The 234494-nt window shown below is 42.5% G+C and overlaps 1 protein-coding gene across 6 annotated transcripts; it reads right to left on the bottom strand.

Moving 5' to 3' along the window:
* Positions 1–47844: 47844 nt before the first annotated feature.
* strbp (spermatid perinuclear RNA binding protein) lies at positions 47845–225951 on the bottom strand. 6 transcript variants are annotated; one of them, XM_085965686.1, is made up of 21 exons: positions 225847–225951; positions 206810–206871; positions 206635–206707; positions 150549–150740; positions 134437–134626; positions 133185–133420; positions 130321–130486; positions 122030–122177; positions 118497–118591; positions 118005–118100; positions 117440–117551; positions 116967–117064; positions 115014–115128; positions 112484–112576; positions 104996–105204; positions 98874–99041; positions 92549–92683; positions 87333–87473; positions 86793–86919; positions 82373–82417; positions 47845–72233 (listed from the first exon to the last, which is right to left on the bottom strand). In XM_085965686.1, exons 5-21 carry the CDS (start codon positions 134473–134475, stop codon positions 72139–72141), a joined length of 2118 nt encoding a protein of 705 aa, XP_085821812.1. In that variant the 5' UTR covers positions 134476–134626; positions 150549–150740; positions 206635–206707; positions 206810–206871; positions 225847–225951; the 3' UTR covers positions 47845–72138. The 6 variants fall into 6 exon arrangements, with proteins under 6 accessions (XP_085821812.1, XP_085821819.1, XP_085821816.1 ...); XM_085965692.1 differs by lacking the exon at positions 47845–72233 and adding an exon at positions 75826–76265; XM_085965691.1 differs by lacking the exon at positions 47845–72233 and adding an exon at positions 78454–78933.
* Positions 225952–234494: the final 8543 nt, after the last annotated feature.

The following is a 234494-nucleotide window of genomic DNA, read 5'->3' as shown; positions in this document are numbered from 1 at the left end:
TTTCAATGATTTGCCCATAATGACTTAATGGTTCACAAATCTCCCCCAATCTTTCTTCTCTATCCTTGAGATTTCTTTATTGTGAATTATTTTCATCTGTCTAGGACATTCTTATTAATAGTATTAGTTCTACTTAGGGAGGAAATGTTACTCATGTCTTTCCATGTGAATTCCTAGACGAAATAATCATTCAGAATATTAACTATCTTCTACGATTCTCATTTCTTCTCTAACTGCCCTCTTACTGTTATACTATTTAAATAATTCTTACTGTTACATAACAAGACATAAGAGCAGGAGTAGGCCATTTGGCCCATCGAGCCTGCTCCGCCATTCAATAAGATCATGGCTGATCTACCTCAACTCCACTTTCTTGCACTATCCCCATATCGCTTGATTCCCTTAATATCCAAAAATCTTACCGATCTCTCTCTTGAATATACTCAATGACTGAGCCTCCACAGCCCTCTGGGGTGGAGAATTCCAAAGATTCACACCTGCTGAGTGAAGAAATTTCTCCTCATCTCAGTCCTAAATGGCCGACGCCTTATTCTGAGACTGTGACCCCTGGTTCTAGACTCCCCAGCCAGGGGAAACATCCTCCCTGCCTTCTGAAAATCCAAATACACCACATCCACTGGTTCCCCCTTATCTATTCTGCTAGTTACAACCTCAAAAAATGCTAACGGGTTTGTCAAACATGATTTCCCTTTCATAAATCTGTGTTGGCTGCCCAATCCTGTTATTATTTTCTAAGTGCCCTGTTACCACGTCCTTAATAATAGATTCTAGCATTTTTCCCTACTGCTGATGTCAGGCTAATTGGTCTGTAGTTCCCTGTTTTCTCCCTCCTTTCTTAAATAGTGGGGTTACATTTGCTACCTTCCAATCCACAGGAACCGTTCTAGAATCTGTGGAATTTTGGAAGATGACAACCAATGCATCCACTATCTCTATAGCCACCTCTTCCAAAACCTAATACTAATTTTTTTCAGTTCCTCATTCTCGCTAGACCCTTGGTTCTCCACTATTTCCGGGAGATTTTCTTCCATGAAGGCAGACACAAAGTATTTGTTTAATTTCTCTGCCAGTTCCTTATTCCCCATTATAATTTATCCTGTCTTAGTCTGTAAGGGACCCACATTCCCTTTCACTAATGTTTTTCTTTTTACATACTTATAGAAGCTTTTACAGTATGTTTTTATGTCTCACTAATTTACTCTCATTCTATTTTCCCTTTCTTTATCAATTTCTTGATCCTCCTTTGCTGAATTCTAAAATCCTCCCACTCCTCAGGCTTACTCTTTTTTTGGCAACATTATAAGCCTCTTCCTTTGATCTAATACTATCTTTAACTTCTCTTGTTAGCCACGGCTGGACCACGATCTACAGCTATGTTTTTCAGTTCTCTCTATCTCTCTGATTATCCTTTTAATTGGTTGAGTGGTGCAGTTTTTTTAAGTGTCTGAGGCAAGGTATTGTCCCCATTCATCAAGAATAACACTGTCAATGCTGACTCAGTGAAACACCAATCTTCGCTATGACCCAGAGGCTCCAGCAAGATGGCTGAGAGGAGGGTTTTTAAACCTTGGTTAACTCTTTTATTTAAATGTAACACCTTAACATTAATCATACTCAAAAATCCTAAAACATGACTATGTTAAACATGTTCCTATAATCATCCCAGTGAACTACTTAACCTTTCTCCGTGCAGGATTTGTAGATGTTTTTCCTTTTTATTTTACTTCTGATCATTTTTAATCATTTAGAGTCCTGCTTGTTTAGCCTATGTTTGCTGATCCTAAGTAGGTACTTATCATGCATGTGCAACATATTTAAATGTGTTCCACTTGTCCTCCCCTGAAGGGTTGTTGAACAAATTTCCTCTCATCCCAACAATAAATTTGCTTAAGCATTCCTTAAATTTAGCCCTTTTAAAATTATATATCTGGTTTCTGATCTTTGAGTCTAATAATGTGTCCAATATTTATTGGCCTATAATTTCAAAGGTGCAAAACTACAAAAAAATGTGACTACATACTCTGATATCAAAAATGTGAGACAGAGCAATTTTAATGGGCCTCGTCTGATGGGAACTGAGCGGTTAAAATAGAGCGGTTCAGTTTCCACTCCAATCCCGCAGATTACCGATTTTACCGCCAATTGTTTTGATGATGGATGAGGTGCCCGTCAGACTCAGGCAGGACGCTCATTAATTAATGCAAATCGGCGTTCCATGTCATACATGCGACCCCCAATGGCATTTTAACTCACTCCTGAACAGTCATTCTACCAAGTGAACCTGTCAGGAAGCCGGTGAGGCCCACTAAGTTTAAGAAAAAACGTTCCTTCTTGGGGGCCTGGAGAAGTCCAGACTGGGCTCCCTCCCCAGGTGCGATACCCGCGGAACACCCTCCTCCCGAATTTACCTTGCTCACGACAGTGTTCTAATGCCGGTAGGCAGCCACCAGAGTTTCCGATTCTTGCGCTCCTCCACCAGCCACCTGCCACCTTCCGCCAGAAACAGCTGACCGGCGGGATTCAAATGAGACCCAGCATTTAAAATCTGCCAGGCCGCCAACTCACGCTCCCCCATCCGTTATAACCACAGAAAATGCTGGGAAAACTCAGCAGGTCAGGTAACATCCGTGGAGAGAAATTTGAGTTGACGTTTCGGGTCGAACCCTTCAAAACTGGAAAGAAAAGAAAATAGATCGAAGGCAGGGCTGCGATCGGACAAAAGAAGTAAAAGAGACAATAAAAGGTATTAGAAGCTAGACGAGATGGTAATAGGCTGAGATTAGGTGTAAAGTGTACTGGGCAGGGCAAGAGATAGCTGCCAGGTGTGAGAGAGAAACAAAAGGAAAGGGGGGGGGGGGGGAAGGAGTGGAAAAATTACAAGAAAAAATGTAATAGGGGCCGAGGTTATGATCTGAAATTGAGTCCGGAAGGCTGCAGAGTGCCTAATCGGAAGATGAGGTGCTGTTCATGCACATAAATGCACAGGGGGATTCAATAGGTTCTATATACTGTACACTAGTACTTTTTTTAAATTACTGTACCATATGAGCAACCGTTTAGTTCAGGAGCCATTCCTGGAATTTCTTGTTAATTCCACTAAAATCAATGTCTGGGATAAAACCACTAAACCTTTCATGCATCACTCAATATTTTGTAGTAAGCTGCTCACCAGCATTTGTCCTCGAACTAAATATCGTAATTTTTTTCGACTAAATGTTCTTAAGTCAATGGTTTATGCATTTCTCAAATCAGAGGCAGTATACAGTTTTCTAAGTGAAGAGAGGCACTTACACATAATATAATGAGCACAACTATGTAATACTTATGCAGGCAACATAAATTCTTCCATCAGAATCTGCGTACTGTGCATTTCCAGCAGTTTCTACTTTATATAATCGCTTTTAAATCTGTAATCAGTTCTAGCTCTGTTTAAGAGATCAGATTTCAGGATTGTACCCTTAGAGACAGTTACTTTATTGTTAGAATCAAAAATCACAATGTAGTCACCAATCAGTACCTTACAGTTGTATTGTGTCATTTTACCATCTCTCGTCACGTTTTACAGGAAATTGACCCTTCCAAAGTAAAACATCATTCAGGTCTCCCAGACTCCCACCACCTATCAGCTGCTAGGTTTGCTAGCTAACTGTGCACAATAGGAAAATCAGTGTCAAAGACATCACTTTTAAATATAAGCTCATTAATTCCCTCAATATCCACTCTCCTTTTGCCTTGCACCATTGTCTTTTAATCTCTCCTGCCTTTCACCCAATCACAAACCTTCCCTTTTGTTCTTTCCTTCCCTCCCCCTTTCCCTGCCTCTTTACTTGCTTAAACCTGTTATATCTCTAACTTATTTCAGTTCTGACGAAAGGTCATCTACTTGAAACGTTAACTCTGTTTCTCTCTCCACAGATGCTGCCTGACCTGAGTGTTTCCAGCATTTTCTGCTTTTAACCACTCTGTCTTACCTCAGTCACTTCATCGACAACTATCTTGTAGCCATATAATTCCAACAATCCATGCAGCTATCTCAAAATAAAATTCTATCTCCCTGGTTTGTGCTTCAGCAAAGGTGCATTTTGCAACCATTTTACCACAATGAAAATAATTTAAATGATCCCTTCTCCATTTCCAATAGCATATTCTGGGAACAGTGCCCTGTAAAATTGCCCAAAGGGTTGCCTTTGAGATTTATAAGGGAAATACTGTAAACTGCCTGAGGCTGCCCATACAATATAGAGTTCAGCTGTTGAATTGAGTGCTGGTAAGTAAATTAGTTAATACAGGCTTTTAAGCAACTGAGTCATAAAATTCCTGGCTCCGGTAGGAAGTAAAGTGAGTCGTAAACTGACCCTTCATATTTGTGTGGGTCCCTTTGTTAAAAGTAAAGGCTATGAGGTAAGGAGGGTTGTAAATGTGGAGCCGACCTGCCTCGAAATCAACACTACGGTGCTGACTTGTTGGGATGATCAACACAAAAAGGGGCAAGCCCCTCTGACACGTGGGTCACGGAGAGGCAGAGTATTTCTTTGTCTTTGGTAGAAGTAGCAGTTTGTCTTAGTCTCTGTTAATCAGAAGACTTTTATTTCCTCTGTAAGAACCTTTACCGGGCAGACACAAGAGGTATCCATCCCAGTACAAGGTACCTTTAAGGACAGAGTGTCAGAGGTTGGAAACTAAATTGTGGCTACACCAACCTGTTAACTTAATGTCACTTAATTGTAAGTAGTCTGAGATTGAGAAAGGTTTAGATATCTTAGTAACCAATTTAGATATCGTCACTCGTGTGTACGGTGGGTTGAGTCTGAACTGAAGGTCCAAGTGAAACAGGTATCCCTGCCACAAAGGGGTTAATTGAGGATGAAGCCATGTATGCTCTGAATATTGATCATTACACATAGACTTGAGCTATTTGATAGACTGGCTGTTCACAGCTGTTAACTTATCAGCTATCCAAGTATTTCTCAATGTAATCTCACCAATTCATAACTTCAGCCTCTAGGCAATACTATAGTTAATACTCAGCATCTGTTAGTGCTGATTTACAGTGATACACCAAGTTGCTTGTGTAACTTTTGCCACTCGTTAAATAACTTTTGTCCATTAGTGATTTGCTACTCAACTTCTACATACCATTTTTGCCTCTTAAGCGTTAGTGTACCCAACTTCAAGGTCTTGTGATTTGTCACCAATAAATAGTGTTTAGTACATGACTTGTGGTCTGGCTTCTTTCTTGATGATTTGTCAATTCACTCATTCAGAAGCTCAGGGTAACCTACCTAATTGAGGGTTAATAAATTAACTTCATTTTGGTCAAACTGGTTAATGTAAGATGGTTCGACTAGCCAAGTCAGACATCCATCATCCCTAGAACTATGCTGGGAGGTAAAACCCCAGACGGTTTCTTAGTAAGGAGTTAAAGGGGGGAATTAAGGATTTGTCTGGTTCCTCAGTATATATTCGTCAGGATACTGAAAGTCAGCGTTCTTACAATATCTCCTTTACGGCTCACCATGAAGGGGAGGCAGAGACTCACCTATGCAGCGCTCAGATACACCAATGACACTCCATTTATTTGAATGCGGTACATTACCAGCTTCCCCAATGGCTCAATGCATTGCATACTTCAACTTACTAACCAAAATGGTCTCAGAATCCATCTCTGCTCTATGCGAGTTATTAAGTAGGGTAGTGAGGAGACATTGTACTTAGCTCTGGTATATTTTGGTGAGGGAGGGAGAAAAAATCAAGGCTGATCCCTATAGAATGACTCCTGCTAAAAAGTGTGTGACTGCCGAGAGAACAAGATCAGGCTCAAACGTAATACCCTCTCCTGTCAAATAGTTTAGGCTAACATATGAAGAATGGAGACTGGGGTGCAGTATTGGTGGTATGGTAATGATGACACTGTCACTGACTTCAGAAATGGAAAGAAAACTGGGGCAACATAATGCTGTATCTGGAATGCTGCAATATGCCATGCAACATCGAGCTACTCAAAAATACAACTTAAAGGTGCACTTATAACAACAAAGTTGATAACCTAACAATTGTTTCTCATTTAAAATTTAGGAAAATTTACCACAAAGAGGAAGTGGGTGCTACTTTGGCAGCAAATCACACAGGGCCTTTTCTTCCCAGCACTACCTTTACGTCAGAGTGCCAGAAATCCATGTAAATTAGAATAAGTACATCCATCAGTAGCAGAAATTCTAACTATTTTGTCATTTTAAATGGTTCTACAAACTGCTCTGATGGAGTGGCTTGTCCAACAGTACAGATGGAACATTAAGAACTGAAACCATTTCATTTAACAGCTGTGAGGTATAATATTTGAAAAAAAAAAGGGGTGAAATTAAACTCCCAGAAGCAATCAAGTCCTTCAGGACAGGACCATGCCTAGCAGAAGATGCACTGCAGCAACTCGCCCAGGCTTCTTCGGCAGCACCTCCCAAACCCGCGACCTCTTCCACCCAGAAGGACATGGGCAGCAGGCGCATGGGAACACCATCACTTCCAAGTTCCCCTTCAAGTCACACACCAGCCTGACTTGGAAGTATATCGGCGATCCTTCATCGTCGCTGGGTCAAAATCCTGAAACTCCCCATCTAACAGCACTGTGGGAGCACCTTCACCACACGGACTGCAGCGGTTCAAGAAGGCGGCTCACCACCACCTTCTCAAGGGCAATTAGGGATGGGCAATAAAGGCTGGCATTGCCAGCGACGCCCACATCCCATGAATGAATAAAACAAATCTTGTACTGCTATAGCGCCTTTAACATGACAAAACGTCCCAAGGCGCTTCACAGGAGCGTTAGCAAACAAAATTTGACACCGAGCCAGACAAGGAGATATTAGGGCAGATGAACAAAAGCTTGGTCAAAGAGGTAGGTTTTAAGGAGCATCTTAAATGAGGAAAGAGAGGTGGAGAGGTTTAGGGAGGAAATTCCAGAGCTTAGGGCCTTGGCAGCTGAAGGCACGGCCTCCAATGGTGAAGCAATTAAAATCGGGGATGCTCAAGAGGCCAGAATTAGAGGAGCGCAGATATCTCAGGGGGGTTATGGGGCTGGAGGAGATTACAGAGATAGGGTGGGGGGCAAGGTCATGGAGTGATTTGAAAACAAGGATGAGAATTTTTAAATTTAGGCGTTGCTTAACTGGGAGCCAGTGTAGCCAGCGAGCACAGGATAATAATGGGTGAAAGGGACTTGGTGCGAGTTAGGACACGGGCAGCAGGGTTTTGGATGAGCTCAATTTTGCCGGGAGGGGGTTGGGGGGGGTGGGTAAAGTAGAACATGGGAGGCCGGCCAGGAGTGCATTGGAATAGTCAAGTCTAGAGGTAACAAAGGCATGGATGAGGGTTTCAGCGGCAGATGAGCTGAGGCAGGGGCGGAGTCGGAAAGCAAAGAGAGGGCATGAAAAAATATTGGCAAGTAAAATCAAGGAAAACCCAAAGATGTTTTATAAATACATTAAGAGCAGGAGGATAACTAAAGTAAGAGTAGGGCCTATTAGGGACCATAAAGGTAACCTGTGTGTGCAGACGGAAGACATGGGCATGGTTCTTAATGAATACATTGCACCTGTTTTCACAAAAAAGAATGACGGCGCCGAAATAGCAATCAAGGAGGAGGAGTGTGAAATATTAGATGAAATAAACATAGTGAAAGAAGAAGTATTAAGGGGCTTAGCATCTTTGAAAGTGGATAAATCCCCAGGCCCGGATGAAATGTATTCCAGACTGTTAAGAGAAGTAAGAGAGGAAATAGCAGAGGCTCTGACCATCATTTTCCAATCCTCTCTAGCTACAGGTGTGGTACCGGAGGACTGGAGGACTGCTAATGTGGTACCATTGTTTAAAAAGGGAGAAAGGGATAGACCGAATAATTACAGGCCAGTCAGCCTAACTTCAGTGGTGGGAAAATTATTGGAAAAAATCCTGAGGGACAGGATAAATCTTCATTTAGAAATGGTGTGGAGATGCCAGAGTTGGACTGGGGTGGACAAATGTAAGAAGTCACACAACACCAGGTTATAGTCCAACAGCTTTATTTGAAATCACAAGCTTTCGGAGCGCTGCTCCTTCGTCAGGTGAAGTGGAGAAATGCATTTCTCCACTTCACCTGACGAAGGAGCAGCGCTCCGAAAGCTTGTGATTTCAAATAAAGCTGTTGGACTATAACCTGGTGTTGTTTGACTTCTTACATTTATTTAGAAAGACACTGATTAATCAGGGACAGTCAGCATGGATTTGTTAAGGGAAGGTCGTGTCTGACTAACTTGATTGAATTTTTTGAGGAGGTAACAGAGGGTCGATGAGGGTAGTGCGTTTGATGTAGTCTATATGGATTTTAGCAAGGCTTTTGATAAGGTCCCCCATGGCAGACTGGTCATGAAAGTAAAAGCTCATGGGATCCAAGGCAAAGTGGCAAGTTGGATCCAAAATTGGCTCAGAGGCAGGAAACAAAGGGTAATGGGCGGTGGGTGTTTTTGTGACTGGAAGGCTGTTTGCAGTACCTACTGGACCAAGAACAGATGAGGGTGACGATGGCAGACTCTAAGAAGCCTGGCAAGGTAAAACTACTGCTTTGCTGTACATGTCTTCCAAGGGCTTTATACATCAAATCACTGTAACACACTTACTGATTTCCAGACTGGGTACTTCGCAGACATGACTGACCTCCTGTACTTTGGGAAATGCAGCAGCGTGGTGACATTGGACAGCTGTGTTATGTTACTCAGCAGGAGAGGAGAAGTGAGTTCAAACCAAGCTGCGCCAACACCTGTGTGATCAGCTGATATTCCTGTGGCTCATTGCCAGCCCGTACTGCAATAACAGTTGAAGTAAGTTCCCTCCCTATGTCACTATTTGCCTGCAGCTGTGCTTTTAACTGACATCCCACTGACACATAAGAAGTTAAGCAAATTGTCCTTGTTTATTGATAGGCAAATGTGCTAAGTCTGCATGTACAGTCTGGGATCTTCTGATCTCCAGCATCTTTTTTTCCCACCTTGCACCATTTTTATTAGGAAACATCAACATTTATTTCCACGGAAGTTATTCAGTGTCATCTTATTTTAGTCAGTATTCTGAATCATAAGGGTACGGGTTCAGGCTCAACTCCAGTACTTGAGCAGATATCTCAGCTGATAATTTAGTGCAGTATTGAGGGTGTTGCAAGTGACGTCCTTTGGATGAGACGTTAAACCAAGACTTTGTTTGAAGAGCTGACAGTTCTCCTGGTGTCCTGGCCAACATTCCCCCTTTAGCCAACACCACCCAAAAGAGATTAACTGGTTACTTATCACATTATTGTTTGTGAGACCTTAAAACAGAAAATGGCTTTGCCTACATAACAATGGTGGCTGCACTTCAAAGTAATTAATTTGCTGTGGAGCACTTTGGGACATCCAAAGGGACATGATAAAATACTACTCTTAAGGCTAAAGGGATCATCTTAAGGCTAAAGGGATCAAGGGGTATGGGGAGAAAGCAGGGACCAGGTACTGAATTTGGATGATCAGCCATGATCACATTGAATGGCGGAACAGGCTCGAGGGGCCGAATGGCCTACTCCTGCTCCTACCTTCTATGTATGTCTATGCAATTCCGTTCTCTTGTATTTCGTAGCTGTGGAGTGCCTTTACTTTTATCTTGTAATTTCTGTGTTCTTAAGTGACATAAAAATAAGGCAAACCATCACACAATAAATCCTACTTTGCTGACTGTGAAATATAGACACTGAATTTCAGAATGATCCTGTTTATTTATCTCTCAGCAGGGCTGCGGAATCGCCCGAGACCATGAAATATAAAACTATCAGGGATTTTTCCCTTTGTCGCTTGAAGCTAAAGAAATTCATAATTATTTTTAATACCAGATTACTTCGCAGCTCAATAAAACTTTGTGCAAAGTACTTTCGTAGTAAAAATGCTCTCAATATACGTTTTACTTCATGTAGAAATCTCACACTACCACTGAATCGTGGAGATCCAGACAACTGTGCTCAGTGCATGAATAGAAGACGCTGGAATAGTTTTATCTGATTAACGAGGGAATTTTTGTTGGCCTGTGCAATCACCAAATTGCATGACATTCTAAGTAAGGTTCAGATCTCATTCACATTCTTCCTCTGAATACATGATTGCTGTAGGAATCAATGGATCTGTCATTTTGTTTCTCTTTGTATTAACTATTTAACAATAAAATAGTTACAATTGAAGATAAAGATTCAAGTAGACAAGCAACTATAAAAATCATCCGGTGTACGCAATGGAATCTGGCAATATATCAAAATAAAGTTCATTTGGAGACTGCAATGTTCAACTTAAACTGATACTCAAGTTGCCGCCCTCCAATCTCAAATATGCACAGGAAGTGTTCCAAAGTGTTTGTCACAAGTTCACTACATTTTCCAAATATACTTGCAAATTATCAACAGTAAAAGTCACAAAAAAACGCCAGCATTCGTTTCAAAAATGGAGTGTGAATTTAACAAAGGTTATGCAATGCCTACATGGGGAGTACAGCTAACACTTTTTTAAACAGTGCTAGAAATTACAACTTTACATGTTTTAAAGTAAAGTTTGTGCCTGTTCCCATCAGGTAAGCAAAACTGTGGGACTGCATAGATTTGGCAAAATATATTGCATTTGCTAATGTGACAAGATGATAAGCATATAAGAAGATTGGAACAAGAAAAGCCCATTCAGTTTAGGGAAGGAAATCTGCCATCCTTACCCGGTCTGGCCTATATGTGACTCCAGACCCACAGCAATGTGGTTGACTCTTAACTGTCCTCTGAAATGGCCTAGCAAGCCATTCGGTTGTAAAAAAACCGCTACGAAACACAATAATAAGAATAAAACCAAACGGACCACCCGGCATCGGCCTTGGCAACGGCACACCCAGCCCAGTCGACCCTGCAAAGTCCTCCGCACCAACATCTGGGGACTTGTGCCAAAATTGGGAGAGCTGTCCCACAGACTAGTCAAGCAAACAGCCCAACATAGTCATGCACACATAATCATAACTTTCAGCCAATGTCCCAAACCCCTCCATCATCATCCCTGGGTATGTCCTGTTCTACCGGCAGGACAGACTCACCAGGGGTGGTGGCACAGTGGTATACAATCAGGAAGGAGTGGCCCTGGGAGTCCTCAACACTGACTCCAGACCCCATGAAGTCTCATGGCTTCAAGCCAAGCATGGGCAAGGAAACCTCCTGCTGATTACCACCTACCGCCCTCCCTCAGCTGATGAATCAGTACTCCTCCATGTTGAACACCACTTGGAAGAAGCACTGAGAGTAGCAAGGGCACAGAATGTACTCTGGGTGGGGACTTCAATGTCCATCATGAAGAGTGGCTCGGTAGCACCACTACTGACCGAGCTGGCCGAGTCCTGAAGGATATAACTGCCAGTCTGGGCCTGCAACTAGTGGCGAGAGGACCAACACGAGGGAAAAACATGCTTGACCTCGTCCTCGCCAATCTACCTGTCACAGACGCATCTGTCCATCACAGAATTTGCAGCAGACACCACAGCACAGTCATTGTGGAGATAAAGTCCCATCTTCACACTGAGGACAACCTCCATCATGTTGTGTGGCACTACCACCGTGCTAAATGGGATAGATTCAGAGCAGATCTAGCAGCTCAAAACTGGGCATCCATGAGGCGCTGTGGGCCATCAGCAGCAGCAGAATTGTATTCCACCACAATCTGTAACCTCATGGCCCGGCATATCCCTCACTCTACCATTACCATCAAGCCAGGGGGCCAACCCTGGTTCAATAAGGGGTGTATAGAAGAGCATTCCAGGAGCAGCACCAGGCGTACCTAAAAATGAGGTTATTGCAAGTGACGTCCTTTGGAGGAGATGTTAAACCAAGAGATAGCCAGGCAATGATTATCTCCAACAAGCGAGCGTCTAACCACTTCCCCTTGACATTCAATGGCATTACCATCGCCGAATCCCCCACCATCAACATCCTGGGGGTCACCATTAACCAGAAACTTAACTGGACCAGCCACATAAATACTGTGGCAACAAGAGCAGGTCAGAGGCTAGGTATTCTGCGGCGAGTGTCTCACCTCCTGAGCTCCAAAGCCTTTCCAACATCTACAAGGCACAAATAAGGGGTGCGATGGAATACTCTCCACTTGCCTGGATGAGTGCAGCTCCAACAACACTCAAGAAGCTCGACACCATCCAGGACAAAGCAGCCCGCTTGATTGGCACCCCATCCACCACCTTAAACATTCACTCCCTCTACCACTGGCGTACCGTGACTGCAGTGAGTACCATCTACAAGATGCACTGCAGCAACTAGCCAAGGCTTCTTCGACCAACACCTCCCAAACCTGTGACCTCTTCCACCTAGAAGGACAAGGGCAGCAGGTGCATGGGCACATCATCACCTCCAAGTTCCCCTTCAAGTCACACACCATCCTGACTTAGAAGTATATCGCCAATCCTTCATCGTTGCTGGGTCAAAATCCTGGAAATCCCTTCCTAACAACACTGTGGGAGTACCCGCACCACACGGACTGCAGCGGTTCAAGCAGGTGGCTCACCATCACCTTCTCAAGGGCAATTAGGAATGGGCAATAAACGCTAGCCTTGCCAGCGACGCCCACATCCCATAAACAAATTTTTAAAAAGTTTATTCAGCTAGCCCCCATCATTTGATTACGTGATTTGCACCTATATTTGAACTTCCTTTTATCTGGCACTGAATTCATGTGCTCCATTCCATGTTGAATCAAGTATATGTCCATATCTAAAATGTTTCATCATGTCTTGATTCTCTGCACTGGATACTATGGCTGTTCCATAAGGTAATAATTCTAAGTGTAAAGTAGGCATTCCTTCAATGATTCCGGTCCTCCTGCAACCAATGGAAACATTATCTGTAGAAAACAATCAGTCAGAGATGAATAATGGAGGTGTAAGGATAGACAGATATTCTGGAGCTTCACCTAATTATCTTTGACAGCCAAGAAAAAAATAATTTGAACTTGTCTTCAGGAGATTAAATAAGTGGGGTGGAATCCACGATAGGGTAGGTTGCATAAGATGTGTGGCAGCAGTCCCCAGGCTTAATAGACTGAGTGAGCAGTCAGTGCTTTGTCATCTATCTACGTCTGAAAAATAAAATTGGTCACAGCATAGCAGATATTTTAAGAGCATCATTGAATATAGGAGTTGTGCCAATTAGAGAGGTGCCCATTTACAAAAAGGGATGGTAAGATAACCTAGGTAAATGCAGACTTGGAAGCTGCACATCAGCAATCACCAACAACGATGAGTCAGCCTACAGGGAGGAGGTCCAGCATCTCGTGAAGTGGTGCGCCGATAACAACCTGGCCCTGAACATCAAGAAAACCAAAGAAATCATTGTGGACTTCAGGAAGTCTAAAGGCGGAAGTCATACCCCCATCCACATCAATGGGGCTGTGGTGGAAAGGGTGGACAGCTTTAAGTTCCTCGGAGTCCACATCACGGAAGACCTCTCCTGGTCCCTCAATACCTCCTCTCTGGTGAAGAAGGCCCAGCAGCGCCTATATTTCCTAAGGAGGCTGAAGGGATGTAACCTGTCACCCCTGATCCTCTCTAACTTTTACCGCTGCACAATAGAGAGCATCCTGACAAACTGTATCACAGTATGGTATGGCAGCTGTAGCTACTATGACCGGAAAGCCCTGCAGCGGGTAGTCAAAACTGCCCAACGCATTACCGGCACCCAGCTACCGACCATAGAGCACATATACCAGAAACGCTGTTTATGGAGGTCACGGTCCATCATCAAAGACCCTACCCACCCCAGCCACAGTCTGTTCGCCCTCCTGCCATCTGGGAGACGCTACAGATGCATTCGCACCCGTACGACCAGATTTAGGAACAGCTTCTTTCCCAGGGCTGTCATCCTACTGAACTCCACAAATAAACTCTAAAGCCTGCACATCTGCCAATGCACTTTATTATGGTTATGCTTATGTTAATGTATTACAAGCCAAAAGTATGTTGAATGTTTAAATGTCTTAATCTAAATGTACACTCTCGGGAGCTGCAAGCCTACATTTCGTTGTACTGCACTTGTGCACTAACAATGACAATAAAAGTTGATTTGATTTAAAGCACCCTGAAAGAAAATAGTGAAGCACATTAAGATAAGAATAGTCAACATGGCTTTATCGCTGGTAGATCTTGTTTGATGAAGATGAGACAAGAGGAACTCAGTAACTTTAATTTGTCCTGTATGTTAGAAAAAGCCTTTGGCACAGTTCCACAAAGGAGATTGCTTTACAGGGTAGAAAGGCATGGATAAGGAGGAAAGTTTTTGCAGTGAATAACTGACATTCTGAGTCAGAGGGTGCAAAAGGTAGTTGTTGTTAATGGAGCAGTACCAAAGTGGAAAGAAATGACTAGCAGGGATCATGTCCACATTGTTGTTTTGATGTCTATTTTAACAATTTGGAGGAAGGAGCAGCAACAAAACTCGAGGTTTGTCGATGATACCAAACTGGGAAGGATTGTAAGTGAAAGGGACAAGCGGAATAGTTGCAGAGGAATTTGCAGAAGTTGGAATATTTGGTCATAAATCGGAAGATGCCATTAACATAGATAAATGTAAAATCATGAAGCTGGGAAAGAAAAATAAACATTGGGGATACAAAATAAATGGGAATAGTCTACAGGAAATTATTCAGGAGATGGATCTTTAGATTTTGTCGCAGTGCTGTGCTGGTGGAAAAGGGAAATAGAATCTCTTCCTGTAGGAAATCAATGGAGTGTAACATCAAGCAGGGTGTAAAATGGGCATCCCACCCGTTTTTCACCTGGCAAGCTAGGTCAAAACAACCCTCATTTGTCTGTCACACGTCAAATCTCAAGCACAAAAGCAAAGTGTCACATTTTGGAAAAGAGAAAGATGCAATAACTTTTCTATCCTTTTATAAAACAGCTCTGACTCAGATAAAATACAGAACTGCCCCTATTCTGTCACATAGGGATCACCTGAGGATCTGTGCTGATTCTATAACGTGAGAAATATTATTTGTTGTGTACAGAATTTTAGGATAATTTACTCATTCCCCCACCCAGAGATTTTTTTTAAATATTCATTCTTGGGCAGTGGACGTCGTTGGCAAGGCTGCTATTTATTGCCCATCCCTAGTTGTCCTTGAAAGGTGGTGGACCACCTTCTTGAAACGCTGCAGTCCTTGTGGTGAAGGTGCTCCCACAGTGCTGTTAGGGAGGGAGTTCCAGGATGACCCAGCGACAATGAAGGAACGGCGATATGTCTCCAAGTCAGGATGGTGTGTAACTTGGAGGTGATGGTGTTCCCAGGCACCTGCTGCCCTTGGCCTTCTAGGTGGTGGTGGTCGCGGGTTTGCGTAGTGCTGTCAAATAAGCCCTGGCGAGTTGCTGCAGTGCATCCTGTAGCTAGTGTACACTGCAGCCACGGTGCGAGGGAGCAAATGTTTAAGGTGCCGGATTTGCTGCCACTCAAGTTGACTGCTTTCTCCCGGATGGTGTCGAGTTTCTTGAGTATTGTTGCAGCTGTACCTATTCAGGCAAGTGGAGAATATTCCATGACACTCCTGACTTGTGCCTTGTAGGTAGTGGAGAAGATTTGAGGAGTCAGGAGGTGAGCCACTCACCACAGAATAACCAGCCTCTGACCTGCTTTTGTAGCCACGGCATTTGTGTGGCTGGTCCAGTTGAGCTTCTGGTTGGAGGTGATGATTGCTTGGCACGAATGTTACCCTCCCACTTAGCAACCCAAGCCTGGATGTTATCCATGTCTTGCCGCATGCAAAATTACAAATGGAGTTGAACACTGTGCAATCATCAGCGAACAGCCCCACTTCTGACCTTATGATGGAGGAAAGGTCATTGATGAAGCAGCTGAAGATGGTTGGGCCTAGGACACTGCCCTAAGGAAATCCTGCAGTGATGTCCTGGGGCTGCAATGATTGGCCTTCAACAACCACAACCATCTTCCTTTGTGCTAGGTCTGACTCCAGCCACTGGAGCGTTTTCCCACTGATCCCCTTTGACTTTAGTTTTACTAGGGCTCCTTGGTGCCACTCGGTCAAATGCTGTCTTGATGTCAAGGGCAGTCACTCTCACCTCACCTCTGGAATTCAGCTCTTTCGTCCATGTTTGGATCAAGGCTGTAATGAGGTCTGGAGCCAAGTGGTTCTGGCGGAACCCAAACTGAGCATCAGTGAGCAGGATTTTGGTAAGTAAGTGCTACTTGATAGCACTGTTGGCGACTCGTTCCATCATTTTGCTAATGATTGGGAGCAGGCTGATGGGGCAATAATAGGCCGGGTTGGATTTGTTCTGCATTTCGTGGACAGGACATAAATGGGCAATTTTCCACAGTGTCAGATAAATGCCAGTGTTGCACTGGAATAGCTTGGCTAGAGGGACAGCTAGTTCTGGAGTACAGGTCATCAGCACTGCAGCTGGGATGTTGTCAGGACCGGTAGCCATTGCTGTGTCCGCAGAATGTATTCAGTCATTTCTTGATATCACGTGGAGTGAATCGAATTTGTGGTGGTGGGGACCTCAGGAGGAGGCCGAGAAGGATAGTCCACTCAACCCTCCTGACTAAAAATGTTTGCAAACGCTTCAGCCTTGTCTTTCATACTCGTGTGCTGGGCTTCGCCATCATTGAGGATGGGGATGTTCATAGAGCCTCCTCCTCCCCCTATTAGTTGCTTAATTGTCCACCACCATTCGCGACTGGATGTGGCAGAGTGCAGGGCTTTAACCAGATCTATTGGTTGGGAGATCGCTTCGCTCTGTCTATAACATGCGGCTTCCGCTGTTTAGTATGCATGTAGTCCTGTGTTGTAGCTTCACCAAGTTGGCACCTCATTTTCAGGTACACCTGGTGCTGTTCCCAGCATGCTCTTTTACACTCCTTACTTAAACAGCGGTGAAGCGTTGGACCATGACATTACAAGTTGTGGCGGAATACAATTCTGCAGCTGCTGATGGTCCATAGCGCCTCATGGATGCCCAGTTTTGAGCTGCTAGATCTGTTCTAATCTATCCCACTTACAACAACTTGCATTTAAATAGCATCTTTAATATAGTAAAACATCTTAAGGCACTCCACAGGAGCGTTATCAGACAAAATTTGACACTGAGCCACATAAAGAGATATTAGGACAGATGACCAAAAGCTTGGTCAAAGAGGTAGACTTTAATGTGTGGCTTAAAGGAGGAGCGAGGTAGAGAGGCTCAGGCAGGGAATTCCAGAGCTTAGGGCCTAGGCAGCTGAAGGTACAGGCATCAGTGGAGAAGCGAGGGTAATGGGGGTGCACAAGAGACCACAATCTGAGGAGCGCAGAAATCTTGGAGGGTTGTCAGGCTGGAGCAGATTAGAAAGATAGGGAGAGACAAGGCCATGGAGGGATTTGAACATAAGAATGGGAATTTTAAAACTGAGGCATTGCCAGAGCGGGAGCCAATGTAGGTCAGTGAACACAGGGGTGATGGGTGAACAGGGCTTGGTGTGAGTTAGGACACGGGCAGTAAGCACAGGGGTGATGGGTGAACAGGGCTTGGTGCGAGTTAGGACACGGGGCAGTGAACACAGGGGTGATGGGTGAACAGGGCTTGGTGCGAGTTAGGACACGGGGCAGTGAACACAGGGGTGATGGGTGAACAGGGCTTGGTGCGAGTTAGGACACAGGTCAGTGAACACAGGGGGTGATGGGTGAACAGGGCTTGGTGCGAGTTAGGACACGGGGCAGTGAACACAGGGGTGATGGGTGAACAGGGCTTGGTGCGAGTTAGGACACAGGCAGCCGAGTTTTAGAGGAGCTCAAGTTTACGCAGGGTACAAGGTGAGTGGCCGGCCAGGAGACCATTGGAATAGTCGAGTCTGGAGGTAACAAAAAGCATGGATGAGGGTTTCAGTAGCAGATGAGCTGAGGCAGGGGCAGAGACGGGCAATGTTATGGAGGTGGAAGTAGGCGGTCTTGGTGATGAAGAGGATATGGGGTCGGAAGCTCAACTCAGAGTCAAATAGGTTGCAAACAGTCTTAGCGCAGTGGTAGTGCCACACAACATGATGGTAGGTGTCATCAGGACTTGGTCTCCAGAAGGACTGTGCGGTGGTCATTCCTACCAACACTGTCATACAGCTAGATTGCAACAGGTAGCTTGGTTAGAACGAGGTCAAATAGGTTAGCCCCTCGTGTTGGTTTTCTCACCAACTGCCACAAGCCCAATTTGGCAGCTATGTCCTTCAGGACTCAGTCAGCTCGGTCAGTGGTGGTACTACTGAGCTACTCTTGGTTATACACATTGAAGTCCCCCACTCAGAGTATATTCTGTGACTATGCTACCCTCAGTGCTTCCTCCAAGTGGTGTTCAACATGAAGGAATACTGATTCATCACCTAATAATCAGCAGGGTATTTGCTTTTTGAGCAAAATATGCACGATTCTGTTCATGTGCTACTGATGATCGCCCTTGCCCATGTTTGATCTGAAGCCATGAGACTTCATGGGATCCAGAGTCAATGTTGAGGACTCCCATCTGACTGTAGACCACCATGACCCCTCCTCTGGTTGGTGTTGTCCTGTTGGTGGGACAAGGTCTACCCAGGGGTGGTGATGGAGGAGTGTAGGAGGTTGACTGTTAGTCATACTCACAGAATCATACCTAAGTCAGGCTAACAGTTCACTGCCATTACCCACTGCAAAATCCAGGCCAATATTATAGATTAGAGAGGTAGATGATCAAGTATAGAATATAATAGGTGCACCGTAGCTGGGATTGTGGATGTGTCATCGTTGGTCAAACAACAACAACTTGTATTTATATAGCAGCTGAATACTGGACGTTTGGGCTGATACCCTGGCGTTTTATTTGTTCTTCATCGGGAGATGGGGGAACTTTCACAGAGCTTTGCCTTCTTTAAGGTTTCACCTGTAGTAAACTGAGTACATACATAACAGCTACATCACCTGCAGACACAATGGGCTCCATGGCTAAGTGACCTTTTCTTATTTCACACATCACAGAAGGAACAGCAATTTCTGTTCATGGATGATGTTTTGCTTAATGACTGTACCCAGATACAAATGCTTTGATCAGTATTCTGAGAAATAATCCTTAGTGGAAATATATCCCAGCAGCTTGCAAGATGTAGAGATTTTTTAGTTCTATCAGCCATGGATAAGCAGGTTTTTATAGGAGGACTCACATTCTCGTTATTTGCCCTTTAGAACAAATATCTCATCTGGCATTGAATTACCTCAAATACAGGGTGAAAATGATACATTTATTCATTTTGGATCTGCCTCTGTGTAATATGTATCTGAGTACTCACTGTTCAACCTATTACCAACCCAATAAAAAATAAATAGTGCTAGCTTGTTTATGATATACTTAAGGCGAGTAACTCAGTTTGCTTGTAAAATCTCTACATCAATTACATGATTCAAAAAGTTTGCGATTCTTAATGTCTCTCCAAAATGCAGCGCGAGACAGTTTCTGAAGTTAACATTAAAACTATATGCAGCGTATCAGAGATCATGAGTACGTGTGGAATTATGTTACAAGGTCATAGTCAAGTAATCTTGTGAACACAAATTGAGAGAAAATCTCAAGCTGTTTGTTATCATCAGAAGTTATTTTGTATGTTATCTGAACCCTTGCCTCATCAAATCTACATTACTCCTGAGAAAGAAATGTGTGCTTATATCAGCAGGCTGAACAGATGTATGGCCAATGTTTTCAGTAACAATGTCTTTACCCGCCAATGAATGAGTCCATGGTTTCTGTGTATCCAGTAGTTGTTTTTACAGTTTATCTGGGAAAGCATACAAGGTTGTGCAACGTCGTGGGACATACTGACACTGTGGCATTTAAACAGCTTAGCTGACCAGTTCACCATCGAGCTTCGGAAAGGTTGAGCTCAAAAAGATCTTTAAAGCACTAATCCAAACTGCAGCTGTTTTCTGTGGTATGAAATTCAAACCAGGCATCTGGATATACGATACTGATGTCAGGATTTGACTAACAGTTTGATGAGTCTGTGTACACAAGTGGACTATTTCCTTGTGCCGCCCAATTTTGTTTATTGTCCTTCTCTGTTTGCCATCTCGAAACCATCCTCTGTGCTCGCCTCGTCTGTGCACCCTTGCACTGAATAAAATCAAGACTCATCATATCATTTACGATTTGAATTCACTTGTTCCCAGGGCCTCAAAGCTCAAACTCCTGATCGCCCTCAATCTTCAGCCTTTTAAAACCTGAGCTTAGTGGCATCGAATTACTATTTTGATTTACACCTTGCCTTCTCTTTTACTTTTTCAATGTTGGCAGAGTCCTGCATTATAAATGCTGGCTCCTCTCATACTTCTCTCAATTAAAAACAGCGATATTTAGAGGGCTGCGCCAAACTATGACTTCACGCCATTATGTAATTTTCTTCATACATACTCTAAAGATGAACCATTTATCAGTTAGCATGGATGCAAAATAAATCGGTCCCTTTTTGTTGTGTTCAGCAACAACTTGCATTTATATAGCGCCTTTAACATAGTAAAAGGTCCCATGGCGCTTACAACTATAACCTTACCTTTTGCAATTGCCATGCAAGTGGAGAAAAGCAGAACATGGTGTAGTGTATGTACCTTTAAGAGGAAAACTACTTTTACAGCTCCTGTATACTGTAGTACCGGCAGTGACCACACCTGTATATAAGCCCTGAACAGGGATCTGTACTGTTAGTTTTTTAGACTACCCTCATCCAGTAAACACCTGTTGATTGTTAATCTGCAGTCTCCGTCTATTTATTGAAGAACACCATACCTTAAGATTCACGGATTTAACAGTGGCGACGAGGTCGATTCGAACCTGCCTGCAACTCTGCATTTCCTCCCAGGGATTCGCTCCTGGAGGACAGTGGAAGAAAGTCGAGGCCAGAAGCACGGGCGTCGACCACGAGCAACCGCCCAGTCATCGGGCAGAGAGTGAGCATCGCAGGGGAGGCTGTTGAGAGCTGGGCTTGGTTCTCCAGCCACGACGATCCAGCAACAGGTCCGGCGCAGACCCTTCCCGGACAGCGGCGGCTGGAGCCGACCGACGGCACAGAAAAGGCCGAGCAGCGTCGACGGGGTAAGAGAGAGGGTAAAGCGCACAGGGCGCAGCCGGGGGTTGAAGACCGAGCGGCGTCGACAGAAAACAAAAAGAGAGGGTAAAGCACAGCCGGGGTTCAGGACCGAGCGGCGGCAACGAGAGAGGCGCACAGGAAAACGCGCAGAGCGCAGCCAGGGCTCAAGGGCTGAGCAGCATCCGCGGGGGAAGAAAGGAAGCGCGGGAGATGCCATTTGAGCCGCGGAGAAGAAGGGAGCGCGCGGGAGACGCCATTTTTGAAGCCGCAGCGGAGAAGAAGGGCGAGCGCGGGAAGAAAGGGAATCGCGGGAGACGCCATTTTGAGCCAGCGGAGAAGAAGGGAGAGCGCGGGAGACGCCATTTTAGCCAGTCTAACCACACCCAGGGATGCCGAAGAATGGCAGTGTCACAGCGTTCGACAATGAAGTCGAAGATTGGGCGACATATGTGGAACGCATTGAAGTGTACTGCAAGGTGAATGAAGTGCCAGATGCCAGGAAAGCACTAGTTTTGTTGAATTCCATGGGTGCAAAAACATATGGCTTACTGCGAAACCTAGTAACCCCAGAGAAGCCAGTGGATAAGGATTTCGAAAGCATAGTGGCAATCCTACAGGACCACTTAAACCCCACACCACTGCTGGTAGCAGAAAGATTTAAGTTTCACAAAAGGAACCAGCATAAAGACGAAAGTAATGCTGAGTATTTAACGGAACTGCGCAGGCTATCGAAACACTGCCAGTTTGGAATGGGACTAGCAGATACGTTAAGGGACAAGTTTGTGTGTGGGCTTCAAAAAGTGAAGGAACCCAGAATAGGATCTTACGCTGGACAAGGCTTTAAGCATGACAGTATCACACGAAGCAGCCGCATGGGGCGCTGCAGAGATACAACGGAGACTGCAAGAATATGGCACCAATGAAATGTCATATGGAGCAGTGAAGTGTTATCGCTGCGGCAGAACAACACACAGCCAGAAGGATTGTTGGTTCAAGGGCCAAGTGTGCAGACAGTGTGGAAAAGCAGGACACATAGCAAAAGTCTGCAGGTCGGGAAAGAAAACCAGCAGCATGAAATCTCCACAGGAGAAGTACAAAAAGGTACATAAGGTGATGGAGAGTAGTTCAGACAAACAGAAAAGTGATACAGACTCCGGAAGCAAGGAGCTGGGTTGTCTGAAACTACATAATGTAATCAAAATGGAGGATCACCAAACTATCTGGGTCACGCTCAAGATAGATGGAGTCCAAGTGAAAATGGAATTGGACACAGGATCAGCCCGAACAGTCATAAACCGAAGGGACTACAAACGGCTATTCTCACATATACCCTTGAGAGATACAGAGATTGTCTTGAAGACGTACACGGGGCAAAAAGTCTACCCCAAAGGAAAATTAAGGGTGAACGTGATATACAACGGCAAGGAAACACCAAAAATGGATCTATATGTATTGCCAGATGGAGGACCACCACTACTAGGACGTGAATGGATCCGGAAGATACAGTTAGATTGGCATTCCATACAGGCACTGATGGTAGAGGCCAAAAAGGATGACGACGTCACACCTGGACGAATGTCAAAAATGCTAACTGACGCACAAGAAGTGTTCCAGGAGGGACTCGGAACACTAAAAGGCATAACAGCGACAATCAAAATAGAGGAAAATGCAAGCCCAAAGTTTTTTTTAAGGCCAGGCCGGTGCCTTATGCGATCCGCCCAGCCGTCGAAGCAGAGCTGGAAGGTTTAGAACGTTCAGGACTACTGTCCAAAGTGGACTGGAGCGAGTGGGCTACACCCATCGTTCCTATAATGAAGAGGTCGTTGAGTAATACACCTGGGGAACCAAAGAAGGTTTGCATCTGTGGGGACTTTAAGGTGACAGTGAACCCAGTCCTTCACATGGTACAATATCCGCTTCCGCGGATTGAAGATATTTTCGCCTCGCTATCTGGAGGAAAACGCTTCACTAAGATTGATCTGGCCCAGGCGTATCTGCAAATGGAGGTAGAAGAAGCCTTGAAACAATACCTCACGATTAACACTCACAAAGGTCTCTGCCAATACAACTGGCTGGTGTTCGGGGTAGCATCAGCTCCGGCTATTTGGCAAAGGGCAATGGATCAAGTCCTGCAAGGGATTCCGGGGACCCAGTGTTATTTGGACGACATCCTGGTCACGGGCGAAAATGACAGTGATCACCTCGCCAACCTGGAGCAGGTGCTCACTAGATTGAAGGAATATGGGCTACGAGCTAATCGCCACAAATGCGAGTTTTTCCAGAAGCAGATCTTGTATTGTGGCCACGTTATTGATGAAGAGGGGTTATATAAGTCCCCTGAAAAGATTGAGGCAGTAGTCAAGGCTCCAGCACCGGAAAATGTGTCACAACTGAGGTCGTTCCTCGGGCTGGTGAACTACTACCATAAGTTCTTACCAAATTTGTCTACAGTATTACACCCACTGAACACCCTACTGCAAACGGGGTTACCATGGAAGTGGAATGACGAATGTAAACGAGCTTTCCAGAAGTGCAAAGAATTGATCACATCAAAAGAGGTGTTGGCTCATTTCAACCCAGCACTACCAATTCGGTTGGCGTGTGATGCATCACCCTATGGTATTGGAGCGGTGCTGTCGCACAAATTCCCAGACGGGTTGGAGGGGCCAGTAGCCTTTGCGTCTCGGTCACTAACCTCAGCCGAGTGCAACTACGCCCCGATCGACAGGGAGGCCCTCAGCCTAGTATGGGGAGTGAAAAAGTTCAACCACTATCTGCACGGGCAGAAGTTCACCTTGCTGACTGACTGTGGTAAACCACTGTTATACCTGCCTGTGTGGGTGTTTGTATTCCACTGTGTACATGTCTGTACATGCCTCGGCTGACTCCTCCCACGAGTCCAGGTATAAAGGTGACTGCTCCACAGTCCCTCTGTATTCTGGACTGGTCGACCACTCGAGGCACACCTTCATTCTCTTGTTAATAAAAGCCTGTTAGTTACTCGCTTAACCTCAGTCTTTTGAGTAATTGATAGCGCATCAATTTTATTAACAAGATTTTTTTATAATGGAGAAGATCCTCACACCAGCATGCCTGGACTTAGACGATTGGGAGGCGGACGCATCCACCAAGTTTGCTCACTGGCTTAGGTGCTTTGAAAGATTCCTGATCTCATCCGATTTGACCGTTGCAGCGGAGGCGGACAAACTGGATGTCCTGACCTCCAAAGTGAACCACCGCGCGTACTCGGTCATCCAGGACGCGACCTCGTACACGGCTGCTCTCAAGCTCCTCAAGGACCAGTACACGCGCCCAGTGAACGAGGTGTACGCCAGGCACCTCCTGGGGAGTCGTAAACAACAACCTGGGGAATCGACCGAGGAATACCTTCAGGCACTGTCTGTGCTTGGCCGGGCCTGTGGTTGTAAGGATGTAAAGGCCGCCGCGTACACAGAGGAACTTATCCGGGACGCTTTTGTAGCAGGCCACAGGTCCAATTACACCCGACAGCGACTGTTGGAGCAGAGTGACCTCGACCTCAACAAGGCCTCTGAGCTCGCACTATCATTGGACGCAGCCTACCGGGGCATGGATGCCTACTCCTCTGCACCGTGGACGCCGCGGGGAACGACAGCCTGGGACACGGTAGGACTGTCTCATAGCACCGTGCCACCCCAGCCACATCCCAGCAACGGCCCAACTACCGCAGCAGTGTCCCAAGGCCAGAAATGCTACTTCTGTGGCCAGGCCAAACACCCCAGAGCGCGCTGCCCGGCGCAAAATGCGATCTGCTCGGGCTGCGGGAAGAAGGGACACTACGCCAGCGTCTGCAGGGCCAAAGCCACCCCGAACCTCAGCAGCACCGCGTATGGGCCATGCGGGCCGCCATCTTGAGCCTCCCCAGCCACGTGCGAACCACCGGAACAGCAGCCATTTTGGACGCCTCCAGCCACATGGGGATCATGGACGCCGCCATCTTGGACGCCAGCCGGGACGCAGCAGGCCCCCAACACCGCCTCATCTGATACCCGCAGCGACACACCGACCCCTACGCTGGCCTCCGTTACGCTGGACCAAGCGAGACCGCACCAACTGGCCCGGTCCACAATGGACATTAAGGTAAATGGTCACGAAACAACCTGCCTTTTTGACTCTGGGAGCACGGAGAGCTTCATCCACCCCGACACGGTGCGGCGTTGCTCTCTCCCAGTCCTGCCTGCGCACCAGCGGATTTCTATGGCCTCCGAGTCCCAGTCGGCGGACATTGGCGGCTACTGCGTGGTGACACTCTTAGTAGACGGGACTGTGTACGATAATTTTAAACTTCTGGTCCTGCCCCACCTCTGCGCTGCCGTTCTACTGGGGTTAGATTTTCAGTGCCACCTTAAAAGTGTTACGATGGCGTACGGTGGACCCCTCCCCCCACTCACAGTCCGCAGCCAGCAGCTTCCAAATTGCCCGCCGCGCACCAGGTGCAACCTCTCCACACTCAGAGTCACCCCCTCCCACTGTTTGCTAACCTCACCCCCGACTGTAAGCCCATCGCCACAAAGAGCAGGCGATACAGTGCCGGGGACAGGGTTTTCCTGAAGGAGGGGATTATTGAGGGCAGCACCAGCCCCTGGCGAGCCCAGGTTGTGGTCGTCAAGACCGGCGAGAAGCAGCGCCTGGTCATCGACTACAGCCAGACAATAAATCGCTACACCCTGCTGGACGCTTACCCACTCCCCCGTATAGCTGATGTGGTCAACCAGATCGCGCAGTACCGCGTCTTCTCGACCATTGACCTGAAATCAGCGTACCACCAGCTCCCTATCCGCCCTGAGGACCGCCAGTATACTGCCTTTGAGGCAAACGGCCGCCTCTATCACTTCCTTAAGGTTCCCTTTGGCGTCACCAACGGGGTCTCCGTCTTCCAAAGGGAGATGGACCGGATGGTCGATCAAAATGCGTTGCAGGCCACTTTCCCATATCTGGACAATGTGACCATCTGCGGCCATGACTTGCAGGACCATGACGCAAACCTCGAAAAATTCCTCTGCACCGCCCAACTCCTGAACCTGACGTATAACAAGGAGGAGTGCATATTCCGCACAACCCGCCTCGCCATCCTTGGCTGTGTTGTGGAACACGGAGTCATCGGTCCCGACCCCGACCGGATGCGTCCCCTTATGGAACTCCCACTGCCTCAAGGCCCTGAAGAGGTGCCAAGGGTTTTTCTCCTATTACGCCCAGTGGGTCCCCTACTATGCGGACAAGGCCCGTCCGCTGATCAAGCCCACCTCTTTTCCCTTGACGGCAGAGGCCCGCTTAGCCTTCCACTGTATCAAGGAAGACATTGCCAAAGCCACCATGCACGCAGTGGACGAATCCATCCCCTTCCAGGTGGAAAGCGACGCGTCCGACTTTGCCCTGGCCGCTACCCTTAATCAGGCGGGAAGACCCGTGGCCTTCTTTTCACGAACCCTCCAGGGCCCGGAGACCAGACACTCCGCTGTTGAGAAGGAGGCCCAGGCTATTGTGGAGGCTGTGCGTCATTGGAGGCACTACCTGGCCGGAAAACGATTTACCCTGCTCACTGACCAGCGTTCAGTTGCTTTTATGTTTAACAACAAGCAGAGGGGCAAAATCAAAAACGACAAGATCTTGAGGTGGAGAATCGAACTTTCCACCTACAATTACGAGATCTTGTACCGGCCCGGGAAGCTCAATGAACCCCCGGATGCTCTATCGCATGGCACCTGCGCCAGCGCGCAGATCGATAGACTGCGGGCCCTCCACAATGACCTCTGCCACCCGGGGGTCACCAGGTTCTTCCACTTCATCAAGGCCCGCAACCTGCCTCACTCCATTGAGGAGGTCAGGACCATGACCAGGAACTGCCAAGTCTGCGCTGAGTGCAAACCGCACTTTTATAGACCAGACAGGGCTCACCTGATAAAAGCCACTCGCCCCTTCGAGCGCCTGACTATTGATTTTAAAGGGCCTCTCCCCTCCTCCGACCGCAATGTGTACTTCCTCAACATTATTGATGAGTACTCCCGTTTCCCGTTCGCCATCCCCTGCCCGGACATGACCAGTGCCACGGTCATTAAATGTCTGAACGACCTCTTCACCCTGTTCGGTTTCCCCAGCTATATCCATAGCGACCGGGGCTCATCGTTTATGAGTGACGAACTCTGCCAGTACCTGCTCGCTAGGGGTATTGCCACAAGCAGGACCACCAGTTACAACCCCCGGGGGAACGGACAGGTGGAAAGAGAGAATGCGACAGTTTGGAAGGCCGCCCTGCTAGCCTTAAAGTCTAGGGTCCTTCCGACCTCCTGCTGGCAGGATGTGCTCCCCGATGCGCTCCACTCTATTCGGTCACTGCTCTGCACTGCCACTAACGCCACCCCTCATGAGAAAATGTTTGTCTTCCCAAGGAAGTCCACATCGGGGACATCGCTACCGCCATGGCTGACGTCCCCAGGGCCGGTCCTACTGAGAAGACACGTGAGGACCCATAAAATGGACCCCCTGGTCGAGAGGGTCGACCTCCTCCACGCCAACCCCCAGTATGCTTACATTGCGTACCCGGACGGGCGGGAGGACACAGTCTCCATACGAGACCTCGCACCCTCGGGGGCCCCAGTAACCCACTACCCACTACCACCCCCCCCCACGATCCAATATCCAACCCCAGCGGACGGCACGCCTGGGCCCCGCGACCCGCTCAACACCCACGAGGACTACACACTAGTGCCCCAGCCTACGCGGGACTCGACGAAGGAAGCTTCACTACCCCTGCCGTCGCCACATCGATCACAGCGGCAGAAAAGACCTCCGGAGAGACTCCAATACACAAACTTTTAATACACTTCACCCCGCCGGACTCATTTTTAAACAAGGGGCGAATGTGGTAAACCACTGTTATACCTGCCTGTGTGGGTGTTTGTATTCCACTGTGTACATGTCTGTACATGCCTCGGCTGACTCCTCCCACGAGTCCAGGTATAAAGGTGACTGTTCCACAGTCCCTCTGTATTCTGGACTGGTTGACCACTCGAGGCACACCTTCATTCTCTTGTTAATAAAAGCCTGTTAGTTACTTGCTTAACCTCAGTCTTTTGAGTAATTAATAGCGCATCACTGACCACCAACCACTTGTCTCCATCTTTAATCCAAAGAAGGGCGTTCCGGTGATGACTGCGCAACGGCTACAAAGATGGTCCCTTTTTCTAGGGGCGAACCAATACGAAATAGAGTATAAGGGCACGAAACAGCATGGAAACGCTGATGGGCTATCACGCCTGCCACTGCCTACTGCGGAGGAAGTACCAGCAGTGGACCATGTCGAAATATTTTATTCAACTATAATTGAACGCTTGCCAGTAACTAACGTGGATATAGAGAAGGAGACCCGAAATGGTCCAACACTGTCTCGGGTATATGATTTGACGGTGAAGGGATGGCCAACACATGGTGACTCACTGTTGCCAGCATTCTCATCCAGAAGAGAACAGCTGTCAGTATGCCAGGGGACATTGATGTGTGGATCCCGAGTGGTAATTCCATCCAAGTTAAGGGAGAGAGTGCTCAATGAGCTTCACGAAGGCCATCTGGGAGGGGTGAAAATGAAAAGCCTTGCTAGGGCTTATGTGTGGTGGCCGGGGATCGATCAACAAATCGAGGACCTAACAAAGAGCTGCTCAGGATGCCAGAAGGTCCAAAATGCACCACCACATGCCCCTCTACACCCATGGGAGTGGCCCTCCTCTCCATGGCAACGGGTGCATATTGATTTTGCTGGTCCATTCATGGACTCAATATTCTTAATAGCAGTGGATGCACACTCAAAATGGCCTGAGGTGATCAAAATGTCCTCCACCACTACAGAGAAAACGATTGCAGTCCTACGGACCATATTTGCAAGGAACGGCTTGCCAGAACAGATTTGCTCTGATAACGGACCACAGTTTGTGTCCGAAGAGTTTCGGAAATTTATGAGAAGGAATGGGGTAAGGCATTACACATCCGCCCCGTATCATCCAGCCACAAATGGATTGGCTGAGAGGTTCGTACAAACCTTTAAAAAGGCAGTAAGGGCCATGTGCGATGACGACATTCCACTGCAGCATAAGGTGGACAATTTCCTGTTAGCCTACAGAAATGCGACACATGCAGTCACCAACCAGACCCCGGCCATGATGTTCTTTAACCGAAGGTTGAGATCTCGTCTGGATTTGCTCAGACCAAATGTACGAAGAAATGTTGAGAATAAGCAATTCCAGCACATCAATGAGAAGCCGACAAGGAGCTTCAATGTAGGACAAGCAGTCTTGGCCCGCGACTACCGAACAGAGAAATGGCAACCAGGAACGATATGCACACGGCAGGGGCCACTAATGTACACAGTGGATGTCGGGGAGAACATTGTGAGATGCCATGTCGACCAGATCCTAGCGTCACAAGAACAAGTCAACCCCATGTCTCGCGTACCTGGTGATGAACCCGACATACCGGTAGCATCTACCCCAGAAACAGTAGCATCAGAAGCTGATGAACTAACCGACGACAGGGGGCCAGAATCGCCTTCGCACCAAGAGCAAGACACTCAGGAAAGGCGCTATCCAGAAAGAATCAGGAAGCCGCCCCAAAGACTGAATCTATAAATGGACTATTTCAGTTAATGTGCATGTTAAAAGTGTTAACTGTTAATTGAATGTTATGGTACTGTTAATCTAAAAGGGGAGGAATTGTAGTGTATGTACCTTTAAGAGAGAACTACTTTTACAGCTCCTGTATACTGTAGTACCGGCAGTGACCACACCTGTATATAAGCCCTGAGCAGGGATCTGTACTGTTAGTTTTTTAGACTACCCTCATCCAGTAAACACCTGTTGATTGTTAATCTGCAGTCTCTGTCTATTTATTGAAGAACACCATACCTTAAGATTCACGGATTTAACACATGGAAATTTTTACAAGAAGGTAATAGGTAAACGAAAACAAAAGTTTCAGATACAAAATGAACAGGATCAATTAAAAATTATGTTACAATAAATAATTAACAGAGTTCACAGTATTAACATGAAACACTCAAAGACACGTTTCAGATGAATTGTTTGACTCCTTGTCAAGTGTAAACTATAAAACAGTAACATTGAGTGAAGAGGTACTGCAAGATGGTTGTAAAAGTGTTACAGGTCCCAAGCATCATGGAGCTTTACAGCACAGGTCCATTGTACCTGTGCCAGCTCTCTGAAAGAGCTGTCCACTTAGGCCCATTCCCCTGCCCTCATGGATTCCATTAAAATTGTGTTAAAATCTTGTCAGAGTCATAACGACACAGGAGGCGGCCATTTGGCCCATCGAGTCCAGTCAGTCCCATCCCCCTGCTCTATCCCCGTTGCCCTGCAAGTTTATTTCCCTCAAGTGCCTATCCAGTCTCGCCTTGAAAACATCGAGTGTCTCCACTTCCGTCAGCAGCGAGTTCCAGGTCCTCACCACTCGCTGCGTAAAAAAGTTTTTCCTCACGTCCCCCCTGTTGTGTCTGTACCTTTTTACCTAGACAGAATTAGGACTCAGAACTCAGAGATTCAAACATGAAGTGCTTTATTCAAAAAGAAGGTTCTGGAGAGTACCGAACAAAGAGAGTTAAAGCTTAACCAAGAGAACAACCCCAACCATTTATCTGCTGTGACAGCGCCACTGCAGGTGGGAGGAGAACACCCAATACATAACACCCGCTGTATCTCTTGCCCAAAACTTTAAATCTGTGTCCCCTAGTCCTTGTACCATCAACTAGTGGGAACAGCCTTTCCCTGTCTAGCCTATCCAAACCAGTCATAATCTTGTACACCTCTATCAAATCACCCCTCAATCTCCTTTACTCTAATGAAAACAAATCCAGCAGCTCCAACCTGTCCTTGTAGCTAAGATCCCCCACCCCCCAGAACCATTCTGGTAAATCTCCTCTGCACTCTCTCACGGGCCTTCACATCCTTCCTAAAGTGTGGTGACCAGAACTGGACGCAATACTCCAATTGTGGCCTAACCAGTGCTTTATAAAGGTTCAGCATAACTTCTCTACTTTTGTACTCAATACCTCTATTTATGAAGCCCAAGATCCCATATGCTTTGCTAGCCACTCTCTCAATATGTCCTGCCACCTTCAGGAACCTATGCACATTAACTCCCAGGTCCCTCTGTCCCTGCACACTCTTTAAAACTGTGCCATTAAGTGTATATTGCCTCTCCCTGTTCCTTCTGCCAAAATGCATCACTTCACACTTCTCTGCATTAAATTCCATCTGCCACTTGTCTGCCCATTCTGCTAGCCTTTCTATGTCCTGTTGCAGTCGATTGGTATCATCCTCACTGTTTGCCACCCCCCCAAGTTTGGTGTCATCAGCAAATTTAGAAATTCTACTCTGTATTCCAATATCCAGGTCATTTATATATATCAAAAAAAGCAGTGGCCCCAGCACTGACCCTTGGGGAACACCACTGTCTACCATCCTCCAGTCCGAAAAACAGCCATTTACCACAACTTGCTGTTTTCTGTCCTTAAGCCAATTCCTTATCCAAGCTGCCACTGACCCACCTATTCCATGAGCCTCAATTTTGTTAACCAGCCTTCTATGTGGTATTTTGTCAAACGCCTTCCTAAAATCCATGTAGACAACATCCATTGTTGGCAGACACCATCCGTGGCAGACACGGTGGCATAGTGGTTAGCACAGTTGCCTCACGGCACCAGGGACCCGGGTTCGAATCCGGCCTCGGGCGACTGTCTGTGTGGAGTTTGCACATTCTCCCCGTGTTTGCGTGGGTTTCCTCCGGGTGCTCCGGTTTCCTCCCACAGTCCAAAGATGTGTGGGTTTGGTTGATTGGCTATGATAAATTGACCCTTAGTGTTAGGGGGATTAAATATGTGGGGTTACGGGGATAGGGTGGGATATGTGTTGGTGTAGGGGTTATGGGGATCGGGTGGGATATGTGTCGGTGCAGGCTCGATGGGCCGAAATGGCCTCTATCTGCAGTGTGGGGTTTCTGTGATTTCTGTGATTGCATTCCCTTCATCAATCCTCCCTGTTACTTCATCAAAAAATTCAATCAGATTAGTCAAACACGATCTGCCTTTTACAAATCCGTGTTGGCTCTCCTTAATCAGCTTAAACCTCTCCAAGTGCCCATTAATTTTTTCCTTGATTATTATTTCTAAAACTTTACCCACCACTGATGTTAAACTGATCGGCCTGTAGTTACTAGGATTGTCCTTACACCCTTTCTTGAATTTGACACTTTCCAATCCTCAGGCACCTCCCCTGCATCTATCTCCTCCCCCAATTCCCTTAGCAACCTGGGATGCAAGACATCTGGACCAGGCGACTTATCCACTCTAAGCATACCCAACCTTTCTAGTACATCCTGTCTATCAATTTTCACCCCTTCCATTGCTTCTACCTTTTCCACTTCTACCAATATTTTGTCAGCATCCACCTCCTTAGTAAACACCGATACAAAGAACTCATTGAGTATTCTAGCCTTGTCCTGCGCCTCTAAGCATATATCACCTTCTTTGTCCTGAATAGGCCCCACCCTGCCTCTTACTACCCGCTTACTGTTTACAAGCCGGTAGAAGCTATTTGGGTTCCCTTTTATGTTAACTTCCATTCTACTCTCAATCTCTCTTTGCCAATCTTATTTTCATTTTCACTTCCCCTCTCAACTTATTGTATTTGGTCTGGTTCTCCCTTGAAGAATTCACCTGACATTCATCATGCACCCTCTTTTTTTTGTTTCATCATCTTATCTATTTCCCTCGTCATTGAAGGAGCCCTTGCTTTGGTTCCCTTACCCTTCCCTCTTGTTGGAATGTACCTAGCCTGTACTTGGAACATCTCCTCCTTAAAGATCGCCCATTGTTCCATTACAGTTTTTCCTGTCAGTCTTTGGTTCTATTTTACCCTGGCTAGATCCTTTCGCATCCCATTGAAGTTAGCCCTATTCCAGTTTAGAAGTTCCACTCTAGATTGTTCCTTGCTCCTCTCCATTGCTAATCTAAATCTTATGATAGGATGATCACTCGTACCCAAGTGTTCTCCCACAGACACTTGGTCGACCTGACCCACCTCATTCCCCAGCAATGCCTCCTTCCTAGTTGGGCCAAGAAAATACTAGTCAAGGAAATTCTCCTGAACACATTTCAGAAATTCCTCCCCCTCCTTTCCCTTTACTCTAGCATTATCCCAATCCAGTATGATTTGGACAGGTTGGGTGATTGGGCAGAAGCATGGCAGATGCAGTATAATGTGGATAAATGCGAGGTTATCCACTTTGGTGGCAATAACAGCAAGGCAGATTATCTGAATGGCAATAGATTGGGAGAAGGGGAAATGCAACGAGACCTGGGTGTCCTTGTGCACCAGTCGCTGAAGGTAAGCATGCAGGTGCAGCAGGCGGTTAAGAAGGCAAATGGTATGTTGGCCTTCGTAGCGAGAGGGTTCGAGTACAGGAACAAGAATGTCTTGCTGCAGTTGTACAGGGCCTTGGTGAGACCACACCTTGAGTATTGTGTGCAGTTTTGGTCATCTTATCTGAGGAAGGATGTTCTTGCCATGGAGGGAGTGCAGCGAAGATTCACCAGACTGATACCTGGGATGGCAGGAATGACGTATGAGGAGAGATTGGGTCGATTGAGCTTATACTCGCTGGAGTTTAGAAGAATGAGAGGGGATCTCATTGAAACTTATAAAATTCTAACAGGACTAGACAGACTAGATGCAGGAAAGATGTTCCCGATGGCCAGGGAGTCCAGAGCCAGGGGTCACAGTCTAAGGATAAGGGGTAAGCCATTTAGGACAGAGATGAGGAGGAATTTCTTCACCCAGAGAGTGGTGAACCTGTGGAATTCTCTACCACAGAAGGCAGTGGAGGCCAATTCATTAAATATATTAAAGAAGGAGTTAGATATATTTCTTAAGGCTAAAGGGATCAAGGGATATGGGGAGAAAGCAGGGACAGGGTACTGAATTTGGATGATCAGCCATGATCTCATTGAATGGCGGAGCAGGCTCGAGGGGCCGAATGGCCTACTCCTGCTCCTATCTTCTATGTTTCTATGATATTTGGGTAATCAAAGTCCCCCAATATCACCACTCTATAGCTCTTGCATATCTCTGCGATTTCCCTGCAGATTTGCTCCTCTACCTCCCTCTCACTATTTGGAGGCCTGTAGAATACCCCCAATAGTGTGGTTACACCCTTTTTGCTCCTCAATTCTAACCAAATGGATTCTGTCCTTGTCCTCTCAAGAATATCCTCCCTTTCCAACACAACAATGTCTTCCTTAATTAGCACTGCCATCCCACCTCCCTTTTTTCCTTCCCTATCTTTTCTGAACACCTTGTACCCTTGAATATGAAGTGCCCAGTCCTCACCGTTTTTAAGCCACGTTTCCATTATTGCCACAACATCATATTGCCACATGGCTAATTGTGCTTTTAGCTCACCAACCTTATTCACCACACTTTGTGTGTTTACGTAGAAGCATTCTAAACCCATTTTTGAATTTTTCATAGTCTTTCTTAGTCTGCTCCTATCTAATATGGTACTACTTCCATCTCTAGTACTACTTTCTTCTCTAGTACTATCCAACACAATCACTCTCTTATGCATCTACTCCTATATGCTGGTGCCCATCCCCCTGCCAAGCTAGTTTAAATGCTCCCCAACAGCACTAGCAAATCGCCCCGCGAGAATATTGGTCCCAGCTCTGTTGAGGTGTAACCGGTCTGGCTTGTACAAGTCCCACCTTCCCCAGAAATGGTCCCAATGCCATAGGAATCTAAAGCCCTTACTCCTGCACCATCTCTCCAGCCACGCATTCATCTGTTCTATCCTCCTATTCCTCTACTCACTAGCATGTGGCACCGGGAGTAATCCGGAGATTATTACCTTTGAGGTCCTGCTTTTTAATCTCTTTCTTAGCTCCCTATAGTCTGCCTGCAGAACCTCATCCCTCTTTCTACCTGTCGTTGGTACCGATATGGACATGACCACTGGCTGTTCACCCTCCCCCCTCAGAGTGTTCTGCAGCCGCTCAGTGACATCCTTAACCCTGGCACCATGGAGGCAACATACCATCCTGGAGTCACGTCTGCATCCACAGAAACACCTATCTGTTGCCCTAACCAATTAATTCCCTACCACTATTGCTCTTCCACTCTTCTTCCTCCCCCCCCACTGTGCAGCTGAGCCACCCGTGGTGCCGTGGCCTTGGTTCTGGCTGCTCTCCCCAGAGGAGCCATCACCCCCACCAGTTTCCAGAACTGTGAACCGGTTAGTGAGCGAGATACATTCTGGTGATTCCTGCCCTACCTGCCTGGTCCTCCTTCTCTGTCTGGTGGTCACCCATTCCCTCTCTGCCTGAACATTCTGAGGCTGCGGGGTGACCACTTCTAGAAACGTGCTTTCCAAGTATTTCTCAGTCTCGTGGATGCACTGTAGTGACTCCAGCTGCCGCTCAAGCTCTGAAACCCGGAGCTCGAGTTGCTGCAGTCGGTGACACTTCCTGCACACGTGGTCGTCCAGACCGCAAGAAGCGTCCAGGATTTCCGACGTGGCACAGGATGTGCAAATCACGGGACTGAGCTGCCCTGCCATGCCTCTATTTACCAGATTATGAAGGTAATTTAGCAGAAATAAACTTAAAACTTTACCCACCAATCAGCACTTTCCTCTATTAGATAGGCTATGAACTACTTAGCAGAAATATACTCAAAAGAGAACAAAAAAACCCGATACTCACCTCTCAGCTCCCTTGTGCCAGTGACACCTTTGAATTCTGACCTCATTCCTTCGTTGTGTCGCTTGCCGACCATCTCCCTCGCAGATAGTCCATTCACTCAGACTCCATGATTGTCCTTTCTCATTTCCAATATCATAGGACATAGTTTTGTTTTGTTAGCAATACAATTGTTGCACCTTCCCTAAGGAGCATTGGTAATGGGAAGGATCCTGGACTGGAACCTTGAACATTTGACTTGGGCAGGTTTATGCTATGCCAAGTGAAACAGCACGTTATGCCAATGCATAACTAGTGAACAATCATGCAGCATGGACAAGTGCCAGGCAATGAGTAAATTAACAAGCGATCGTCTAACCACCACCCCTTGACATTCAATGGCATTACCATCGCTGAATCCTCCACCATCAACATCCTGGGGATCACCATTGACCAGAAACTTAACTGAACCAGCCACATAAATACTGTGGCAACAAGAGCAGGCCAGAGGCTGGGTATTCTGCAGCGAGTGTCTCACCTCCTGACTCCCCAAAGCCTTTCCACCATCTACAAGGCACAAGTCAGGAGTGTAATGGAATATTCTCCACTTGCCTGGATGAGTGCAGCTCCAGCAACATTCAAGAAGCTTGACACCATCCAGGACAAAGCAGCCCGCTTGATTGGCACCCCATCTACCACCTTAAACATTCACTCCCTCCACCACCAGCGTACCATGGCTGCAGTGTGTACCATCTACAAGATGCACTGCAGCAACTCGCCAAAGTTTCTTCAGCAGCACCTCCCAAACCTGCGACCTCTACCACCTAGAAGGACAAGGGCAGCAGCCGCATGGGAACACCACCACCTCCAAGTTCCCTTCCAAGTCACACACCATCCTGACTTGGAAGTATATTGTTACTCCTTCATTGTTGCTGGGTCAAACTCCTGGAACTCCCTACCTAACAGCACTGTGGGAGTACCTTCACCACACGGACTGCAGCAGTTCAAGCGGCTCACCACCGCCTTCTCAAGGGCAACTCGGGATGGGCAATAAATGCTGGCCTTGCCAGCGCCGCCCACATCCCATGAATGAATAAAAAAATTAGTTGGAGGCATTCCTGGAGGTTGGACCACATGACATTCTGACCACATGCCGTCTGCAAATGTTATTGCCTCTCTCTCCCTATCTCCTTGGACTGTGATTCTGTGGGAAAGTGATAACACTGAACTGGGAGCCTCAGCCTGAGCCGATCCGTGCTTGGACTTCACGTGTCAAAACCGGCCGGCAAAGACCGAGCTGAACCAAACCAAGAGATGGTACAAAGGGCAGCAGGCTCAGCGTTTGGAGCACTGCTCACAGGGCACATTGTCCAAATCACAGCTCAGCACCAACATTTCTAAACCATTCCCAGGCTCGGACTCAATAAAAGGAGCTTTTTCATAGAATGATAGATATTACAGCACAGAAGGCAGCCATTTGGCCCCCGCTGCTGCTGCTCTCTCCTGCAACACCAGTCCCACCCCACCCCCAATACTTTTATATTCCTGCTTTTCAAATATTTATTCCATTATTTTTACATGATGTTCTAGTCTCTACCTCAATAGCCACGTGGTGTCGCACCCAGTGGTCTTAATAGGCCTCAGTCTCCCTTCCCCTTGGTTCTTCCAGTGAGAATGCCCAGGTTTCACTCACTCACCACTTTGCTGCTCCACCTCTCCCCGGCCCCCAATCTCACGCTCCACCTCTCCCCGGCCCCCAATCTCGCGCTCCACCTCTCCCCGGCCCCCAATCTCGCGCTCCACCTCTCCCCGGCCCCCAATCTCGCGCTCCCCATTCCCAGACCCCTAATCTCCCACTCATAGGAGGCATTTTACTGATCGGTGGAAGAACACACGAGTTGTTACAGTGCGCACTCTCCGTTCTGTTGGTGAAACTGTTCTTTAAGCCCCACTGAATGGTTCAACCGACACACAAAATGTGTGAATCCGCACACCAATAGAATTGTTTCACCTTCCCTAAGGAGCATTGGTCATGTGAAGGAGCCTGGTCTGGAACCTTGAACATTTATTTGACTTGGGCAGGTTTATGCTGTGCCAAGTGAAACAACAGATTATGCCAATGCACAACTTTAATGAACAATCACGGTCCATAGCCCTCTGAGATATTAATGGGAAAGACGATTCCTTGATTCAACAAACAGAACTGAGGAAATTCAATATAACAGCGAGAGCTCTGCTACGGCAAAGGGAAGGGGTCAGATCTGGGGGGTGGGGTAATGGACAGTGGAGTGTGAACATAACCCATCTCCAGACAACAATTATAATCCTAACCATTGTAATAACATGGATCCAAGAAACGAATGCTTTGCTCAAATGGTATTTCTGTAGCCCTGACTATGGTTTCCACCAGAACACAATTATTCCCGTCTCAGATTTTTTTTTGAAACCTTCCTGAACATTCAAGTTGAGATTAACATTATATAGCACTCTTAAAAGTGTAAGTTTAAATCACTGCTCAGCACCATCTGTTTATCAGAAGGTGCGTTTAATTCCCGGTCTGTCCTCCCCCAGCTAGGTGAAGGAAACATTGGGCCACGACGATTCATTTCAACACTTTAGGGCCGAAGGAGGAGAAATCCGTCAGGGTTTCCACTGCTTGTTACCGAGTGACCGCTGCTGGAGATAGTGTGTGCAGCTGTTGTGCGAGAAAGATTGGGGATCAGTTTCATTTGGCTTCACTTACTGTCCTGGTTCACACACAATTGATCACTTGGGCAATGTAGGGCAGCTGGTCGCACTTGTGGAACTGCACCCCAACAACAGCCCAGAGAGGAGGGGAAACACAAATAATTAATCTATTCCATTTTAAGGCTTATTGCGGTGCTCTTAGGACAGTAGTTTTACTGTACAGTGTAAGCACGGATTCGCATAATAGAGGGGGGGGGGGGGGGGGGGAGATAAAATTGAGTATCACCACACATGGCACTGAGCATTGCTGAGGTACATTCAGGCAGAAATAACAACAGAAAATGCTGGAAAAACTTAGGAGGTCAGGCAACATCCGTGGAGAGAAATTTGAGTTGACGTTTTGGGTCGAACCCTTCTTCAAAACTGGAAAGAAAATAGATTGAAGGCAGGGCTGCGATCGGACAAAAGAAGTGAAAGAGCTAGACGAGATGGTAATAGGCCGAGATTAGGTGTAAAGTGTACTGGCAGGGCAAGAGATAGCTGCCAGGTGTGTAAGAGAAACAAAAGGAAAGGGGGGGGGGAAGGGAAGGAGTGGAAAAATTACAAGAAAATATGTGTAATGGGGCCGAGGTTATGATCTGAAATTGTTGAACTCGATATTGAGTCCGGAAGGCTGCAGAGTGCCTAATCGGAAGATGAGGTGCTGTTCCTCGAGTTTACGTTGAGCTTCCGTGGAACAATACAAGAGGCCAAGGACGGCGAGGTCCGAGTGGGAATGGAGCGGTGAATTTCACGGAAGCTCAATGTAAACTCGAGGAACAGCACCTCATCTTCCGATTAGGCACTCTGCAGCCTTCCGGACTCAATATCGAGTTCAACAATTTCAGATCATAACCTCGGCCCCTATTACGCATTTTTTCTTGTAATTTTTCCACTCCTTTCCCCCCCCCTTTCCTTTTGTTTCTCTCACACACCTGGCAGCTACCTCTTGCCCTGCCAGTACACTTTACACCTAATCTCAGCCTATTACCATCTCATCTAGCTTCGAATACCTTTTATTGTCTCTTTTACTTCTTTTGTTTCTTTCACTTCTTTTGTCCGATCGCAGCCCTGCCTTCGATCTATTTTCTTTTCTTTCCAGTTTTGAAGAAGGGTTCGACCCAAAACGTCAACTCAAATTTCTCTCCACGGATGTTGCCTGACCTGCTGAGTTTTTCCGGCATTTTCTGTTGTTATTTCGGATTTCCAACATCTGCTGTATTTTGCTATTGTACATTCAGGCAGACCTGATTCAAAAGAACATGAACACATTGGCCGAGAAATTGGCCCACTTACGGTCACGAGTTTTCACCACGATCTGCTCTAAAAATGGCAACCGCCACTCTAACGCCCTTCTGAGGCACTGACTCGATGGCCACCATTTTGGTGAGGGCCTTAGTGCTGCCAATAGCAACGCTGGCCCTGGAAATGTCAATTAAGAGAGGGTGAAGTAGAAGAAGAGGAAGCAGAAGGGAGAATGCAACCCAGACAGCCCCTTTCTGGTCGGGATATCTGGGATGGAATCATCCGCCTGCGGTCCCAGTGACCACAACCCCAATTCCCCTTTCAACATTTGTCCCACACCTTACCTTCGCTCTGTTACTGACCATCACAGCATCCTCTTGGCCACAATGCTAAAATAAAAGCCACCAAAAAGCAAACTGTCCAGTCCAACTTTATACATCTATCCATTCAATATAACATCAAGAAATCAACTCATCACCCTTATGCATTCTCTTACTGTCTTGTGTGTGCCTTTGCCTATCCTTCTGATGTCATGCAGTGCTGCCCCAGTGGCTGCAGCATGGCTGGTGGAAGGCTTCTGACTTTGTGGGGCACATTGCAAATGGCCTTGCTGGTCAACCTTGCGGAGCTGGTGGCTGGGAATGTCAAATTGAGTGACGGTGTTTCTTCTTATTCTTCACTCTCCTCTCCCTCTTCTTGGTCAGCCACTGGCTGGGCAGGCTGCATTTCTTGGGTGTGTGCAATGAGGAAGGCACAAGAATGGAGTTGTGGTGGAGGGTGGGAAAGCAAGAGGTGGATGCAAGGAGGATGACGCATGAGGATACCAGCATCTTGCATCCTTTCAGTCCCACCGCTGGCCAAGGGCTCAGCCATGCCCCTGCCAAGAACAGCCAGCACCATCTCCTCCAAGGGGGTGAGGCGAGGCTAGGAATGGGAGGTGTACCTCACGATTGGTATAGATTGTTGGTAAGTGAATGATTGTGTGGCGGGGGGGGGGGGGGGGTTGTGCATTGAGCAGTGTGTGAGGCTAGTAATGCAGTTGGTAGGGAGATGGCTTTTGAAGATGCATTCACGGGCCTTGACCACTAGCCTGCGACCATTACGTTTCTTTGGGCACCGAAGTCAGGGGGTAGGGGCGACACTGGTGGAAGTGATGGCCGCAATGAGGTAGGCCCACATCGTTCTTTCTGGAGAGCCTCCTGGCCCCTGTGGATAGAGGACATCTCTTGCAGTACTGACCCCCTGCACAAAGTTGGAGTGCTGCGTACGAGACCCTGGGTGCCCTTTCCCTGGCTTGCTGAGACATTTATGTTACTGCCGAAGCACTTTTCCCATTTTTTTTTTTTTTAGGTGCAAAAGGGAATTCTGCTTTAAGAGCTGAAGGCTGCCATTTGGGAATTCTTTTTAATGTTAACATTTTTTCAGAAGGCAGTTGAGCTGTAAGGGCTAAAAACGGCATATTTTTACATCATTTTAATTTTTATCATTTCAGAGGGCATTGGCCTGAGATCCCACAATGCTTTGTGAAATCACAGTCTCACTTTCAGAGGCTGTTGAAGCAGCGACGCCGCTTGGGCCACGCCACATTAGGGCCTGCTGCCGGGACCAACGCCACCAGGAGGCTGTTAGACGGTGGGTTTAGCGCTGGGCTAATAATCATTCGTCCCCACCACCATTTTCGGCTGCCGTTGTCACCGCAGCTGCGGTGACACCGGCAACTTTCGTGACAGCCACGAATTTCTAGGCCATTAAATCTAAACACTGATTTTTCATTCAGTTTTTTTTCTTTTCTCAACTATCGATTTTCTCTAGCAGTTGTACCCTCAGTACCAACTGCCAAATAGTGGGTCGTAATCTAACTCAATGAGCTCTTTATTGGGCAGCTTCTGCTAACCTGGGTACTATGGCCTGGGGGAAAAAAATGATTTGCCGAAAAATCAAATCAGTGACCTTTGACCAAGACGAGTCTTCAGTTTCAATCATTTTGCTTCAGACAACTGAACAGATCTTTTATAATCAATCAAATGGAAATAGACCAGAAATTGCTGCAATGGCGGGTTTCGCAGTGAATGACATTAATGGGACTTTTATGTTATGCTCACCCGTGACATTGCACTAGATTTGCGCCACAAATTGCTGGAATGTCAATCTGGTAACAGTGCATCAATGTCACATCTGGGACCACGTGAATATCGTGCCCAATGGCTTATCTCGACCAATAAAAGAAAACGATAGAGAAACCGAGTGAAAGACAGAAGGAAATAAGATGAAAGATTCAAAAGGAGGAATAACGAGAGGGAATGAGGAATTGGCAGCTGCCAGTGCGCGCCATTCACTATCCTGGCAGCTGCCCAGAGCTTTTGAGCAGAGACTTGCTCTCTCGGGCGTCTGATCCAGTGCGCCGTCCTCTACAGGGAATCTGAGGCGAGGGAGCTGGGAAAGAAACAGCATGTCTCTTCACCAATAAGTTGGAAGAATCCGAACAGACTTGTAGAGTCTAAACCAGGAAGTATAAATGAGATTGAAATCATGTACAGAAAGTGAAATAAAAATTGGGAAAGAAAGATGGGATTGAGAGAGAACGAGAGATGAGAGACACAGAAAAAGAAAATTACTTTAAAAAAAAATCTCCAACACTAATTTAATACCGAGAGGTAATAATGATGACTGAGCACACCGTTAAAAATTCACTTACACCTGAATGCACCAGCCTAACATTTTCTGGCGTATTTAGTGGGTAAGTACCGCAACTTCACGCGCTTACATTGATTTCAATTCGGAGTCTATCGGCGAGGTACTGTTGTGGTGCTGCCCGTGGAAGAGGATAGCTCACACCACAACTACTGGATTTCCGTGTTTAACTGCGCATGTGCATACTCCGGAAATTTTTGTCCAATTTGCTCCCTAATAAGAGTGCTGTTAGCCTCACCATTATTCTCAATGCAAAAACCGGGCCAATGAGTGCAATATCGGGTAGGTGTGCGAAATGTACAAACATTATTGACTTATGAAGTATAGAACCAGTAGCCCCATCCACCATGATGAGGAACATTGGAACACCCAGTCGGTACGTCATTGCACTGCTGTCATAGGAACATAGGAATTGCTAGATGAAAAATGGCCATGGTCCATCTGGTACGCCTTCTACTATCATGGTAGTCTCATGATACAATGATAATGGAGTTATAACTAATCATAGCAATCAATCTCGATCAATTAGTCTACAACAGACCCAGAAATGACATGGGGAACATGAGGTGGAGGGCTTTGGGAAGGTCCAGATACCTTTTTCCTCCCCAGCATGTTTTCTGAAAGGAATTGATCTAATTTGCATTTGAATGAGTGGCCCTTTTTCGGAATGTCAAAACAGCTTTGCGTCCTGAAAAGGATTGCCTTTCGACACCAACACGAGTGTGGATGGCAAGACTGGCACAAAAAGACTACCAAGACAAACAAGAATTAGAAACCTCTCGGAACAATTCACTACCTGCTGGAATAAGACTCCATAGCTCATTGGTACCTTTATGGGCCTCCAAGGTTGAATGAAAGATTTGCATTTATATAGTGCCTTTCATGACCTCAGGAGGGCCCAAAGTGCTTTACAGCCAATGAAATACTTTTGAAGTGTAATGTAGAATGTTACATCAGGACCATAAATCACGTCATCACCAGAGTCCCCAACATTAATTACCAAATCTAAATGGCTGCGTCAAGAATAATTTGTAATAATGTTGTAGATTTCATGATTAGCATTAAGTTCAATGGGGAGCCTCACGGCGAGAGCAAATTTTTATTGCCTTTGCAAGGTTAACAGTGGAGTGGTGCAAATCATCCATCAATTTGCGGAGCATTGAAACTCATAACACATTTCTACTCCGCAAATTGTTGGATTTTTTATGAATTAATAATGGCGAGCGACATTACTGCGTCATTCTAATGACTCGACTTCCCAGCAATTTTTGGTTCATTGGATTCTCAAGCTTTTTGCTTTGTCATGAAGTTTACAAAACAATCCTCCAACAAATTGCAATGTTATTAAATAATTACATTAATCAGAAATCACAGAAACCCCACAGTGCAGATAGAGGCCATTTCGGCCCATCAAGCCTGCACCGACACATATCCCACCCGATCCCCGTAACACCAACACATATCCCACGCTATCCCCGTAACCCCATGTATTTAACCCCCCTAACACTAAAGGGTCAATTTATCATAGCCAATCGTCCTAAACCGCACATCTTTGGACTGTGGGAGGAAACCGGAGCACCCGGAGGAAACCCAGCAAACACGGGGAGAATGTGCAAACTCCACACAGTCACCCAAGGTGTCCTGGTCATTCCTCAGTCATTTCACTGCTTTGCTTTTAATGTTCATTAGTGATCAGTTTGTGATTCAGGAGTGATCACTCATTCATCATAGTCAGTGCTCCTCATGCTCAGTGAGTGATCAATCTTACACAACCCTAATATTTCCAAAGAAAATTACTATCCTGAGCATTCTGTTCAGTGCAACTGTATTGCTGGTATAACTTAATTGCTTAAATCAGCAGTAGATTATGGACATAATTGACAGGATCAGAAACCAGCGTAGTCACTGCTATTTGCCAAATTCAAGTCTCCTTTAAATTGTATTGCATGACTAATTAAATCATAAAAGCATTCTACTTGTAGAAATTAAAACAAAATCCCTTCCAATCACATCGAGTTTAAAAGACACAGCTGAAATGTACTAAATGAGTAACAGTTGCTGCTGGAATGAAAGCACAGCCGATGTCTCATCAGCTGTTTTCCCCACAGAAACAAGGACATTATTGTGCTGGGGACAAGGGCAACTAAAGCGATTACATTTAATGTTTTGTGATATGTCCACAATAATTCAGTGAGGTGATTGATACAGGAAATATTTGTAGAAAGAAAGTGTGAACTAGGGAACAAGACTGAAGAATGTGGTGTAACAAAAGCATATTCAAGCTATTTTATCTCAAAGCAGCTTGTTTTTTTTGGCATCCACTCCTGTGGGTCAATGCCATATGTTTGTGTTTCAATACATAGTGCCACTATATATATATATCTCGTTTGTCTGTTTCTGTATTTATTATTCCTATAAATTCAAGACAGCAAACATGAAGAGGAACTCAAATTGTTATTTATTAGTTCATTTTTACATTTCAGTGCCCACTGTTATCACATTGTTACTTTGCAATGGTTATTTTGCTCAGTTGAAATACATATTATCCATTCCATTTTTTCCTGTCTCTCTCCCTCCCCCCAACAACATCAGCAGAGAGCATGTTCTCTGGCCTGTTAACACTGCTGGGGAACTGGTCACTGGCAAGGGAAGCCTGGGTTAACAAATTGTGCAAAATTATCTCATGAAAGTTGCAACATTTTCTTTTTGAGCAGAAATTCTGCTGAAAATGTGAACAAAACTACAGACTGTATGGAACCACCATGGAATTATCCCAGAATGGGCAAATAAAAACGATGCCCAGCCCCCACCCTCAAAGCGTAGAGTGACTAATCAAATCTCCTCACCACCAGCAACAAATGAACTGAGCAGGAAGGTCATCTATGAGCAATTCACATTCATCACCTTTTTAAGGAGCTGAAATATCCTGTCATCTGAATAACAAAAAGTGCATTAAGGTGCACAATATTATAAAATGCAACCAAGGTTACTGATGTGTTGAACGATAATTGCATGGCTATAATTCATACTATCAACAATGCAATAATACTCTGGGTTGTTGATCTAATTGAACAAGAGAAAATTGATTGACTGTCAGCTTGGCTCAGTTGATAGCACTCACTGAATTCAGACGGTTGCGGGCGTACGTCCCGCTATGGACGGGAGCACGTAATCTAGGCTGACATTTCAATGCAGTAGAGTGCTAAACTTGCTCGGGTGGACATACAGCACTGTTCAAAGAGAACGCCACCAAAACCAGATTTGTTTGGTAATTCATTCATCTGATACGTGTGGGACCTTGCCATCTGCAAATTAGCTGCTACAGCTGCCTACATATCAGTGACTGCACGTGTGAAAACAGCAAGCCACTGACTGTAAAACACTTTGGGACGTCTTGTTGTGAAAAGCACTATATAAATTCAAGTCCTTTCTTCTTCTAAAGAGTATTCGTGTTTCGTTGGTGGGAATACGCACCGCATAAATTTTTCAGTTGTGTGAAAGCTGCTCATCATCCACTCAACTGCCAATCTTCCATCTTTTCCTGTGGGGAGGCTTAAAGCTCTGCTGAAACTGAAAACTTGAAACTCAACTAAGAGGCAGATCAGTTACACACCCATAGCTCAGCCCTACATGACACTTTACGGTCCAACCCTAATGCAGTGCGCCACCAATAATGTTTAAAAAAAATAAATAAATAAACCAGTAAGAGCAGAATTAGAGTTTTTAATCATTTTGCAGTATTACTATGAGCAAAGAAATTCTTCCAAGTTGCAAATAGTATTGAAAAACCTCATTTAAAAGTCAACTGTAATTGTTGATCATGAGAGGAATGAGTGTTGAAAGATGCACGTCTAAAATCTTGGCAGGAATCCAATCCAAGTTTCCTCACTCCCATGACATTATAGAGTTTCAACAAAAGTGATGACCATCAGTTATGTTAATACCAGCTAGAGGCGGGTTAGCGATACACATCTTGTAACATTCAAGCTGAAAGCAGTAACACTTCCATAGGATTAAATATAAATTACTTATAGCAGAAGCTGAAGAGGAGTCTGGGGTTTGTTTTCATCTCCATATGTGAATTTTAACAAGACTTGGTACAGTGGAACAAAAGGGCAATAAAATATTTATAAGAAACACATTTAATAAACATTTACTTATTGAAAATAATGGAAATAGATTTTGCTTAATATTTATGAAATAGAAACTTGTTTTACTCCAAGTGTGTTCATTGTTTTTACATAAGGACTCAAAGATACAAATTTATGGCTGGATGGGGGCGCTGGGCAAATAAAAACAACCAGGATCAGCTGAAAGAGAAGGAAGCAATATTCACGCAGAAAACAATTTAGCAAGACAGATAGAAATGATGATTAAAATCAAATGGTGAAAAGACTGAAGTGAATGTAGGGGTATCTTAGGCAAAAAAAAAACCATGGGAAAAGGAGTAGCGTTAAAAAAAGCAAATGCAAGGTGTGGGAAATAAATTGGGAGTCCTGGAAGTGATGATTTTACAGGAAAATCTAGACTTAATAGCATTAACAGAATCCTGGACAAGAATGGAAATAAACATATCAGGATAGAATGTATTTAGAAGTGATAGAAAGGTAAGAAAGGAGGCAAAGTGGTAATATTGGTAATAGAGGGAATACAGGCTGTAGAGAGGATTGATACAGATAGAGAAGGGGTACAGACAGAGTTAATATGGTTGGACCTCAAAGATTAATAGTGGTGTATTACAGACCTCCAAATTCTGGGAAGGAAGTGGAAGAAGGAATCTGTAGTCAGTTTACAGGGAGTGGTAGGAATGAGTAGGAACAAAATTATTGTTCTGGAATTTTAATTATCCAGCGTGAGGTGATGCATTTTAGTATAAAATTAGCAGTAACTTTACTCTGAACAGAAGTAGATTCTGTGTTGTGAAAGATGAGAAGAACAACTTGTGGTACAGGTTCACAGGCAGCACTTCAGGTGACAACACTGTAAACGAAAGTTAATAGAATTCTAGGTTTTATTTCAAAAGATATAGAATGTAAGTGTCAAAATGTAACAATGAACCAATATAAAACCTTAAGACCTCTGAGAGTTACTCTGTGCAGTATTGGGTGCCACACTATAAAAGGATATTGAGGCTTTAGAGAAGGGACAATGTAGATTTACTAGGATGCTACTTGTTATGAGGAAAGACAAATACGAAGACTTGAAAAAATGTATTTTTTCATTAGAATGACGCAGATTATGGGCGATATAATAGAAAGTGTTTGAAATTATGAAAGGTTGGGACATGGTAGAAAAAAGATTGCTTCCAGTAGTTGAGGGACAAGAACGAAGGGCCATGGGTACAAGATTAAACACAAGAGAAGCAAAAGAGAGCAGGAGAAACTTCATTTTGAGGAGAGAATTAATGTCTTCTTTAAATATTACCACCTGCAATTTTCACCAGTACTATAAAATTACAGATTTTTAAATTAAGATTTGTAAAGTCAAAGTACATTAATGACAACTTTTATAATACAATATTTAAGAGCATGCTAAATGAGGACTCAGGATAATCTTTCAATTTTCTATTAATGAGATGGCCATAAATGAAATGTGACTCATAAAAAAAATTATAGATCATGGACAACCTTTTAGGAAAAAGATTAAAATAGCTAGGGAATGTACTGTATTTCATTTTCTGAAGCACAAAGCATACTGAAAAGCAGTGACATTCATTCAGTTCAATAATAACCCTTCTGATATATCACATTTATGGATACAATGCTATAGTCATATATTAATGGTGGCTGTGGTATTATTTTGCTGAGATAATTAAAGAAGTCAACAATATGAAAATTACCACATTACAATTCCTCAGTGGTCTAATTTACAAATAATCGTTGTTAAAAATTAAACTTGAAATAATCAGCATCTAAAACATGGTGACAAAAGTGCTGCCTACTTGGTTGTTGAACTATCATTGTGCATCTATTTTGGCTTCATAGGTTTCTCATTATCTGCTATTTTAAACCCCACCTTTGATGAGAAGTGAAATGCTGATATAATTCTGAAGAAACTGAATAGTCTGCAGATGGAACTATTATATAAAGCTTGGTATTTTGATAAGTCAAACAGTCATATTGGTTTTCACCGATATAATTTGATGCGCTGTAATAGTATCTGTTACCGAAGAGGAGGGAATGAGTAAACCAGCCTGGTTCACATTTTATTTTCAGGTCAACTTCAGATGACTCTAGCCCGTCAAACTTGAAGCTAGGTCCAATACACTGCTATAGCCGAGTACCACTATTGCTGAGTCAATGTCAACAGCACAGTTCAAAGCTTGGCTTGGTTTCAGGTTTTTCCTGTTAGCAGAGGTTAGGATTTCTTGAAGAATGAAGACATGTGCCAATTCATGAGAAATCAAAACTCAAGGTATTTCAAGCCAAGTTTACATGGAGTCAACCTTCTGGCTCTTGCTCAGCCATAGTTTGGCTCATCAATACAAAATAATGTGATTCAACATCAAGTTACAAGTTTGGTAAGAGGTACTCAGCCTCAGTGCAGTCCTAGGAGCACAATTATGTTCAGAATTTGCAACCACTTCACTTCTGCACTCTCAGTTCAAGGATCTACATGGTGGTAATATCATGCCAATAAGTCTGCAGAGCCGAAGACTAATGCCCACACTGCTTTTACCTTATAGAATTAGAGGAAATATTGAGAATACCATTGCTTCAATTCAAGCATAAATATTACCAGCTTCCCTATATTTTTGAATTTGGTTCTTTGAGACAAGACTTGAGCTAGAATAATGAAGAAGTGAAAATCGTCTAGTACTTCACTTGGTGTGATTTGGGAATCCATGCTTTCTAGGCTAGTGGAGAAAATATGGTATGTTGTCACTTTAGCCCAGATTGCTAACTTGTTTAATTTATTCCAGTGAAAGATGTTCTGTATCCAGCAAAGGACAAAATAATGCTGCAGACTGTCACGACACTCAAATCCAACATGAATCACTGAATATAGCATAAAGCACATCAACAAGATTCTGCTTCCCATTATCCCAACCAAATTCCCAACAATTCTGTCCATATAAATATAATTGGATGGAATGTTTTCTTAATTATCAATGTGGTTAATGATCAGCATCTGATTGGTAATGGAAAACTTCAACTAGGGAACACATTACCTTTTCATAAGTTGCAAATAATGAGCTGAAAACCTATTTCCTATTAAACAGGACATAAACAATGAATATAATCAGACGGTTATTGAAATGTAAGCTAATTATTGTAGCTCCATGACCAACAGCTGGGGAGAAATAAATTTCTCAAACGTGTACCTTTTGCTGTAGTGAACTTGTTTTTTTTGTAGAAAAATACAAACCTAATTCTCAAATGCTGTGTTGTTTCCACTCTCCTCTGTAGCTCTTTAGTATTTAAATCTGATGTTACACCTTTCACAGATCTGCTCTTGTAAATTGTGGATCCTCTTTGACCTCCGTTTGCTTCCCCTTTTAAACTGAAAATAAAATGGGACTGGATGGCACAGTGGGTTAAAACACGATAATTTCACCTGTGCAATCTGCCTTTGGAAATACTGGGGATGAAAGACTCCTCTCTCTGTTGGATTTAAGGGCTCTAAATAAAATGACTTATAACAGTATGAATTCAGCTCAAGAAACAAATTGGCAATTTCTCAGAAACCATTAGGTTGGCTGATATTGTAAATGTAAAACATTCATATTGATGCAACAGCGCACCCAGCATTGGACAAAATAGTGCTGCAGACATACAGCAATTACCTTCTGCTGTTGGGAGTGAAGACAAAGTAGAAGGAGCTTTACTCTTATTTTGGACTGAATTATACTTAACTTGGGAACATAAGAATTAGGAGCAGGAGTGGGCCATACGGCCCCTCGAGCCTGCTCCACCATTCAGTAAGATCATGGCTGATCTTCCACCTCAACTCCACTTTCCCGCCCCGATCCCCATATCCCTTGATTCCCTTCGAGTTCAAAAATCTAGCTAGCTCAGCCTTGAATATACTAAATGGCTCAGCATCCACAGTCCTTTGGGTAGAGAATTTCAAAGATTCACAACCCTCTGAGTGACAAAATTCCTCCACATCTCGGTCTTAAATGGCCGACCCCTTATCCGGAGACTATGACCCCTAGTTCTAGACTCTCCAGCCAGGGGAAACAACCTCTCAGCATCTGCCGTCAATCCCCCTCAGAATCTGGCATGTTTCAATGAGATCACCTCTCATTCTTCTAAACTCCAGAGTATAGGCCCAATCTGCTCAATCTCTCCTCATAGGACAACCCTCTCATCCCAGGGATCAATCCAGTGAACCTTCGTTGCACCTTCTCCAAGGCATGTATGTCCATTTCTCACAGATAAGGTGACCAAAACTGTGCACAGTCCTCCAGGTGTGGTCTCACCAAAGCCCTGTACAATTGTATTAAGACTTCCTTACTCTTGTACTCCAACCCCTTTGCAATAAAGGCCAACATGATATTTGCCTTCCTAATTGCTTGCTAACTTTGCATCTCTCTGAACACCAATATTTAATCGTTTCTCAACATTTAAAAAATATTCGGTTTTTCTATTCTTCCTACCTCACAGTTCCCCGCATTATACTCCATCTGCCACCTTATTGCCCACTCACTTAACCTGTCTATATCCCTTTGCAGGCTCTTTATGTCCTCCTCACAGCTTACGTTCCCACCTAGCTTTATTTTGTCAGCAAACTTGGATACATTGCACTTGGTCCCTTCATCTAAGTCATTAATATAGATTGTAACTAGCTGAGGCCCAAGCACTGATCCTTGCGGCACCCCACTAGTTACAGCCGGCCAACTGGAAAATGATCAGTTTATCCCTACTAGCTGTTTTCCATCCATGCTAATATATTACCCCTAACCACATGAGCCCTTATCTTGCGTAGCAACCTTTTATGTGGGACCGTTCTAGAATCTAGGGAATTTTGGAAGATCACAACCAATGCATCCACTATCTCTGCAGCCACCATTTTTAGAACCCAAGATGTAGGCCATCAGGTCCAGGGGATTTGTCAGCTTTTAGTCCCATTAGCTTCTCAAGTACTTTTTCCTCTACTGATATTAATTACTTTAAGTTCCTCACCCTCATTAGCCTCTTGGTTCCCCACTATTTTTGGTATGCTTTTTGTGTCTTCCACTGTGAAGACACATACAAAATATTTGTTTAAAGTCTCTGCCATTTCCTTATTCCTTATTATAATTTCACCCATCTCAGCCTCTAAGGGACAAACACTTAACTTTTGCTACTCTCTTCCTTTTTACATACTTGTAGAAGCTCTTACAATCTGTTTTTATATGTCTTGCTAGTTTACTCTCATTCTATTTTCTCCTTTTTCTTCAATTTTTTGGTCATTCTTTGCTGGTTTCTAAAATTCTCCCAATCCTCAGACTTACTACTATTCTTCGCAACATTATAAGCCTCTTCTTTTAATCTAATGTTGGATGCAGATACTGGGTGGCAAAAGGAGAAAAGTGTTTGCTAGTACAGTACTGACATCCTTCACTTAAAACCAATTAAAAAATAAACGCAACCACCACCCAGAAATCACACTTCACGAAATGATCAAACCAAAGCACAAGGCGGCAGCTAAATTATTTCTGTGCCCTGAAGACACGTACATAATCTACAGAAAAAACATTTCTTGACACTATTTATAACTCCGAATTCTATTAGTTAGCAGCCACTAATGTTTGTATTACCAGAAATATGGGAACTAAGACATTATACAGTACTTACATGAAAAATATATTATAAATGCAAAATCTAAAACTGGAAAAATGTTTAATGAGGGTGGGGAAAGGCGAGAACTCATTCTCAAACACTCAGAGAAAAAAGGTTAACAAGAAATTAATGGCAAAGTTTATTCATTTGTAAGCTAAACAGTTTATTAAAAAATTCTTACCTCATGAAGGTGCAGAGGCTTGTTGGGGGTCTAATTCAACCGGTGTGGATGGATGGTTTTTCTTTACGTATGTGTCTAGAGTGTATGGACGGGCTATTCTACTATGGAGAGTATGAGGATCTAGTCAATCATTCTCACCCAATGTCCATATACATCCTTTCCAGCAGGGCTCAGTAAGGAGAGTACTAAGAGGCAGGGGTTGTGGCTGATTCTGCCCTTCCCTTGACTAGGCACAAAGGCCAATTGAGATCAGGAAATGGAGCAGACTAAAAATCAAACTTGGGACCTTCTGGTCGGCATGATTTTAACGTTTCTAGTTGATTCATTCAATAATCAGCCTGTTCATAATCTTGAACTTTTTGTTTTTACTTGATTCAAACTTGTGCATTAATGGAGGAAATTAATATATTCTGCCAAACATGAAAAGTTGTTGCAATTTATTTTTAAAAATTATATCCAAATCTTTATATCTGCAGCTGCCTCTTGTATGGTATTCTTAAATAAACTGACAATCAAAATGCTTATCGGTTGCGTAGGACTTAAACACATGGAACATTTAACACGACAATGCAAGTGTTCACTAACAGATGCCATAAGCAATTTAAGTTGAATAGCGTTACTCCTTTTGTGGTTCTGGAATAGCGATTTAATATAATTCCTTTGAAAAAGCAGCTTTGATGTGTTCGCAGCAGGTGACTACTAACACGAGATTTCAAACTAAATCTCCATTTAAATTTAATGTAATTCTGCTTTCTTGGTTTTGTAATATTTGTAGTGTTGCTTGCAGTCGGCAATTTGAATGGGCTCCAGAGAGCTAGGAGTTCGACTGTATTATTTAATTTAATGGCACAATCGGTTTCCTTTCCTCGGCCCTAAAATTCTATAATTGCTGTTCGATTTGATTACACATTCCACAAAGAGCAATGTGTTATTTGACTATGCAACAGTATTTTATAACTAACATTCTCATGGTTAATGTTAGTTGTAAGTGGCAAGAGTTTTTTGTAATGGATTAGCTTTACTTATGTAACTACTGCACTAGTTACTTCTTCAATGAACACATTTTCAAGAGTAAACATAAAAGTCACCATCATGACTCTTGCTGTCATTTTAATTTGGTGTCAATTTGCATTGTTACAACCAATCACAAGTGGCTCATATGATTCTCTCTGATCAGATTTTGAGGTAAAATCATCAGGGAGTTTTGCAAAAAAGACAAGAAAAATTTAATTTAATACTTTTCAGTATCTGTCTTTGGACAGCTCTCTGCTGGGGCTCATTTCATTACAGCAGAGTAGGTCAAGAGGAGATCTGATAGAGATGTTCAAAATTATTAGGGTTTTTTTTTAATCAAGTAAAGGGGAGAAGAATTCCCACTCGTCAGTGAGTTAGTAACTAGAAAGCATAAACTAAAGTTTATGATCAAAGGGAGAGGTTCCTTTTTTAAAAAATTTAAAATGCAAAGGATGCAGTACAGTTGTAGGGGTACAGAACTCTAATTGCCAAGTGCCAATTCATACTTCGTTGGTACAAAAGAATGCATCCAACATTACAAAGAAAACGGAGAACATAATGAGGAACAAGAAACTTTGCAAGAAAATATTTATTATCAAAAAGCATTACAATGAGCACATACAGTATTGTCTAAAATGCTGTGGGAGGGCCAGAGTTTTTCCCTCCCTGAAAATATTTGAAAATTAAGACAGAACAAAACAATACTCAGTATTCAAATGGCCATCATTATTGTAGTGCATCTGTTGGATTCTTTACATAGTAAGATCAATAATTCTCATGCAGTCCTGGAAAAAGTTTTAACAAACTTGAAAACAATGATTACTTTTGCTGTAAGGTACTCTACAAAATTTTGCTTTGTTTGAGTATCTCTATTTTGTTTTAAAAATAACAGTCTTTAGTGCATGTCAAATTACATCTCAAGTCAGATGTAATGGCATAAACACAATGCACATATCCATTAACTGAAAAAAGACATTTAATTCAGTAAGTTAAAGTGAATCCATAAACAGCATGTATTAAATTGACAAATGTGTTACTTGTTAAACCATTAATATTTATAGTTCCAAGTCCTTAACTTAAACATTACATTTTTAAAATGAGATAAACTGCCCCTCCTTGACTTGCTAAGTAACCTCGTCCACTGGATTGCATACGTATGAACAGACTGAATTAAGAAATTAAAAAGGTCAGTGTTTGGGTGCAGTGCTGTAAAAAGCTGGAGTAAAAGGAGTCATTTGCTGTTCCTTCTCTGCGGAGTCTCAGTTATATTGCTGTGGGGAGCTATACAGTGGAGGCAGTGCATCTCCCCATGGGTGGATGAACAATTGGAAAGAACAGGAGCAAGGACCCGAGCGGGAGCGGCAGCATAAAGGGAGAGGTGGAGAAGGCCCAGGACAGAGTGCTGACCTGAGCGGGAGCAGCAGCATAAAGGGAGAGGTGGAGTAGGCCCAGGACAGAGTGCGGACCTGAGTAGGAGCGGTGGCAGCAGCATAAAGGGAGCTGAGCGGCGATCACAGGATAGTTGGTAACTGATTGGTTGATAAAGGTCACACCGTTTTTTCTCTCCAAGTTAGGGGCTGGGGTTAAATAGCTGGTGAGGGATAAAGCAGGAGCTTGGAGATTAGTAACTTAGTATTATCAGTTACTACTAATTTAATATAGTAATAGCTTGCATTAGATACATCTTAGTCTTAAGTTTCTGTAAAATTAGTTAATAGTCGAATAAATAAAGGTGTGGCAGGACAGCTCGGTCCAGCGGCATGCACATCCTACGCCATGTGGGAACTCCAGGATGCTTCCTGTGTCCTGGACAACCACGTGTGCAGGAGGCGGTCAGCTGGAGGAACTTGAGCTCTGGGTTTCGGAGCTTGTACAGCAGCTGGTGTTACAGCGGTGCATCCGTGAGGCAGACAGCTACATGGATAGCACATTTCAGGAGGTGTCACCCCGCAGCTAAGGAGTGTGCAGGCAAAGAGGGAATGGGTGACCGCCAGACAGAAGAGGACCACCAGGCAGGTAGTGCAGGAGTCCTGAGTGTATCTTGCTCTCCAACCAGTATTCTGTTCGGAGTACTGGCGAGGGTTCCTCTGGAGAGTACAGCCAGAGCCTTGTCCACGGCACCACAGGTGGCTCAGCTGTACGGGACGAGGAAGATAGGGAAAACAATAGTGGTAGGGGATTCAATAGTTAAGGGAGCAGACAGGCTTTTCTGTGGCCGCAGACGTGACTCCAGGATGGTATGTTGCCTCCTTGGTGCCAGGGTTAAGGACATCACCGAGCGGCTGCAGAACATTGAGGGGGTGAGGGTGAACAGCCAGAGGTCGTGGTCCATATCGGTACCAATGACATAGTTAGAAAAAGAGTGCTGAGGTCCTGCAGGCAGATTTCAGGGAGCTCGGAAAGAGATTAAAAAGCAGGACCTCAAAAGGTAGTAATCTCTGGATCACCCCCGGTGCCACGCGTGAGTGAATATAGAAATAGGCGGATAGAGCAGATGAATGAGTGGATGGAGAGATGGTGCAGAAGGGAGGGCTTCAGATTCCTGGGGCATTGGGGCCGGTTCTGGGGGAGGTGGGACTTGTACAGGCAGATGGGCTGCACCTCAACAGAGCCAGTACCAATATCCTCGCGGAGACGTTTGCCAGTGCTGTTGGGGTGGGTTTAAACTGAGTTAGCAGGGGGCTGGGCACCGGGATGTAGCATTACAAAAGAGAAACAAAGGGCAAAGGATTTAAGAGACGGATAGCACTAAAGTAAAAAAAATAGTAAGGTATTAGGTGGGGTCAGACTAAGAGAGAACACACGATGGTCTAAGATAGGTTTACAGTGTATGCATGTGAACGCACGAAGCATAGTAAACAAGGTTGGTGAGCTGCAGGCGCAAATAGCAACATGGGAATATGATGTCGTGGCAATAACGGAGACCTGGCTCAAAAAAGGGCAGGATTAGTTATTAAATATTCCTGTATATAAAGGTGTTCAGGAAAGATAGGGAAGGGAAGGAAAGATAGGAGGTGGTGTGGCAGTATTGGTTAAGGAGAATGTTACAGTGCTGGAGAGAATGTCCTGGAGGGGTCAAAGACAGAATCTATATGGCTAGAGTGAAGAAATAATAGAGGTGCCATTACACTACTAGGTGTATTCTATAGGCCATCAACTGGTGTGAAAAATATGGAGGTGCAAATCTGCAGAGAAATTACAGAGATGCAAGAACTATAGAGTAGTGATAATGGGGGACTTCAACAATCCGAATATAGACTGGTATAGTAAAGGGCAGAGAGGACCGATTAGGGACCAAAACGGAGACATACGCATGGAGGCAGAGGGTATTGGCTGAAGTGCTAAATGAGTACTTTGCATCTGTCTTCAAGGAAGATGCTGCCATCAACATAGTGAAGGAGGAGGTAGAGGAGATACTGGATGGGGTAAAAATTGATCAAGAGGAGCTACTAGAAAGGCTGGCTGTATGTAAAGTAGATAAGTCACCAGGACCAGATGGGATGCATCCCAGGACGCTGAGGGAAGTGAAGGAAGAAATCGTGGAGGTACTGGCCATAATCTTCCAATCCTCCTTAGAAACAGGGGTTGTGCCAGAGGACTGGAGAATTGTAAATGTTACACCCTTGTTCAAAAATGGGTGTAAAGATAAACCCAGCAACTACAGGCCAGTCAGTTTAACCTCAGTAGTGGGGAAGCTTTTAGAAACAATAATCAGGGACAAAATTAACAGTCACTTGGACAAGTGTGGATTAAGGAAAGCCAGCACGGATTTGTTAAAGGCAAATCGTGTTTAACCAACTTGATCGAGTTTTTTGATGAGGTAACAGAGAGGGTTGATGAGGGCAATGTGGTTGACTTGGTGTACATGGATTTCTAAAAGGCATTTGACAAAGTGCCACATAATAGGCTTGCCAGCAAAGTTGAAGCCCATGGAATAAAAGGGACAGTGGCAGCATGGATACAAAATTGGCTAAGTGACAGGAAACAGAGTAGTGGTGAACGGTTGTTTATTGGACTGGAGGAAGGTACGCAGTGGTGTTTCCCCAGGGGTCGGTTCTCAGACCACTGCTTTTCTTGATATATATTAATGACTTGGACGTGGGTGTACTGGGCACAATTTCAAAATTTGCAGATGACACAAAACTTGGAAGTATTGTGAGGATAGCAATAGACTTCAAAAGGACATAGACAGGCTGGTGGAATGGGCGGACACGATGCAGATGAAATTCATCGCAGAAAGTGCGAAGTGATACGTTTTGGTAGAAAGAATGGAGGAAATAAAAACTAAAGGGTACAATCGTAAAGGGGGTGAATTAACAGAGACTTAGGGGTATATGTGCACAAATCGTTGAAGGTGGCAGAGCAAGTTGAGAAAGCAGTTGAAAAAGCTTACGGGATCCTGGGCTTCGTGAATAGAGGTAGAGAGTACAAAAGCGTGGAAATGATGAACCTGTATAAAACACTGGTTCGGCCTCAACGGGAGTATTGTGTCCAAGAGGGTCCAGAAATGATTTACGAGAACGATTCTAGGGATGAGGGATTTCAGTTATGTGGATAGACTGGAGAAGCTGGGGTTGTTCTCCTTAAGGGCAGATAAGATTGAGAGGAAATCTGCTCAAGGTGTTCAAAATCATGAGGGGTCTGGACAGAGTAGATAGAGAGAAACTGTTCCCATTGGCAGAAGGGTCGCGAACCAGAGGACACAGATTCAAGGTGATTGGCAGAAAAACCAAAGGCGACATGAGGAAAAACTTTTTATTTTTATTTTTTAAACTCAGCGAGTGGTTAGGATCTGGAATACAATGCCTGAAAGAGTGGTGGAGGCAGACTCAATCACGGCTTTCAAAAGGGAGTTGGATAAGTACCTGAAAGAATTTTTTTTTTTTTTTTTTTTGCAGGGCTAGAGAAAGGCCGGGGGAGTGGGACTAGCTGAAGTGCTTACAGAGTTGGCACGGGCTCGACGGGCTGAATGGTTACAGCACAGAAGAAGGCCATTCTGTGATTCTCTGATTCTAACATATCTCAAATCTAAAAGCAGCTCCTATTGGCCAACTTAGACCAACATTTCTGGAGGTGTCATAATCTCTTTATTCCCAAAGGGACTAGGAAGAAATTATGGCAATAATGGCAATGCACATGGTTCTAATTTAATATTTTGGTGAGGTATGTGATTCCAGTGACAGCAGTGTGTGAATCATCGGCATTAATATATTAATTGCTGTCCTCACTGCAATCTGTGTAATTAAGGATGCCCAAAGTCAAGTGAAGAAGTAATTATGAGAGGCAAGGATTATGTATTTTGGAATAAAGTGCAACGCATTCACAACACATAGCTGTTTGTGACCTTGCTTGCTGTAACCTGCATTCTCTACATGGCTGCAAAGAGACAGCATCTCATTACTTCTCAACATGAGGCACACCAATAATAAATGAGAAAAGTATATATAGATAAAGAAAAATCCCAAGATGTGGAGGTCTATAGAGAAAGGATGCACAATGTCAAATAACTGATGAAGGCTGTAAGGGAAATATTTCAACACAGTCAAACAGTAAAAAAAAATTGTATTGCTAAAAACGCAGTGGGGTAAATTGTATCTGATAACAGAGAAGTTGCTGAAATGTTTCACTACTAATTCACAATAATATTCACTAATGAAGTGCCTTATGCAGCCCGGTGTCAGATTTTGTTTGATAACACTCCTGTGAAGCAACTTGGGACATTTACTACATTAAAGGTCCTTATATAAATACGAGTTGTTGTTGTAAACATAGGAATTCCCTCCTTAAACCTCTCCGCCTCTCAGACCAAGCTTTTGGTCATCTGTCCTAATTTCTTATGTGGCTTGGTGTCAAATTTTGTTTGATAACGCTCCTGTGAAATGCTTTGGGACGTTTTACTATGTTAAAGGTGCTATATAAATTCAAGTTGTTGTTATTGTTACTGGGGGGGGGGGGGGGGGCCATAAATATGGATACATTTTCAGACTCGCTATTTTTGTAATTACAAAGAAGCAAGTATTAAATAGAGTACAGACAATGAATAAAGCATCAGGACCTGACACAATTTATCCCAGTTTTTTAAAAATGATTTGGGACAAGTAATTGTAGGTACACTTAGATATTTTCCAAAGTTCACTGAATCCAGTACACATCACATGATTTGAAAACAGAAAATGCAACTCATCTCCAAAGAAGGGGCAAATTAAGAGTCCTGTAATTCTAGAATGTAAGTAGGAAAATCGCTCAAAATAATATTGAGGGACAGCATAGGGGATCACCTCGAGAGCCACAGATTAATAGGAGACAGTCAGTATGGTTTTAGGAGTGGAGAGACATGGGATCTTGTGGCTAAAGGTGAAATGTTTGTTGATATTTAAATGAATTTTTAAAAGGTATTTGGCACGGTCCCACATAGAAGATTACTGCACGTTTCAGGACTTTGGGATTAATAGTAACGTACTGAGTTGACTACCTGAAAGAAAGCGATAAATACGAATAAGTGATAAGACATCTAGCTAGGAGTTGTTTGTTAGTGATATACCACAGGGATCAGTGTTGGAACCACTGCTGTTTGTCACTATAAATGACTCAGACAACAGTCAGTTTAAATGCGTCTAAAATTTGCAGATGATACCAAAATTGGAGCACGAGGAAATGTATGCACACATTCAGAAGAATTTTGGGCTGTTAGGTCTGTGGGAAGATAAAAGTAAATTTAATTTAATGCAGGTAAATGTAACTGGATAGCACTTGGCAAAAGAAAAAGGTACCATGGAAGGTGTACTCAGTGGGAACATACTAGTAGTGTAAGAGGAGAGATCTCAGAACACTGGTGGGACAGGTCACTAATCCCAGTGTTCAAGTTCTAAAGAAAGCAAGAAAAATGTTGGGCTGAAAATAAAAAATAAATTGAATGTGGCAATTTTAAAATTGTACATGCCCTCATTACATTTGGAATACTGTACCCAAATTTGACCCTTTACTTCAGAAAAGCTAACAGGTTATTGGAGAGGGTTCACTGGAGTGTTAGAAGGTTAATACTAAAACTCAGGACTGAGCTATGAAGAGCAATTGTATATCCTGGGACATCCATGTCTTGAGAAGACAAAAGGAAGAGTGAATAAAAGTGTGCACGATTATGAAGCATTCCGTTATTTCAAAGTGATTAGTTATTCAGTGTAGATTCAGAACAAGGAAAACCAAGTAGGCAAAATTACTTTAGCAAAAGGGTGATCAGCATATGGAAGAAAACAAATTCTTGGCATTTTAAAATATTCAGTGTTATTCATTTTTTTTTTTAATGACAAGATAATTACTTGGGCAGGTTAGGTCGTCTCCCGCCTGAAATATTCTCTGATATTACTAGCAAGAGGGTAAGCTTTTAAATAAAAACAGATGGAAGGGAGTCAGATTTTCTTTTTTTTTTAAATCAACACCTTTTTAAAAACCTAAATTCAGACCAAGGGACAGGAGCTGCTGCTGCAACACATTGATTTAAATGTGTATGCAAAACAACAATGAACAGATAAGACAAAAATCAAGACACAGTAGTTTACCTATTTACGAAGATCTGTAAATTGGTATGATCATACTAAATACTGACTGTGCAGCATTAATAAAAATTCCATACTGATGTATGGCAACTTTGCACAATTTTTTTTAATTTTTTTTTTTTTTTTTTTTAAAAACATGGCATACCAATTTCAACTACCCAGATATTAACTGGACAGAAGAGGTAGGTAAGGGGGGGGGGGGAATAAGGGAATGGAGTTCCTACAATGTGTGCAGGACTCCTTTCTAACCCAATATGTGAAAAGTTCAACAAGGGAGGATTCGCTATTGGATCTAGTAATGGGGAATGAACCAGAGCAGATAAGAGAAGTAAAAGTGGGCAATAGTGACCATAATATAATACGCTTTGAAATAATAATTGAGAAGGGCATAAGTATGACATATCTATGGTTATAGATTGGAGAAAAGCTGATTGAGAAGCAGAGAATAGAACTTCGGAAAATAAAATGGACAACAATATTGGCAAACAATGATGTAGAACAGCAATGGGAAACATTTCAAACTGTGTTCAACAGAGTCCAGGAAAAATATATTCCGCTAAAAATCAAGAACAAGCTAAACACGAATGAGACACCATGGATGAATAAAGTCATAAGGGAAAAATTGAGGGCAAGGAAAGAGGCATACATTAAGTACATGGACAGCAGGGGAGAGCATGATAAGGGAAAATACGAAGCGTTTAGGAAAGAAGTCAAAAAAAATTAGGAAGGCAAAGAGGAACTATGAAATTAAATTAAGAAACATAAAATAAAATAGTAAAATAATTTACAGGCACAACCATAAAACAAAGGTTGGGATGGGAAGAGGGCCACTAAGGGATCGACAGAATAATGCCACAGTCAGTGATAGAGATGGCAGAAATATTAAATAATTACTTTGCCTCAGTATTTACCAGGCAGATAGAACAGGTGGACATGACATTGGATCAGGAGATTAGTAATGAAATAACTGCATTTAAAATAGAGGAGATATTTTAAATAAACTAATCAAACTCAAAGAAGAAAACCCTGGTCCGGATGTATTACATCCACGCATTTTAAAATAATCTAGGGAAGAGATAGCAGAGGCATTACTACACATATTTAATAACTCATTAGGAAAAGGTATAGTGCCAGAGGACTGGCGGATAGCTAACGTAATACCTATATTTAAGGAGGGAAATAGAACACGTCCAGGGAACTATAGACCAGTTAGCTTAACATCGGTGGTAGGAAAAATAATGAAATCGCTACTAAAGGAGAAAATAGAACATCTAGAAGCCAAAAACATAGTAAAGGGAAAGTCTTGCTTGACTAACCTCATTGGTTTTTTTGAAGAGGTAAGAGAGAATAGACAAGGGTAATGCAGAAGATGTTTATCTAGATTTTCAAAAGGCCTTTGATAAGGTACCACATAACAGACTAATGAATAAGGTCAGAGCATGCTGAGTCAGGGGACATGTAGCAGAATGGATAACTAGCTGGCTTCAAGACAGAAAGCAGAGAGCCAGGGTGAAGGGTAGCTATTCACAGTGGCAGAAGGTGGGAAGTGGTGTTCCACAAGGATCAGTGCTGGGAACCACTGCTATTCACAATTTATATTAACGATTTAGACTTTGGAATCAAAAACACAATTTCTAAATTTGCAGATGACACCAAATTGTGGGGGGATAGTTAATACTGAGGAGAACTGCATCAAATTACAGGAAGACATTAATAAACTTGCAGAATGGGCATATAATTGGAAAATGAGATTCAACACAGAAATATGAGGTATTACATTTTGGTAGGAAGAATAATATTACTTGGAGGGTGCGAGTCTAGGTGGAGTAGAGGAGCGAAGTGATCTCGGAGTACAAATACACAAATCACTAAAAGTAGCGACACAGGTTAACAAGGTTATAAAAAGGCAAACCAGGCACTAGGATTTATTTCTAGAGGGATAGAATTGAAAAGTAGTGAAGTTATGCTAAACTTGTATCAAACCTTGGTTAGACCATACTTGAGAGTGCTGCGTACAAATTTGGTCATCACATTATTAAAAGGATGTAGAGGCACTGGAGAGGGTGCTGAGAATTTTTTTCAAGGATGATATCAGAAATGCGAGGGTATACCTATCAGGAAAGGATTAACAGGTTGGGTCTCCTTTCGCTCGAAAAAATGCTGAAGGGTGACCTAATTGAAGTCTTTAAAATTATGAAAGTTTTGATAGAGTAGATACAGAGAGAGTTTCCACTTGTGGGGAAGAGCATAACTAGAGGCCATCAATATAAGATAGTCACCAAGAAATCCAATAGGGAATTAAGAAGAAACTTCTTTACCCAGAGAGTGGTGAGGATGTTGAACTCGCTGCCACAGGGAATCGTTGAGGCAAATAGCATAGATGCATTTAAGGGGAGGCGAGATATATGAGGGAGACGGGAATAGAGGGTTATGCTGACAGAGTTCGATGAGGAAAGATGGGAGGAGGCACAAGTGGAGCATAAACGTCGGCATGGACTGGTTGGGCCGAATGGCCTATTTCTGTGCAGTATATCCTGTGTAATTTTGTTTTAATAGACAGCAACTGGCAGAGGCAACCCATGCAACAGATAGGTAAGGAATGCTGAACTCAGTTAAAATTCCATTCATTTCAGGTTCCACATTGGCCTTCATTTTAATGGGGAGGCGGGTTGGGAGCGGGAGAACAGGTTTACCGCAGGCCCTGCCAAATTTAATGGCAGGGCCTGATTTGCAGGGGAAACCTGTTTCCAGATTGAGGGGTTGGCTGGCTGTGGATAGGTAGGCCTGTGGCACTAGGCCGCAGAGGTTGGGAACGTTCAGTGGCCAGGAGCAGCATGGGGTGGGGTGATAAATCCGAGGCTTCCAGCCTCATTATAATATTTAAATGGTCGACCCGCCTCCCGGGAACGGGTTGGCTGCTCGCAACTCTCCCCCCACCATCCCCCCCAATCCCATCCCGCCTCCATTAAAACCAGAAGTGGGTGGGTTGTAAGCGGGTTCTGGTCAGGATTCAGATTTTTAACACTAACTTCCCAGCCATTTTTTTTTTTAGGTTAAAATTCCCGTCATTATATATCACATACCCACAAGCACTTTCAAAAGAACCTATATATTTGCAGCTAGATTATAAGTATTTATTTTTGGCTACTACTTTAATTCTTCCATAGAAAATGATTTCAAAATAGAGGTCAACTAAAAAATAAACCCAAGGATTGGCTTCTCATTTACAACTATACATTCCTTAGCTAATGAATACATTGGGTTAAAATGACATTTGGAATACTGGTTAATAAGATGATTCTCCATAAAGAGTCCATTAAAGGGTTTATAGTGCCCAGAGTAAAATGTTCAGAAACATGATAGTCTTGTGACAGGATCACATTTTGTAGCTGTGTGTCTTTATTCAATTTACATTCAAAGGCAATAAATTTGGTTCTCTGACCATTTAAAAAAATTGGTCAAACAAAACCTGTAAGAGTTGTCTTCAGGTGAGGGGTCTCAGTGTTCACTCATCATCTCTAGATAAATACTTTTCTCATATGGTTTTGCTTGTACTTTTTTAAAGCTTACTTTTGAACTTTTATTGCTTGTGTACCTGTTTCTGATGAAGGGGATAAGGGGACACGAAGTGATGTAGTCCATGTCTTGCCTTGGATTTATTAGCTAGTAAAGGATGCGAGTTAATGAGTTGACCCATCCATTTTATTGTCCCTCTCTCTTAACACGCTATAATGGAAAACTGCAAGCACAACCACCACATTCTAGGACTCTGACACAGCATATTACCACAATTTGCCATGTCACCTTTCTTTAAAGATAGAATTTGTTGGACAGCACGAATGAGTTCAATAGTGTACTATTTTCCGGGGCGTGAGAATCTCTCCATTTTCTCTCAAGTTCCCCTTTGGCCATTTGCTTTTTGGGGCTGAGGACAGGGCTCGATGACTGGCTCCTAGATCTCCAGTGTTTCAGTGCTAACCACTACTCTTTGAAAATGGCCTGAAAGTGACCATTCTGACATTTCATCCTCGTCTCCACTTGACACCTCCCCATAGCAGCAGCGCCAAAAGTTGGAAGGTAGATTAAAACTATGTTTCACTACTCTTTAGTGCCTTGCACTATTGCTCCAAGTTACAGAAAGTAGTATGCCATTAGCCACATTGGTTGGGATTCACTTTAAAATATTGAAATGATTCATTAAATTATGTTGCGAAAGACTAACAAACAAATAATTTCAAAAAAGCAACTGCATTTTACAACTATATAGTCTCTAGTGGAACTCAATGTAAATAATTGTTACGGAAATTTTGTACAAAGATAATTTTTTTTACAGAGTGATGCAATGTAAATGGAGTTAATTTTTAGATGAAATTTCCATTCACGTGTGCAATATCTAACATTTCGATACTTTCGGTGAAAGTTCATTTCGAGGACAGTATTCAGTAAGGGAATTAACCATAAATGTACTTCTACTTATAAGTTCTTCCAAAAATATTCACAACACAACATACAACACAATTTTAAATTGTGAGATTTTGTTTTACAAAATGCAAGTACTGGTTGTTTGTTGCACAAAATTCGCATACAACAAAAAATATACACTATGTATAATTTCATCTATGTTCATAATGATTAACCTAGTTATTGCCTTTCTTCTTTTCATACACACTTCCCATGACTTTTAGTAACACATCAATATACCTCTACCTCAAGACATTTTCTTAGCCTTAGTCACTTATATAATTATATACATGGTCAATCAAGACTAATTTTCCTCGATAGCTTTTGTCTATCTGAAAATACTTACATATTGTTACATATTTCATGGAGTACAGCTACCAATAACCTCAAAAGACAAGCTATGAGGCTTTAAAAGTACTTTCTTGAAATTATATTCAGGAACAAATGAAAAGCTAAATAATTGATTACATCAAGGTAATTATTCTGGAAGAGTTTGTTAATTATACTGCCCTGATTGTGTGCATTTGAAAATTCAATTTACATTTTGGTAGGGATTTTGAAAGTCAAAAGAGTCGATGACCAGCATTTCAAATCCCTTCATTACCCTGAGAGAAGTATTGCTGAATTAGAATTGTGCTTTAGCTTACAACTGAGAAGTATTCAATTATAACAAATTATTGCATAAACTGTAGATTAAGGTGACTGGGCATAGTTTCAAAGGATATTCAACACATGGCTGATGGTATTCAAACAAGACTGTAATAAGTCATGTGCAAACATGAAATGTGGTTGGCCAATTCTTTTTAATATAACTTTGTGTGTCTCTACATACGAAGTTGGAATGACCAAGAAAAATGAAAAGCAATTCATCAATGATTATAATAGTAAGAAATCTAGATACAATATTTCTTCAGTGCTTGCTTTTTTACAATAAACAGGACATTAAACTACATTGCAAGTAAAAGGTTTCCATATTACACTACTAGCATAATTAAAAAATCTGGAAGGAAAACAGCTAATATAGAATTTAGGGCATATGTTATTCAAGGTACTTATACATAATTTCTATCCTGTTGAACATGCGCGCTGCCCCAACCCCTCCACACCAAAAAAAATGTAAAAGACAATATATACAAACTGTTAACCGATTCCTTTGGCCTGGAGGATAGAATACCGTGGGCCAGATGCCTCCCTTGCTACATATACGGCTTCCTCCAACAGAAGGTCTACTTCTGTGAGTAGCCTGCTTCTGCCAGTGATAGTGAAGTGCTCCACTGTTATAAAAAAGTTATAAAGTGCACTTCTGCAACCAGAGAGCAGGAAAAATGACAGAGAATTACAGTGTGAAAGATAGTCCAGACTAGGATTGAAACACAAGACGTTTCAAGTAGTAGCCCAGCAATCCACTGCTGGATTCACGAATACGGACTTTGGGACAGTTATGTTCGGTTCATTCCATTGGATAGTTCTGGCCTGTTGCACTGATTACACTATATGTTTACAGATTTTGTATACAGATTGTTCCAGAATGCATCATGTAACTATGTGGTAACATCACATGCATCAGCACAATGAACTCTGGGCAGTCAGTCCAAAGCCCAAAGCAGTTTGCAGTTACATGTAGCCAATGACAACAAACCTGCTATACTGGTTTCGGCTGTTCCAGTCTTGGCCAGTTTGGAGGCGCTAACCTGTACATTGGAAAATTAATTTTGGCACAATTCCAATCCATTCTGGTCATCAATGCGCAGTAGAACTAGGATACAATAGCTTATTACATGAGAGAATGACAAATTAAATATGGTAACTACTGTTACCGGAGTGAAGATTAACATGTAATTTAGCTCGTTTGCTGTTCGAATGGAAAACATTAATAGTGAAGAAACAAATTGCTAGCTTGACGTAACTGGTGTCACAAATAGAGATGATAAATGAGACATGTGATACGAGTATTTACAACAGTGAAAGACTATTACAATTCCACTCTGGAAAAACTGACTAGTTCTCAACAAGTACAGATGCACTCCCCTCCCCTGCCACAGATAAGTCCTCCCCGCTTCACAGAGACAAGGATTTGTACTTAAATGCTGATTTCGCGTTTTTATTCTGACACAACGGAGCTGAAAGGTCTATTCAACTGTACCAGCGAGGGGAGGGACACACTGCAAATAAATGTTCTTGAGGCAAACAGAGATTCATAATAATCATCCAGAATTGGGACAAACACATCCAGCTGTAGAGTATAACTCAGAGCAAGTCAATTAGATTGCATCAACATTAACTTACCATTATTCTGATTATGTCCTTGGACTAAAATGCTTGAACAATAGAGTTTCACTCTAGTCCTACTGAACAAGCTGCTTATGGTAATAAAGAGCTTTGGAAGTGCTAACAATTACCTAGGGGCCACCAAAACTTGTACTCTCGCCACATCACACCACTGGAGGTGACTTTATTCATAACTGATCAAAATCAGTTGCAATAACATTGGAAATACTGTACTATCTTTTTGAAAAATCATTTGCTAATGGGCAATATTAGATGTGGTCTTCATTAGTCTTTGAGAGAAGTAGAAAAATAATATTCCGCTCAAAACCACAATTGTGGGGGGGCGAAATTGGATGCTTCGTGGTCAATGGGGATTTCTACAAAGTTCTTAAAGAGCTTTGCACCAAGCATTACAAATATAGTTGCAGCAATTTGTCCTATAATCCGCAAATCATAGCTCAAGTTTGGACTCGAGCGTCATTCCCAGCTCTGTTAAAACTTTAATGTAGCTTCAACTTGCTCACCACAAAGTCTCTTCCCTTGAAAAAGCAACTCAAAACACGCTTCTGCAGAGCTGCAGGAAAACCTAAACACCGTAACCATCTATATCTGTAGAGTATAATATTTTGATCAGTATCATGGAGACACCACCACCTTTAAGCCACGCACCATTCCAACTTGGACAGCAAGTGCCATCTCTTCTTCATTGCTGGGTCAACATCCTGAAATTTTATGTAATAACATTGCAGAAACACCATCACTGCAAGGACTACAGCAGTTCAAGGAGGTCCACCGTCACCACCTCAGGGAAACTAGGGATGGGCAAGAAACGTGGCCTTGCCAGTGTCACTCGTGTAGATAATAAAACCTGCAGTCCTAACTCCAGTATCAAGGGTACCACAGCTGTCTGCTGCAAAAGTCTTGCTATATGAATAGTATTAGCCATGTTTCTTTGCAGCTTGCCTTATAACATGGGAGGGGCATGGACAGTATCAGTGCCAATCTGGGTACAGAAAGTTCATCCTGTCCGTTTGGTAGGTCACTGTCTGCGTCTAAAGAGTGTGCATCCTTCGTCGTCGCTGGGTCAAAATCCTGGAACTCCCTACCTAACAGCACCGTGGGAGTACCATCACCACACGGACTGCAGCGGTTCAAGAAAGGCGGCTCATCACCACCTTCTCAAGGAAAACTAGGGATGGGCAATAAATGCTGGCCTTGCCAGCGACGCCCTGATCCCATAAACGAATAAAAAAAAAAAAAATACAACAACTCCTATTCATCGGTTTGAAATATTTTTCAGTGAAACGGGTGTTCGGCCTTCTGTAGACAACTTCCCAGGCCTTGCACTTGTGAAAAAAAAACTGCATTATCAGAAAGATCCTCAGTTTCCAGTTGAACACTGAAGCCCATCAGGAAAGAATCCTCCGAGATCACTTGAATCACCCAGATTCTCCCAAATTATCTTTGTGGCATCCCATTTCAACAGAGACACAACCTGCAAATGTCTAGCCTGCAATGTCAACCAGGTCTACGATTATTTTATCAACACCAGAAAATTTTGAAATCTGTATTCCTAATGAAGAAGCAATATAGGCATTGCACTCATTAAAGAGATATGGGTGAAACACACGAGTGTTATAGTTCACTTTCTGGTACCTCTGGAAGCCCCTGAAATGTGTACTCCATCCTCCTCCCCCCATCCTCATCTTCACCCGAGCAGATTGACATTCTATCGGTAACTTAAATAAGACCAATTAGTCGTGGAGCCAGCAATGCCAAAAACCTATAGATTCCATCAATGTCAGTGGGAGGTGCCAGCCATTTTTAGGCTAGCCAAGTGCTGCAAGAGATGTTTTATCAAAGATAAAGTGAAGTAGTCCTTCAAAAAATTCTCTGAAGGGTGGTTCGTAACTTATTTTGAGAGATGCCAGAGGGTTAAGTGGCCAGGGCTATGTCCTTCTGTCTTGCATGTGTTGAGCATCAATTGGGATCAAAGTGGCACCAAGGTCAAGGTGACTATTTTGGATTGCTGGTGCTTGCGCCAAAGACCACTTAAATGTCAGATGAAGTTTGACAGATTAGCACTTAGTTATAATTGGTATCAGTACCGCTGCAGAACCCAGAGACACATCAGCCTTCTGACGAATGCTGGAAGAGACAGTGTGAACCTTTGATGCCAAGTTGAAGAATGCTGCTTGCTCTGGACAATGTTCCCAGGTTCTACTTGAATCGTTGGTATAATTACAAAACTGTACAGTCTACCTGCAAAACTGTACCTCGTCTGCAGGATCTATTTCCGGTGAATAAGTTGTTTGCATTTGCCTCTTTTGGTGAGGGCTCTACTTCTGAAAGTCATGAAATGTCGGAAAGCAACAAGTGTCAATGGCATCAATTGATACAAAGCACAATACCTGGCAAGTTTTAGAACTAGGAGCTGGCATCAAAAATGAGCAGAATTGTGCTGAACTGGCCAAAGACAGCCTTAGTGAGAATATTGAGATGCAACAAGCATCACAAAATGGCAATGGTGCCAATGTGCAAGTTAAAAAAAAACTTGTGAAGCTGTCTGTAAAGTGAAAATTAACTTTTAAAAAGACTGTTAAAGAATTATTACCATTACCAGTCCACACTAATTTCAAAAGGGAGGAAATAAAAAGTGACAAATGACAAAATAAATACAAGCCTTTTCTGAAAAATGGGCTCCTGGAGGCAACTGGAGAACAACCAAATGCCATGATTCAGAATGAGACCTTATAAGCTATGGAGTGGAGGGAAGGTAGTCTGATGGCAGCACTATAGCACAATTTTTTTAAAGCAGCGTCAACAGTGTCACTAAATGAATGTCATTCTATAGTGGAACAGTCATGTCTTATTTTCAGGTGATGATACATCACATCGACTTGTTGAGAACTGATCTATTTACCAAGAAATACCGTGTAATAATTTTCCACTCACATGTGGGATGTCATTGCTGAGGTTACTTATGAAGGTATGGTTTCTTCGTCAATCTCTGACAACAGCAAAGTGAAAAAGTCTGTAATTTAACTTATGGGGATTACAGACACAAGCAAGGTTTTATAAGCCACTGACATGTGTGAAGTTGAACAAAAATATAAAATTTCTCAATTGCCACATTTACTACATGAGTATGAATGTAAAAAATAAAATGTTATTTAACTTCTAAAACTAAAATGACAGAGAGCTAGGATAAGGTACTAACTGCAGATATGGAAAGTGTAAACTGGGGTAGTTTTTAATGTTAATGTTTATCAATAGCATAGGTTTTCAGATGGATATAATAAATGCCCATTTTCAATGACATTTATAGTTCCAACAGTTTAAAGGGATTATTGTATAAATTAGTTCGATAAATAACTAAAATGCTAATGAACACAATTCAAGTACTGGCCATATTTTAAATATTAGTCCCAGCAGTTTTACATTTGAATAAGTATTAATTCATCAGCCACATTATAGAGAATGTTTATTATTGATTATTAAAATTTGTTTTCCTCTACTTGTGCTTAACCTCATCTCTTTCAAATACATTTGAGCTGATTTCAAGATTCTTCTTGTACACAAAGCCACAGTGGCTTTGGTCAGCATTCACATTTATGCCCGTATTAAACAATGACCTCAAACCGTGCCCAGCCACCGTGAATTTAGAAATTATTTTAAATTACAATTGTATTTTTAACCCTGTATTAGCAATGTAAAGAAAACAGAGTCGTTATCATTTAAATACATCCATAATGGAGTGCGCTCACCAGTTAGTAAATAAAGGATCGATTCAGTGTTACTTTTATATTGCACAAATATTTAAGACTGATAATCTGGTGGTTTTGCAACGTGTTAATGGCATTTCACTTTAAAATCAAACTGTTGAACCCATTAAGTAAATGACTAGCAGCAGGATTGACAAAGTAAGTCAAATTCACAACAGTTTTTACTTAAGTACAAAAACAAAATGTGTAATAGCCTCAAATGCAACCGCCAATGGAAGGCATAGATATATGTTAAGAATGGAGGAATAGGGAAGTGAATCAACTTCATTATACAGTTCAAATTTCTAATGATTGGAATCGTTGACAAACAGTGCTCATGATTTTGATTTGAGCATTTAAATTCTAAATTTAAAGTAAGCTACCGCCAAAGACTGCTATTCTTGCAAGGGCTGGATAGGGATATGACCTTGAAACAGTCTGCTTTTCTTTCCCCCCAGCCCACGGCCAAACTGACATGAAAAAAATAAGTTTAGTTCTCACAACCTGATGGTTCTAGAAGTCAGAGTCGAAATCCTGAGGACCCAAGTGAATAATAAAAGGTGCGATGGCGCGAGGCTGGTAATAGGGATTGTCAATGAAAAAACCACCTACAGTAAGGAAAAGAGCAGAGAAGCAAAACTGCACATTAATTATCACTGCAGTGAAGCTGTTCCATTAGCATTGATATTTCTCTGCTCCTTTAGCTGTATGTGGAATTTTCATTGCAACCGGGACATTCTTTGTCAAAGACATTAAAACTCAAGTTGCACATTTCCTACTTTGATAAAAGAAAATCGCTCAGTCATTTTAAATAAAGCAGAGAAATGTAAAATTTGCAGCAACTGGGGATTCAGACAGACAATGTGGTTAGTCATTTGGAACAAAGAAAAATAAATTACTCGATATACAATATAAAACAATCACAGCCATTAAACTGGAAGCTGTACAACTGCTTGCTAATAGATCTACCTTATGGAACAAGATTAACATGTTTAAGCTTGGCAAAGTAATGCAGCAGTGTACTCCTACAATCAGAGATGGCTTGGTTTCATCCACGGGCCACCAAAACAAACCTTTGAGGAATGAATAGAACTTGGGACAATAAATGGCATGTGTGTTCTTCCTTGCAAAATGCAAACAGCTAACAGTGTGAGAATTCATGCAATTTAAGACTGCCTTGCTAAGCTGTCAAAACTTATAGCAATGATGATATTCTCAACCTTTCAAATATGCTTTACACATTACAGTCAATTGTAGTTGGGGGATTGTGCTTGGGGAAACATTTCTGATTTTGTTCCTTAGATATCAGAAAATAAGAGAACATTCGCCTAAATAACTGCAGCGAATACTCTAAACAAGAATGTTATACAAACACTAAACTGGCTTTTCAGATTTTGCCTTTACATCTGCTGCTAGGGTCTTTATGAATCATCACAACTAATAAAAAGAGACATATTGAATGTATGCAGCCAGAAATAAAGAAATCCAAAATCCTTAGTTACATGGAATGGTTCCATTTGTCATTAGTTTTTGAGTCACACCCAGTCTCATGAAGCTATCTTTACTAATTAACATATGAGCCACCATCATGCTATAGATATCCCATCAGATCATGTTTCTATAATGTACTTTTAGTATTTTAAGTCATTTAGAATACTTGCAACATGCTGGACATACATAGGCAAGACTTACAATATCTATTGTCAGGCAGTCTTAAAGACTTAATCTCTCCCCAACCTCCCCTGCAGTGAGAGGAAGAAGCCAATGATAGCAAAAATAGTTTCAAATTCTTAGTAATACAGATTTGTATTTTCTTTCGCACTAAACTTGTTTAGAAGATCCAAATCTCTGTGGTGCAGTGATAGGGGCAAATAGGAAGTTTGTTTCATACCTCTGCTTCCAATAAGTATTGAGAGTATGACCAGCATCAATTGGTCTCAGATTCTTTCTTCTTTTGGTTTAGTATCTCTTCCTGATGGGTCACTGTAGAGAATTAAAGCCATAAATCTGCAACCACGGCTCAATAATTGATATGCCAACGTGGCATCACCAGGCTGCCTTAATCCCGTTTCTGGGATCTCAAAACATCAATATTACATTCCATTATGATGCTTGACTGGGGAGGAAAATGGGATTCAATTTATATAATGTCCAGCATTGCACTTGGGCAGTATATTGTATGAATTCAGTTTTAACTTAGTATTGTGTAAAGAACCATGATTACAGTGAAAACAAATCAAAAGAAAGGAACATTTCCATTTGTAATTTTGACTGAACATGAACACCATAATTACAAGACAACAGTAATGTTGATAATGAACATTATCTTTTTAACTTTTACAGCCAAAGAGCCTGGGGTCTATTACTATCATTGGGTACACCCTAAACTGAAGGGTAATAGGAGATAGAAGTAATTAGACGTTATTACTTACCTGCGTTATTTCTATATACGCTTGGTCATCAAAATGTACCTACTTAATCAATTTTATATCTGCAAGAATTAGATCTATAATAAAATTATATTATATGCAGTGAACAATAAAGAGGTTAATACCTAAATTAAAATTATATTAAATTTTTTTTGATGTACCAGCAACTATCTCCTCCAGTCACCGCCCTTTAAATAGATTCAGAAAGGTCAATAAACTACCAATACTTCTCTCTTGACAACGAGGGTGAGAAAGAGTTCACACCACTCTACCAAAAAAGAAATAACTGAGTCGGCTTTTATTAATGATTTAAAAATGAGTGAAAAAAGACTTTAAAAAACCTGTAAAATTTAAGAGAAAAATCATTAAAAAAGTTTTTATTTTAAGCATCACTAAAACTCAAGGGACTATATTAAAAAAAAGTCAAGATAAATGACATCCCACAATTATTTACACTGTTCATAGAAATAATGTCCATGGGATTCTCATGTAACTCTTGTATAGTTTTTTTTAATTAAAAGTAAAATTAGAGAATCCATGTTTATTGTTGTTGCTCCAGCCACTCTGATGGTGAAATAATAAAAAAATATTGAAGATTACGAAAGGGGAAAGTGGTGATCATATTAAAAAAATAAACTATGCCTTTGTGTTTCACCCGAGTTAGCCTTTGATGAATGACCTCGGCCTTCAGAGGATGATCAGTGTGTTAACTGTGTCAGTGCAGTGATGTCCTTGCTCCAGATCTAACTAGGAATTAAAGACTGACCTATGCTACAGTATAAAGAACACAGCCGTCACAGCAGTACCTGAAGATGATCCAGGGACAGGTCCCCTTAGGAAAAAAAAACAAATTACAGTCTTTGTTGCTTTTGCTGCCAAAAACCAGGTCCAGGGATGCCTAGACACGAAATCATGTTTAGATGGCACATACAGTATGCAATGGGTACAGATGTCACTGATGCAATCTGCCCACATCTCAAGACCAGATTTTCAGCAAGAAAAATTTGGGGGAAATTTCAATGTTTTTTTCTTCAAACTTGAGAAATAAAAAAAAAATTTCACCTGAAAGAAAGCCGTGAATTTATTGGTAAAAATCAGTAAAAACGGATTTCAATTATCTCTATCTAAGTGGCATCCCAACCAAATGGGTTGCGTGAGAGGCAATCCAGTGAATCAGTCAACCACAGGATTGTGAAGCAAAATACTTGCCTGCCAAATGTTCTATAATACAACCTGTTTTCCACCATAAATTAATAATAAAGCATTTCCCTATAATCAAGCATTACTCTTTAGTCCCCACGAGCACCAAGTTAAAAGTTTAGGTCCTCAATGGAAGACTTACTTCATTGCTTAAAAATTCCTGCCTACAGCAAGTTAATTTAAAATACACTTGTTTTGGTTTCACAGGATACAGTCTTGCTGAACATAAGAAGCATGTGGATTATACAACTGGCAGGCTGGCAACTGATGAAAATTCAATAGCATTGTTACTGGCAATACTCAAGTGTCAGGAGCCAGCAAACATGAACCTGTAATGACAGAGCAGTAAAGCTTGCACTTTACATTATCAAGCATTACTGCATTAATATTTTGTGGCACGAAGATATTATTGCAAGCAACAATGCAATTAATGTTTAATTTTCAGTAGTTCACTAACATTTTATCATACACATCAGAGGATTCTCAGTTTTAGGGAGAGAAGTCAAATTTCCCTATTAAAATGAAACCTTGTATGTAATAAATTGTTAGCAAGATTAAAGGGGCTGTGGCAGCATAGATACAAAATTGGCTGAGACAGAAAGCAGAGTGGCGGTGAACGGTTGTTTTTCAGACTGGAGGGAAGTATACAGTGGTGTCCCCCAGGGGTCGGTATTGGGACCACTGCTCTTTTTGATATATATTAATGACCTGGACTTGGGTATATGGGGCATAATTTCAAAGTCTGCAGATGACACAAAACTCGGAAATGTAGTAAACAGTGAGGAGGATAGTAACAAACTTCAGGAGGACGTAGACAGACTGGTGAAATGGGCAGACACACGGCAAAAGCAATTTAAACGCAGAGATGTGTGAAGTGATGCATTTTGCTGGGAAGAATGAGGAGAGGCAATATAAACTAAATGGTACAATTTTAATGGGGGGTGCAGGAACAGAAAGACCTGGGGGGTATACATACACAAATCTTTGAAGGAAGCAGGACAAGTTGAGAAGCTGTTAAAAAAGCATATGGGATCCTTGGCTTTATAAACAGAGGCATAAAGTACAAAAGCAAAGTTATGCTAAACCTTTAAAAATCACTGGTTAGGCCCCCAGCTGGAGTATTGTGTCCAATTCTGGGCACCACACTTTAGGATGTTACCAGGGTTCCAAGGGTTAGATTAGGAGAGATTACATAAACTAGGCTTGTATTCCCTGGAACATAGAAGGCTATGGGGTTATTTGATTGACGTTTTTAGGATTTTGAAAGAAATTGATCGGGTAGATAGAAACTTTTTCCAATGGTGGTGGAGGTGAGGACAACCTTAAAAATTGGAGCCAGGCAATTCAACAGAGAAGTTAGGAAACCCTTCTTCACGCTAAGGATGGTAGAAGTGTGGAACACACTCCCACAAAAAGCAGATGTTAGCTCAATTTTAAATCCGAGATGGATAGATTTTTGCCAGCCAAGGGTCCTAAGGGATATGGAGCCAAGGCGGATGGGATGAAGTTTGGATACAGATCAGCCATGAACTAATTGAATGGCAGAACAGGCTCAAGGGGCTGAATGGGCTACTCCTGTTCCCATGTCAAAGCCTTAAAGAGGGTGCAGAGGAGATTTACTAGAATGGTATCAAGGATGGACAACTTCAGATAAGTGGAGAGTAGAGAAGCTGGGGAAATTCTTCTTAGAGCAGAGAAGGTCAAGGAGAGATTTAATAGAGGTGTTCAAAATCATGAAGGGTTTTTCTAGAAATAGGGATTAACAGTTTCCAGTGGCAGACGGGATGGTAATCAGAGGACACAGATTTAAGGTCATTGGCAAAAGAACCAGAGGTGAAATAAGGAGAATTTTTTTAAAGCAGGAAGTTATGATGATCTGGAATGCATTGCTTGAAAGATTGGTGGAAGCAGATTCAATAATAAACTTTCAAAGAGGATTGGAGGAAAAATTTCAGATCCATTGGGGAAAGGGCAGGAGAATGGCACTAATTGGATAGCTCTACCAAAGAGCTGGCACAGGCAGGATGGGCCGAATGACCTCCTTCTGTGCTGTATGATTCTATAATGTGTATATTATGCACGTCACCTCTATTTAACAGTAACTGATTTACATGTGCACATATTGTCCAAGAGGTTTAGCAATGGCAAAATATATTCAATCCTTCAGGTTTTATTAGGTAGGAATTTACAGTTTTGGCGAGAATTTTAATGTTTTATTCCCCTTTAAGCCCTTTCCTACTAGTGCATCAAATACTTAACAACCCTTGGACAATTAGAGTTAAGTCAGTCTCGGGCTTTTTGTACACACCTTGGTAAACTGCTATCATTGACTTCCATCCTTACCACAGTCCAATATAGTCACAAGATTTTAAGAGGAAGGTGTCTTTCTCAGGAATAAACTGCAAACAAACTGATTGGTACCTTAATCTTAGGAAGAAAGTGATGTAATCAAGGATGATCTTAAAATAATTCTCAAAGCCTAAAAAAGTGGCAATCATTTCAACAAAAGGCATGCATATACACAAAAGGGACATTGGGATAAAAAATGTTGGTTAACAATTATATAAACACAAGCATCCGAACTTCTGTTAGGCTTGATAATGATGGAAGAATGATGGCCCGTGGGTGAGACGTGTCACTTTTTAAAAAAAAAAAACAGCAGCACTCAACAAGAATTGGGACAATTAAGTAGCGAGTATCCATGGGGACCTTGTTGCTGCTTCAGATTCTTCATTTTGTGCAGTGGGAAAAAGATCCTTAGCAAAGGTGTTTTTGTTTTGTTTTTGTACTACAACTCATTAATTGAAAACTTGTCTACCTAGAAGCAACTAATGCAGAGTTAAGGTGCATCTCAGATAACTATAAAAAAGGCCACAAGAACCAAATATGAGATTATGAAGGCAAGACAGCCTTAAGCCAATTTTAACACACATGCTTCATACCAGGATCTTAGGAAGGACGTAGGTATATTAGCTCATTTGCAGCTTCCATCATTTGTATAATAATCAATTTGGCCTAACTTGAGTGTTGTGTAACAGCTCAAAATTTTTGAAATCTTTTAATACAAACTAACTATAAAATTTGGAGGAGGGAAATCACCATTTCATTACACAAATGATGGCCAGTACAGAGCATATGCACAATACTGGGTTAAGGCTTTACTACATAAAGAGATTTATAAAACAGGCAATACGCTGGCTGGTTCTGAAACAGAAAGTGTTTATTTGTGATCAGAGATCTATTATCTATACATCCTTCACAAATAAGCTTCCATAAAATTCTTCAGAAGCTATGATACTTCAATTAAAATGTTTGTGAGGTTTTTTTTAAAAAGTTTATTACTTTCTACCACAGAAGGCTGGCATAAGTTATATTCGGAAAATGAGGTAACATTTCACAGTACATCTTCAAGTTTTAATGAACTAAGCCTTTTTGTTAAAATCAAAAAGATAGGAAAAATTATTTTACAAATAATTTGCTTCATACAACATTTTCAAAAGAAATTTAATTAAAAAAGCAACTTTTTTCTCCTAATGCTCACTTTTTGTTTTTGCTATTGTGACCAGAATCAGATTGTTATGCTTCTAATACAGTAATTAGCTGAAAAAGGAATAAAGGGGAACAGGATATGTTGGAATTTTCATAACAGGGAACAGAAGCATTCTCTTGCCTGGCAAACCTATAGAGAGAAGAAACGAAAGGACCCCAAATAAGTTTAATGGTCCATTAAATTGACTTAAGAATATAAGGTTCTGTTACCATAGATCTTTCCAGATTAGCCATTCAATTTCAATTTATTTATTTTTCTTATATGTATCACCTTCTTTACATGTATCACCTAATTTTATTGAGCCAGCTGATAAAACATCAGCATTACATTTAATGCTAACCATTACAAACTGTGTAGCTCAACAGTGTGTGGAAACTTCAATTTTGATCCACATCTGTCCCCACATTGTATTTTTATTGAAGTACTGGAAACAACTGTGTAGCTTTGAACATTTCTTTACATACTACTTTTTAAACTAAAACTTGTCCTGATGAACACAAACTTCATTTTACTTGCAAAATAAATTTGTTGGGGAAAAAATTTGGCATAGTGGAAAAACATATCGGAAGGTAGAAACTATGTCAAACAATTACTAAACGGGATAATAAGGGTAGCTGCAATTCTGCCAATTCTATATGAATACTAAACCGAGGCATCTATTTAATTCAGGTATTTTAAAGCAAACAGCACACAAAATAAACCTGTAAACACTAGAGCAGGGTTTTTCATTATATAAATTCACTACACCAATAAAATAGTTTCTCCCCCCCACCCCGCCCCCTCCGAGATAACTTAGATTTTCTCTCTAATAAGTGCCCAAGCCATGTAACAGAGCATTTCAATCTTTTAATGGAATATTATGCCAGATTTGGTGATCAGCAATGATTGAAGCAGGGACCTTTAATGCTGGATCAATTTGAAAAAAAATTGAAGAAAATTATTTCAACTAAATATGTATAAATACGTTCTTTGACATTAGCTGTAGTGTCGGACTTTAATTGTTACACCCCAGTCTCTCTCTCCCGAGCCAAGAGTGTCTTCAGGAAGTTATAATCTTAGATCACTTAAAAAAAAAAAAAAAAAAGTGGTGCTTGGCACATTTGGGCAACAAACCCTCACTACAGATTTACACCAGTTATTCTTCAGGAAACACTTGATTATGCTATCTAATATTTCAGCAAGACTGAATCCAAATCTGATGCCGTCCACAGAAAAATCATTTGCAGTTTATTTGAATAGCAGATCGGGAAACATCTATGGGTTGTTAATTAATGTTATTTGGTTGAATACTAAGTTCTTGTGGCCTCACAGAATTCTACGTAATCTAGACAGATTTCTTATTCTCAATTTTAATCTTCATTAGAAATCACAAAGCAGCAACAGTAGGTGTTTTAACAGCACCAGATGACTGAAGTGCAATTTCCCAACATGCAACAGCTTACAAAGGCATTAAGACACTTTCAACCTACAGCCAAGAAAACAGCCGTGTCAAATATTGTTTTTGCATCACATCCAGACGCTGGAGAAACACAGGGCCTTTATGTGAGAAATGATGACAATGATCTCTTTATAAGGAGATAACATTAATTTGGATCCAATTGAACGCTGTTGCACACTAAACTAACAAAATATGAACTGCAGTGTTCAGGAATGATCTTAGAAACATATCAAGTAAGTCATTTCAGACACATGCCAGCTGTGACTGGAATAGCAAACTTTGGCAGATTTATATTTGGAACTGCTGTCATGATACTCAAACTGCTCACATGTGCAGCCCAACTCAGGCTCCAAATAAATCTTACACTTGCTTGTCACCATTTGCACATAAGACTCATTCAAAGCAACAGCATGGTGCCAGTTTCTGTGATTAAATTGAGCTTATTTTAGAAAGTTATGGAAATCTGTCAGTATTGTGCTAACATTTAGAAATAAATTAAATGTGTATCACTATACAACAAAGGTGTAAGAACAGTCACAGGCTGCTAAAAGCTGAAGTTAATTTATATTCCTTCCCAGTATTAAACATTTACCTGTTACAATAAAGTGTGGTGGAGTCACTAAATTAAATATCCATGAAAGAGTACTTTGAAAAAATTATTAAATTGCAATTCATGTTGGCTTGCTTGGTGTACCTGAATAATACAATTAAAATTAAGTCTTTAAAATTATGATTTACTCAGTGAGAATACCAATGCTGTTATTCACCATGAATATTTTTAATTTGCCAGATTTAATTTAAGTTTAAATTCTTCCCTCATTTTAGCCTCATCCCAGTTAAATCAGATAATAGTTAAGTCGATTTTCAAAATTTGAAAGAAAAATTGAGAAAATTAGCAATAAAGCAACAAGTTTAACAGCTGGGGACAGATTCATTTTGATCACAGACAAAAATGTTAACAAGATGAAACATTTTTCAGTCACACTAGTGACTAAAATTGCCGCCATTTCACTAAGCCCTTCAGCTGTCAAGTGTAGGCAAACTGTCAAAGAGCCAACCATCAGGCAGGCAGAAATATTTTGACATTCCACCTGTCCTATTGCTAATCAATTTAATCTGTGGATTACAATTTTGAAGCCAGCTAGTTGCAATTAGAAGTGGTCACACTGCATTTTGGAGATGTAGTTAGCACAGTTTTAACCCAAGACATCCATGTTCCAAATTCCCTATTAATTTTCTCAGTGATTACAATTTAGACAAATGTGAACTTTGGCATATCATTCAATAACATTAGAATTAAAGATTCAATGCTTTTTTTTATACAAATGCTGTTACTCATCAAGTAATTACGACTAATTTTACATTTGCAACATTAAAATTAATTATGTCTTCTCAAGGCTATTGCAAAGAATAATTGCAGCAGTGAACTAAATGAATGTTACTGCAGTGTACTTGTCAATTTGTCTGGCAGTGCAGTATGCTTTGAATAGAGCATCTAATGGCTGTAAGCACTGGGACTACATTTAATAAAATGTACAATCTGGCATGGAAGGGGACAAGCAATTTTACAAGCAGTCCCTTTACAATCGGGCAAAGCTTAGCAAGAGAGGCTCCAACCATGAGAAGAAGCACAAGGTTATGCTGATTTCTTCTATTGTGTTTTACGTTGTGTCAATCTGACAACTGGACTGGTTTTTGTATGAGCATGTGAATCAAAATGAACTAGTCACTATTTAAAAATAAGACCACCTTGTGTTTTAATTCAATGCAACATTGAACCCTTCAAAGCACACTTGATAAGAACAGATTAAGATAATTGCTGGAAAGAATGCCATAATTTTCTGAGTTCATAATATTATGTTCCATGTTCTTTTTAGTCCACTTTACGGACAAATAAAATTGAAATTCAAAAAAGGGAGCTTTGGAAATTTGAAATACTTTCACTACGTATGTTTGAATTCATACAGAAATCATGAACCGGGAAAGGGGCATTTAGTACTCAAAGGGTTGTCAATGTTCACACACACATATATATTTCTACACAGTGCAGAAATATACATGTTCTAGATTAAGGCACTAAGGAAATGATAGTCATCTTAGAGTCATAATCCATTGTGATGGCATACATACCGTAAGCTGGGGCAGCAGCACTGTATCCATATGGTGCCCCATAACCTAAAGATAAAAATCAAAATTATTTTCTTATTTTACTACTTCTGTTGTATGATGGCAAGAGCACAGCAAAAAAAGTATATAATTTTATTCAATAATCCTTTTTTATGTACTTGGTTTACTTTACTATAAGCATACATGTTCTTGGCATCACAGTTAACAGCATTTACCATTTTTAAAATTAATCTAAGACTACATTAAACTAACCTACTCTAGTTACCAGACCAATCCCAATTTATCAGGTGATTTTTTTTTCTTTAAAAAAAAAAAAATTACACTGGTTTGCTGAGAACAACATCAGAAATGTACAAGCCAGCGTTACAACAAAATCAGTAGTGAAAACTCAAACCTTCAACATTGGGGATGAATGATGCATTTTGGGGATGAATGATGCATTTATAGTCATGGGTTCAGAATGGAATCAGCAACCTTAAGTATTTGATGCACAATATAGCTTGTGGAACTAGTGAGAACATAAATACTTGCAGAATTAAATTATTCTCTTCCTGTCCCTTCCCTACTTATTACTCAAAAGGTACGTACACCATCACCTTCCAATGCCTCGCCAATGCTGTACAACTCAGTGGGGCTGCCCTCGCTTGGTTTCACTCTTACCTATCTGATCACAATCAAGAGCATCTCCAGCAATAGCTTTTCTTCCCACTCTTGCACCATTACCTCTGGAAGCCCTCATGAATCTCTTCCTCATGCTGCCCCTTGACGACATCATCAGCAAACATGGGGTCAGCTCGATCTCTCTCGCCTCTGCCTCTCTGTTGTCAGACTGCCCGTCTGTCTGACATGCAGTGTTGGATGAGCTGCAATTTCCTCCAGTTAGTAAAACATTGGGAAGACCAGTCAATTTCTTCTGTCCCTGCCACAAACTCTGTACCATTGCCACCGATTCCTTTCCCTGCTAATGGCCCAGAAATTCGGGTCTCCACGGGTGAGTACGCACGGGGTACTCACCCGTAAGCCCAATGGAAGTGCCGATTTCATGCAAGCACTGTGCATGCGCGAGAAACCGGAACTTCCGTTTCCTTAAAGGAAAGGGTTCAGAGGTCGAACGCGTGCGCATGGAACTTACTTTGTTTTTTGCAGGTTTCTCTGGGAGGGTAAGTCTCCAGGAGTTACACATGTAAAAAGCAGGCGCAAGGTCTGCTTTTAACAAGGTAAGTGGTGAATTAATTAAAATTAAAACATTTTTTCCACAGGTTAATTATTTTTAAATACTTTAAAGAAAGGTAAGTTTATTTTTAGCCCAGTTAGAAAATGTAATTAATTTTTTCAAAAATTTAAATTATTGTTTAAAATAGTTATTTTATGTAATTTATAGTTATTTTAAAAATGTGATGTTTTAAAAAAAATTTATTGGAGGTTTGAGTGATGTTTTGGGGCTTATAGTATTTATAGGTTTGACAGCTCTTCCTGTCAAACTTATGAATGAAGCATTCCCTGCGAACATTGGCTCTCCATGGCCCACGTGATCCCAGGGGACGCATCGAACTAACTGCGCCCCTGGGATATGCAAGCACTGCGCGCTGGCAGTTGGAGGCAGCCCAGGATCAGAATCCCACGCGGGCCCACAGCTCAACGGCCGGCACGCAAGGTAAGTGCAGGTCGGGGGCTTGCACCCGCGGGAAGCCCCCGACCCGAATTTCTGGGCCATTACCTCAGCCTGAACTAGACAGTTTGCAACCTCAGCATCCTATTTGACCAAACTTAGTCTCCAAACCCTTACCCTCTCCATCACAAAGACCGCCTACTTCCACTTACATTGCCTGCCTCAGCCCATCTGCTGCTCTACTCCAAATCTTTATCACCTCAGACTCGATTATTCTCTTCTGCCGACCTCCCATGCTCCACACTCCTTAAATCTCCCCAACTGTGTAACCTCCTCCAGCCCGACAATCCCTCCACCAAACACTGTTCCTCTGACTGGCCTCATGCATCAACCCCTCACTTTACCCCACCATTGGTGGCGGTGTCTGCAGCTACCGGAGCCCCACGTTCTGAAATACCCTTCCACCGCGCTCTTTTTCTTAAAACCCACCTCTTTGACAAAACTTTTGACCTTCCTTCTTAGTCTCTACATTTAAAAATTATGCCTCTGTGAAGGGCATTAGGACTTTTATTGACATTAAAAGGTACGATATAAATGCAAGCTGTTGTTGCTTGGGGTAGCACCAAAACATGCAAGGCACAAGGACGATCCTTGTTTTGTGCCGAGATAGCTGATCTCAACTAGGAGTTTTTTTTCCATAACAGCAATGGAAGAAACAAAACATATGCATGGCCAGGATTTGCACTCACATCAATGTGCACATGTGGAAACTGCATGAAGAGAGAGTGGGTTTAGCCGTGATGACATCATGGTAACTAGTCTATTGACACTCACTGTCCAGGCTCACTGAGAGAATGGCCAGTTGAGTGAGGTACCGATGGAACTATATTCCAGCAAGAATTACTGCTGTCAGGATAGTATGGGGGAGAAAATTGGAGGGTGTAAAAAATGAAAGAGCGTTACTATTACAGTAGCTCTACAAGGCATCTTAATGTCAAATGTATAACTCAGCAATTGCCCATCTATAAATAATAATAAAGGACGTCTTATAACCAAATGGATAACTATATAAAGTCTTGTTATATTCCCCTGCATTCAATTATTTGAAGTTAGTTGTTAAGACATTTTAAAAGACCTTCTGATAAGAGATTTAGACAACGCATAACTTGTAACATAATTCAGAAGGAACATTCCCATGAACAAAATAATTAGCTACAAATTTGAGTCCAAAATCAAATCTCAATCCAGCTGCTAGAAAGTTGTGTGAAAATGACCCGTGAGAGCCACGTGCCAATTTTCCTTTTCTTCCTTCCCTGTCGAGAAATGCCTGACCTCCAGTTGGTACCTCCCTTGATGGCACAACTGAGGTTACTAACTGAGGTTACTAACTCCCTGTGCAAGGAATCACTGTACATATTAATCCTTGGGACAGCAGTTTGAAGCACCAACACAATACCATCTCTGGAAAAATAAAACATTAAAATTATGTGTCATAGATTGGTTTACAACACTTAACTCTAGGACCCATGTGAATATAAATGTGTAAAAGTAAAACATTATGGCCCATCAGGAAGGGAATGTGCTGCTGCTGAAGTTCTACATTGGGCATATGAACTGAATTAAGTTATGTCCCCTGTCACTGGCAAGAATGAGCCATTGATTTAAAAAAGATATGTCTACATGCAATGAGTCAGCGTTAAACTTGTTGAATGACCAATTATGGGGCCTGTAATTTAATTGAATTTGTAAATTGAAATCATTAATGAATCAGCCATATACTCTTGTAGATAGATGAAAACTGACTCAGTAATGAGAGTTATCAAAGCATTCTCTGCATTTATAGTCACCATTAAAAATAAGCTAGAAAAATTAATTTAAAAATATCAAGAACAGAATGTTGAGGTAATGACTGGGTACTTATTCATCTTGGGCACCTGAATAAAGTAACCTAAAGCCAGGCTAACATTTCAGGGTTTTTTTACAGTAAGAATTTGTAGGTTAAAGGAAGCATTTTTCCTGCAGCTAGGACAAGTGAGGAGTGGAAAGGTTCATGCAACCAGCAGTGAATACATTTGGACTGAGGGTCTGCAAATGTGTGGTACAGACTTGTCTCCAGACACTGGAAGTCAGTTACGTGCCATGCCCATCTATATCTGATACTGTGCTGAGACACCAACAGACTTGAATTAAAATTGTTTGGCATAATATATTTTTGCTGCGATCCAAGATCTATTTTTATCATTCCTAGAGGTATGAATGTATAAAACAAAAAGTTAAGTATTCCATCAACTGAAGATAGAAGAAACAAATAACCACTAAACAGGAAGTATATCCTACAGGGGAAGGGGAATCTACTAAACTAACGTGAGCATTGGTTGTGTTTGGTAATGTTTTTAAAGAGTTAATTTTCAGTGCATAACTAACAATATCTGATAGTAGATGTCACTGATATATTAGTGTATTGGCCAGTATTATCACCTCATATTTATCTTGCCACATGTGCAATGATTTCTTTAATATTTCAAATTATGCTTTTTCAACAGTGGCTTTAAAATATGGTTTGCTCTATATTTATTTTCTCACTAGTAAGCAAAATTAACAATCAGGTATGAAGTTAACACTGCTAGCTTCATGAGATGCACGTGTACCTTATTCTGCGCGGCTGTGCAGAATACAGAGGTGACTTAATTCCTGTGCCTTTCCAGCAATGCTCATAAAATGACAGAATATAGAAACTGGGACTTTTATAAAGTAAACAGTGTTATCTTCAGTAAGTTTCAACTTTGACTACTGCCGTTTTGCAATGTGCCATACCTGGTGTTAGATATCCTGGAGCAGCTGTCACTGCTGCACCGGCAAATGCTCCTCTGCTCAAGGCACCCCTGCCTCTGCCTCTGAGCGACTGGACTGCAGCTGTTGGAGCAGCTATTGGACCCTTAGTCTTTACAACAAGAAAGACATTAAAATCCATGAGTGAACAAAAAATGATTGCTTCACTGAGATTAAATTCAGGCGTTAATTAAAAAAATCAAAGCATCATCGTTTCAGGTTTAGAGGAAGTCAATCCTGTAGTGAGCAAATTAAATTACACATATTCCAGTTGCATGGTTCAGAGCACATCTGCAGTACAAGAAATGTAAGGGAACTTAGGTAGAAAATGATAAAATCCCAGGAAAAAAAGCTACAAACACATGTAACTACACATGACATTTGGATATGTAGATGTCTATGTTGATGCTGATGGGTCTTTAAAAAAAACTGTTTGCATGTTATTTGAGATTAAAAATAATAAAACTGACCTAACTTCCATTGTTAAATACAACAGAGGTAGAAATAAAACCATAGAAACCTTACCGGAGGACCAGTCCTCTTTTTCTTGTTGTTTGCAGCACTGGGGCCAGAAAACAATCTTTCAAGGGCAGCTAAAGCCGCACTGGCCTTTGCTACTTTCTTATTCGGACCTGCTCCCTTGAATTTCTGACCATCTACTTCCACCTATGAAAAAAGAGAATTTTCAAATCAGGTTCTGCACAAACTATTAGATAATTCTTGAAAATTTAAATTACTAAAGGTTCACATATCTCTAACTCATTATGATAAATACATAAATGTAATTACTATCTGTAGGTTGAACTACAATTTCTGCCAAGGATTTGTAATGTATTCAAAGCATCAAAAGAATCAATAGCAATATTTATTCTTGTCCCTAACAGAACTATTGTACTTTAAAACCACTTCAGTCAATACCAAAACCACATTAAGATCTGTTCATTTTCTTAAAACATCATTGTAAGTATGCATACATGTATACACAAATAGTGGGTTTAGAATAATAAATATTGTTTATTGCAGCCACTGAAAGGGAATTTAATGTTAAGAATTTCTGTAAGCATGAAACAGCGGAGATCAAAGTGATTAACTTTCTTAAATGTAAAACTTCTAGAGATTGTTTTTCTACACTAGGTGTTGAGGTTTTTAAAAAAAACTCTAGGTATTTTGGCTTCTATGTTTCAGAATACTCTGGTGGTGAGCCTTAGCTCGTGTCCAGAGAGCGTGTTTTCACTTCCAAGATAACTAGGTAAATTTGTAGCCATGTCCACCGAACAAAGAATCATCATCAGTTTGATTCAGCTACTGGTTTTTATCTCATGCCTTCCTGTGATCTTTCTTTTGATTTAGGCATTAGCTGGAAAAACCAGTGTCTGGTTTTACCTTGTACCTTCATATGATCCTCCTGGTCTTCAGAAGGTTGATTGTCTCTTGCGAGATATCATGCGGAGAAAGCAACCCCTTTGCATGCTGTGATGTGACTCTGTACCATTGCGACAGCAGGAATCTGCACACCCAAAACCTTGTCACTGCATGATGGCAGGGTAGGCAAGTCACATGGTCAGCAGTTTTCATGGACAAGATGAACTCGGAGAATGCATGAGGGGACATGGGGCAAGTTTGGCTTGGTGGAGGGAAAGGGTGGAAGTAGCAGAGGGAGCTGAACAGATGGTCTCAGTATTAGTGATGAAGAAGTCCATGAGCTCCTTGCACTTGTCAGAGGCAAAAGTGAAGAGGGCAGGGCTTTAAGGAGATGGTTGGTAGTGGAGAAAAGTCTGGGGTTATATTTGCTCCCCAGAACCATCCTGGAGTAGTGAGATTCTGGCAGAGGAGGAGGAGGCCTGATAGTGCTTAATATAGTTCAGCTAGATGTGGTGATGGATGGCTAAACAAGTTGTGCACTAGATACACGCAAGTCTGTGCCCCTTGTACTTGTAATAGAGACTATGGGAGATGAGAAGCTTGTGGGATGGCTGTGAGCATAAATCTTTATATGCAGGGAGGATAGGAAGTCAGTTAATTCAGCACAGAGGAAGCAAATGGAGCTCAGATGAATATTAAAATCGAGAATGAGTTGTTGCTCAGTGCAGCGGCTGAGGGAGGATACCTTGATGAGAAATTTGGGGTGGAGCTTCGGGGGTTTGATAAGGATTTTAAAGGAGATAAAGAGGGGTGGAACAAGGGGAGGTATTCAAAGGAAGAGAAAAGTACCAGAGGATTTAATAGAGGTGTTCAAGATTATGATGGGTTTTGATAAAGTAGATGGGGGCAAGTTGCTTCCACTGACAAGAGGGTCAGTAACCAAAGGACACAGATTTAAGATAATTGACAAAAGAATCAGAGGGGAGAAGAGGAGAATTCCACCCCCCCCCCAATAATTCTATGGGGTAGTTTTAATCCCCCAAAAAACGGGTGCATTTGGGTCGGGTGCAAAGGAAAAATTTCAAACAGGAATCTAACGCACCTTGAACCCGCCCACATCCAGTTTTAATGGAGGTGGGATGAGCAACCAATCCGCACTCAGGAGACGGGTCGGTCGTTCAACCCTTTTGAGGCTGTATACCTCCACTTTTACAAAGTTGGTATTTTTTTTTTTACTGCTGTCGTCTGGGTTTCTGAGGGCTCGGGGAACCCAGCAGGTAAAATGAGGCGAGAAGGAGCCGAATCCATAAGGTTAAGTGCCTTTACAGCACTCCGTTTGGGCGAGGAGTGTTTCCTCCTGGCTCAACAAGCTTACCCTGTAAGCACCCCTCAGCGATCACCGACCCCATCTCTCCCCCGCGCGATCCTGACACCCACCCCACCCACAATCTTTCCTCCCCACCATCACTAAACTTATCTGCTCCTCGGCTGTGGCCTTTTTCAAAGCCATCCTCGCCAGACAGGCAGCCAAGCCTGTCAATCAGGCTGGCTTTCGGGCAGGGAACCCAGGAAAAATAACGTCACAGCTGTGGAGTTTTAACTCCACAGCGTTCAGGAAAACCCGCACTTCCAGGTTTTCCCATCATAATAATGCCCCCCACCCCACTCCGGAAACCCGTCCAGTAATTATCAGAGCCTATCTCTCAAAATGTACCAATTACAGAGTTTGCTTTTAAGCACTCGTGCTTGCATACCACCATGAAGTTTTCCACTTCTGACTTGAATCATGCAACTGCAGGAATTTTATGACCAAAAGTACCATTATGCTCTACCTCAATAAAGCTATTTCACTAGAAGCTCATGGAAATGACCTTTTATCCAACTGAATGGGAGAGGGCCGAAGTGTCAGAGCAAGGAAGGAAAGTGACCTGACAAAGTATGCCCGAAATAGCCGTTGCACTTAATGTATTATAAGCAGCGCCTTTGTAATTGACTTCAGTGGAATTGGCACGTGGTTAGCACCATATGCCCGATACAAGTGGCTGCCCATGATAAGCATGAACGATGTAAGTCAGAGTCAGAGTTATACAGCACAGAAAGAGGCCCTTCGGCCCATCGTGTCCGCGTCGACCATCAAGCCCTGTCTATTCTAATCCCATTTTCCAGCACTTGGTCCGTAGCCTTGTATGCTATGGTGTTTCAAGTGCTCATCTAAATGCTTCTTGAATGTTGTGAGGGTTCCTGCCTTTACCACCCTTTCAGGCAGTGAGCTCCAGATTCCAACCACCCTCTGGGTGAAAAGGTTTTTCCTCCAATCTCCTCTAAACCTCCTGCCCCTTACCTTGAAACTATGCCCCCTGGTTATTGACCCCTCTATTAAGGGGGAAAGTTCCTTTCTATCTACCCTATCTATGTCCCTCATAATTTTGTACACCTCAAATCAGGTTCCCTCCTCAGCCTCTTCTTCTCTTAAGGAAAACAACCCCAGCCTGCCCAGTCTCTCTTCATAGCTGAAGCACTCCAGCCCAGGTAACATCCTGGTGAATCTCCTCTGCACCCTCTCCAATGCAATCACATTCCTCCTATAGTGAGGTGACCAGAACTGCACAAAATATTCCAGCTGTGGCCTAACTAGCGTTTTGTACAGCTCCATCATAACCTCCCTGCTCTTATATGCTATGCCTCGGCTAGTGAAGGCAAGTATCCCATATGCATTTTTAATCACCTTATCTACCTGTCTTGCTGTCTTCAGGGACCTATGTACATGCACACCAAGGTCCCTCTGATCCTCTGTCCTTCCTAGGGTCCTACCATTCATTGTGTATTCCCTTGCCTTGTTAGTCCTCCCAAAATGCATCAGCTCACACTTTTCAGGGTTAAATTCCATTTGCCACTGTTCTGCCCATCTAACCATCCCGTCTATCGTCCTGTAGCCTGAGGCTACCCTCCTCACTATTTACCACTCCACCAATTTTCGTGTCATCTGCAAACTTACTGATCATACCTCCTACATTCATATCTAAATCATTAATGTACACTACAAACAGCAAAGGACCCAGCACCGATCCCTGCGGTACACCACTAGACATAGGCTTCCAGTCACAAAAACAACCTTCGACCATCACCCTCTGTCACTAAGCCAATTTTGGATCCAATGTGCCAAATTGCCCTGGATCCCATGGGCTCTTACCTTCTTGACTAGTCTCCCATGCAGGACTTTGTCAAAAGCCTTACTGAAGTCCATGTAGACTACATTAACTGCACTACCCTTATCCATACAGCTAGTCACCCCCTTGAAAAATTCAATCAAGTTGGTTAGACATGATCTCCCCCTGACAAAGCCATGCTGACTATCCTTGATTAATCCTTGCCTCTCCAAGTGGAGACTAATTCTGTCCCTCAGCATTTTTTCCAATAATTTCCCTACCACTGATATTAGGCTCACTGGCCTGCAATTCCCTGGTTTATCCCTACTACCCTTCTTGAATAATGGTACTACATTAGCTGTCCTCCATTCCTCTGGCACCTCCCCTGTGGCCAGAGAGGTTCTGAAAATTTGTGTCAGAGCCCCTGCAATCTCCTCCCTTGCCTCACACAGCAGCCTGGGATACATCCCGTCAGGGCCTGGGGATTTATCCACTTTTAAGCCCACTAAAACATCCTCCCTCTCAATACTAATTTGTTCAAGTATACCACAAGTGGTGGGGACTGTACCATGTTAAATCTATGTTTTTTGTCACTGATGTTTATTTACAGACACTTCATTCATGTACAAATCCTTATATTATTTTAAAAAAAATTTGATAGACACTTCAGAAATATTTCCGAGGCTGCTATGCAGTAACACAAGAAAAGGCACTATGAAAGTTACAGTGTAATGTAAATAAAAAAACTTTAGACTATCTATCCTCTCCCAGCCAGAAGGATGCAACAGTATGGTTTCTGCTCTGTTGTCAATGCTAATGCACAGTTGATAAACAGCTACTTCATTGGCATTTGGTTGAGACAGCATAATCAATGCACGTAGTTAGAATATCAGAAGGATTGAGATCTCAAACTAGAGGTCAGCATGTTAACTGTGGGTAGTACAATCCAGCCTGTGCTCAAGTTCTCTAGCTGGAGGATTAAAATTGCTACTGGAGATCTTTTAAACACATTTAATACTTAACTTTCTCCAGCAAGTACTCCAAAGAGCACAAGCCAGAAGACTCAAGTTTTCTTTCTTTGTGACCTACTTAAATGCACTGCTGAAAAGTCAAATGACATTTGTCATTTTAAACCCAGTTTTGTTTCTAAAAAGCATGCAATGTCTGACTATAGGGCTCAGAAATTAGACATCAAGATTTATTTTAAAATAAATGCAATAAATTCCAATGTACCTCCATAACGAAGCGTTTGTCATGACTGCCACCAGTTTCAGATATCAATTCATATTTCAAACCCCTCCTCTTTTCATTCAGCTCCATAACTGGGTTTTTGCCACTGGCAGTCAGGATAGGACCCTGTGTTCTCATCTATACACAAACAAAATATATAAGCAAAATATTTTATGTACTACATACAACATGGTTTTGTACGAAAGGCTGATATTTAAAGATATTTAGTAGATGAGAATCATATGTATAACTTAAGTGTAGCCATAAGTGTAGCCATTGACCAAATAATATTACCCATAATTACTCCTGGGTATCTAGAAAACTTGTTCAAAATGTAGCTGCACAGTCAAAAGCAGTTTTGACAACAAACAGCCACAGACTGCAAGTGAAGGTCAAATCATTAAATTGCTAAGAAAAACATATTATAATGCTGTTAGAACTTAAAATTCGCTTAACAAAACTAATTGCAACAATATTTAAAGAATAATTAGTATAAATTCCAATAAATGAGATCATGGAAGTTAAGGTGTTTATCTGGTAGATTAAAGTGAGATAGTCTGGATACATCAAGACTAGTGAAACAGCGCTGAAATGATCTGGGCCCTTGGTGTAGAGAAAGGCCTTGTACTGCTTGAGGCATGAAACGAAAGAGATATGGTAAATTCCAATGGGGTGAAAAGCTATAAACAAGATAACATGACAGCAGAACAGGGTTAATGGAAATGTACTGGAAAAGGAGTGGCCAGGTTACTAGCCTTAACCTGAGTGACAATTGTATTTTGACCATTAGAACCAATTAAAAAGGTGATTTTGTTAAAGACCATATATGGACACTGGCCAAACCAACTTTTGTTAAAAGGGTTAAAACCTTGATACCCAAAGAACAGTTTCACACATACGTAAAGCGAGGACAAAGGAACAGACTTAAGACGACATCATCTGTGTCCGAGAGGTTCCAGAGACCGAGAGCTGCGAGCTACTCGTTAAAGCTATCGCCTAATATTAAGTATATTACGCTGTATGCTTAATAAATCTTGATCGATTGCTCAAACATACTGGCTGCTGCCTATTGGTGTCTTGTCCAAGAACTCAGAGATCGTAAAGATCTTGCAGTTTGATTTAAACAGTAGTATGTCTTAAAATAAATCAGCTGAAGAATTCATGATTTACATAGGATTTTTTTCTCTATTTCTATTCATCTGTTTAAACTGAAAATACCAAAGACAATACCTAGCAAAACTAGCTGGGTGGACCTACTGACCACAACTGCGTAAGATGATAGGGTGCACCAGCAATCATTTTTATCTCAACTGTGGGTGTTAATTTGGTCCTTGTACTTGGTCCGGCTTAGGTGACTTCCCAAAGTAATGTTTTCCAGACTCACTTGGAAACATACATGCAAGTTAACAGGATTGGACAGAACAAAGGGCTGTTTATCGGCCAAAAATGTGTTTAAAACTTAAAAAAAAAAAAAATATATACACAAAATGGTGCAATACTTTGCACACTGTACTCTATTGAACCATATCTCACCAATTGCTTTTCCAACAGATCCTGTCTCAGAATATAGTGAGTTTGGTACAACCCCATAACGTAAAGACTTGCATATTATGTAGCACCCTATCACATCTCTCAGAACCATCTCAAGGGGCTTCACAAACAACAAATTACTTTATTAAGTTGCTGTTATGCAGTTAGCATGTAAATAAAAAGCCTTTCAAATGTCCATTTTATCAAACAGCCCCAAAGCTACAGTTTAAAATGACAAGATAGAAACTATCACATAGAAGACTCACAATATGCAACTAAGTGAATCCCCCAGTTTCTTTGGAACTGTAAAACAGAGGTTTTCAGTCAGGGGGAAAACTCAGAGACCAGTATTTCCTTTCATATCCATGCCATCACTTTTGGAAAAAAAAGAGTCCCACTGAGACAAAAGATACATCACTACAAACCTGTAAGTAGATTTTACCATTTTTTTCTGAAAATCCAGATTCATACAAAACCTGATTGAAAGCAGCCAAATATTATGTTGGATTAATCCTACCATTGAGTAATAAAAGACGATTTGAACCATTTAACATCTCCCAGTTTAAGAGCAGCAACAAATGTACCATCACAGAAATTGTTAACATTTAAATGAATCATCTGCAATATTGATTTTGCCCTTCCAGGCTGGGAAAACACAACTTTAAACGCAAAAGACTAATGGCAGAAAGGTATTTGTCAACTCTGAACAAGTAACAATATTGAAGAGAGCTGATAAACCACACTGATGAAGAAATACGCTGCAAACTCCAGCTAGGGCTCAAAATCATTATACCCAAGTCAGCATAGACCTGTGGCCTTTGTAACTCTTCAGCAGTTGAAAATAGAAATCAAATCAATTGGAGGCAGAGCCGAGGTAAAAGTATTCAGTGCCAGTTTGTCACTTATAAAAGATAGGATTTACTAGCAATATAAACACTGGATGGCTCCCTGCCTGAACTTATAGCTAATCAAATTGACTATTGCCAGTCCTTTTGAGCTATCAGTATAGATCTTTATCTTTTGGAATTCTCTTCCCCAGAGAGCTGTGGAAGCTGGGTCACTGAATATATTTAAGGTGGAGATAGACAGGTTTTTGAACGATAAGGGAGTCAAGGGTTATGGGGAGCGGGCAGGGAAGTGGAGTTGAGGCCAAGATCAGATCAGCCATGATCTTATTGAATGGTGAAGCAGGTTCGAGGAGGCCAAATGACCTACTCCTGCGTCTTATGTTCTTATGTAAGAAAGTTTAGAAATAAAAGAAGAATCTCGACATTAGCACATTGTGCATGGCCAGCTCTTCCTCTTCAACCCAGTAACTTCCTTATATGAATACTCCAGGATCAAAATTCATCTTGGACAGTGGCGTAAAACGGGCGGTATCCCATCGGCTGCCTGTTATACACCCCACCCAATACTCCGTTCCAGTGACTTCAATGGAACTGAACATTGGGCCGGGTGAATTAACAGGTGGCCCATGCGCCATCATGGATGATTGCCCTCAACCTGGCTCGTTGCCAGCCAGCAGCTGCCTGCTCACCCACTTGGGGGCCTTGCAGAAGTAAAGACTTAAGCTGATTTGCCTGTTTAAATTTGGAGGGTTCAATGGTTTGAATGGCTGTTATCTCTGCTTCTATTATTGAATTTAGGATTTATCCACCAATTGAAGCAGTACTACAAAAACATATATATTTTTAAAAATTCATTCACAGGACGTGGGCGTCGCTGGCAAGGCCAGCATTTATTGCCCTCGAGAAGGTGGTGGTGAGCCACCTTGAACTGCTGCAGTCCCTGTGATGAAGGTATTTCGAAACAGTGCCAAGTAAGATGTTCCAGGATTTTGGCCCAGCGACGATGAAGGAACGGCAATATTTCCAAGCCAGGATGGTGTGCGACTTGGGAGGGGAACTTGGGAGATGGTGGTTTTCCCATGCGCCTGCTGCCCTTGTCCTTATAGCTGGTAGAGGTCGCGGGTTTGGGAGGTGCTGTTGAAGAAGCATTGGCGAGTTTCTGCAGTGCATCTTGTAGATGGTACACGCTGCAGACACAGTGCAGCGGTGGTGGAGGGAGTGAATGTTTAAGCTGGTGGATGGGGCGCCAATCAAGCGGGCTGCTTTGTCCTGGACGGTAGACATTTCCACCATAGGACAAAGACATTTCAAACCACAACACCTCCCAAATTCAAACTGCTACTCCAGCCACAATGTGATACAAGTGGTGACTAGGAGACAAAGGTAAATAGCTCAACAAGAGATTAATAGTGCAGTGTTATGGACAGAAGGCAAGTGTGCTGGGCCTATTTTATTTTGACTTCTCCCCTGCCAAGTGTCTGACCATCACCGCCCACTCAATCAAAACTCTACCCGTATAAATAAGAAGTTACCAGCTATTTTATAGGCAACATAAACTACAATCACTGGCATTTGAAACACTGATTTTAACCATGCAGCTCAAATGAAGTGTTGTGCAGTGGAGCAGCTAACCAGCAAGACCCTCCATAGTCAGACAGGGACACTCAGGACTAGGGATGGGAAGAACATCAAGATATGGAGTGTGCACGTACAGGGTGCCTCAGTCCTGTTTCCCTATTGTTTGGTACAAGTCAATGTTCATGAAAGGCCAATCCTATTGAAATCAATTGAAGAGCAGTCAAAAGACAAAAGCTGGACGGAGTGCCACGTGTTCCACCAATGTGTTTCTCAGTACAAATGGGACAGTTTTATCAACAGGAATCAAGAGTTTTCCAATGTGGCTTTGCTACATAAAAGGAGGTACAATAATAAGTGAGCAATGTAATAATATAGCTGACTATTAGTTCAATTTTCTGAAATTTTAATCTGTGAGAAGTATGAAGGTGGAAAGGATTAGCTAGCTGCTAGAATACATTTATGCTAATTAACAATTCATGTAGAAAATCTGAGATCTAGCTCTGCACATTGATTATCTAAACAAACATTTTAAAATAAGCCACAGTCAGTATTTTCTTCTGAACTGTAATTATGCTCCTCCAGTTGAGATTTGGTAGGAAATATTTTTCACTTGGCATCCAATGTCAACTTCAAGCACTCCGAAGATTAGCTACATCACAGGCCAGATGCAATGAGATATGGACCTTCCCACATATTATACGGACAACCTGCCTAACATTTAGAGCCATGACCAACAGCTTCTACTTCATCCAGTGTAAAATTTTAATTTTTAATTTCCTACATTCATCAACTCTAAACAGGATTATCAGGGACTTGGTGCACAGTGGTAAATGGTCTTGAGTCAGAAGATTGTGGGTTCAAGTTCCACTCCGTAAACTTGAGCACAAAACTCTAGGCTGACACTCCAGTGCAATGCAGAGGGAGTGCTGCACTGTCGGAGGTGAGGCTTTCAGATGAGACATTAAACTGAGGCCTTGTCTGCTCTCTCAGGTGGATGTAAAAAATCCCAGGACACTATTTCGAAGAAGAGCAGGGGAGTTCTCCCCAGTGCCCAGACCAATATTTAGCTCTCAATCAACATCACTAAAAAGAGATGGTCTGGTCATCATCACATCGCTGCTTGTGGGAGCTTGCTGTACACAAATTGGCTGCCGTATTTCCTACATTACAACAATGACTACACTTCAAAAGTACTTCATTGGCTGTAAAGCACTTTGGGATGTTCGGAGGTTGTGAAAGGCACAATATAAATGCAAGTCTTTTTATCTTTTCTAAAGACCTGGGACTGAATCCAGATTCGAAAGTTCGTATTCTCATGTGGCTGCCAACCACAAAAGCCTTATGCAAAACAAATTTGGGTAAACTCAACCCAATCCTACTAGTCCACAAAATAAAATTTCTCAACTGGGCATAAGGCTGGTTGGTGTGAGAATTTCACAGTATAATGGAAATGCCTCAGGCTGGATGAAGGCATATTGCTTGGCTTGTGCAAAAGCACATTTAACTTGCATATTAACAAAAAAAAAAATTAAAATTCATACTAATTTGGTCAAATTCAAGATTTGTGTGTGTGGCGAGGAGGATGCTAGTGTTGAGAGCTAGTTCACAATACACAGGCATGTTATTCATCATCCTTAAAGTCTCTAGAAACAATCACAATTTATGGTTGCACAAGAAGAAAAGGTATCAAGCCCAACTTGCTCACGCCATTATCCGCACCCTAACTATGATCAGATCAGACAATGTGGCATCTTTTCTCCCAAATCCCTATCCACGATTCTTGGCTGAATCAGGAGTTGATCTCATTTGTTTCTGAATGTTTTTGCTGAGCCAGAATTTATGCACCAGGTGGCAATCAAATTTTGTCACGTCAGGTGCTCAGAGAATAAAAACACTCCAGTAACTCGACCACACAACTTTAACTGAAATATACTGCTAGGTTAACCAGCAATTTTTAAATAGTATAGGCACAATTACTAATTGTAATCATATTTTTCTCTGAACACTTCAATTTAAAACACTGATGGAACTTGAAAGCTGATCAGCCTACCTTATTGCCCAAAGGTAATCCATTTGTTATGATTAACAAGCTTTTGGGAAAATTGTTACAATAGCACTTATAAAACACATACACTTTCAAATATTCGTCTCTGTTCCTACCCGATTGTCTACCTGCATAAATTCTGGAAGAGCAAAGTAACCAACTATCTCCAACATGATTACTTTCAAAAGAAACCCTAAGTGTTAACAAAAGGAAAGTAACTTCATTTGGTTAAAATCTGATGCATAATGATAACGAATACAGAATTTAAGCAAAATAAACAGATTCTTTCTACCAATTTATTAATAAACAGGTATTTGAAATCTGGTACCTCTAGAGTATTGGTGCTGGCAGCAGTAGCACAACCAACTGTGTCATTGCTAGAGTTTGTAGAAACAGTTTCATTCTTATCATCGCCTGAGGACTTTTCCTCCATTTCCTGAGATTCCAAACCCATCTTCAAATCCATACCAGTTGGGTAGCCCATAGCCTGCAATACCTGTAACAACAGTGACAATAAAAAAAAAGTGATTTCTGAAGCTTCAAGCGTTTCTCTGTCCCAATGGAAAAACTCCAGTAATCCCATTAAGTTATCAGGACATTCGCTGCATTTTGTGTATAAACTTAAAACTATTTTTATTATTTGCTTGTTCTTGGAATTTGGCAGACACTGGCAAGACATTTAATCCCTAGCTGCCCACGTAGTAGGACTGGAGTCGCATGTAGGTCAGCCACGGTAAGGGTCGCAGGCTCCCTTCTTTAAAAGGACATGAGTGAACTAGTTGGGTTTTTACAATTCAGCAGTGTTCATGGCCATTTTTTGGTGCTAGCGAACAATTACCAGATTTTTCAAATTCAATTTTGCAACTTGCCACGGCCTCTGGCTTGCTAGTCTAGTACCATAACAATTAATGCTACTGTACTGTAAAAGTAGCATTAAGAGTACATTAGTCATAAAGATCAGCTGTTGAAATTTGGGCCATCCGTCTGGACCAATCTCAGCTACCAAAATATCAAATGATCCACATCCAAAATTAATACTACAGTGCACATTACTACAACAGAAACCTGAAACACAAAGCAACTTGTTACAAAACATGATGCTTGAAATCAGGACTGCCACAGTCCACTGTATCCAATTGGAGAACTTTTGTAAACATTACAGATGCTGCAACTCAAACATAATTTTTCAAAGAATTACACCAAAGATGTGCAGGTTAGGTTGATTGGGTATGATAAAATATTGACCCTTAGTGTTAGGGGGATTAAATACGTGGGGTTACGGGGATAGGGTGGGATGTGTGTTGGTGTAGGGGTTACGGGGATGGGATATGTGTCGGTGCAGGCTCGATGGGCCGAAATGGCCTCTATCTGCACTGTGAGGTTTCTGTGATTCTGTGATTGTAAATCTGTATTTCCCACTGAAATGGGGCAGTGGATTGGGACTGTGTTAAAAATTAACAAAACAGATAACTGGGTAATTCTTTTGCCTGGATCTGTAATTGTATATTAAATGAACAGAAAGTAGCTTGATGTATTAGAATTCTATGCTTGAATTGGGTATATGAGCATATTCAAGGCGGAGATCGTTAGATTTTGGGACTCTCGGGGAATCAAGGGATATGGAGATCTGGCGGGAAAGTGGAGTTGAGGTCGAAGATCAGCCATGATCTTATTGAATGGCAGAGCAGGCTCGAGGGGCCGTATGGCCTACTCCTGCTCCCATTTCTTATGTTCTTATATATTGAGTTGATGGCTAAATATTGGTTAGCAAAGTCCTTCAGCAAATCTATTAAATCAAACGCATACCTGCTGCCAGACACATTTTAACAGACTTTCTGCCTTGACAGTTCATACATCTTCATGGGTTCATTTCAAGAATATTAAAAGACTTGGGAACAGGTTGCTAGTTCACCTCCTTGACTTTTAAATCATTGAGGTGTTACAGCATTTCAGAGAGATACATAGCATGTTGAGCATGTTCGTCCTTGAAAGAAACCTAGGTCACACTACATTTGTCTAGAAACTGAAGAATCTTTAAAGACCTTAAAAGGTTAGTATTCAAAATCATAAAAGACAGCATTGTATTGTACATTTATTCAGCAATAGCACACAGGAACTTTACAGTCGATTATGGTATTGAATTTTAATTTACTAGTTTTGAAAAGACAGATGTAACACTTAAAAATGTCACATTTGGAGTACTGCGTCAGTATTGTGGAATGTGGGTTTGTAACGAATAGTCCCCACAAAGAGTTCTTGATCTCAGCTATGCCACCATGGGGACCTCAGCAAAAGGTCAAGCACTTCCCCATTGAAAGAATGGAAAAATTAAAAGGTGTCCAATCATTCAGCTACTTCAGTTTCAGAGTAGCATTTGTGGAAACTTGAAAACAGGTCATCTGCTGTTGCCTGACCATGAATAAAGCTCAGAGGCCAAGACCTTCAAAAGAAATTGCAGTGCATTTTTACCAGCTAGGGATTATATCACTCATATTAGGCATTTTGCACTAAAACAGATTTGAGAGAGTACCACAAATCCTTTTTACCCAGTTAGAACAAACACAAAGCACTATACATGCAAGACTTTATCGCATTGTTTGTTTTAGAATGTAAACGATGATGATGCTCTTCATTCCAAGCAAGGACTGTGGCTTATTGCTGGTTCTTAATAATGTGCCAGGCTCCAGCAAACAGGAACAGCAGACAAACTTCCTTGCAACTAAAGTAGATGTAAAACTTCTGCAAAAATAGCGCAATTTGGAATATTGGTTCACAACTAATACTGAGAACTGTAGACTTCCTCCCACAATCATCCAAGTCAAGTATATAATACATAAACTCTAAATGTATCAGTCTTCGCTGGATGTATATTCAAACTACCCTGCATCCGTTTAATGTAGCAGAATTCCTATTTATCAATTGGCCCAGCATTAATTCTTTTGCTAGTGTTATACCAATATTAAGATTAAGTTAATGCCTGACTTCTAACTTTCTGGTTCAGCTGTGTTATTTTGCTGCCTTTTTCTCATTCCTCTCTTTTTTAGTATTTTGATCTCCAAAGCATGCCCTGCTGACACAATAATTGGTCAATAGGAGATGGCATGACGTGACCTCCATATTCTACAAGGAAAGACCGAGGCCGCGATTTTACTAACCTCGGCAGGCGATGTCGGCGGCGGGTCCCGAACCCGCTGCTAGATCCAGCCTGGACTGTAAAATGAATTTCCCTTGATGGGGCTTGTTAAGCCCGCCCAGCAAGTTTCCCGGCCAATTAGAGGAAGCGGGTCTGGTGACATCATTTGATCAGGTGGATTCCTTAAAGGGACCATGGCCAACTTTAATTTGACATTTGTGCCGTCAGTGTTCTACAGCATTGAGGTGCTGCAAACACTGACAATGACTGCATAAAAGGCACAGGGTTGTACCCAGGCTCTCCCGTGACTCCCTCCATATGCTTATGGAGGGAGTCACAGCATGCAGGGAGGTCCTCTTCCCTTCCCATGGATGGAAGAGACCTCCCCAGGAGATCAACACAGCCTGGTTGCACATTGCACAGGAGGGCACAAGCAGGGATGTGGTCAGGAGGACCTGGGTGCAGTGCCACAAACGTTTCGATGATCTCAGATCATCGCGAAACGTTTGTACAAAGCCACACTCAACCTCATCCTGCTGTGCCTCTCATCACATACCCAGCGCTCTACCTTCCCTACCCAACTCCTGCACAGCCTTCTCACACCAACTTAGCTTGCACCTCCACCCATCTCTATCTCTATTATTACATCCCCATCTCACTCGTCACCCCTCACATTCACCCTCATCCTAATGCAATCATACCAACTAACACACAAGGATAGGCACTTGGGTGTTTTATGCAATGTTCATGTAGTTTCTGTGAAAGTGGTGTCAAACGTTGAAAAGTTTATTTTCAACACTTTGCGTTCTTGGACATATTTCTGTGCAACTTTGGAAGTGGCTTAGTGAATTGCAGTGAATGGGGAGACATAACGGTACCCCCTGCAATGGTGAGGAGTGTGAAAGGAATGGCTTGGACATTGTAGGGATGCTTTATGGTGTTGGTGTGGTGTGGCAGCCAGGGTGTACAGCATCAAGTGAAGTAAATCTGGCCCTGGTGAGGCCACCCCTGGCCTCCCAGGCAGCAATGTAGTCAGGTGTTGATGCCCTATGTCCTGTGCAGCATCAGGTGATTACAGAGAAGGTTGGTGGTGGTGCTGTTGGTGTGCTTGGTGCTGCTGGTGCTGGGGCTGATCGTGGCGAGATTCGGAGGGCCAAGGTGAGAGAGTATAAAGTACACCCATGCTGATGGAAGAGATGGCAGGTGAAATAGAGATGATAGAAGCGATGTCAAATGGTGAGAGAGGTACTGAGGTCAGACTAGATGGAGACTTGTGTAAAGGCTTGCAGCATGGTGAATCTGTTGTGGAAATGCAGTGAGGAAGAGCTTATAGCTGAGGGAAGATATCTCCAAGGTGGGAGCTTTTACTGTACATTTGAAGCCGTCAACTCAACAGCTGATTCAATGGCCACTGACCTCCTGCCTCAGCTTGACGGCCAGCATGGATGTACCCCGTGGGCGAGCACATAAAATCAAAAGGTGAGCTCAACTGCATTCTTAATGATCTCTAAACAAGGTCATAATTACCCGAATTGAGTCCCTCGCTGCTGCGCGTCAGGTGTGCTCAGCGATGACAGACCCAACATTGGGGAGAGGCGCATGGCGACGGGTTCACAGCAGGGTCCCGACTCGCTGGGGGGAAAAAAAAAACCACTTTCCCACCCGACCTGCCACCGATTGCGCCCGCTGACCACCCCCCCTGGAAAATCTCGGCCTGAGATTCAAAAGGAAAGCCTGCTGTGTAGGGAATCTGTGGGTGCCCATGACCTACCAATCTGTAGCCTAGTGAGTTTTCACATCAATAAGCTGCTCTACCTTCATATCACAACATTATCTGAAGTATAATTTTCACCATTCTTTGATAGCACATAAAAGGAAAACTACCTGGAGATACTGCCCCTTCAAGGAATTTGTACCCTGTATCTCATTCTGCTGTATATAAAAACTAATCCTGGGCCATGCCCATAGCTATTTGCACAAAGGCGGCAGCTTTGAGGCCAGTGAACAGGAAAAATTGCTGAAATAAAACAAAAAAGTAGCATAACTCTAAGTCACACCAAATCAGGAAGATAAAACTGGTACGCTAGGATGGAGCTTAGCTGTGATCCTTCTCATTCTATGAGAAGGTAGGTCCTTATTTACAGCAATATGAAGTACTGTTCAACTTCCATATTGAATAGGAACATTCCAAAGTAGTACATAAATTGACAGTGGAAATCTGAGGACTGCATCTCCAGTGTAACTTGCAGCAAGCACTTGTCTTCCTAGGCTGTCAAGTCCAAGATTAATGTTCAGTAATAGCATGCGTGACTGCTCTAGCTTGTCTTGCAGGCAGCCTTGGGTGAACCCTTAATATTTGGGTCTGAGAGTTGCTCGCTATACAAGAAAGCAAACTGACAAGGATAGATAAAAACATTGTATTTTATTTATGTTAAAATCTATACAAATCTGCTTCGCGATGGAAGAAACCCAAGGTTGGAGATAAAACTTGAGCAGTGAGATAGTTTTGAATGAAAGAAACTCAACCTTACTGGAACCCACAGATTCGTTGAACAACGGGGAACATGTCTGAACTAGCTTATCTGTATGGGAATAGTTTTGTGGACTGGTGAGCTACATGACCCTGAATGACCTCCCTACATCTGTAATTGGCTTCTTCGTCTTTGTGAACATTTCTTGCTTAGGCTCAGTTCTCAGACTTGGGATTTGTGGAGGGCTTCTTTTGCATTTGAACGGAGGTGTTTGTGCAGAGATTCAAGTTGCAACATTCTTGCATCCAGGATCCCCCTCCAGTGGATTAATTTGTTGCATCAAATGCTAGTTCTTAGTTTGGAGCAGATGTCATATCTCCAAGTGGTGTGAACACAAAGTGAGGGGTCTGGAGCAAGTGAAACAAATTTTTAAACTAGAAACTAGTGTCAGCAGATGGCTGAAGCAGGGTTAAGCAGAGGCAGTTTGATTGTGACAGCAGTCTCCTTCTCTAGTTGGCAATGGCTTATAACAAATAGAAACAGTCTAAACATGGACTGCAAGTAAAGACAGACTAAAAGGAATTCATTATGCAGCATACAATACCCTTCATTTTAGTAGTAGGATTTGTATGCAGGGAATCTAAATAATACTTCTTCACAAATAACATAAATCGCTCAAAACAAATTAAATGCAAGTAAACTGAATTGTAGTTTTCACTGGACATTTCCTATTCATACTATGTGTTATCTGGTATGGTTACTCATCCCATGAGCATTTTCCCCAAACCAGCCCCATCAAAATTTACTCTAACAAGTAGAAAACAATGTCATGTCACTGTGTCTTACCTTAACTGCTACATTAAGTTTGGCTGTTTTTTTAGATGGTCCCGAGGCTTCGTAGGTTTTCCCATCAACATCCACAGACATAGTGAAGACAGGTGCATGCACAGGACCAGACTGTGAAAGAAGCTTGTACTGCAGGCCAGGTTTAATTTGATTCAGTCTCATCAGAGCATTCATAGGCTGGTTAACATCTATTGCTTTGCTTTCCATTACTAGAAAAATATATGTAAAAAAGAAAAATGTCAAAACTCCTGAAAGTTTTCTTTGTCAGAATACATAATTTTACTTTGAAAATAATCACACTTTTTCCAAAAATCATTTTAACAAGTGGAAGATTTAAGATGTACAAAACAGTTTTGATTTAACCATTTTGCTCCTTATAGGGCACACAATGTGTCCTCAGGAGTCTGACTGATCTTTGCTGTGTATCCACTGGATATTCTTTCAGTGAAATGCTTAACTGGCAAAATTCATGGCAGTTGAAGTACAGTCTTACCTGCCTACAGCGCACTGCAGACACACAAATCAATTGCAAAGTGATCTATGTACAGGGAAATTCTCACCAGTGCTGTTAGCAGGCTTACTTCCATCACCCTGTCCTTGCTAACAACCAATGAATCCAAGTTCCATTGAATTGAATTCATCCCCACTGCCAAATCCATCCATAACCTTGCTCCAACCAACCACCATCTCATGCATCCTTCAATCCTGACACGGAGTAATTCATTGTTCTCCACTCCTTCTCCCTCTGCTCCACCATTACTGGTACGCCCCTTGCAACGTTTTCCCTAGATCCCTCGAACGTCATCTCCTACCCAATCTTTCAAAACCCCTTTCTTCCATCGTGTCTTTGGCACCCCCACCCCCAAATTTTTCTATTTTCCCTTTTGGTTAGTAGCCATCATATTTCCTCTGCCTTTAGTTCCCTGTCTACCACCACCCTCAACTACATGACCACCACTTAGCTGTCTGACATCAAGTCATGGATGAGCCAGAATGTAGTCCAATTTATCAGCAAAACTGAAACATCCGATTCCCACCACAAACTCTACGAATAGCTCCTGATGTTGTCCACCACCCTGGCTGCTCATTAAGGAATAACCTTACTGTGCACAACTTGGGTGCCCTACTTAACCCAGAAGCTGTACTTCAAACTACATATCTTAAACATCAGAAATCTACTTCCACATCAGTCCATACCTCACTCCCACCCCCACCGCCTTGTCATCCCAGGCTCAAAACTTTTTCATGTTCTCCTCCATTCTGTCCCATTCTCCTGTTACGCTTCTCAATCAACCTCCATTAACTCCCACCCCTCAACATATTGAATTTGGAATCCTCGTCTACAAAGTCTTGCTCCCTCTCTACTTTTGCAAACTCCTTCAGCCTTGCGTAATGACACGTGCCTTCTGATCTGACTCTGGTCTCCTTTGGATCTTCCCTCTTTTTCTACTGCCAGGGACTTCAGTTGTTTTGGCCCCCACACGCACCTTCTTTTGCCATGTTAAAAGGTGCTACATAGATGCAAGATGTTGTTGGAATGTGCATTGCGATGTCTGTACATGAGATAAAAACCTCATTTTTATTTTGCAAGTATCAATACCAATACGCCATAGGGAAAAACCCACACTGTGCCGATATGCTTTAGTTTTGTCCAATACTCTTAATTAGTCACCTCAAATAGCTTCCATCACTGCCAGCTAGTGTGACAAACCGGCAACAGCCAATATTTTACTGTAACTCAAATATATACCTCTCTATACATAACCCAAGTTTAGAAATGGAAACTCAGAGGCCATTTTGCTGATGTAGAAACATAGAAGAAAGGAGGAGTAGGCCATTCGGCCCTTGGAGCCTGCCCCGCCTTTCAATGAGATCATGGCTGATCATCCAAATTCAGTACCCTGTCCCTGCCTTCTCCCCAGATCCCTTGATCCCGTTAGCCTTAAGAAATATATCCAACTCTTTCTTGAATATATTTAATGAACTGGCCTCCACCGCCCTCTGTGGCAGAGAATTCCACAGGTTCACCACTCTCTGGGTGAAGAAATTCCTCCTCATTTCAGTCCTAAATGGCTTACCCCTTATCCTTAGACTATGACCCCTGGTTCTGGACTCCCCGGCCATCAGAAACATCCTTCCTGCATCTAGTCTGTCCAGGCCTGACAGAATTTTATAAGTTTCGATGAGATCCCCTCTCAATCTTCTAAACTCCAGTGAGTATAAGCCCAATCGACACAATCTCTCCTCATACGTCATTCCTGCCATCCCAGGTATCAGCCTGGTGAATCTTCGCTGCACTCCTTCCATGGCAAGAACGTCCTTCCTCAGGTAAGGCGACCAAAACTGCACACAATACTCAAGGTGCGGTCTCACCAAGGCCCTGTACAACTGCAGCAAGACATCCTTGTTCCAGTACTCGAACCCTCTTGCGACGAAGGCCAACATACCATTTGCCGCCTTAACCGCCTGCTGCACCTGCATGCTTACCTTCAGCGACTGGTGCACAAGGACACCCAGGTCTCGTTGCACTTCCCCTTCTCCCAATCTATTGCCATTCAAATAATAATCTGCCTTCCTGTTTTTGCCACCAAAGTGGATAACCTCACATTTATCCACATTATAGTGCATTTGCCATGTTTCTGTCCAATCACCCAATCTGTCCAAATCGTACTGGAGCTTCACGACATCCTCCTCACAGCTTACCCTCCCACCCAGCTTTGTGTCGTCTGCAAATTTGGAGATAGTACATCCAATTCCCTCGTCCAGATCATTAATATATATTGTGAACAGCTGGGGTCCCAAGACCGATCCTTGCGGTACCCCACTAGTCACTGCCTGCCACTCGGAAAACGACCCGTTTATTCCAACTCTTTGCTTTCTGTCCGCCAACCAGTTCTCTATCCAAGTCAATACCTTGCCCCCAATCCCATGTGCCTTAATTTTGCACGCTAATCTCTTGTGTGGGACCTTATCGAAAGCCTTCTGAAAGTCCAAATACACCACATCCACTGGTTCTCCCTTATCTATTTTACCAGTTACATCCTCAAAAAATTCCAGTAGATTAGTCAAGCATGATTTACCTTTTGTAAAGCCATGCTGACTTTGTCCGATCCTGTCACTGCTTACCAAGTGCTCTGCTATTACATCTTTTATAATAGATTCTAGCATTTTCCCCACTACCGATGTCAGGCTTACCGGTCTATAATTCCCCGCTTTTTCTCGACCACCTTTTTTGAATACATTAGCTACCCTCCAATCCATGGGTACTGTTCCAGAGTCTATCGAGTTCTGGAAGATGACCAGCAATGCATCTACTATTTCTAGGGCCACTTCCTTAAGTACCCTGGGATGTAGATTATCAGGCCCTGGGGATTTATCGGCCTTTAGTCCCATCAATTTTCCTAACACCATTTCCCTACAAATACTGATTTCTTTCAGTTCCACCCTTTCATCAGGCCCTATGTTCCCCGGCATCTCTGGGAGGTTATTTGTGTCCTCCTTTGTGAAGACAGAACCAAAGTATGAATTTAGTTGGTCTGCCATTTCTTTGTTTCCCATTATAAATTCCCCTGATTCTGACTGCAAGGGACCTACGCTTGACTTCGCCAATCTTTTTCTCTTCACATATCTATAAAAGCTTTTAGTCAGTTTTTATGTTCCCTGCAAGCTTACTCTCATATTCTATTTTCCCTTTCTTAATTAATCCCTTTGTCCTCCTTTGTTGAATCCTAAACTGCTCCCAATCCTCAGGATTATTGCTTTTTCTGGCCAATTTATATGTCGTCTCCTTGGATCTTATGCTATCCCTAATTTCCCTTGTTAGCCATGGTTGAGTCACCTTTTTTGTTTTATTTTTATGCCAAACTGGGATGAACAATTTCTGTAGCTCATCCATTCGGTCTTTGAATGTTTGCCATTGCCTATCCACCGTCAACCCTTTGAGTGCCATTCCTCAATCAATCCTGCCCAACTCGCTCCTCAGACCATCGTAGTTTCCTTTATTTAAATTGAGGACCCTAGTCTCTGAGTCAAACACTTCATTCTCCATCTTAATGAAGAATTCGGTCATATTATGATCGCTCAGACCCAAGGGGCCTCGTACAAGATTGCTAATTAATCCTTTCTCGTTACATAATACCCAGTCTAAGATGGCCTGATCTCTGGTTGGTTCCTCGACATATTGGTCCAGGAAACCATCCCGTAAACACTCCAGGAATTCCTCCTCCACAGTATTGTTACTAATTTGGTTGGCCCAATCTATATGTAGATTAAAGTCACCCATGATGACTGCTGTGCCCTTATTGCACACTTCTTTAATTTCCCTTTTAATGCCATCCCCAACCTCCGCCTTACTGTTGGGAGGTCTATATACCACTCCCACTAATGTTTTTTTCCCCTTAGTATTTCTCAATTCTACCCATACAGATTCCACATCATCAGAGCCAATATCCTTCATTACAATTGTATTAATCCCTTCTTTAACCAGTAATGCTACCCCACCTCCCTTTCCTTTTTGCCTATCTTTCCTGAATATCAAATACCCCTGGATGTTGAGTTCCCAGTCTTGGCCATCCTTGAGCCACGTTTCCATAATCCCAACCAAATCATATTTGTTTACCTCTATTTGCGCAGCCAATTCGTCCACCTTATTACAAATGCTCCTCGCATTAAGACACAAAGCCTTCAGGCTTGTTTTTTTAACACTCTTAGACCTATTAGAATTATTATTTACTGTGGCCACGTTTGATTTAAACCGTTGATTTCTCGGACTGCCACTTCTGTTTTTCTCCTTCCTATCTTTTGCTTTTATCCCTGTTTCCCTTTCCTCTGTCTCCCTGCTCAGGTTCCCAACCCCCTGCCATTTTAGTTAAACCCCCCCGAACAGTGCTAGCAAACCTCCCCGCAAGGATATTTGTCCCGCTCTGGTTCAGGTGCAACCCGTCCGACTTGTACAAGTCCCACCTTCCCCAGAAGCAAGCCCAGTGATCCAGGAAACTAAAGCCTTCCCTCCTGCACCAACTCTTTAGCCACGCATTCATCTGCTCTATCCTCCTATTCCTATACTCACTAGCACGTGGCACCGGGAGTAATCCAGAGATTACAACCTTTGAGGTCCTGCTCTTTAATCTGCTACCTAGCTCCCTAAATTCTTGCTGCAGGACCTCATCCCTCTTCCTACCCATGTCATTGGTCCCAATGTGAACCACAACCTCTGACTGTTCACCCTCCCCCTTCAGAATGCCCTGCAGCCGTTCAGTGACATCCTTGACCCTGGCACCAGGGAGGCAACAAACCATCCTGGAGTCACGTCTACGGCCACAAACGCCTATCCGTACCCCTTACGATAGAATCCCCTACCACTATTGCTCTCCCACTCTTTTTCCTCCCTTCCTGAGCAGCAGGAGCACCCCTGGTGCCGGGAAGTTGGCTGCTGCTGCCTTCCTCTGGTAAGTCATCCCCCTCAACAGTATCCAAATCAGTATACCTGTTTGAGAGGGGGATGGCCATAGGGGTCCCCTGCACTACCTGCCTGCCTCTACTGCTCTGCCTGATGGTCACCCATTTCCCTTCTGCCTGTGCAGCCCTTACCTGTGGTGTGACCAACTCACTAAACGTGTTATCCACGACCCTCTCAGCATCGTGAATGCTCCAAAGCCCATCCATTCGCAGCTCCAGCGCCGCAATGCGGTCTGCTAGTAGCCGCAGCTGGATGCATTTCTGGCACACGTGGTCATCAGGGACACCGGCAGTGTCCCTGAATTCCCACATAGAGCAAGAGGAGCATAACACGGGGATGGGCTCTCCTGGCATGACTTACCCTTTAATTAATTTAAATTAATTCACTATCACCAATTAAAGATAAACTCTAAGGCGCTTGTATGGTTTACCAACAGTCCCTGCTACACCAGAAAAGACCTTAGCAACTATAAACTACAAAGTTAAAGTTTAAAAAAGAGAAATACTCACCAACCAACCAACCAACCAATCACTTACCTGCTCCCTGGTGACATCACACTCTTTGATAGTACTAGCTCCATGTCAGAGCCATCTATAATCTCATTTCCTTGCTAGTTCCCTGTATCCTTGAATATTTTTCTTCAAGTCATTATTTAATTTACTTTTAAATACTGTGATTGTTTCAGTTTCAATCGTGACTTAGATGTTTAATCATATTTTCCAGATTCTAATAACTTTTTTGAAAAAAGCCTCAATTTATGCTTTTTGAAAACCCAAATACACTGTATCCACTGCATCCCCTCAGTCTGTAAGCTCAGCAATTTCTCAAATTATTCCATTCAATTAGTCAAGCCCTTCATAAATCCATGTTGTGATTCCTTAATTAGTCTAAACCTTTCCAAGTATTCACTAATGTTATCCTACTATTTGGAAGGACAGTTGTGCTGCCTGGTGTAATCAACTAAACATAGTACAGTATGAACATTTTACGTGCTTACCATGACACTTTACAGAAATCTATTACTACACAAAATAGTAGCCATATGTAAAAAAAAATTAAGTATTTTGGTATGTTCAAGCTTGTCAACACTATATAGCAACTGAAGCGCAAGGCATTGGTTGAACCCTATTGAGAATACTATGCATTAGTTTCCATAACATATGATGGTATGGGTGACATTAAGAGGGTGCAAGGGAGGGCAACAAAGATGATATCAAGTCCCAGGAATCTAAGTTGTGAGGAAGGGTCAATAAACTTTGGCTTCCTCTCATTTGCATAAGAATAAATTTAGAAGTAACCCAACAAGAATCTTCAAAATCATAGTAAATGATTGGTAAAATTGATCCAGACAAATTGGTAATGCTTATTAAAGGTCAAAAAATGAGGGGGCATAATTTAAAAATGAACAATGGCGTCAGGCAAAACTATTTCACATGTATGGCCATTGAGGCCAATAATAGAAACACATCTTTTGAATTAATTTAAGAGAAAAGCACATTGAGGACTATGATGAGAAAGCTGAATGTTGATATTGATCAAAAAGACTGGGTCGCTGGGCCTAATGGCTTTTGTCTGGTCCTGTGAACTAGCTAAAGCGAAATAGCCTATATCCAAGTTAAGAACATAATTCCCTTCACATTATGATATACAGTACAGCGAGTCAGAAGTCATCATGTTCTTAGGCACTCTGTGGTTCCCTAATGCAAGCTGAAAAAATAATCCTGGTGTTCCAAACTCTTATCTTCAATGGAAGTACCAGTAAATGACAAACTTGTTTACAAAAAGCAAGTCGCGTCAAACAAAATATTCTGAAACTCTTCAGAGTTGAAAGATGTAAATTCTGACAGTAAAAATATATATGACAAAGCTCTCAAGAAACTTGTGGATAACTTGAAAGCACAAGGGATGAAAGAGAAAGTTGCAAATTGGATATTCAATAGTCTAGATAATAAGAAACATATGCTGAAATTTTCAGATGTGCTGTACTGTCTGCTGGTAGATTTGAAAGGACAGTTTGGACATTAGCTCACTTTTTCTCAGGTTCCTTTTCATCTTTTTGTTTGGATCTTTGTCATCTCCCATACCATCTTCGTACGGTCTCTTCAAAGGTGCTGAGAGAGGTCCTGCAAAAATAATCCTGAAGCATTTTACTTCACTAAACATCTTTAGGTGAAAGATCTATATCAACAAATTATTTTCTATGATTTATGCTGCAACACTGAGCTGGGATATGAACCGCACCATTCTCCCAGCACTGAAATATATATTTTATTTTAAAATATTTAAGGATCATTTATGCATTGACTGACTTGACTTTCTAAAGCAATAATCCTGTACTTTTTCAAATTGCTGTGGCTTTGCACCAATGTATTAGGATTATAAGTAGACCATTGTGGTCAGCCTATCAGTGGTACTTGCTAACTTTTGGTCAAGGGCAATAATCCTAAGCAATGGCCTGCTTAAAGTTCACAGTCTCAGAACCTCCATAAGGCAACTCTACGGCTTTATTTTTAACAATATAGAATATAGGCCATATTTCTATTTATAATTTTTCTTTTAAGACCATCCATCACACTTTGTATAAAGTTACAACTGAACAATCTTAAAAAAATACATACATGAAGAAAAAATCCAATACTTTCTGCTGTTGTTCTGAACTTGAGATAACCTGGAGAGCTTGTTAACAAGGAGGAGTCAAGTAGCTGTCCATTTGGAGAAACTGCCAACAAACCTAATTAGCCTCTAATTGACCTCAGGACCAACTTAGACCTCGGTCACAATTGCTGAGCAAAACCAACAGGAGATCAGCTAGTGCACAAATAAAATGATACAGCGCCATAGGGTGAAATCACAAACAAAATTCTTACTTGGCACTGGATACCGTACACTGAGAAAATGTAATTATTTTACTACTTTTCTGAAGGTGATAAACATTTGTTTCCACAAACCAGTCATCTAAATTTTGATTGATCAGATACAGCAAGTCTTGTCAGCCTTGTGCCACGCACCTTCTATACCCAAGTACCAAGAGGATGAGCTGGAGACTTGTCACAGAGCCCCAACTCAGCAACAAGCTTTGGAATTTTCCAATGTGCTCAGCGTTCTTTTCAGTCTTTGGCTCCAGTCAGTACCTTGAGACCGAAATATTTATCAATAGTCAGGCATTCAATTTAGCCGTTTCACACAAGTACTGATTGAGAATGAGAAATTTCTTGATTTGGGACCCAGGATTGAAAAGGCAACCCAGCAGCATGGAAACCTGTGGAATTGCTTACTGATGGAAGGCTACATCGGAGTTACAGGAAACTTTGGTTTATCCGGAGGTTGTATGTCCGGAATACTCGATCTAACAGCAAAAATCAGGAGCCGTTTTCTATAAGTTTTTTTAGTTCTCGTTTTTTCCCCCCCCAGTCCGGCACTGCAAGGTCTGTAGCTATAGCAACAGCTTCAGCTAGAGACGCTTGCAGCTGCAGCCAACTCTTTAGAAGCTGTTGCTAAGCAACAGTGTTTGTTGTCAGATACGGAGATGAAAACCTCCGTATGCTTCAACATTAACTTTGTATGTCCGGCAGTTTTGATAGATCGGCAACACGCCGGTCCCGGATATCACAAAGTTTCCTGAACTGCTATGCAGAAAGAGCTTCAGCTTGTCCCATTAAGTGGAAAAAATGTATAATACTGTAACAAGCAACATGGGGAGAAAATGGATACCCCTCAAAAATGTATCTACATAAGTAAAATATAATTTGTGTATTTTTCTTTCTCACCCTCCAGTAAGCACGCTACACAGTTTTCCCAACTGGCTAAGTGTTGCAATGTGAATACAGGAAACTTTGTGCTATCCGGCACTGAGCTGCTGCCGTTCCCTCAAAACTGCCGGACACTCCAGAGTTAATGTTGAAAGATTCTTATCTCCGTATCTGACAACAAACACTGTTGTTTAGCAACAGCTTCTAAACAGTCGGGTGCAGCGGCAAGCGTCTGTAGCTAAAGCTGTTGCTATAGCTACAGACCTTGCAGTGCTTGACTGGGGAAAAAAAAGCAAAGAAAAGAAACAAAGAATAAAAAACGGCTCCTGATTTTTGCCGGTGGCTCCAGCTTGCCAGATGGTTCGCCTCCGGATAACTCAAAGTTTCCTGTAGTACACTCAACCTCTTTCAGCTATATATGCTGTTCTCAGGTATGTGTTGCTGTCAACTGTTTCCATTCATTAAACTCATAACTATTACTCATAACAGCTCATGTGAGTGGCCAATAGAATGGAGAAGTCATTCTACTGGTCTCCAATATTTCAAGCAGACTTGTTAAAATATTCACCTGCCTTCTGTTTTCACTCTTCAAAACATAACAATTTGAGGCTGGTAACAGGGTTGCTAGCAACAACTCCATGGGCATGTCCAAATGCTGAAACAGAAGGTCACAAGGACACAAGTGGGCCATACAAGTACCCTTGCCCTAGACAGTAACTCCTTGTTTTAAGTTTTGTTGAATTATTGGGACTCAAATGCACAGTACACAATGTGTCTAATTAGATCTTGCAAAAATCAATCATCTACCCACCATCTCGCTCACTCAGTGATCTGGACCATTTTTGAAGGGTGGATCGCGTTGACGGAAGTGGGTCCATCTCCAGTACTTTGTAGATCTGACCGAAGGCCATGAGTCTAAGCGCATGCTACAAGCACAAGATACATAGCTAAATAAATTACTATTTCATACATTTATGCAACTTATCTCAAACTGGGTTTTGTGTTACATAGAAGATAGGAGCAGGAGTAGGCCATTCGGCCCCTCAAGCCTGCTCCGCCATTCAATGAGATCATGGCTGATCATCCAAATTCAGTACCCTGTCCCTGCCTTCTCCTCATATCCCTTGATCCCTTTAGCCTTAAGAAATATATCTAACTCCTTCTTGAATATATTTAATGAATTGGCCTCTACTGCCTTCTGTGGTAGAGAATTCCACAAGTTCACCACTCTCTGGGTGAAGAAATTCCTCCTCATCTCTGTCCTAAATGGCTTACCCCTTATCCTTAGACTGTGACCCCTGGTTCTGGACTCCCCCGCCATCGGGAACATCCTTCCTGCATCTAGTCTGTCTAGTCCTGTTAGAATTTTATAAGTTTCAATGAGATCCCCTCTCATTCTTCTAAACTCCAGCGAGTATAAGCCCAATCAACCCAATCTCTCCTCATACATAATTCCTGCCATCCCAGGTATCAGTCTGGTGAATCTTCGCTGCACTTCCTCCATGGCAAGAACATCCTTCCTCAGATAAGGCGACCAAAACTGCACACAATACTCAAGGTGTGGTCTCACCAAGGCCCTGTATAACTGCAGCAAGACATCCTTGTTCCTGTACTCGAACCCTCACTACGAAGGCCAACATACCATTTGCCTTTTTAACCGCCTGCTGCACCTGAATGCTTACCTTCAGCTACTGGTGCACAAGGACACCCAGGTCTTATGCACTTCCCCATCTCCCAATCTATTGCCGTTCAGATAATAATCTGCCTTCCTGTTTTTGCCACCAAAGTGGATAACCTTGCATTTATTCACATTATACTGCATCTGCCCAATCACCCAACCTGTCCAAATCAGACTGGAGTTTCTCGGCATCCTCCTCACAGGACACACGCCCACCCAGCTTTGTGTTAGTGTTAATTAACATGGAAGAAGTTTGTGGATGGTTCAGCAAGTTTATCCAGGGAGTAAACTGAGCTATGCAGACTAGGAAGGACCCAGGTTTAATCTCTGGCCTGTGCAGAACTAATGGATCCGAGCCAGGGCAACTAATAGGGCAGTTACAATTGGCCTGAGCAACTTTGAGTTGGAGGGGGGGAATTGCTAGGATTTCTGCTTCTGATTGATATTCACCGACTCCTGCTGGAAGTGTGCATGTGTGGATGGGCAAGGACAGAATCATGTTCAGTTTTAATGCCTCCCATATTTGAACAGCCTGTCAAAACTCTGTCTGTGAATACTGTCAAATGGGCATGGTACCAAAGGGTGCTCATGGGACGTACCCCAGCAATAACATCTTCAACTCCTGCTCCCCTTTCCCACCCCCCGCCCAGATTAGCAAGTTGTGGGAACTTCCCCCAAGATGCTCCACACAGTAGCTTTCCAATTTCAGCCAGCCTATCTATGGAGGTTTACTAGCAGGAAAGTTCAGTTCACACCATTTTGGTCCATTTTTTCCCCCCAAGAACGCTAATGATAAAAGACCTAGACATGTTTCATCAGTCTGTCCTCTTGTACTGGGAACATGAGAGCCCCCCAACAAGATGGAAGAAAAGAAATACTTTTAAAAGGTCAAGAAAAACAAACTCATTCTCTAATCAGGTTTCAACTTATTTATCCCACATCGCTTCTTACAGGTATGGATGGTCTGAACGTACCTATTTTCAAAAAGAAGTCAATGTTTCAGGATGGGAAAAATATTTGTTAGAGTTCCCACGGCACTATTTTACCAAGTGAAAACTTTCAATGGTACCCGAGTATCAACCATACCTGGGCAATATAAGTAATGTTGTCCATTTCCTGTGGAGTCATTGAGATCAATACATCGGTTAGATCTTTTTCACAAGGATCGTGCAATCCTGGACCACCTGCACAGAAAATAAACAAACATTTTGCATTTCAAGCAGTAGACATTTAACAGAATAAATTCTCTATATCAAAGTACAATGTTTAGTAAATGTGGCAAGTAACTATTTAGCTATTCTAACAGAGTGAACATATTTTCATTTGTCAATGATAAATACTAGATTTTATGTATCTTAGCTGATTTTTGATCAATTGCAGACCAGTGTTTGGCACAAACTACTAATTTAGAACTTTCATACGAAAATTGAATATACCTAATTATCTATCCTATTTAAATTAATATTGAACTTTGAGCATGCAAAGCAATGTTAGTCTACTAAATGCTAATATTAGCAACCTATTCAATATATTTGTTAATTGTTATTTGAGACTCTTACCGGGTAGAAGGATCCCTGATGCCAAGCACTCCATTACGCGTCTCAAGGCTTCACCAGCCCCTAATGGTCTATTACTAGTACCTATGGCTTTTTCACAAATAAGCTCTAGGGGCTAAACGTAATAAGGAACAAGAAATCAGTCACATCCGGCAACATGTAATGTGGATTTTTTTTTTTTCAAAATCAAATCCTTAAGATTTGATGAAAGATTTTCAAGCTTATTTTCAAATAAATGTAATCAAGTTCTCTTCACATCAGCTCAGTTCAAATTCACCTGGTTAGTGGCAAGAGATAAACTTAATTAGTACTTGGCCAAGATAAATACGATATTCCATGAAAAAAAGTTATATTTGACATGTCAGACCACCACATTTAATGAAATCCATATTTTGATTGAACATATTCATGTCGACTTTGCATAATTTAGAAGTTTGCATTGCACTCCCTGCATTTTCTGAATTGTCTTCTTTTGAGATACAAAGAGTCATGAAGCATTTAAAGGTACGAGTTTCTATGTATTTGGACCATTTGGTTTGACAAGAGAACAGTCTATATTTAAACTTACCCATCCTTTCAATGGTCCCCATGTGGGTACTCTGTTGCATAAATCGCGCAGAATACGAATCACAATTACACATGACTTTAATCCATTTGCCCTTGCCTAAAACATACAGAATTGTTGTGATACGTCATCTGCTTAGCACAGCTGCAAATTACAAAGTACCTTGGCATATCTCAGTAACTTAGAAAATTTAATTAAATTATCATGCAAACAAAAAGGAAAATTTACAGAGTACAAACTCCATCTCTACAACGGCAGATTTCAAGTACAAGCAAAAAGCATAAATGTTTAACGATTGCTTTTGTAGCCTCATGATAACTAGTAAAAGAAAACTATCTACCTATTGTAGTATATCGACTGAGTTTAAACTGTGCGCAGAGTACCAAAGCTACAAAGAGCAAATGAATAGCATTAAGTGTTTTAATATAACAAATAGTTTTAACATTAAAACCTCATAAGGCTACAATAACAATAAGGTAAGAACAAGTAGCCAACCTGAAACCATTTGGCATGTCGCAGAGACGCCAAGGCGTTTAGGCATTTCTGCCTGTCCAATAAGTCCGGTGGATCTTTCATCGCAAAATTTTCTACTGGTGAATGGAATAAGAAGACAGATACAGTTTGACCAAGGGGTTTCTGTCATTCAGTACTAGGGAGTGGCAGCATCCTAGGCAAACAAGGCTCCCAGAAATTTTAATGGTTTAATAGTGCATTGTGGTTACTACAACAGCCATTTACAGTAACGTGAACATGTGAGACAGAAGCAAAAGGCATTCATTCGGGATACGAATCAATGGCATAGCAACTGCAGAGTATATGATTCTGAGTCTTATTTAAAATGCAGAACACAACAGATTATACCACACAGCAGATACTTTTGTTGACTGTTAGCCAGGCCTCTTTAATTTCTGGTTTCTTGGGTAGTTCTATATTTAAGAGAGTGAATTGTTACAAGGAGGAAAACCATGACCTACTGTACTTCCAAACTTTTGAGTCTTTCAGTTTGCATACCCGTTCACACCGATTGATTTCAGCTTTTGCAGGTCAAAATCTCAAGAGCTCACACTATCAAAGGCATATAAAAATTCCACTTCAGTTTCCTCATTTCGTCTTAGTGCCACAACACGACATTGATATTGAGGGCCCAGGAAACCAGAAATTAACTATGTATGACCTTACCATTTTAACTCCTTGTGCAAGAGCTACATGTGCAACTTCTTTTCTGAAAAAATTCTTGCCAAAACGGTCATTGGGTTTAGATTATATTAGAAATAAACTTGGCGCCTGCAACAAAGGTATTAAAATGTAACAGAAACTCAATACGGCAGTTAACCCCTACTGAAATTTGCAAAACCATGTAATAATTTCAAATATTTTCAGTAGCTGGAGTTTTCTGCCTTTTAAAGCAACAAAAGCATCTGCTATAAAGTACAATATTTCTTACACAAGGGATACAAAGATAAACTGCTGTAGATGGGTGGTTAATAGTCTAAAACATTGGATTAGACAGCATAAAGGATGACTGTCTGCAGGGGCAATTTTTTTTTCAGCTACGCAATTCTGTTTCAAAACATATCTAATTGCAAAATCTCACTCACTTCAACAGCACTAAGTCATGTCCTAATTTAAAACAAAAAGGCACATTATTGTTTTTGTTTCAAAACTATAAATATAGCTTTACTCCGTTCTGATGTCCACGGGGTATGGTTTATCTTAGCATTGCTCCTGCTACAAAATTTTAAATTTGTTTAAAAGTTTCTTGTAATCCAGTTGATTACATTAAAGGGCCCTTCTACAAACTTATATAAACATACAACAATACATTCTTTTTGCAGTCAGTCATCTTTTACATGCAAGTTCTACAGAAAAAAAGATAAGGATAGGGGACAAAGAGCAGGCAGTGAATGGGGTAGACTTGCACCAAAGTCCCTTTTAAAACACTCATGTATTCACTTCATGCCCTGCACAATTTTGAGTTTGAAATGAACATAGGCTTCCAACATATAAATTTTACCATTAAATATAAATAAACACACTGTTCCACGACTCGTGGTAATAGCAAATCATACAACACTCTGCAATTTACACAGAATCAATAACTGGTTCAGAATGTATAGCAGAACGCTGCAAATCTCCATTTAGGGAGGGAAAATTATGCCTACTGCCACTGCAAATTTTATTGACACCAAAACTACACTTCAAATGGCGTGAATCCAATCAACATCTGAAGCAAGACTCGATGTTGGGATTTTAGAAGCTGCATAAATTTTACGCAGTATGAAAGAAGAATTTTAAAATCTTAGGGAAGAAATCAAAACAATGGTAACATGGTTAACATGAAAACTAGTTGAGAAAATTTCACTTAAAATTATTCTTCAATTCTGGTCGTAGTCAATACATTAATTTCAAACCCTCTAATTGTAAGTTACATGGTAGGAGGTGTCAATAACCTGCACATCTCAACTGTTCAAAATATGCAATAGCACAAGCAACTTCAAGTTCTTTTCCCCCCTCAGACTAGATTGTAGAGAGCAGGGCATGAGCGTACATGAATCATTCATAGAAGACAAAATGTACACAGCTGAGAAAGTCCCCTTCAGCTAACACTGCTTTGGGTGCTGATTAGTGACTGTATAGCATACTGTGTGGCAGGAAATTCTGGATGGCATCAACGTTGGCAATCTGTAAATTGCCAATTAATATGTATTTAAATGAGTTGTTTATTACCAATGGAGTTTTTGAAAATTCCTTCTCAGTTTCTAAGCATACATCGTTTCATACCATAATTTCTTGCTGAACAGTAGTAAAATTACTGAAGGGACTTGTAGCAAGTCTAGAAATGGGGAGAACAGCAACAGGGAGTCCCCTCCTGCCCAGGTGGGCACAGCTGCCTCCATTCCCATGACAGAGAGCAGCCAGTTGGTCAAAGGTCTGACATTGTCCAGTAAGGCTCAACAAACTACCATTGACACGCTTTGGAGACTAAACCAAAAAAAAAAGCCTACAAATAAACAATAAAAAAGAAATTACCACACTACTTTAATCTGACCAGCTATTTTTCATCCCAATCTCAGTGCTGTTACCAGGTTTTATGCATTTTAAATAAAAGGACTCAAGGCATACTTGAAGATAATATTTATATTACCGTTTAATATTGAACGTCTTTTGTGGCTCAAAATCTCATTATGTTATGCATTATGTTAGGCATACAAGAACAGTGTATCGGGAATAACTACAATTTAAAAAAAAATTAGTGTAGGAAAATGTTGTCAGTACAAATTAACCCTCAGTCTTGAGAATATACCACAATAAATACTGCTTAACCATAGCCATCTTACTATTTGTGGTTAGAACTATAAACAACTGTATGGGACATGTGTACTGTGATACTCACACCATTATATACTTGTAATACTCTGGCACAAACACTGGTTACAAGTTGCCCCCTCCCCACACATACGAAATATATGTGGAGTCCATAATCCTTGGTATTACATTTTTGATTACTTAGAAATTGAAATAAATTAAAATGTATTGCTGTTGCACCCAAATGTATTGTTTACACCCTTTATTTTTTGCAGCACTGAGATGGGGCAATAATGACACTATATTAAACGCAAGTCTTACAACATTTACATGGTCAGAACATGTTCTGTGAATAATGCAGTAGACAGGTAATTCAATATAAAATGTACTTTTAAGAATTACAAATATGGAGTTGTGCACTTTTTATATATGGAACACTCGAGAAGACCGCGCTGTATTTCATTATTGTGTATTCAGTTTTCATTTTGATTCTGATTTCTAAACAGGTTAACAAGATCCATGTTTGAAATTCTAGATAATGAACCTTTTGCTTTTCATCATTTTTTAAAAAAAAGCAAAAGATCCACATGCTTTGCTGTAAGTAACCCCTGAAACGGCAACATTTATTTTCAAGGTGTGTTCAAACCTGCTCTGCAAGACCACAGAAGTCTTACAGCAAGCAACATACAAAACTAACACATGAAAAACGCTGGTCAATATACCTCCATCTTCTTTCCTTTCCATTTCATCTCTCACCACTGGCGAACTCAGAACAATCTTCAGTGTCAACTTGGGTTCTTTTGTATTTTGAACATTGATAGCTGCCTCTTCCACACATTTCTCAACTTCATATTTTTCCTCTGAAAGTTTCTAAAGGTATCAAAAATATAATATATAGACAAACCAAAGAGACAGAAGGTGGTCCCCTCATATCCACATATTTCAAAACAGACCAATCGTTCATCAGTGCTTTTACTTCAACAAAACCATCAGCACAAAAAGAAACTGCACTGGCTTTTTTTGATTCGTTCATGGTATGTGGGCGTCGCTGGCAATGCCAGCATTTATTACCCATCCCTAATTGCCCTAGAGAAGGTGGTGGTGAGCCGGCTTCTTGAACCGCTGCAGTCCGTGTGGTGAAGATACTCCCACAGTGCTGTTAGGGAGGGAGTTCCAGGATTTTGACCCAGCGACAATGAAGGATCGGCAATATATTTCCAAGTCAGGATGGTGTGTGACTTGGAGGGGAACTTGGAGGTGGTGGTGTTCCCATGCGCCTGCTGCCCTTGTCCTTCTAGGTGGTAGAGGTCACGGGTTTGGGAGTTGCTGCAGTACATCTTGTAGATGGGACACACTGCAGCCATGGTACGTCGGTGGTGGAGGGAGTGAACGTTTAAGGTGGTGGATGGGGTACCAATCAAGCGGGCTGTTTTGTCTTGGATGGGGTCGAGCTTCTTGAGTGTTGTTGGAGCTGCACTCATCCAGGCAAGTGGAGAGTATTCCATCACACTCCTGACTTGTGCCTTGTAGATGGTGGAAAGGCTTTGGGGATTCAGGAGGCGAGACACTCGCCACAGAATACCCAGCTTCTGACCTGCTCTTGTTGCCACAATATTTATGTGGCTGGTCCAGTTAAGTTTCTGGTCAATGGTGACGCGCGCGCGCACCCCCCCCCTCCCAAGGATATTGACGGTGGGGGATTCGGCAATGGCAATGCCGTTAAATGGCAAGGGGAGGTGATTAGACGCTCGCTTGTTGGAGATAGTCATTGCCTGGCACTTGTGTGGCGCGAATGTTACCTGCCACTTATCAGCCCAAGCCTGAATGTCGTCCCGGTCTTGCTGCATGCGGGCATGGACTGTTTCATTATCTGAGGAGTTGAGAATGGCACTGAACACTGCAGTCATCAGCGAACATCCCCAGTTCTGACATTATGATGGAGGGAAGGTCATTGATGAAGCAACTGAAGATGGTTGGGCCTAGGACAGTGCCCTGAGGAACTCCTGCAACGATGTCCTGGGGCTGTGATGATTGACCTCCACCCACCACAACCATCTTCCTTTGTGCTAGGTATAACTCCAGCCAGTGGAGAGTTTTAACCTCTTCCCTAACCTCTGCCTGCAGGACCTCATCCCTCTTCCTACCTATGTCGTTGGTACCGATATGGACCACGACCTCTGGCTGTTCACCCTCCCCCTCAGAGTGCCCTGCAACCGTTCAGCGACATCCTTGACCCTGGAACCAGGGAGGCAACATACCATCCTGGAGTCACGTCTGCAGCCACAGAAACGCCTGTCTACTCCCCTAACTATTGAATCCCCCATCATTATTGCTCTCCCTCTCCTCCCCCCCCTGTGCAGCTGAGCCTTCCATGGTGCTGTGGACTTGGCTCTGGCTGCATTCCCCAGAGGAACCATCGCCCTCACTAGTACTCGGCACCGAATACTGGTTGGTGAGCAAGATGGGCTCAGGGGACTCCTGCACTACCTGCCTGGTCCTCCTCTTCTGTCAGACGGTCACCCATTCCCTCTCTGCCTGCACACTCTGGAGATGCGGGGTGACCACCTCCCAAAACGTGCTTTCCACATAGCTCTCAACCTCGCAGATGCACAGCATTGACTGCAGCCGCCGCTCAAGCTCTAACGCGGTGCTAGAGCTGCTGTAGCTGGCGACACATCCCGCACATGTGGTCGTCCAGACCACGGGAGGTGTCCAGGACTTCCCACATGGCACAGGATGTGCATTCCACAGGTGTGAACTGCCCTGCCATACCTCTAATTAACAGACTATTTACTAACCTAACTGGAATAAACTTAATTTAGGCCAGTCAGCCTAACCTCAGTGGTGGGAAAATTATTGGAAAGAATTCTGAAGGACAGGATAAATCTTCATTTAGAAAGACACGGATTAATCAAGGATAGTTGGCGCAGATTTGTTAAGGGAAGGTCGTGTTTGACAAACCTGACTGCATTTTTTGAGGTGGTAACAAGGAGGGTAGATGAGGGTAGTGCGTTTGATGTAGTGTATATGGGCTTTAGCAAGGCTTTTGATAAGGTTCCACATGGCAGACTGGTCACGAAGTTAAAAGCCCATGGGATCCAGAGCAAAGTGTCAAATTGGATTCAAAACTGGCTCGGAGACAGGAAGCAGAGGGTAATGTTTGATGGGTGTTTTTGTGACTGGAAGGCTGTTTCCAGTGGGGTTCTGCAGGGCTCAGTACTAGGTCCCTTGCTTTTGTGGTATATATCAACGATCTTGACTTGAATATAGTGGGTATGATTAAGAAGTTTGCAAATGATACTAAAATCGGCTGTGTGGTTGATACTGAAAAAGGAAGCTGTAGACTGCAGGAAGATATCAATAAATTGGTCAGGTGGGCAGAACAGTGGCAAATGGAATTTAATCCGGGGAAGTGTGAGGTAATGCATTTGGGGAGGGCTAATAAGGGAAGGGAATACACATTAAATGGTAGGACACAGTAGTGTAGAAGAACAAAGGGACCTTGGAGTGCATGTCCACAGATCCCTGAAGGTAGCAGGCCAGGTAGATAAGGTGGTTAAGAAGGCATACAGAATGCTTGCCTTTATTAGCCATGGCATAGAATACAAGAGCAGGGGGGGTTATGTTTCAACTGTATAAAACACTAGTTAGGCCTCAGCTAGAGTACTGCGTGCAGTTCTGGTCACCACATTACAGGAAAGATGTGATTGCACTAGAGAGGGTCCAGAGGAGATTTACAAGGATGTTGCTGGGAGTAGAGAATCTTAGCTATGAGGAAAGGCTGGATAGGCTGGGTCTGTTTTCCTTGGAACAGAGGAGGCTGAGGGGAGACCTTACTGAGGTGTACAAAATTATGAGGGGCATAAATAAAGTGGATAGAAAGGACCCATTTCCCTAAGCAGAGGGGTCAAAAACCAGGGGGCACAGATTTAAAGTAATTGTTGGAAAGTTTAGAGGGGATTTGAGGGGAAATTTCTTCACCCAGAGAGTTGTGGGGGTCTGGAACTCACTGCCTGAAAGGGTGGTAGAGGCAGGAACCCTAACCACATTTAAAAAGTACTTGGATGTGCACTTGGGATGCTCTAGCCTGCAGGGCTACGGACCAAGAGCTGGGAAGTAGGATTAAGCTGGATAGCTTTGTTGGCCGGCGCAGACACAATGGGCCAAAATGGCCTCCTTCCGTGCTGTAACTTTCTATGATTCTATGAGATGGATCATCCACTCGGCACTTCTGGCTGAAGATGGTTGCAAACGCTTCAGCCTTGTCTTTTGCACTCACACGCTGGGCTCCACCACCATTGAGGATAGGGATATTCCTGGAGCCTCCTCCTCCCATTAGTTGTTTAATGGGCCACCACCATTCACGACTGGATGTGGCAGGACTGCAGAGCTTTGATCTGATCCGTTGATTGTGGGATCACTTAGCCTTGTGTATAGCATGCATGTAGTTTTGTGTTGCAGCTTCCCCATGTTGGCACCTCATTTTTAGGTACGCCTGGTGCTGCTCCTGGCATGCTCTTCTACACCCCTTATTGAACCAGGGTTGGTCCCCTGGCTTAATGGTAGAATGAGGGATATGCCAGGCCATGAGGTTACAGATTGTGGTGGAATACAATTCTGCTGCTGCTGATGGCCCACAGCACCTCATGCCCAGTTTTGAGCTTCTAGATCGGTTTTGAATCTATCCCATTTAGCACGGTGGTAGAGCCACACAACACAATGGAGGGTGTCCTCAGAGTGAAGACAGGACTTTGTCGCCACATTTCTGTCCGATGCATCTGCGACAGGTAGGTTGACGAGGACGAGATCAAGTAGGTTTTTCCCTCGTGTTGGTTCTCTCACCACCGGTCGCAAATAGTGTTCAACATGGAGGACATAGGGCAGCATGGTGGCATAGTGGTTAGCACTGTTGCCTCACAGCGCCAGGGACCCGGGTTCGAATCCTGCCTCGGGTGACTGTGTGGAGTTTGCACATTCTCCCCGTGTTTGCGTGGGTTTCCTCCGGGTGCTCCGGTTTCCTCCCACAGTCCAAAGATGTGCGGGTTAGGTTGATAGGGTCAATTTATCATAGCCAGAGTGTTAGGGGGATTAAATACGTGGGGTTACGGGGATAGGGTGGGATATGTGTTGGTGTAGGGGTTACGGGGATCGGGTGGGATGTGTGTCGGTGCAGGCTCGATGGGCCGAAATGGCCTCTATCTGCACTGTGGGGTTTCTGTGATTCTGAGTATTGATTCATCAGCTGAAGGAGGGCGGCAGGAGGTTTCCTTGCCTGAAGCCATGAGACTTCATGGGGTCCGGAGTCAAGGTTGAGGACTCCCAGGGCCACTCCTTCCTGACTATATACTACTGTGGCGCCACCTGGTGGGTCTGTCCTGATGGTGGGAGGAGGGAGGAGTAGTTTGGGACATTGGCTCTCCCAATTTTGACACAAGTCCCCAGATGTTGGTGAGGAGGACTTTGCAGGGTCGACAGTAGCCGGTGCCGGTTTTATTCTTATTCATAGCAGTTTTTTTTTGTTTTTTTTTTACAACTGAGTGACTTGCTAGGCCATTTCAGAGGGCAGTTATGAATCAACTAGATTGCTGTGGGTCTGGAGTCACATATAGGCCAGACCAGGTAAGGATGGCAGATTTCCCTCCCTAGATGGGTTTTTACGACAATCCGATAGCTTCATGGTCACCATTACTGATACTAGCTTTTTTTCCCCCAGATTTAATTTAATTGACTGAATTCCCCAGCTGCTGTGGTGGGATTTGAACTCACGTCACCCGATCATTAGTCCAGGCCTCTAGATTACTAGTCCAGTAACATAACCACTATGCTACCGTTCCCTAATTAAATAAAAGCACCTTTAAGTTGCAAATGTTCAGCTATACTAATCCATTTTGAAAATTTATTACTAACCAATTACTATTCACCCACTGCAAAACATTAATTTCACAATGTATAAATAAAAATGCCAATTCATCTTCCAAGAGCTATTTGGTACAGTTTTGCATAAAACAATTATAGCCATTATTACATACAATGCCAATTTTTTTTTTCTAAAAACAGTCTAAGCCTGGACTAATGATCAGGAGACGCGAGTTCAAATCCCACCACAGCAGCTGGGGAATTTAAGTTAAGATACTTAAATATCTTTACAAAAAGAGATCGCTTTTAATTCAAATTGGTTGGTGGAAACTTAATGTTGTATTTCACGGTTTACTCCAAGACAGTTCAAGGCCTGGACTGTATCAAGTTGCCAACCATGGTTCCTTTCAGACAAAAGAATGACCAAGGCTTTCCATTGAACAGCATAGTTACATACATGGTCATTAAATTTAAGCCAGCATTAGGTTGATGATTATTTTGCTTGAAACTAAAAATCAGAATAACTAATTGTCATGAACATAATGTTATTCATTTATTGGTTCCTCTCCCAAGAATGCACTGTTAAAAGTGGTAGATTACCTAACTTAGGTATAGTCTTAAATATTCTTCAGAATATATAAATAGGTAGTCATCCAAATAGAAGAGACAAATGCTAGGAAACTGTCACTAAGAGACAGGCTCACAAATGGGGTTATACAGTGTGTTTTTCTGTATGAAAGGCCCAATTATTGAAACAATCGCAATTAAGGTTTCCCAGCTCACGTACACCATGAGCAGATGAAGAGTACGAGCGCCTTTATTCAAAGACCGGAAGTCAATATTGTGGCTTTGCAAACATTTTAAAAAAAAATCAACATGCTTTGGAAATATCAGAATAAACTTGAAAAAGACCGAGATTAATAACATGGATAAATGATAACAGTGACGGAAACATTTTCCTGATGTGTGGAAAACAGAACGAACACCTGCCAAGGAAAAAAATACTGAGGTACACTTCAAGGACAACACGGAGGTGGCTGGAAGACTAGATGACCCTGACATGTCACCTATTAAAAGGGACAATGTCCCAGTGACAGCTCCCCTGCACCTCTATTTGAGCAGCCGCCCATTTAATTTGAATTTGGGCAATGAATGGATTTGTTTTAATTGTTTAAATCTAGACATTAGCGCCCTTGACCCACGGTATTCTAATAGAATTGACAATTATGGGTGGCATCTGACTAGCTGTTTACATAATTCTCTCTCGTGAATAAGACCGCAAAATGCAAACAAAAGCACTGGGGTTCATTTCTAGAGGAATTGAATTGAAATGCAGAGAGAGGTTGTGTCAAACTTGTATTTAGACCATACTTGGGAATACTGTGCACAGTTCTGGTCTCCATATTACAAAAAGGATGATGGGGCACTGGAGAAGGTGCAACAGATTTACAACAATAATACCAGAACTGAGAGATGCAATTATCAAGAAAGACTGAACAGGCTGGGGCTCTAACAAATCCAATAAGGAATTCAGGAAAAACTTCTTTATCCAGAGTGGTTAAAATGTGGAACTTATCACTCAATAAAACTGCTGAAATTAGATTAATATGCTGACCATCTGCTACATATAAAATCTCCAGCTAATATGGAGTCAATGGCACTAACCTATAAAGCCAATATCACATGGTGTAGTTGAGACGAATAGCATAGATGCATTTAAGGGGAAGCTAGATGAGGGAAAAAGAGCTAGAAGGATATGCTGATAAGTGTTAGAGGAAGTATGGTGGGAGGAGGCTCGTGCGAAGCATAAACACCGGCATAGACCCGTTGGGCTGAACGGCCTGCTTCTGCGCTGTAAATTCTATGTAATGGCATACCCTTGAAAATGAAGGTGTACTGCAAGTGTTGCAGTAATTCTGATTTGTGCCCAGCAAAGTCCCATTAACACGAATCAGATAAATGACCAGTTAATCTGTTTTCATAGTGTTGGTTTAGGGACAGGTGTTGGTCAGGACACCAATATATCTTCCCTGCTCTTCTTTGAATAGTGCCATGCAATCTTCTATATTCCCTTGAACAGGCAGACTCTCCCAGCACCTCAGCCTGTACTGAACCAAAATTTCTAAGCTCCAAATATCTCTACTTCTTTGCTTCCTAAACTGCCATAAGTTGTTATTTAACAATAAATAGGTATTTATATAATAAAATAAGGACAGAATGTATGATTTTAAATTGGTGACAAAACTATATCTGTGCACCCTGGTCCAATTATCTTTTGCCCTCTAACCCCGCTTCTTCCCCTGAAGACTACAATTGGTTTCAAGTCCCTGTGGCTCTGGTAGCACTCTTGCCTCCAAGTCAGAAGGTTGTGTGTTCAAATCCCACTCCAGAGATTTGAGCACAAAATCTAGACGGACACTGAGGGAGTGCTGCACTGTCTTTCGCATGAGACGATAAAGTGAGGCCCCATCTGCCCTCTCTGGTGGATGTAAAAAATCTCATGGCACTATTTTGAAGGACAGGGGTGTTCACCCACATGTCCTGGCCAATATTTATCCCTGAACCAACATCACCAAAACAGATTATCCGGTCGTTATCACATTGCTGCTTGTGGAACCTTGCTGTGCTTCTTACATTAAAACAGTGACTGCACTTCAAAAGCACTTATTTGGCTATAAAGTGCTTTGGGACATCCTGAGGTTGTGAAAGTCGCTATACAAATGCAAGTCTTTCTTTTCTTTCAATACTACAGAAAATCAACTATTATTCCCAAAATGCCAATCGTGCAATGTTAGCGGCATCCTCAGTACTTCCTCCCACTTACAGAATTCTATTCAGCCACCTGTACATGATGCAGGGGACCGAAGGTGTGATTCTGCCTGTCAGTACAAGAGAAGATGAGGTGCTCTCTGTGCCAAACAGCTGCATACACTAGTTCATAAGTGTGGTATGCAGAGGTTGATGGGTTTTTTATTTGATTTGATTCTAATTTTGTACCTCCTCTTTTGGCGAGAGTGATTTAAGATTTAAGCCCAAAATCATACTTTTTTATGTATACTAAATCTAACATTTCATTGTTGCAGCATCACATATTACTGCAATTTATGCATGGTGCATTTTTCCCATCAAGCACAATGACAGATTATTCTGAACTCACCTGAATTTGTATTGGCAGATTGTCACAGACTGTGTTTAATAGCTTCTCGGTTGGTTTTTCTTTACACATCAGCACCAGGTCTAAATCCAGGTCCCCCTTTATCAGCAAACCCTTTGCAACCAATCCAATTCGCATCACTCCACACAAGACCCGACCACTCTGTTGACTGTTAAAGCAATGATCAATTATGTGATTTTTCTTTTCTTTAAAAAAGGGAAAATTGTATAATTATATGTGGCAAATCTTTTACAAAGCATCTAGAGGAATTAGGCCTTTGAGTGGTGAATTATTTTGAAGCTTTCACATATGCAATTTTCTAATACAGGTATATAAAAATCATAGAATCTTACAGCCCTGCAATTTTTTTCCTTTTCAAGTACATAATCAATTCGCTTTTGAAAGTTACTAATGAAATTAAAACTGCTTCCACCACTTTTTCAGCTAGTGCATTCCAGATCATAACTTGCTGTATGAAAAAAATTCTCATCTTTCCCCCAGTTCTTTTGCCAATTATCCTAAATCTGTGTCCTTTGGTTAGCGACCTTCCTGTCAGTGAAAACAGTTGCTTCCAATCTACTCAATAATTTTGAATACCTCTATTAAATCTCCCCTTAACCGTCTCTAGTCTCTTCATATAACTGAAGTTCCTCAGCCTTGGTACCATTCTAGTAAATCTCCTCTGCGCCTTCTCCAAAGCCTTGACATTCTTCCTAAGTTGTGGTGCCGAGCATTAGACAACACTATACTCCAGATGAGGCCTAATCAGTAATTTACAAAGGTTTAGCATAACTTGCTTGCTTTTGTACTCTATGCCTCTATTTATAAAGGATCTCGTATGTGTTGTTTAACAGCCTTATTGACTTGTCCTGCCACCTTCAAAGATTTGCGTATGTGAACCCCCAGGTCTCTCCGTTCCTGCACCCCCGTTAGGATTGTACCATTTAGTTTATATTGTCTCTCCTCATTCTTCTTTACAAAATGTATCATTTTACACTTCTCTACATTAAATTTCATCTGCCATGTGTCTGCCCATTTCACCAATCTGTCTATGTCCTTCTGAAGTCTGTTACTGTCCTTTGCTCAGTTTCCTACATTTTCAAGTTTTCTGTCACCTGTAAACTTTGAAATTATGCCCTGTACACCCAAGTCCATGTCATTAAAGCATATCAAAGAGAGCTCCTGGCCAAATACCAAACCCTGGGGGATATCACTGTATACTTCCCTCCAGTTCTCTGTCTCAGCCAATTTTGCATCCATGCCGACAGTGCCCCTTTAATTCCATGGGCTTCCATTTTGCCAACAAGTTTATTGTGTGGAACTTTATCGAACACCTTCTGAAAGCCCACATACACATCAACTGCATGATCTTCATGAACCCTCTCCGTTATTTCATCAAAGAACACAATCAAGTTTGTCAGACACAATTTGCTTTCAAAAATCCTGTTGTCTGTCGTTTATTAACCCATGCTCTTTCAAGAGACAAATAATTTATCCCGGATTATGGACTCTAGAAGTTTCCACTGATTGGCCTATAGTTACCGGGTTTATCCCCCTCTCCTTTTTAGAATAGGGATTTAACATTTTCAACCCTCCAGTTCTCTGGCACCACTCCCATATCTAAGGAGGATTGAAAGATTGTGACCAGAGCCTCCGCTATTTCCACCCTTACCTCGCTCAACAGCCGAGAATGCATTCCATCCAGACCGGGTGAATTTTCTATTTTGAGCTTTGCCAACTATTAAGTAGCTCCTCTTATCCATTTTTATCCTATCGAATTTCTCTATCCCCCTCCTCCTTTATCGTGACTTTGACGGCATCCTCTTCTTTTGTGAAGACAGGTATTAGGTACACAATTAGTATCTCCGCCATGCCCTCCGTCAAGATGATATCCTATTTGGTCTCTAATCAGCCCCAACCCTTCCCCTTTGACTATCTTTTTACTCTATGTTTATAAAAGACTTTAGCATTCCCTTTTATGTTACCTGTTAATCTTCTCATGTGCTCTCTTAGCCCCTTTTATTTCCTTTTTCAGTTCTCCTCTGCACTTTCTATATTCTGCTTGATTCTTTACTGTATTATGAACGTGACATTTATCATAAGCCTCATCATTTTTCAGATTTATAGCATCCGCAGTATTTTTCTCTTGATTTATCATAAGCTTCCTTTTTCTGTTTCATTTTAATCACAATTTCTTTAGTCATCCAGGGAGCTCTAGCTTTGGATGCCCTTTCTTTCCCCCTCATAGGAATGTGTTTAGTCTGAACTGGAACCATCTCCTCCTTGAAGGCCTCCCATTACTCATTACCATTTATAGGCCAGTTTTTGTTTCCAATCCACCTGGGCCAGATCGCTTTTCAACTCACTGAAGTTAGCCTTCTTCCAATTGAGTATCTTCACCTTTGATTGTTCCTTGCCCTTTTCCATACCACTCTAAACTAAACAATATTGTGATCACTGATTTCGAAACATGCTCCACTTCATTCCCCAGAACTAGATCTGTTATATATTTCTATATAAACAATTGGATTAGAAGATAAATTCAGGAAATATGATCAAAAAACATGTAATTTTCTCATTTAAAAGGAAGCAATACAATTTTGTTTGATAAAACCTATCATCTTACACTATTGGAAATAAGAAATTTGATTATATTTCATGGGCTTGAAAAGCTATTATAACCAAATGTTTAACAGATTTTACAACTGCAAACTGCAATTTCCCAGCAACTAATCAACACTTGATGTGGATGAAAATCTGATAAATCAGCACATCCTTCTACTGACATTCGTATGAAAATCAAGTAAAGCATTTCTTCTGTACAGAAAAGACTGCATCATCCTTCAGTAAAATTGGTAACAACTCACTTTGTACTGCTCTCTGAAGTATCACTTTTCTTGGTATCTGCAGCTCCATCTTCACCCGCATCCACATTAACCGACTTCAAATTAGTTTCATCCAAATAGTCCGACACGTGTTTCAGTGCACATTCCACTGTTGAAACCATATTCTGTACAGCTTCAAGCTCTTCCTGAGAAGGATACACTGAGGAATGTTTTGCCATGACATGTCGGTCATCATTAGCAAATGTTCGGATTGGTCTCTAAAAAGAAAAAGATTATATATTGAACCATTTACAAATTAACAAAGGGAAAAAAAGTTCTAAAAGATGTAAATACTAAGTATCAAGTCAATCAAAAAGCAGTGTCAAAATCCATGCAGAGGGTAATGCCGATAGCCCGCTCTTCTGGTATTCCCTTGTGCACCATTTCACTGGGGTGAGGAGAATGGATATCCAATGCTTTTCTGGTCTTATTACAACTTTTGCTCGATAGTAAAACTCTAATTTAAAAGATTAACAACAGATAATTTGGAAATCACAGCTTTCAACTTCAGGAGGCATGAAGCATACTGCTCTCTCCATTCTCTCATGGTTTCATCCTCATTTGTTAGGGAATTACTTTTTTCCCGGTGGGATCAATGAAGAACATAACGACCAATGTGCACCTTGGCGAACAAGCGCAGTTATAACTGCAACATCATACCAATGGATATTATGTTCAGAAATGTTATTCTGTACCTCCGACACTTATATAATTCACTTAATTGAATAGCTGTATTGTTATCCTAGCAAGATGCAATTGCCACACATTATTCAAAATCATATGGATGATAATGAAAAACCATTCTGAATGTTGTTCAATTCTGAAAGTGATCGACATCAACACCATGACCGTATAAAGGCATGACTATCCATTTCCCTACAAAAGTCTGTCTTTGGGCAACCCAAGGCAATAGATAACACTAAAATCTGGTGTACAAGTCACTCCCCTCTTAGTTTTACAGAACATTGAGGGATATTACGGAGATAGTGTGGTATATATAACCGGACTTTTAAAGCCAGGTAATTTTACGAGCTAGGCAGGTGAGGCTGCCCATGAGGAGTGTAGACTTATAAAAATAAGCTTTTGATTTTGGGGGGGAAAATGCACAAAGCACAAATTCTCAATCATGAATTAGGTAACACAGGAGAGGATAGGGCAAGAACTTGGCATGCAGAGAACATAACTTGAAGAATGCTGAAGACCCTACCAAGGCAGGTAATGTTAGATTGCTTACCTTCCGTATGGTCTTCTTCATTCTTTCAATATACTTCATCCTCCAAATACAAATGATTAAGCCATCACCCAAACGGGGGAAAATTGCAAGATACTGTCCATTTAAGACTTTTCATCCTTGCAGTAGCCATGCAAGCCACATGATCTCCCCCGCCTGTGCTGCATATAAGGTCTCATTCTGAACCTCAGTTCTTTCATGGAGGAGAAAACAGAAGGAGGATCAAATTGATACAGCGCAAAATACACAAAAGAAATTGGAAGCGCCAAGTGAGAAAAAGATGGTATGGTTTGAGCTACTCCTAATATGGTTTCCCCATTTGCACTGCAAAAGGCAGTTCCTACAATTTCAAACTTACCCATATGCATTTAGTATATTTGTTGTTTGTGTCTAATCTCACCCACATGGTTTTAACATGGTCAGGAGGGTAATTTAATTTCTCTACTGATCTGTTGTCCGGTGCTTATGTGGCTGACCGGGGAGGCTGTTTCCTTGTGAGGGCCCTGCAGAAAGGTTCGGTTTGGGGCACCTATGTTTTACTACCCAATGATACTAAATACCACCTAATTAATCTGTCAAATCCACACGTATGATTGCAAAAAGGCATGGTTGCAATAAGTAATATAAAAATAGTTGACAAAGAAATAAGCGATAGATAACACAAGAGTAAATGGCATTGAACGATTATAAAAGTCTTGAAATACCAATGTCATTTCAATACGAGGTGTTAGAGACAACTCAAACTAGATTTTTGTGCTTTAGCTGCAGCGAACTCTTGTATAACATCCGAGTAGTCGAGTGGTACTTACAGTTCGTAAAAACTGAATTCCATCTTCTCCTTCTCTCACCTCAGCCATGACTGCAGGAGGGTGACGGGGTAGAGGAGAACGAGGTCGGAGCTCTCTAGGCTGCAGCGCGTCCCCTGGATTGTGACCATCACTCAGACTCGCACTTAATTCTCCCATGCTCACTCACTGACACACACTCAGGTGAAAGGGGATTGTACTACTTTTCATTTTCGCTCGCTCTCTGTTGTGATCTCTCTCCTCGTCCTTTTGTTCTATGGGAATACAGAGACTGACCCTTACACTCACTAGCTGCACAGTACCAGTAAAGTGAAAGTCTAGTCCTCAGAATCAGCACCTAAAGTTCAGCCAAGATCCAAAGACCGGGTCTCCCACCCAGACTCCTACTAATTTCTGCTGCTGGGAATGGTTGCCTGTGATTCTCTTTCCTTTGCCAGAGGCAAATAGTTTTTTCTTTTAACACTATACAGGTGGGTTGCCCATTTAATATATGACAACAGATCAGTAGAGAAATTAAATTACCCTCCCGAGTGTGCTCAGTGCTATAAAGCACACCAGCGTGTTCCATGGAGTGTAGGGGCTCTGACACAAATTTTCAGAACCTCTCTGGCCACAGGGGATGTGCCAGAGGACTGGAGAACAGCTAACATAGTACCATTATTCAAGAAGGGTAGTAGGGATAAACCAGGGAATTACAGGCCAGTGAGCTGAACATCAGTGGTAGGGAAATAATTGGAAAAAATTCTGAGGGGCAGAATTGGTCTCCACTTGGAGAGGCAGGGATCAATTAGGGATAGCCAGCATGGCTTTGTCAACGGAAGATCATGTCTGACCAATTTGATTGAATTTTGAGAGGGGGTGATTAGGTGTGTGGATGAGGGTAGTGCAGTGGATGTGGTTTACATGTTCAGTAAGGCTTTTGATAAAGTGCCACATAGGAGACTGGTCAGGAAGGTAAGAGCCCATGGGATCCAGGGTGCCTTGGCACATTGGATCCAAAACTGGCTTAGTGGCAGAAGGCAGAGGGTGATGGTGGAAGGTTGTTTTTGTGACTGGAAGCCTGTGTCCAGTGGGGTACCGCAGGGATCGGTGCTGGGTCCCTTGCTGTCTGTGGTCTACATTCATGATTTGGATGTAAATGTAAAAGGTATGATCAGTAAGTTCGCAGATGACACAAAAATTGGTGGGGTGGTAAATAGCGAGGCGGAAAGCCTCAGGCTACAGGACGATATAGATGGGTTGGTCAGATGGGCGGAACAGTGGCAAATGGAATTTAACCCTGAAAAGCATGAGGTGATGCATTTTGGACAGACTAACAAGGCAAGGGAATACACAATGAATGGTAAGACCCTAGGAAAGACAGAGGATCAGGGGGACCTTGGTGTGCATGTACATAGATCCCTGAAGGCAGCAGAACAGGTGGATAAGGTGGTTAAAAAGGCATATGGGATACTTGCCTTCATTAGCCGAGGCATAGAATATAAGGGCAGGGAGGTTATGATGGAGCTGTACAAAACGCTGGTAAGGCCACAGCTGGAGTACTGTGTGCAGTTCTGGTCGCCACACTATAGGAAGGATGTGATTGCTTTGGAGAGGGTACAGAGGAGATTTACCAGGATGTTACCTGGGCTGGAGCGCTTCAGCTATGAAGAAAGACTGGACAGGCTGGGGTTGTTTTCCTTGGAGCAGAGAAGGCTGAGGGGGGACCTGATTGAGGTATATAAAATTATGAGGGGCATAGATAGGGTAGACAGAAAGGACCTTTTCCCCTTAGTAGAGGGGTCAATAACAAGGGGGCATAGATTCAAGGTAAGGGGCAGGAGATTTAGAGGGGATTTGAGGAAAAACTTTTTCACCCAGAGGGTGGTTGGAATCTGGAACTCACTGCCTGAAAGGGTGGTAGAGGCAGGAACCCTCAACATTCAAGAAGCATTTGGATGAGCACTTGAAATGCCATAGCATACAAGGCTACGGACCAAATGCTGGAAAATGGGATTAGATTAGACAGGGCTTGATGGCCGGCGCGGGCGCGATGGGCCTCTTTCTGTGCTGTATAACTCTATGACTCTGACTAGGTATCCTTTCATTGGACCCACTCGGGGCCTCAGATCCCAATCTGCGTAAACATTTCCAACAGTGCGACAATCACGATACCCATGCACGTTGATGTGACTGCTGTTATATCCAGGTATCGAAATGCAGAGTCTAATATTGTCAACATGTACCATTTCCAAAAACCGTCAGGTATGCCAACTCTCAAACTGTCGGTTTATAATGGTAGACACTGCAGTGGTGCTTTGATGCAACCCCCGATTTAGTCATACAATCATTACACATCCTACAAAATTTAGCAGTATTCCTGCAGATCAACGTTGCGCCAATTTACACTGTATATTTCATGCCCTGACATCTTGCAAGTGGGATGTTGGGCTACGTTAATAAATCTTAGTAGTATGCCCAAGATACAACTCTTTGCTGGAACACTTCTGGATTCTGTGCCTCAATGGTTTTGATTTCTATTATTAAATCAAAATCCTTTTTGTACCTTTGCCACTCTGCAGGCTTAGGTTGTGGGCCACTGATGCTTTTTGTGGCTTATGATCAATTGCTCTCTAGTGTGGGGTCAGTCCAGATCCATAGCTAGCTCAGTGCAATTCAAACTATGCAGGCTCCTTGGTACATTGCAAAATATCGCAGAGAGTCCTCCATTCCCTCACATGCTTCCACAAGGTTTGACATCACTTCAGCAGCAGAAACTGCATTGTGCAGTTTTACGGTCGCCTTTGGCTTGAATTGTGAAATCATAACTGCTTATGCCATTTCTCCCTCATACATCGTGGTTTAGTTCTTCTCCTGGCTCCCACCACACATTCACAGAATGGACTGTTTAGTATACCTCAATTAAGGGAAGCTTTATTTTCCCTTCAAAACCACAAACAAGAGTCTTCCTCTTTTCAGTTATCGATCCACCCATATCAACAGTAAGCTTACCAAGGGGAGTGTACACCCTGATCATAAACAGCCTGCCCGCATCGTGTTTATTAACAGGTACGGCACTGCTGCTGAAGGTTTTGCAGGGGATTGGCTTGACATGCAGGCTGCATGATGCAATTTTATGGCAGTATTTGGTTTTCCAAACTGTGCTCCGGACCTCCGCTTGGACCAATGACTCTCCCTGTGACCCATTTCATCGCACTTGGAACACAAGGCCCTACTGTCTTTCCTTTGACATTTATTCTAGGTCTGTGGCTGATCTCCCCATCACGTGAATCACCCCCGAATGGCCAATGTCAGTGGTCTGCCATCCCACTCTTGTCAGTTTTCTGAAGGTTGCGGGTTCAAGCCCCACTCCAGGACTCCACACAATAGAAGCTGAGTACTGCATTGTCGGAGGTGCTGTCTTTTGGATTAGATGTTAACCAGATGTCTGCCTGTTCAGGTGGATGTGAAAGATCCCATGGGAGTATTTAAAGAGATGGGGAATTCGACTAGTGTCTTGGCCAATATTAACCCTTCCAACAGAACAGATTAAATTGGTCTTTTACCTTGCTGCTGTTTGTGGAACCTTTCTATATGCAAATTGGCTGCTATATTTGTCGATGTAACAGTGACTATTCAATTAAGTAATTGGTTGCAAAGCACATTGATACATCCTGAGAATGTGAAAGTCATTATGTAAATGAAAGTTCTCTTTTTATTAAATGTTGGAATATCGAAATTAATCATTTACCAATTGGGTTAAATTTATCATACCTTTATTCAACTGGACCTTACTGCAAGCTCATGTCACTGCCTCCACATACTGGTGCTCACACTCATTTTCTTCTTCCTTATGCTTGCATCATCAATTCCTCTTTGTGCTTCTGCTGTTCTTGCTTGCACTGCTCTTTTTCTGCCTCCAATTTAAGAATTTCTAACTGCTGTGCACCTTTCTTAATTCCTTTTCCACCCACTGTTAGATGGGCAAATTCTAGCTCACGATACACATTTTCCTGAGCCCTAGTACCAATTATTTTTATTTGCTGCTCTTTGCTTCTGCTTGTTAATTTAATATCAACTTCTTTGGTTCCCAAGCAATATTAATCCCACCAGCTGTTATGATTTGGACTTGCTCTCAATACGTTTTTCTTATCTGCACTGTAAAAGGCAGCTTGTATAGGAGATTCACATTCCATATGATCTTAAACTAAACATAATGCCCCAGATTTTGCTGTAATAATAACGGCGAGGCTAACAGCATTTGCTGTTATTACAGGGTAAATCCGACAGCAACTTCTGGCATCTGCACATGCGTGGTTAAACGTGGAAATCTAGAAGTTGCTGTCAGAGATACCCTGCTGCCCCAGAGTGAACTGTCGTAGTCCTCGCCGAGATTTGGCACTGAAATCACTAATGGCATGAACTTAGGGAAATTACCCACTAGTCTCATACTAAAAACTACTAGGAATGTTAAGGCTAGTGCATTCAGGAGTAAGGGAGTTTTAAAAAAGTCTTAGATATGCGCCTTTCACGACCACCAGACGTCTCAAAGTGCTTTACAGCCAATGAAGTACTTTTGGAGTGTAGTCACTGTTGTAATGTGGGAAACGCGGCAGCCAATTTGCGCACAGCAAGCTCCCACAAACAGCAATGTGATAATGACCAGATAAACTGTTTTTGTTATGTTGATTAATGGCATACCAAGTGATAATTACAGCTGAACAACCGCTCTGGCCCAGAAATATTAATTTTACAAGTGTGGAGTCTCATTCTCTAAGAAAATTAATGCTGCAAATTCAAATAATTAAGTTTTTCTGTTTTTCTCTTTTATCGCTCTTTAATCCTATCTATGTTCCTATCTTTATTTTGTTTCCTGTACAATGATTTAAATGTAATTCATATTTCCTGTTTTGTACAGGAAACTGTGCGCTATCCGGAGGCGAACCGTCCGGCAAGCTCGAGCCACCGGCAAAAATCAGGAGCAGTTTTTTATTCTTTGTTTCTTTTCTTTGCTTTTTTTCCAAACAGTCAAGCTCTGCAACGTCTGTAGCTAAGCAACAGCTTCAGCTAGAGACACTAGCCGACTGTTTAGAGACTGTTGCTAAGCAACAGGGTTTGTTGATTCATACGGAGATGAAAATCTCCGTATGTTTCAACGTTAGCTCTGGAGTGTACGGCAGTTTTGAGGGAACGGCAGCAGCTCGGTCCCGTCGGTGCCGGATAGCACAAAGTTTCCTGTATCACAGAAATCACAGAAACCCCACAGTGCAGATAGAGGCCATTTCGGCCCATCGAGCCTGCACCGACACATATCCCACCCGATCCCTGTAACCCCTACATCAACACATATCCCACCCTATCCCCGTAAACCCACGTATTTAATCCCCCTAACACTAAGGGTCAATTTATCATAGCCAATCAACCTAACCCGCACATCTTTGGACTGTGGGAGGAAACCGGAGCACCCGGAGAAAACCCACGCAAACACGGGGAGAATGTGCAAACTCCACACAGACAGACAGTCACCCGAGGCCGGATTCGAACCCGGGTCCCTGGCGCTGTGAGGCAACAGTGCTAACCACTATGCCACCGTGCTGTAGTCTGTGTCTCAGTGAGGATTCTTCAATCTGATTGTTTGAAGAGCCCCCCCTACTGCTTTTTCCCTGCTCAGAAACCACAGATACCCCTGTAGAAGATGCTGCTCTGGATCAGCCGCAGGATTAGTAGGCATCTCCGCTGACAAGCTCGCGAGAAGTCTCTGAGCAACTATATGCAAGGTAAGCTGTTCCTTCGTGCTATAAGGAAAATCTGGACCTGTGTGTTTCATATATGGGGCAATAGCTGTAGAGCAAAGAATCTTCCCTTTTATTGAAAACTTATGACTGGTTAGGATTCCACTACATATTGTGTCACTTTAGAACACAAGAACGTAAGAAATAGGAGCAGGAGTAGGCCATACGGCCCCTCAAGCCTGCTCCGCCATTCATTAAATCATGGCTGATCATCGACCTCAACTCCACTTTCCCACCTGATCTCCATATCCCTCGATTCCCCAGGAGTCCAAAAAATCTATCTCAGCCTTGAATATACTCAAATGACTCAGCATCCACAGACCTCTGGGGCAGAGAATTCCAAAGATTCACAACCCTGAGTGAAGAAATACCTCCTTATCTCAGTCTTAAATGGCCTACCCCTTATCCAGAGACTATGCCCCCTAATTCTAGACACTCCAGCCAGGGGAAACAACCTCTCAACATCTACCCTGTCAATCCCCTTCAGAATCTTGTATGTTTCAATGAAATGATCTCTCATTCTTGTAAACTCCAGAGAGTATAAGCCCATTGCACACAATCTATCATAGAACAGCCCTCTCATCCCAGGAATCAATCGAGTTAACCTTTGTTCCACTGCCTCCAAGGCAAGTATATCCTTCCTTAGATAAGGAGACCAAAACTGTGCACAGTACTCCGGGTGTGGTCTCACCAAGGCCCTGTACAATTGTAGCAAGACTTCCTTACTCTTATACTCCAACCCCCTTGCAATAAAGGCCAACATGCCATTTGCCTTCCTTATTGCTTGCTGTTCCTACATGCTAGCTTTCTGTGTTTCTTGCACGAGGACACCTAAATCTCTCTTTATATCAACATTTAAAAGTTTCTCACCATTTAAAAAATATTCTGTTTTTCTATTCTTCCTACCAAAGTGAATAACCTCACATTTCCCTACATTATCTTCTTCTTCTTAGGCAGTCCCTCAGAACCGAAGATGACTTGCTTCCACATTAAAAATGAGTTCTCAGGTGACTGATGAGTCCAATGCGGGACAGACCTACAGTTTCTGTCACAAGTGGGTCAGGCGGTGGTTGAAGGGACGGGTGGGTGGGATGCTTGGGTTGATGTGAGCTCCTTCCGCTTGGCTTCCGCTTGGTCCCGGCGAAGAGACTCGAGGTGTTCACCGCCTTCTCCACTTTGTACGGTCTTGGGCCAGGGATTCCCAGGTGTCGGTGGGGATGTTGCACTTTTTCCAAGGAGGCTTTGAGGGTGTCCTTGAAGCGTTTCCTCTGCCCACCTGGGGCTCTCTTGCTGTGTCGGAGCTCAGAGTAGAGCACTTGTTTTGGGAGTCTCGTATCGGGCATGCGGACGATGTGACCCGTCCATCGGAGCTGATCGAGCGTGGTCAAAGCTTCGATGCTCGGGATGTTGGTCTGAGCGAGAACACGGACGTTGGTGCACCTATCCTGCCAATGGATTTGCAGGATCTTGCGGAGGCAGCATTGGTGGTACCACTCCGGTGCTTTGAGGTGCCTGCTGTACATGCTCCATGTCTCTGAGGCATACAGGAGGGCAGGTATTACTACTGCTCTGTAGACCATGAGCTTGGTGCCGGGTTTGAGGTCCTGGTCTTCAAACACTCTCTTCCTCAGGTGACCGAAGGCTGCACTGGCACACTGAAGGCGGTGTTGGACTTCGTCATACCCTTGTTGACAATAGGCTCCAGAGGTATGGAAAGTGGTCTACGTTGTCCAAGGCCTTGTCATGGATTTTGATAATCGGGGGACAGTACTGTGTGGCAGGGGCAGGTTGGTAGAGGACCTTTGTCTTACGGATGTTTAGTGTAAGGCCTATGCTCTCGTACACTTCGGTGAAGGTGTTAACGATGGTTTGGAGTTCGACCTCCGAGTGTGCGCAGACGCAAGCGTCGTCTGCATACTATAATTTGACGACAGAGGAAGGGACGACCTTGGATCTGGACTGGAGGTGACGGAGGTTGAACAGTTTCCCGTTTGTTCTGTAAATTAGCTCCACTCCAGCGGGGAGCTTACGGAGGGTGAGATGGAGTATTGCTGCAAGGAAGATCGAGAAGAGCGTTGGTGCAATGACACAACCTTGCTTGACCCCGGTCCGCACATGAATTGGGTCTGTGGTGGAAACCATTGGTCAGGATCACGGCTTGCATGTCGCCATGAAGCAGGCGGAGGATGGTGAAAAACTTGAGGGCAGCCGAATAGGAGGACACTCAATAATCCCTCATGGTTGAGTGTCAAAGGTCTTTGAGGTCAAAGAAGGCCACGTACAGCGGTTGGCGCTGTTCCCTGCATTTCTCTTGTAATTGGCGCGTGGTGAAGATCATGTCCATTGTGCCCCCTAGTGGGCGGAATCTGCATTGCAACTCTGGGAGGAGCTCTTCAGCCACTGGGAGAAGGCGATTGAGGAGGATTCTTGTGAATAACCTCACATTTCCCTACATTACATCCATCTGCCACCTTACTGTCCACTCACTTAGTCTATCTATATCCCGGTGCAGACTCTGTTCTCCTCACAGCTTACTGCCCCACCTAGCTTTGAAACTTGGATCCACTAAACTCGGTCCCTTCATCTAGGTCGTTAATATAGATTGTAAATAGCTGAGGCCCCAGCACTGATCCTTGCAGGACCACACTAGGTACAGCCTGCCAAACTGAAAAAGACCCGTTTATCCCTACTCACTGTTTTCTGTCCATTAACCAATCCTCTATCCATGCTATTATATTACCCCCAATCACATGAGCTCTTATCTTGTGTAACAACCTTTTATGTGGCACCTTATCGAATGCCTTTTGGAAATCCAAATATTCTACGTCTACTGGTTCCCCTTTATCTACCCTGCTAGTTACATCCTCAAAAAACTCTTTAAATTTGTCAAACACAATTTCCCTTTCATAAAACCATGTTGGCTTTGCCTAATCATGTTATGGTTTTCCAAGTGCCTGATACTACTGGATTCCAGCATTTTCCAGATGACTGGTATCAGGCTAACTTGCCTGTTCCCCATTTTCTCTCTCCCTCCTTTCTTGAGTAGCGGTGTTACATTTGCTACCTTCCAATCTGCTAGGATGGTTCTAGAATCTAGGGAATTTTGGAAGATCAAAACCAATGCACCCACTATCTCTGCAGCCACCACTTTTAGAACCCTAGGATGTAGGCCATCAGGTCCAGGGGATTTGTCGGCTTTTAGTCCCATTAGTTTCTCTAGTACTTTTTCTCCACTTAAATTAATTACGTTAAGTTCCTCGCCCTCATTAGACCCTTGGTTCCCCACCATTTTTGGTATGCTTTTTGTGTCTTCTACTGTGAAGACAGATACAAAATATTTTTTTTAACGTTTTTGCCATTTCCTTATTCCCCATAATAATTTCTCCTGTCTCAGCCTCTAAAGGACCAACATTTACTTTTGCTACCCTCTTCCTTTTTACATACTTGTAGAAGCTCTTACAATCTGTTTTTATATTTCTTACTAGTTTCTCATTCTACTTTTTCCCCCTTTTTATCAATTTTTTAGTCATCCTTTGCGGTTTTCTGAAACTCTCCCAATCCTCAGGCTTACTATTATTCTTCGCAACATTGTAAGCTTCTTCTTTCAATCTAATGCTATCCATAACTTCTTTAGTTAGCCACGGATGGATCACTTTTCCTGTGGAGTTTTTGTTTCTCAATGGAATGTATTTTTGTTGAGAATTATGAAATATTTCTTTAAATGCTAGCCACTGTTTATCTACCGCCATACCTTTTAAATCTATTTTTCCAATCTACCTTAGCCAACTTGCCTCTCACACCTATGTAATTGGCTTTATTTAAGTTTAAGATTCTAGTTTTGGACTTAAGCAAGTCACTCTCAAAATTAATGTAAAATGCTATCATATTACTGATCATTCTGCCCAAGAGGATCCTTTACTATGAGATTGTTAATTAACCCTGTCTCATTACACAATACAAGATCTAAAATAGCCTCTTCCTTGGTTGGTTCCATGATGTATTGTTCTAGGAAACTGTCCCAAATGCATTCCATGAACTAGTCCTCCAAACTATCTTTGCCAATTTGATTTGTCCAGTCTAAGAAGATTAAAGTCTCCCACAATTATTGCATTACCTTTGTTACAAGCTCCTACTATTTCTTGATTAATATTCTGTTCAACGGTATAGCTACTGTTAGAGGGCCTATATACTTCTCCCACCAGTGTTTTATGCCTCGTTATTCCTTATCTCCACCCATACTGATTCTACTTCCTGATCTTCTGAAACAAGATCCTTTCTCTCTACTGTCCTTATGTCATCCTTTATTATCAGGGCTACCCTCCCCCCCTCCTTTTCCATTCTGCCTGTCTTTTCGAAACGTCAAAGTACCCTGGAACATTTAGTTCCCAACCTTCGTCACCCTGCAACGTCTCTGTAATGGTTATTAGAGCAAACCCATTTATCTGCTTGTGCCTCGAGTTCGTCTATCTTCGTGCATTCAGATAAAGAGCCTTTAATTTTTATTTTTACTATTATTCCCTGCTTTGACCTTATTCTCTGCTGCACTGCTACTGTTAAACTCTCTGCCCCTTCCTGTCACACTGCTTATTTTTACCCAAATCGCTACACTGCTCTATTGCCTTGACCTCTCTCCTTAGATTTCAAAATTTCCCCTCACCTGACCCTGCCCCCCCCACTCTTTTTTAGAAGAAGATGAATGTTATCAGCCATCTCAGACACTTTTCATATCAGGCTAAACTACAACAGGTTTATTCACAAATAAAATTTACTGAAGCAAATATGGGCGAGATATGTCCAATATAGTACCAGGAGTCTAGAGACAGATTCTAAGAAATGAACCAGTCAGACAAGTCCTTTGAATTCTTATAGAACTTTAAAAAAAAAAGCAATCTTGTTCTTCAGTGTAAAAGAGCATGACCTTTGTACGAATTATATAAGCACAATTTACCACAGCAATACAAACCAAACTGAACAATTGACAGTTCCGTAACATGTGTGTCCAGGATTCCACTTTCAACTAAAAGCAGTTTCCTATTAGGTAATTCTCAGCAACCAGTTTTGAGATTACAGGACAAATATATGATTTACATAATAATCCAAAAAATTCAACTGATGGGTAATTCATACAGGTAGTTAACGGAGTGCAAAAACAGAAGTTTGCAATCAAGACTTTGGCATGTCAAAATAGTCTTCAACGAGGTACTGTGGCAGTTGTCTCTGAGCAAACAAGCTAATTTTAAATGAAAGTATTAAAAAAGTTACATTTTTGTTACAGAAAAGGAGAAGTGATATCCCTCCTAGGACAGGTACAGCTTTGTACATGAAGGATGAACTACTGCCAAAGAACAGGATGACCCATTTACAGTATGGTCTAAAAATGATTAAATAATCAATCTTCACATACAAAGGAATTATACTAAAGTATTACAACAGTAGGTGGACAGTCCGGACTTAATTTTGAGGCTGTGCTTATGAAAAACAGGTACCCACTGAACATTACAATTCATAAGAAAGGCTTAAATTTCCAGGCCTCAGTCTCTCACCAAAAAAGGATAGTAATTTGTAATAGCTTCCCTTGTAGATCCTTGACAAGCCAAAACAGCAGGCTGGAAGGGACCCGGGACCGCAATTAAAAAGGAGAAAGCAAACTAGACTACAAAGTGCTGAGAGTGCTCTTCTGGCACCAAAGACAAACCATTTAATTTAACATTAAAATGGAGGCTGCTCTAGATACCAACAGATTGTTACTACCAAAGGTAGAAGACTGCATAAGTAAACAGCTCCTTTCATGAGCCAAGCCATCAAATGGAGTCCCTGAGGAAAGTTACTATATATGGCCCACCATCTGTAATATATCTTGTCTCCAATGTAACTGCTATGGGTCAATTAATGCTCAGCTCCAGTAGGCCAGAAAACAGGATGCAGTTCCAGCTGGTGACAGGATTAGGAGGGACAAAAGCAGCCAACTAATCTGATGCATGCAATGTACTCAGTAATTTTTTTTGTCGTTTTCTCTCCTCAACTCCTGAAGACACGGAGACATTGGGGTACAGTTCAATGGACATCCTACAGTACCTTGCCCAAGCATTCCTTCTTCACATGAACTACATTGGGGAGCTACCCAGTTTTGCCCAATCCTGTCCTCATCAGACATCCACAGTTCGAGTCACTAGCCAAGGATTGGGAGTCGACACTTGCTTGATTTTAACCCCCCTCGTCCCCTCCACCGTAATGCCCATCGTGCCACCCTGACTAAGAGTAGTTAATATAGCACAAAGAGCACATAGCTAATTCTATGCCATGGGACTACCCTAGATTAAGAGATTCAACCTTATGCCCTGAAACATTTTGTCTAAAGATCAGAGTACATTACCTCAAGTCAAGTAAATTGGTATCTGTCTGTATCGGCTGAGACATCGGAAAGCAGTACAGAGACCACTGGTAAAGACTGACTTGGAGAGATCTCCAACAGTCTCAAATTTGACACCATCTTGCTGGCTCGCAGCATCAGATCCAGTACTCAGAAGAGATGAACTCAAAAGATTACAAACTTCCAAAAGGTATCAACAATAATCTGGGGCTAGGGAACTGAAGAAACTAAGAAAGGAGACTTGCCAAAAAACATCTTAAAAGGGTGCCACTTTCCTGACTCTCTCCATAATCTGGGTTTACTTCTAACAGTATGTGAAGTATGGTGTAAAACAACAACACAATTCCCAGAGGTATGAGGAAAATGGATGCCGAACCAGAGGAGGCAAAATTCGAAGGGTTCACCAAAAGCTTGGTCAAAAAGGTGGTTTTGAAGAGGGTCCTAGAGGAAAAGGTGGTGGAGAGATACATACATTTCTCCCTATTGGATTTACTTTTGTTTGTTGCACGTAAAATAATATCCAATAATTAAGTTAAAACTGTGGTCCTTGAACAGCTCTCAACTAACTTGAAGTAAGATGGCATTCCCATTAAAAGTTAAGGATAGTGGTTAGCATATCACACCAAGACAATGCCCATTGCAATACAAGTGGTTGATGTTGATCCCTCAAGAGGGGCTAAATAAAGAAATCCCACACCAGATAGGAATTGTGGAAAGACTTCACCAACAGTGTACTTTTAAAATATTTGCCATGTTATTAGGAAGTGTCGTATTTTTTCCCCGTAGGGTGTCTAGGCTATCCCAGATTTAGAAGTCTCTTTGGCTGAAAACAGTCCTTTAGCTGTCATGTCTAGACTACACATCTGCTGTGGCATAGACTTTTTAAATAAAAAAAATTGAAACATTATTCCTCTTTTCCTTTTCTGCCCTATTTTAACCACCGTCATTCCCTCCTACATATACTCCAGTACCATTTTACAGACAATAATCCATTAATAACTTTTTGAAGTGATTATTCATCAGTGAGCCCAAACAAGCATCAGTGGACTATTTGACTTCCGGGGCCATTACAGCTTAGCATAATCATGTCCTCAACTGATGTGCGCACATATGTGGCGAATACATGGATAGCAATTGGGAGCAGGAACCCCATCTCATGTTCCACTTCCATAGACATTGAAACCGAATGCAAGATTGACTACTCACTCACACTATAGGTTGGGCTGACTCAGCAAAGAGTAGTGATCAAACATGGAACCTTCCTAGTTTACAGGGTTAGGTGTCACACCTCACACAGTGCCATCATGGGGCAGTGGGGTGGGAAAAGAGAAATTACTAGTTTATAATATTTAACCTTGCTAGAGGAAATAAAAATATCTTGCTGCAAAGAGCAGAAATGCCAAGAGAACACTGGACAACTTCACTTTGACAACTTGAAGGCAAATAGACTGGCAAGTTTGGGTTACTGGGTACAGGATTTCCAGAGAACTAATGGCTTCTTGGGACCGCATCAGCAGGCCTGCGTCATCTTTTCATATCCACAATTCCATATATTGATGTTAGACGGAGATCCAAGTTGGAAAATACACCATCTGAACTCCCAATTATCCGCACTCATGCCTTCTCTATTATCTGCTAGAATTCTCAGGAAAGTCTTAAGCAAGACAATGCCGCATTGCATAAATCACTAATGCTCTGGTTATTCATATTTCATCGCCTTTTCTCATTTTGTTGTTCCCATTTATATTGCGTTTCTCCATTCTGTCCCAAGGGTACTGCTGTACCAAACAGGCAAGACCAAATTTTGGAGACTCTCGATTATCTGCCATTTTCCATAATTCTCTTGCAGTAACATTTGCCTTGGAAATAGTGTGCAGCATTTTAAATATATCAGCAGCGCCTTGCTTGAAGATAGCGCAGTTTTTAAATGTCACCAGGACCCTGATTATTGCCTTCAAATTATTCCCTAGTATAGTACTTTTTTTTTTATATTAATGCATGATTAATTATTCTTTTTTCACGTCGTAATATTTTTACTAGTACATAATAGATACTTTTGCTGTAGTAAATTTCTTATTAGTGTTAAGAGGTGCACAGTGTGCAAAAGGACATTAATATAACCGTGGTTAATGATGATTGGTCTAAAAAAAAACTACCATGTGGATGCTACTCATCAGACTACAAAAGAACAACCCACACAAAAATTGTGAGGATTGAATTACAAGAGCACTTTATTAACTAAGCTAAGGTGGATACTTCTGAATTAATTCCTCCCATTAGTGCAAACATTTTCTAACTTCCTTCATTTTCTGTTAACATTTAACATCTGCTGCTACACACCACTACAAATGTCTTCAAATTGATTAGATACTTACAGGATTTTTTTTGACCTTTAGTTACACTAGCAATTACATTTTGAGACTAAGACATCTACAATTAAATTCAAAGCATACTTTACTGATCATTTTCATTTAATCACAACTGCACTTTTGCCTTTAATGCTAAGTCAGGTTTTCAAGCAATATATGATAAAGGCCACAAGAAAATAAAGCCCATGGTCACAAATAATGACTACAAAAATGTCATTCTTAATAGAACACAGTATTAATATCTACACTACTTCCCTCAAGTTTCATATGCATGCTTTTTGACTTCACCGTGTAATCAGGTGGTGTAATAAAGTAATTTGAGCACAAGATTAAATAATACTGACATGCAGCATCCGTTTACCTAACTATAGCCAAGCCAGCTGATGCATCTGTCAAAGTATCCTGATTCACTCTCTGCAATGATTTTGCTACACAGAGGACAATGACAAGCACCTAAAATTTTAGCTATGCAGCAGAGTCCAAGGTCATTTGGCATCTTACAGCAGCATGTTAACGCCAGTTTCATTAGAGAGCGTAATTTATGAACATCCTTTTTGCAATTCATAATTCATATGCTGCAGACTCTTGAGGCTTCATTTTGTGGTTTAAAGACCTTGGCAATAAATCAACCACACTATACTCTGCACATGGAATTGTGGTACCCATGTACTTAATATCAAACTATTGAATAGATTGTTGTTGAACGTTTTTACTGAGCTGTGCTGATTGCATCCATTAGACTGCCTGCTAATTTTTCCACATAAAACAAGGTCAAAAGCATCAAAGCCGAAGAACATACCATGATTCTCCACTTGCTATTCCAGCCTCCCTTTTCCGTCTCGTCCTGTTCGATGCTTCTTACTTTCTGCAATCTCCTTGAGCCACTGGTTTTCCTTTTCGCAACAGAACTTCCTCATAAGCTCTTGTAATCCCTTGACAACTCAGATCTTAAAATAGCAAATGGTACAACAAGACGTTCTTTTTAACGTACCTGGAGAAAAAGAACACAGTAGTCCAAAGTGAAATCCATGCAGCAAAAAGCACTTGACCAAGTACTGTTATTTTGCAATGTCTTTTAAATTACAAAAGAAAAATGCTAATTTCAATTCCAAAATCCTAGGTTATGTGGAATTGAAACTAGACACTCGGTACCACTATATGATGAGGTAACCTATCTTCAAAAGTGGTCACACCATTAAGGTTGAATCGAAAGCAGAGGCTCTGGGGAATATGGAGCTAGCAATCTACAGCATATCTAATTGAATGCTTGGTTGCTCCATATTCCCAAGTTTCTGGATAGGTTAAACATGCCAAGGTTTCTTTCTTCCCATTTGACAATCAGAAACCACAAATCTGTTGTTAAATGCATACACAACATTTAAAAGCCTGTTCATTTTTTTCTGGATTGATGATATGCATTCAATCCGTGCATAAAAATCAATTATCTCCCATCTCATTAAATGAATGTTTACACATGCATGCAATCTCTACTCATGAACCTTTAGGAGTTCACATACTAATCATGTTTGTTTTGCAGTACTTCAACTAACTGCGGTTGTTAAAAATGTCGTATTTCTCAAGCATCCAATAATGCACAAGTTTTACAATAGATCATGCATAGAACACTTATTTGTCACTCAGGTTTCACAGGGTACAAATTCATAAGGAAAATACAATAGGGAGTCTAAGGTGCTAATTGTGAAATCTGCAGCCCAATTACACAATCAGCGGAAAACATTGTATACCACTGTCAAAGACAGACTATACATTTAATACTGATACAAAAGCAAAATACTGCGGATGCTGGAAATCTGAAATAAAAACAGAAAATGCTGGAAATACTCAGATCAGGCAGCATCTGTGGAAAGAGAAACAGAGTTAACGTTTCAGGTCGATGACCTTTTAATATTGGTATGGGAAATGCAGCCTTTTGTTTGTGTATTTTCAAAGTATATTGAATGAGGTATCTGGGCTGAATTTCTGCCAATAAAATTTCAGTTTTTCAGTTTTCCAACCAGCAGAAAAGCTCCGTCTTTTAAGTTTGTGCCAACCAGCACAGAAGTTAGGCTAGTTTTGAAACTGCAGCATGTTGTATAACATAAGTGAGCTTCTGTTTAAAAGTTGATGTCAAAGAGAAAGTGAATGATGTCTTTATTATTTTGCATATTTTGATGATAACAGTGAAATGGATAATTCACTGTTTTATACTGTTTATTTAATGGTTTTATTTAAACCATCTTGATCTGATATGTATAGTGAATTCAGAATGTATGAGTTCACTTTGTCTTCTATTCCTTCAGCTGGAATACAGGTCTGCTTGCAGGAGCAGTCAGTGATGCTGAACCTATGAAAACATCTAGCATAAAAATCCAAAAACACAACAATGAGACAGAACCCCAGCATATTAGAAAACACTTAAAACTAGATTGTAGGAAAGAATCCTGGTGCAACGCCAGAATCGGAACTTGCTATTCATAGAACCCAGTTTCTTGGTTTAAGATTTTTTTTTAATGGAATATATTTACTTCATTCAGCACTTGTAAATGAGTTCGTTTTAGTTGCTCACAGAGCTGGCTTGTTCCTTTATCAAAAGTACAGCTGGGAGGCGGCAGTGCATGCAGCACAGGAGAAATAGTTGGAAAGTGAAAGGTGTTTACAGGTATGAAGCCCTCCAATAGGGAAAAGTGTGTAAATTTTCAATGTATATATTGTTATTATATGTGCAAATCACATTGCTCTGCGATCAAGCTATTTCAAACTGCAGCTTTATAGGCTGGGATTTGTTAAAACTGGACATGTTATACATGGAATCTCTTAATTTACAGGAAGATTATCCTGAAGTAATTTTGGTTATGTACATGTCTAGTATTCATACTACTGAATGGCTTTATTAAGACAGCATGGAAACTTCATAGCATTAGATAAGGTCCCACATAAAAGATTAGCATGGAAAATTGAGGCTCATGGGATAAAGGGGAAAGTTTTGGCGTGGATAGGGAACTGGCTGTCAGATAGAAAACAGAGAGTTGGAATAAACGGCTCATTTTCTGAATGGCAGGCAGTAACAAGTGGGGTACCACAGGGATCTGTCCTGGGCCCCCAGCTGTTCACAATTTACATTAATGACCTGGATCAGGGAGTCGGATGCAGCATTTCCAAATTTGCAGACGACACTAAACTAGGAGGGGGGGTGGGCTCAGAGGAAGAGACCAGGAAGCTCCAGAGCGATTTGGACAGACTGGGCGATTGGGCGGATAAATGGCAGATGCACTATAATGTGGACAAGTGCGAAGTTATCCACCTTGGGTGCAGGAACGGGAGGGCAAATTATTATTTAAATGGCAATAGATTGGGAGAGGGGGAAGTACAGAGAGACCTGGGTGTTCTTGTACACCAGTCACTGAAGGCGAGCATGCAGGTGCAACAGGCGGTCAAGAAGGCAAACGGTATGCTGGCCTTCATAGCAAAAGGGTTAGAATACAGGAACAGGGATACCTTGCTGCAGCTGTACAGGGCACTGGTGAGACCACACCTCGAGTACTGTGTACAGTTTTGGTCGCCTCATCTGAGGAAGGATGTTCTTGCCATGGAGGGGGTGCAGCGGCGATTCACCAGGCTGATACCAGGAATGGCGGGAATGACCTATGAGGAGAGACTATGTAGTTTAGGGATGTACACACTGGAGTTTAGAAGATTGAGAGGGGACCTCATAGAAGTGTATAAAATTCTGACAGGTCTAGACAGACTGGATGCAGAAGGAATGTTTCCCTTGGCGGGTGAGAACAGAACTAGAGGACATAATTTAAGGATAAGGGCTAAACCATTTAGGACAGAGATGAGGGGGAATTTCTTCACTCAGAGAGTGGTGAACCTGTGGAACTCATTGCCACAGAGGGCAGTGTACGCCAGCTCATTAAATATATTTAAGAGGGAATTAGATATATTTCTACGGGCAAAAGGGGTTAAGGGTTACGGAGAGAAGGCGGGGACGGGATACTGAATTAAAGGATCAGCCATGATCTCATCGAATGGCGGAGCAGGCACGAAGGGCCGAATGGCCTACTCCTGCTCCTATCTTCTATGTATCTATGTATCTATGTATCTACAAATGGTTTCAACAAAGGTACTGCATCCTTCAAAAGGACAAAAATGATTGCTAATATGTCAAAGTTCCATTTTAATAACATTTACAGTAAGATGATTTTATTAGGAAACAAAAACTTTTTATTCACCTAGTAAGAAGCTATTCTGCCATCTCTCCGCCCCTCCGACAGCACTGAAAGCGGCCCTAACCAGTGACGAACAATATTCAACTGAATGATACCATGCTGCATTATCCTTTCTCGACGTTTTTTCAGCCTTTGACATGGTCAACTGCACCACCCTCCTCCAACCCCCATTGTCCGCTGTCCAGCTCGCTGGGACTGCCCCTATGTGGTTCCACTCTTAACTAACCGATTATAATCAGACTATCTCTACCGATGGCTTCTTGTCTCACTCATGCACTATCACCGTTGGAGGCCCACAAGATCCCATCATTAGCCCTCTCCACTTCCTCATCTACATGCTGCCTCTTGGTGACATTATCTACAGACATGGGGTCAGCTTCCACATACAGGAAACTTTCTGGTATCCGGCACGGACAGGACCGACGTGGTGCCGGATCATCAACAATTCCGGATAACCGAACGCTATAGTAAAAGATACGGAGCTCAGAGCTCCGTATAAAGCAACAAACCCTGTTGCAGCTTCAAAACAAATCGGCACAAGTTGCAAGCGTCTCTGTAGCTTAGCAACAGCTTCAGCTACATCCTTGCACAGCAACAAATGGAGTAAAAAAATGTATTAAAAAAAGCTACCTGAACCGACTCCTGAATTTTGCCGGTGGATAGAGCGTTCCAGTTATTTAGGGGCTGGTTAATCGAAAGTTTCCTGTATATGCTGATAATACCCAGTTCTACCTTTCCACCATCTGTCTCAACCCCTGCCCTGCTCATGTGCTGTCAGACTGTTCGTCCGAAATCCAGTCTTGGATGAGCTGCAATCTCCTGCAGTTAAACACTGGGAAGAGTGAAGCCAACGTCGTCGGCTCCCTCGCTATCCAGTACCCTGCCAATCAATTTGACGGCTGTAGCCATCTTTATCATACCAAATGTAAATGAGGTCCTTTCAAATTAATCTACTTCCCTACAGATTGCCCTTGTCCCAATTTGTGGAAATAGTGCGTTGTTTCAGACTTGGTGGTAGTCACAGGAACAATGTGCGCCAGGGTGTCCAACTTCAACCATCTCCTCCTCAACTCAAGTCTCTGACTTATGTGCTCCCATCAGAATTGAATTCCGACCTTCTTGATAATTGGGGTCAGGTCATTGGGTTACCACTGAATGCCTGTGGCATATAAATAGATTCAAACTTTGAACAGTAGATCTAGCTTTACTAAATGTAATGCAAGACAAGTTGGTGTGCATCTGGACAAACATTAGCATCATCTGGCATATAAACAAACGAGATGGGACCCAATTACTGCCCAAGTCAGGATGCAATACTGTATTGGCTTATCATTGCTCCTTAATCAAAGGACTGCACAATTGGCGCAACATCTAGCGTGAGTGAACAATACCACAGCTGATGCTGTCAGATGGTCAAGGATTTACCTGCAAGAATGAAAGATCCACTCCTGAGCTGGACAATTTCCAGATCTGAGGTTACCATCAGATTCCTCAAAAATGGATGGTAGATTGCGCCCTTGGACATCAATTTCTGTCTGCTTTTCCACCTTTTTCTCTCATTCTCAAGGCTTTATAGAAGATCCAGACAGAGGGAGCAAAGGTGATCCTGATAACTCCATATTGGCCACAGAAGTCTTTTTTTTAAAAAAGGTATCTTGGCATTAATGCGCAGATAACCTCACCTCTTAACAGAACAAACTTTTTCTCAAATCTTGGAGTAGATTCTTCATCCAGATCCAACATGCAACAACTTGATAGCCTGACTGTTGAGAGGGAATGTTTCCTAAACCAAGATTTATCTAGAAGGTCGATGCCTACAGCATTAGTGGCAATCTACTGCACTAGACTGAGAAGCGGCTGAAAATAGATGTAGATGGATTTGGATTTTCTTGGAGAACAATGAGGTCCCACAGAGGTCATGCGTTGGGACCATTGCGGTTTAATATTTTTATTCATGATCCAGATGTCGGTGTTGGGGAAATGATCTGCAATTTTGCAGATGATACAAAATTACGAGAGAGTTGAGACTGTAGACGATGCTCGACTACTACAGGCAGATCTAGATGAACTGGTGGGGGGGGGGGGGGGGCGGTTAGGCTCGTGACTAGCAAATTATGTTCAACTTAGAAAAGAGATGCATGTGGGCAGGGTGGATGCTCAACATACATACATACATACACTGTTCAGGGAAAAGTACGAAAGCTGGTGGAAAAAACAGAGAAAGATAAGCGTTCTCGTGTATAGATCTCTAAACGTTCATGACAAATGCAGTCAAGCGATAGATAGGCGCACCATCAGTGTTCTCGCTCAGGCCAACATCCCCAGCATTGAAGCTTTGACCACGCTCGATCAGCTCCGATGAACGGGTCACATCGCCCGCATGCCCGAAACGAGACTCCCACGGCAAGAGAGCCCGAGGTGGGCAGAGGAAATGCTTCAAGAACACCCTCAAAGCTTCCTTGAAAAAGTGCAACACCCCAACCGACACCTGGAAATCTCTGGCCCAAGCCCGCACAAAATGGAGGAGAAACATCCGGGAAGGCGCCGAACACCGAGTCTCTTCACCGGGAGCAAGCGGAAGCCAAACGCAAGGAGCGCACGTCAACCCAAGCTACCCCACCCACCCGCCCCTTCAACCACCGTCTGCCCCACCTGTGACAGAGACTGTAGGTTCTGCATTGGACTCATCAGTCACTGAGAATTCATGTTTAATGTGGAAGCAAGTCATCCTCGGTTCCGAGGGACTGCGAAGAAGACGACGACGACCTACAGTTGCTCTCTGAATGCAGTAATCACGTAATGCTAACCAACTCTTTCATGCTAACCAACTCTTTCATATGGTCCCGAGATGCTTGCTTAGTACCTTACCATTATCAATTTAACAGTGGGAAGATCGGCTCCATCAAAAGTTTACATCTGGGGGAGTTTCCAGACTTCCCTGGAAATCCTGTCTATCATGAACTCAGGCTCCAAAGCTTTACTAGACTGAAGGGATCGAATACCTTTAGTCTGCTGGGGCATTGGCTATGCTGAGAGCTGATTACTTTGAAGTTTTGTCTTCAGTCCAGCAGGGCCACAAGGCACCAAAGGTGCATCGGGCACGCACTGCAAGGTCGATGCGCCTACCCTGGCATGATGAATGGGGCGGGGGGGGGGGGCGGTGGGGAAAGAGAGAGAGTGTGGCGGGCGGACAAAGGTTCCACTCTGCCGCATTTGTGCTGACAGTAGGTCCACAAGAATTTCAGGGCTTTGTTTTTTTAAAAATTCATTCATGGGATGCGGACATTGCTGGTAAGATCAGCATTTATTGCCCTTGAGAAGGTGGTGGTGAGCCATATGGTGAAGGTACTCCCACAGTGCTATTGGGGAGGGAATTCCAAAATTTTGACCCAGCGACGATGAAGGAACGGAGATATATTTCTAAGTCAGGATCGTGTGTAACTTGGAGGGGAACTTGCAGGTGATGGTGTTCCCATGCACCTACTGTCCTTGTCCTTCTAGGTGGTAGAGGTTGCGGGTTTGGGAAGTGCTGCCGAAGAAGCCTAGGTGAGTTGCTGCAGTGCATCTTTTAGATGCTACAAACTGCAGCCACGGTGCGCAAGTGGTAGAGGGACTGAATGTTTAAGGTGCCCATCAAGCGGGCTGTTTGTCCTGGATGGTGTAGAGCTTCTTGATCTTTCTTTAAATTAAGCTCCAAGAACTACACTCCCACCTATCTGTCCCCACAGCCTCTCAACGAATAGGCAGCATACTTCATCACTGACTGGCCACTATTTGAGGTTGAACCAGTCCATTCACAACTTTGGCGTGCTATTTGACTGATAAGAGCTACCGACCACATATCCGCTCCATCACCTGACTGCCTACTTCCACCTCGAACATTGTCAGTCTCTGTCCCTGCCTCAGTTCATATGCTGCTGAAACCCTAATCTATGCCTTTGTTACTTCTAGGCTTGACTATTCCAATGCACTTCTGGCTGGTCTGCCATTCTCCATAAACCGGAGCTCCTCCAAAACTCTGCTGCCCGTAACCTAACTCTCACCAAGTCCCATTCACCCATCACCATGTGCTTGCTGACCTACATTGACTCCCAGTCCGACAATGCCTCGATTTTAAAATTCTCATCCTTGTTTTCAAATCCCTCCATGACCCTCGCCCCTCCCTATCTCTAACCTCCGGCAGCCCTACAACCCTCCAAGATATCTGCGTTCCTCTTGTGCAGTCCCGATTTTAATCTCTCGACCATTGGTGGCTGTGCCTTCAGATGTGCAGGCGTAAGCTCTGGAATTCCCACCCTAAACCTCTTCGCCTCTCTATCCTCTAAGACGCCCCTTAAAACCTACCTCTAACGCCTCCTTATGTGGCTCAGTGTCAAATTTTGTTTTATAACGCTCCTGCGAAGCACCTTGGGACGTTTTACTATGTTAAAGGTGCATAAAAAATGCAAACTGTTGTTAGCCTGCAAAAGTAAGGACACATCAGATCTGAAGCTGGTGGTTGCCGAGAGCACAGAAAGACTTACAGAAACTGTTATCCCGGTACCAACAGGCAAGTCACAAATCTTCAATAGCCTAAAACAAGCTCACAACCTTGCGATTAATTCTACATTTGAACAGTCGCTTACAAGGAGCAGAATTCCAGATGCTGGCATATTTTGGCAGCCTGTTCCAGTAAAAGAAATTGTTACATTTCGCCAATACTTCTTAAATCATCCTCAATGCAAAACATGATCTTCCATAGGCAAGCCCGAACTGCCTTCTGAGCCAACCTTATGTTTGGAGTAGCTGAGAATGTTCACCCACTGGCGCGCTATGAATCCTATCATTAAGCTGTGCATCGGACATAGTACAGCCATGTGTATTCTTCCCTTATGACACACCGGCTTACTTTTAACAATGCAATTAACAGGACAATTTTCTCCAGCCCTCTCTGAATCTGTGGGAAACATCATTGTTAGAAATAATATCGCTCAGGCTAAAAATTATGAATTTATAACAAGAAAAATTATAAGAAACAAAAAGTACATCAGGTTAAATAATATAGTAAGAGCTCACAATGAAAGGTTTACAGGTTACATTAACCTGAAGGAACCACTAAAAGCTCCAGCGTATAATAAAACAGCAAAATAGGAAATGAGAAAGATGAGGCGCCAGTCTGCTTATATGCTTCAGTTCTTGGATTGTCAAACTAGTACAAAGAAAAATAAAAAAGGTAAAATCACAATTAATTAAAAACTGCCCAACTTGGAAATATTGCTTGCAACGCCAGATCAGAGGCAAAACAAACTGTAGATGTAAATTCTCAACAGGCAACAGAATTTTACTCGAGTAGAGACACAGACACATGCTTGCGCATTCTCCCCTTACGACACAGTAATCAAATCACTTATTTTTAACAATGCAGTTAAAAGACTTGCATTTATATAGCGCCTTTCACGACCTCAGGACGCCCCAAAGCACTTTACAGCCAATTAAGTACCTCTGAAGTGTAGTCACTGTTGTAATGTAGGAAACACGGCAACCAATTTGCGTACAGCAAGGTCCCAGCAGTGTGACAATGACTGGATAATCTGTTTTAGTGATGTTAATTGAGGGATAAATATTGGCCAGGACAACTCCCTGCTTTGTTAAAAGGACAATTTAAATTTGTCGTTAATACACAATATATTCAGACTGACCTACTCAAGCCAACACAAAATAACTCCAACCATGGCTTCCATTTCAAGCATTACATATGCCTAGGCCAAGCTACTTTCTAGGTTTTATTTCGAGGTATAGAATATTAAAGTCAAGAGGTAATGATGAGCCAATATAAAAATTAAGACCTCAGTTAAGAATACGATGTGCAATATTGGGCACCATACTATAGGAAAGACTGAGCCTTTAGAGAAAGTGAACCACTAGGATGCTGCCTGGTATGACAAGGAAAAATACAAAGACAGATTTGAAAAATTGTGTCTTTTTTGTCAGAACAATGAAGATTGCAGGGAGATATACTACGCAGGTTAGATAGAAGCAAAATGTTTCTAGTAGTTGAAGAGTCAAGAACTAGGGGCCATGGATACAAGATTAAATGTATGAGATTTAAAACAGAAAGCAGGAGAAATTTCTTCAGAGTTACACTGCTGTGAAATTCACTTCTAGGGTTGGTGATTGATGCAGAAACTATGTCAACATTCAAGATTAGATTGGATAGGTGAAAAAAAGGGGCTGAAGGGATATGGAAACAGGGTGGGTAAATGTGATTAGAACTATTTGCCCATGACAGGTGAATGCCAACACAGACTGGTGGAACCAAAGGCCTGTTTCCATATTGTAACTTCTATTTTTTTTTAGGGCTGTCAATTAATCACAATTAACTTCCACAAATAACATGGTAATTTTTTTTTTTTTTTTTTTAAATAAGGGTGTTAATCACAGAAGTTGGGCAGAGTACAGCTAGGTAGGAATTTGTTAATTACAATCAATTGTTGCCTTGACACAGTCATTCGTTGACAACCTGGGCCAATAACACTCTGATCCGCCTGCAACCTTCAGTACACCTGAAATCCTCACCATAAGCTCCTGCATATGTGCAGCCCTTATCCTCTGCACATGTGCAGCCATTACAGACTGCGAATGTGCACCATTATTAAATATGCCATTAAAACCAAGAATATTAAAACTTTTAACTGAGATTAATTATGATTATTTTCTTCAATTGTTGGACAGCCCTCATTTCTATGTCTTTTTGAACTATACAGAGTCCAGGAGTAAGTGATGGAGTCACCTTGCAGTCTGATAAGAGAGCTGATAATTAGGTTACCTTTAAAGCAGGATATGCAACGTACTCACTAAGAATTAACTGTAGGACAGACTAGATGAAATATTTCCATGCAAGTGCGGTAATAACTACTTAATTTGTATCAGAACTACCAACTCAAAATAAATTACTTATCTGTATAACTGATTTTTTTTTCAAACAACGTATATTAAAAAAACGTTCGACAGCAAAGAGACACGACTTAGGCACCAAATGTTGCTCAATTACAGGGAATGTTAAGAATCTCACTGAAGTAGAAGTCCATTAACTTAAATATTTAAACTGCTCAAAGCTCAACAATACCCATGTCATTGTCTCCAGCACATTCCAACAATGAATAAACAAAAGTATACAAATTAAGTTATTTTCTTTTCCATCCAATTTTCTCCCCTTGTCCCTCTTTTCCTCAATGCAGTACCGTTCTATATGCAGCAGCAAGCAGGCTTCCAGCAACTCAACCAGGTTACCATTCACACGGTAAATATGGTTGAAGAAGGGCATTTGACCAATCTTAGCTCAGCCTTCCAGAAAGGCACTACAGTCCCCTCATTGAGGTATCAAATGGTTTCTTAAATGTTTCCAGGGTTTAATTTCTACTACTCCACTCAGAAGTCCATTCTGTGCATTGATCAGTCTTTGTACAAAGAACAACTTCAAGACATCAGTACTAAATTTTCCTTTTACTTGTCCCATTCTCAATGCTTCGGGGTAAATCTCTCCCAACAATTAGAAGCTTAAATGTTTAGAGTGGGGATACGAAAATCCCCACTCTCAATGTTTAAATGGAGACACAGTAAATTAAAAAAGATAAATAGATAGAAAGTTGAACTATATAAGCCAAAACAGTAGAGTACAACTCAGGAAGTCAGGTTAAAACTGTGTAGCATTGCAGTTGGGCTCATCCTACAGTACTGTGTCCAGCTGCAAAGACAGAGGCCCTGGAAGAAGTTCAGTGAAGAACATCGAGACTGATACCTAGTGCTGGAGGGCTGATTTATGAGAAAATACTTTGCTTAAGGTGCTCCCTTCACATCTTTCAAGTGAGACCATTGGAAATGATATACTTGGCTGCTGGTCCTCAGTATTTCTGAATTCTATACCAGCTCTTTACTCACTGAGCCATTGTGGGCAAAGTGAAAGGGATTGGAGTTCGGAAACTGCAAGCATTATAAAAACTTTCACCATTCGTTTATATAAACATCCTAAAGTATTTAGCCAATTTGTCTCAATAAATATTCTACCATAAATGACTTTTGACTTTTACTGCAGTCAAAATGTACATATAATTAATCTTCAACAAGGTTTCCAAAAAGTAATTTTATACTTCAACGCCAAGACAATCTTTCAATCTCACTGACCATCCCATACAGGCATAGCTTATCCAACAGATAAAAAATGCCAGCAAACTGGTTTGTGACAAAAACAGTAGGTTGCCATTCATTACAACAAATCAAAATAGTTGTTAAATGTTATTTATTGGGTAATGCTGGTTAATAAAAATTTTTTAGGGTTAAAATGGGAAATTACATCATGTTAATAGTTTTAAAAATGTATTCATACAGATGTTCAGTACTTAATGCAAATATTTCTCTGGTTTAATCTGACCTTGTAAAGGGATTCTAGAAAGATTCTTCATCCTCCACCACCAGCTGCCGTCATTGGTCAAGGTAGCAAGGAATCAAAAAAATTCAAGAACAGCAATCCTTCAGCAATGTATTTTGAGTGGTTAATTCTCATCTTTGAAAACCAGCTCGTCTGTCTAACATGCATAAATGAATGAACAGTCAGTGAAGGAAAAGTTGCTCTGAATTTTTAAGAAAATGTGCTTTTCTAAAAAAAAAAGGGCCAATTGGCACATTTAGAAAACCTTTGCTTATACAGAAATTGGTGCTACATTCCAGCCTTCAAATCTTATATAGAATACATTTAAAAACATGAACTTCGTTATTTCCCCAATTTTGGTGGCAAGAATTTGCTGTGTGAAGGGTGCAACAAGAGAATTTTTGTCTTACTCAGATCTAAAGCTATAGTTTTAAAACAGTAACTAAAAAGATTGGAAGCAGTCAAACTGCAAGAAACGGCAGATTTCTTTTGATCGGGAATTAATTCAGATAAAGATGCTTTGATTATGGTGTGAATTAAATTGTACACTAAATGGGTTTATATGGGTGTTGGGTGCTTAGATCCCAGAAATTATGTATTTAATTTCTCATTAGCATTCGATGGAATCACCTTCATATTATTAGGATTGGACGTTACAAGTGCCAGAGTGATTCTTTTTCGACCTCAACTGATTCATGGCCTCAACTGATTCATGGCACTGTTTTAAAGGTCATTAAAAGCTGCAAGACAGGACTTTTTTTTTTTTTTTTTATAAAGTCAGCAGTACTAGTATACAATCTTATAACCATATACATCAAACTCCATGGACATTTGAAGTTACACCTCGAGACCAATTTAAGCTGCGCGAAGCAAGCTTGACTGTGCCGCGCAGTAAAAGAAACCGCCCGCTCACTCCGTTCCGCCTCACAGCAGCGGGGGCCTTTAATAACACAGCAAAGTAGCAGCGGCCAAGAAAAGTATCCAATCAGGGAGATTAAATTCAACGCAGAAAAGTGTGAGGTGTTACATTTCGGCAGTAAGAATGAGGAGAGAGAATACAGGCTAAATGATACAATTTTAAAGGGGGTGCAAGAACACAAGAGACCTGGGGGTGTTTGTGCACACATCTTTGAAGGTGGCAGGACAGGTTAACAAAGCAGTTAGTAAAGCATATGGGATCCTGGAGTTTTTTTAAAAATAGAAGCAGAGAGAGTACAAAAGCCAGAAAGTTATGCTAAACTTATATAAAACCACTAGTTCAGCCCCAGCTGGCGTATTGTGTCCGATTCTGGGCACCACACTTTAGGAAGGACGTGAAGGCTTTGGAGAGGATACAGCAGAGATTTACTAGAATGGTTCCAGGGATGAGGGATTGCAGTTACGTGGATAGACTGGAGAAGCTGGGGTTGTTCTCCTTAAAGGCTCTCTGTAGTGGGTTAGAGTGCGTGCCTTTTATTTTTGCAATGGTACGTGAACAAACGTTCAACTGATTTTCAGCAAACTCAGTTTTCTGTATTTCCAACATTTGCAGTATTTTGCTTTCAGTTTTCTGTACATTTTACACACTGCAGAATAAAGCAGATTATACCTCCGTGTATTCGATCTATCCAAAGGCAGACCGAGTTAAGAAATACACGGGCTTAAGACATGGAGATCTGATCCAGATCACAAGGGAGTTTCATTGTCACATTCTTGTGTCTCGTTACTGTAGTGCCAGATTGGGGGAAGTGGGTGTCTAAAAAAAAAAACAGGCAAACGCAAACACCGATCAACACCACAAAACCCAAACCTATCTGTTTATAGCACTGAGCAATGCCACATACAATGAAACATTTTGAAATGCACACAATTATGTATGCAAACATAGCAGCCATTTGGCATAAGCATGATCTCATGTGCAGCAAGAAGATGAATAACCAGTTAATCTAGTTTTGGTGGTGCGAATTGAGGGAGCAACATGGCCAAGACACTGGCAGAAGTCCCTGCTCTATGTGAAATATTGCCTTCGGATCTTTAACATTCACCCAAACAGACCAACTTGGTTTGAACATCTGACAATGCGGCATCCCCTCAGTACTGCTCTGGAGTGTCAGCTTTGTTAATGTGTGGAGGGGTCCAGGAGTGGTGCTTCAATCAACAACCTTTGACTCTTCTCCATTTGCAGTTACCTAACAGGACCCTGCTTTGTGGGCGAGTAGTTACCAGCTTCTAATTAAGGCAGCAGATGCAACAAAATTATTGGCACATCAACTGTTCGAGTCCACTTTATTGACAGTCACACAAATCAATTTCCAGGCTTTGTGGTCAAAAATATCCTTACGGTCATATGTTCGAAGAAGTTGAATACATTATTTGTATAGAACTAAATTATGGTCCAAGTCAACATCTACCTGGGTACTGCAAGTCCATTAGACCATTATTAATCAGGCATTTTAAAATAGATATTCTTTATTTTATTTTGAAATAGCATCTGTGAAACAGTCACCTTAAACCACGGGAGAACCCATTAGCAAGTAACATAATAAAAATCTGTAATATAAATACTGGAAATGCATTCATTAAAAAAAACACAGTTGCTGCTGGATAATGATACATTTCCATTGCACGACAGTGCTTCAAGACGAGCCCAGACTTCAGAAAAGTAATCGAATGCCAATAGCCACTTTTCTCTTTGAGGAGTATCTAAAATAATGAATTGTTGAAAAATGAATACAGGAGCCACAGAAAGATGTCAATCTTTGGCATTTATATAATCTATCCAACTTTAGATGAACAACTCAGAAGATTGTAAAAGTTAGGAGTGTGTGTGAGAGAAAATGAGAAGCTAAAAAGTGTTATGATGATACAGTACAGTAAGCTTTTCTTGTGTTCTATACAATTCAGAGAGCATATTGAGGGGAAAAAAGGAGAAAAAGAGAGAAAAATGAGGCAGAGAGGGGTAGTATTTGTTTTTAGTTAAACTGTGAAAACAAAAAGCTGAAGAGGCAAATAGATAGGAAGGAGGGGTGGGGGGGGGAAACAGGTTGAAGTTGAGAGAGAGAATGCAGAACAGGCATCAGAGCACCTTGGGGACCAAGCAGGACTGGAAGGAGGGACAAGGGTGGGGCAACTGACAGCAGAGTGAGGAGGCAGGGAGGATGTTCAAAGGTAGTTCAAAGCAGAAGTTTAAGGGGAGATTTAATAGGGGTGTTCAAAAATGAGGGGTTTCGAAAGATAGATAAGGAGAAACTTTCCAAGGGCAAGAGGGTCGCTAATCCAAGGACACAGGTTTAAGATAATTGGGAGAGGGAAAAAAAAAATCAAAGGGGGAAATGAGGAGAATTTTTTTTTTTTTTTTTTTTTTTTTTTTTAAATACCTGTATACACAGCAAGTTATGATCTGGAATGCACTGCCGGAAAGAGTGGTGGATGCAGATTCAATAGTAACTTTCAAAAGGGAATTGGATATAGAATTGAAAAGGAGAAATTTGCAAGGCTATGGCAAAAGAGCAGGGGAGTGAGGCTAATTGGACCGCTCTTTCAAAGAGTGAGCACGGACACGATGGGCCGAATGGCCTCCTTCTGTGCCGTATGTTTCTATGACGATCTAGGAGTAGTAGGAAGGGGAGGGGACAGTGGGAAGGCAAAATAGTAGAGGACTCAATGGGAGAGAATATGGAAACAAAGCTGCTCGAGTGCTGCAATCCCCACCAGAAAATGCAGTCCTTCCCCACCATACACGAGCCAAAAGAAAAAGAGAGAAGAGAAAAAAACCAGAAGTGCGAGTGTAAGAAAGAGAAACAGCATCACAAAGATAACAGATACAGCCAAGAGACTATATTCTGTGACTTAACTTGTGCCACAGCACACAAGATCCACTAATAAAGTGTTAAATGGCATGTATACGGTTAACTATATAACTTGAAGATAAGTCAGTAACACAAGAGGATATAAACTTAACTTGTGGAAAAGCAAATTTAAAATAATTAGAAGAAAATCTTCTCAATGGGTAATAAATATTTGGAATTATCTGCCAGGTGAGGTTGTGCATTCAAAGATAAAAAGTTCAAAATGCAGTTGGATGCGAGGCAGGCTGAGTTGGAGTAGTTGAGGATCAGCTTCAGTGCCTGAATTATGTTTATATTTTCTTATGGTCTTATCTCTATAACTTTCAATTCAAACCCTCTCAAGACATACATAAATGACCTAAAGATTTTAGCAATTTATAAAGCCTTCTCTGCTCCAAGGAGAAGAAGTCCAGTTTCTCCAGTCTATCCACGTAACTGAAGTCCCTCATCCCTGGAATCATTCTCGTAAATCTTTTCTGCACCCTCTCCAAGGCCTTCACATCCTTCCTAAAGTGCGGTGCCCAGAATTGGGCACAATACTCCAGTTGAGGCTGAACCAGTGTTTTATAAAAGTTCATCATAACTTCCTTGCTTTTGTACTCTATGCCTCTATTTATGAAGCCCAGGATCCCGTATGCTTTTTTTAAACCGCTTTCTCAACCTGCCCTGCCACCTTCAACGATTTGTTGTGCATATATACCCCTAGGTCTCTCTGTTCATGCACCGCCATTAGGATTGTACCCTTTTGTTTATATTTCTTCTCCTCGTTCTTCCTACCAAAATGTATCGCTTCGTACTTTTCTGTGTTAAATTTCATCTGCCACATGTCCGCCCATTTCATCAGCCTGTCTAGATCTTCTTGAAGTCTATCACTATCATTCACACTGTTCACTATACCTCCAAGTTTAGCGTCATCTGCAAATTTTGAAATTGTGCCCTGTAGTCACAAGTCCAAGTCATTAATATACATCAAGAAAAGCAGTGGTCCTAGTACCGACCCCAGGGGACACCACTGTATATCTTCCTCCAGTCTTTAAAAACAACCGTTCACCACTACTCTCTATTTCCTGTCACTTAGGCATGCTGCCACTGTTCCTTTTATTCCATGGGCTTCAACTTTGCTGGTAAGCCTATTATGCGGCACTTTATCAAATACCTTTTCGAAGTCTATATACACACCATGTCAACCGCATTGCCCTCATCAACCCTTTGTTACCTCATCAAAAAACTCAATCAAGTTAGTTAAAGACAATTTGCCTTTAACGAATCCGTGCTGGCTTTCCTTAATTAATCCACACTTGTCCAAGTGACTGTTAACTTTGTCCCTGATTATCGCTTCCAAAAGCTTCCCCACTACCCAAGTTAAACTGACTGGCCTGTAGTTGCTAGGTTTATCCTTACATCCGTTTTTTAAACAAGGGAACATTGGCAATTCTCCAGTCCTCTGGATCCAAGGAGGACTGGAAGATTATGACGAGTACCGCCGCGATTTCCTCTTTAACCTCCCTCCGCATCCTAGGATGCATCCCATCCTATCCTTGGTGCAAGTTAGGATACAGTTTTAGATGAGCTTATGTTTATGGAGGGTGGAAGATGGAAGGCCGACTAGGAGAGCAAGTTTGGAGTTAGCAAAAACATGGATGAGGGTTTCGCCAGCAGATGGGCTGAGGTAGGGGCGGAGATGGGCAATCGTGTAGAGGTGGAAGTAGGCGGTCTTGATGGAGAGGATATGGGGTCGGAAACACAACTTAGGCAATGATTGTTGTACGTGATTTATGATTTTCTACCAATATGGAAATGCACCTTTTCTTATTTATTGATCAAAAAGCAACAATTTTAGCAGACGTTTTCTGCAATGAAAGAGTAACATTAATCCCATTCTTACAATCAGTGTGTACTACATATCTAATTTGCAAGATGCATATAATGTTATCCATACAGGATAACTTAGAAGGTGCAAGTAGGTACACTTTTTTTTTTAAACCTACCTATGTGCACCAATTTGCCGATTCACCATTCAGACTCTGCTCTGGATAGAGCTAATGCAGAATGGTTTGGCCCAAGATACTACCATACTTCACCATTTTGAGTAAGGCTGGAGTGCAATCTGCATTAGATGCGCACAATCAACATTTACAAGGAAACTGCAGTGAAAATGCTGCACCACTACAAAAGTGCTGCATTAGCGTAAATCCAGTAAAACAGCAATGTGCTACAGCCAGGAAGAGCTGAAGCAGTTGAAAATGCATTGTTTGTTACAAGATAACAAATGCTGTCCTTGATGTTGAAGTGGGCACACAGCCATCAGTTGGGCTCAGCTTGCTGTCATGCAATGATGCTCATAGGTCTTAGCTATATATAGCCAGATACTGAATTGCTTCAGAAGCTTTATTCTGCCTGATGTAAAGGAAAAAGTGGCAGTGTTGTCAACACTTGCACCAATCCATGGACACACCATCAGCTCCTGCTATGAACAATAGGAAGTGATCTGCTGCCAATATTCTGCTAGCACCTCCTGCAAAATTCAGGTTACAATTTTAAGTTCTTGTTCATGTTATCAATATACATTTTTTTTGGGCGGTGCATATAACATGAAAATTCTGGGCAGGGAGAGAGAGCAGTTGATGTACCTAACCTGTCCCGTACAGTGATGATGCCTTGTGCATCAGGTCAAGCAACTTCCTCACCCCTTTTTTTTCCAGTTTGTCTCCTGGGAGAGGCAAACACGCACATCAAAAAAAACAAGGCCAATTAGGGGGGGCAAAAATCTGGAAAATTCCTAAGTCTACACTAGTTTAAAGTATATAGACCCAACGACTTATGCCGATCTAGGTAACTAAGGTGTTTTAAACTGGGAATCATTCTTGTGGACCACCTTTGAATCTTCTCCAAAACCTCAATATCATGAGAGGACCAGAACTGGACACAGTATTCTAAATGAGGCCTAACCAAGAAGTTGTACAAGGACAAAAATCACATGCTTCATTATGTAATGGATAGTCCTATGAATGCAGCATAGCACCTGATTTGCTTTAGCTTCTCTGCATTGGCTGTGAAAATGTAATTAAAGACTAAAGTCACATCCATTGAATATAACAGTCACTGCAATGACTAGGAACTGCAGAATTGTAATGAAAATTTAAATTTTGTTTGGTCGTGGTTGTGTATATATTTTTAGGATCTGATGACACCAGTTACAATGGGTTTAGTTCTATTTTTAAAACAAAATAGCAATAGGCTCCAAAGACAGTCCATTGATCAGTACTTCACCTACTGGCCTAAACATCCACCACTGGCATAATGTGGCTTCAGTGTGCATTATCTACAGGATGCACAGCAGCAACTCGCCAAGCCTTCTACAGCAGCACCTCCGAAACCCGTGCACTACACCACTCAGAAGGACAAGGGCTGCAGGTGCATGGGAACACAATTACCTTCAAGTTTTCCTCCAAGTCACACATCATCCTGACTTGGATATATATCGCCATTCCTTCATGGTCGCTGGGTCAAAATCCACGAATTTCCTACCCAACAGCATTGTGCGAGTACCTTCACCACACGGACTGGAGCAGTTCAAAATGTTGGCCTACCACCGCCTTCTCAAGGGCAACTAGGGATGGGCAATAAATGCTGGCGTTGCCAGTGACCCCCACATCCCAAGAATGATTTTTTTTTTTTTTTTTTTTTTTTTTTATAAATACTGTATTCCAAAAAGCAGAATGAGAAACATCACTGGAATGGTTTCTATGTCTGCTGACTTTAAATCAACAGTAAAGAGGTTATCCATTTACAACTGGAATGAGGTGTCCTCATCAAATCGCATCCCTGGAATCAAAATAAGGTCCTACAACCAATGAAATAAGAATGGACCAATCAATGGAAATCTGGGATAAAAACAGAAAATGCTGGAAATACTCATCGGAGGAGAGAGACAGAGTTATCGTTTCAGATTGACGACCTTTCATCAGAACTGACTCCTCATGTCAGCCCAAAGCACTTTACGGTTATGAAATAATGTTCAGAAATGTCGTCAATCTTCTCGTCAGCAGATGTCGCAGCCAATTTGCACACAGCAAGCAACAATGGGATGAATAACCAGTTAACTTGTTTAGTGATTTTGGTTGAGCGATAAATGTCGGCCAATCTCCCCCTCTCCTAATAGCGCCATGGAATCTTACACATTTATCCAATAGGGCACATGGGGCCTCAGTTTAAACATCTCAGCTGAAAGACAGCACCTTCAACAATCCAGCATTACCTCAGTACTACACTAAAGTGTCAGCCTAAATTATGTGTTCAAGTACAGGCGTGGCTCTTGAACCCTCAATCTTCTGGCTTAGAGACTAAAGTGTAACCACCAAGCCAAGCTGACACTCCAAGTTTTGTGTCTCTCAGAAGCGGTTTCTGTTATGCATCAATGCTAAACTTAAGTGAAGATCCAGAGGCTGGGCCTGACCTGACTCTGGACAGAAATGAGGAGACTTCCTCCTCATGCTTCAGGGAGTCTTGCTCTACTTTGCTTCAGAGTCAAGTCAGAGCCCGACTCCAGATTTAGGCTGCTTTTAGACGATAATAGTATTAGTACAAAGTGAAACTGCCATGCACTGACACTCAACTGTACTGCAAAGGTTTTGCACCAATGGTACAGCTGCAGTGTAAGTGCAACCAAAGGCACCTGGAAGTTGCATTGAAGAATACATTTGACATTTTTAAATAACACTGACAGTTTGCTATTCTTGACATGTTCATTAAAATCATGCCATGTGACGGAGGATCTAGATACCAGAATATGCATTTTTGTGCTAATTAATAACGGCCCGAATTTTGCGGTGGGTAATGACAGCAAACTGTCAGCGATTGCCGTCATTAACCCTCTGAAACTGACCGCAACTTCAGGATTTAGCGCATGCGAATCTGAGCGCTTAAATCCTGAAGTTGCGGTCAGTCATTCACTGCTCCGACACAGGCTGCACTTTGGAACCCCCCCCTGCCATCAGTGGAACTGACGAAAATTTGAGCTTTTCTGCACCAATATCGCTGTTAAATACTGTATTAAATGTTAAGCCTCGTTAGAATAGGTGTAACTGAGGTTTTAATAGCATATTGACTGCTAAGCAACCGTTATGGAATGTCAAATTTCTCAATTATGATTATAATTAAAAAAAAAAAAATTTAAAGTTTGTTCATGATATTTCAGCTTCTACCTTATCACCATGTGAAATTCCCAATCTTTATTTTACTCTTGGCAACATTTAAAAGAATATACACTGCTTTTTATTTCCTGGTTTGCTGTCTGAGAATTCTTCAGTGATTGGCTGCTTAGACGGCTTGATGATGTCACTGTTGCATCGCACAAGGAATCCCCTATTCACAGCGCTATAATCAATTACATGTCGAGAAATCTCAACTTTTTGCCAGAGATCACAAGATCTCTATGGGCAGCTATCCGAGGTCAGCAGCGAAGCAAAGGCACAAATTACGGGCCACTGTTTTGCACTTGGCTTAGTCCCAGATGATTTTTTTAACTCATTCATGGGAATCACAGCGTCTAACTGTTTCTTGAATCATTTCAGAGTTTTTACCTCCACTATGCTCCCCGAAGACCATTCCATTATTTAGTTCTTCTTAGGCAGTCCCTCGGAACCGAGAATGGCTTGCTTCTACACTAAAAATGAGTTCAGGTGACTGAGGAGTCCAATGCTGGACCTACAGCTTCTGTCACAGGTGGGGCAGTGGTTGACGTGCGCAACTTCCGCTGTTCGCGCTTGGCTTCTGCTTGCTCCTGGCGAAGAGACTCGAGGTGTTCGGCGCCTTCCGGGATGCTTCTCCTCTACTTCGTGCAGTCTTGGGCCAGGGATTCCCAGGTGTCGGTGGGGATGTTGCACTTTTTCCAAGGAGGCTTTGAGGGTGTCCTTGAAGCGTTTCCTCTGCCCACCTGGGGCTCTTTTGCCGCGTCGGAGCTCCGAGTAGAGCACTTGTTTTGGGAGTCTCGTATCGGGCATGCAGACGATGTGGCCCGTCCATCGGAGCTGATCGAAGCTTTGACCACGCTCTATGCTGGGGATGCTGGCCTGAGCGAGAACACGGACGTTGGTGCGCCTATCCTGCCAATGGATTTGAAGGATCTTGCGGAGGCAGCGTTGGTGGTACCTCTCCAGTGCTTTGAGGTACCTGCTGTACATGGTCCAATGTCTCTGAAGCATACAGGAGGGCGGGTATCACTACTGCGCTGTAGACCACGAGCTTGGTGCTGGGTTTGAGGTCCTGGTCTTCAGACACTCTCTTCCTCAGGCGACCGAAGGCTGCACTGACACACGGAAGGCGGTGTTAGATTTCATCATCAACGTCTGACCTTGTTGACAGTAGGCTCCCAAGGTATGGAAAGTGGTCCACGTTGTCCAAGGCCTCGTCGTGGATTTTGATAATTGGGGAGCAGTAGTGTGTGGCGGGGGCAGGTTGGTAGAGGACCTTCATCTTACGGATGTTTAGTGTAAGGCCCATGCTCTCGTACGCTTCGGTGAAGGTGTTAACGATGGTTTGGAGTTCGGCCTCAGCGTCTGCATACTGTAATTCGATGACAGAGGAAGGGACGACCTTGGATCTGGACTGGAGGCGACGGAGGTTGAAGAGTTTCCCATTTGTTCTGTAGATTAGCTCCACTCCAGCGGGGAGCTTAGTGAGGGCGAGATGGAGCATTGTGCCAGGAAGATCGAGAAGAGCGTTGGTGCGATGACACAGCCTTGCTATTATTTAGTACTCTTTGCATAAAGAACGGTTTCCCGGCATTAATCCTAAACTCGCCCTTTATTTGTTTATATTTATCTGTCCTTGTCCTACAGTTGTGGTTCAACTTCAAATAGTGCTCAGTATTAACCTTTCTTATTCCACTTATTATTTCTATAGGGACTCCTCGCATACGCTTCCTTTCAAGACCAAAGTGCCAGAGTTTTTTTTTTAAACTTTTCATCGTAACTCAATCCTCTGACACTAGGGATCAGTCTCTTGTCGATTCTGGAGCATAGCATAGATGGCCAGAATTAAACACTTATTCAAAACGTAGCCTAATCAAAATATGGGATAACATGCACATCATTTGTAACAGCATATACATAAACTACTGCACATTTATCCTTCCACTTGAGTAAAAAAAAAAACTTGGCCCAGAAATTGCTGGAAAGACACATCTCACGGAGAGTGGCATGAATTTAACTTTTTTCCTCACCCTTCAGATCGCACTATATTTGCGTCGCAAATTAGACTTGATAATGGCGCAGCGGTGTCAATGTCGCATATGGGACCCCGTTAACATCATGCCCAATGGTCTATCTGCTTAACCAATTAAATTTCACGAGAGAGAAACAGTGCAAATGAAGCAAATAGAGTCAGAGTTATACAGCACAGAAAGAGGCCCTTCGGCCCATCGTGTCCGCGCCGGCCATCAAGCCCTGTCTATTCTAATCCCATTTCCCAGCACTTGGTCTGTAGCCTTGTATGCTATGGCGTTTCAAGTGCTCATCTAAATGCTTCTTGAATGTTGAGGGCCTCTATCACCCTTTCAGGCAGTGAGTTCCAGATTCCAACCACCCTCTGGGTGAAAATGTTTTTCCTCAAATCCCCTCTAAACCTCCTGCCCCTTACCTTGAAACTATGCCCCCTGGTTATTGACCCCTCTACTAAGGGGAAAAGTTCCTTTCTATCTACCCTATTTATGCCCCTCATAATTTTGGTGAGTCAAATTAGATACAGAAAGAGAATGAGTGTATTCTGAGAGAGAGAAATGAGACAAAATAGGAAAAGTGGGGAAAAAATTAACAAGAACAAGCAGAAGAGGACATTGTAACCCACTTGCATTTGGGAATTGTTGTATTGGTCCTTGAGAAGTTCCTGACAGGTTAGGTGTGCAAAAGGTACAAACATTCTTACTCATATACTGTATCCCAAAATCATTTTCTGAAAGAAATCATCTAATTTGAATTTCTGAGTGTCAAAACAGCTTTGCATCTTGAAAAATTATTACCTTCCTACACTAACAGGCGCGTTGACACTAACAGGCATGTTGACACAAGACTGGTACAAAAATACTGCCAAGACAGATATAAAAAGGTTTAAAAACCTCCAGAAACTATTTACTACCTGTTGGAGAGACTCAGCAGCTTCATTTGTTCCCTCAGTGGGCCTCAAGGTGGAGTTTCATGTCAGGACCACAAATCACGACATGAATTACCAACCCTAAATGGCAGCAGAGGGATGCATTCAAATTTACAGGGCAAATCCAGCAATTGGTTTCAATGAAGAGACTCACGACAAGGTTGCAATGTTTTCCAGTTTTGCCAAGGCATCAGAACTCACTGTGCATCTCTTCACCACAAATTGCTGGATGTTTTGCAAACTAATAATGGCCGGTGCCTTTATTTTTTCCAGCAATTTCTGGGCCTGTTACCCAAATCAGAACCACAATGCCACATAGGAGAATTCTGAAATGCAATGCAAGACATGTAATTCATTCATTAACTTAAATGTTAAGGCTCTGATGCAACCAAGAGGTTCAACTGCTTTATAAAAAATGCCCTGATCAATAATAGAAACTGCATGGTCCAAAAACAATTTCACCTTCTCAGATTATGAATGTGACCCCAATGGCTGGAGGAACAGTTCACTCACTTTTGCTACCACAGCAAATAATGAAGTCAAACCAGCTGTGCTAGTCCCTGCTAATTAATGGTGACATTTTGTGTTGCAGGAATGTGTAAAAATCCAAGCTTAGTTATACAGATTTAACCTACATGCACAACATTAAAATTCAGTTTCCCCACAGGAAACCAATCTGCTGAGTGTATAATTTTCATTTTCTCTTCCTATAATAAACAAAGTTAAAAAGGTTAAATCCATTTTAAGGAACCCAAAAATCAAGTATTAATGGAATACCATTTTTTAATAAAAGCTCAGTGTAATGGCTGTGTATCAATACTGTACTGAAATCTTACTGTAAAGTATCTTGCACCAGATTTTTGAGAGAATATCATATTACCCTAGTTTCACTTCAGTGTCCTGCCAAGCAATACCCGCAGCCTGGAGAGCAAACAGGAACTCGGCCCTCATGCCATCAGTGCTGCTCTCAACCAACTGAAAGGAGGCACATAACAGCAGCCCCGTGATTCATTCCTTCCCACTGTCCCTCATCGCCCTTCTAGGTGATGCTCGAAAGCCCACTCAGCACATCGCCACAATGTTGTGGCGCACATTGGGAAGATGCAATTATTGATCTTAAGTCTTTGGGAAAAGAATCACTTCCTCTTTCTAATAGCCCCGTCCCCACAAAATACCATGGTACCAATACCGTGACCAGTATAGACAAACCACCCCAGGCCTCCCAAGTCCCATAATGATTAAATCCTTCATACAAATTCAAGAATGACAAAGATTTGCAATTATATAGCACCTTTCACGACCACCGGACGTCCCAAAGCGCTTTACAGCCAATGAAGTACTTTTTGAAGTGTAGTCACTGTTGTATTGTAGGAAACGTGGCAGGCAATTTGCGCACAGCAAGCTCCCACAAACAGCAATGTGATACTGACCAGATAATCTGTTTTTCCAATGATGTTAATTGAGGGATAGATATTGGCCAGGACACCAGGGACAACTCCCCTGCTCTTCTTCGAAATAGTGCCATGGGATCTTTTACATCCACCCAAGAGAGCAGACGGGGCCTCGGTTTCACATCTCATCCGAAAGACGGCACCTCTGACCGTGCAGCACTCCCTCAGTACTGCACTGCATCAGCCTAGATTATTGCGCTCAAGTCTCTGGAGTGGGACTTGAACCCACAACCTTCTGACTCCGAGGCGAGAGTGCAACCACAGCTGTTGTTCCTGTCAGAACAACAAAGAACAGAGAGGGAATGGGTGACCACCCGAGAGAAGAGGACCACCAGGCAGGTAGGGCAGGAATCCCCTGAGAGCATCTCACTCATTAACTGATTTTCAGTTCTGAATACTGGTGGCTGCGATGGTTCCTCTGGGGAGTGCAGTCAGAGGCAAGTCCATGGTACCATGGGTGGCTCAGTTGCACAGGGCAGGGGGGAGGGGTGGGAGGAAGAAGAGTGGAAGAGCAATAGTCATAGGGGATTTGAGAGTTATGGGAGCAGACAGGCGTTTCTGCGGTCGCAGACATGACTCCAGGCTGGTGTGTTGCCTCCCTGGTGCCAGGGTCTAGGATGTCACTGAGCAGCAGCAGGACATTGAGGGGAGAAGGTGAACAGCCAGAGGTTGTGGTCCATATCGGTACCAACGGCATAGTAGAAAGAGGGAGGAGATCCTGCAGGCAGATTTTAGGGAGCTAGGAAAAAGAGATTAAAAAGCAGGACCTCAAAAAAAGGTAGTAATCTCTGGATTACATGCTAGTGAGTACAGAAATAGGAGGAGAGAACAGATGAATGTGTGGCTGGAGAGATGGTGCAGGAGGAAGGGCTGAAGATTCCTGAGGCATGGGGACCATTTCTGGGGGGAGGTGGGACCTGGACAAGCCAGACGGATTGCACCTCAACAGGACCGGGTCCAATATCCTCGTCGGAGGGGGGTTTGCGAGTGCTGTTGGGGAGGGTTTAAACTAGCTTGACAGGGGGATGGGAACCGGAGTAGATTCAGAAGGGACAGAAGCAAAGCTGGAAATGGAAGGCAGAAAATTAGTAAGTGAGTTTGGAAGGCAGAGGAAACAAAGGCTAGAAAATAGACAAGGGAGTTTGGCAGTGCAATGCAAGGAGTCTAGGGAATAAAGCAGATGAGCTGAGGGCACAGATGAGAGTATGATATTATAGCTATTACTGAAACATGACTGAAAGGACAGGAATGGCAGCTCAACATTCTTGGTTACAGGGTTTTCAGACGCGAGAGGGGGGGATAAAAAAGGGGGGGGAGGGGTCGCAATATTGATTAAAGAAACAATTACTGCTGTGAGGAGGGATGATATCTTAGAAGGATCATCCAATGAGGCCATATAGGTTGAACTGAAAAACAAAATAAGGGCGATCACACTGCTGGGAGTGTACTATAGACCCCCGAACAGTCAGAGGGAGATAGAACAGCAAATATGTAGGCAAATGGTTGGAATCATACCTAGCACAAAGGAAGTTGGCTGCGGTTGTTGGAGGTCATTCATCTCAATCACATGACATCACTGCAGGAGTTCCTCAGGGCAGTGTCCTAGGCCCAACCATCTTCAGCTGTTTCATCAATGACCTTCCCTCCATCATAAGGTCAGAAGTGGGGATGTTCGCTGATGATTGCACACTGTTCAGCACCATTCGAGACTCGTCAGATACTGACGCAGTCCGTGTCCATATGCAGCAAGACCTGGACAACATTCCGACTTGGGCTGACAAGTGGCAAGTAACATTCGCACCACACAAGTGCCAGGCAATGACCATCTCCAACAAGCAAGACTCTAACCATCTCCCCTTGACATTCAATGGCATTACCATCGCTGAATCCCCCACTATCAACATCCTGGGGGTTACCATTGATCAGAAACTGAACTGGACCAGCCATATAAATACTGTGGCTACAAGAGTAGGCCAGAGGCTGGGAATTCTGCAGCGATTGTCTCACCTCCTGACTCCCCAAAGCCTTTCCACCATCTACAAGGCACAAGTCAGGAGTGTGATGGAATACTCTCCACTTGCCTGGATGAGTGCAGCTCCAACAACACAAGAAGCTCGACACCATTCAGGATAAAGCAGCCCGCTTGATTGGCACTCCATCCACCACCTTCAACATTCACTCCCTCCACCACCGGCGCACTGTGGCTGCAGTGTGTACCATCTACAAGATGCACTGCAGCAACTCGTCAAAGCTCCTTCAACAGCACCTTCCAAACCCGCGACCTCTACCACTTAGAAGGACAAGGGCAGCAGACGCATGGGAACATCACCACCTACAAGTTCCCCTCCAAGCCACACACCATCCTGACTTGGACCTGTATCGCCGTTCCTTCACTGTCGCTGGGCCAAAATCCTGGAACTCCCTAACAGCATTGTGGGTGTACCTACACCATATGGACTGCAGCGGTTCAAGAAGGTGGCTCACCGCCATCTTCTCGAGGGCAATTAGGGATGGGCACTAAATGCAGGCCTAGCCAGCCAGCGACGCCCACATCCCAATGAATAAAAAAAAAAAATTTCTGAGACGTGCAAAAATAGGGCATTAATAGTAGGGGATTTCAACTTCCCTAATATTAACTGGGATAAAATTAGTGTGAAAGGTATGGAGAAAGCAGAATTCTTAAAATGCATTCAGGAGAATTTTTTTTATCCAGTGCGTAGCAAGCCCAACAAAAGAGGGGGTGGTTCTGGACCTAGTTTTAGGGAATGAAGCTGGGCAGGTGGAAAGGGTATCACTGGGAGAGCATATTGGTGATAGTGATCATAATTCAGTTAGATTTAGGGTAGTTATGGAATAGACCAGGAATAAAAGTTCTCAATTGGGGAAAAGCTAATTTTACTAAGCTGTGATGTGATTTAGCCAAAGTGGACAGGAGACAGAAACTTGTAGGTAAATCAGTGTCAGAGCCGTGGGACGCATTCAAGGAGATAGTGAGAGTTCAGAGCAAGTATGTTCCCTTAAAAGAAAAAGGGTGGGACTAACAAATCGAGAAAAAGGAAGCTCATGACAGATACCGAGGACCCAATACTGCAGAAACCCTAAAGTATAAAAAGTGCAGGGGTGAAATTAAAAAAGAAATTAGGAAAGTAAAGTAGAGAGGGGGCATGAAAAAATATTGCCAAGTAAAATCAAGAAAAACGCAAAGATGTTTTATAAATACATTAAGAGCAAGAGGATAACTACAGTAAGCGTAGAGCCTATTAAGGACCATAAAGGCAACCTGTGTGTGGAGGCGGAGGACATGGGTATAGTTCTTAATCAATACTTTGCGTCTGTTTTCACAAAAGAGAGGGACGATGCAGACATTGCAATTAGGGAAGAAGAGTGTGAAATATTAGATGAAATAAACAGTGAAAGAGGAAGTATTAAGGGGTTTAGCATCTTTGAAAGTGGATAAATCCGCAGGCCCGGATGAAATGTATCCCAGACTGTTAAGAGAAGTAAGAGAGGAAATAGCAGAGGCTCTGACCATCATTTTCCAATCCTCTCTGGCTACAGGTGTGGTACCGGAGGACTGGAGGACTGCTAACATGGTACCATTGTTTAAAAAGGGAGAAAAGGGATAGACCGAGTAATTGCAGGCCAGTCAGCCTAACCTCGGTGGTGGGAAAATTGTTGTAAAAATTCCGAGGGCCAGGATAAATCTTCATTTAGAAAGACACAGATTAATCAGGGACAGTCAGCATGGATTTGTTAAGGGAAGGTCATGCCAGATTAACCATATCGAATTCTTTGAGGAGGTAACAAGGAGGGTCAATAAGGGTAGTGTGTTTGATGTAGTCTATATGGATTTTAGCAAGGCTTTTGATAAGTTCCCGCATTGCAGACTGGTCATGAAAGTAAAAGCCCATGGGATCCAAGGCAAAGTGGCAAGTTGGATTCAAAATTGGCTCAGAGGCAGGAAACAAAGGGTAATGGTCGAAAGGTGTTTTTGTGACTGGAAGGCTGTTTCCAGTGGGGTTCTGCAGGGCTCAGTACTAGGTCCTTTGCTTTTTGTGGTATAGATCAATGATTTGGACTTGAATGTAGGAAGTATGATTAAGAAGTTTGCAGATGATACAAAAATTGGCCGTGTGGTTGATAATGAAGAAGAAAGCTGTAGGCTGCAGGAAGATATCAATGGACTGGTCTGGTGGGCAGAACAGTGGCAAATGGAATACAATCCAGAGAAGTGTGAGGTAATGCATTTGGGGAGGGCTAAAAAGGCATGGGAATACACAATAAATGGTAGGACACTGAAGTGCAGCGAATCAGAGGGACCTTGGAGTGCATGTTCACAGATCCCTGAAAGTAGCAGGACAGGTAGATAAGGTGGTTAAGAAGGCATACAGAATGCTTGCCTTTATTAGCTGTGGCATAGAATAAGAGCAGGGAGGTTATGCTTGAACTGTATAAAACACTAATTAGGCTGCAGCTAGAATACTGCGTGCAGTTCTGGTCACCACATTACAGGAAGGATGTGATTGCACTAGAGAGGGTGCAGAAGAGATTTAGGAGGATCTTGCCTAGGCCAGGGAATTTTAGCAATGAGGAAAGATTGGATAGGCTGGGGTTATTTTCTTTGGAACAGAGGAGACTGAGGGGAGACCTAATTGAGGTGTATAAAATTATGAGGGGCCTAGATAAGAGTGGATAGGAAAGACCTATTTCCCTTAGCAGAAGGATCAATAACCAGGGGGCACAGATTTAAAGTACAGGAAACTTTGTGCTATCCAGCACCGACGGGACCGAGCTGTTGCCGTTCCCTCAAAACTGCCGGACACACCAGCGTTAATGTTGAAGCATACGGAGCTTTTCATCTCCGTATCTGACAACAAACACTGTTGCTTAGCAACAGCTTCTAAACAGTCGGCCCGTACCTTGGAAGCGTCTCTGTAGCTTAGCAACAGCCTCAGAGAGACTTTCCAGAGCCTGACTGTTGGAGAAAAAAAAAAGCCACGAGAAGAAAAAAAACCTAACAAAACGGCTCCTGATTTTTGCCGGTGGCTCGAGCTTGCCGGACACTTAGCCTCCAGATAACACAAAGTTTCCTGTAATTGGTAGGAGGTTTAGAGGGGATTGGAGCAGAAATTCTCTCACCCAAAAGGGTGGTGGGGGTCTGGAACTCACTGCCTGAAAGGGTGGTAGAGGCAGAAACCCTAATCACATTTAAAAAGTACTTGGATATGCACTTGAAGTGCCGAAACCTACAAGGCTACGGACCAAGTGCTGGAAAGTGCAATTAGGGTGGATAGCTCTTTCTCAGCCGTCACGGACAAGGTGGGCCGAATGGCCTCCTTCTTTGCTGTAAATTTCTATGATTCGATGAACATGGTATTCCCAATATCCTAAAGTTCTACTTGGCATCACTCACAGGGAGTCAGAAGATAAGCTGTTTATAAACAGGAGTGTTATATCATGCTACTCAATGTATTTATGTACAAGTGAGATTTCTTTTTTTTGCGGGGGGGGGGGGGGGGGGGACGACAAAGGGTTTTGCAAACGTGGAGCTTCAGTTTTTAGCATAAAAAGCATGAATACTGAGCTCATGCCCCAGCTCAAACCTCCAGCAGAACTGACCACAAATCCCTAGTAGCCAGAGTCCTAAACTGGCCTTGTAATGGAAAAACTAATTGCCAATAATCATTTCAGCATAGCACAGGCTCCCAATGTACATCAAAATCATTAGTCGAGGGAAATACCTAAATAACAGAGCCTAGCAGCAAGGAAACAGAGGTAGAGAAGGAGGTTAGATTATCCTTAGAGCACAGCACAGAAGGCCATTCCCTTGTGATAAACCATCCAAGCTCCAACTCTGCATAAAGAAGTTTCTCCTAACCTCACTCTTCACACTCAGTGACAGCTTTAAATTGATGAGCCCTCATCACCAACTTCCGAACCAGGAGGAAACAGTCTTTATCTATTCACTCTATCAAAACGCTTTATAATCTAAAAAGTCCATTGAATATTCTCTTACTCGATGTTCCAGTGAAAATAGATCCAGCATTAAATTACATTTAACTTCTTAGGGAGTCAGATCCCAGTGTCAGAATGCATTAAACTTTTTTAAATTATTCAATTCTTGGGGGTTGGGGAAGAGGGGAAAAAAAAAAAAACTTAGCTAAATATTGGAAACATCATGCAGGAAGTTCCCCCTACATAGGCCTGCTCTTCTGTCTGGACCTCAATTTGGGAATTTCACTTGGGCATTGAATGCTTGGATTTTCAGCTGCTATTGACAAATCCCAGCTGCTGTCGACAAATTCTATGCGCGTGAGATATGCATTATGGAAACCGTTTCCACCATGGGTATATTGGGAAATTAAGAGTAAAAAAATTGTTATCCCCGCCCCCGCCAGTATTTTATACGGTTTAAGTCCAAAGATGTGCGGGTTAGGTTGATTGGCTATGATAAATTGACCCTTAGTGTTAGGGGGATTAAATACATGGGGTTACGGGGATAGGGTGGGATATGTGTTGGTGTAGGGGGTACGGGGATCGGGTGGGATATGTGTCGGTGCAGGCTCGATGGGCCGAGATGGCCTCTATCTGCACTGTGGGGTTTCTGTGATTCTGTGAAGTTGTTAAATAAAAGTTCTGAGGTAATATGGTTTGGCATGCAGCTTTTGTTGTTGTTGTTGTGGACTGATGTTTTCCCTGCACCAGCTTGTATTTATATATAGCGCCTTTAACATAGTAAAACAACCCAAGGCTTCACAAGGCAAAAAATTTGACACCGAGCCACATATGGAGAAATTGGGGCAGATGACCAAAAGCTTGGTCAAAGAGGTAGGTTTTAAGGAGCATCTTAAGGAGGAAAGATAGGTAAAAAGAGGTGGAGAGGTTTAGGCAGGGAATTCCAGAGATTAGGGCCCAGGCAACAGAAGGCACGGCCACCAATGGTTGAGCGATTATAATCAAGGATGCTCAAGAGGGCAGAATTAGAGGAGCGTAGATATCTCGGGGGGGGGGGGTTGTTGGGCTGGAGGAGGTTACAGAGATAGGGAGGGATTTGAAAACAAGGATGAGAATTTTGAAAATCGAGGCGTTGCTTAACAGAGCAAATGTAGGTCAGTGAGCACAGGGGTGATAGGTGAACGGGACTTGGTGCGAGTTAGGACACTGGCAGCCAAATTTTGGATCACCTCAAGTTTACATAGGGTAGAACGTGGGAGGCTAGCCATGTGTGCGTTGGAATAGTCAAGACTAGAGGTAACAAAGGAATGGATGAGGGTTTCAGCAGCGGATGAGCTGAGGCAAGGGCGGAGACGGGCAACGTTATGGAGGTGGAAATAGGCGGTCTTAGTTATGCTGTGGATATGTGGTTGGAAGATCATTTCAGGGTCAAATATGACACCAAGGTTGCAGTGTAATTCAGCCTCAGACAGACGTTAGGGAGAGGGATGGAGTCAGTGGCTAGGGAACAGAGTTTGTGGCGGGGACTGAAAACAATGGCTTCAGTCTTCCCAATACTTAATTGGAGAAAGTTCCTGCTCATCCAGTAGTGGATGTCGAACAAGCAGGCCGACAATTTAGAGACCGTGGAGGGGTCAAGAGAAGTGGTGCTGAGGTAGAGCTGGGTGTCGTCAGCATACATGTGGAAACTGACGCTGTGTTTTCAGATGATGTCGCCATGGGGCAGCATGTAGATGACAAATAGGAGGGGGCCAAGGATAGCTCCTGAGGGGACACCAGAGGTAACGACATGGGAGTGGGAAGAGAAGCCATTGCAGACAATTCTCTGCTTACGATTAGATAGATAAGAATGGAACTAGGCAAGTGCAGTCCCACCCAGCTGGACAACAGTGGAGATTTGAGGGAGAGGGACAGTACCTGAGGAGAGAGAATCGTTCATGTCAGCTAACATGGGAGCGAGAAAAGGAAGTTGTGTGGTCAGCAGTTTGGTGGGAACAGGGTCGAGGGAGCAGGAAGTGGGTCTCATGGGCAAGATGAGTGCAGAGAGGTCATAAGGGGAAATCGGAGAGAAACTGAAGATAGATGCGAGTTCAGGGCTATGACCTTAGAGGAAGTTTGGCCCGGTGGGCATGGGGAAGGAAGGGAGGTGACAGAGGCAGCTGAACGGATGGGATGGTCTCAATCTTGGAGACAAAGAAGTCCATGAGCTCCTCACACTTGCTATCAGAGGTGAGGGTGGAGCAGACAGGGGAGAGGGGTTTAAGAAGGCGGTTAGCAGTAGAGAATAGAAGCCAGGGTTTATCTTTGCATTCCAGAATGATTCTGGAATAGTGAGCAATTTTGGCAGACGAGAGTAGGACCAGATAATGCTTTATGTGGTCCAGACAGATCTGGTGGTGAATGGCTAAACCAGTTGTCCATCATATCCGTTCAAGTCTGCATTCCTTGGATTTCAGGGAGCGAAGATGAGGGCCGTACCAGGGGGAACGGCCAAGATGAGAGAGAGTAATTGTTTTAATAAGGACTAGGGCATCAAAGGTGGAGGCGAGGGTGTGGTTGAGCAGATCGGTAGCTGCAGAAATGTCGAGATGAATGGAGGGCCAAAGGCTGGACAGTTGGGATTTCGTAAGTGCAGTTGTAAGAGAATTGGGAGTGTTTTTTTTCCAGGGGCGGACACAGAAGGAAGTAGGGTTGGGGCGAGAGGGGGGGTGGTGTGGGTGCAGAGCGATACGAGGAAGGTCAGAGATGGCCTTACCTGCGATTGACACGATGGAGTAGCGAGGCCACGAGAGATGGCAAGGTCGAGTGGGTGGCCCCGAATATGGGTTGGGGCGTTTACATGGAGGGAGAGATTAAGGGAGGATAGGAGGGTAGTGAACTCAGGAGAGAGAGCATGATGAATTAAGATTGAGGTTAAAATCACCGAGGATGAGAAGTCGCTCGGCGCAGAGGTCGAGGGAGGAAAGCAGAGAGGATATCTCGGTAATAAAAATTTTTATGGTACTTGGGTGGGCGGTAGAGAATGAGAATTTTAAATGAGAGGAGAGAGGGGTGCAAGAAGGTGAGATGTTCAAAGGAGGAGGAAGTGCCGGAGGAGTAGGGGGGACAGACCAAGGTGTGATTTGGTGATGAGAACCACACCGTCACCACGGTGGTCTGAGCGGGGCAAGTGGTGGAAGGTATAGTCAGGCGGGGAGGATTCATTTAAGGGCAAGGTGTCATCACCCCTCAGCCAAGTTTCCGTCATCATCCAAGGTAAGCTCATGGATGGCAAGGGCCTTGTTCACAAGTGAACAGACATCCTGGAGAGAGATGCGGAGAGGGTCAGTGATGGCTGACCCACTGCTAGCGGCTACAGGGTCAACACTGGGAGGGGCAAGTTGGACAGGGAGGAGATTGGCAAGATTAGCCCCCCCAGTGGGCACGCTGGGCAGGAAGGTCGGCGAGAATAGGATGGGACAGTTAGGGTTGCTGCTGGTAAGGAGGCAGCCACGAGTGCCGTAGATCAAAGCGGGCCCTTCGTAGGATGCCAAGAGAGTCACAGAGGGAAGCTGTAGGCTTATCTAAGAGGGAGTCAAGCCTGGGACAGCAGCAGGAGAGTAGGAAGGTTGGAGAGTAATGAAGGATTGGGGGTCGGGATTTAGGAGGGCAGAGTATCAGAGAGGAGAGATGAAAGGAGGTAAGACAACAGGAGACTGTGGTCAGGGAGGGATAGAGAAAAGGAAAAGGGAGGAGAAAAAAAAGTGGAAAAAGAAATGAATGGCTCGGGTCCGGAGCGGCAGCCAAAGTGTGCACGCGAATGTACATGGAAAAGCTCAGGTTACATAGGTCTGGTTATGTAGTAATTAATGGGATACATATTTCCTGGTAGCAGGGACTAGGTTGGAGACAATAGTAGGGAGACCAGGGTCAAAATCAGGGGTCCCATGGAGGGACAAAGCAGATGTAAACAGGATGGAGCCAGCAGGGAGCAACGACAAACCGCTATCCAAATTCAGAGACAGGTGTAGCAGGAGAGTGAAGTCCAGAAGTTATTTGATGAGTAGAGAGTTCGAGGATGGAGGTTGTTGCCATGGGAATGAGTCGGTAGCGGTGCAGAAATTGGAGGTCACCGTAGATCAAAGCGGCAGAGAAAATGTAAAGCCACAAGCCAGCGACCAGCAAAGCTAAAAATCCAGTAGAACGAGTCACCGGACAGCAAGTGAAACAGCAGCTGCTAGCCAGAAGCCAACAAAGCTGAAAAACCAGTAGAACTAGTTCAGCAGAGAGTCGCAGTTTAAAAGTTATTTAAAAAAAAAACTTTTAGCAGCAGAGTTAGAAACAGCAGGTAAGTCTTGCAGTGTAGTCCAGTGCAGAAGCGTAGTGGTGCAATCCAGTGTTGTTCAAAGCAGAAACGAAGTCGAGATGTCCAGAAGATCAGAAACCAATTTGAGAAAAGAATTCAGCAGCTTAAAACTTGAAGCAACTGAATAGCAGAGCAGAGTCACAGCAGCTGAGTCAAACAGTGTAGTCAGCAGAGCAGCATAGTCCTGTTGACAGAGGAATCCAGGTGATGAAGTCAAGTTTCAGCAGAGTTCCAGCAGTTGAAAGAGCTCAGTGAGAACAAAGACACACAGGGTTGAAGGGTGGGCAGCGGACTCTGCAGGGGTAGCTTTAAACGCAGTTTGCGCTGAAATGCCTTCACTATCAGAGCCAGGGTATCTTAAGCAATCAAAGTAAGGAGATTAGGGGAAGAAAGGGCAAAGGATGGCAATAGATGACCAAGGATACAGTTGAAGAGAAGAGCAGCTCAGTAAGGAGTCACCAGCCATCTTGGATACCAGAATCTGGTATCTCTGGGGCCAGAGTGGGATATTTATGATGAGCTTTGATGCCGACCTCTGATGTAATGACTAGAATTAGCCAGTCAAACCTGTATTTGATCAATAACTAACAACTTGTTCAAATGCTGACCACAGGAGACTCAGCAATGTGGAAACATCCCTGCAGTGCTTTGACAGATTCATCCAAAACTACAAAGCCACAGTAACAGAGAAAAATAATCTTTTACAATCATGTAAGTCAGTGAAAAAGGAACATTTTTGGAGGGAGAAGAAGAAGAAAAAGCACTTGCATCTTAAGCAAATACTGGGAGGTAAAGCAAAAAATAAATCTCAATGTAAATAACTGAGGAAGATGCTTTGATGAAGGAAGAGCAAAAAAAACCATGCATGTTAAACAAGTTCTGTAAAGCACTACAAATATTGTATGTTAGGCCTGTATCTTTCAGTACTAGTAAAGTGTGCAATAAGCTTACCAAGAGTCAGTCATGTGATATATTGCTTCAGTTCATTTGCTGCATTATTGTAATGAATGGGTTAATCACTGTCGCGTTTAGGCTACAATGAGGCTGCAGAAAGAGAAACGACACTCTGTCCCAAACGACCCGAGTAATGCCATGGGTGATGTATAATTTTATTTTTAAATTAGTTTGGTGAGTTGCACTAGGAGTGAGGGAGAATCAGCATGCTTACATTTTTATCAATATTACCTGATGGGAAAATTCAGGTCAGCTTTTTGACAAATTTATGACATTCACTTAACAACACGGATTTAAACCAAATAAATGGTTAATAATAACTTTAAATTGTGGCAGATCAGTCAATGTGAATCTAGGGACATGGGAACATTTGATAAAAGCCATTTCCCTTTCAAATCCTTGGCCGATCTAAAAAAGTTATAAATATACCCCTGGTAGGCCTCATTAGTTTTGGCTCTCTATATATGAAGATAGACTACAGAGTCAAATCAGGAATGACAGGAGCACCGATTTGGGCATCATTCTTAGAATTTTGAAAGTGATCAGCCATCATTCTGACAAACAGCTCATTTGGAATCACATCAGGGTCAGGTTGAGTGGGGAGCAGTGGCTGCAGAATGGAGCCCAAGTCAGGTGGGCAGCAGTGCTGGAGAGTTGGGTGAATGGAGCACAGCAGTAAGGGACATGGGTTACAGAATTTTAAAATTAAAACCACTACATCGAGAGAATTAAGGGAATACCAGTTTAATAGTGTTAGTTCAAATTGTGAATCAACTGTTGGGAGAAAATGGTTACTTTCCTGGATCTATTCTCTTCTCAAGTGCTTCAATCCATGCTTTTATCATTAAGGACTTCACATCCGATTCCAGTGCAAAGAAACATTCTTCTATCTTTGGTGTGCATTTGCATCCCATCATCTTCTCTAGATATCCGCTTCTTATATCTCTTGATTTAGCTCATCCCCAGAGCATCCTTCCAACGGCATATTGTATACAACCCGCCACATCAAAAACTTAGTATACCTGCACGCACTTCAAGAAAAACACCCTCAATTACCTTGCACACTTCAAACAAGCTTCAAGACAACAGGTATCCACATCATGTCATGATGGGTCGATGCACTCTATCTGGTGTACTGTGGGGTAAATTGGGAACAGTGCAAACCAATGCAATATTTCAACCAATCATGAGACCACCTCTTCTAGGTGGTCTGGTTATTAAGAATTTCCATTATTGTTCCAAATCCAGCTGCTTTATACTACATTTTTGGCATTGGCTTGGTACCAAAATTGAAACAGCTCAAACAATTAAAAACTGTTCATTTCTTCCCAATTTCAAAACAAGCTGGAAAAATTTATAGTTTATGCACTTACACACAGATGCAATGGCATTTAGGTTTGAGAAAATGAGCAGTGTCAGTACAATAACATATAATCATTTTGGCGTGAATGAGACTTCATTAGTGCACGTTCACTCACATATTGTGTAACAGCACCATGAAGTACGATCAGTTCTCAATTACTCTCCAATGCTCAGTGACTGGCTTCTAGATTACAAAGTGAGCATCTGTGGCCAATTCACTTACAGAAAGGGGTTTTGTTTTAACATGAAGGTAAAACCATTATTTTCATATTCAGTGGGCTGAAAACAAAATTTGCTTTAAGTTGGAACTCTAACCTATGACTACAGAAGAGTAAAATGATCAATTTGAAGCACTATAGTAGCTAAAAGCATTGCTTTTCTGTAAAATCAAATCCATCAAGGCATTCTCAAAGAAATGCTTAATATGTCACGTGCAAAAAATAATTCTGTATCTTGCATTAGCCAAAATGCTCCGGCATTAATCTTTTACCAAGCCTCAAGTCAAATTTAAACAAAGTGGACTCTACAATTTTAGCCAACATTTGTATTCGGATCTTGTTTCATATTTTAAACCATTCTTCCCTGACTCCATCTCCCAACAAATACCCAAAAAACACCATGCTAAGTAAAGGGCACGTAGTGAAGTACACCACTCTAATACTGAGTAGAGGTTCTACTCCAGCACTGGTGTTGAGGCACACATTTACAATAGAGCATGCCGAAGCAATCTGAAGAGTTGAATTAAAGTACTCCACATCGGGGGGAAAAATGGGTGTCAGTAATACTCTATGTATGGTACTAAAATAGCAAAAAAATGACTGAACATGTCAATCATATCATCGAATCATAGAAATTTACGGCTCAAAAGGAGAATGTCAAGTACCGTTTGTAATTAACAAACAAAATGGAGTGATCAACTATACTGCTAAATCAATATAATACAAGTCAGAAGATGTCAAACTATACAGTACTCTGATCAGGCCATACCGAGAGTACAGTAGCCACTTATCATCACCAAAACAAAAGCCTTACCTAAAAAAAAGTGTAGCTCAATCAGTAAATTTATCAGAAGTTTTCAACTCAGTGGGAGAGGGGTTCTGGCTTGCTCAGTTGCACCCAATTACATTTTTGGTGCTTGGGGGGAAAAAAGTATTGTTTTTCCACCCTCGTCGATTTTCCTTTCCTCACCCCTCTCCTCAATTTATTGACTCTTCGCTGGAGTACAGCTCCACAGGCATATTCTGATACCACGACCATTATTCACATGAAAGCTTCAACAGTGACAGGTAGCTGCTAATTCAACTGTAGAGGCAACACAGCAAAACTCAATCCTGACCTCAACTTTCATACACACACATTTCCAGCAAGCGCCGCTGGACAACAATTAGGAAGGGCGTTCATGTTTGATCCTCACGCTCACCCACCTTCCCCACCCAAATCCAGCAGCAATGCAGCTAATTCTAGCAAATCTACCCTGGCCTCGATTGAGATCCGCTAACTTGGCACAGACCAGGCACTGAAGCTCTGACTTAGCTACTCATTCGTCGGGTCAGCTGCAAATCAGATTTTTTGCACCCCAATGATGGAAAGATAGAACTAAACACAGCAGAAATGTCACAGGAGAAAAAAACAACAATTTACTGAGGTTTTTGAAAACAAATTACTGCTATGAAGTGTAAGCCGTGGCTCAGTCGGTAGCACCCTTGCGTCTGAGTCAGAAGGTTGTGGGTTAAAAGTCCCACTCCAGAGACTGGAGCACAAAAAATCTAGGCCGACTCGCCAGTGCAATACTGAGGGAGTGCTGCACTGTCAGAGGTGCCGTCTTTCAGATGAGACATTAAACCGAGGCCCCGTCTGCTCTCTCAGGTGGACGTAAAAGATCCCATGACACTATTTCGAAGAAGAGCTATCCCCGGTGTCCTGGCCAACATTTATCCCTCAACCAACATCACAAACAGATTATCTGGTCATTACCACATTGCTGTTTGAGAGCTTGCCGTGTGCAAATTGGCTGCCGCGTTTCCTACATTACAACAGTGACTACACTTCAAAAAGTACTTAATTGGCTGTGAAAGGTGTTGCATAAATGCAAGTCTTTCTTTTGAAGAAATTTTGGAGAAAGCCCATGTCTCACATCTAGAGAATTTAAACATTAAAAAAATGACAATGGCTAAAAAAAAACTGATTGAGCAGATACAATGGGACATGCCTTCAGTTCATTGTGTCATCAACAGTAAACTTATACTTTGGAATCACTTCCAGTGTAAGCAGTTCTGCAATGCATTTAAGTGCTTTACATTGTGAACAAGAGCTTCTGCAACAACAGTGAAGCAGCTGTTCAAAAGATACAACTGGGACTAAGATTCTGGCCATGGCCTCCCCCCATTTCAAAGAACGTTCGGCATAAGCCAGCAGTGTTAAAATTACATTCTTGGCCTGTACATGTGAACCAGCTCCGTCAAGGTGTGTTTAGTATCTCTGGTTGTACAGGCAGGTCCGTTAATGCAAAAGCAGCACAAGATTGTCTCAGAGAATCTACTTATGTAAAAATATGAATGAAAATGCACAGCAAAATTAAGTTCTTTTTCCTGCAAATTTCAATTCTTGCAAGTTCAAGATTACTGTTTTGCAGCCCAAGGCCTGATATGATACATGAAAAGTCAGCACAGTTCCCTGCTACCTCTAATAATTTCTCTGCAGTTGAGATGTCATCTGTTCTCGGAATTATAATCTAGTAGCTGCATTGATACCGTCTTTAAAATAAAGGTTTTACTACCCAAAAATATGACTTTCCCGGTCTAAAATGTAGACTCGCCAGCCCATTTATATTGCAGAGCTGTGGGAATGCAAGGACAAGGTGGCAATGCCCTTGTACCAGTTCATTTATCTCAACTATTGGCAAGTACTAGTTAATAACTGTGGCTTGCAAAGCTCTGTACAGGTGAACAGCAGTGAAAATGCTTCATGCCACGCACAGAAGCAAGCAGGAGTATTTCAGATGCTCGCCGTAAGTGCAGTCATAGTTAATTGCCCCTATTGCGCTCTATGTCAGCAGCACTTGTGCTTATGTTGCAGGTAGCAACAGTACTGCCGGAGATATGACTGGAGCCCACTAACTGAAGTGGTGTTAGCTTAGAGTTCCTGTGAACTGGAGCTTTTGCACCATGTTTGTTACTGACACTGCTGTTGGAGCCAATATTCAATAAAAATAAACTTCATCCTGAAACAGCTTCGTCTTCATTTCTGGGTTACGTATGAAGGGGCTGGAGCTTACAATTGCGGTGGTATTAATGTAACCAATTTTAATGTTAAAAAAGTGAAAATATAGTAAGAAAAATGGTCAAAAAAGCCTGATTTTGATCCAAATTAAACCACTCCGTTTCTTAAAAACATGGGTTTAGAAATTGGATCGCGCTACACCCGCTTCTACAGGTGTAGAACCTGCAACTAAGGATCCGACACGACGGGTGGCACGCATTACACATTGCCTGCCCAAAACAGGATTTAGGCTCTTTGCAAATGCAAATCGGGCACCTAATAAATGTTTCAGGCTCCCTTTGCAAAATTCGATTGCAAAGGACAATAGTGGTCAGTTTCTTTAGGCGCTTAGCAGCCAAGCCAGCGGTCCTTAAAGGAATCGCTGGAGGCCGCCACCCAAAAGGCAAGTTTTAAAAAAAACTTAGCTTATTATGGAGCCGGGAAGAGAGGGAGTGCTCCTCCTGGCTCCACATTAAATTCACGGGCCACCACCGGTCACAGCTCGCAACCCCCCACCTCACACACTTTGGGCCTTAGAATTGAAGCCGCTATACAAGCGGGCAAAACAGCCTTCCCTCCCCTAGATTGTCAGGAGCCTCGCTAACTCGCTTTCCTCCTTTAAGACGCTCCTTAAAACCTACCTCTTTGACCAAGCTTTTGGTCACCTGCCCTAATATCTCCTTATGTGGCTCAGTGTCAAATTTTTGTCTTAATACTCCTGTGAAGCGCCTTGGGATGTTTTACTACATTAAAGGTGCTATATAAATACAAGTTGTTGTTGTATCTAAACTATCTTCTCCCCTCCCATCTCGGACACCGCGGCCTAAACTCACCTTTGGCGACAACAAAGGGCAAAGGCACAGTCAGCCAGCCAGAACATGTGCAGAAAGGAACTTTGTCCCTTTAGGCTGAAGTACTACTTAGCTTTTCCATCTTATTTCTGCATGATTTCTGTACAGCTTCCTTCTCCAGAAACTATTGTGATCAAGAGGGCTTCTTTCTGATACAGTTTGTGCACAGCCAAAAGGCACATTTTGCAGAAGCCATTTTGTGGGTGGTATCTTTCTTACAACAACCAGTTTTAAGCTAAGGATAAAGTAGAGTGTATTATGCATGAAAACATTTGCTGCACCTGAATCCTGTAATATTCTCAATTCTACATTTACCCATGACAGCTAAATTTATTGCAAGAAACTAGAGTATTGTGCCAAGTCCACTTGGCTGAGTAGAACTATGAATTATTTGCTGCTGGCCATCTGATGCATTGTGCTACTGTTTGGAACAGAACCATTATTGTTGCAAGTTTATTGCCAAAATGTAATGCTTTTGTTAGAGTTCTCTGAAGTTTAGTCAGTGCAACAGTATTCTTTTCTGGAGCTTCTAACACCCAAATAGTGTCAAGGGTTTAAGCTAGGATTCCTGAACAAAGTTAAGCTTCCAACTAGAAGTAATAAAAAAGGTCAGCATTCTCAGGTTCAAATGTATACCAACACCGATTAAGTTTTTTTCCTGTAAATTAGTTTAGATCTCCCACAGATAACAGAAATACATACGACAACACAGGCACAGATTGACAGTCAATGCAACTGCTTATTTACATGGAGATTTTGCAGGTACAGTATATTATAAACTTTAGTTACGTGTTACTCAACAGAAGTTAATTTAAACAAAAGTGGAAGACATGGAGTTCTAATTATAATTTGCACATAAGTTTTCACCTAATTTGTTTGCTTTGGAGATTCTTGCATTTTACGAGGTTGCAGAGCACAGTCAGTTCACAGATTTCACACCCAGGCTATATTGCCGATTTGGCACGCTGATGCAGAAACCACAAAGAATGGAAGCACATATCACTGCAGTCACTCAGCTCAAATTTAACATGTACACACTCTTCATTTAACCTAGAAAATACTGAAAGCATTACCAAGTTTCTGCTCTACGTTCATCATATTTTCAGATACTTACCAAGTGATCTGAAGTGGAAATATCTGAGACAGTAGCAATGTAACCACTAATAATTTTACAAGAGTAAATGCTAGATTCCAGAGTTAGAAAAGCACCATTTGTACTGGAGTGCTTCGGGACTATATTTTCTCATAACACACTAGGGCTGGAAATAAGAGGTTGTAAATTTGCATTTCAAATAAAGAGGGTTTCTTGTTGTACAATAAAAAAACTACCATTATCAGGGTAAAATTACTTTGTGAGCAAGCCAATTACTAAACATGCAGTTCTTGTGGAATTTTACTACAAATAATACATGAAGTTGAAGTTTAAAAAGAATTCCCGCTACCAACTTCTGTTCAAGAATGACTCAAATACAAGTACAGACGGGGGCCATTTTGCCCAAATAGCTAATTCCAATAATCTACAGTTCCTACCATCACAGCATTTAACTGCCTCAAACAATTCCAAAGTTTTTGCTTCCACTATCCTACCTCGAAGACCAGCTACTAATCACATTTTGTAGGACAAAGTATTTCCTGACATCAAGTCTGAACTTCCCCCCCCCCCCCTTTACCAGTTTGTGCCGATTTCACTTATTCTATAAAGTCCCCTCTCATTTGCCTTCCTTCAAGGATAAATAGTCCTCGTTTTTCTTAACATCAGTCAGCCTTTTTGACCCTTCCTTGTGTCACTTCTAGGCCTTGGTTGTTCCTCTTCTTGGTAGCCAGAACTGAACATAATATTAAGATGCAGCCTGGCCATAGCACTATACAGCTTCAGCGATTTGGCACTAAAACTCAGCATTCGGTTTATTTATTGGATTCCTGCTCCAGATTAACTGGACATGGTAATTCTTGAGTATACTATCACTTGGGAGATTTATTTCAGCCCCTCTCTACCAGTTAGTTCGAAACTATTCATTATGTTCTTTTCTTCCAAAATGCCTTAATTCTGGCGATTTGCATTTTCTATAGTTCCTTAGACGCTTCATCCAACTCCAGTCACCCTTTCCCTCCCAAAAGTTAGTATCTTTCAGCGGCACAAAAACAAAAAGGGAGTTTATACATCAACTTTCAACAATTTTTTTTTCTTCGCATAACTTGCATGTCATGACCCAACTATTATACTGGTATCTTAAACCAGTCAGGCCAGCAATGCAAGAGTTCTACCACAAACTATCTTTCCCTCCCACATCCAAGGGGCAAATTGCCACAGGCTAATTTACCCCAGGACAGAAACCAGCATCAATCAATGTGATCTGGAATTACAAATTCATTTCTATCCCACAGCCTTTAGTTCATTCACTATGCACTCATTAACTCATTGGGTTTTGCAGTTTTTAAACAAACTTGATTTCTATTACATCCATAAAAATGATTCTGTAAATTTCTCACCATCATAACAGCTTAATTAGAAAAATGGATCAAGTCACAGGTCTACTCAACACATTAAAAAAGGTTACAAATTTTCAAGTCATGCAAAACAAGTAGTGAATCAGAACTGGCAAATCAGAAATCTTGCAGCATTAAAATCACCATAATAATATAGTACAGCACAGAAGGAGGCCAGTCAGCCCATTGAGTCTGCGCTGGCTCTTTCGAAGAGATAGGAAACTGACACGTGGAGTGGGGCTATGAATTTCCATTGCACCTCATCAATAGTGATAAAATGTTACTGCAGGAAAAATTGGAGCACTTTTTCTTCCCAGTTAAAAAACATAATATGGCTGCGTGTAGTTAAAGCTATGACTGAATGGATAATAACAAATTGCAAAAAAAAAAAAAGATTTCCTTTGCTAGAGACCAGCTGTTGTACAACTCCTATAAATATCTTGCTCAGTCTACTGGCAATGGCTAATAAAATACATACATCTGTCTCTGGCAGTAGAACTATCAGGAGGAAAGCATTTTTCTACTTCAGTAACTGCAGTTTGCATTTGCTAGATAACCATTATCCCCATTCTCTTTAAATATGTCCTACTCTGCTTAAAAAAAAAGAACAAAATTCACACTTATTTCAAAATTTGTCATTGTACAAACATTTACTTGGAATATAGTTTTGCAAAATTAATATAACAAAGACAACAACATGGCTTCATGAGACTCAAAACTGCTGATTTTCAAAACACATAATTAGTGTCGGCATCCCAAACCAATGTAGGGTGGGAGGGAGTAATTTCCTACTTATGCTGTGCAGACACTTTACAGCTGGACAAACATTATGAAGACGTTTATTAGAGTGCCAAAAGCATAACAAGTCAGGGATCATACCACTATATAGTGGGACTGTAGTGCAACTTGAAGCAAAACTGCAATTCATTTATATAAAAATTATTTAAGAAACATCTCAATTTCATCCATACCCGTTTCTAACTTCCATCATTTTAACCGTAATCTTTGAATATTCCCTTTCTTCACTATCATTTATCCTTCTACTCATTTCATGCTCTCCCTTGCTCATTGTCCTCTTATATAGCTTTAGGGGTAAAACACTGAACAATTAAGGGTTGATGTTCAACAGGCAGAAAAGGAAAACTTTGTAATTGAGACTTCCTTAGCTACACTCACTTTATCACAGTCCGAGGTACTAGAACCTTAATAACCATGCATCTGACAGACTACTTCAATTATATGGTCAGTCAGGTTGAATTCTGGACAGGAGCACGATGTTTTTGATTTTGTATGATTAAACTGCTAACTTGTTATTCCCAAGGTTGTTAAAACAATTTTTAAAGCTACAGCTCGCCCATAAATATGCATAGTGAATAAAGATTAGAAAAATCACCCTTCATGATATGCACCATCAAAAAAACCCTCCTTTGAGCTCTTTGTCCTTGCAAGCTACTGCCCCATCTCCAACTTTCTGCTCCACTCGGAAATCCTTGAACTTCTTGTTGCCTCCCAAATCAGTACCCATCTTCTCAGTCCATGTTTGAATCCCTCTCCCTGCCAGAGCAGTGAAACAGCCCTAATCAAAGTTACAAATGACATCTTCTGTGACTGTGGTGCATTATCCCTCTTCATCCTACTCAACCTTTCTGCAGCCTTTGACAGTTGAGAACAGCATATTCCTCCAACACCTAACCGCCATTGTCCAGCGCAGTGGTCGATTCCATTCTTATCGATCAACTCGTAGCCATGCTTTCTCTCACCACTCCCAGACTGTTAACTCTGGAATCTCAAGGATCTGTGCTTGGCTCCTCATCTACATGCTGCCCCTTGACGACATTATCTGAAGACATGGGGTCAGCTTCCACACGTATACCAATGATACCCAGCTCTACTCCACCATTGCCTTTATGCGGAGCCCACTTGTCCAACAACCAGTCTTTGATAACCTGCAATTTCCTCCACTATATGTTCGGAAGATCAAAGCCATTATTTTCAACCCCCTCCATAAACTCAATACTCTTGCCATCAATTCCATCCCTCACCCCAGCCATCGTCTTGGGTTCAACCAGCCTGCTCGTAACCTTGACCCCAGGTACTCTCCATCACAAAGACGGCTTACTTCCACCTCCAGAATAGCAGCCGAGTCAGTCCAGTTGCTGCTAAAACTATCATCCACGCCTCTGTCATCTCTAGACTCAACTATTCCAATGCACCCCTGGCCAGCCTCCCATATTCAACCCTCCATAAATCAAGCTTCGCCAAAACTCTGCTGCTCTATCCTATCCCATACCTCGCCCTGCTCAACAAGCACTTGTCCTTGCTGACCGACATTGGCTCCCAGCCCCCCAATGTCTCCAATTTTGAATTCTCATCCTCATGTTTAAATCAGTTATTGGCTTGCTCCTCCCTATCTCGAACATTCTCCAGCCCTAAAACTTTCCCAGCACTCCGCATTCCTCGGACTCTGGTCTCTGTGCATCGTCCCCTTTCACCCTGCCGTTGGTGGCCATACTTTCAGCCATCTAGGACCGACACTCAAAGTCCTTCCCTCGCCTCCAAGATCCTCTTTAAAGCCTACCTCTTCCCTCCTAATATTTCCTTTAACTTGGCATCCATTTTTGTCTGATTATGCCTCTGTGAAGCATCTTGGGACCGAGGTGAGGAATTTCTTCACTGAGGGTGGTGAATCTTTGAGCCTCCACAGCATCTTGGGATCATTTCTACTTTGAAGGCACTAAATAAGTGAAAATTAGAGCTCGATACTGTTGTTATCCCATCTCCACACTACTGTTCCCGAGGAGCTGAGTGACCTCCTGCACTATCCCCATACCCCTTGATTCCCTTAACATCCAAAAATCTATCAATCTCTGTCTTGAATATTCTCAATGACTGGAATTCTCTACCCCAGAGGGCTGTGGAGGCTCAAAGATTCACCACCCTCAGTGAAGAAATTCCTCACCTCGGTCCTAAATGACCAACCCCTTATTCTGAGACTATGACCCCTGGTTCTAGACTCCCCAGCCAGGGGAAATATCCTCCCTGCATCTACCCTGTCAAGCCCTGTAAGAATGTTGTATGTTTCAATGAGATCACCTCTCATTCTTCTAAACTCTAGAGAATGTAGGCCTAGTCTACTCAATCTCTCCTCATAGGACAATCCCCCCATCCCAGGAATCAGTCTGGTGAACCTTTGTTGCACTCGCTCTATGGCAAGTATATCCTTCCTTAGGTAAGGAGACCAAAACTGTACACAATACTCCAGGTGTGGTCTCACCAGGGCCCTATATAATTGCAGTAAGACATCTTTACTCTTAAACTCAAAGCCTCTTGTAATAAAGGCCAACATACCATTTGCTTTCCTAATTGCTTGCTGTACCTACATGTTAATTTTGCGATTCATGTACAAGGACACCTAGCGAAAGGGTTTGAGTACAGGAGCAAGGATGTCCTGCTGCAGTTGTACAGGGCCTTGGCGAGACCACACCTTGAGTATTGTGTGCAGTTTTGGTCGCCTTATCTGAGGAAGGATGTTCTTGCCATGGAAGGAGTTCAGCGAAGATTCACAAGGCTGATCCCTGGGATGGCAGGAGGAGAGATTGGGTCGATTGGGATTATACTCGCTGGAGTTTAGAAGAATGAGAGGGGAGCTCATCGAAACTTATAAAATTCTGACAGGTCTGGACAAACTAGATGCAGGTAGAATGTTCCTGATGGTCGGAGAGTCCAGAACCAGGGGTCATAGTCTAAAGAAAAGGGGTAAGCCATTTAGGACAGAGATGAGGAAGAATTTCTTCACCCAGAGTGGTGAACCTGTGGAATTCTCTACCACAGAAGGCGGTTGAGGCCAAGTCTTTAAATATATTCAAGAAGGAGTTAGATATATTTCTTAGAGCTAAAGGTATCAAGGGATATGGAGAGAAGGCAGGTACGGGGTACTGAGTTTGGATGATCAGCCATGATCTCATCGAATGGCAGAGCAGGCTCGAGGGGCCGAATGGCCTACTCCTGCTCCTATCTTCTATGTTTCTATGTCCCTCTGAATACCAACATTTCCCAATCTCTCACCATTTAAAAAATACTCTGCTTTTCTATTTTCCTACCAAAATGGATAACTTCACATTTCTCCACATTATATTCCATTTGCCATGTTCTTGCCCACTCATTTAGCTTGTCTATATCCCCTTGAAGACTCTTTGCACCCGCCTCAACTTACATTCCCATCCAGCTTTGTATTATCAGCAAACTTGGATATACAGTATTACATGTGGTCCCCTTACCCAAATCATTGATATAGATTGCGAATAGCTGAGGCCCAAGCACTGATCCTTGCGGTAACCCACTAGTTACAGCCTGCCAACCCGAAAATGACCCGTTTATTCCTACTCTCGGTTTTCTGCCCATTAACCAATCCTCAATCCATGCTAGTATATTACCCCCAATCCCATGAGCCCTAATTTTGTTTAATAACCTCTTGTGCCTTCTGAAAATCCAAATACACCACATCCACTGGTTCCCACTTATCTATTCCGCTAATTACAACCTGAAAAAATCTCCAACAGATTCATCAAACACGATTTCCCTTTCATAAATCAGTGTTGACTCTGCCTAATCCCATTATTATTTTCTAAGTGCCCTGTTGCCACGTCCTTAATAATAGATTTGATGTCAAGCTAACAGGTCTGTAGTTCCCCGTTTTTCTTAAATAGTGGGGTTACATTTGCTACCTTCCAATCCACAGGAAGTGTTCTAGAATCAGAAGCAAGTCAGGAGACTAATCCTTCTGTGTCAAGGTCGCCATTTTTACTGCACAGGAAGCAAATTATGTGCAGCAGGTTACCCACTTTAATTATTCAACATACATGGACAACATGCGCTCACTCATGTTATTTCTCATACATGCAGTACAGAATTCATTCCATGAACCAGAGCAACTTGAAGCAAAATCAACAATCTGCTGATCTTAACCATCAAGGTCAACTGTAACCACTCCATCCTCACCAAGGCAGTCCTCAAGAATTATGGATCATTAGTACAAGTAATCAGGTGCTATCCTACAAAATAAATTATGCAATGACCACCAAATAAATTTGAACCAAGCAAACCTGCCAAACGGAGCAGATGTTCTAGTAGTCAGACTGCACACACGTCACCCTCTGACAAACTGCAATGATCTAATTAGCTGAATGATGACTGTTCCTAGGAATTCTGGGTGGAAACCGACTATATATATGTCACAAAGAAACTACCACGCCCAAACACCACTCAAATTGCTTCATTTTTAACTACAGAATGCAGTCATATTCCTAACATAGGATTAACACGGCATACGAAGTTAAATACACTTGTATAGAAGATTGCTCCTCTTCACGCATGGAATAAACAGTGTTTAATACCTCTATATATAACTTGCCTTTATATCGGATCAAGTTGGACGTCAAGAATGTGAACAGTCTGGTTCTGCCCGAGACACTGGCTGGGGAAGGGTATGGAATTGCTATTGAGGATATTGAGTTTGTGGCAAAGGGTCAAAGACAATGGTTTCAGTCTTTTCAATGTTTAACTGGAGGAAATTACAGTTCATCAGTGGCTCAATACTGGACAAGCAGACTAACAGCAGAGACAGTGGAGGGGTCGAGAGGTGGGTGAAAAGACCCATGTCTGAAGATGATGTCAGTAAGGTGCAGTATATGGATAAGGAAAAGGGGACGAAGATAGATCCTTGGGCGACATGAAGGTACTGCGTGGGGTCTGAAAGAGAAGTCATTGCTGGAGATGCTCTGGTTATGTGATTGGATAAGAGTGAAAGCAAGTGAGTGTAATCCTCCAAGTCAATGCATATTAGGATCAAAATATCAACTTTAAGGACAAAGGAAATTAAGTTACAGTACTCGTATTCCCTGTTCCATTCTTCACAACTGAAAACTTCAGCTTTCTGGGCACAAAGAGTGTGTCATTTGGACTACAAATAATAGCGTGGTTTTTGCAGTATGTTTTGCTGCCATTAATTATTGCCTGTAAATACTCTGTAGTGGTTACCTAGCACATCCAATGAACAGATGTACTCAAAAGGTTATACATGTTAAACCACAGCTTTTATAGAACAGGTACTGATAACTGAGGATGCAAAGTTATGATGAGGCATAATTATATTGTTCCCCATAATGCCTAATGGTTGTATAATTAGAATGAATAGCAGTTTCGAATTACTAACGTTTCCTTGGCATGAAAATGAACCACGAGCTGACAGAAAAGGTCACGGTAGCCAGTTTTCATGTATAACTTTTAAATAGTCAGGAAGCATTATATCTTTCAACTTCCATATCAACATAGCACAGCAAGTGCCAAGCCTGACAAGTAAACTTAACTATGCAGTGAAGTACTGATCACTAATTCAAAGATTTACACTTTACAGCAGCTAATAGACTATTTAGTCAAATATTAATTCTATATATTAAATAAAGTATTACGGATACGATTCCAAGTCAGTTTGTCCACTGTTCGGGTAATAGGTCTACAGAGCAACATTATATTCCCCAACCACTCAATCATTAGAATTTATATAATTCAATTTAGTGATACAAATACTATAATGAATACTTGGAGGTTCTGATCTTGTGCATGCAGTTAAAATTTACATTAACTAAGTACTGGAGACTAATAATACAATAATCTAATCTTTAATTATATCTCTACAAAAGATTAGTCCAAAGTAAATTGGAAAAGTATCGTTACAGCAACACACTGCAACAGGCTCACAGTTTAATTACTCAAACAGCAAGTTCATATCAGGTTTTGCCATCAGAATATATAAGCAAACTTCAGTTTCATGAAAATAATTAAATGCTATTGCAAATAATATCACTGAATAGTTAAGATCAACTTTGATCAAGTACCATATATACAGACACTTCTGAAACAACCCAACAAAAAACCTATGCCTCTTGTGTAAGATGAAAGGCAACATTATAAAGCTTGTACTCATCATCACATTGGTTAGCATCCACAAATATATTTTCTCTCTGTTCTCTCATTTTAATCAGTTGTTGCTCCACAAGTCTCCTCCAGCATCTCTCCTGACTTCAGTTGCAGCTCTGACCGATTTTAAAGCATTTCCTTGCACCTATCCTATTGGGCTGTCTCGGATTTCAAATCAGCAGCGGAAGTGTGAACTGAAGTTGGAAGGAAGAAATGTCATTTTTAAGTACCGCAGTCCTGGAGCACCAAAGTAACAGCGGATTAAGAACATTCCATGTTCGTCTCCAAGACTTTCTTCGTTATTTCCCCCTTTTCAAAGGAACTTTATCCAAAGAGTGGTAAGAATGTGGAACACACTACCACAAGGAGTAGTTGAGGCGAATAGCATAGATGTATTTAAGGGAAAGCTAGATAAACAGATGAGGGAGAAAGGGATAGAAGGTCATGCTGATAGGGTTAGATGAAGAGGGGTGGAAGGAGGCACGTGTGGAGCATAAACACCAGCATGGACCAGTTGGGACGAATGGCCTGTTTCTGTGCTGTAAATATTATGTATGCATGATTGAACTGCTAGTGGCCCAGCAAAGAACTGAAAAACACATCAGTCCAACTGCAATGGTCATATTATGACAAACCATGGCCCTGTGACTTGAACTCTGGGCCACTGTCCTCTAATTGAGAAGTACTAAAGGATGGAGCAACAGCTGAAACAAAGAAATCCAGTCCTCTCGTGCGGAGGTATTTAAACGGTAACTTCCTCCTCACCTCAATAAAGATCCTGCTGCTAACATTAAATCTCTTACTGTACCTGTCCTCTTGGACTGCTTCAGATTTAAAATCAGCAGTGGAGCCTCGACTACAGTCAGGGATTGGGAGAGTTGCTTTTTAATTATCACGGCAGATAGGAACATCTTTGCTGTTCCAAGGCAATGATATTTAAATACCGATTCTAAATTAGCAACAACGTTGCTCTGGTCCTCTAGCACTGTGAAAATAGGTTCAGATGAAGAAGGACCTTCAGCTGATACAGGAAACTCTTTTATCCGGCACCGACGGGACCGGCGTGGTGCCGGTTGATCAAAAAGTCCGGATTACAGAGAGGTATACTTACTAAGGTACGAGAGCCCCGTACACGGCCACAGGTGCAGGAGTCCCGGTTACACGGCCACAGATCCAGGAACCCCGGTTACACGGCCACTAATATAAAGTAAAACTTACCTGAACCTACGCCTGAATTTTGCTTAAGAGAGATTTCTGGTTATTTAGGTGCTGGTTAAAAGAGAGTTTCCTGTATTTATCTTTCTTTCAGAATGCCAATCCTACCAAAGTCTTATTAAAGCATCTAGCTGTTTCTATACCATGGCCTCTATAACACTTCCAGGAAATCCATTCCAGCTGTTAATTAGCCTCTAAAAAAAAATATTTCTTGACATCAGCCATAAATTTGTCTTCACAACTCAGAAACCTGTGTCCTTTTGCCCTGCTATTGCCAAATACTGTTTTTCTCTATCCCATTAAGTGTTTGTTCCCTTTGGAGGAAGATATTGTAAATATTGTCAAACCTCACAGCTCTTCCCTTGGACACTTGGGGTGAACCTCATTGCGCTTTTCTGCACTGCTTTACGAACTGAATGGCCTACTTGTGTCAGCCACATTGACCAGAACTAGATTTAAAAGGCAACTCAACCTCTAAAATGAAGAAAACCCAGCAATACAGATAGTACTCACATAGAAACGCAAGAACAGGATTAGGCAGTTATGCCATTCAATTACATCATGGCCGATATGCATCTCAACTTCATTTACCCACTTTTAAATCTATATCCATTGATACCCTTACCCAACACCATCGATCTCGGCCATGAAATTTTTAATTGATCCAGCATCCAGTGTTTCTGGGGAACGAAAGCTCCTGATTTTGACTAACCTTTGTGCAGAAAAAGTGCTTCCTGATTTCACTCCTAAATGGTCTAGCTCTAATGTTATGAATATGCCCTCTTGTTCTCGATTCCCCGACCAGAGGAAATAATCTCTCTATAACCACACGATCAACACTTATCATTTTAAATACCCTCAATTAGGTCACATCTAAATCTTCTAAACTCAAGGGAACACAAACCCAGTTTAAACAGCCTATCTTTACAATTTAAACCTTTAAGCCCTGGTATCATTCTGGTGAATCTGTGCTATACCCTCACCAAGGTATCTTAAGAAAAGCCAGGCAGAAAGCCAAAGTAAAATTTGAGGAAAGGTGCAAGACAGGAAAGAACAAATGGTTCTTCAAGAAGCTCCGATTCTAATGTGTGTAAATTGCATTTATATAGTGCCCTTTACTTCAGGATGCCCTAAAGTGCTTTACAGCCAATTAAGTACTTTTAACGTATAGTCACTGTTGTAATGTAGGAATGGTTCAGTGCCCAAAACTGAACACAGTACCCCAGATGGAGTCTGACCCAGGCTCTGTACAACCGAAGGCCAAAATTTCATTAGCCTTTGGATTACTTTTTGTATCAGTGCACTCGCTTTGCGATTTGTCTACATGGACACCCGAATCCCTTTCCTCCTCCACAGCTCTGAGTCTCTCACCATTATAAAAATACTCCAGTCAGTCTTTCGCAGATTGAAAGTGGATGACCTCACACTTCCCCACATAGAACTCCATCCACTATAGTTTTGCCCACTCACTAAGTCTGTGCATGTCCCTTTGTAACTTTTTTTTTTTTTTTTTTAAATTCATTCATGGGATGTGGACGTCGCTGGCAAGGCCAGCATTTATTGCCCATCCCTAATTGTCCACGAGAAGGTGGTGGTGAACTGCCTTCTTGAACCGCTGCAGTCGGTGTGGTGAAGGTACTCCCACAGTGCTGTTAGAGAGTTCCAGGGTTTTGACCCAAAGACGATGAAGGAACAACGATGTATTTCCAAGTGAGGATGGTGTGCAACTTGGAGGTGGTGATGTTTCCATGCACCTGCTGCCCTTGTCCTAGGTGGTAGAGGTCACGGGTTTGGGAGGGACTCCCGAAGAAACCTTGGCGAGTTGCTGCAGTGCATCTTGTAGATGGTACACACTGCAACAATGGTGCGCTGGTGGTGGAGGGAGTGGCTGTTTACGGTGGTGGTTGGGGTGTCAATCAAGTGGGTGGCTTTGTCCTGGATGGTGTCAAGTTTCTAGTGTTGTTGAAGCTGCACTCATCCAGGTAAGTGGAGAGTATTCCATTACACTCCTTACTTGTACCTTGTAGGCTTTGGGGAGTCAGGTGGTGAGTCACTTGCCACAGAATACCCAGCCTCTGACCTGCTCTTGTAGCTACAGTATTTATGTGGCTGGTCCAGTTAATGTTCTGGTCAATGGCGACCTCCCAGGATGTTGATGGTGGAGGATTCAACAATGGTAATGTCATCGAATGTCAAGGGGCAGTGGTTAGACTATCTCTTGTTGGAGATGGTCATTGCCTGGCACTTAGGTGGCAAGTAGCATTTGCGCTACACATCAGCCTAAGAACAAATGTTGTCCGGGTCTTGCTGCATGTGGGCACGGGCTGCTTCATTATCTGAGGAGTTGCGAATGGAACCGAACACTCTGCAATCATCAGCAAATATCCCCATTTCTGACCTTATGATAGAGAGGAGATCATTGATGAAGCAGCTGAAGATGGTTGGGCCTAGGACACTGTCCTGAGGAACTCCTGCAGCAATGTCCTGAGGTTAAGATGATTGGTCTCCAACAACTACAACCATCTTCCTTTATGCTAGGTATGACTCCAGCCACTGGAGAGTTTCCCCCTGATTCCCATTGACTTCAATTTTACAAGGGCTCTTTGATGCCACACTTGGTCAAATGCTGCCTTGATGTCAAGGGCAGTCACTCACCTCACCTCTAGAATTCAGCTCTTTTGTCCATGTTTGGACCAAGGCTATAATGAGGTCTGGATTCAAGTGGTATTAGCAGAACCCAAACTGAGCATTGGTGAAAAAGTTATTGGTGAGTAAGTGCCGCTTGATAGCACTATCGCCGACCCCTTCCATCACTTTGCTGATGATTGAGAGTAGACTGATGGGGCGGTAATTGGCCGGATTGGATTTGTCCTGCTTTTTGTGGACAAGACATACCTGTTTAGGTCTTGTTAGGTAGATGCCAGTGTTATAGCTGTACTGGAAAAGCTTGGCTTGAGGTGCGGCTAGTTCTGGAGCACAAGTCTTCAGCACTACAGCCTGGATGTTGTCTGGGCCCATAGCCTTTGCTGTATCCAATGCACTCAGCCGTTTCTTGATATCACGTGGAGTGAATCGAATTGGCTGAAGACTGGCTTCTGTGATGGTGGGGACCTCAGGAGGAGACCAATATGGATCATCCACTCGGCACTTCTGGCTGAAGATGTTTGCAAACACTTCAGCCTTGTCTTTTGCACTCGTGTGCTGGGCTTCGCCATCAAGGATGAGGATGTGCGTGGAGCCGCCTCCTCCCATTAGTTGTTTAATTGTCCACCGCCAATCACGACTGGATGTGGCAGAACTGCAAATATAAAACACTGCTCACCTTGTGCGAGTATATCTTTCCTCAATGTACAAAGCAATTTTAGATCAAAAGCGATGTGTGCCTGCAGCTCCAACTCAATGGGAAGCAAAGGATATTACTGACCTGTAGAGACGCATCACTTCAAATCTCATCATGTGGAAGAACAAAGAAATTTTGCCAAAGATCCAATTTCATCCTAGAATCAACACAGCACACAAAATAAAAAGCAATTTTATGGAATTAAAACATTATATTCTTTAATTCCAGAGCTCCCTAAAACAGGACTTTCTGAACTCACATTATCTACTGACGAGACTGATAGCAGTAGTCTCCTACACGTACGTATTCAATACAATGAAACTGCAAGAAAGAGATTTCAAATCAGTTTTTAGATAAATCATTCGAAGACTACCGAAGCGACTCTCGTCTCGTAAATTATTCTAGCAAGTTACTGGTTAAAAAAAGTTACAGGTGAAAAAGTTACAGGAAAAATTAATTTTGTTAAAAAAAGACAGCTGAAGAAATAAGTCTGTTACATTCTTAACCCATAGTATTTAAATAAACCACAATTAAAGCCTGATGAACCATTTTTCAATACATGTACACCTAAAAGTTATTTTGTGTCAAGAACAAAAACGAACAGGAAACAGAAAGTAGGAATAAATGGGTCTTTTTCGGGGTGGCAGGCAGTGACTAGTGGGGTACCACAGGGATCAGTACTTGGACCCCAGCTATTCACAATATATATCAATGATTCGGATGAGGGAACCAAATGTAATATTTCCACGTTTGCTGACGACACAAAACTAGGTGGGATCGGGAGTTGTGAGGAGGATGCAAAGAGGCTTCAAGGCGATTTAGACAAATTGAGCGAGTGGGCAAATACATGACAGACGCAGTATAACGTGGATAAATGTGAAGTTATCCACTTCGGTAGGAAAAACAGAAAGGCAGAGTATTATTTAAAAAGGGATAGATTGGGAAATGTTGATGTACAAAGGGACCTGGGTGTCCTTGTACACCAGTCACTGAAAGCAAACATGCAGGTGCAGCAAGCAGTTAGGAAGGCAAATGGTATGTTGGCCTTCATTGCAAGAGGATTTGAGTACAGGGGCAAGGATACCTTACTACAGTTATACAGGGCCTTGGTGAGACCACACCTGGAGTACTGTGTGCAGTTTTGGTCTCCTTACCTAAGAAAGGATATACTTGCCATAGAGGGAGTGCAGCGAAGGTTCACCAGACTGATTCCTGGGATGGCAGGACTGTCGTATGAGGAGAGATTGGATCGACTAGGCCTTTATTCACTAGAGTTTAGAAGAATGAGAGGGGATCTCATTGAAACATAAAATTCTGACAGGGCTAGACAGACTGGATGCAGGGAGGATGTTTCCCCTGGCTGGGGGGGTCTAGAATGAGGGGTCAGTCTCAGGATACATGGTAGGACATTTAGGACTGAGATGAGGAGAAATGTCTTCATTCAGAGGGTGGTGAACCTGTGGAATTCTCTACCACAGAAGGCTGTGGAGGCCAAGTCACTGAATATATTTAAGAAGGAGATAGATAGATTTCTAGACACAAAAAGGCATCGAGGGGTATGGGGAGAGAGCAGGAATATGGTATTGAGATAGAGGATCAGCCATATTGAATGGCGGAGCAGGCTCAAAGGGCCGAATGGCCTACTCCTGCTCCTATTTTTCTTTGTTCTATGTTTATAACCATGGCTTGCAAAATCCCCTCTACGACTCTTCAGTCAAATGCATAACTTTATGAACTTAAATTTGGTGTAGACTGTGCCAACCGAAAGGAGCAAACATTTAGTCCACCCACCATGCTATGTCATGGGATGGGCAGACACAGGATCATGTAGACTATTCCTCATAGACTAATCGTGTTACGAGGGAAACAGTTTTCCCCACAGAAAGGACAGTTTAAAAAAGGAAATCTGGTTGCCTAGTCACATCCAGGCTGCTACTGCTATTGCGATTCTCTAGTGACTGTCGTGGCTCAGTTGGTAGCACTCTCGCTTCGGAATCAGAAGGTTGTGGGTTCGAGTCCCACTCCAGAGACTTGAGCACAAAATCTAAGCTGACACTCCAGGGCAGTACTTAGAGTGCTGCAGTGTTCAAGGTGCCGTCTTTCGGATTAGACGTTAAACCGATCTGCTCTCAGGTGGACATAAAAGATGATCACGTTTATTTCCAACACCAGATTTCTAATTTATCCTCCAAGGTGACCAGACACTCCCTGCAGTTTATCTGGAATGTGTAATTAGATCCTGCCTGCCTAAGTAATCAAGTACTTTGCAATTCAAGCTATTCTGACTGCCAGGCTCCAGACAGAAGAGCTCACATAAAACACAGGGTTCACCCTCTCCCATCCCCCAAACAAGTTCTTGCCCCCGCCCAAACAAGTTCCTGACCTTCTCCCCATTACACAAGTTCCTGACCTTCCCCACCAGATTTCTGACCTTTTCCCTCCTCCACACCCCAGCTCCAAATTCCTGACCTCCTCACCCTGCCCAAGTTCCTGATCTTCACCCCCCCGAACTTCTCCCTCTCTTCCCCCCCTGAACTTCTCCCTCTTTCCCCCCCCCGAACTTCTCCCTCTTCCCCCCCCGAACTTCTCCCTCTTCCCCCCCCCCGAACTTCTCCCTCTTCCCCCCCCCGAACTTCTCCCTCTTCCCCCCCCCGAACTTCTCCCTCTTTCCCCCCTCCGAACTTCTCCCTCTTCCCCCCCCCCCCGAACTTCTCCCTCTCTTCCCCCCCCCCCCGAACTTCTCCCTCTCTTCCCCCCTGAACTTCTCCCTCTTTCCCCCCCCCAAACTTCTCCCTCTTCCCCCCCCCGAACTTCTCCCTCTTCCCCCCCCCGAACTTCTCCCTCTTTCCCCCCCCCGAACTTCTCCCTCTTCCCCCCTGAACTTCTCCCTCTTCCCCCCCCTGAACTTCTCCCTCTTCCCCCCACCCCTGAACTTCTCCCTCTTCCCCCCACCCCTGAACTTCTCCCTCTTTCCCCCCCCCGAACTTCTCCCTCTTCCCCCCCCCCCGAACTTCTCCCTCTCCCCCCCCCCCGAACTTCTCCCTCTTCCCCCCCCCCGAACTTCTCCCTCTTCCCCCCCCTGAACTTCTCCCTATTCCCCCCACCCCTGAACTTCTCCCTCTTCCCCCCACCCCTGAACTTCTCCCTCTTCCCCCCCCCTGAACTTCTCCCTCTTCCCCCCCTGAACTTCTCCCTCTTCCCCCCCTGAACTTCTCCCTATTCCCCCCACCCCTGAACTTCTCCCTCTTCCCCCCCCTGAACTTCTCCCTCTTCCCCCCACCCCTGAACTTCTCCCTCTTCCCCCCACCCCCGAACTTCTCCCTCTTTCCCCCCCCCGAACTTCTCCCTCTTCCCCCCCCCGAACTTCTCCCTCTTCCCCCCCCCCGAACTTCTCCCTCTTCCCCCCCCCCCCGAACTTCTCCCTCTTCCCCCCCCCCCCGAACTTCTCCCTCTTCCCCCCCCGAACTTCTCCCTCTTCCCCCCCCGAACTTCTCCCTCTTCCCCCCCCTGAACTTCTCCCTATTCCCCCCACCCCTGAACTTCTCCCTCTTCCCCCCCCTGAACTTCTCCCTCTTCCCCCCACCCCTGAACTTCTCCCTCTTCCCCCCCCCCTGAACTTCTCCCTCTTCCACCCCTGAACTTCTCCCTCTTCCCCCCCTGAACTTCTCCCTCTTCCCCCACTGAACTTCTCCCTCTTCCCCCCCCTAACTTCTCCCTCTTCCCCCCCCTAACTTCTCCCTCTTCCCCCCCCGAACTTCTCCCTCTTCCCCCCCACCCCTGAACTTCTCCCTCTTCCCCCCCCTGAACTTCTCCCTCTTCCCCCCCCTGAACTTCTCCCTCTTCCCCCCACTGAACTTCTCCCTCTTCCCCCCACTGAACTTCTCCCTCTTCCCCCCACTGAACTTCTCCCTCTTCCCCCCCTAACTTCTCCCTCTTTCCCCCCCTGAACTTCTCCCTCTTTCCCCCCCCTGAACTTCTCCCTCTCTTTTCCCCCCCCCTGAACTTCTCCCTCTCTTTCCCCCCCCTGAACTTCTCCCTCTCTTCCCCCCCCTGAACTTCTCCCTCTCTCCCCCCCGAACTTCTCCCTCTCTTCCCCCCCCTGAACTTCTCTCTCTCTTTCCCCCCCTGAACTTCTCCAGCCTCTTCTCCCCCGATTCCCACCCAATCCTCTCAATTCCCACCCACCGCCATCAATAGATCTAGTGACCTTCTCTGCACAGAGCCAAGGAAAAAGTAAAGCGTGGCCCACAGTGCAGGTTGCAACTGTTGGGTACTGCTCATGCGCGGCTTTGGTAAACCGCGCATGCGCAGAAGGGGATCAGGTGCACATGCATGGCTCCGGGATAGCGCGCGCATGTACAGAAGACCACAAAGATGTTCGCAAGGATAATCATAGCGATAAAAGATCCCATGGCCCTATTTCGAAGAGGAGCAGGAGAGTTATCCCCAGTGTCCTGGCCAATATTCATCCCTCAATCAAGATCACTAAGACAGATTATCTGGTCATTATCACATTGGTGTTTGTGGGTGCTTGGTGTGCACAAATTGGCTGCCTCATTTCCTACATTACAACAGTGACTACACTTAAAAAAAAAACTTAATTGGCTGTAGAGCGCTTTGGGACATCCTGAGGTTGTGAACGCTATGCAAATGCAAGTCTTTCTTACTTTTTGCCAGAGTTGTCTAACCCCAACTTGTGGTCATGGACTGGTACATGGAGAAGGGAAGAAAAATCTTTTTTTTTTTTTTAAATTTGCATACAAAAACTATGTCATCTGCTGCAAGGACCCAAAGTTTGCTGAGAAAAAAAAATCAGAAGGAACCTCTGACATCCAAGTGTTCTACACAGAGACTTAGTATGGAGACTCAATACACTGATTTGGCAGATGATAAATTTGAGATGTTGTGAAATTTTGAACAATATATGTAATAAGTGTAAAAATGTAATATATAATTTACATTCATACAAAAATGGTCCAGAACACTTAACAAGGGACAGAAGGAAATACATTTGGACAAACATGCATGCAAAAAAAAAAATCAACTTATCTCAGTCTCAGATACATTATTCATTTGGAAGAGAGTTAACTGCAGCTAAAATACGCAAAAAGCCATTCAGCTTTCTATACGAGTTGGACTCAAGAAAGGAAATGTTTAAATTGCCACATTTCTCCAACTCTCTTCTAAAACAACTTGCTTCATAAATTCACTGGAATGAGCACCCACAGAAAAATTAGTAATTTCAACCGCAACAACTTGCATTGATATAGTGCCTTTAACGTAGTAAAACGTCCCAAGGCGCTTCACAGGATCAAACAAAATTTGACACCGAGCCACATAAGGAGATATTAGGAACAGTGATGGTCAGAGGTAGGTTTTAAGGATCGTCTTAAAAAGGGGAGGTAGCGAGCTGGAGAGGTTTAGGGACGGAATTCCAGAGCTTAGGGCCTAAGCAGCTGGGGCACGGCCACCAATGGCGGAGTGATTAAAGCAGGGATGTGCAAGGCGCCAGAATTGGAGGAGCGGAGAGATCTGAAGGTTGTAGGGCTGGTGTAAGTTATAAAGATAGGGAGGGGCGAGACCATGGAGGGAACAAGGATGATAATTTTAAAGTTGAGGCGTTGCCGGACCGGGAGCCAATGTAGGTCAGCGAGCACAGGGGGTGATGGGTGAACGGGACTTGGTGCGAGTTAGGACACGGGCAGCAGAGTTTTGGATGAGCTCAAGTTTATGTAGGGTAGAGGATGGGAGGCCAGTCAGGACAGCGCTGGAATAGTCAAGTCTAGGAGGTAACAAAGGCATAGATGAGGGTTTCAGCAGATGAGCTGAGGCAGGGTCGGAGACAGGTGATGTTAGAGGTGGAACTAGGCGGTTTTGGTGATGGAGTGGATGTGTGGTCGGAAGCTCATCTTAGGGTCAAACAGGACGCCAAGGTTACAAACAATCTGGTTTAGCCTCAGACAATTTCAAGCAGTTTTATACACCATTTTAATTTTGGAGTCATGCCCTGATCTCACTACAGCTTTCAATAAACTACAACAATCAGTCCAGTTAGCTAGAAACACATTTTATGCTATTGTTCAAATTTGCATGAGAATGTGTAACAATTGGGCTATCCAGCTTCATTGCTGCAATTTACAATCAAAGCAACCTTTTGGGAATGCAGAATCCACACATACTGTTGCCAGAGTAACAGCCCACATAGGAAGCCCACATCATTAACTGCAACACAGTCTGTATTGAAGTAGCTACCATACCTACACCAAGTTTATAGAATAGGCTTCTTCCTCACCCAATATATATTTTTTACATTGTTGTAAGGCAGTGTAAATGAACCAGAGTTCTTTCTCACAATTCTCACTAATCTCAACTAGGCAGTCTGGAAGCACTAAGTTAACCCTAATTCAACTGAACACAGAGCCAAAGTGATACTGACAGATCTTGGGTCTCTCCATGGACACTAACCTCCCTATACTGCACACAGTATTTCAATTGTGAGCTAAAGTTTACTATAGATTCACCATTACATTTCCACTTCTATACTCTTATACCCACTGCACAAAACCCAGTACTTCAAAAGAACACTGAGCCAAGAAGGGAGAGGTTAGGAGTGGGTGGCCCAAAACTTGATCAAAAAGAGGTTTGATTCAAAGAAGCGAGAGGTGGAGGGGTTTAGGAAAAACATTCCAGAGATTGTGCCTTCAGCTGCCGAGGTCTCAATCACCAATGGTGGGATAGAGAGGGGAGATGCATAAGTAAGAGGAACAAAGAGTTTGGAGGAGGTGGGGTTGTAGGACGTCAGAGATATGGGGAGGGAGGTGGAAGCCCATGGAGAGATTTAAACACATGATGAGAATTTTAAATTTGAGAAGTTGGGAGAGTGGGAACCAATGCACGTCAGCAAGGACAGGTGTGATGGGCGAGCATGGCTTGGTGTAGGATAAGATACTGGTAGAACAGTTTTGGATGAGCTCAAGTTTATTCAGGGTACGGAATGAGAAACTGGCGAGGAGAACATTGGAATAACAGAGTCTAGAAGTGATAAACTGGCATTCAGCAGCAGATAGGCTGAGGCAAGGACCTAAACAGGTGACATTACAGGAGGTGAAAATAGACAGTCCTTGTGACAGAGAGGATATGGAGTTGGGAGTTCAGCTCAGGGTTGAACAGGGTGCCAAAGTTGTGAACGGGCAGGTATAGCCCCAAAACAGTGGCCAGGGATGGGGCGGAGTCAGTGGTAAAGGTATGGACTGAAGATGCAGGCTTTAGTTTTCCCAATGTTTCGTAACTTTTCATTCAAGACCAGATGTTACACGAGCAGTGTACCGTGGCTGCATGTGTACTACCTACAAGATGCACTGCAACGACTCACCAAGGCTTCTTTGACAGCACCTTCCAAACCCGTGAACTCCACCACCCAGAAGGACAAGGGCAGCACGTGCATTGGAATAACATAACCTCCAAATTACACATCTTCCTGACTTGAACATATAACGCTGTACCTTTATCGCTGCTGGGTTAAAATATTGGAACACCCCACCTAACTGCATTGTGGGGGCACGTTCACCACACAGACTGCAGCAGTTCAAGAAAGTGGCCCATCACCACCTTCTCAAGGGTAACTAGAAATGGGCAATAAATGCCAACAATGCCCACATTCGAGAGTGAATAAGGTTAAAAATCCTTTGCAGCTTTGAAGTTTATTTCAGCACAAAGTTGTGATGGCATTTAAAACCATCTATAACTGCAATATGAGCAACTCATTTCACAGTGAAATTTTCATAGAATGTCAAAGATAATTGTACATTGATTGATTATTCCCCTCTCTCCTCCACCCCCTTCAATAAATTGTAGCAGTGCAAACTAATACGGGCCTGAATTTTCTGCTTCTGCACTTGTGAATTTCCAACTTTTTTCGCCTGTATGCTTTAATTAGGAGGAAAACTCACACTGGACAAACTCATGCAAATTTTCTCAACATGAAATGAACTTTTTTCCTTAAATCGGTTTTCTTTAAATATATTACACAGCAAATTTTGAGACATTACTGCCAGTAAAATTCTCAGTAACCCATCATTAAAAACCAGTTTTCTTCACCCAAAACTGAAATAGTTTCATGCCATATTGGAAATATCTTGTTCAAATCAAAAATGGTAATGCCAGAGATGAAACATTTAGTAGCACATCAAGATTAAGTAACACAATGTCACAACAGAGGCGAGTTTGCCTTTTAATTTAAAATATACGTATTTTAAGTGAAGAGAAAAAAATAATTTAAGACCAGCAGATGCTAAGCTATTATCTTAACAGTAGAATGGCATATTATTTTATTTTTTATAAAAGCATTGGTCTGAGACCATTATTGACACTGGAAAAATATGCACCTTTGAAAAAATACATGGAACAATTTAACCTGGTTATCCCAACATTTAAGTTGTACCTTTCTCAAAGGCATTTCTATTTTTAACATTTGTGCCTGTGCTCAGGAAAGTCAGCTTTCCACAAACTATGAAATTCAAAAATGCAATGTTTTTAATGTACATCAGTGCTTTCTTGAACATCTATAAGTAAGAGCAGGAGTAGGCCATACGGCCCCTCGAGCCTGCTCCGCCATTCAATAAGATCAAGGCTGATCATCGTCCTCAACTCCACTTTCCCGTCTGATCTCCATATCCCTTGATTCCCCTAGAATCCAAAAAAATATCTCTCTCAGTCTTGAATACACTTAAAGACTCAGCATGCACAGACCTCTGGGGCAGAGAATTCCAAAGATTCACAACCGAGTGAAGAAATGTCTCATCTCCGTCTTAAATGGCCTACCCCTTATCCAGAGACAATGCCCCCTAGTTCTAGACACTCCAGCCAGGGGAAACAACCTCCTCAACATCTACCCTGTCAATCCCCTTCAGAATCTTGTAGGTTTCAATGAGATCACCTCTTATTCTTCTAAATTCCAGAGTATAGGCCCATTCTACACAATCTCTCATCATCGCAGGAATCAATCGAGTGAACCTTTGTTGCACAGCCTCCAAGGCAGTCCGTAAGGGTGACCCTGAGCTTCCGGTTGCCTGTCACTTTAATTCACCGCTTCACTCCCACTCTGATCTCTCTGGCCTCAGGCTATTGTATTGTTCCAATGAAGCTCAACATAAGCTCGAGGAACAGCACCTCATCTTTCGATTGGGCACTTTGCAGCCTGCCGGACTCATTGAGTTCAACAATTTCAGATAATTATCCCTGTAGTGTATGTACCCGTCTACCTTTAAGGGAACTATTGAATGTAACCGTTCACCTTTAAGAGGACTACTTTCGGGTGGCACTATTTGTTTGGCTTCTGTATACTGTAATACCGATAGTGACCACACCAGTATATAAGTGTTGTGGCATGATTGCTGGGGCAGATTCGCCCGGACCTTCGAATAGTAAAGACCTGTTTGTTTGTTACTTCTGAAGTCTGTGTATTTATTAACTGCACAACCCACAGACTTTACAATCCCTGCCCCCATTTTTCATGCAGTATGATTTTTGCCATTCCCATTTGCAACATTTTATCTTTCCTGCCTCTTACAAAAGTACAGGGTGTTCTTTCAATTCCTTCCTCCGCTCCTAACCACCCCCCCCCCTCCCTTCTCTGCACCTGCTTAATATGTTACATCTCCAACTTTTTCCAGTTCTGATGAAGGGTCCCAGACCGGAAACCTTAACTCTGTTTCTCTCCACAGATGCTGCCTGGCCTGCTGAGTATTTCCAGCATTTTCTGTTGTTATTTCAAGTATATCCTTCCTTAGATAAGGAGACCAAAACTGTGCACAGTACTCCAGGTGTGGTCTCACCAAGGCCTTGTACAATTGTAGCAAGACTTCCATAATCTTATACTCCAACCCCCTTGCAATAAAGGCCAACATGCCATTTGCCTTCCTTATTGCTTGCTGTACCTGCATGCTAGCTTTCGGTGTTTCTTGCACGAGGACACCTAAATCTCTCTGAACACCAACATTTGAAAGTTTCTCACCATTTAAAAAATATTGCTCGTCTATTCTTCCTACCAAAGAGAATAACCTCACATTTCCCTACATTATACTCCATCTACCACCTTACTGCCCACTCAGTCTATCTATATCCCTTTGCAGACTCTGTTCTCCTCACAGCTTACTGTCCCATCTAGCTTTGTATCATCAGCAAACTTGGATACATTACACTCAGTCCCTTCATCTAGGTCATTAATATAGATTGTAAATAGCTGAAGCCCCAACACTGATCCTTGCGGCACCCCACTAGTTACAGTCTGCCAACCTGAAAAAGATCAGTTTATCCCTACTCTGTTTTCTGTCCTTAAACAATCCTCTATCCATGCTACTATATTACCCCCACTCCCATGAGCCCTAATCTTGTGTAATAATCTTTTGTGGCATCTTATCGAATGCCTTTTGAAAATCCAAAATATACTACATCCACTGGTTCCCCTTTATCTACCCTGCTATTTACATCCTCAAAAAATAAATTTGTCAAACCTTTCATAAAACCATGTTGACTCTGCCTAGCAATCAGTTTTTACTGCATTTTAACAACATATACAAAGCACTAACTTTCAAAAATCCACAATAAACATTGTAACACTCATTAAAAATGCAAGATTACATAAACTGCTGGAACTTTTGTGAATACATGTTTCAGTAGTTTATTAACTATGATAAGAGTATGGACTTTGTATTTTTTTTTTTTTTTTTTTAAATGATCTCCATTAAAAAGAGGCTTAACTTCCAATTTTCCTCCAAAACCTCTTACTGGCATTATTTCCTCCTGAACTCCATGTACTGTAGTCTGTAATTTTGTTATGTACAGATTTTTGGTTTGAAGAAAATGCCGTTTAAATATAGATCCAAACTGGGTGACATTTCAAACTACAAATACAAAGCAATTTTGCATGTTAAAAATATATCCTTTCCAGATTCTGTGACACATTGAAAAAAAATCTTCTCCAATTTTGCATTTGATTTCTCCCTTTGCTCCTCTTCTGAAAATGCAGACTCCAGATGATGTACAAGTCAATAAGCACAAGCAGCAACTTCTGATGCCTTGCACAGGCAGCCAGTGTACAGGTATAAACCTCCAGATAGTCAAGTGGGCATTTCAAGCATGGAACCATTACAGGCAAGCTAATCCTTTTCTCGTTCAACATCTATATGCAATCAAGCTTTCAACAGGGATAGTAATAAGGAGCAGGACCCGAGCAGTTTTTCCCCCTTTCCTAATTCAAAGATGCAGAGGCAAACTGTACCACCCTTATCATCATCTCACCAACTCAGCACAGACTTGCAACAGAAATTATGACATTCCTGTTCTGCTATCAGGGTCATCCTCTGTTTCATTCCAAATCATATTGTCCCTTTCCTCCAGTTTACTTAGCTAGAATCACCTTATCAGAGAAAAGGCAAAATAATAAGCAAAATTTTGAATTACAAGGTAACATCCGAACAATGAACTTTTATTCATGTAAAAGCACAGAAAAATGTTCACCCTCAGCATAAGTGAATGGAACATTTAGACTGCCCAAAAAAATGTAGCAAAAAGTTTAATTTTTTTCTTAGGGGTCCAGGCCGTTCCTGTATTTTCCTTGTATACATACACTGCAAGTAGTTTAAGAAATAAAAAAGTTACTTTTCACTGGTATGCCTAAAACAAACTTCGATAAGGGTAATGCAATTATCGTGGGGGACTTTAATCTTCATATAGACTGGACAACCAAATTGGCAAAAGTAGCTTGGTGGACGAGTTCATGACAATATGTTGAGGAACCAACTAGGGAACAGGCTATTTTAGATCTAGTATTGTGGAATGAGACAGGGTTAATTAGTAATCTTATAGTAAAGGATCCTCTGGGGAAGAGTGATCATAATATGATAGAATTTCATAATAAGTTTGAGAGTGATGTGGTTAAGCATTAAACTAGGGTCTTGAATTTAAACAAAGCCAATTACGGAGGTATGAGGGGTGCGAGTAGGCTGAGGTAGATTGCTTATTTACTATCATACTTATCTAATTTCCCAATGGCAAATATTTAAAGAAATAATTCATAATTCACAAATATACATTCCCTTGAGGAATTAAAACTCCACTAGAAAATTGGTACAACCTTGGCTAACTAGAGAAGTTAAGGATATTATTAGATTAAAAGAAGCTTACAATATTGCCCAAAAAAATAGCAAGCTCGAGGATTGGGAGAGTTTTAAAAATCAGCAAAGGACGAAGAAATTGATAAGAGGGAGGAAATAGAATGATGGTAAACTAGCAATATAAAAACAAATTGCAAGAGCTTTTACAAGTATGTAAAAAGGAAAAGATTAGCAAAAGTAAACATGGGTTCCTTAAAGACAGAGACAGGAGAAATTATAATGGGGAAGGAGGAAATGGCAGAGACTTTAAACAAATATTTTGTGTCTGTCTTCACAGCAGAAGACACAATGAACATACTGGAAATTCTGGGAATCACGGGTCTAATGAGGGGGAGGAACTAAAAGTAATGAATATTAGTAAAGAAAAAGTACAGGATAAATTAATGGGACTATAAGCCAACAAATCCCTTGGACGTATGACCTGCACCCCAAGAGGTGGTTGCAGAGATAGTGGATGTATTGGTTTTGATCTTCCAGAATTTTGATTCTAGAACGGTCACCGTGGAAGGTGGCAAATGCAACCCCACTGTTTAAGAAAGGAGGGAGAGAAAACAGGGAACTAAAGGCCAGTTAGTCTGACATCAGTAGCAGGGAAAATACTAGAATCTATTAATAAAGACATGGTAACAGGGCACTTGGAAAATCACAATATTAGGCAGAGTCAACACGGTTTTTGTGTTTGATTAAAAAAAAACAATTTGAGGGTGTAACTAGCAGGGTAGATAAGGGGGAACCAGTGGGTGTAGTATATTTGGATTTTCAGAAGGCATTTGATAGTGTCACACAAGAGGTTGTTACACAAGATTAGAGCTCATGGGATTTGGGGTAATATATTGGCATGGATTGAGAATTGGTTAACAGACAGAAGAGTGTGCAGGAATAAACGGGTCATTGTCAGGATGGGAGTGGAGTGCCACAAGGATCAGTGCTTGGGCCTCAGCTGGTTACAATTTATATGAATGACTTTGATGAGGGGACCGAGTGTGTAATATATCCAAGTTTTCTGATGATACAAAGCTAGGTGGGAAAGTAAGCTGTGAGGAGGATGCAAAGAGGCTGCAAAGGGATTATAGACTGGTTACGTGATTGGGCAAGAAGGTGGCAGATGGAGTATAATGTGGGGAAGATGGAGTATAATGTGCAGAAGTGTGAAATTTTCCAGTTTAGTAGGAAGAATGGAAAAGCAGAATTTTTTTTTTTTTTTTTTAAAAAGGTGCAAGACTAGTAAATATTGGTATTCAGAAGGAATTGGGGGTCCTTGTACACAAATCACAGAAAGTTAACACAAAGGTACAGCAAGCAATTAGGAAGGCAAATGGTATGTTGTAAGGGGGTTGCAGTACAGGAGTAAGATAGATACAGGGCTTTGACGAGACCACACCTGGAGTACTGTGTACAGTTTTGGTCTCCTTACCCAAGGAAGAATATACTTGCCTTAGAGGAGGTGCAACAAAGGTTCACTAGATTGATCCCTGGGATGATCATCTTATCGTGTCCACGGACAGTCTATACATAGCCCAGCCAGAACTGGACACATTTTTGCGCCTTGTTGTTGGATTCGGCAAGATCTGCAACAGTGCAGGGTTCCTCCAACGATGGGCATTGCAGGAGATGTTGCATAGTCTGTGCCTCAGTTCCACATTCACAAGTTGTCGGGCTGGTTGAATATCCCCATTTGCTTAGTGACACCTTTGAGCAACCTACACCGGTCCCAAGTCTGTTAAGGCACTTCCAGATTGCCCAGTTGCAATTAGCTCCTGGGGGGGGGGGGGGGGGGGCGGAAGGCTTTCATCAGGTAAAATTTCCATCGCTGGGGGTTGTTCAAGACTGGCGAGCCGGTCTTTCCACAAGGCGATGCGGGCTTCAGATGAGGTTGATTGTAATGGAACAACACTGTTCATGAAGCTCTTCCTTGACTTTAGGCGGCTGGGTGTAGGTGTATGACAATGCAGAGGGTGTCTCTCATCTGATGTTTGACGGAGTCGCTCTTTCTTGCTGGCTACCGTTCTTCTTAGATCAGGGGGAGCGATACCCGCCAGGATATATAGGCCGTGATAAATCAGCAGCTTGCATTCAGAACGGCATCCATCTTCTTGGCGTGAGTAGACCTTTCCCATGCAGGGCAGGCGTATTCGGCCGTGGAATAGCAAAGAGCAAGTGCACTGGTTCGCAATGTTTTCGGGCTTGCTCCCCATCTTGTGTTAGTGAGCTTATTCAGGATGTTGTTTCATGCGCTCACTTTTGCCTTTGTCTTCTCGATGTGGTTCTTCAAGGTGAGGCATCGGTCAAGGGTGACTCCTAAGTAGATAGGGTGCTCGCAATGCGTCAGTGTTGCTCCACACCAGGTTACTTTCAACTGGCGTTTGGCTTCACGGTTTCTGAGGTGGAATGCACAAACTTGCGTCTTTGATGGGTTTGCGCAAAGGTGGTTTTCTTCATAGTAGGATTTTAGTCCCTCCAAGGCCTCAGAAAGCGTTTTCTCCACGGTGTTAAAATCAGTGCTTTGGGCAGTGACACATAAGTCATCAGCATATATAAAACAGCATGTGACACCGTCTATAGGTTGGTCATTCGTGTAGATGTTGTACAGCAGCGGTCGGTGCAAGCACGCTTCCCTGAGGAAGACCATTCTTCTGAATACGCCACATGCTGCGCTTCCCACCTAGTTCCACATAGAACCGGCGATTCTGAAGCATGCTTTCTAACAGCTGTTAAGTGAATGTCTTTTGTCATCTCTAGAATCCCTGGGATGAGAGAGCTGTCCTGAGGAGAGATTGAGTAGAATGGGCCAATATTCTCTGGAGTTTAGAAGAATGAGGTGATCTCATTGAAACATGTAAAATTCTTAGAGGGCTTAACAGGGTAGATGCCGAGAGGCTGTTCCCCGTGGCTGTAGAGTCTAGAACTAGGGGTCATTGTCTCAGGATAAGTGGTCGACCATTTAGGACTGAGATGAGGAGAAATTTTTCATTCAGAGGGTTGCGAATCTTTGGAGTTCTCTACCCCAGAGGGCTCTAGATGAGTATATTCAAGACTGAAATCGATAGATTTTTGGCACTAAGGGAATCAAGGGATATGGGGATAGGGCAAAAAAGTGGCGTGAGGTAGATGATCAGCCATGATGTTATCAAATGGTGAAGCAGGCTCAATGGGCCATATGGCCTACTCCTGCTCCTATTTCTCATGTTCTCATTAGCAATCATGGGATCAGCTTCCACATATCAACTGCTGACAGCCAACTTTATCTCTCCACTACCACTTCTGACTAATGACTACGGTGTTGTCTGGCAGGCTGTTCGACAGTCTCCCTCAGCTCAAGGGTGTAACTAGCAGACTCCACAGATGCTGCCTGACCTGCTGAGTATTTCCAGCATTTTCTATTTTTACTCCCTCAGCTCAACACTGGCAAGACGGAGGCCGGTCTGTTCAGCGCTCAAGGCACCAACTGAATCACCCTTAAGAACTGCCCAGTTAAACGGAGCCCTGTTTCACCCTGAAATGAGCTTCAAACTTCACATTCAGTCCGTCACCACTTCACTTTTTTTTATCCGGCACGGACGGGACCGACATGGTGCCGGTTCATCAAAAATTCCGGATAACCGAACGCTATAGTAAAAGATACAGAGCCGAGAGCTCCGTATAAAGCAACAAACCCTGTTGCTTAGCAACAGCTTCAGAACAATGGGCACAAGTTGCAAGCGTCTCTGTAGCTTAGCAACAGCTGCAGCCACACCCTTGCACAGCAACAAATGGAGTAATAAAAAAAAGTTACCTGAACCTGCTCCTGAATTTTGCCGGTTAACTGTGATTTCCGGTTATTTAGGTGCCGGTAAATCGAAAGTTTCCTGTAGTCACCACAACAGCAGACTTTCAACTCTGACATTGCCTTCTTGTGTCCCTAGCTCAACTCCACTCACGTACAATAAAAATGAAAGCAGCCTGTTTGTAACTTCAATATTCCCAAATTCTGGCAAGACTTTTGCCATAGACTCTGTAAAGATTACAATGTTTTCCCATTTTCCTTGATCCTTCCTTCCTTGATGCCATTTTCCTGTAAGTGACATGAAGCGCGTGATACAGAAACATTAAATGACTTCTACAGGACAGTGTATTAAAAACGCAGACTAATATGGAATTCAGCATCTATGCAATATTACTTGAAAATACACTCAATGGTATGTTGTCTACTTTGGAGCAGAGCACTGACTGGTCAACCCCATGAGTAGAGTCAGGAAGTGCTTTGTGTTTTTTAGGGGGCAGGGGGAGATCAGTGCAAATAGTTAAGAAAGAGGGAGGGAAAGATACAATTTTTTCATTTGGGGGTCAAGTCCAGCTCAGACTGATAGGCTTCTGTCTGCTGCTACAAAGATTCTACTTGAAGTGAATTTCAACATTCTTAATCCAGCTCCATATGGGCATTGGTCCACAGCACTAAACTGACACACTCATTCAGGAAGTCACGGGAATGCAAAGCAGGAAATGGAAAAATGTCACACTGCTGTAGTAGGGCATGCTTTTCTGAGGTTGAGACACATCATTGGGTAGAGTGGAGAGAACGCCATTCTGCATTTAGAAGTGCATTTACACCTGGCTTTGGCAAGTACTTAATATTGACACTGGATATCCAAAATGGAAACTGCTGCATTCTCCACTATGAAGCATACAAATAAACTAAAGGAAAGCATTTCTCTGTCAGATTCCAAACTGGACACTTTATGTCAGCATACAGTCCCGAGTGTGAATTGTACTCATGATTAAACACAAAGTCAACACCTTTTAAGCAATGCTCAGTTACCTTTTGGAAATCCATAGTTCTAAACCAAAACGAGCACAATAAACAAATTTGAATGTCAAGCTGATCAAAAAAATCCCAAAGCCCCTGGAAAAGAATAAACTCTCAATATATAAACTCTCAATATATAGTCACCATTTCTATTTACAGCAAACAAATAGGAAACTTGACAAATTCAGTTCAATTTAAAAAACAAAGCCATACCCGAATCATCTTCTGTACAGATAACAAAGTCCCAGAATATACACCAGTATACAGTATTGTATTTTTAAAGTTTATCAACCTAAAATACATTAAATAGTTTCAAAATACAATGAATTATTCAGCATCTAGTATCATTCCAATACTGTAGTCAATTCGGAAGAAATCTAAAGCAAGGCAAAACAGTTTCAAAACACAGGTATAGATCTTGAAATAAAGTGAGGGTGTAATATTTGTGCGTGGCCTGGATTTCGATGGCTTGAGCACAATAAAAACAGAAACTGATTTGAACCTACTGCGGTAGTATTAAAAAGGGACTTTCGAGAGTGCTTGGCGTTGCAATGCCATCGAGCAAGTGTCACCCGTAATCTCCGAGGAAACATCCAGGTTCCCGAGAAACCTGCTAAGTTTTGCAGAACACAAAAAGAACTAGAGGAGTCAGTGCTGTACACCCGGCACCTGACACGGAAACGTTTCACTTGCGTGCAATCTATAAATATTCTGCGCAAAGACATCGTAGGTATTTTGCAGTGCGCTGCATATTCTAAATGTAATGCAATTTTACAGAACCGAAAGAAAATATTATTTATATTTGGCAGCCCATTTACAAATAATAATGCATGGCTTAATTGGACAACTCTGGCAAGACAGCCCGGTTTTGCAATGCAGATTAAAGATTATGCATAGTAACACAAGTGAATTTACAGAATTCCAGCTGGTACTTTGCTACTGCCTTAAATCGTGGACGAAATGTGGTCGAATTTTTTGCACATTTCCTATTAAACACTTGTAATGATTACTCTCCCCAAATAAATGGTAAGTAAATTTGGGTCAAGGACAATGCGACAAACCGGAATTTGCACAAATAAAAATAAGCAAACCAAAATGTGAAACGATATGAATCTGTAACATTTGATTAACAATTGCAAAAAAAAAATCGAATTCTTCGTCAGAAGATGCCGTATTGTATTAAGTTAAGTGCTCATGTCGAACAATGCACCTTAGCTACTAGCCTGCCAAATAGTGGACCCCAGCATATCCAACACGGAGATCACTTTTGCTAACTTCCAGGTTAATTACACGATTTAAAAAAGGCAGAAAAACCTACGAGCAGATCGTTACAGAAACGGTATGTCCAACCTGGTACGATTTTTCCGCATAGGAGAAATCCACGATCATAATTTTTCTCTCCCGTGCAACAGCCGTAGAACGCGAGAATAAGACAAAGATTTAAAACGCAGCAGTTGTGAGCGCTTTTCCCTCAAATGTTTTCTTCCAACGTGCTGGCACAAATCGGCCCGTACAAAAGAAACGGAAGTCACCAGTAGTATCACATTCAGTAAACCTAGGACAATTTTCACAGCAACATGAAATATTTCGCACTTTAGACAAATAAACGCAAAAGATTTTTTAAGAGCGGGGCATTTTGGGGAAACAACAACGCTTAATATCTTGTACAACACCGCTGATTTATTTATTCTTCAATGCCAATGCATTGTCGCTAAAGAAAATCATTACAAAACAAAAGCCACACGTTAAGCTGCAGCACTTCCTGTTACAAAACGAAACACATCCTTATATATAGTTTATAGAGCAGAGAAACGTCATCTGCGGCTTCCAACCTTCGGACAGAAACAACGAGCACCTTCAAAGAGCCACTTTCCATACCAGAGGTCAACAGTTGCTAATGAAAAAAACACACACACACACACACACACAAAAGCAACGATTCCCCCTCACAGACACCAGAACACAATTACTTTAATATCCTAACCACAAAGTAGATGCACACAAGAAAAGAAAACTCCCACCCATCTCCAGCTTCCGAGCTCCTAAGTTTCCCCTCACTCCAAAGCACATTATTCAAAGCAAGTTATTTTTAAAACGTTGTAAATTTTCCTCACACACACACACACGAGAGAACAGAATCACTGTCCTCTGTGGAGCAATATATGGCAGGAAGCGCGGCTGAGCGCATCTGCGCATGCCCAGAAAGGCCTGGGGGACTGTAGCTCACTATTTCGCATCAGCACCGGATGGGGACCTGGATCCGACTCGACCACGCGAGAGAGACACGGAGAGGAAAATACACACGCATTCCAACCAAAAAACACATGAGAGCGGACTTACTCAAATCAATTCGTCGGCGGCGACCGGCCCGGCGTTTTGAAGAATGTAAATTCATTCACTTCGCGATGGATGAGGGAGGAAAAAAAAATGAAAGGCCAGTTGAAAGGGGGGGGGGAAGAGCGCGAGTAAACAGACACTACCGCCTCCGACAGTGCAGGAATCAGCCTTCACTCTGAGCGCCCGCACCAACCGCCGCTCACGTGGGGCCCCGCCGCCGCCTCTCATTGGTGCGTTCCAGCGCTCTCCTCGGAGACGGCGGAGGAGGGAGGGAGTGGGGCCTTCTTGCGCCTCAGAGCCTGAATCCAGGTTAATTAGCAGGTACCTAGCAACCGGAGGAGTAACTAAGGCCCGGACACAGGTTTTTAAGAGGCCGACAATCAGGGGGGGGGGGAGTGGCCAGGCCGGCACAGCCGACCAAGCAATCGGAGGAGAAAAGTCAAGCTGTGCGATACTCAAAAAGTCGAAAATGCCCAGACCAGTGGCGGTAGTAGACCTTGGGAAGCAGGCTGGTGCTCAGGCCGCCGGCACGGAGGTAAAGCCCGGCCGCAAGGAAGCGGCAGGTGTTTTCGTCAGAATGGGAGGTGGACGGACTCTTGACAATAGCTAAGCTGCTACTGTGGAGCTCCATAGATTCTGACAGTAGGAATGCTGGTGGGTTGGCCATGTAGGTTTTGGGGGGGGAAAGAAAAGGCTTGCATTTATTTAGCGCCTTTCACGACGTACCAAATCGTTTTACAGCTACTGAAGTACTTTCCAAGTGTAGTCACTGTTGTAATGTAGGAAACGCGGCAGCCTATTTGCCCACAGCAAGCTCCCACAAAGAGCAACGTGATAATGGGCTACTGATTTTGATTGAGGGATAAATATTGGCACATGATTGAGAGAGGAAATTGTCTTGACAAAAACAATCCTGTTCCCTCATTTCAGATGGAAAAAGGAAAAGTATTTCAATTAATATAAGGAAAATGCTGGCTGTATTCTGCACTCAATTTCGTGTTCACCTTCAATAAGAATGAGAGGGGATCTCATTGAAACTTATAAAATTCTAACAGGACTAGACAGACTAGATGCAGGAAGGATGTTCCCGATGGCGGGGCAGTCCAGAACCAGGGGTCCAGTCTAAGGATAAGGGGCATTTAGGACAGAGATGAGGAGGAATTTATTCACCCAGAGAGTGGTGAACCTGTGGAATTCTCTACCACAGAAGGCAGTAGAGGCCAATTCATTAAATATATTCAAGAAGGAGTTGGATATATTTCTTAAGGCTAAAGGGATCAAGGGATATGGGGAGAAGGCAGGGACAGGGTACTCAATTTGGATGATCAGCCATGATCTCATTGAATGGCAGAGCAGGCTCGAGGGGCCGAATGGCCTACTCCTGCTCCTATCTTCGATGTTTCTATGTAACCCTTTCCCTAAAAGCAGTTATGGACAGATAACGATGGCAGGACGGTTGGATTCAAGTATGTTTATGTATTTTAGTTGAATTCTGGGTTCTTTTGAACAGGGACTGCCTACCCTGTAGCTCTATGGTCACCGGCAGCACTGAACCCTGGATATCCAGCCCTGAGCCCTTGAAGTCCAGCCCTTAAAACCAAGTAACTCAGGCCAATTTGTACTTCTATTTCTTACTCAACGGTTTGTCTTGTTTGAATTTTGTGGGCTGTTTTTATTGCTGTTGCCTCATTGGTAGATAAATCATAAAATTAGATACCAAGCTCTGTTAGCGACGTGAGATGTAAGAAAATTAATAAAATCACGGATTTAAGCTACAGTATTTGTGGTCCCCAAGGTTCCATGGTACATACCAATGTGGTTCCTAAGGACAAATACAGTTTTCTGTATGAAGAACAGGAAAAATATTTTAATCAGAAACTTTGATCAACCTATTATAAACTGGGAAAATCCATGTGGTTTAGAGTCAGTGTTGATAAATGTAATGAATTTGCATCAAGCAGGCCACAAGAGGCGATGCTCATCTTAATCTGGTATGCATTAATTGCCTGTAAAATGTATATGAAAGAGCAACCACAGAATGATAAAGCTGAACATGACCTGTGAGTCAGAAGTTCGTAAGACCAGGAGGGGGCTGCATCTCTATTTCTGGCTTCATTTCACCCCCACACTTTTTAATCTTCAGTTACCCAGTGGGAAGGAGCAAGTAGATTGGGGACCTCCTACTGGGTCTGCTCCTAGGCATAGCAAAAACTGCCATCTACAGGTCCACGATGCGCAGGATCCGCAGGAAGGGTTGCTCCAACTGTTTGCCGCTCTACTAAGGCCTTGTACATGCCTGGGTGTCCATGGAACGAGATCACATGCTGTCCACCAGTACACTGAAGTCTTCCCAAATTGGTAGATACATTTTGTATCATCAACCATGACAACTAGATTATTGTCTAATATTGCACCTACAATTTTAATTGACTAGGCCATGTGTATCAACGGTGCCCTGCCTTTCTTGAGGAATTCATCTTGTAGTGGTAATTTTGTGCTTTGGATTAATGTGCAGTGCCACTCTTAGTTTATTCAAAAAGAGTCCTAAGCCAGGAGCTGGGAACATAATTTTAAAGAGCTAAATTCAATGAAATGCAGGAACAACTAAAGGGCATATATTGGGTGAGAGTGATCAACAATACTTCATGGTGTGGAGATGCCGGTGTTGGACTGGGGTGGACAAATGTAAGAAGTCACACAACACCAGGTTATAGTCCCAACAGCTTTATTTGAAATCACAAGCTTGTGATTTCAAATAAAGCTGTTGGACTATAACCTGGTGTTGTGTGACTTCTTGCAACAATACTTCAGTGGAAGACAAATTGACTGAACACCTTTAGAGATAAAATGGTGAGAATGCAGGATAAATACATTCCCAAAATCAAGCTCCGACTAACCAAACGTAGAAAGATAGACATAGAAGATAAGAGCAGGAGTAGGCCATTCGGCCCCTCGAGCCTGCTCTGCCATTTAATGAGATCATGGCTGATCATCCAAATTCAGTACCCTGTCGCTGCCTTCTCCCCATATCCCTTGATCCCTTTAGCCTTAAGAAATATATCTAACTCCTTCTTGAATGTATTTAATGAATTGGCCTCTACTGCCTTCTGTGATAGAGAATTCCACAGGTTCACCACTCTCTGGGTGAAGAAATTCCTCCTCATCTCTGTCATAAATGGCTTACCCCTTATCCTTAGACTGTGACCCCTGGTTCTGGACTCCCCCGCCATCGGGAACATCCTTCCTGCCTCTAGTCTGTCTAGTCCTGTTAGAATTTTATAAGTTTCAATGAGATCCCCTCTCATTCTTTTAAACTCTAGCAAATATAAGCCTAATCGACCCAATCTCTCTTCATACATCATTCCTGCCATCCCAGGTATCAGTCTGATGAATCTTCGCTGCACTCCCTCCATGGCAAGAACATCCTTCCTCAGATAAGGCGACCAAAACTGCACACAATACTCAAGGTGTGGTCTCACCAAGGCCCTGTACAACTGCAGCAAGACATCCTTGCTCCTGTACTCGAATCCTCTCGCTATGAAGGACAAAATACCATTTGCCTTCTTACCCGCCTGCTGCACCTGCATGCTTACCTTCAGTGACTGGTGCACAAGGACACCCAGGTCTCGTTGCACTTCCCCTTTTCCCAATCTATTGCCGTTCAGATAATAATCTGCCTTCCTGTTTTTGCCACCAAAGTGGATAAACTCACATTTATCCACGTTATACTGCATCTGCCATATCACCCAACCTGTCCAAATCATACTGGAGCTTCTCTGCATCCTCCTCACAGCACACACGCCCACCCAGTTTTGTGTCGTCTGCAAACTTGGAGATATTACATCTAGTTCCCTTGTCTAGATCATTAATATATATTGTGAATAGCTGGGGTCCTAGCACCGATCCCTGCAGTACCCCACTAGTCACTGCCTGCCACTTGGAAAAAGACCCATTTATTCCAACTCTTTGCTTCCTGTCTGCCAACCAGTTCTCTATCCAAGTCAGTACCTTACCCCCAATCCCATGTGTTTTAACTTTGCACGCTAATCTCTTATGCGGGAGCTTATCGAAAGCCTTCTGAAAGTCCAAATACACCACATCCACTGGTTCTCCCTTATCCTACCAGTTACATCCTCAAAAAATTCCAGTAGATTAGTCAAGCATGATTTACCTTTTGTAAATCCATGTTGACTTTGTCCGATCCTGTCACTGTTTTCCAAGTGCTCTGCTATTACATATTTTATAATAACGGACTAGCATTTTCCCCACTACCGATGTCAGGCTTACCAGTCTATAATTCCCCGTTTTCTCTCTACCACCTTTTTTAAATAGTGGGGTTACATTAGCTACCCTCCAATCCATGGGAACTGTTCCAGAGTCTATAGAATTTTGGAAGATGACCAGCAATGCATCTACTATTTCTGGGGCCACTTCCTTAAGTACCATAGGATGTAGATTATCAGGCCCTGGGGATTTATCGGCCTTCAATCCTGTCTATTTCCCTAACGCCATTTCCCTACAAATACTGAATTCATTCAGTTCCTCCCTCTCATTAAACCCTATGTTCCCCGACATCTCTGGGAGGTTATTTGTGTCCTGCTTTGTGAAGACAGAACCAAAGTATGTATTTAATTGGTCAGCCATTTCTTTGTTCCCCATTATAAATTCCCCTGATTCTGACTGCAAGGGACCTACGCTTGACTTCACCAATATTTTTCTCTTTACATATCTATAGAAGTTTTTATAGTCAGTTTTTATGTTTCCTGCAAACTTACTCTCATACTCTATTTCCCCCCTCTTAATTAATCCCTTTGTCCTCCTTTGCTGAATCCTAAACTGCTCCCAATCCTCAGGATTGCTGCTTTTTCTGGCCAATTTATATGTCCTCTCCTTGGATCTTATGCTATCCCTAATTTCCCTTGTTAGCCACAGTTGAGCCACCTTTTTTGTTTTATTTTTATGCCAGACAGGGATGAACAAATTCTGTAGTTTATCCATGCGATCTTTAAATGTTTTCCATTACCTATCCACCATCAACCCTTTAAGTAATGTTCCCCAATCCATCCTCGCCAACTCGCACCTCATACCATCGTAGTTTCCTTTATTTAAATTCAGGACCCTAGTCTCTGAGTCAACTGCTTCATTCTCCACCTTAATGAAGAATTCTATCATATTATGATCGCTCCTCCCCAAGGGGCCTTGCACAACAAGATTGCTAATTAACCCTTTCTCATTACATAATATCCAGCCTAAATGGCCTGATCTCTAGTTGGTTCCTCGACATATTGGTCCAGGAAACCATCCCGTATACACTCTAGGAATTCCTCCTCCACAGTATTGTTACTAATTTGGTTAGCCCAATCTATATGTAGATTAAAGTCACCCATGATAACTGCTGTGCCCTTATTGCACGCGTCTCTAATTTCCTGTTTAATGCCATCCCCAACCTCAGCATTACTGTTTGGGGGTCTGTATACAACTCCCACTAACGTTTTCTGCCCCATGGTATTTCTCAGCTCTACCCATACAGATTCCACATCATCAGAGCTAATATCCTTCCTTACTATTGTGTTAATCTCCTATTTAACCAGCAATGCTACCCCACCTCCTTTTCCTTTTTACCTGTCCTTCCTGAATATTGAATACCCCTGGATGTTGAATTCCCAGCCTTGGTCACCCTGGAGCCATGTCTCCGTAATCCCAATTATATCATATCCGTTTACATCTATTTGCGCAGCTAATTCATCCACCTTATTACGAATGCTCCTCGCATTAAGACACAAAGCCTTCAGGCTTGTTTTTTTAACATTTAGTCCTTTTAGAATTATTATTTACTGTGGCCCTGTTTGATTTGCACCCTTGATTTCTCTGCCTTCCACTTTTGCTTTTCTCCTTCCTGTCTTTTGCTTCTATCCTTGCTTCCCTTTCCTCTGTCTCCCTGCACAGGTTCCCAACCCCCTGCCATTTTAGTTTAAATCCTCCCCAACAGCACTAGCAAACACTCCCCCTAGGACATTAGTCCCGGTCCTGCCCAGGTGCAAACCGTCCAGTTTGTACTGGTCCCACCTCCCCCAGAACTGGCTCGAATGTCCCAGGAATTTGAATCCCTCCCCCTTGCACCATTCCTCTAGCCACGTATTCATCTGAAATATCCTTCTATTTTTACTCTGACTAGCACGTGGCACTGGTAGCAATCCTGAGATTACTACCTTTTGAGGTCCTATTTTTTAACTTGCCTCCTAGCTCCCTATATTCAGCTTTTAGGACCTCATCCCATTTTTTACCTATATCGTTGCTACCTATATGCACCACGGACAACTGGCTGTTCACCCTCCCCCTCCAGAATGCCCTGCAGCCGCTCCAAGACATCCTTGACCCTTGCACCAGGGAGGCAACATACCATCCTGGAGTCTCATTTGCGATCACAGAAACGCCTATCTATTCCCCTTACAATAGAATCCCCTATCACGATAGCTCTCCCGCTCTTTTTCCTCCCGTCCTGTGCAGCAGAACCACCCATGGTGCCAGGAAAGTGGCTGCTGCTGCCTTCCCCCGATAAGCCATCTCCCCCAACAATATCCAAAGCAGTATATCTGTTTGCGAGGGGGATAGCCGCAGGGGACCCCTGCACTACCTGCCTGCGCCTACTACTCTGCCTGGCAGTCACCCATTCCATTCCTGCCTGTGCAGCCTCTACCTGCGGTGTGACCAACTCCCTAAACGTGCTATCCACGACGTCCTCAGCATCATGAATGCTCCAGTATGTATCCATTCACAGCTCCAGCGCCGCAATGCGGTCTGCCAGTAGCTGCAGCTGGATACACTTCCCGCACACATGGTCGTCAGGGACACAGAAAATGTCCCTGATTTCCCACATAGTGCAGGAGGAGAATGCCACGGGGCCGAGCTGTGCTGCCATGACTTAGCCTTTAATTAATTCAAATTAAATTAAATCAAATCAATACCACTAATTACACTACAATTAAATGATATACTCGAGGGCCCTTGTTTACTAGCACTCCCCGCTACACAACAGAGACCTTAGAAACTATAAACCACAAAAATTAAGACCTTCTAAACTTTATAAACTATTAACCTTAACTGTCAAACTATAGAGTAGTATAAGTACTCAACCAATCAGCTGCTTCCTCTTGCCTGCGTCACTTTTTGAATTGTGACGTGGCTTTGGAACGCCGCCGCCGGTCTGTGAGGTTGGTAAGTCTCTAAGGAAAAAAGCCCGCGAAAATGAGTCCTGCTACTCCTGACACCGGATGACTCTAAATTGATTAACAAACAAATTCAAGTGAGATGAAGAGGAAAAATAGGAGAAAGGAGAAGGGGCTCACAGGGATGAATACAAGAAAATGCTGATGCATTTTTAAAGGATGATCAGAGGTGCACAGAGAGACCTTGAAAAAAAACATAGCAGCTGAAGTTAAGCATAACAGTAAAACATTCTTTCAGTACCACAACAGCAAGAGGGCAGTCAGAGAAGAGGAGAAAACCATAAAAGATGCAAAACTGAGGATGAGCAAAAACCGTAAATATTCTAAATGATTACTTTCTCCAAGAATTCACAAATAAACAATATGTCCTCCCCAAACAAAGATATCTCAAGGAAAGTCAATAAATGACTTTGATATCCAAGAGTTGGAAGTCCGGGAAAGGCTAAAAGGACCCAAAACAAATCTCCATGGATGGTTAGTATTTATCCCAGAGTGCTGAGGGAGACTAGCGAGGAGATTTGTGAGGCACTAACAATCATTATGAGATATTCAATGGACACTAGGGAGGTACAAGTATATTGGAAATAGGCTAATGCTGTCCACCTATTCAAAAAAGTAACAATTCAGACACAGAACCCATTAGTCTTCCATTCCATGTAAAATAATAGAATGAATTGTCAGGAGTAAACTTAAGGATCATCTGTACAAGAGCAATCTACTAAACAGTAGTCAACATCCATTGAAAGGAAGATCCTACCTGACCAGCCTCTTCAACTTCTTTGAGGAAATGACAATCCAAATGGACTGTGGTGTACCTTGGCTTCCAGAAGGCTTTTGATAAAGTTCCACACCAAACCTTATATTAATTAAATTCAGAGTTATGAGAGTACATAGTAAGCTCTGGGAATAGATAAGAAACTGGCTTGAGGGTTGGAAACAATGTGTACTCATTGGAGGAATTATGTCGGAGGGGTGGGGGGAAGTACTGATTAGGGTACCTCAGGGCTCTGTGTTGAGACCACCACTGTTAAATGATCTGGATTCAGAAACTTAATACAAAATGGTCAAATTTGCAGATGCTACCAAACTAGGAGGACCAGCTCAGAAATTGCAGAATGAGTTAGACAAAATATACATTTACATCGGACATGGAGGACTTTGGAGAACCTGATGAGAAAACCAATGCACAAGCATTAATGTATGGTTTAATACTGAACAGAGATGTACAGAACTTTAGATCTGAATGGTTAGGAACATGACAGATGAAATTTAATGCAGACAAATGTAAAGTGCTACACATAAGAAGGACAAACAGATGACATGCATACTTCATATTAGGGAAATAGTTAAAGATGAAGCTGAATGAGACCTAAGAGTATCAGTAGATTCAATGCTAAACATGTCCAACCAATAGGATGTTGAATT

This window comes from Somniosus microcephalus, chromosome 23 (assembly GCF_052327205.1).
Source record: "Somniosus microcephalus isolate GS21.2 chromosome 23, FLI_Smic_1.0, whole genome shotgun sequence".
In the NCBI taxonomy this organism is placed as follows: Eukaryota; Metazoa; Chordata; class Chondrichthyes; order Squaliformes; family Somniosidae; genus Somniosus; species Somniosus microcephalus.
This window is presented reverse-complemented; position numbering and strand designations above follow the sequence as displayed.

Bases quoted from the DNA above. Each gene is read 5' to 3' on its own strand.
- strbp (XM_085965686.1), bottom strand. From the start codon at position 134,475: ATGAAGTATATTGAAAGAATGAAGAAGACCATACGGAAG. The intron at 133,421-134,436 runs GTAAGCAATCTA...TTTTCTTTTTAG, and splicing joins TGAAGAAGACCATACGGAAG to AGACCAATCCGAACATTTGC. The intron at 87,474-92,548 runs GTACATTGGAAT...CTTTTTTCATAG, and splicing joins ACAAACGCTTCGTTATGGAG to GTGGAAGTAGATGGTCAGAA.